Source organism: Neolamprologus multifasciatus, chromosome 2 (assembly GCF_963576455.1).
Source record: "Neolamprologus multifasciatus chromosome 2, fNeoMul1.2, whole genome shotgun sequence".
In the NCBI taxonomy this organism is placed as follows: domain Eukaryota; kingdom Metazoa; phylum Chordata; class Actinopteri; order Cichliformes; family Cichlidae; genus Neolamprologus; species Neolamprologus multifasciatus.
Window position 1 is genome coordinate 5,830,732 of NC_140440.1, and position 249,074 is coordinate 6,079,805.

Here is a 249,074-nt window from a genome sequence, read left to right on the forward strand (position 1 = left end):
CTCTGGAAAGCTGCCAAAATGTTCCTGCAGGAGTTTGAATCAAACTTTATTTTTCTCATTGTCACCACATCTCTTTAAAATGAGCCTGACATATTTCAAACACGCACCACCAAACATGTTTATGACCTCGTTTGAGTCCTGCTGCCACAAAAACTCACAAAATGTAGATTAATCCTGAACAAGTGCTTTGCTTTTCTTCTGCTTTAGGTGGATAACTACTTCCTGCTTTTGTTTTTTAAATAAAACTCATTTCCAAGTTTCATTGCTTTGTTTTTGTTTTTTTGTTGTTGTTGTTTAGTTTTTTTTTTTGGGGGGGGGGGGATTAATAACTTGACTTATAACAGAGAAGACTTTAGATCTTAGTCAACATAATGAAATGGATTAATGCACCGCTGAAAATAGTCCTTTTGATAATTTTACTATTTCTTGTCTTTTTTTTAATTAAAAAAGAAGACAAGAAATAAATATGTCTTCACACAGTTATTATCTTAGATTCTTATATACCTAAAATTTTATGTTTTCAATTGACTTTTCCCAACATGAAGACCTAAAAGTGCAGGAATAAAACCTTGTTTACAGATTTCACACCAGTTAAGTTCATGAATAAATATTTTTTTGTGTAACTAAACACCCAAAAATAAGATTCTGAGTCATTTTTACAAATCTGGATTAATCCACCGCTGAAAATAGTCCCTAAGAATTTACCTTTTCTGCCTGAGGAATTTGCTTTTATAACAATTTTTAGATTTTTTAATCTAAAGATTTAAAAACTACCAAGGAAACAATTTTATTTTAATCTTCAGTTGACGTTTACATTTTTTTCACAACAGAGCAGAAAGAAAAGTTTGTGGAGTAATATCTAAATGTTTGAATTGGTTTGATAAACCCAGTCAAATTCAGACTCATTCAATCAAACAAAGGTTACCCATCAGTGTGCGTGACCTCCAACTCGTTAATGAGTGTTTGTGTCGTGTTGTCAAAGGCTCAGAATAAACTCGGAGCTCAAGCTGATCAGATTTGTTGACAATAAGAAAAATATTTAATATTTGCAAATGTTTAAACTCTGCTCAGGATTTCCTTCAGGGGGTTACTATAAAAACAGGAGACAACGGTTCGTCCAGCAGGACGTTAGCCTCAGTCTGTGATTACACCCCGTCTGCCGATGCTGGGCACGTGTGTTAAACTTCATCTGCAGACACCTGAACGCCTCTCTGCAGACTAAGTTTGTTCCTCAGTCTCGGGTTATCACAAAGATAAAAACCAGGGGTGATGATGAAATGTAAAAATTTTAATGTGTCTTACTTATTTTTATCCCCAGAGTACAAAGAAGCCAAAAACGCCATCTTTTGATGACCCAGATTTACGTCTGAGGGTGTTTCCAGAATCCTCTGAGACTCTCATTTTAAAGGTTTTTTCCATGAGAACATGCGGAATTCGTTTTTGGAAACTGATTTTTAATGACTGACCCGTTTTGGGTGTAAATGTGTGACCTTTTTTGGCTCTCAGCCCCGAGTTAAAGTCTGGAATGTAAAGACTGACACAAACCCCTTTAACATGGTATCCCTGCCCTCGTCATCATAAACCCCCTCCTGTCTGCCTCCTGAACGAACCTCGTCTCTCTGCTTTGCCCTTGTTCAGCTTGGTGGATTTCCTCCACCCGAGCGAGCGGCTGCCTTCTGTCGTAGACATACACTCAGAAGCCTTCATCCCGGCAGCGTCTCCGCTCACGTTAGTCTCTTTTTCTTTTTTTAATTTCAGGACGGCGGCTTCGTTTGGCACCGTCAAGTGTTCAGTCAGCAGCTGAAACCACATTTCTACTTTTTTAGTTTTGCTTCTCAGAAACATCAAAGTTCAACTCCAAAAGGAAAAATGTCTGGGCGCCATCCAGGGAAGTCCGTGAGTCCTTGGAAAGGTAAGCTGTCAGTTTCTGTGTTTGAGTGTGTGTGTGTGTGTGTGTGTGTGTGTGTGTGTGCGCCATAAGTCCAGATAAAAACTGCCCTAATGTTGTGGTAAAAAAAAAAAAGCCTTCACAGCGATTAAATATTATTGGGTCTCTAAAATTTTGAAAAGCGCAGTGATTTACAGGAAGAAGCGGGGCGAGCGAGTTAGCATTTAGTGAACTTCCAAAATGAGATCATGGGGATCGTCCTCAGTCATTCTGTCAGATGAAGAATAATTAACATTGCACCTCAGACACTGAGGGCTGAGGAGGGCTGAGAAGGGCCTCATGGTGCGTTCACTGTCCGGGCTCTCGGACATAAGGATGCACTGTGTTCCACGTGAACTGAAGCTGCTTCAGTTTGGTTTTAACGTCCGACTGAAAGCTTTGGCGCTTCCGCCCGGTTTATTTTACCTGGATGAAAAATCTGGCTCATTTTACTCATGTGACTTCAAATCGCATTAAAAGTGAACTTTTTTACATCCTGGTAAACAATCTGAAAAGCAGATTTGATTGTTCTGATGCTGATATTTCACCTCATGTAAAGAACTGAACTGGAGTGCCTTTCAAAATAAAAGCTGTGTACCTTCTGAGGTGCCTGAACACACCTTAAAGTCCTGCAGGTGTCTTCAAGCTATCCTGACCCTGGGGCAGTTTCTGTGTTTGTGTGTGTATGTGTGTGTTTCTGTGTATCAACAGCTTCATGACGGTGCGATCGCTGCGCTCTAGTCCTCGCTGATGACGTCCACGTCCTCGCCGCTGGCCTGCTGCGTCGCAGCTCTCCAGCGGCTCACGTGCTGGCTGCCCTTCCTCTTCTGCTGAGCTTCAGGAGACTCTTCCTCCAACTTCTGACGCTTGTGCTTCGTCCTGCGGTTCTGAAACCACACCTTCACCTGCACACAGAGACACACGTAGGGCTGAGCACACCTGAATAAAGACATTATTCAAGCTGTGGTGCAGGGAGAAAAGATTTCGACTAAAACTAATTTCCCTCTCTTAGACTCGTTTAAGAGCCTCTTTTATTGTTTTAGATTTTATTAAAATTATTCATATTTTATTTCTTGTCCATAAATGTATGAACAACCAGAACAAACCCCACAGCTGGTGTGAAGAAGATCTTTTAGGTTTCTGAATTTAAAGAGCTCTTCTCTCCATCACATTTAGTTTGAATTAAACTGACTTCAGTTGTCAGTATAAAGTGAAATAAATATGTACCGTTTATTATTCCCTCGAGGCTTATGCAAGAATCAGACTGAACAGTCCAACCATCTTAAACCTTTAGAAACTGTTTGTGAACTGGATTCTTTTCACACAGAAAATCTTCACAAAACTGATTTTCTAGATGTTTTGCAAACACACAAATGTCCATTTTTTAATGGTTTTCTTTTCTCACATCTAGTTTTAGTTTTTAACTTGCACGGTGGAGTTATGATCATGCTGTGGGGTTGCTCGTCACACCCGACAGAGCTGAAATGACGATGGAAGTCCATAAATGGCACAGAGAACAGCAGAGTATTTAAAGATGGAAGATCATATTCCCAAGAAGACTTGAAGACGTTGAGGTACTGCACAGCAAAGTGAAGGTGTGTTTATTCTGCACATGTGACGAGTACACAAGTATTACTTAAATAAATACCCGAGAACTCTTTGGAATCCTGTGCTGCTGTCAGTGCTGATGATACACGTGTGCGAGCCTCGCAGTGATTTAAAACCTCTACGCTGGTAAAACACGGCTGTGACACGCAGAACTGTTAAAACTCGTCGAGCTGGCCGCGAGCTCACGTTGCACAATCTGCCGACTGAATCGACAATAAATCTGGATGGCAGGATCCAGATAGACATGATAGAAACACATCGTTCCCCAAGGCCTTGGGTGACACTTTAATAATATCAGATCTTCGAGCTCTCAATGAGAAGGCAGTTAAAGATAGGAAGAAATGTGAGGCTTGATTTTCCTGCTGGGTTCTTGCACAACAGGTCACACTTGTCACTCTCAAACTAAATGAAGAGTCAGGAGCTCATTAGTCTCCAGATGAAGCAAAGGAAAGTGATTATCAGGCTCCTCTCAGAGCCTCAGGACTGAAAACAACAAATCTGCCTCAGTTAAACATGACTAACCTGTGCGGGAGAGAGTTGTAGCCCCAAAGTGAGGGACTGGACCAAAGCTGTCATTTAACCAGTCACTCGATCTGTCTTCCATTCCTAAGAATGAGGTGTTGGATACTAACTACCCAAATCAGCTTCTCCAGCAGCACGTCAGCTTTTTCCAGCTCTGTCCGATATCACTTCCATGATCGGAACAGCAGGATAACCAAGCTCTTCCTGCTGTTTAGATCATGTTTTTGGAGGTCTTTGGAGGTGCTGGGCTAGATTATATATCCCACCTAGTCCGGGAATATCTCGAGCTTCACCAGCAGGAACTGAAAAATGCCGCTGGAACATCTAGATCCAGAGACAGCACCGTCCAGGTCTGAAAAGTGAAGCCGGTGCAGAGGTGCCTTAACCCTGCTTTCTTTGTGATGGCCACCATGGCCAATTGTTAGATAAATGTTCAGGTTATATAGAAGTCTGCCATGACCTGTGACCTCAGTGAGCACCTTCCTGATGAGTTAATGACCTCAGTCGTTGGTTTGGAGCCTCAGTGAATAAAACATTGTTCATTTTTTAAACTCTAGACGGAGGATGTCCTCACTCTCACATAGATCGACTAATAAACTGCTCCGAGGCTGGATCCTGCAAATGTTAGAGCAGGGCTGTCAAACTCGTTTTACATAGAGGGCAGCATACAGCCCACTTTGATCAGTGGACCAGTGAAACTCCCCTTTATTTAACTGTTTCTACACGATAAAAACAAAGAAAGAAATTTGTCAGCAAAATTACGGAAAAAGTAAGTAGCTCATCGTCCACTGTTCAATTTTTTGTTTTCAGAAATTTCTACCATAGAAAGTGAAAAGCAAACTTCTCTGTAACTTAATTGTTTGTTGCTTAATTACTTTGTGTAGTATGAATGGCCATGAGGGAGGTTTTTATCAGTAGGAAAAGCTGTAAAAATACATGTAAAAGTCCAATGTCTCCTTGTGCTTGTTTGCAATGAGCAGCAGATCAAACAAGACAAGTATTATAAATTATAATAATAAATGGCTTCAGGCGCACATTCAGGCCACATGCACACATTTCTGCATCTCTGCCATTCAAACACACTTTAGTTTATTTTATGTAAATTTAATCTTTTTCAAGGAAGCCATTTTTTATTCAGTGTTTTCATAAAAGCTTATATGGATTCACTACTAGCAGTGAGAACACACATGAGGTTTGAAACCTTTTGTCCTCCATGATGGGAAATAACTGAAACTAAAAACAGGTATGACTTCATCCAGATCCTAATTTTATAAATTCTACACTCAGCTTTCCAAAATCACTGAAATGCAGCCAGATGCTGCTCATTTTACATTTTCATCCATCTCTTCACTTTTTCCTGATTTTTTTTTTTAAATCAGACTCCCCGCCTCTCTGTGTACCTGGCCTGTACCACTATTGTCTGCATGTGATTGGCTGCATGGTTTTCCGTTTTCAAAATAAAGTCCCGCTCCCGCCTGCATGGATTCTCTGCAGGGCTGAAGATTTGGCTCCCGCATACTGACAGGCCGAATATAATTACACCACGGGCCTGATGTAGCCCACGGGCCGGATGTTTGAAACCGCTGTGTTAGACCAACATGCCCTCGAGGTGCTGTCACTGTAAGCGATACTCCTACTGCAGCCCCTCATCGGGCCCCCCCAGTGGCCTTGCAGTGATGGCTGTTTATTGATTGAAGCTGATGTTTTAGGAAAGCCCTGAGACGTCCTGCAGGAGCGACTCGATCGTTACTGCAAAGAGCTGTGATTTATGTGCGATTATTGTGATTTATTGTGCTGGCTGATTCCCAGCTGATTGATGGATCACTCACTGCCTGTCTTCCTGTCCTCTGCTGTGAAATTAGCTCATAAAAAAAGGTGTGTGAATCACTGGCGTCAGGGAGCATATCACCACGCCGACCCGATGACAAACACTGTTGATCAGCCCTGAGAAAAGGCAGCGGGAGCTGACTAACCGTCGACTCACTCCTCCCCCCGCCATTCCTCCGGGCTGGATCCCAGCCAGCAGCCTGACGCCAGACAGAGCATCGTCGCGACGGATGGCGAGGAGCCCGGCGAGCAAGGCACCAACACAGGTAGGGTTACAGGTTCAAATCCCAAGCACACACAGCGAGTGTTTTTGTTTAAGAGATTCACTCATTCACCTCTTCTTATTCTCACGCTGTATTTTGTTTTTTTATTCAGTCTTTGCCTAAAATATTGTTCTTTATGGGCAGTTTATCCTCATCCATCCACCGATCCATCCATTCATCCTTCCACTCATCCATTCATCCTTCAACTCATCCATTCATCCTTCCACTCATCTATTCATCCTTCCACTCATCCATCCATCCATTCATCCATTAATTCACCCACTCATCCATCCACCACTTTTCCATTCATCCTTCCACTCATCCATTCATCCTTCCACTCATCTATTCATCCTTCCACTCATCCATCCATTCACCCACTCATCCATTCATCCATCCACCACTCTTCCATTCATCCATCCATCATTCATCCACTCATCCATCCATTCTGAATGAAACCTTTGTTCTCCATTTAGCTTTCAAAAAAATCTTTTTTTAAGTTTTTCTTCATTCTTTTATTCAAAGAAGATTTTTTTGGTACCATTTGAGTACATTCTTTATTTTTTCCCCATTAAGTAATTCATTCATCCATTCATCCATCCATTCAAAGGACATTAAATAACATATTTGCTAATTAACCTTTATTTTTTTCACTTGTTTACTCACAAAGAAATATGCTTTGTTATCGTTGTTTCCTGGATTTTTTTCATTCATTCATTAAAGGGTATTGGTACAGTTTGGGGTCACACATTCATCAGACAACAATTTATTCATGAATTCACTCATTTGTCCTAAAAGAAATCATTGTGGTTTGTTTACATGGCAAAACATGCCAAAATTTGTGTGATTCATTAAAAAGTTCATTAATTTATTCATCCGTACAAAGGATGGATTCTCGAACTCGTCATTCATTCATTTATATGTGGATTTTCAAAAACAGCAGTAATTACTTTATTTAATTGATGCATTCATGCTTTCATCTAAAAGACATTTCTCTGTTTTAGGTCATCCGTTCATAGACAGAGTAGTAAAAAAAGAAAATTTATTTTATATTCATTCATTCAGTTTTGTTGTGTCTGTAGAGTTTTTGCTTTTTGCCTTTTATTCATTCATTCACTCAATGACCTCCTTTTAAGCACTGATTCTGGATGCTCTGTGGTCCTGGTTTTATTGGACCTTTCCTCTGCTTTTGATATGGTGGACCATAACATTCTTCTACTAAGACTTGAGCATACTGTGGGTATAAGAGGCACTGCCCTTAACTGGTTTAAATCTTGTCTCGCTGACAGGTCATTCTTGGTTAATCTGGGGAACTTCTCATCTTCCTTGGTACCTGTACGCTGTGGTGTGCCTCAAGGATTTGTATTAGGCCCCATTCTCTTCTCACTATATCTGCTCCCTCTTGGAGCAATTTTTGAGAAGTATAATATTGCCTTTCATTGCTATGCTGATGATACACAGATTTATTTTGAGATTACTGACGATCTTGCTATGTCTATTCACTATTTTCGTGAATGCATGCGTGAGGTTAAAGATTGGTTCAAGAGTAATTCTCTTGTCCTGAACGAAAAGAAAACGGAGATCATGTTGTTCGATAGTAAAATCCCCCGTGACCAATTGTGTGCTGCTCTGGTGCCTTTTGCTAGCTCCCCTTCTGATTATGACAGTAATTTGGGCATATTACTGGATAGCTCGTTTAAATTTGACAAGCAAGTGTCTGCCGTAGTGAGGTCTAGTTTTAATCAGCTGCGCCTCATTTCTAAGGCTAAGCGCTATATTCCGCATAATGACCTGAAAAAACGTATTCACGTATTTGTGACTTCCAGGTTGGACTACTGCAACTCTCTTTACATTGGCCTTTCCTCCTCCCTTCTCCTTAGATTGCAGACTGTCCAGAATGCGGCGGCACGCCTTTTGACAGGTAGCAGGAAATTTTCTTCCATTACTCCTGTTCTTGCTGGCTTGCACTGGCTGCCAGTTAAATACCGTATTCAATTTAAAACACTACTTTTCACATACAAAATTATCAATAATTTGGCACCGAGCTACCTCAATGAGCTTCTTAGGTTACACACTCCTGTCAGAGCACTTAGATCTGCTACCCAACTTCTTCTGGAGCAACCTCGTTCTCGGCTGAAGTCTCATGGCGACCGTGCGTTTGCTGTAGCTGCCCCAGTCTTATGGAACAATCTTCCTGTTGGTATCCGGGCGTCTGACTCTATGCCTTTGTTTAAATCACGGTTGAAGACTTATTTATTTAATCTTGCTTTTCCACCAAGTTAATATTTGGTGTGCGTTGATACATTTTTATCCGTTACGCTTTGTTAACTACTTTTATGTATTATGATTGTCAAGGTTTTATAATTGATACGTGCCAGGTCCTTTCTCTTTTCCCTCCCATCTGTTTTTTCCTATTTTATTTTTTTATTTTTTATTTTTTGTCAAGCACCTTGGTATACCCTTGGTTTTTAGTGTGCTTTATAAATAAAGTTTATTATCATTATTATTCATTCATTCATGTGTTTTCAGCATTTTCACTATGTTTTTATTTTATTGAGTTCATTAATTTTTTTATAAATGATGCATTCATTCATTCACTCGGGGGGGGTTCCACTGTAGACTCTATTAATCATCCATTCACTAATATTTCAGGTGGAAGATTTAATCTTAACTTTCATTCATTCATATTTTCCAAAAATGTTTTAATTTTGAAGAAACCTATGTCTCATGTAAGTGTTTCGTTGTTTATTCATCCATTCATTGATCACTTTTCATTAAAATTAGAGTCCAATAGATTCTTTTTTTTTTAATAATTTGCTTTTGATTCATGTATTCATTTGCGTTTTCATGTTTTTACGCTTTTTTACATTTTCATCCATTCATCTCATTTAAATTCACCCTGCGGTTTTCAGAAGTGTTTTTTATTCTCTGCTAAACTGTGAAATCATCATTTTCTCTGCTAAATCCACCTTCTCCTCCCATCATGCCTTGCTCCTCCTGCTCGGTTTCCCATGATGCCTACCTGCGTCTCGGTCAGGCACAGCCCGCTGGCCAGCTGCTTCCTCTCCGCTCCGACCACATAGTGATTTTTCTCAAAGGCTCGCTCAAGGCGGAGCAGCTGCGAGGGCGAGAACGCCGTCCGGATCCGTTTGGGTTTCCTGGAGAATGGACCGTGAAGCAGCAGGTTCTCCGGACTGCTGTCCTCACCTGAACACACACACAGAAATCTGAGTTAGTTTGTAAAAATGAGTTTAGTGTATGTTCAGTGATCCCTGCTGCTCCGACCACTCAGTTTGTCCGTTTTTTCTAATCTTGGATACTTGTGATGTCATTGGGGGGGGGGCATATCCCCCTGAAGGGAGAGCCAATCGGAGGAAAGCTGGTGTAAGGAGGAGGAGCTCATTCCAGGCAGGATGAACGGAGAAGCTTGGTCACGGTTCAGTGTGACATAAAGAAGGATTATTTTGAATCGTGAATCATGCAAAGCTGCTCAGACTGGAAGTCTGAATACACACAAACACTCACAAACTTTTTATTTTCTGATTAAAACACCCCAAGCGGAGCCTGCAGGCTCATAGCTGGACTGTTTGTGGCCTTAAAGGCAAAATCCAGGGCACGGCAGGCTGTGAAATTACTAACTCATCTGGAGAGCAGTGGGAATCATTTCAGGCTACTGAGTGATTCACCAACATTTTTATGTTGACTCTTTTTCACCAAATTCAGCTCTCAGATCTTCATTTTATTTCATGACATGAAAAGTGTAGTGCTGCATTAATAGATGATAACTACATTGGTGACATTTTGGAGTAAGTGGCTTGAATTACTTTTTACAAGTAGTAAGCAGGCAAAGTGATCAATTACTCCTGAAAAAGTAAAGTCTAATGTGGGATTTTTTTTCTGGGTAGCAATCGCACACTGATCCTCACAGAGACAGGAATGTGCAGCAGCACAGCTCATCATTGTTATAGCACGTTGTTTGTGTGTGTGTGTGTGTGTGTGTGTGTGTGTTTTTGCTCTGGCTAATCTGAACAAACACCTCGTCTGTTTGACATTTGCATCTGGATGTGCAGCTTGACCACAGCCTGCACCTTCAAACTTTCCCAGTTGAATCCCGCGAATGACGTTTTGTGTTTCATGTTTTCTGAAATGTTAATTTTAAATATACAAATGAAGCTTTATCTGCTGAAATCGCCACTCATTTGTAGGGCTGGGCGATATATCGAGTTTTTTAAAAATATCGACATATTTTTATACGAGATATAAGATGTGACAATATCTTTTATATCGATATAGTCTATGTTACGTTATAATTATAGTTGTGGAGCCACAAGTTTGCCTCTCTTTTGTCCACTTTTGTCTTTACCCAACGTTACTCGGCCTCGCCTCTCCTTCACTGAACACAACTCCCCCTCCTCCCCCATCACTTCACCTGCAGGAAGCGACAAGATGGACACGGCAAATCTCCGTTAACGAGTTGCTGCGCATCGCCCCGTGCGTGGGGCTGGACGGCGTCAACGTGCTAACGAGCTAACCGCGCTAACGAGCTAACCACGCTAACGAGCTAACCACGCTAACGCCATACACGGCCTGAAATCCTTTCATTTTCTCAAAAACCGACAGCGCGCCTTATGTATGAATTCTGGTTGTGCTTGATGACCGCGAACCGATTTAATGTGGTACACCACGCTCAGCAATCTGTCAAAAATGTTTTAGTATGCGTTTGCTAAGCTACGGAGCTGCACCGCTTGATGGATTGTCGGAGCATTACGGCTACCGAGGAGCCTCGCGGAGTGATACGTACTGTGCTTCAACGTAATATTACCGTATTGTGTGTGTATAAGGACCCAAATGGCACCTGTAAGACACACGGTTATGAAGCGGATTTCAAACTCCAGGCTCTCAGTCACGAACTTGGAAAGAGAGCAGCTGTGAAATCTGTCTTTGTTATTAAGCTCAGCGTCTTTTAGTTTACATTTTGACTGCACAATTGTGAGCTCTTTGTTATGCACAAAAACAACATAGTTTTCTTTTATTTATGGAGCAATATTATTTAATAAATGCTCATAATTTATTTTTGAGTAGTTTTTTTCATGTACATCTGCGCTGTATGTTAATAAAAGTGCCCATGTGACATCTGGGACACAGCTTTAAATAAGAACTCTTTTGTTCTTACCTTATAGCTTTATAAAAAAAATATTGAGATATATATCTTATATCGCCATTCAGCTAAAAAATATCGAGATATGAATTTTGGGTCATATCGCCCAGCCCTACTCATTTGGATGATTTTCCAGAACAGAAATCGGAATATCGCTTCCGTTTTCGCTTTAATTTGTGCCCAGGTAAATGTCAGAGGTCTGGATATTGTTTATAAGTTTATACAGAAGTCTATAAACCAGGAAATGAAAAGTGAACATGTGGTAGGATTTAAACTGGGAAATTATTTCACTGCTTTAGTCGAAAACAGCCGGGAGAAGCAGACAAACGTCACAAAGTGCTTCACGGAAATGCAAAGCAACAAAATCTGGAGCCCAAAAAAAAATGCGAGATTAGATAATGTAAGGCAGGAATTTGAAAACGAGGGGAAACAAACATTAAAACACAGGCGACGGACACGTCTGGGCATCAGCAAGTCACCGCACACCTGCCGTGCTCGTTTAAGGAGGACCTAAAGAAAACTACAGATGTGGGCCACATCTGGGTCAGAACTGCCAACTTTCAGGTTACTTTGGTCCTAAATGACGGTGTTGAGAGAACAAGTAGTCAAGTTTCGTGAACATATGTGATGACTTTTTCTATTAAAGCTTTAAAAATGAAAAAAAATGTTTTGGATGTTGGCCTCTTGGTCAGAGATAAAAAAAATAAATAAAAAAAAAACCCTCAAACATCTTTCACATTTTAGAATTGGATTTTCGAAAAACTCCCAGAGATCGGTCTTCGGGATGTTTGAGGGTAAATGTCTGCTGCCACAGCTGTGAGCCTGGAGCTCAGGGATGCACAGAACGACGGACGCGTCGAGTCCCTGAAATATTTGGAGGTCTGTAGACTTTAATTTCTAGTTTCTCCTAAACAAAGATACAGATATACAGATTCTTCTTTAAAACCAGCTGAAGGCTTTCACACAGATTAAACCCAGGTATGACACCATGCACCAAATCCAGATCAACTGTTTTAGAAACAGCAGGTTTCGGTTCTCCTTCATCTTCCTGATGTGAATTACTTGCATGTTTGACATTCATAGAGCCACAGGATCAGATATTTACTTTACAACACATGAAGGACCGAGGTCAGCACGTTTTCTACATAATGCAATTTAAAAACAGTACCTAAGATTTTTTTTTTTAAAGATGCTGGAAAATCATCTAAAAGTGACAGCAGGGAGCTGAAACTGTCTGCCTTTGTCTTTACGTCAGATCCTTCCAGCTGTCAGGCAAACTCAGTGCAAACTTCCTGTCTTCACTCAACCTGCAAACATCCGTCAGACCACCAGCAGGTCACCAGTGTCAGGGTGGATTTTACCCACGTTCCTAAAAGGCGTTCGTTCCCGTTATCAGATTTCTCCTTAGCAACACCAAACAGGTAAAAAAATCTAAATTTCTGTGTGACTCTAACGTGGGTGTGAAAACGTGCCGCTCGTGTCGGTTCTCAGTCATAGAGGTCATGGCAGACTTGAGAGGCTGAAAAGAAAACGACTGGACTTCTTTAAGTGTCTGAAGACGTTTCCGCTCACATCCAAGAGGCTTCTTCAGGTCTACAAACAAACGCTGGAGAGGTGACGACAGATAACAGTAGGTCAAAGAGGACGACGCCACCTAGAGTTTAAACAAACTCTCCGCCGTCTGTTTTGGACTTTGAGGTGACTGTTGCTGTGATTTGGCGCTGCATAAAGGAAACTGAACTGAATTGCATAGATTTGTGGTGAAACGTTCATATTTCCAATCACCGTCAGGAGACGTTCGCCAGTTCAAACACTGAACAAAGAGACGAATGTGCTGCTGACCAATGAGGAACGTGAGGCGAACGGTTGAGTTCTAGAAAAAGCATCAGTTTAAAGCTTTGAATGAATATTTTTCTTCCTCTGAACAAAACGTCTGCAGACGACGGCCGGGACTCATTTTTGACCGCGTCACATCTTCTTTTGTGCAAATCTGAGAAACTGGCCGAACAGAAACGAGTTCAGTTTCAGACGTCGGCCACAGAAATGTAAATTAGCTACGTGAAACAAAGATGATGAAGTTGATTTTCCTGCTAACACGCGCTTAAATCTGATCTGCGGTCAGATTTTACTGCGGTGAATCATCGTTTTACCGATCACAGGCTGAAAACAAGACGCTCATTTGTTTATGAGACGCGCGCGGTGAAAGAAATCTGAGCGAGAGCGTCGCCGCCGCTTCTCTTTGTGTGACTCGTTTTCTGACCGTTTATTAAAATCGCACGGAAATATCTTTCTTAATATTTTACATAAAAACAAATCCGACTTCTGCCCGCCGACGATGTGCGCTACGCAAAAACGGTGGCGGCTTCGTGGAGGCGAGGAGGACAATTGCCGACACGTTCTCACGCCTTTTATCCCACCTTAGCGTCTCTAAAGCGACATTCATATGCAAACGCGGACTCGGGTGGCGTGACTCATGGCCGCCTCGCCTTGCAAATAGTTCTGTTGAGTATCAAATGATGTTTTAATGTAACAACGGTGAGATTTTCAGACAGGTCAAAGGTCGCGAACCTCCAAGGCGGCAGCTTCATGGTGGGAAAAATCAGTGGCGAGAGCACTGGAAAGGTTGAAACACAAGAAGAAGAACATCAGTTGGCAGGATTTAAATTTTTAAATTTACATTTTTAACAAATAATAAAAGTCAGTTTATGAATTTTACTCAAAAATAAAATAAAATAAAAACGTGACATCGAAATGTCCGAACTTCACGAACATTTCTGAAAACAGAAATGACACAACTTCATCCTCTTCAAAGGTCCAGAGAGAAAAGAGAGAAGTTTAGGCGTCGGCGACATTTCAGTATAAAGATTTGACCAACGCGTTTCAGCGCGCGGTCTTCATCAGGTCAGTTTCACGTCTCTCAGCTGCATCTACGTCACACGAGGGACACGCTGTTCTTCCTTTATGACCATTAAGAGAAAAAAATTAACTGTGAGTCCTTCATTAAACAAACAACCTCCTAATGTACTGCACAAAAAGCTGATAAAAATGGGAAATTCAGGAAAAAGTAGATCATGTTAAGCTTTGAGAATAATTTATAATCTCCAGATCAAAAGTTAAAAGCCCAGCAGAAAAGGCGCCACAAGAAAACATCATTTAGTCCTTTTTTTCACAGTTAAGCTCCATAAACATCTGGAACAGCCAGCAGAGGTAAAGCGTGACCGACTCGAGCTCAAATTTAACGTCCCCGTGTAAAAACACATTGGGTTTGTTTGTTTGTTTTTTTCAGAAAAACGTGGTTTCAGATTCCAGACTAAAAGCTTCTGCTTGTTTCTTTTGTTTCCCGTCTCCACCTGAAGTTTCATACTCTGCAGTGGAATCAGGGCGAACGCCGCCGTCTCCACCACATACACCACACACAATTTACAGTCGGGCTGTCCCCGTCACACGTGAGAGTCCGAGGGAAGGCGAGCGAGTAGAACAAAGACGAGCAGCTGCAGGCTGGAAAACAGTCCAGAAACACCAGCAAAACACAAAAATACGACAAAGTCAGCACCTGCAGACTCACTGCGGTTTGTTTGTTTGTTTTAATTGTTTGTTTGAGTTTTTATCAGTTTCAGTGTTACCTTGATTTGCACAAGCAAAGCCTTGCAAAGCTCTTCACCCGTTTACGCACAAAGACTAAAACTGAACACATTACCCTACATTTTATTATTTATTTATTAGCTTTTTATTTAAGCATAGAATGCAGTTATGTTACTTTTATTTTTTAACCTGTTACCTGAAATATTTTTATCACCTAGTTGTAGCTTTACTTTCATTGCACTAACCCTGACTGGAGAAAGATATGTGCACGCTCCAATAAATGTTCAGATAAATAAACGAGGAAATGTGAAATTATTATATTAAACACGATTATTTCATAGAGAACTAGAGAAGTCCAGGAGTTTATGACGTCAAATAAACTGTAAAATCTTCTAAAAATGTAGAAAACACTGTGCACACATTCATGTTCTGTTTAAAATTTCTGTCAGATGTGAAGAAGAACATTTAATTAGGTCACTTCCGAAAAGAAAAGACACAAAATCAGCCAGAAACCTGAACTCCGACACTGAATCGCACATCTGGAGGAGGCTGAATCGTTAGCTTCACATAAATAAAGAAGCGCGCCCACAGCGAGACTGAAGCTAACGCACCCTCAAAAACACCATCAACATCAGCTTCACGCAGCAGAACCAACGCCTGCAGCCTCGCTGGAGGGTTTTCACCTCCGAGATGGAGAGAAGCAGGTCATGTGACCGGTCCGGTCTGTCTGTTATTCAAACTTTCACTTTCATGATTTCAGTCAAACAGGTTTACATGAAAAGTTTCTCTGGAGCTGAGAGACAGGATGAAACTGGTGAACTGTTGCTCATCAAACTGAAGTAAGAACAACTGAAGACGCCCGTGAGGGTCGTCTTTAATGACACCTGCATGGTTTGTAGAAAAGCTTAAAGAGACTGCAGCTAAACATCCAAACTGGAGCTCAAGACGAAGCCTCGAGCTAAAACTTAGCTTACAGTGACAAAGAAATGTAAAACAACTTCTCTTTAAGGTGCAGAAATCTGAAACTGGATATTTTAATTTATTTTCTCTTTGTTTTTAAGATCAATTTTAATGTTCCTTGGTGAGCTCCATCGATCGTGAATCATTACAATCAATTATCAGCTGAAGTTTCTGAAAAAAATTAATAGACGATTTTCTGGCTGAACTTAAATTACAGTTCATTAAAAATTCAGAGCATCCATCTCCAGTAGTTTCATATTTCAGCTTGAAAGAACAAAGTATTTTTGTGGGCTGATGATTATTTTGTCAGTTAAGTCTTTTTAAGCCTTTAGATGTGTGAATATAAATGTCTGATTAATGATGATTAAAGTGCTTCAGGAAGCAGGAAACATGTCACGGGTACGTCACATCTGCACATCTGCACTCAAACAGATGCTGAACATCACCAGAGTTCAGGTTTTAGTCTGTAATAAACAGGAAGTGGGTCATGGCACGCCGCTATGTTTGAAGGTTAACGGTCTTTTAAACGCAGATTTCACTTTTCTGAGAATAAATAAATAAAAAATGAGCAGTACGGCGATCCATACTGCTCATTTCCATAATCCTCCAGTATCTCAGCCTGGGCCTCTCAGTTCATCCTCAGTCTGACAAAAGCAGTTTTAGCTCCTCCCCCTTTTAATACAACCTTCTTCTGATTGGCTGCCGTTACCAAACAGAAGGCCTGAGCAAAAACAACAAAAGGAATCATAGAAGAACCAAAAACTGATGGTTCACAGGCGCTCACAGACAATCAGCAGAAGTATTAAGAAATGTAAAAAAATAAAAATAACCTGACTCGTTTGATTTTTGGGTTTTTCCAAACACCTCGACTTAGTTTCATCTTATTGTAAAGTTACGTCAAGCAAAGAGTCGAAAACACGATTGCAGAGGGACGCAAAACGAAAAACTCAAAACAACTTAAGATCTGCAACAGAGGAAACAACCACAAAAACTCTAAACTACACAAAAATACAAAAACTGCCACAAGGAGTCACAAAGAACCAGAGCAGAACTCAACAGGACTAAAGATTACAGCAAAAAGATCCAAACTCCCAAAGAGTAGATAAACGGCGGGCTGGAGCGGGAAAACAACGCTTCAAACTACAACCAAAAATAAATTTATGAAAGCGTTTCTGCTCGATTTTGGTGAAATGCAGAAATGTGATGAGCCAGAAATCAAAAATCTGTTTGGACGGAAAAAAAAGGAAGTTTGAGCTGAAGCGCGTGTGTGTGTGTGTGTGTGCCGAGGGGGAGGTTAATCAGTTCACCTGAGGGAAAGGTAACTCTGCAGTTTAACTTTATTTACACTCTCTCTCTCACACACACACACGTGTTGCCACAAATGTTCATTATATCGATCCGCTGCTGAAAAGAATCCCAAAGCTGCGGTCCTTTTGAACTTGAAGTGTTTGGGGTGTTTATTTTTGTTTCAAATCCGAAGATGTACTAAGCTGAAGGACACATCTGGATCAGAAAAAATATTTTCTCTCTTTGGGCAGTGAATTCTGAAAATCCCGAGGAAAAATAGAATTTACATTTTGGTGATTAATTGATTAACTTGGCCAAAAAAAAAGGTTAAACAAATTACCAAAACTTCCTTGGAATGTTTAAAACTCTAAAAATATTCATTCAACTGAAACTAAAAATAACAGTCATAAAAGAAAAGCAGCAGATTATCTTGTTTTAATCACTGAACTCTGAAAAGATTTATTTTTGTTTACCTTTGGTTGAAAATTTACAAAAGGGTTTAAAGCAAATTAATTTTTTCCTTAAGTCCCCACAATTACGTAGATATTTAATTGTATAATTTAAAAAAATATATAGTATGGATAAAATGTTTCCTCTCATAAATCAGCTGTAAACTGAAGCTGAAACAGAGATTTCTGAGTCTCTTCTTTAAAAATGATGACTGAATCCAGTCGTGAATGTAAATAAAGTTGTTGTAATGGGACTGAAAAAACAAAAACAGGCCACAGAAATCTTACAAATATTCCTAACATAGATAACTGCATAAATAAATGTGTAGATATCATAAAGCGGGCTAACACTCAGGTTTTTATTTTATAAGCAGCTGAGTTTACTTTATGGTTTCAATTTTTTCTCATAAATTATATATATATATTTTAACAGCAGTGATTCATAAAAACGTTGAGACGTGATGTCACGGAGAAACTGGATTTAAGAGTTAAACCGAGAGACGAAAACGTTATTGAAACTTCAGTGAAACCTGTGAACCAAACATGAGCTGCAGCTCAGCTCAGGTTCAGCCCGTCAGGTGAATCTCGCCTGTTCAGTGTCAGGATTATTTATTTATTTATTTATTTATTTATTTGAGTTTGTGAGCTCACATGCACGTGTGTTTTTGGTTGTTTTGCACCAAAAAAAACCAAAAAACTATTATTTTAATTTCTTTTATTTAATAAAATTGTTTTGTTTCATATTTGAACTGATTCTCAACAACTGTTTTTCCCCTGTTTGTTTTCACACTTTTATTCCAGGCTTTAAAGTTCTACTTTTTTTGTATGTTTTCTGTTAACTAACATGAAGAAATTTGCTTTTTTGCTTTTAATGAAAAAAATTTAATGTTATAAACATAACAAGATCAAATAAATGTATTTTTTTAAATAGTGACACAAATTCATTTACACAATATTTTGCTTTTTTTAAATGATTAATTTCATTCAACTTTTTATGACTGCCACTAATTGAGTTTATCAATTTGGTATACTTTGTTTAGTGTATGTTACATATGTTTAGCTAATATACAAAATGCTTGTTTTATTTACTATTTTCCTTTTCTTTTTAATTTATTTTATTTATCGAGTAGCATGATTAAATAAGATTTTTTGTTTTGTTTCTTGCTTTATGGTTAACTGAAATAAAAAATAAAGACAAAAATTGAATTAAAAAAATATTATTGTTTTATTTTTGTCCTGTTATTATAGCCATCTTCTTGATATTATTATTATTATTATTATTATTATTATTATTATTATTATTATTATCAGACACCTGACCCATTTATATGGCTTCACTGAATCAATTAGTTAAATAAATGTCCGTGTTTAGGATAGAAAAACATTTTGTTACTTGAGCTGATCAGATTTTTTTTATTGATATTTTAAAATTTTCTGCGGCCTGATTTTAGCTGCTGCGCTTTTTCCGATCACCAATCAAAGAGCAGCTCCCAGTAATCAATTTCTTAAAAAAAAAAAAAAAGTTCTCTGAAAAACGAAATGACTCTTTAAACGAGACTGAATATTTAGTCCACAAAGAAAAATTGTGTGTGGGGGGGGGGGGTTAATCTCTTTTTGTTGTTGTTTTGATTTGTTTTGTTTTTAGAAAAGTTGAAAATTTGGATCCATAATCACCTTCATCAATAACACATAAATCACCTGAGCATAAAACGGTGACATGTTGCCGCTTTAATCGGCGCGCGTCGATCTCACTTTTTGTCTGCGGGAAAAAATGAAAAAAAAAAGAGAAAACTTTGGAGTTTCAGTTTGGAGGAGCAAAAAATTCAACATCGTTAAAAAACAGAAAAACCGACAGAAAGACGAGATTGGCGCAGATTATTATATAATAAGATGGTTTATTAATATTACAGGTGGGAGTTTCATACTTAGACCGGAGCAGATTCTGATTTATAGTGACTGCGCGCGTGTGTGTGTGTGTGTGTGTGTGTGTGTGTGTGAGGGGAAACAGTGAAAGTTCATCGATACTTTTTTGGTTTTTAGAGTCTGGAAAACATCCAAATGACATCAGATTATTGTGTGTGTGATTCTGAACTCTGACAGTGACTCAGTCTGTTACTACAAAATCCTTTTAGCTCTGAATCTGCAGAGTGCAGAGCATTTCTTTCTCAACCCAAACTGAAATTAAACCAATCAAAGCTACCGTTTAATAATAATAATAATAATAATAATAATAATAATAATAATAATAATAATAATACCAGAGAACAATTAAATGTCAAACTAAGAGGAAGACAGAGTTTGGTGCGCTCTCTGCTCACTGAACCCGTTTATTTTAAGACAGCGCACGCGCTCACGTTGGAGAAAAGACCCACGGAGTGTGGAGAGACCGAGTGTGACCCCAAAAAAGAGCGTGGAATTGTTTAAAACGCGACAGAAACCACGGGAGTAAGTGCGAGGGTCCTGCCACCCTTCTTCCTCCCGACTCACCTTGGAAGCGGTGTCCCAGGTACCGGCTCCGCAGCACCCACGGGTAGAAGCTGAGCGCGTCCCGGTGCTGCGGGCTGAAGAAGCTCTGCGGGGGGATCTGCAGCGGGTGCAGCGGCAGCCCGCCGGGGCCCTGTGCGTGTGTGCCGGGCTCCTGCAGCACCATGTCCGGGAACAAAGTCCTGCCGTTGCTCCCCTGGAAGCAGGAGCCGAACACTCCGGCGGCAGCGGCCGGGTGCAGGGAGTCCGGGAAGCGCAGCGCCGTGGGCCGGATGGGCTCCTCCCCGGAGCCGCCGCCGTGGCTGCTTCCGTCCTTCCCGACCAGAGACTCGATGGTGAAGCACTTCTTGTTTCCGCCGTGCTGGAACATCGTGAGCACCGCTGCAGACCGAACGCTCAACTCTTCAATGACCCGCCGTCCAGTCAGTCCAGGTCCGCGGACGCGGGGAGCTCACACTCCCACTCCCCCCATGGTGACTCTCCGCTGTGCGTAAAAGCGCAAATCCGGACACTTCGCACCGGGAAGGGGCCGAAGTTTCCTCTCACCTGTGCCCGGGGTGGGCTCCGCTGTCGGGGTAATAATGCTCAGAGGCTCCGGGTGATCCTCGGCCGCGTGTCCTCCTGCCTCGTGCCGCCGCGCGCTGATGTGTGAGTCGAGCCGGGAGTGTCAGTCAGTCAGGAGCCTCGGCACTGATACCTGCCCTCTCTGCCAGAGGTGTGCGCCGAGCATGCGCACAGGCAGCCGCCCTGACAGCCATTTTGTTGATGGAGAGGATGACGGTGAGGAGGAGGAGGAGGAGGAATGTTAAAGGTGATGATGATAATGACTGACAGTGATGAAGAGGATGATTAAGAGAAGGATGATGATGAGAGTGATGAGGTCATAGCAGAGATGATTAATATGAGCTGTCTAATTAAAAATCATCATCTGGTTATCTTCTAATGTTCGTTTAGTGAGAGGGAAATGTGCTTAAAGAAATTTATTTATCGTGTAAATGTGACAAACAGTTGACCCCGGTATGTGTGGGCGGATTAAGAGACAGTTTGCGCATCTTAGTGATTATTTTTAATTTTTGAAGCAAACAAAAAGAAAAAACAATTAAATAAGACAGAAAATGAGGCTAAAGAGGCCCGTGGAGCCGTTATGTGCATCTTTCTAATTATTTTTGTCTCTTTCTGTTTATATAGTGACATAAACGAGGACACAAAACTAATTAAATGAAGGAATGAGACACTATTTAAACTCTGAAGACTATTTGTGGCTACTTTTAGCTGTTTCGTGCCTCTGTTTTTATTTTTTGATGAGAAGGAAGAGAAAAATTAAAAATGAGTCTAAAACTGTTTCTATTGAGGGGCTTCGGGGTGGCGGCCACCTGCTGATCTACCTGAATGTGTATGATGTGAAGTCACAGTAACAACTGTGAGTTTATTACAACTTCCTGTCAACATGGCGCATCTATATGCTGCTGCATAAACGCTCCTGATTTGTTCTCAGATTGTATAAAAACTAGCTTGTGTGTATTTTTGTGATTTGTTGTCATATGTTTAGGTTTAGTTTCCTGAAATCCATAAAAAGAACTGAAAAATTCCCCCAAAGTTCCTTTTTTTCTGGCGTAAGAACACCTTTGACGCTAATTTCACGGTATTCTGTGTGACCACGAACAAAGAGCTTCAGGTCCAACTGTGAAACGTGACAGTGGACCTCACTGCTTTGTGCGTCACTCACATACTGAAGTGTGTTCGCACATACTCGGGTTCTGAACTTCAGTCATTACATTTTACTGTAAGGTGAGTCTCCAGGAAGTGAATAAAAGCCAGTGTGATGTCCTCTGAAGTGATGAAAACACAGCTCTCCGTGTGTCTCTGAGTGACACTTTAATTGACTCAGAACAAGACAATTGACCCTGGAGGTCAAAGGTCAGAGGAAAACTCCCTCTTTTATGTGTTTTGTCCTGCAGCTGAAGGCAGCGAGACGTCCTCTGCTCTCGTGTTGTGACCGAGGCGATAAACACGTCCATCAAAATCAAACTTCAGTGAAATCGAGGGATCTCTGTGGTATCATTGCCTTAATGCAGTGCATGATGGGAAGTGTATGGTCATCAGCTGATTGGACATTTAGTCAGCTGAAGTTTTATTTTATGTAAATTAAACTATTTAAAAAGAAAAATCACATGAAGTAAAAAATAAAAGAATAAAAATCAGTTAAATGACTACACAGAAATCTGCTTTTAGTGTTTAGTGTTAGTAACACCTGGAGATGCATTTTTATAAAGTAAATAAGTGAAATGTTTGTTTTTCTAATGATTCATAGCAATATAGTGCTCATATAGTGCTGAGATTAATTTTGTAGAGAGCAAAAAAAAAAACCCTGGAAAATCACGTCAAGTGAAGACGACACCTGAGCCATTGACTATATGTGTAATGTAAATTACTCCAACATGAAAATATAAGACAAATAATAAACAGCTTTGGGATAAGTCATATCCCAAAGCTGTTTAATATCAATAAGTCATTGATATACAGGCTAGATCAGTGATTCCCAAAGTGTGGCCCATAGTAATAACAGTTTGAAATTATAAGTATCTCCAGTTATATATTTATATAAATGTATTTATTTATTGTGATATTATTAATGTGATATTATTCTTTGCACTGCCTTAACACTTTGCATGTGACTGGATAGCATTAGCTATTTATTGCTAACAGCCTGTGTTTGTTATTTTAAATAAATATTTCAAGGAAATCCGTCACTTCTGTTGTATTTTCATTCGAATCTTGTATCGTTAGAAAATGTAAGATTCAGAATTTCAGTTTTTTTTAAGTAGGCTGCAACTAGATCACTACAACAACTGATTTGCGTGTTCTGGCTTCTCATGGCGTTACGATTACTGTAGCAGCTACATGCTGACACTAGATTTATACTTTTCTGTATGAATCCCTCGTAGCCACAGAAACGTCTGAATACCCTACATTGTAACCTGACGTGCACCAATACAGGCCACACAAGTATAAGTGCTGCTAATGACATTGGCCTTTTGCATGATTTACATTGTAGATTCAACACAGAAGCATAATTAAGGCTTAGTCAGGCAGGACTGACTAAGTTAACTATTCTGCCAAAGTTGCAGTTAGTTGGCTAATTGCTCCCACTTTGATTGTTACAGTACAAAGTAAATATTATTTATCTTTGTTTCAAACCAGATTCACTGATAGCTAAAATAAGACGGTTATGTATAAGTTGAGTGTCATGGATTACATTCGATTGTAAGGTATTCAGGCAATCTAGCAGACTAGCTTTTCCATTCAGATATTATTTTAATAGTGATGACAGCCAGCTAGCTGCTGTTTATAATGTTAGCTTAGAAAGTAATGTGAAAGTGACGTGCTAGCTTACCAGATTAGCCTTGGGGTTTTAGATAAATTAGCCATCGTCATCAGCTTAAACCTGTATTTTGCTTTGTTTGTAAGTTACAGTTTGTCCATATTAGCAGGCAAGTTAATGTTGATTATAATTGGTTTTGGTTTTTTATTATCTTTTTGAGCTGCATCCGGTTTGACTGAATGTCAGAAAAAATATTGTCAGGTTTCATAAAACGTGCCTTGCTTGCTCATGATATCATAAGTAGAATAAAATATGAAGCCACATCAGGGTTCGTTTCTGTTGTCATGTGTAGTTTGTGTTGTAATCTGTGTCGAGCCAGTCATTTGGGGATGTTAGAGATGAGTGGACTGTATTTCTAAGCTAATAGTAGCTAGCCAGTTAGCGTTAGCTGGTGTTACCTTCTCGCAGAAATCGGTCCATTATTTTGTAATATATTCAGATAATGACAATAATACATTTTTAATACATTAAAATGTATTATAAAACGAGCCTATACTAGGCAGGTGCATATAAACCAACAAATCTCATCAGTGCTGTTACTGGGGACAAAATCCTTTGGTTAACATTCTTGATCCACTTCTGGCAAACATCCTAATACTCTGTATGCTCAGGCCACCTTGGTGAAGTGGTCTCATACAGGCTTTTCTATTTCACATTCAGTTTTATTCCAGAGTTTAACTTTGCCAATATTGAACACCACAGGTTCTCCCTGATCCTGCTCATTACCATCAAAAGCAAATTAAAAGTACAGAAATGTTCACGCTTTGTGAAAACTTGCACTTAAACATGTCGGGGGAGTCCATTACAGTGATGCCTACATGTTACCTTCTGCTACGTCTCTGGGTTAATCAGTTTTAAGGGTAAAGCTTGATTTTTTTAAATTCTGTGAGAACAAATAATTTTTCTGTGGTTAATGGAAATATTCAAATATTCTAAGCTACCGTTAGTATATGAAGTATATCAGTTGTAATGAATCATTAGAGGGTTTCAAAGGTTTTTGATGATCATAATGAAGTTTTAACAGCTGAAAACATGAAATTTATGGCAAACATATTGTTGCAGTTTAAAGGAGGAGGACTGACCTTGCATTTACAAAAAATAGAAGAAGAAAGGGGTACCTCTGTGTGTTTTCGTGCCTCGTGTCCTCAGCCTCGGACACCACTTGCACGCCAGGTTCGACCCATGCGGCCCAGACTCGGCCTTTCCTGTGCAGCTTTGGGACCTGGAGGACAAATGCCAGCCCATTCAGGAGGCTCTAATTGTGGCCCGGGAAGCTCCACAAAGCCCCCCTGCCTCCACCTTCAATGGGCTGCCCTGCAGAGGCCCGTGTGAACCGCAGAGCCCCTTTTTCCTCCCCATCCTGCCTCAGTATGGCAGCCTCCGCCTCCCCGTGCTCCCCCCACCCGCTCCACATGTTAATTAATAGGCCTTACTGGCAGATTTGGATCCCGCTCGGCTTTGATTGAAGGCGGCCATTAGCATCTATTAATTTTGCCTCTGGCGTTTTATCGCCGGCTCTGAAAGAGGGAATTAAGTGGTGTGAGTCATTGTGAGGCTGAGTTAAAGTGTGATTATTGTCCCCGCAGCCTGGAGCCAGCTAACTGCTGCTAAGCCCTCTTGAAAGTGAAGGGGCGACTCCTCTCATTAGACCCCAACAAGGGAAAGATATTAACAGGAAATAACTGCAAATTTCTTTTTCTCCACTTTTAATCGCTCCTGTTCATGACCCGCATGAAAAGGACACTTAAAAAATGTAAAAAAAGGAAAGTGGAGCGCAAGCGACGTGGCCAAACAGCGACAGCGATGATACAGTTGTCCTGCTGATGCCTGTCACTTTCATCAGGTTTAATTGGGCGAGGAGGAGCAGCTGCAGGACGGTCGAACATGGCTGAGGTGGTTCTTAAGAACGCCACAGAGCACGAAGTAGTCTGAAAAAGAAAACTGCAAAAAAAAGTGGCTGACAAACTTCAGATGACATATAATGCGTCTGATGATACATGGAAACAGTGGTGTGCAGCAGCTTTTATAGGACCTGATTAAAACGTACCATTGTATGATTTTGTTCTTCATGCCTTTTGTTACATGCTGACAGGCTCGATGGACTCCTAAAGAACTGTAAAACATCTTTATTTCTATACTTGATGAGTGGTGGACGAATTTTTAAGAACCTTTCCTTTCGCAAAACACTATAAAGACGCTTCACTACACATTAAAATTGATTTATTGGCAGGTTATATATAAAGGATTGGGAACATTTTTCTGCAGAATACTTTTATTTTTCAGTGTTATGTATGGATCAGTATTACTGCTGCAGATGTTCATGGTTTAGCTCAGTAGATGTTTTCGCTGTATTATTGTTCAGTTTTTAACTTGTGATCATCTTGATGCAACTGTTGTTCTATAAAACTGGAAATATTTTATAAAAAAATGTTTGTAGTGACTCCTTTTAATGAACAGGTTTAATGAATGCAGAAACAAACATACAGTTTGATTTAAAAAGTACATTAAAATATATCAATTAAAAAATTACAGCGGAATTGAACGTTTTGAGTGTGTACAGGAAGTTTCAAACCTTAACTAAAAATGGTGTGCCAGCAGAACAGCTGGTTAAACTTTCTGCAGTCATTTGACCAAGAGATTTCTCATAGTTACTAATCTGAAAGTGCTGGGTGAGCCTGCACCTCCTTTCCATTATCAAGACTGTCTTTGCTAACGTGCTAAAGGAGTTCCTGTTAGTCCCATTAGTTTCCCATCAAAAAGGCAAAGAAGCAGAAAAGCTGCTGGTCTCTCACCTTCACAAGCCCCAGCTATTGTTAACGTGGAGAATGAAACTGAGAAGTGCTGTAGGAGCTTGAAGTTAAACAGAGGTAAGCCTGCTTCAACAAACAGCAGTCAACTACGGAGCCCCGCAGGGGACATGGGAGAAAAAAAAATTAAGACGGACTTTTGCGAGATCTCGCAAAACTAACTCTGAGGCTGTATCCCAATTCAGGAAGGCCGCATTTTAAGACCGATTACGTCACCGCGACACGATGAAGGCTGTCCCAATTCGAAGGCTGCTCGAAATGCGGCCCTCAAATGCGTCCTTCATTTCCCTGAATTTTAAGGACGTGGCAGTGTAGACTTCGTGGCCCAACATATCCCAGAATGCATAGCGCAGCGGTGGGTGTGGATAATTTTGCCGGAAAAAAAACAGCGGATGAGGGGCGGCCGAAGAGTAAACTTTAAGTAAGTACTGAATATTATGTCACTTATTTATGTGCAAATGTTTACTAACGAAGAACATTAAAACATTACTGTTGGCCACATGTCGGCAAAGTTATGTGACATTAGTGACGTTTGTACTAACTTGGTTTTAAAGCCTTTACTTTAAAATATACGCCGTTCAATAGCTGACCTTAATCTTACAGAGAATGATCAAAGCTCATGTAGAAACAAACAAACAAATTAACAAAAGATTTTCTCCTTCATTTCTGTCAAACAAAGCTGTATGAAACGTTTCCAGCTGTTAGTATCATGGTTGCTAGGCAACCTGGGCAGCGGAACGGAGGCTAGACCGTCCCATTTCACAAGCCTCGCACTTCCGGCCTTAGCGGTCTTTGAGTACGCGGCCCTTGAGGATCGTTGAGGCTGCGTACTTTAAGGCTGCAGACCCTGAATTGGGATACAGCCGGAGCGAGATCTCGCAAAACTTTTGCGAGATCTCGCAAAACAAACTCGGGATCTAAACCATGTATAAACAGATGGCCGAATGACTTTAAACTCTGGGCTAAATCGCTGAAACTTGTGAATAACAAGAAAGCCCATAAACTTGTTGTTTTATTTAAAGAGTTTAATCTATGTAAACTCCCTATTTTATAATCATGACTGCCCTTTTTTGCTCGTTATTTTTGCCTTTGGTTCAAATCCTTCAATGACTGTTCTTTCTTTTTGTACTAACTCTTTTAGCTTTGTGCTTATTGTTTTTTTGTTTTGTTTTGTTTTTTGGGGGGTTTTCCCTATAATGCTCAACCGAGGATGTAACATAGTCGGATTAATGATGGTGCCTTGTATGTTATACTGTTGTTTGTAAATAAACTTAAAAAAAAAAAAAAAACTCGGGATCTCGCAAAACTTTTGCGAGATCTCGCAAACGTTTTAGCCGCATTCTTCGGACGCTGGCTCGAAGCTGACCAGGAGGTCGAGGCACGATGTGCCGGGAAAGTGGTGTTCCTCCCGGCTGTAGTAGGTCTCGAGCTAACGGGAAGAATGCGGCTAAAACTTTTGCGAGTTCTCGCAAAAGTTTTGCGAGATCCCGAGTTTGTTTTGCGAGATCCCGAGTTTGCTTTGCGAGATCTCGCAAAAGTTTTGCGAGATCCCGAGTTTGTTTTGCAAGATCTCGCAAAAGTTTTGCGAGATCCCGAGTTAGTTTTGCGAGATCTCGCAAAAGTCCGTCTTAATTTTTTTTCTCCCATGTCCCCTGCGGGGCTCCGTAGTCAACTGTAGCCACATGATGGCAGTAATTAAAAGATGCATGCAAACAGGCAAGAAATCTTTAATAAGAGAATGGTGTTAGAGATGGAAAGAGTGAGGCCATTTCACTTTGGTTTTGATTGATAATTATTTTCAGCTTTCACTGGGCAAGCAGTGCTCGACTTGCTTGCCCTGACAGAACACCACTGACACAGTCTGGGGCCAGGACTGATTAAAACTTTAAGGAAGAGATTTTTTAAAACTCTTAGAGGACCAAATATCTCAATTAATGAAACTTATTTGAACATATCATGGGACAGTTTTTAAAATTTCGGAGAACTGACTGGTAAAAAAGTTGGTGGCAGAATTTTTATTTAAAACCTAATTAGTCCTCTAATTAGGTTTTAAATAAAATGAGGACAGATTGACACACTGGTGAATATTTTCTGACCAGATTAATATTATTTACCTGGATTTTGACAAAGGCTTTTCCCACAGGACAGACTGGACATTTAGCTACTATACATATTGATACAATTAAGATTTGTAAGTAATTAAAACTGCCAAAAACAGAGGCGATGGATGAACTGTGGCTTTTGGGGATCTGAGTATAGTCGCTGTGTTCCCATGTGAGAGCTGTTAAAATCTGTCTCTCATAGTCTGATGTAGTTTTTTTCAGCTCTTAAGTCAGATGAAGTTGTTAAATGTGTATTTACGTTGTTATATTTATTATTACAACCTGTGTTTTTACTGTCTGAGCTGACTAACACTTCTTCTTTCTTTTCCCTTTTCTATAAAACTCCTCTTCACACACTTTGCCCTGGACTCCAGATGTTCCCAGGTGGCGGTGAGGTGTCATGGGAAACCTGTGACATGGCAGCAGAGTCTGTGACCCGTAGCTGACACACACACAGGCACAGGTGTGTTTTCATCTTTGCAGAGGATTTTACATGGACTCATTTACTGTAGATGCACCTAAACAACCTTAAACCTTCAGAATCAAATCTATCTCATGGGGACCTGCTGTTGCTCCCCAAAAACAGGGTCCCCATAATGTCAGCAAAAGAAGCGCACACACTCTATGGTTGGAGGGGTGGGGGGGCTTTTGGGTGGTGTCGACCTGCAGGTTTCAGGTTTTGTCTCAGCTCATCAAACAGCCACTGACACGCTGATCCCTTCACATCCGTTCAGCACTTCACGCTCTCTGCAGGTCAAGGGTCTCCATCTTCCTGGGCCTCAACATAGAGAGACAGACAGCAGGCCAGTCCCCAACCAATCACAGCGCATTGTCTTTCATGACCTGCGTGATGTCATCAGGAAGACAAGGACTTTCTAAACAAACAAACATAAATTAGTGTATGAAGCGACGTCTGTGGCTCACCTGACTGCTGCCCCCCAGAGGCAGATTCGAGTATGAGTGGTCAGCTGGAGTTCATTTTTTCCGTCAGCGTTAGCAGTTTTGATGGCTTTTAATTTCTACCTTCATCGAGGGGGGTTTATGGTTTGTTCAGACTGTTTTCTAGTTGTTGCTTTTTTAAATCAGTATTACCAGTTTTGTTATATGGTTCAATAAAAATATTTATATGAGCCATATTCTTGGCCCAACTTACAACTTTTGGAGTTGACCCTGATCTCATATTCTCATAAATATGTGTGAGATGTGTTCTTGATGTTTTCATAAATATATCACAAACTAATCTGGATCCATACCTGTGATCAGTGGATTTTCAGCCACGCAAGTTGCTCTTTTTAAGTTCGTTCGATTTCTGATTGACTCGGCACCGTGTTGTGGATTTCTCACATGTGAGGACGCCTTTTTGTGAGGACTGTTGATCTCTCACCATCCCTCAGGTTGCTGTCCACCAATGCAGGCTCAGGGTTAGGTTGTAACTAAATCATTATTGGCATTTTATGACAGAATGCATGTGAGAGACTTGATTTGAAAGGAGACATCTTCGAGTTTGAGAATCTTTTAGCTTGTGGCTGAAACCAAATGCTAACCCTGGTGGACACTGGCTGAGGTGTGCTGGTTGACTTGTACTGTAGCAGTTTATTGACCTGCTGTCTAAGATGATGCACGGTTCCTGGATTTAGGATTTCTTACAGCCCCGATCACTGAAAGGCTGATCAAAGCCATCCAGAGCTTAGCTAAAAGACTTGAAAACATTTCCTCTCATCTTCTCGTAAAGATGGCAGCTCTTATCTCTGTATTTTCTCAACTTATAAACTAAAACACATCTAAACCTGACTGTGAGAGACAATGACCTGGGTTGGTCCAGAAACACTGGTTAGTGACATCCCCAGTTAATGCTCACAAATGGAAAACCAGGCTAGAGGTAAAAAAAACAAAACAAAACAAAAAAAACCCTTTTAACAATAGTTCCTAACTGAGATGACCCTGAAGTACCTGTAGCCATAATAAGAGCTGGTATAAAAGGAGATAATGCCATTCAACAGTCCATAGTTATGTGCAATCAAACGAAATGATCAACCAACAAGTGAAGCTGATCATCATGTAAATTACTAAAGCTTCAGTAACAGTTTCTTAAACCCAAAACTTTATTCAAATCTGCTTGTTATAAAGTTTTTTTCCTGTATGAAGCACTTTCTGTAATGTGGCTTCACAAATAAAGAGAATGTGTTTCATTAAAATAAACTGAAGGATGTAGAGATTATTTATCAGTTCTCCATGCGTATACCAGCATTTATAAAACATGTTAAGAACACATAGGGTGAAGCCCTTTTGAATTCTCCTTCACATCTTTCCTTAATCTAATTTATCATCAAGGAAGTGATTAGAAAAAGATGTTGGAGGAAGTTTTAGGTTTTTCTTTTAAGCAACAAAGAAAAGGCAAATGAAAACACTGTGAAGAAACAAGATTTATTTGCAAAAAGATATACCCTATATTTGTATATAACATTGCTACAGATGTGATATCCAGAGACCAGTTAATAATTTAAAAAAAAAATTATGCAGGAACTATTTTTTTTTAACCCATAGCCAAGGTGCCTCCAAGTACAACTTTACAGCTAAATACAGCTCCTATTTGTGAACTATATTTCCTGGAATATTATTATGACTTAAATATTTAAACGTCCTGAAAGCAGCCAAGGATTTCTCAGTTCAGAATAAGACTGTTTAGTATATGGTCATCTGCTGGGCTAATCTAATGTTAGCATTAGCTCCCAGTGACATCTGCTAGTGATGTAATGTCTTTGGGAAAGCCTGTGGTGGTGATCACATTCATAGGTTGTATTCCAGTGGCTGGTTTCTGCTGCCCCCGCATGGTCACAGATCAGCATTACACAACTCGTTCTTTATCATTTAGTAACAATTTTCTGCTCGTTCTCCTTGTTCTTAGTGTCTTTTTTGTTATTTTTATTGTGGACTTAAGAATTTTAGTTCAAATTCCTCACTAAATTATATATAATATTCCTGTTACCCAATATTTAAGATTAGGAATTTATACTGTATCTTTAAGTTTATTAGGGAGTTTAACATTACATACAAACTGTTTTTTAAAGTATTTTCGTTCTCTGTACGATATTACATCTTGATCAAATCCAAATGTAAGTGAAATGTAATCTCAGACGAAATTATTAACAGCAGTCAAACTCAGTTACAGATTTTTATTTCAACAAGTCAAAAACAAAACAAAGAAAATATTTGAGTGTATTTACATCACGCTGTGAAAGCAAACTGTTTGACTTCCATTTGACTGCAAAAAGACATACTACTTTTTTTCTTTACATGTAGGAAAGAGAAGAAGAAAAAAATCTAAACTGTACAATATGTAAATCTCTATAAATGCCTGGTAAAAAAATAGCGGTCAAAGTGCTGGTGCAAAATACAGAGCTGTAACAACACTGACATTGTTTTTTGGCAATACAAACTTTTTCAAATCTTCCAAAGAAAAAAAAAATCCATCAACTGACTCAAAGACTGTATACAGTGATTAGATTTCTGTGACTGTTCTTAAGTATTTACTTGTGAAAATTAAACTGTTCAAGCTTTAAATGTGCCTGTTACTGAAATAGACATTTTAAGAATCCTGCAAAATGGCGGATGCCAGCATGTTAGCATTTTGTTGTCTGCTAAATGACTAACAGCTTCACAAAGATGCATGGAAAAGGACACATTTATGTGATTTAGATAACTATTTTAACTGGTCGCAGAATTTAGCTCAATGTTTACATCACATCACTGAATAACTTAAAACAATAAACACCCAAACAGCCAGTCTGCTAATATTTGTGAGCTACTGTGGCTAGCTGGCATATTACCAGTTAGATAACACAGCTAAAAGGATAGATTAACTGACTAACAAAGAGATGTAGAAAGGAAAAGTACTGATGTTCTGTGGTTAAACTGCTTTAACTTCTAGTTAGCAGCTAAGCTAGCTAGCTAACAAATACACACGATAAAATAGTTATATAAAAGCAATAAATATATCAAGAACATGATAAGCATGCTCACTAATATATTATGAACACAACCAGAACAAGCTGGCTAAGCCTACACAGCTAATTACTGGAGCCAGCCAACATGTTAGCAGTTAGCCTACCTGCCACAATAGCTCACGGACTAATAGAGCAGAATCTGGTGCGACCTCGCGCCAGACATTTTCTAACTGTTAGCAAACACTGTTAATTTAGTTTTGAACCAACAGTTGGTTGGAAAAAAAAAACCTCACCCTTCTGGGGATGTTAATATACTAACGGGTAAACATGACTAACATGCTAATAATTTACTGCTAGCACATCATCCCTAACTGACAATAACAACCAGCACTGATACAGAGGTGTTCACTGAAGCTCTGGTGCTAGGTTTTAACATTCAGCTAACATATCTTAATATTATTGCAACACTTTCCAACCAAAAGACAATAGCATGAGATATTATGTTAGCGTGCCATATATAGCGTGTAATTTTTTTTAAACGAATAAAACTATGGCTGAGAAAAACTGTTGATCTGAAAGCCCATTAAATGCTTTAATAACCTTTAATGCAGTTTGTTTTTTGGCTCCTAAATACTCAATTACTGATGCTGTACAATGAAAAGTGTGATCTCAATTGAACATCAAATAGAGAGAACCAAGATCTGAACCTTCAAGCTGAAGTTTGTAATGAGAGAAAAACCTGAAAGACTTCCCTACAAAGCACTAAGCACTGTTCCAACACAGGGTAGGTGTGAACTGGTGTCAGTATTTACCTTTCTATTTCCATTGTGGGTTTGGCTCCACCCTACATCGATAACTGTACTAGTCCTTTCAGGGTTTAAACTTCTGCTCACTTTTATGTTTACTACTGGTGTTGCAAAATACTACCTCGTGAAAAATAACCCACAGCCAAAAGTTACCAGTAGAAACTGGGGTGATTTACGTGAAAAGAAAAAAATAATTCCAGACAGAGCCAGCAGGTCTGTTGTTTCTAGGTATAGCCCTGTTTTTTGTTTTGTTTTTTAAAATTTTGTGGACTATTAGTGAAAGGAGCAAGTTGGAAATAAAAAGGATAAAAGAAGTAGTGGAAAAACAGTCCCTGCAGTTAGAAAAGGCACAAAGGTAAACGCTAAAACACTAATAAACTGGAAAGCCATCAAGTACTAGTCATATTTTTTCTTGAGGATCCTCAGGAAGCTCATCAAATGCCATCCAAGTAAAACAAGCCTTTGTTACAACCCTTGAAACCTCAAAGGTCTCAGACTTTCTGGTACCATCAACAAACCTAGTTCCCAGCAGAGTCCTTGGAGAAAGTTTAATACGTTTGAACCTTCAGCTACTTCACGTGCATCAAATACTGTTCAACTCAGCAAGGCTCCAACTCCAGCAAAGACGCTCATGAGATCTTTGATCAGCACTTCGGAGTCCTGATGGGAGGCACTTTGGTATTGGCATTTGGAATTTCCAGAACCATAATACCTACGGATACAGTGACTGGAGTAACAGTTAGTCAGCAAAAGAAATCAAATTAGTCAAGTTTTATGGCTTTTGTCACACGAAAATTGCCTGTTATTGGATGTGATTTATGAAATAAATTCTAGACTGATGATGGGCTGAAGGTTTAATTCAAAAAGGAAAGTCATTAATAGCTGAAGGCCTAGACCTGAAAAGGCACACCTGACGAAGCATCGCAGCATATGATGCAGGTTTTATGGCGCCATGAGGAGTTCTTGAACTTGAACTCAAGATTGAGTCAAGTAGTGGAGTGAACTGCTAACATGATGTTACGGACAGAACGAGCATTTCTGTGCTGCCACGCTCATCAGTCCGTTTTTGCTCTTCAATAAAATAAAACTCTCTTCCTAGTATCTCAGTTTCATGCTTTCTGTAGCATTTAAACCGCCATCAAACCGATGATCGTCATTAGAAAATGCCAGAAAAACAAAAATAAACATGTCTCTCTGGCTCCAAACAGTTCGTGCATACAGCGGTAAACGCTCAAAGCTTGCTGTGATCTCAGAGGATCCAGAGTTGTTCAGTAAACCTCATCGACTGCAGAAGATCCGTTGGCTGCAGCGAAACCGATGTTCTCGTTGATCAGCATTAATGTAGGCAGAGTCAGAGCTCCAGAGTCTCTAACGTGAACTCGGAGGGTTGGCCGCTTTTGCTGTTTGACTCTTTTGCTCAGTTAATGAAACCAGACGGGCTGCGTGCTAGTCAGAAAAAGATCCAGGGTCAGACTCGCAGTCGGTCATCTTGGCGTGATCTCCGGCATCACGGTGGGCAGGTGGATGGGCGGGCACGAGTCCCTGTGTCTCAGCTTGAACATCAGCTGCTCTTTTTCCTGAGAAAGCTTCTGGTTGGATGCTACCTGCCTCTCCAGCGCCACCTTCAGGTCTTGCTGCTCCTTCGATAGCTGCCTGAGAACAGGAAGAAAGGGAAAATTATTTGAGAAAGGACAAGGCGGTTGGGGACCTCTGCTACGTCTTTATGTTTCCTAGAAAATGGAGCAACAGACTGCACTGATCCAAGGATACTGATTTGTTTCAGCTGCTCTGCCTCACAGATTTTAAACTGGTGCTCAAAGTTGTTTTTAGAACAAATCTTCTTTAGCTTGTGACACTTGGAGTGGGTGTAAACACATTTTGTAGCTCTGAAACCTTAAACCTGCAGTACTTCAGCATAAAATAAAGTTAATGTAAACAGAGATCAGCTGATTCTGAGACGGTCAGGTGGGAACTTTGCTCAGGTTTGTCTGGTTTTATAAGAAATTACTCTTCTATAATCTTAATGAGGTTTTTCTGAGGGTTGAATCTGAAGTTAGATCAGTTACTATCACTAAATCAAAATGTGTTGCTCCTTTAGCTTCAAACATGCACCTCCTTATATTAAACTGTTCTAACACCAGCCCATTTTGACTGAAGCGTTCCTGCAGGAAGATGTTCTGTCCAGCAGGTGGCAGCACACTCATGCCTCTGCTCTGCTTTCTTCACTCTATTAAATATTCAGGCACGTACTGAATGAGAGTCTGGCAGTTGTCTATCCGGACCCTCAGGTCCTCGTTCTGCTGCATGGTGTAGACGATCTGGTCCTCCAAAGCCAAATTCTTCTCCACCTGAAAATCAGGAGACGAGCATGAAGACGAAGAACGTCGCGGAAAGAACGAGCCCCACAAACACAAGGAAACGTAAAGACATTAAATGTAACTGAACAGGAATGAAATAGAGTTTGAGGTCAAAGTTCAGGTTTTCTGCAGTGTTCAGCACATGAAGTCAAACCTTTAAAGTCTTGTAACATCACAGTTACTACAAAGAGATGTCTTTGTACTAAAAGTTTTTTGCATTTTCTCTGCAAACTCTGGACTCAGGATTTTAAAAAGCTCATTTACCGATTATCTTACTGAGGAGGTGCATTAATTAATTATTCAGAGTTGTTTTTAAACAGCATGGGTCAAGAACTCAAAGATTTAATGTAAATGGTTTTCTCTGATATCCACAGGCCTTTCTAAAACCTGCAGCCTGCAGCTGCTATTATATATTTTGTATAAAACCTTCTGAACAGATACAAAAACTATAGCTGACAAAAAGGAGAGCAGCTCCTGCACATCTGAGAAAACACAGCTTGTTCTAACACTCAGCATGTATCTGGTGTCTGTAGCTTCATCACGTCCACATCAGTTTCGGCGTCATCGTACGGACAGGTGACGTAAGAGCTTCACACCTACAGAAACTCTTTAAACATCATCACGTACCAGCGTGTCCATCTGCTGCAGCTTCCTGTTTTGCTCCTGCACGCGCTCACTCTTCATCTCAATCACAAACACCAGGGACTCCTGCTCAGACTCCCAGAATGCACCTGGGCTCCCATGAGCCTAAACAGGATATTAAAGAGTTTTAATATTGTAGTTACAGGTGGTTTAAATTGATTTAACTTCAAACACAAGTTTAACTTTAAAAAACACACACAGACACACCTGTATATTCCTCTGCAGGTCCTTCTTAAACGTCGATTCTTCGACTCGTCTCTTCAGCTCGTTGTAAACCTGCAGCTCTGCCTTCAGCTCCTCCACTTTAGCCTGGAAAAACAAAACAAAAACACTTAATTCAGCTTCTTCCTGGTTACTGAATACATGAAACATCAACACGCTACCATCCAGAACAGCGCCCCCTACTGGAGTTCTCCCAGGGTTTCTGCAGGTATGTTTAACACTTTTCTAACTGCTTACAGAAACGAATTCAATACCTTCAATGCCAGAAGGGGCAAAATGTACTCAAATATGTCCATGCAAAACCTCTGAAGTCTCAAATTCACACAATTTAAAAGGATCACCAGAATTATTAAACAGATTATTACTGTTGTAATTTACTGCTGTTTCTCTTTTTTCCCCCTAGAACAAACTGGATTCAATGTTTTTTTAAAAAAAAAAAAAAAAAAACCTCATTCAGCTCATTGGCATTAGCAGGTGCCTGTGTGGTTATCCCATACAGTTTATGCAGTTTAATAACCAAGCTAACTGACGTTATTTGATGACTTAGCACTAAAAGCTAAGCTCATACCGAGGCTTCCAAACACAGAGTCTAATATATACAGACAAACATGGAATCTTTTATATACAGGCTATGTCTTTAACTTTAAGCTCGAATTAGTGAAACTGAGGTCTGTATCATACAAATGATCTCCGCTCTCACCGTTACTTCACATATTTGTTCTTTTCATCAGCTACAAATACTTGAAATTACAATTACCACTTTTACCAAGTGCATCAACTGTGGGAACCATATCTTTTAAAATGTAGACTGTTATAAGAGCTTCACTAACACTTAATAATTAATGGGTAAAACAAAGCAAAATTACTCACACACAAACAGGAAACGCAGACTTTGTGAGATAAACCAAGAATGAAATTAAATCTAGTTGTTAAATACAGAATTTCATTTACATTCTCGGCTGATTTTCAGACTGTATTAACAGACACAAAAACACTGCTCGTCGTTTCCACGTTTCCACGTATTTACCTTGAGAACGTTTTCAGCTGCCTGAAACTTTTCTGTCAGTTGATTTTTCTCGTGCTCGTTTCTCCTCTGCAGCTCTGCAGGAAACAACACAAACTCGGTTTATAGTCCCAGCATCACATGACCTCAAACAGGTACATGTAGACCATAGCTAAGAAGTTTGGCAAAATGTTTTTAACATCTAACAAGACTCATACAGGATTACTTTTTAAAAGTGGCTTCACTTGTGTTTGTTGGGTTCTTTTATCTATAACAGATATTCTAATTAGACAAGAAAAAAGAGACAAAAACAACCACAAAGACACATAAAATGACCAAAAGGAGACTAAAAATGATTTCAGGGTGACAAAAGAAATGAGAATCCAGTCTGCTTCTTAGTCATTTCCCGCTTCTTTGATCCTGGGGGTCTCTCTGCAGGAGGGGAAGTCTGTGGTCCCATAATCACAACTCGTTAAACAAATACAGCAGATATAAGTGTTGACTCTCCAGCCGTCTGCTGTGCGTTACCTTCCACGTGCCTCTCGTGCTCCTCAGTAGCAGATTTACTCTTCTGTTCATGCAGGATGTTCAAATCGGCCGTCGTCTCTGTTTTCACCTGGAAGTCAGGACAGATTCAGTTTAATAAAGAGGAAAATAATGAGACACAGGGCTCGCAAAATCGCTAGCCCGACGTCCCGGGGCTAGCGAATTTTCCAGTTGGGCTACCTAAATCTATCTCTGCCCGTTGGGCTATCATAGGAAGGAAAAATATATGTCGATGCTTTTGCATTCTTTCGGAAATGTAGCTGGGTAATTATGTCATTGGCATCGGTGAGCCAGAATTTGCGCTTGTTTTTTGCTTTCACTTTGCAATCGCGCGAACTGTGTATAGAGAGCGAAAGTACTGATTGGTGAGTGATGATAATTTGCGCACCAATTCCTCTGACATAGTCTTATCAATCGTTAGCTTACTATGCAAACATGACAAGTGAAATCTCCCGCAGCTTAAACATGTGAGAGGTTGATCGCGCAGAGAATCGCTGCGCGTTATGTGAGTGCGTGTGTAAAAGCAGCAGGATATATATTTTAGTTCTGCTGAGCCAAATAAGACACGTCAGGGTGAAGAAGTGACAGCCAAAGAAAAGCTTACCACAAAATGGAAAAGTTATGACAAATCAGACTATAAGGCAAAAAGAAAGTGCAGCTTTATGGTTTCATGGACAAAAGAATTTCTGTGGCTGCAATATGACGAGCTAAATAACCAGGGCTGCACATAAGTGGTCCGCAGGTGCGCATTCGCTGTCAAAATAAAAAGAGCGCACAAGATAAGAAGTTGCAACGCGTGTTTGCGTACATAAGATTTTCTGGAGGAGGACAGACATTTGTTTAGAACTCTTAAAGATGTCGAAGAAGCTCCTTTAAGCAATTACTTTAGTTTTCCTCCACCTCCAAAGAAATGTCAGAAGGAGTCCGAACCACAAAAGAAGCGCGTATTCTCGGAAAAGTGGTTGCAGGAGGTGAGCTGGCTTCAAACAAATGATGAACGCACGGAGATGTGGTGCGGAATGTGCCGTGAAAATCCCACTCTAGCGGGCAAAAACAGTGGCTTTTATATGGACGCAAACGCGCGTTGCAACTTCTTATCTTTTATTTTGACAGCGAATGCGCACATGCGGACCACTTATGCGCACCCGTGTAAATAACATAATGTTCTGCCGGGTGTGTTGTTGGTTTTCCCTCGATTTCTGAGTCGACAAGCGCCTTTGTTACTGGGACCAGTCATTTTAAGAAAAGGCCCCCATTAGAACCCATGAGAAATGCAAGAAATGCATTATTGCTCAGTCTGCAATATCTTTCCCGGAACAAACACCAATTGCAAATAACATACTAAAAATAAACCTGAAAATCAGTTTAAAACAGCGTACTATGTTGCAAAGAGTGAACTACCACTGGCAAAATTTAGCAGTCTTTGCAAACTTCAAAAAGCAAATGTCCTCGATCTTGGTTCCACTTGCCTCTTACCCATGACTTCAGTGGAAATTTCAGATTCAGGATCTGACACAGACTGATTCATGTTCTACACAGTTCTTACAAGTTCATAGAAATTTCTGTTCAATTAGAACCAAGTATTTGAGTTGATGATTGTAATTTTTATACAATGTTGCAATTTGTGTTTCAACAATTTTTTGATTAATGTTTTGTTTCCGTTACAATATTATACTTTAATGTATAACATTGTAACGGAAAAAATTGCTCTCTTTTTTATTCGGGCAACTTAAATTTATTTTGGGCTACCAAAAACTGAAGAGTCCCTGCCCGAAGGGCTACCAGGGATTTTGAAATTTTGCAAGCCCTGAGACAGTTGGAGGGCAGGCGTCAATAAAACAGGACACATGAAGTCCCAAAAACCTGCTGTGTTTTACAAAGAAACTTGATTGGTTTCTGTGCTCTTTTAATCACTGACATATTTTTAAAAAGTCCATTCACTGGTTTTCTTCTTTTTTTAAATCTTCTTTGGCAGAACACAGAAATGTCTAATATCTTATTAAAGGTGGCATCCCTCAAGGCACTATTTTTGGTCTCATTATTTTCAGCATCACAACACTTCGAGTCTATATTTCATAAGCAACATATTCAATATCACTCTGTATGTAGATGATAGTACATTTTAATCTACCTGCAGTACCTAAGAGCTCCTACTCACTGAAAAACCTCTTCGGCTGTTTAGAATAATTTCTGGATGGCAAAAAAAAAAAAAAAAAGAGAACACTGTTTATTTTCAATCAACAACAAAAATCAGTGATTGCAGATAATCAGGTCAGTAATCAGAAGAACATCTCACCTTATCGAGGATGCTCAGTACGAGGCCACACAGTTCTTCATCACCATGGTCTTTCAGTAACTCCGCCCTCTCTGGGTTCCCATTGGCCTCCTTTAAAATCCTCAGCTGCCACTCAAACCGCTCCAACTGCTTCTCCAGACAGACGTCCGGCTCACCTGACGCACGTTTACCTGCCAACCGACACAAAAACATAACCTTGAGTTACAAACATGCTTTAGAGCAGAGGTTCCCAAAGTGTGGGGCCCGCCCCCTAGGGAAGGGCACAGAGTCATTGCAGGGGGGCGCGGTATGAAAAGGAAAAAAAAAAAAAAAAGAAGAAAAAAGAATGCTTGGACACTGCTAGCATAATGGACAGGGTTTTGACGGGGCTTCGACACAAACACAAAGCAGTAGATGAAGCACACCGCCCTCTTCAGGCAGAGAGTGGAACTACAGGCACACCGCCCTCTTCAGGCAGAGAGTGGAACTACAGACACACCGCCCTCTTCAGGCAGAGAGTGGAACTACAGGCACACCGCCCTCTTCAGGCAGAGAGTGGAACTACAGGCACACCGCCCTCTTCAGGCAGAGAGTGGAACTACAGACACACCGCCCTCTTCAGGCAGAGAGTGGAACTACAGGCACACCGCCCTCTTCAGGCAGAGAGTGGAACTACAGGCACACCGCCCTCTTCAGGCAAAGAGAGGAACTACAGGCATTATAGGTTGACTCTAATGTTTTGGCTGCCGTGACAGCATTTTCCCAGCTTTTATGATAAATTTTATATTAGAAAAATATTTCAATAGAAATCAATAGAAAGACTGAAGAAAATGTTTTGGTTCTACTATTTTTACCTATCAACCTCCTTACGAATAATCAGAATCTGCGTTGGAAAAGCCACACTAAGTTCATAGTTTGTATGTCCTGTTTGTTAATGCGTTACTGAAGCTGTGAAGCACTTTGCAAATTTGTTTTTATGAAAAATATTGTAACGTTTTTCAGGCCTTCTAAACTTCACTTTCCTTGACTTTAATTTCATACTTTTTAATGACCGTGGGAATCATGAAAAAAATGTTCTCTCAAGGTCTAAAGCTGAAGTTCATCCTTGCAAGAACACACGGTCATGAATCACACCTGTATGCAGGAAGTGTTTCTCACTGCAGTTCTTATTTCAACCCGTCGATTACAGCACGGACATGCAGACACACGATCTGTTCATTCAGTTTCAGTGACGTCTTCAGTTTGGATAAACCCGATCACATTTCAGCTGTCACAAACACAACGAAGGTTATCATTAACAAAACGTCTGGAGTCAAAAACAAGCTGCCACATATTTTAAAAACGGGAGCCAACGGGGTTTTCAGGGCTTACTTAATATCTGTATTTTTCTAATAATCCCAGTTCAAATTCAGGTGCAAACGGGTCGGAGCCTGTCTGATGTTTAGACAAAGACCAGCTTTACTTTGATTTGAGTTTATTCACAAAGTCCTGCAGCAGTATGTAAACACAAAAAAATGAGAGTTCAGAGCAATAAAGTCGCATTTTTAAAGCTTTAAAATCCACGTGGAGACAATTTAACATGAGAGGAAGAGATTTAAACTAAAACTCATCAGAGAGCTGAAACAGTGCAATTTTCAACCAAAAAAAATGAATGAATGAATGAATGAAAGAATAAATGTGCAAATATGCTGTTTTTAAGGTGAACTTCCAGCTACTTATTCACAGGATGATGACACGTCTTCCTCCAACGCTGCAGTTTAAACGAGTGGCTCGTAAACAGGAGGAAATGAGGGTGCAGCGAGCGTCAGCGGTGAGTCAAACCTTCAAAGCAGCTGCTTCATTCAGTCACTCTGATAAAATCAGTGAGAGGATGATCGTTCAGAGCTCGTTTGTCACTGCTGGGAAACTGGAGCTCGTAAAAATGAATATTGTCTGTTTTCATAGGACCGTCACATGATTTGGCTGAGTAAAGCCACACACTGGAAAGCTGAACTGAAACATGAGACATATGGCACTACATCATGTTAAACTCTGTAGTTTTATTCCATTTCATAGTTTTAAATCTTTTCATTAATAACATAAAAATATTTAATAAACCTAAAACAAGAATAATGAATAAATCTAGCTTTGTTATTAATTTCATTTTTTTTGTTAAAAATGTCACTTTTTTCCTGTTACTGCATTATTACATCCATTTCTATGGATTTGATTCTATTTAAGATGATTCTGCCTTTTTTGTGACATTTTATCTGGCTGACCGATGCAGGATTTTTAAGGCCAGTACCAATAATATTTAACTCATTCAAAGTCAGATGTATGGGCCAATATTTAGCGTAAAACATATCGCCAACATTTGTTGTGTGTAATCATTTGTAAGCCCTTAATATAAAATGGTAATGCAGTTTAAAGAAATTGTGGATTACTTGTTTACTCCGACCAGCTGGTTGTTGTTTGCTCCAAACAAGAGTTGCCAGCTGGGAAGTTGCACAACGCCCTCTGGTGGGCAAACTATGCAGCATCGCTTGTAACAGGTTTGAAGGGTGTTTCTACAGTCTCTACTTACATTTTTCATTTTCAGTCATCAGCAATTATTAAAACCGATACGGCAAGACTGGCAGTCAGTTAATATTGGCGAATATATTGGTCGAACTGTCATAATTCTATTTATTTGGGTTTTTTTTCTTTACTAGCTGATTGTTTTTAATTTAATTTGATGTACTCTTTTGTCCATTTAAGTATTTTAAATTTGTGAATGACTTTTCTTCTTTTTGATTTACTTTAAATTATTGTTTAGCACTCTGAACTCTGCGTTACAAGTGCTATCAGATAAATTCTCACTGCTGATCTGCAATGTACTCCAGGGTGTACCCAGCTTCTTGCCCTATGACTGCTGAACCCTGAACTGGATAAATGGAAGAAAATAGATGACTGACAATAAGTCCGGGTTTAAAGAGAACTTTTTGAAAACTCTTATATAAAAAAACAACAACCATAAACTTGTTTTATGGATTGTTTTTTCATTGGTGACCAGCATGTTTAGATTCCCTGTTAGTGAAGCGTAAAATAACGCTTACATAAAATAAACGCGAGGCTAAGACTAACAAGTGTCCGGCTACGAGGCAGCGAAAGTAAGAAAAATGGTAATAATCTGCTCCAACTGATGGATGTGTCTGAGGTGGAGACATCTGTCCTGCATAAACAGAACTAGCCTAAACCTTCGACCCAAATAAGGAAAAAGAAACACAGTAGCATAAAATCAATGCTATGCTAAATGCTCCAGCAGCATTCGACCTTTAAACTGTCAGGTAAAAAACCTGAACAGGTAAAACTGTAAGACGTGTTCTGTTAGAGGGAGATAAAGGTGTCCTAACAGGTGTGAACAGACACCTGTAACGTTCTGATGATGATGATGTCACTTCAGTTTCTGTTTATTTAGGAAAGGCCAGGAAGCATGACTTCTTTCGTCTGTCATGCAACAGATTTATCTGCGCACAGGCTCCTTTTCATCTGCAGCGCCTGGCAGCTTGATGGTTCATTAAAAAAAGCCTTAGAATAAACTAAGATGGCAGTTTGTTCTGTATGAAATAGTCAGAGCTCTTTTCCAGCAAGTTCTGAGGTGACTCGAAGGTTTTCCCGTTCCAGGAGTGTCCTGGCTGTGGCCTGGGGACAAGCCCAAAACATCGCTCAGTACAGGTGAGCATGGCATCTACTCTGACCTCCTCCCGAATGACCAAGTTCCTCACCCTCTTTCTAAGCGAACCTTATTTATTTATTTTTTTAGAAAAAAAGAGGATGAAACCAGTCATATATCCGCTGCTTATTTTCACTGGAAGTGTACAGAAACAGAATTACAAAAATCTGTGTCACCATCTAAATACCAGCCCATTTACGGAGAAGAACATGCTGTAATTATCACACATGCATTTATCCCACCACCAAAAACAGAAACGAGAACTTCTATAGAAACAATTCTGTGACATCACTCAGAGAGGAAGAGGTCGGTCCTTTTTCAGAAAAAAAGGAGTCTTTGTACTCCTAAAATATGAAGTATGACTCTACGCATTACAGCAGAGTGAAAGTGAAACCTCTCATCATCAGTCAGACTGATTCTCATGACATTAGGTTCAGAAAAACAAGAGAAGCAAACAGGAAGTGAAAGAAGAGTGAAGAGGAAACCACAGTCTGCAGCACAAAATATACTCACCTTCATCATCCTGGCGGATGTTTGCCTTCTGAGTCTTCTCTCGTTTCTTGCCTTTGCTTTTCTTCTGATAAGACAAAAAGGAGACATTGCAGTAAATAAACAGAGGTTAAAATTCCTCTTAATGAACATGTATTATTAAAAATAATCAGAGAATGGCATCAAACCTCTGGGATACTGACTTAAGCAGCAGTTTCAGCTGCACTAGATGGGCAACAATGGGAACCCCCAAAACAGGAATGATTTCACAGCTGGAGCCCACTCACATTTTCTCCCAGCTAACATTATGTGACTTCTTTTTCACTAGTTTTGCATTTGGGAAGTGTCAGTGTAGCTACTGATAGCATAAGGCGATACCTGGACCCTACAGGGGTTACACAGGTAGTCCATCTCCACATGTCATTAACAGGTGTGCCTCCCAGCACAGTCTCAGGAGCATGGAGGAGACTCCTGGAGATGGGCAGTTACTCTAGGAGAGCTGGACAGGGCGGCAGAAGGTCCTAAACCCATCAGCAGGGCTCATGTCTCCTTTGTGCGAGGAGCAACAGGATGAGCACTGCCAGAGCTGCAAAATGACCTCCAGCAGTCACTGGTGTGAATGACCACAGACTTCCTGAGGGTGACCAGAGGGCCCGACATCCTCCAGTGGGCCTATGCTCACTGCCCGGCACTATGGAGCCTGATTGGCATTTGTCATAATTACAGCCATGTGAGCAGTAGTTTTATGCTGACAGTCAACTTCCTGTTGGCTCTGACCAGGTTCATTAGAGAAAAGCGACTCTCTAATATTAGCTAATGCTGCTAATGCTGACAGACTGCTTGATACCCACTTTACCAGCTAACGTCAGCATGCTGATAGCTGTCGACTGGTTATGTTAGTGACTGGTAGACTTTGTTGCTAAGCTAACATTAGCTTGTGTTGTTTGCTACTGATGGTGAGGATGGAAGACAAACGCTGAGCAACTCACGAGAAAGGAAGATCTGAAACACTTTGAGTTTAAAGAAACCCGAGTCAGGGAAGGTTTGAGCTTTTGATGTACACTACCACCTGTCCAGAGATGAGCTTTAATAACATCCCATAATAATTAGACATGAAGTGAAGTGTTACGACGTGACCGAGTCCTGGTCTGGCTCCAGGTAACAAACTGGAGCAGGGAGTTTGTTGTGAAAGCGTCTCATTAGTGTCCACATGACTGACGCTGAAACGTTCCCTCTTTTCTTTGTGTGTTACATAACTTCAGCTGCTGCAGGACGACTGACGCCTGTTCCTGCTGCTGAAAACCAAACAACCTGCAGCCGCTCGGGGCCTGCACAGAGACGATCCACCACCTGGGGCAGGTCTGAATCCCAAAAGAAAGATTAAAAAGACTTCAGATTGTGACAAGGTGTTGGGTGAGGAGCTACAAAAATATAACAAACGATTCAACATTAACACGAATGAAGTGCTTTTAATGTAAAAACATGCAGCTGCACCTGGAAAAGGTGGAGCAGACAAACAAAAGGATCAAGTGATTTACTGAAAGCCTTCTTAAAAACTTCTTAAAAAGAAACATAATCTAACTTAAACCAGTTTGACTGTTCTACCCTCTGAAGTATGAAACCATGAAAGGACAATAAAGGCTTTTATTACGCACTTAAGATAACTGTAGTAGAGCTTAATCCAACAAGACATAAAAAGCTGATACAAAATAGATAAACACATGTTCTGACTATGGAATAATTACACTGACAAGCTTCTAGCTATTCTTCCTCCCATTATTACTACTAAACTTCAAGTTATTATTCTAATTTCAATGTCTCCCTCCATACTAGAGGAGAGCTTTGAGAGCCAGGCTGGGGTGCAGGAAGGTTGTGGGAGGGGCTTCAGAGGGAGAGTGGCGGTGGGGCCAAGTGAGTCTGGGTTTACAGCGAGAGGAGCATAGATGTAATAAATAAATAAAAAATTAAAAAAAAAACAAAAACAGATGTTGCTTCTAGATGGGGAAAAAGAAGCCAGCGTAGAAGTGACTTAAACATGCTTTTTATCTGAAGGTCACCAGATGGCGACAAAATCTGTAAACACGCCCCTGCTGAGTTTACGGACTCCGTCACTCGTTTCGAGTCATACTGAATTTAAAAAAAAAATTATGTTTTGTAAATCTTGTTTAAACCCGTTTCAAAACACAAGATTATCTGTGGTATGGAAACACCAAGTACTCATCACTAGTCATTAGCTAACAGTCAGAGCCAGCCTTCGCAATCACATTTGGTTTTTGGAGAGACTTGAGAAATTCAAATCACAATAGCTGCCATAGGGCGCTTTATATCGTGAGGTAAAGACTCTACAATAATACAGAGAAACAGAGAAAGCCCCAACAATCAGACGTCCGCCCTGACCAAGCGTTTTGGTGACAGCGGGAAGGAAAAACTCCCTTACAACAGGAAGAATACTCTGGCAGAAGAGGGGGGCGGCCATCTGCCTTCACAATCTGGCTGTAAATCCTTGTTTTTTTTCTTAAGGTCCATTAAAAAGACTTTCCCTGTTTTGAAGCATCTGTGTGCAAATACTGAACCCCTGTTTTCCCGCAGCATCTGTATGACAGTCATCACTGGATCTGTCAACGTAAACCACCGTAAATCTTTCAGCAGCTCACAGGAAGCCAGCATCACTTCAGCGAGAGAAAAAAAGGAACGCCGAAAACTCGTTTATCCCATTAAAGAAAGAAAAATATCGATCAGGATACACGCAACTCATTACTTAACCAGCATTGTTCAATCCCAGCAACACACACACACAAACAAACACTTGCATAAGTTAGGCGTGTATCCAAACACACACTGAAATGCTTACTGTATTGCCTCACACCATCTTATTGCTCAAACACTGAGGCCAAACAATCACGCCCTAAAACACTGCCACACACACACACACACGCTATATAAACACTTCAAACTCTGCTCTGCAAACTGGACACCCTCTTTATTTAAACTCGGAGCAGAAACAATAAATATCTCTGGCTCAAACACGTCGACGTGGACTCAACCTCTGAGGAGGAGGAGGTGGAGGAAGGTGGTAGTGAGGAGAAGCATATGTTCCTGCAGGCGTTGTGGAGGCCCTCACTTTTTAAAATGGCCATAAATCAGAAGCGAGATTCCTCTCCTGTGTTTAAACAACACTTCGCCTCGGAGAAAAACCTGCCTGCAGAGAAACAGACGCCTGGTTTCACGGAGCAGAGACCAGACTCGGCTCCCGAAACCTCCACCACGAGGAAAAAACACTAATTAACAGGTTTGGGTTAAACTGCAGCAACTGAACAGCCGAGCGAGTAAACGATGAAATGGTCTCTGTGCCATGAACAATCCCACCGGACATCCTCAGAATCAGCTATTTTTTTAAAAAGAATTTTAGTTTATTCAGTGAAGCCGAGCAAAACTTTACCTTCTCGCTGTGAAGACTTTCAAAGTTTCACACTTTTTAAAGCTTTTTTGTTTAGCCTCCCTGAGGCTAAAGAAGCCTACATGATATTTATAAGACTAGAACACATTTGAGCTCTGCTAAAACCTGAACCTAATTCAGGTTCACGTCCACTCTAAACACTAAACCAGGTTTCTGTTTTTTGACACCGACTCTGAGCATCAGCACGAAGGATCCATCAGAGCAGGGTGTTTGATCCGATCTCTGATAAATCACTGGAGCAAATTTTTAAAAAGTGCATTCTGGGTAAACTTTCATCACCACGTGGCGGTGTAGCGTGGTGTGTGCTTAGAACAAGTGAGAGCAGATGAAAGGTCTCCATTTAAAAGATAAATCAGCTGGAGGTCAGGATGGAGCTGCTCCTGCTCACACAGCGAGAGGTGGAGCGGCAGGTGGTTGCAGTGTTAGCAGTGATGCAGGTTTGATGTCACTGGTAGTAACCAGGAGAATGAGTTTGTGGATGAAAGCAGATGACATCAACTTCCAATGACGGTTGGCATAGTTTAGAAACAGGGAGAGGAGTTCAGAGGTGCCTCCTAAAACCTGGACCCCACACCTCCTTGAGTAGATTTGGTTTGGGAACACCTCGTGGTCCCTGAGAAAAAAAACTTTGCCAGAAGTAGAACGTCTTGAATAACGACTTCAGAAAAGTGGAACAGAAAAAAAAAAAAACTTGGAGGGGTTTTTTTTATGTGTCAGAATAAACTGTAACCTCTCAGTCAGAGCAATGTGTTCATACATCGCTCACGGAGGTCAACCTTTTAGGAAAGAATGCTTAGAACCCTATTAGAGCACTTCGCTCTCGCTCTGCAGGCCTACTTGTTGTTCCTAGAGTATTTAAAAGTAGAATGGGAGGGAGAGCCTTCAGTTTTCAGGCCCCTCTTCTGTGGAACCAGCTTCCAGTTTGGATTCAGGAGACAGACACTATCTCTACTTTTAAGATTAGGCTTAAAACCTTCCTTTTTGCTAAAGCATATAGTTAGGGCTGGACCAGGTGACCCTGAATCCTCCCTTAGTTATGCTGCAATAGATGTAGGCTGCCGGGGGATTCCCATGATGCATTGAGTTTTTCCTTTCCAGTCACCTTTCTCACTCACTATGTATTAACAGACCTCTCTGTATTGAATCGTATCTGTTATTAATCTTTGTCTCTCTTCCACAGCATGTCTTTATCCTGTCTTCCTTCTCTCACCCCAACCGGTCGCAGCAGATGGCCGCCCCTCCCTGAGCCTGGTTCTGCCGGAGGTTTCTTCCTGTTAAAAGGGAGTTTTTCCTTCCCACTGTCGCCAAAGTGCTTGCTCATAGGGGGTCATATGATTGTTGGGCTTTTCTCTGTATCTATGAAGCGCCTTGAGGCGACATTTGTTGTGATTTGGCGCTATATAAATAAAATTGAATTGAATTGAATTGAATTGAATGCTAAGATTGCTAATGTTAGCACATGCGTTCTTACTGCTAAACTAGCTGTCTAGTATTAATTTAAATTTCAGGTCAATCAAGCAGGTAATCAACTGAATTTCTTTGAAGTGGAGAACTCAATCAGTGAACAGAACTGAGATCATCTTTGAAATAGTTTATTCTTTAGCCACAATTTTCTGCACAGCTTCGTTTATCAGCTGTACTAAACCCAAAGTACTCCTGAACAGTTTACTAGTTATACTTTGTTTACTACTTCCTGTACATACTGCCCTCTATCGGCTTTTTCTTACAGAGCACTGCGATAACACGCTACTAAAGCGCAGCATCTGTTTTGAGAGACAGAAGTGACAACAACTCATCCAATTAAGACCACAGCCACAGTATTTCATAACTTCACAAAATCCTTTTTTAGATCACTTATATCGGTTTATTTTGTGGGGTTTTCTGGGAAAAAAGAGAAGATGTTTAAATTCTGTGTAGATAAAAACAGAATCCAGATATTTGTTATTACTTCTGACATTTTTACCAGTGGTTCAAAGCTGAATTCATCAGTATTCATTAGTTCCTGTTATTTTAGCTCATGTGGTGAACTGATAGTTTTACTGCAGAGGTTATAAAGTTCACACAGAGGGGGAGCAGAAACCGAACAAGCAGAAGTGCGTTCAGGTATTTGAGTTTTAAGCTTTGAGTCCTGCCAACTCTTATTTCCAAAACATCTTCCTCCACCCACATTACTCTTCTCCTGTCATCTTTAAAACAGACCGTCTGCTCTGTCTGGAGTCCAGACGGTGGAAAATTGTAACCGCCACACCATCTGTTGGTAGAAACAACTGGACGGGTGCGAACGAGAAGACCAAAGGTGAGAAACAAACTGCACGCGAGCAGAGCAGCAACACAAGCGGCGTTAATAGTCAGAGGTTTGAATATATTTGAATAGAGCTAAAACAGCTACTGACATGTTTCCAACAATCACAGCTGTGGATTCACCACGAGGCCTTCACGCGGACTGTAAAATGTGTTTAGGATTAAAGATTTTATAAGATTCAGTCTGAGAAGCCTCTCTGACCCACAGCGAGGAGCGGCACTCATTACTGGTATAAAAACCTTTAACGGTCAAAGAAAATAAATAAATAAATAAATAATCAAAATCACCTGATCAACAAGCTCAAAGGTCCAGAAAAATGTCCTTTCAGCTGTTTCCCTCCACCACCCATCACAAACCAATAAACACATTCAACTTTACTGTTGTCAGGCAGAAGCACTCTGGTTTAATCAGCCACCTTTACATCTCTTCTTGATCTCTTCTCTGTGTCCGAGGCTACAACAAGTCGATTAAAAGGCTCAGTGGTTACTTTGTATCCAACGTCTTTTGAATGTTTCCTTTGGCTGCTCCACTCCGTGTGTGAGGAGGTGCATACGCAGCGAGACAGAGCAGAGAAAGGAGCAACTAACTAACTTAACTTATTTTACTTATAAATCTAGTTTACATTCTCAGATGTTTGTCATGTTTTCATTTTAAAAAGAAGAATGACTCCAAATTTGTTAACTTAACACTCGTACCAGACTGATACCAGTCGTGCTAAAGAGGCGTCCAGTGAAGAGCAGTGACGTGGTGACCAAAGACCATAGAGAGTCGCTGACATTCAGCAACATAAAGCAGTTGGGCGGTCCTAAGGTAATTTGCCCACTGTAAGGCACGCAGCTGACACCAATGAGTGAAGAATACTGCTGATTTACACGTGACAGAGCAGTAAATGCACGGTTACCTAGACAACCACACCCTGGAAAGCTCACTGGTTGCTAGCGTAAAATTGTGAGCAACAATGTGATGCTCACTGAGCGAAATGCTTCCTACATGGATGTCCTTAACAGTTTATTCATGGTTATTTCCATAACTTTATCAATACGGCGCTCTCATTTCAATAAGAAAGAAAACAGACGAGGTTAAATAAGGTCCGTACGTACTGTGTTTATGTAAGAGCCTGCAGTCTACATTAATCACATTCTTCAATCACCAAATCATACTTCGAATGTTGGCTTTTTACGCTGTACACATATGGTGTCACATTATTTAATTACTGATACAAATTAAAGGTTAGTTTAATCACATTTCACTTGTTTTAGCCGTGAACTAGCGCGGGACGGCACTGTTGCCAGTCACACAAGTGATTCTGTATACAGCCTTCAGCATAGCGAGCACAGATACCGCAGTGACTCTGCAATGTCACCACCGGCTGTTCCCTTCCAGTCCATTTGAAAAATGGCGGCAGCAGTAAAGAAGGAGGAAACAGGAAGAAACGATGGGACCAAATGGACCAATCACAGTCACTGCACAACATCGTGTTACAGTGTAGGGTTTCAAAGGGGTTTGCAGCTACGATTTTTAGTTTCCATATCGCTGTGTGGACGCACAGCAGGCTTAAAGAGATTTCAATCCCAAACTGTGTTCGCAATTTTAACTGCTGATAGAAAATCCATTTTATTTTTTATTTAAAAAAAACATTAAAATAAGCAGAAATGTTGCAACTGACAACAGTTATAGGAATCATTCATAAATCATTGTGGATGTTAGTGGGGAAGGTGGTATTTGAGCAGCAATCAATCTGACATGCTATTAAAGCCGTCAGTGTGAGTGTGGATTTCCTCCTCAGGCTCTGAGCCTTTCTGACACGCCTCTTTCTATTCTGAGCTAATCAAAGATTTACTCGGCTTTGTGTTATGCAACAGCATCTTCAGCCGCCTCTGCGATGGAGCAATGTGCCCGAGGCAGGTATTTAAACCAGGATCAAAATCAAATTATCCATCAACTTCAGCGTTATCACTCTGAAGCTCCAACCGAAGGCTTCAGCTGCAGCTCGTCGATACCAGGAGCTCCATTAGTCGGATCAATCGGATGGAAAAGTCTAAATGTCTCAGCTGGTCAATCAGTCACACTAAACACAAAATGCAAAGGTAGGTAAAGTCAAAACATCTGTATTGTCCAATAGCAGCTGGGGCGGTCCGGGGGTCCCCACATTAGCAGATACCACATGAAGTTTGGGAAATAAACAGTGTTGGGAAGGTTACTTTTAAAATGTATTCCATTACAGAATACATGTCCCAAAATGTATTCTGTAACGTATTCCGTTACGTTACTCAATGAGAGTAACGTATTCTGAATACTTTGGATTACTTAATATATTATCATGCTGTTTACAACTACGTGAATGTACTATTGCTGTGATTTATTACTGTTACTGAAGGTCCGCGGCTCCGAACCGTAGTAAAGGGACCTCTGGCTAATACGGTGGGTTCTGTGTCGGCTCGTAGCCGAAAACTAGCTTTACTTTGTTGTCTGGGTCAACTTTGCTAGCAGAGACAGAGAGAGGCGTTGAAAGGCTGCTCCAACTGAACTTATTGTTTTTGGAGGAAAACACGAACACGGTGTACAGTCGAGTCTTAATAGCTTACTTACAACTGGGCTCGTCAGGCTCTCTTCTTGGCTGCAGTGGTTATTATTATATTTACATGCTTCCAGCTCCCGTTTTTGCTCGATGACAGCTCGTACTTTTCCTTTTTCTCCCTCCCTCGCTCACAGACACATAACGGGTATGGCAGTCCATTCTCCCTGCAGCACGGACTACACTGCCTATGATGCTACATTCTTTAGAGCTATACCTGTAGCATTCTGCCTATTAGCTTAGCACAACAACGATAAAAAGACCTCTCTCACCCAGGAAACACGCAGAGAGAGCGTCACCCTGTAACCATGGCAACCGTAACGCTGCCGCCTGGAACAACAGAACGTAGCTGTCAAACAAAACCCAAACAGGCCTGACCCGCCACAATATGAAACAGGGAAGTACCGCCGTGTAATCCATTTATTTCAACAAAGTAACTGTATTCTAAATACCACCTTTTTAAACGGTAACTGTAACGGAATACAGTTACTCATATTTTGTATTTTAAATAGGTAACGGCGGTACATGTATTCCGTTACTCCCCAACACTGGAAATAAATGATGTCATCACATTTCCTGTTGATTACTCGATGCTATAAAAAGTGTCGGCGTTTCTACGATTGTAGGTGGACATGAGCACAGACTGTAAATAAAAGACGGACATAGATGTGACAAAAAAATGTGCATGTCCCATCTCAGAATTAGCAGTTAACATCATTGTGCCACATAAATTGAGTCAAGCCTTAAAGGGGAGGAGCTAAAACATCTTGCTTCAGGTAAAATATGCATCAAGGGCCAGCATAGGATAAATAAGGGTAACTTTAAATTGTGCAAAGTTACTCTAACACAGTCCAAAAACAAAAGTACGGAGCTGGAAACCTTTTTCTCTGAATCTCTGCAGGAAGCAAAATGCTGATAAACTTCCTCTCAGTTTCAAAAAAAATGCTGCAACCTGCTCGCTGAAAGTGTGGAAAGAGTGGATTCAGCTTCAGTGATATCAAAGTCCAAGCAGGCGGGACAACATGAGGCCCCGGACCTCCTTTCGGACACTGTGTGAAGTTTTAGTGGCGCTGTCACTTTCTATCAATAACCAGTGGAAGACAACAGCTGGCAAACTTCACTTTTACCCCTGAGTGGGGCAGAATTACAGCCACAAGATGGGCGAACGCCGCAGATTCACACACAGAGACGTATTAAGCACCAACAGCTGAGCCGCACGTGGAGGTGAACGAGTCGACAGCTCAGAAAGTGTAAAAATTGCAGCCGCAAACTCAGAAACACCCGCCCCGAGAGTCCGACACGACCCGAACAAGGGTTCTGCAAAGAAAGCCGGAACAATATTTGGAGTTTTCACTGCCATTTCCTCTAGGAAGTATCATCTTATGCCCAATGTGGTCATCTCAGGCACATTAGTCCAACTCCAACTCTTCAAACTTTTTGCTTGTGAGGGGCAGCCTATCAGAAGAAAGGATGAATTCAGAGGCCCAGGGAGTGATAAATAGGCATTAAATTGAACTGTGAGTGATGCAAAGCACTTCTATCAGAGTGCAGCGATAAAATCATGAGCAGAAAGGTGTTTTTAGCATTTTGTGCTCTGGTTTGTGCTGGTTTGAGCCACCGTTTGTGGCCCGTGAGCACAGCTGGTTTGAACTGATGTAAACTTCTCCTTTTAAATCAAACCTCTCAGCTGAGTGAGGCTCACGGAGGGAAGTCGAGCTCACTGCAGCACGTTTTGGTGCTAAAAGCTTAAAGCTGCTTTAAGCTCGTAAATAAACTCACTTTATCTGCACACTGGAGGATTTCAGAGAAGTTTCTAAATGAATGTGTCTGAGGTCACTGCTTAGAAAGGAGCATCGTGGGAAAACTCAAACTCGAGATTAGAAACAGATGTTCAGGACGAGGAAAACGCTGTTTTTCCCACATTTTAGCGCCAAATCTCCACTTGCCGCCGTGTTTGTGACTCGGTTAAACTTGGGTAAAGACGATGCCTGTGCCGCGGACACACAGTCCGCTCCCCGCCGCTCATTCCCGGCACGTCTCGCCGCCGCCGACCGCCTGTTAATGAACCTCCGGCGGCAGAAAAACAGAAGACAAAGCAGAGCTGTGCCGGCGGGGTCCGCGAGTGTCTCCTGCCCGTGTGCCTCACCTTGCTCTGAGTGCAGCCCATTCCTCCTCCTCCGAGCTCCACAGTCCCGTTAAAGCCGCTGATCTCCTGCTCCTTCCTCTGCTTCTCTGTTGACAACTTTCAAACACTCCGGAAAAAGTCCCATGAACGCACCGCTGCAGCAGCCGGCTAGGAGGGCAGGGCTTACCTTTGCTGCCTTCAGGGACAATTAGGAACTCTTACCACAATCATCTCTTTAAAAAAAGGGAAATGTCCGAACTTTTTTTCCACCTCCACTATTCAAATTAACATTTGACTACACACAAAAAAGAAAAATAATTTTCTCCACTCAGAAGGCAGAAGCCATTCAGACACTACATTGTTGTCAACAATTTATCATTCGGACTTATTTTCTGTTACATCCAAATTTCCGATAAGGTCAAAAATCCCGAAACGTCCCAAAACGAATATATTTATTATCTATATAGAATATAAATAATATATAAATCTAATATATTTTATTATTTATTTTATTCAGTGGATAACATTTTATTTTGTTTTCATATAATATTATCCTTGCAAATAAGTCCAGCTTCACATCTGAACAGTAAGAACATAAATCTTCAGACTGCATTTCCTCCACACTGTACTAAAGTCTGGACAGTAAATTTACACATCACTTTAATACCAGCTTGTAAGACTTCAGAAATCTTTCAATAGTCACACTCCTGTCACGGCTGTAGCATCGCAGTTCTATTTTCCCACAGCGTTTGAAAGTAGCCGCATATCAAAACTGTGACATGCGCAGTGGCGACTCTATTGTCTATGGGAACCGTTATGGTAATGCAGAAAACTCGTGTGTAAGTTACACAACTGGCCTTAACCCCCCCCCCTTCCCCGCCCCCCGCTCAGCGGTTTATTTCATCCTGAGTAAACTCCTACACAACAAAATTAATCTGAGAGCTCCAGATAATCTATGAGTAATCTGAATTTCAACATAAAGTGAGGGTGTAATGGCTCTGAAACGCCGTCTGGACCTAAAATTACTTCACATATTGAAAAAAAAAGTATGTAGAATATGTTACTGTGGATGTCAAAATAATAATAATTTAAACATAATAATAATAATAATTTCCAGGTGGAAAATTCACACAATCGGCTATTTTGGTTCACGAGCTGCAGAGTTTCACGTGGAAAGGTGTCAGATAAAAGTAAATATTTAGTTAGTCACGGTAAATTTTTCATATCTGGTGCAAATTAATGTAGCGCAAATAACTTTTTTATTGTATTTAATCTTTGCAATGGCGTTAAGTTATAAACGTTATCTGCTGCCAGAGAAACCTAGATTAGTTAGAAAGGTTATTTATCAGCAGTCATCCTGATAAGTTAGATAAAGACAATATAATATCAAACATCTTTTTACCATTCATCCACTATTTTGGTATCTATCCAAATACCAAGCAAATACAGGGCCAGTATTTCAGATACCAACAGAATACCAGTAATTTTACTCTACAAAGGCAGGTGTAGGGGAGAGCAGTGTGTCATGATTCATAAATCATCATCAATTTGAAAATTCTGAATACAATCTAAAGACCAGTGTCATTTTTTATTTTATTTCCTTTTAGCTTATCGTGTATATTGAACTTTTTTCTTTCTTTCTTTCTTTTTTTTAGAACGAGATGGAATGTAAATGTGCATTTGTTGAATCACTTTCAGTCAACTTATGATGTTTAAATATGCCACAGGCTATAAAACAGACAGGAAAGAGCAGGAATGATTAGTGGGACTGAATCAGTCTGTGGAGGAGCTCTGCTGCCTCTGTGGAGTGGTGCAGCTGAGACTGGTTCTTCATAATGACCTCCTGAGTCCTGACTTTCACTGACTCCTTCAGATTCTGACCAACCTTGTGCGTTAGCCTGTCCAGCCTTCTGGCATCTGTGTTACACAGAAAATTTGAGATGTACGAAGTGAACGACAAAGGAGATGGGACTAGCTAATGAGGGTGGGGGCGTGGCGTGCTCGGCTTCATCTCAACTGAAGTGGACCTCTGCACTGTGTTTGCACTGATGATGTCACAAAGTCCATCCTTTACCAACAGTCTGTGGTTAAGCTGTGTCCAGATGACTGCAGATACAGCAGTATCTTCTGCAGGCCCTTGTAGTCATTAACAAGGAGACTTTCCCTACTCGTCCATGTCAACTACTGTCATCTTATTGTCAGCTGCAGCAATAGTGTCAATACTGTCACTGTCCTGATCTGCAGCTGAGCTTTCAGGGTGGTGTCTGCTTGAATTACAGCATTTCTATCAGCTCATGTCATGGTCAAGGGTGTGTGTGTGTGTGTGTGTGAGGTATGTAAACACTAAGTCTGACTCTCTTTAGGGTTTAGGAAGATGACGTTATTGGTGTGATCAGGAAAAACATCTCAGATCATTCACAGTAATTCAAAATAAAAATATATAACCAGCATAGTGCATGCTACTTACACATACACAATGCTTTATTGTTCCACACTGACATATGTTTTTACTTATGAGTTTATTACTGAGATATGAGATAAACATAGGAGAAGAAAACAGTGAGCAATGCTAGCTAACTTTAGCTTAGAAATCAAATCAATAACTTCACTAAACAAGCACAACCCAGGTGCGACACGAGGACAAAAACCAACACTGCCATGTCTTCATACAGGGTTTAAACAGAGACAACATTACAGTACAAGCTAAGGTTAGTCAGCTGGTCTAACTCAGCAGTCCCCAACCTTTGCACCACGGGCCGGTTTATGTCCGTCAATATTTTCACAGACAGGCCTTTAAGGTTAGGGTTAACCCCCTAACCCTAACCCTAATACAACAAAATAAAACCAGACACATGGGAAAAGACCCAGGGAAACCAGTTAACAATAAAAACGATTAAGAAAAATAACTATAAAAACTGATTAAAACCCTGAAAACCATTAATTTCACACCCGAGCTCAACTCTTGCAGCCCGGTACCAAACGACTCATGGACTGGTACTGGGGTTGGGGACCGCTGGTCTAACTAGTTCTATATTGGCAAACACTAGCATGCCTGCTAACACAGACAAACGGCAGTCTGTGTCATTTTAAATGGCTGGTTTTAGTCGATACAATCAAATACCAACTTATCCAAACTCGCTGCCCTGATATGAGAACTTATCAATCCTGGAAGCTGATAAATTACATCATCAGTTAATATTATTATAGCCATCATCAGACTAGCATAGCCAAAATACAGCTAGTGGGCTAAGTATAACTTAATTGCAAGCTTTATCACTAGCAAAATCATATCAGAGAGGTAATGCTAGTTGGCTAATTTTCCAAATTACCTCACCCGTTCTCTTGATAATGACACAAATGAGGACTAGTTCTAACTATTTTAAATAGGTAAACACATTTAAAGTAGATAGAGACAGTCATTCACTTAAACTGCTAATAAATATTTTTGAAATTCTTTATCAGCTAGTGGTACAAAATAATTATCAGTATAATTGCGCAGCATAACTAAGTTACAGCTAGCTGCCTGACCATGTCGCTTGCTAACATTATAGCTACAAAAATCACATCTGAATGGGAATGCTAGTTAGCTAGCTTTCCAAATTCCTTTTCCAACTAACACAACACTAAATTGTGTATAATGTGTTTATTTTAGTCATCAAAGCAAAGAAGACCACATATTTGGTGGTAACCTGGTCTACAGGAGTGAATGTATTTCTGTTAGAGATTACAAAAAGCCTAAATTCAGAGAGTCAGTGGCTGTTTGGCTGGATGAGGTTTTTGGGGTTTAACTGCAGCTCGGCAGTGAAACCCTGCTCCTGTTTTATGACCATTATATGAGCAAAACGCAAAGCTTGTAAAGCTCTGAAACTCACGTAGGACATGTGCCAGCTATGTGTTTCTGTTAAAACACGTTTGAGCTTTAAATGTGACCAATGAGAATCCCATTTTAATAATTACAGGTTTCGATATCATACTTTATGGGTCCTTGAACTTGTGGGTCATCTTTTTCTGCAGATATCAGAAAAAGAAAAAGAAAAATTCCTCAGCACCAACTCTAAGAACATATCCTGAATATAATGAAATCAAAAAATAACAGTAAGTTTCCAGTGTTCTCTTATTTCCTCATGTCCTCCTTTATCTCCTGAACTTCCTGAGTCATTCTTGTCCAACTCAAACACGTGAAGTCAGTGATTCAGAACATGGCAGAGAAAAAGACAATAACACAATCAGGTCTGGAAGTGTCTGCAAACCTTCAAAGCTGATGCTGACATAAGCTGTTTCCTCATCATGATGTTTGGTTGAAGCTAATCTCTAGCTGGAATGTTTTTTTAAACTATTAATCATCCATCTTTGGTGGATATGATCAGAGGAGATAGAGAAGCGGGTCGATGCAGCACCTTAAAAGGGCATTTTGAATTCTCTAGAGTGGCTTTATATTAAGTTCATGTGCTCAGCGCCAGTCTGGGATTACTAACTATCAGGTTAACAGCCTTTCTCATCTTAAATGTGCACTATGCTCTCTTTACATTTATTAAACAGTATTAGCAGCCTGTGGACAGATTTCTGTGTGAAGTTTTCTGGATGAATTTGCTGCTAAAACTCAGAGGACATGACATTTGTGCCCTGAGTGTGTCATCAGAGACCAACACGTTAGCTTAGAAATGAAGTCAACTGCTAGCTAATGTCATTAATCAACACACCAGAAATTCCACAAAGACAACAACAAACACTCAGGTGGCTTCACAGATGATTTAGATGGAGACAAGTAGGGCTGTAACTATAGATTATTTCAGTAATCAAGTAATCTATCGATTATTCCATTGATTAATCTAGTAAACAGATAAAAAATACTTTTGTCTTATTAATGAGCAATCATAAACATTCAAAAGACAAAAAACACAGGTCTTTCACAATGAACGACTCATTGGTTTCGGTTTTCTCCGTGGAGCTTTACTGCAGATTCTTCTGCCATGTAAGACAAACGGCGGTGGATGGAGCAGCTACAAATTTCACTTTTCTACTTGTCGGAGTTTGTTGATCAGTTGCTTTGATGAAGGACTCCCGCAGCTTTTTCCCAGTAAAGTGTTTTAATGTTGATCACAGGAACAGAGCTGCTGTTTGTTTTCACTCTGCCTGACCTCACAGTGTTGGCAATGGCTCTGCCTCTTTGCTCTTCACTCCGCCTCTACGTTAAAAGGTGCCAGCATCATCATCACTGCTGCTGTTGTGTTAGGTGTTTTTGTGTCAGTGTTTTTGTTTTAAACTGAGAGCTGTGTGGCCTTATTGTTGTTTGAGTTTTTATTCACACGCTGCTCCTAAATACATTTGTACTGCGGGTCTGTTTTTAGTCATAAACGTGTCTGAAGCACTCCCATTTACATCATTTAACACATCGCCATGCTGCAGAGCTGTGCATTAAACAAATCATCGAAGTCAAGAATTTGTGTCAAATCAAATTATTTGAATTACTCAATGAATAGTTGCAGCTCTAGAAACAACATTAGCGAGCAAGCTAGCTATGATTAGCTCTGTCAGTAAGTAAACTAATGTTAACTAATGCTAGCCAGCAAAATATTTATTTTTATGTAATGAAGCCAACCAGGCTGGGGACCTTAGGTGGTCAACATCAGCAGGACATTCAGGACATGATGGGATCATTTGGTCGTCAACATCCCGTTTGTCCCCGAGGTGTCTTTTTATCTGGCTAACGTTAGCAAACTCTAGCTCCTCCGCTATCTTAGATGTATTACATATATATAAGTTGTCTCAGGTAGCAAAATACTTTCTGGATAAGGTCGGCAAATACATGTAAATTCTGGATCTGGTAACTTAAATTGACATTTTTAAACTTCTCTTCCAGCTAATGTTTTGACTTTCTGAAACAAGATCACTGAATTGATGCAGTGTAGCTGCTTTGTTCCTAAATTGTTGATAGCACAATCATACCTGAGTGTAATCGTAGTCTATCGTGACACCTTTATTTCATTTCAGCCCTCTTTATAGAAAATGTTTACTTTTTTATGGTGAACTGAAGTTTTTCTATGACCTTATTCAAAGTCACTGACAAAATCAGGATTCTCATGGCAGGGCTGTGTTAAATAAAGATACGTTTTTAAAATCATTTTGTTTGCCTACATCTTAAAATGGCAGTAGGTAGACACCTGGACACACGGTTAATCTGATCCGGCTCAGATTAACAGCCTCACTAATTATGATCTCAGCCAATCAGCATTAAGCTCTTAATAGAATCACTAGAAACAGGAAGCTCAGCTGATGCTGCTGAAAACAAATGACAGGACCTGTTTAACAGATCTTTATAATCTCACATCCACAGGAAGCAGGCAAAGTTAACTAACTCACTGATTTACATGACAAGAAGCTGGTTAATGATAGGCTCAGGTCACTCTGGTTGTGTGACGTCTTTACGGTGGCTTTAAATAACAACCTTCTTAAATGAGTCATCACCACATGTCTGAGTAAACTTTAAGATCAAATCGACCACTTTTAGAAGTCGTTTGTTTCTTTTTTTCCCATAACCAGTTTCCCTCTCTTATGTGACCACATACAGATGCACCAGTGTCACATGGCACCACCCATGATGGGTGGTCAAATGTAGTTTAACTCGAGTCCCTCATCTTCTGACACTAGAACCTGATCCTTTAGGCTCTGAGCACGTTCAAGTAAAAAGCAGGTTTTGTGCGTCATGTGATTAAATGATCCCTATGAGTGACTCACAGGGAACACAAAAATATAACAATAAATAACATCAGAGATTAATGCTGCAGAAACTCATTAATATGGTGATTTAGTGCACAGAGCAGTAAAATAAACGTGTTAATTCAAAAAAGTCTGGATCCATTTAAACATTCAAGCCTTCTGTCCGACAACCTGGTAAAGGAGATGTGGAAATCGCTTCAGATTGTCTGCAGATCAAACTGAAATAATGTTATTGACTGATCTGGTTTTCTGTAAGACTCAGAGACAAGTTGAACAGCATTCTGTCCATCACCAGATGAATAGGTGCGCAGAGACACACAGTCTGTGCTGCTGTCTTGGTGATGTTTGTAAGGTGTGGCTTAACAAGCCTCACATTTAAACTGTATTTAAAACATGTTTTATGCTTCAGATATTAAAAAACTGTGATATCTTCCCTAAACGTAACAAAGTCTCCTTAGTTAACATTTGTTGTTTGTTTATGTGGAAGCAGAGCCAAGGTCCATCTTCCTGGAGCTCAGTGGAAGCCAACTCAGGAGTTTAGCAGCTGTGCAACATTTTCCAGCTCCTCCTGAAGCTTTTCCAGACTCAGGAGGGACAAGTCAGGACCTCAGGTATCGTTTACCTGTTGGTAAACTCACAATCAGAGGTGAGAGCTGGACTCTCCTGTCACACGCGTGAAATTATTTTTACGTTGTTAGATGTAATTGTGAGCCTTTCTCAGACACGAGGAGCCGGGTCTTAGAAATGTGATTCACGGGTGTTCAGGTGTTTGATGGCGAGCGATGGAGGTAGTCTGCGGTGCTGTCTCTGATGGGCGGAGCCTGAGAAGACGGCGGAGACTGAAGCAGCTGTTGTTGGATGGAAAGTTATCCTGACGCTGAGAACAACAACTGCTGCTCTGCCGTCTGCCAGAGAGACGACGACACGCTAAAAATACACACAGGGCCGCATTCCACACACGAACCAGCGCACGCGTACTTGTGTGTGTGTGTGTGGTGATAATGTACAGGCTGTACAGACCTGGCTGCACCTCCTAATATAAACTCGAGCAGAGCTGCTCTATAAATAGTCTTCAGTTCTTTGTGGTGCAGATTACAGTTTGGCGTGAGAAAATTCAAACAACCTGAGTGACAACTTACCCACAATCCACCTCTGACCCACAGACATGTGAAAAACAAAGACAAAAGTCATTTAATAACTAGTGACTGATAGTTGCAGCCTATCATCTTACAACTCTATGTAAATCCCTCCTGAAACGAGGGCAGAAATGGCTCCACACGGGTAGAAGAGAGGTAAAAGTCAACACGGTGGGGGCTAAATATAGATCACGGTCATAGACTGCATATAAATGGATTGACGTTGTCACCATTATGCCACCCACTGTTTAGGGGCTGTTCATTTTGAAGACTCGACTTCTCCTCACCTACAGACTGTATGGGAGCATCAAACAGACACACATACCTGATGATTTAACGCTCAGTAAAATCCAAATAAAGTCCCAAAACTGGAGCTCAGACTTCTTTGATGGTCTCTTAGTTTAATTAATCTCACAGCAACCAGATTATTGGTCAGATAATTCCATTAAAAAAGGCTCCAACAGCACAAACACGGTCCAGAGCTCCAGGTCAGGGACCCCAATTAGCTGAGGTGAAGACTAGCAGACAGCTAGCAGCTACAGCTGCCTGTCAGTCAAAGAGGCTGTCAGAAAGAAAACATTCACACCTGTACAGGTGTTATAAAAGTTTACATTATCCATAGAGACCAGAACAGTTGTTCTATCAGGCTGTAAACAGGTGTATGTCTGCTGTGAAGTCAGATATTTTAACATGGGAGTCTGTGGGGACTGACTCACTGCTGGAGCCCCTGCTGGACGTTAGAGGAACTGCATCTGTTGGTGCCTCAGCTTCATTTTCTTTTACTCTGCAGCTTGATGGCAGGTCTGAGTGTTACTGGTCAGGGCTCCTCTCAGCCTCCAGGTTGTAACTTGGTTCTCTCGCTTGGTGGATGTAGACAGCAGATAGAAAATAGTTCCTACATGAAAGTAAGAGATTTCGGTGTATTTTAACCGAGAGATGATTTTTATAGAGAGACATTACTGGTTTGATTAGCGTAACTTTCAGCTGATGGCAGATGCTTATCTAGCAGACACTGAGCAGTTTACACCGACATGGATAAACAGCAGTCTGCTCCAGAGGAAAAATATCTACATCAGACTTCAGGACAAACACAAAACTATGTAACATGTCCTCCTTCTTTTTGTTGTTGGAGGCTTCTGAGAACTTCTTAAAGCTTTAATTAGAGCTGTTTTGTTCCGCTGAAGGCAGCGTTCAGATCACACTGCTCGACGTGACTCGGCTCTCCTCAGGCTGCTGGTCGGATGATTGGATTTTTCCAAATAAACACAAACTGCGTCGACGCACACAAGATCGATTTAATCTCCAACAGCAGGTCACTTCACAGTTTACAGGCTTATATCAGCTTCTGCTGCCTGGGGTTTTTACAAATAGACTACACTTGTGATACAAAGTAGTTTTGATTTTAAATCCTCCACAAACACAGATCTCACTGTTTTACCTTATAAATGTTACCTGAAGATCAAAGGCTGCAGGATTATCTTTGAATTAAAAACATACATTTTTTTTCATAGGACACCAGAGTTTAATGAATGTATCGATCTCAGTGTAAACCTCATGTCACAGATCTAATGCTGTTACACTTCTGGCTTTCATGACAGAGGAGTCAGGCTGAAAACCAGCAGAGGGGTTTTACCCCGGCCTCCATAGCAGTGTTGGGAAGGTTACCCTTAAAATGTATTCCATTACAGAATACATGCCCCAAAATGTATTCTGTAACATATTCCGTTACGTTACTCAATGAGAGTAACGTATTCTGAATACTTTGGATTACTTAATATATTATCATGCTGTTTACAACTACGTGAATGTACTATTGCTGTGATTTATTACTGTTACTGAAGGTTCGGCTCCGAACCGTAGTAAAGGGACCTCTGGCTAATACATCGGTTCCGTGTTGGGCTCGTAGCCGAAAACTAGCTTTACTTTGTTGTCTGGGTCAACTTTGCTAGCGAGAGACAGAGAGAGGCGTTGAAAGGCTGCTCCAACGGAACTTATTGTTTCGGAGGAAAACACGAACACAGCGTACAGTCGAGTCTTAATAGCTTACTTACAACTGGGCTCGTCAGGCACTCTTCTTGGCTGCAGTGGTTATTATTATATTTACATGCTGCCAGCTCCCGTTTTTGCTCGATGAAAACTTGTACTTTTCCTTTTTCTCCCTCCCTCGCTCACAGACACATAACGTGTATGGCAGTCCATTCTCCCTGCAGCACGGACTACACTGCCTATGATGCTACATTCTTTAGAGCTATGCCTGTAGCATTCTGCCTATTAGCTTAGCACAACAACAACAAAAAGGCGCTCTCTCACCCAGGAAACACGCAGAGAGAGAGAGCGTCACCCTGTAACCATGGCAACCTTAACGCTGCCGCCTGGAACAACAGAACATAACTGTCGAACAAAACCCAAACAGTCCTGACCTGCGACAATATGAAACAGGAAAGTACCACAGTGTAATCCATTTATTTCAACAAAGTAACTGTATTCTAAATACCACCTTTTTAAACGGTAACTGTAACGGAATACAGTTACTCATATTTTGTATTTTAAATACGTAACGGCGGTACATGTATTCCATTACTCCCCAACACTGCTCCATAGACACTCATGCTTTAGGAGCCCCCACCCCTCCACACCCGATGGCAGCTGTGTTGGTGCCGTCAGTGTTTTTTTATAGGCAGTAAGTGGAAATATCAGCCTGCGCCTGGATCACATTAACGGTCTGACTCGCTGGTTTAATTAACTGCACATTAACTGTAGAGATCTCAGCAGCAGCAGCAGAGTTATGCTGGTTTTAATGTTTAAAGATGCTGCAGAAGCAAATAAAAGCACAGAAATAATCAAGATGTCACCCGAAGCTTCTTTTTAGCTTCTGATAAACCTGAATGCGTTTTTGTGCAAAAGGACTGTGGGTTTCATGTCCACCACACACTTGTCCCTGAGGAACAATTACAGCAAAGAAAAAAATGTTTCAGTGCTCATACTGAAGACACGCCTCAAATGTGGTAGAAATTTTGAACATTTTTACTTTTTAAGAACTGCTTATTCTGAAATCCTCCATATTGTTTCATTTATGTTTTTTAGAGGTGAGGCTGCGATGGTTTGGACTTGTGCCGAGGAGGCAGCATGGACATGTTGGACAAAGGATGATGAAGATGGAGCTCCCAGGCAGGAGGAAAAGGGGAAGACCTCGGAGAAGATTCATGGATGTAGTGAAGGAGGACCAGCAGAGGGGCTGGTTTCTATTTCAATCATCTCAGGACGCCTCAGCTTTACCTGCTGTTAGGCTCAACAAAAGTCCATCGTATTAATTTAAGGTTAAAAATAAGCACTATAGATTTGAGGTATGAAAAGAGTTTTATAGTGAATTTAGAACTTTTTAAACAAAATTTTATTTAAATTTTAGAAACACAAATATTAAAACAAATTGAAAAAAATTCTTTGTATGTTGATTGACTTAAAATCTGTTTTTCTCAAAATGATCAAGTTATTCTTCATCTTCAGTGTTTATTACCCAGAGCCTCTATAAATGAAATGCTGCCACCTTGTGGACAAAAACAGGAACGTGAGGACTGAAATGTGCTTTATAAAAAGATCCATTCAAAGATTATATTTAATAATAGGAAGTTAAAAAGAGCCAGTATGTGGGGGTGGAGCATTAGAAGAAAAAAAACAAACTTGATGAATATTTATCAAAACAGTTAATTGTTATTTATTGTCAAAAGCATTGTTTCAGTTTGCTCGCTTTTGTTTGCCTTCCACTAAAATTCTGTTGTTAAATCAGTTCAAGCATAAATGGAAATTGTAGGGGAGATAAGAGGTTCCTCTTTCTGTAAACACAGCGTTTCCTCCTTGGTGTGCTGTGTAAATATGACTGAAGATGTCCTGAAAGAACATTTATTAATAATAGATGCAAAACGAAAGAGTTTAAGTTTTAAATATTGACTACCCCCTTATATCCACTATAATAAGAACGAGGCTTTAGCATGCAGCGCTTTAAATTGTAGTTAAGTATTTTTACACCGTGGTATCTGTCGTTTGAAATGAAGAAACTTTGAGGTCAAAGTCGGGGTGTGGTGCCCTCTGCTGGTGATCAACAGAAACTGTCAGATGCAGATACATCATCTCCCTTTATTCCCTACTTTCAGGTTGATAACAGAATATTTAACGAACTGTATGAGAAATACAGAGATGAAGATCAGAGTAGAAGACAACCTCTCCTCCCTTTTGTCACTTCTTATCCTCCTTGGTCAAAACAGCCCGAGGATGAAGCAGAGTTCCTGCAGCAGGTCCACGTTCAGGTAAACTCGGCAGAAGGTGAGGAAAATGCCAACAGCCGAGAACCCGATGAGAATCCAGAGAATCTGAGCGCTGAAGTAAAGAGGAGCCAGACTGAAAGAGACCAGAGGCATGAACAGGTTTGAGTCAGTTTACCTGTTACACACCTGCACAGGCAGAACTACTCACAGTAAGTCATTTACAGGAGGCAGAAAGCTCTGTTCCACCTGGTTGAATGAACATTTTATATTTTAACTACTATTTTCTAAAAGTGTTAGCATTTTGACCACAGCCAAAAGAGGCCACATACAGATACTACAGGAATCAGCCTGTAAACATTTTCATTTCTTGCTGTAAAGTTAGACATTTTTACATGAGTCTATGCGGGAGCCTCTAGTGGACATTAGAGGAAGTGCAGAATTTAGTTTTTAAAAAAATACAAGCTTTGAAAAAACCAACATGACGAGGCATTCAGGGGACAGTCTGGATCTAAACAATCGCAGTCAAAAATAAATAACCTTAGCTTGGTGATTTTGTACTCTTGTCCTCTGTTTGCATAGCTCAAAATTTTAATAGTTGCCGTTTGTCAGACTGATATATAATTTCCCTAGGGATTAATAAAGTATGCTGATTCTGATGATGTCACACAGTTGGACATTTTTAACTCAGCATTTAACTTCACTGTGAACATTTCAAATTCAATAACCCTGAGAGATCCCATCCTTCAGAGGGTATGAGAGGCAGAGCAGGAACTTTCTATAAAGTAAAACTCACATTTCATATGGGAGTTCCTGCAGTGCAAACGTTAGCATCAGTATAAGAATGATTTTAAACAGCGAGTGTATTTTTGTAAATGTAGGGGTTCTCATAGCTCTCACCGTCCCTGTGCAGACTCAGAATATCCTCTAAAGTAATTGAACCGTCCGTATAAATAAAGCAAACCGCAGACTGAAGACAGACCTGAAACACACAGACACACCTTTAAATATTTGCCTTTTCAGGTCGTAAAGTGTATATGTTAATGCTGATGCAGCAGCCTCTGTGGCTTCTGTCGCCTCACCTTGGCTGAAGAATACTCCAGATAGCCACAGCACGGTGATGAAGATGGGGAAGTACTCTGAGCAGTTTGCTCTAAACACAAAGGACAACAAAACTAACCGAAACTAAGTGGTAAAACAATACACACCACAGCCTCCAGGGGGCACCAGAGGCATCAATTTCATTCTCACCAATTTATCAGGTAAAATTTTGTTCTCTGGTGTAAATCTATATAGTTAAGAACTGCCCTTATTGGGGACTTTCGTCCCTCCAAAATTGAAGGGTCCCCACAGGATTTTAGTAATACAAGTACATGCATAGACAAACAGACACAAAGGGGCTCACTGAGCTCTGAAGACCCTCTCAAATTCTGGTGGTCCAGTGGTGGCAGGTGGAGTCACTGAATACTTCCTCCTGGCATAAATTACCTGGAGAGAGAAATAGGCTAAAAACATAAAGAACACATTTTAGTGCACAATACACCTTAATTACGTGAACTTTATTATTTTTTTTCAAATGTTAAATAAAAGATGGCTTCATGAGCTGTCCTTCACACAGCTTCTGCTACACAAACCAAAGTACACACCACGCTGCTCATCTATGCAAATTTTATTTATAAAAGCTAAAGAAAATATAAAGTGGAAGCAAGAATGCAGTGAGGGCTGTGAACGCCAGCTGTCACATGTGCAGATAGTGTTAAAAATACTCTGTTAAAGTACTGACTCAACTCCTTAACTCAAAGTAAAGAGTAGCGACTCTAAAATGTACTCTAGAAAGTAGCTCTTTGGAGGACGTTTCTACCAGCTATGTGTGTGCAGAGCTAACTCAACCTTGTGCTATATTAATGTAATAAGATATTAGATTTTTTTTAAAAAATGGCCTAAATTTTAATTCTCATAAATATTCAACTTGAATCAGATCAGCAGAACATGAGAAGAGAAAGAGGAAAATTTAAAAACAAAAAACTATTTTCCCTTGCCTACATTGTAGAGGGTGACTTTGGCCCTAAACAGAAAGTGTACAGTCAGGGGTTCAAGTGGATTCAGCAGGTTAAGGAACCCTAAAAATTGGACACACCAGTCTGTAATGGCTCAGCGTGGGGGAAATCCTAATTCACAATTTCTATTGAGAGCTGCAGTAGATTTTCTTAATGTACAAGCTGTGATCAGCTGTTTTAAATCCATCACAGTACAGCAAAGTAACCCATTTAACCCCTGCACTAACTTGCAGAGGATTTTCATGCAGCTTTTAAATAACAGTCAGTAAAACATAATGTCACATGTACAGACCCAATATGCGATTTAAAAACACGACAACTATGCATATATGTTTTAAAATGCCAGTGAATCAAATATCACTGAGCAGTCTTTAATTTAAGCCCTCTCCTTCCTCTTCTGTCCTTCTTATCCTTCTCCATCTCTTTTCATGCCACACCCTCAAGTACAGATATCTGGAAATTTTACTTTAGTAAAGTAACAAAGTACAAATACTTCGTTACTTCCCACCTCTGGTGTATGCTGACATGCAAACACAGGAATTCAAACTGCTTTAAATATGACAAACAGATAAAACACGTGTAAACAGAATTCAGGAAATAAAAAGGCCGGTTAAATCACTGTGTTTAACTTTTTTGTGCATTTATAATTTTAAAACGGACGAGGTCTGAAGACGGCCTCGACTATGAAAACAGCACCAGCTGAGCCGTTTCTCGAGTCTGCAGGCTGGAACAATTTAAAACGGTCATAAACATACAAAACGATGTAAAATTAAACAGGAAGGAGAAAACAACGTTTAGAATGATCATTTAATCCCAGTAAGAAGTCGTGTCACAAAAAGCTTACCTTGCTCCAGGATGCCCAGCAGTGTCACGGCGCCGAGCCCGACCAGCTCCTCCATCATTTACAGAGTCACACAGGTGAGGCCGGCACACACCTGGTCTGCGAGGACAGGAGGACAGGTGTAATGCCAAGCAGTTCGTCTCGATAGAATTTATCTGCGTCGGGAGCGCGCACTGGGCAGGGAGAGCGGACCCAGTTGACTCCGCCTCCATTCCAACCACACCAGACCTGGAAGTTTACTTTAGTGAACAGGTGAGTGTCGTTACATTACAGTTCAGTTTGTGGGTTACAAGAGAGGGAGGGATTATTTTGGGCTTGACTCCATGTTTGTGTTTCAGATTTGCATCTTCGAGCATCCACAGCAGATCGCTAGACTCAACATGTTCATGTTCTTATCAGTAAACGGCGTCTGTTATGACATCAGGTTTGTTATTTAATTCCACACTGCCAGAATTAGTGTCCCGCATCTAGTGGTAAATGGTAAATGGACTGATTCTTATATAGCGCTTTTCTACTCTCCCGGAGTACTCAAAGCGCTCTATACAACATGCCACATTCACCCAGTCACACCCATTCTCACAAGCCCTTTATCTATACTTAGTGCTTTTTCTAACTACATTCACACACATTCATACTCCGATGGACGCATCGGAGAGCAACTTGGGGTTAGTATCTTGCCCAAGGATACTTGGCATGCAGACTGGAGGAGCCTGAGATCGAACCACCAACCTTCCAATCAGTAGGTGACCTGCTCTACCTCCTGAGCTACAGCTACAGCCACCCCAGTATTTTATTTACACACCTTTAACATTATGATCAGTTACTGCTCTTGATCTTTGCCTTTTTAAGTCCCCCCACCCCCCCCACCCCACGGTTCTAACAGGCTGACCCTGCCACAGTCGGTTCCCCGTGTCCAAATCATGGAGAAACAGTGTCCACCAGATTTTGTTACAGCCTTAATATTTCCCTTTTAACAGTTTAAATTAACTGTAGTCATTAGCTGCAGTAATAAGTATTTTCACAGGGCATTTGTTTTTTTCTAAAGATGACCTGACCAACCTCTGTCACTAAAAAGAGAAAAAACAAAAAGACAAAAACAAAAAAGAAAACTCATGACACTGATGACAGCGGGTAAACTTAAAACTGTTGTCAGACGGTTACAAGAAATCCCTGGAAATTCGAGGCTGACCCTTTTTAAAAAAAACAAAAAACAAAAACAAAAACCCAAAACAAACAAACAAACAAAAAAACAGATTCAGTGTCACAGGTGTGTCCGCGATGGTTCCACCAGCTCTGCGTGGAAAGCGCAGCTTTCTGCTGTTGGTACATCAAAGAGTAATGCCACAAATTGGCTGGAAGTAGGTGACAAGCAAGGACTTTAAGTAAAAGTTTAATTATTTCATATTTAAGTAAACATAACCTAACCAAGAAAAAGATGATCAAAAGGTTGATGTCAGGTGGAGTGGAAGAGCAGTTTATGTGGGCCAGTTTTTAATAGCCTGCAAGACACAAGTGACCTGTATTAGCTAACAATCGACCCCTCCCCCTTCATAAAAATCAATGTTCCACTTTCACATTTGCAAATTATTCTGAAAACAAAAAAGCAACACAAGGCAGCGTTAAAACTGCTACCATACAACCTGGCCCACAAACAAGCCAACAGCTGCACCCTCACTAAAGCCAGTTTTCCTACCACCACAAATGAAGTGGAATGTAAAAGTGAATGTTGGCAGTTATGGTAATGCATGGCAAACCAGTTTTTAGTACAGGAAGTTGGTCAAGTCATGTCAGCCCCAGGATAGTAAGTCAATCCTTGCAAATGGGTTCAACAGGAAAAAACAAAACAACAACCTAGGAACAGCAAGTAAAAATCTACTGTGCCTAAATGAGCACCAGATCTCATCAAAAGTGCCCAACACCAAATAATGTGCAGCTACACATACACTGCTTTGCTAAAATGCCAGTATGAGCATCAGTAACATACCAAAACAACAATGCCTACATCAACCAAAATTTCCAAGACGCCAAAAAAGAGGGAACGTAGCTCACAGCAAGTCACAGCAGTTAATGGTCTACAGAGCTACCAGACCCGACTACCAAGCTAAATTTTACACTATTTAAGTTAAACTTTGCAACTCCTGCTTTTCATACATTCAACAGTTACACTCTGCCACACCACAAGACTCGCCCAGCCATGTGTCCAGTCAGGCCACAAACCCACAAGACTAATATACCAGTGAAACACCAGCCACAGAGTTTATGCTTCCCAGCCCCAGTTATTTAGTACAAGATGATTTTAACCCTAGTCTTCAGACAGATACCTGTGGTGGGTATGTAACAAGTGTCACCTGGCAGTTTGTTGCTCTCTGCCAGGTGATTGGCTGTTCACCTGTTTGTCCATGATTTGGACAGGGGGAAGAGACTGTGGCAAGGTCAGCCTGATGGAATCTGTTCACCTCCAAATAGGGGAAAGCTGTGAGCTGACCCTGTGCAAGACTGGGGCAGAAAGACTTAAAAAGGTAAAGATCAAGAGCAGTAACTAATCATAATCTTAAAGATGTGTAAATAATTCTGGCAGTGTGGAATGAAATAAGAAACCTGATGTCAGTAAACAGCGTCTGCATTTATAGATGAGAACATGAATATGTTGAGTCTAGTGTGGATGCTTGAAGGTGTGAATGTGAAACACAAACATGGAGTTAAGCCCAAAATGAGTCCTCCTCCTTTCTTGTAAACCACAAACTGAGCAGTAATGTAACAACACTCACCTGTTCACTAAAGTAAAACGTCGCTACTTTCTGTCGAGAACAACTGCCTGAGCACAGGTAACAGGGAGAGGGAGTAAACCTGTGGGGCCGGATGGAAACGCCTGATAGGACTGTAGTTTCCTGACAGTTCCCTCGGGCTCTTTTCTAATAATAACCAGTTTTTGTTTCCTCCAAGAGAATGCTCGCTAGAAGCGATAGAATCAGAAAGGTTCAGGTTTGTTTATACCTGTAAGTCTGCAGTAGATGAATCATCTGTCCTTACAGCACATTTTCAGAGGAGACTGTTACAAGCCCAGGAGTTGATGTACTTTATTAGGTTCCTGTTCTGGTCAAATTGGACTTCATTGTTTATTTAGAGTACAGCAGAGCTGCAGAGAGCAAGTCAGGAGGATGTTACCTGTCAATAACCCAGCAGCAGCCCGTGTTTAGTTTTAATATTGTTACAAAGGAATGTAAATCAGCGATTTATTGGACTGTAAACTCTGTTTTATTGTTAGATTTACCTTTAGGTGAGAGGAAGAAAGTTATAAACTTTTCTAAAGCTTCTAAAGTAGCTTCTGCTTTGCCCAATTAATTGAATCATTAACTGTAATGAAAAGTAACAGGATTAATATCAATGTAAACATGGCTTGAATAAGATGGCTGCCACTACACTGAAGTGACAAATCTGTCCACCAATCTGGGGTTTGTGTACCTGCTGATTGTGTGTCTGTGTGATTGCTTTCTGCCTGTAATACTTAAACAGCTTAAAGTAAATTCCACTGGCTTTATACAGTTAAGAGTCTGAAACACTGTGTGCACGCTGCTCCTCTCTTCTGCCTCAGATTTGATAACTAAAGGGTCCTCCCCAAAACTGGTGTCTTATATTAAAAACTGTGGTTTGACAACAAAGTCATCCAGTTAAATTGCTTCCAACATGCTGCTGCAGGTAACGCTGTAGTGTGAACCCAGCTGAACTGAGGTATGAAAAAGTGAAAATGATTGTGTTTGCAGCAGCATAACCCGTTAGGACTAACTGAACTCAAGACTTTTGCACAGCGATGTATGAGAAGGTGCGAGCATTTGTCACTGCTCATCGCAGTGACTGAGGATGGTGCTGGGTCTGATGAGCAGTGCGACGAGGTGGTGGCCTATGACACCATTATCAACCACCTATAACACAGTCATGAGATCGCACCTCGGAAGAGTCCCCACTCACACCTTGATCCACGTGACCCTGAATAAGAGGTTAAACAGCTTCATGAACTAGAAAGAGCTTGATTTCATTTCCATGATGGAGGACGGGAAACCTCCACAGAAAACTCAGGTCGTCTCATTTAGTGAATGTGTTGAATCAGGTCAAGAGAATTCACACAGACAGAAACACACAGGCAGCAGCTTTCTAAAGAACTATATTTACATAATACTCTTGTTTTACAGAGAACCATATCAAAAGTATAAAATACTTACAAAACATCCGCTGCAATATATAAAAATAACATCTATCTTCTCCAGATCATTAGGAAAGGCATACATACAAAAAATATATTTATAGACATTTACACAGAGCCTGTTTACAACATTTAACCCATTTAACCCGGGAGACCGAGCGAGGCTGGAAGTCGAAGGCGGGCCCAGGGATTGGCAGCGATTTGAATGGAAACACGAAACCATCCCCGAGCGACCGATCGGCGACAAAAACAGGAACAGCGCTGCCGCGAGGACACGCAAGCATGGACAACAGTACAGTAGATAGGACGACTGGGTCACTGCTCCACTTTCAACGTGGCGACCCAGCCGGAGTTCCACCTTGCAGAGAACCGTCAGAACGGTTCATTCTGATTAACGCCGGCGGTGACAACTGTGTGGACACAACGGAAGATTCATCAAATGCAGATGACGCAGCTTGAAGTCTCTGAATGACAGGAACGCCAACGCCGCGTCCCCAGCACGGAGTCTGAGCAACCTGACCGAGCCCAATGACTGCAGGGATGTTTAGTTCACATTAAATTTCTATCTTAAAACAAAGCGTCAAACTATCACATGGAAATGTTTCGATTTTATTTTTATTCACTTTATATTTTTATCTTAAATCACATCCAGGTGAGAACAGTGGGATCTAAATCCCGAGGCCAAATTTTCTTGTACATATGAAGCAGGTGTAAGACGTGGGTGAAAACTATTTTTACTTGAATTCTGCCTTAAATAAAAGGACTGACAGGGCATTTTACTCTGAATTTGGACTCTCAGGCTTTTCTATCAGCCTTCAGACCACTGTCTGTCAGACCACACACAGGGCAAAATGTCCTCATTAAAGGGCACAAGTTTCCTGTGTTTTCCATGTTTTTCCGCTCAAACACAGCTTTAGAGGAGGCGATGGATGATTTCTCTGCAGGTTCTCGTCAGGCTGAATCACAGAATAACATTATGAGTGACTTAAAGGCATTGCGGTTCAGTGCGCCTGTTTGTTTGGACTCTGCGCATTCACCTGGAGGTTCAAGTACTGGACTCCGCGACAGAAACTTTCCGATTCCTGCTGCTCATTTCCCGGCGGCTTGTTACGTTTTTAAAGGACCATTTCTCTGTTTTTTTCCTTGATTTATGAAATCTGCTGGAATATCTGTGAGCCTCCAACAACCAGCTGGCCTCAAATGACATTCCATAGGGGGGAAAAAGGCTCGATATACCAGCAGCTCATTTACCTAAACAAAGAAAGCGCTATTGTTAAGTTATTTAAATGTTTATGAAGAAAATAATTTCCCTACAGTATGAAAATCACCCGGCTCGAGCTGTAAAACCATAAACAAACACATGTTGATTCAGTCCTAAAAATAAAATAAAAAACAAAACAGACATCCAGCTGACACCCCCCCCCCCCCCAAAAAAAAACAAAACAAAACAAAACAAAAAAAAACAGAGGGATGGTCCTTTAATGTGACTTAATGCTAACGTGGCGGTCGAAGGCAAGGACTGCGGGTTCAGTAGTAATCTTACTGCTGTTTTTGTGCGTGCACACAGTTTGTTTGTGTTTACCGTTGACTCGTGTGCAGGTGTTTAGATTTACACTCCTGGTGGAAGAGAACAGAAAGTCTCAGAAACCAGTTTAATCAGTTCAGGCTACTTCACAACAATCAGGAAACCTTCAGGCAAAGGGTAACAAACACTTTCAGTCTTTATATGGGGAAAAATTAAACCAAGCTTCAACACTCTGATTTCATTTCCTTTAAAAACAGCTGATCCAGTATCAGGTGGTGGGTTTTTCAGGCTTTGACCTGAATCTCGTCTGGCTGCTCTCGGAGCGCCAGTTAGTTCTTGTCCCGTTCATTAGCAGATATGCTGTGATGTTTATCACGTAATGTCCTCCAAATGTGCAATAAAAGGTCGAACACCACACAGCAGCCAATGTTTGGCCCACACCTGACTCTGAAAATCAGCATCTGTCCCTGTTGTGCCAAAGTTAGCCCAGATTAGGCCCAAACACGCCTGCTGTGTGCTCATTTCATTCCATAAATTTAGAAAGTTTGAGGACAGAAGCTGATTAGTGCCATCCTGCAGGGACGACAGCAGCTTAAAAGAAGGTGGCGATCGTTTTAGAACCAATTCTTAATATTTAAGAAGTTATTAAGTCCACTTTTTTTACTCCATATACACCCCAATCTGCATTTTAAAACTGGTTTTATTTGTATAGTGCATCCAAGTCCAGAATGGAAGCTGATGTCAGGACTGCAACAGTAATTTTTTTAATGTTTTTGTTGAAGACTTTTCTACCAGGAGTGTTTTTACACACCGAGCGCTTCGTTAATCTGCTTTTCTGAACGGAGCCTTCGAGGACCGCGTGGAGATGTTTAACGACAATTTTCACTCAAAATGACAATACGATCAGTTTCATAGTGGACTATCCCATCACTCTTATTTTGAAAGGTCAGTCACTGCCCCAGCCATTCCTGTCGTGTTTCCCACAGACTCGCTCAGCTGCTTTCCAGAGACTCCATCACCTCATCTCATATGGATGCCTGCGGATCACCGCTGATGTGGGCAGATGTTCTGAAGCTGCGGTGAGCTGGGAGGTCATGCCACCTTGAACCTGAAGCAGGTTTAGCGAGGTCACCGCGGCTCCAGAGCAAGAGGACAGCCAGCTGCAGTCCGAACAGCGGGATGAGGAACTTCCTGGAAAGGCAGCTGGTTTTCTTACTCTATTATTTAAATATTTATTGATCTAATGAAGAAAGTGTGGTGTTCCCACCCGTGAATTCAGTCTGATCTGTGGGAAACCCCGGAGGAGCTCAGCTACACGGATCAGCTGACTCAGCTGAATTGCAGAGCCTCCGAGCAGGAATGTGGCCGCTTACAGGAGTTCTGAACACTTTGTGTTTCTTCATCGTGCCGCAACGATTCAACGGCCAGTCTGTGCGTGTGCGGTGCTGACAGGCTTCTCTCTGACAGCGTGAGAACGTGACGCAGTCGCCAGCCTTCTGCGACTAACGCTAACATGTGGCGGCAGCAGGAAGTGGTCGACAGCTCACTCTGCAGGCTTTGTGTGTGTGCATGCGTGCGTGAGACTAGTGGTGGTTGGCGAGCAGTTCGTCCAGGTCGGCCATCCACTCCTGCGTGTTCTGTCCTTTCAGCAGCGAGTCCACCAGGTCGCTCTCCGCGGGGAAACTCCCCGACGCCACGTTGTATCCGAATGACACCTGATGCTGCTGCTGACTCACTGTTTGGCTCACCTGGTATCCTTGGTTACACTGTAGTCCCTGGCGACCGTTGCCTTGCGGCTGTCCGAACGCTGCCAGGTTGGGGAGTACTGCCTGGTTCTGGGGGCCCTGCTGCTGATTGGTCATTGGCTGGCCCTGTCTTTGGGGGTTGGGCAGTGCCCTCTGCTGGGGTGCTGCCATGTTTGTCTGCATCATTTGTTGTCCGGGATTCAGACCACCCATCGGACGTCCACCTGGGTTGCCGCCAAAGGGGGCGGAGCCGGATGGCATCTTGGGAATGCAAGGCTGCTGCTGCGGCGGCATGTGGAAGGCATTGGGGGGGGCGCTGAAGGACAGGCCTGCATTACTGGAAGGCGGCTGGTTGACGAGCTGCTGCTGCCAGGCGGTGCTCTGACCGCCCGGCATGCCGCCCCCCATGTTGCCCTGCATGGAGGCCGGGAGACGGGCAGCTCCGGCCACATGAGGCTGCTTCAACATAGCTGCATTGGGCGGCGTCTTCAGGTGCTGCTGCTGAGGCAGGAGGTTGTGCCCGTATGGAGCGCTCATGGTGGTGTTCAGAGACGTCTGGCGCTGCAGACTGGGTTGCTGGGCCAGGTGGTTGGGGTGCATGCTCATGGTGTTGTAGAGGACGTCCACGCCGGCTCCACCCCCCTGACTAATGTCAGCTTGACTCACTGACGGGGGAGGGGCTACGCCACCTGCTGGACCACCACCCTGACCCATGTTCATGCTCATCATGCCCTGGTTCTGAGGGAACATACGGGACCCGGGGGCAGGGCCTCCCATGGAGCTGACACTGCCCATTGGCTGAGAGGAAGCTAAACAAAACCAGAAGAACAGGAGAAAACAACAATCAGGAAAACGTGCGTCAAAATCTTTTTTCAGAGTGGGCCACATAAGTGGGTCACTCCAGTGAAGCTCCTTAGTCGCACATTTAATCCCTGAGATCTCGTAATAGAAAACATAAAAGAATTGTGTTTGTCCCCGTAACTCTAACCCTTCTGGAGCTGAACCACTGATCTGTTCAGCTACTTTCATTTCCCATTCAAATGAGCGGCATTTACACAGTCAGGCTGAACCCACAGAAACCAAACTCACTCTGGTTTCACTTGTCCAGATAAAAACTCTGCTGGTTTTACAAGGTCCTGATTCTGGCTTCTCTGTTGGCCCCCTGAATGTTTTAGATGTCATTTTAATTATTTAATCTTTTGTGTGCTACGACTTTCTGCAGTAACAGATCATACCATTTTTAACGGGATTTATCCTAAGGCCGGAAAACACAACAAACCTCTGAGCTGTGCTTCTCCATAAACTCGATCATATTGGAAGCTTCAGCTTCAGCCGCCCGAGCTGCAATCTTACGGTCTTTACCCGGTTAAACGTTATGTTTGATGCCGGATTTGTTTGTTCTGTGTTTTTTTTTTTTAAACTGGAATTTTCCCATTGGTCAATGATCAACTCTGCATTTTGAACCTTGAAATTATTCTTGAAAAAAAAAAGAAGCATGTTTTCAAAACATTTCATGGTCCGATCTTTTGAAGCACACGCACAACTTATACCCAAGTGTCTGCACTTTGATCCTCCTTCCTCCCGTGGATGAGGAAGGATACCAAACCAAAAAGTCCCATACCAATCCCATACCAAAAAGTTGCAGAACACACATTCAAATAACTCCTACTTCCTGTTATGATTACTTAAGTGCCTTTTTTGGTACTTAATAATTGTGTTAAATTCTGCATTGCAAGGTGTCTGCTTCTTCTTATATTTTGTGGCCTTTGATTTTGTGATTCTGAACTGAATCACAAAGCATTCATTATGAAATAAATAAAGAAAAGTAATTAAAAAAAAAGTCCCAGGAAAGGCTGTGATCCTACTCAGGAGCGTTTCATCTTTTTCCACCTTTTTCTTTCAAAAAAATAACCACTTTTTTGTCTTCTGTGTATTCTCCCTGAACAACCACAGGGGGCAGTAATGAGCTAATTCCACATGTGAAGAAGCAGTGGGCAGTTTTTCAGAGTTACAGCTCTGTCACAGAGGTATTCATGCCTGAGAGACCTGAGAAATGCACTGTGTGAACACTTCCTGTAGGCGTACCTGTAAACTGGTTGGCCGGCTGCTGTGGGTAAGGGTTCTGATTAGCCGTTGTTCCCGACTGGTCCTGGTACTGTGGAGGAGGTCGGGTCAGGTGTCGCTGCCGCTGCTTCTCCTGCACAGACACATGGAGAGGGTTACTGTGTGGGCTTCAGATTTAGGACAGACGTGAGGTTGGAAATGTTGGAACCACCTGCAGGTGAGTCGTACCTGTTCGGCTAAAATCTGCTGCTGCCTCTGAATGTACTGCTGCTGTTTCTGCTGCTCCAGGATCTGCTGCTGATGATGTTGTTGCTGTTGTTTCCTCGCTGCTGCCTCTTTACTGGTCATGTATGCGTTACCGTGGTTACCCGGCATGGCATTGTTTCCAGGCTTGGATGTCATGGCGTTTGTGGGCCCCGGGCCGTGTGGAGGAGCGGGGTAGCCATTCTGATCCTGCAGATGAAGTTTTGTGTTTTGTTACTGAAGAAGAAGCGACACTTTTTTTCTCTGCTCTAAAAAAGCTTCATGTGACTTTGGTAACAGCGTCAGGCAGTTCTTCATGACTCCAGCACAGAGCTGCTGTCGAGCAAAAAGTTTAACCAGAACATCTCATAGGTTACCTGCTGCAACATTCTCGTTTAATAACTTCAACCACTTGTTGAGCAATCCTTCCATTCAGAAACTTACCGGTCTTGTCTGTATGAAAACAGACAACTGTTTTTCTTTGTAAAGCTCATGATTTCAGATCTTTAAAGTGGTGAAGTTATACGGATATTTTTGAGTTGATTAATATTGTGTGTTCATTCGTCTGATTCTATGCTGGGATCATTTAGGTGTGTCCTAAAGTCCTCTTGACAACAATCTTTATATCTGAAATTATGGAACTTGTCTTAAAAGCCTCCGAAAACCAGCCACCATTTCTACAGCCTAGTAATGCTGTTCCTTCCTGACCAGCTGTCCTTGAACAGCACATTTTACTTTCAAGAATGAAATAAAAGCAAAATAAATTAAAATAAACTTCATCTTGGTTAAAACAACATTTACAGATTAAGTGGGACAGCCTTCAAATGTGATGATCACAGGGCAGTGGTTCTGAAATCCTTACTAACTATAAATGTAATTTTAGTTTTTGACAACACTACTATAATTGTTCATTTTTCACTGCACAGAATTTACCTGAAGGCCTGCTAGTGCCCCCTTGAGGCTGAGGAGGGAACTACAGGCTTATGATGGCTCTACTGCTGAGAATGCACGGTGCACCCTGAGGGGGGAGCTACAGGAAAGGTTATTCCATTCAGGAAGACGTATCCTTGAAATTAGCTGGGAATGTTCATCTTTGAACAAAATGCAGACAGACAGCAGCGCAGGAACAGTGTGTCCTGTCTGCTGAGAGGAAAAGTACAGGCAGGAGCGGCTAAATTTAAATACACAGACAGGGACAGAGGGGGGAGGGTGGGGGTATAAAGTATGAAAGGCTGCTTTGTCATGGCCTCCCTCCCTCCCTCCGTCCGTCCATCCACCCACCCCCCCCCCCCCTCGAGCAACCAGCTGCTCGACCCAAACAAACACTAACAAGCTGAACAAAAGGCTGCTGCCTGATTTTACCGCCGCCCCCCCTCCGCCCATATTCCAGTGAGGAATATGGGGGGATTTAAGTTTTTCTGTCAGTGTTGGCTCTAAATCAAATTCGGATCACGTGTGATGGCTGTGTCTCGTGGGTGCTTCTCACCTGTGGGTGTGGCATATGAGGCCGGTAGGGCTTCTCTTTGCGGCACTGCTGCTGGATGAGTGAAAGCAGGCCCACCTTCTGGTTCTGGTTAGTGGGTCGCGGTGGTCCGGGCCCCGCCTCATAGTGCGACAGAGGTTTGGTGTTGTTGTAGTTCAGCATGACGGCCGGGGCCTGAGCACCTGCTGCCGGCGCGTGGCTGAGAGGCGGCCCTGAAGTCGGGTGACCCAGCATGTTGGGGTGTCCGGCGGAGCCCGGCATGAAGCTGCTGGCACCCGCCTTTGGAGAGGCCTTGTTGGGCTGACTGGATATCACCAGCTGCTTCTGGGCATTGGGATTGAAATCCTGTGAGTAAAGGGAGTTACTTGTGGATTTGTCCATACCAAATGCACTCGCTTGTGAGCTTTGAGAGGTATTGGGCATCTGGGACCATGGAGAGGGGTGGTTGGGGTGGTTGGTGAACTTGGCTCCTGGCTGCTGCTGCTGCTGCATATGTCTGTGGAGGTGCTGGACTCTCTGCTGCCGGACAGCCAGTTCCTGGAGCTGCTGGGCAGGGGACAAGTCTTTGGGCCCCTGAGGGAGGAGGTGGTTGGGTGGAGGCTGGATTTGCCTGGGAGGAGCAGGCTGGGAGGTGGGAAGAGCTGGGGAAGAGGCAGAGGAGGAGGCTACAGGGGAGCTAGTGGGATGAGGAGGAGCAGTCCCGGAAGGCGTGGATCTGACTTGGGGGGAGCCAGTGCGAGAATCCTGCTCGAAGACGGCAGAGGGTGGGGAAAACTCCGCCTTCACGCTCACCAAATCTGGAGGAAGTAAACCCTGGGAAGACTGTCCCCCCCCTCCTGCCCCTCCCCCGACAGCGCCACCACCAACCTGAGTGGCTGCCAGTTCCAGAGGGTCTTTGCGGTCCTCAAAGCCATCGTTGAGGATCTCCTGGATGTCTTCGTAGTCCACAGGGAAGTTCAGCTCCTCCATCAGCTCTGTCCACTCCTGTTCGTTCAGTTCAGGGAACAGGCTGTTGTTGCCAACCGGGGGTGGCATGATGGGGAGGATGTCGTCTGGCTCCTGTTTCATCTCTTTCGGATGGAAGTCTGGACCCGGCTCTCTGCCACCGTCCGCCGACTCGCACATGGGCCCGTTAGAGTTGCTGATATCTGGCTTGGAGTCGAGCGGGGAACCGGCGGTAGCGCTGTTGTCCTGGCAGCCTTTCTGGCTCGACGGGAAGCTTTCATAACTGTTGACCTGTCCTCGCAGGTCAGGGGGACTGAGGCTCTCCAGCTTCCTCTTTAGAGTCTCCTGCAGGTGGAGCGACAAAAAGAAGCATCAAGAGTTACTCTAAGCAAAACCCCAGACGGTTCAAACCTCAAAGTGAACCTCTGAGTTTAAAAAACAAACAAACAAACACATAATTTACAAAACAAGGACTATTTATATCTGTAAACAATACATTACTACATTTTATCTTACCCAGACCCAGCATGTTACACAGTGTCTGAATTCTGACCGGCTGACAAATAAAGTAAAAAAAAAAAAAAGTGCTACTTTGTTTGGGAAAATAAAACCTAAATCAGCGAAAGGCTTTAAAGAAAATATTCCAACACAATGCTGAAAGAGGAGGGCAGGGGTGATTTGGGAATGACCAAGTTACCAAAACCTTTGTTGCACAAAAACAGGAGATAACATAAATAATTGTCAATTGTCAAATTGATACTTTGTGGTGCATTAGAAACTGATAACCTGTTCAACTGCTTCTGTTTTTTGTGTAATTTGAATTCTTTCTCACTTTGGTATCATCACCATCAGTAGGCATACGCGCAGCTGAGCTGCAGGGGGTGTGCAGCAGAGAGACGGGTGCTGCTAAAATCACCGGCAGGCCGGCTTACATAAGGATATAAAGGGCAGTCGGCAGGTCTAACGGCTGCGTTCTGTCGGCAGCTCGATCGCCCGATTGCAGCACGTCAGCTGATCCTCACACTGTGTGATTGCCAAACGCTCTGAACACCTGCGGTACCCGTGATGACGAGCAGGCAGGTGGACACAAGCTCCAAAGCGCCTCCTGCTCTGGAAAGTCAAACAACAGTAATGTGACACCGCTCCTCAAACCGGCTCTCAGCGTCCCAAACAGCTTGCAGGTTGTGCATGATAACATGAACTTTTCCTTTAAACCTTTTTTGTTGCATATGTGACATTCCAGAACATTAACAAATAAAACTTTTACTACCAAAAGCAGGAAAAAACATCTATTAGCATATTTGGGCCGACTTTGAAAGCAAAAGTGGCCCCTGTGTGTGAGCAGATTTATTAAACCAAAATTACTCTGATAAAAGAAAAAGCACCCTCTGAAGTCTGTCGTCACAGAGCTCGCAAAATCGCTAGCCCGACGTCCCGGGGCTAGCGATTTTTCCAGTCGGGCTACCAAAATCTATCTCTGCCCTGCCCGTCGGGCTATCATAGGAAGGAAAAATATATGTCAATGCTTTTGCATTCTTTCGGAAATGTAGCTGGGTAATTATGTCATTGGCATCGGTGAGCCAGAATTTGCGCTTGTTTTTTGCTTTCACTTTGCAATCGCGCGAACTGTGTATAGAGAGCGACAGTACTGATTGGTGAGTGACGATAATTTGCGCACCAATTCCTCTGACATCGTCTTATCAATCGTTAGCTTACTATGCAAACATGACAAGTGAAATCTCCCGCAGCTTAAACATGTGAGAGGTTGATCGCGCAGAGAATCGCTGAGCGTTATGTGAGTGCGTGTGTAAAAGCAGCAGGATATATATTTTAGTTCTGCTGAGCCAAATAAGACAGGTCAGGGTGAAGAAGTGACAGCCAAAGAAAAGCTTACCACAAAACGGAAAAGTTATGACAAATCAGACTATAAGGCAAAAAGAAAGTGCAGCTTTATGGTTTCATGGACAAAAGAATTTCTGTGGCTGCAATATGACGAGCTAAATAACCAGAGGTGCACATAAGTGGTCCGCAGGTGTGCATTCGCTGTCAAAATAAAAGACGCGCACCAGATAAGAAGTTGCAACGCGTGTTTTTCTGGAGGAGGACAGACATTTGTTTAGAACTCTTAAAAATGTCGAAGAAGCTCCTTTAAGCAATTACTTTGGTGTTCCTCCACCTCCAAAGAAATGTCAGAAGGAGTCCGAACCACAAAAGAAGCGCGTATTCTCGGAAAAGTGGTTGCAGGAGGTGAGCTGGCTTCAAACAAATGATGAACGCACAGAGATGTGGTGCAGAATGCGCTGTGAAAATCCCACTCTAGCGGACAAAAACAGTGCTTTTTATATGGACGCAACCACGCGCTGCAACTTCTTATCTGGTGCGCGTCTTTTATTTTGACAGCGAATGCGCACCTGCGGACCACTTAAATTATGTAAATAACATAATGTTCTGCCGGGTGTGTTGTTGGTTTTCCCTCGATTTCTGAGTCGACAAGCGCCTTTGTTACTGGGACCAGTAATTTTATGAAAGGCCCCCATTAGAACCCATGAGAAATGCAAGAAATGCATTATTGCTCAGTCTGTAATATCTTTCCCAGAACAAACACCAATTGCAAATAACATACTAAAAATAAACCTGAAAAATCTGTTTAGAACAGACTATGTTGCAAAGAGTGAACTACCACTGGCAAAATTTAGCAGTCTTTGCAAACTTTAAAAAGCAAATGTCCTCGATCTTGGTTCCACTTGCCTCTTACCCGTGACTTCAGTGGAAATTTCAAATTCAGGATCTGACACAGACTGATTCATGTTCTACACAGTTCTTACAAGTTCATAGAAATTTCTGTTCAATTAGAACCAAGTATTTGAGTTGATGATTGTAATTTTTATTCAATGTTGAAATTTGTGTTTCAACAATTTTTTGATTAATGTTTTGTTTCCTTTACAATATTATACTTACAATATTATACTGTATAATATTGTAAAGGAAACAAAACGGGAAACAAAACATCAATAAAAAAATTGCTCTTTTTTATTCGGGCTACTTAAATTTATTTTGGGCTACCAAAAACTGAAGAGTCCCTGCCCGAAGGGCTACCAGGGATTTTGAAATTTTGCGAGCCCTGCGTCATTACTGATTTCCGGGTTTAAGCTCTTCTTCAGTTTCCAAAGATCATCCAGAGCATCCATGAAAACGAGGATTTCCAAAGTTTAACCATTTTCAAGTCTGCAGGAAGTTAGCTCACTTGTTTCCATCTAAAGATGAGACATTAACCCTCTCCATGATAAGAAAGAATACTAAACAGCAGCCATGTTTGTAGGGTTACTGAAGGTGGGCTAACGCAAAAGACGCTGAAATCAAACCAAACTTCAGTGAGAAGAATAGCACAGATGATCTATCCACAGCACAAGTTTAGTCATTAATGTGCTGCTGTGTGATTACTAGCAGTGAAAAATACCTGATCCTCAGCTTCATGTCCACATTGAAACCTTAGTTCACCTCAGAGTCACTCTGATGTTTGGCATCAGGGAAACTAGGGGCTGAAGATACATCTCAAGGTTTTAAAAACGGAGCTTAAAGACGCGGTGCACATGAATCGTGCTGATAAAAACCCGAAGAGGTCAATGATGACCGCTGATTATTATTAAGGGCTTATTTATATTAAATAAAATAAGATACAAAACATTACAACACCTTAAAAAAAGAAAACAGCAGTCAAACATCCTACATCATAGGGGTGGGCGATATAAACGATATACGATAGAAGAAACGATATAAATTTGGCCAACGATAGACATTTTGACTATATCGCTCTATCGTGATAGTGCATATTGATGATGTTATCAAGCTGCGCCTGTTTTGGTCGAAATCATCGAGCGGCTAAAACCATTATCATCTGCAAATTATGCCGGGCGACAGTCATACCAAAGAGATGAAGCACTTTTGAAATAAGGGGAAAGCCAAAAACTGCGCTTCCTCCACTTCCGTAACATTGATTCATTAATGTTGAATTCTCTCGCAGCTGCTCTATTCCCATGTTGTTGCAGTATATTAATAACTAACCTCATATTGTGGATCAATAATCTCAGTTGTTCTCCTGACTGAAGTTTGGCCCATGTATAGCATCCTGCTATGCGATTGCATTTGTCCCCGACCACCAGAATCCTTCACGTTAACTTTTAATGAGTGAAAAAAAGTTGGCGTTCATCCCCCAGCTTCACTGTGCTAATGTTATGCTAACATAGCTGTGTCGCTAGCAATCACGTAGCACAACATGTTTAGGTGGAAGCTAGCAAGCTAACTTCCTGTTAACTTCTAACTCCGTTAAATTTAATAAATTCTGTTTTCATGGATGCATGGATGTTAAACTTAATTGTTACAGCTGGTAAAGCAGCAACGCTGATGATTTTATTAAAGATGAAAGAATTTAGACCGTTTTTTAACTCTCAGTATTCGTTTGACTTTGGGACCTGAAGCTGACGGAGTTTTGGACCCAGATTACTCCGCGAAGCTCCTCACTACGGCAGCCGTAATGCTCTAACAATCCATCAAGCAGTGCAGCTTACCAAAGTTGTACTAAAACATTTTTTAACAGATTTCTGCATGCGAAAATCGGTTCGAGGTCAGTAAGCACAACCAGAATTCATACATAAGGCACACTCTCAATTTTTGAGAAAATTAAAGAATTTTAAGTGTGCCTTATAGTGTAGAAAATACGCTATACAGAAGAAAAGAATATATCGTGATATATATTGTTACCGCACATGCTTCAAATTATATCGCGATATGAATTTTAGGCCATATCGCCCAGCCCTACTACATCACCTGTTCTTTACTTAACATGTTCACAAAGTTCAGTGTCCACGCCGTCTGCCCAACGAGGTGACCTCCATCAACTTTCAGCTGTTATCCTGTTTATGGTCGCCTTATGGATATGACACCCAATTTCTCTGGGTTTTTAAATCAGAATGAGTTCCAACTACTTTTGTGTTTTTTGTTACTCAGGTTTTCTCATTTCCTTTCTTACATTCTGTCATCTTGTCCTAAATTTTAAGTAATTTGATTATTTTAGATGTACAGCTACTTTTTTCAAATGCGTTATATAAACAAACTTGACTTCACCTAAGTCAAGTTTGCTTAGGTGCAGAGCTTCACCTAAGCGACGAGAACAAGGTGACAGACGGAGGCTGCGACTCACATCGTAAATCACTTTAAAAGTCAGTAAAGGCTTCTCAGTTTTATACTTGGAGAAAGCAAAGAGTCGCTCAGAGAAAAACATTCATTGTTGTTTTTCAACCGTTTCTTGCCAAATGCTCTGGAAGTCGCTGAGTGTGGGGACTTTCCATCGGTAAATTGACTACATGTCGTCTCAGATGGATGAAAAAAATACACCTGGAGCATACAGTGCACACATTAACCATGTTCATAAACATTAAATACTGGTCATGATTCAGTGATGCGGGTCAGAACAGGAAGTTATGTCTGTGTTTTTGTGCATCTCCGCCTGTGAATATTAGCACTTTGTTCACTGATGCGGGCGCGTGCTTTAAAACATAGATTTATTTAAAAAAAATAAAAGATCACACTGCTTTTAAAGGGGATTTTCTTCCTACAACAAGTCCTGGATCAAAACTTCACAGATGTGGGTCCGCTAGGGGGCGTGTTATGGAGTAGACGCGCAAACCACGAGCTCCCATTTATCTGTTAAATTACTTTATGGTTCACCTATTGTGGCCCAATTCAGAGATTTCTTAAGCTCTATTAAGAAAGTCAGCATTGTTTTAGCTGTTTTTCTTTCCGTCTTTTTGGCTTATCTCGAAGTGAAATGCCTCCCAAGCAGTCTGCTAAAGGAGCGCAGGCTAGCTGCTCAGAGACCGCTAGCAAAACTACCGTTGATCCAGCGACACTGCTAGCTTTCCGCGACACTGTCAAAGAAGTGATTCAAGAGGAAAATGACAACCTACGGGACGAAATTAAACGAGCCATTTCGCCCATCCAAACCGCTCTTGACGAATGTACTGAGAAGTTGGGCGAACACGAAGAAGGCTTGAATAATCTGGACAAGCGGCTGGAAGTTATGGAGACATGTTTCGCAGATCTGAGTAACCAATACAAGAAGTTGCTGCTGAAAACGGACGACTTGGAGAATCGGGGAAGACGATGCAACTTGCGTATATTAGGAGTGCCGGAGGGAGCCGAACAAGGGAATCCCACTAAATTTGTTGCTGATCTGTTGCACGTTGTACTGGGTGGTCCCGGCGGTTTGGAGCAGGCTCCGATCCTAGACAGAGCTCACCGGGCGGCGGTTGCGCTGCCCACGGAGGGAGGGCGACCGCGGCCGTTCATTGTTCGCATTCATTACTACCAGGAGAAGGAGCGGATACAGCGCTTAGCCAGACAGAAAGGCCGGCTGGAGTTTCAAGGGAAGCAGATATTCATCTTTCCTGACTACAGCGCCGACCTGGCCAGACGCCGGGCTGCTTTCAGCGAGGTAAAGGGACTACTATGGAAAAAAGTTCGCTACGGCCTTCTTTATCCTGCCCGGCTTCGGATCTCGTTTAATGGAGAAACACAGGTATTCGACTCTCCTAAAGCAGTGAAAGATTTCATTGACTCCAAGTTTGAGTCCTCTCCCGAATGACATTTCATAAGAACCACCGGGACTTTCATACCATCGTGACTACATTTTTGTCAATCAATAAACGGACGATCTCTGGTTTAGCTTAGTTTCATGTTCGATGTTCATTTAGAAATCTCAGATGTTGGTGAGCTTGCCCTTGTTTCCTGGGAGGTTAACTATATTCCAGTACTTGTCACTTAAAAGGGACTCCGGGGTCAGCTTTGATGAGAAGTGAAACAGGTCCGTTTTTCGGTTACAGGTAAATTTGACGTGGGAGTTTTTCTCTTTCCTTCTCTTAATTATTTTACTCTATTATGTTGGACTTTGTGACTTTCTAATTTGAATATATTTTGGACTACATGTGTGATTCATAGTTCAGATGTTTCTGCTTATGTGGGGCTGTGGTTATGAATAAGGTGAATGGGACTCTTATTAGAAGCAGGGGAGCTTTGGGAAATTGGTGTGTGTCGTTTGGGGACAACACTGAACACGGGGAGGTGGGTAGGAGGGACTTATCTATTCTTTTTTCCTTTTGTTGTTTTTTTCTTTTTTTGTTGTATATTATTTGCTCAGATTATTGTTAACAACAACATTTCAGTGTACACCCATGATAGGATTGGTATTTGCGTTTGGAACCACCTTTTTCATCATGTACTTATATGGTGATGACTTCTGTTGATGACACTTCAACTGCTGTGAGTAATGGCTGCCATGTTAACTTTATTAGTTGGAATGTGAAGGGATTGAACCACCCAGTGAAACGAAATAAGGTACTCTCTCATCTTCTTTATCTTAAGGTACATGTAGCGTTTCTTCAAGAAACACACCTTAAGAATACAGATCATGCCAGATTAAGACGAAATTGGGTTGGACAAATTTTTCATTCCAAATTCAATGGTAAAGCCAGAGGTGCAGCAATTTTGATTAATAAGAATACTCCATTTATAGTCTCTCACACAATAGCTGACCCAAATGGTCGCTATGTAGTGGTGACAGGGTCCCTGTTTAATACTTCGCTTATTTTAGCAAACGTATATGCTCCGAATTGGAATGACTCAACTTTTTTCAATGACTTTCTTAATTCCCTTCCACAGATCAATACACACCAATTGATCCTTGGAGGGGACATGAATACTGTTATGGATCCAGTACTAGATCGCTCCTCAGATAAAAGACTTCCACTCCCTAAATCCTCATTAGTGTTACAGTCATATTTACAAACCTATGGGGCTGTTGATGCGTGGCGATTTCTCTACCCCTCCACTAAACAATATTCCTTTTTTTCTGCAGTGCATCAAACGTATTCTCGTATAGACTACTTTTTTGTTGACAAAAAATTGCTTCCCAATATCAAGACTTGTAAATACAGTAGCATAGTAATATCTGATCACAGTCCACTTGTTTTGGAACTCAGCTTCCCGGATGAACCCTTTGTGTACTCCTGGAGACTCAATCCTCTTTCTTTGTCAGATAAGGAGTTTGTGGAATATCTTTCCAAACAAATTGATGTCTTTATAAGAACAAACATTACGCCTGGCATGGCCTATAGTACGATTTGGGAAAGCTTAAAAGCATTCTTACGGGGCCATATTATATCATACTGTTCATATACTAGGAAACAGAAAAAGAAACGTCTTTCTGAATTGATACACCTTATTTCGCAATTGGATGAGCAACACTCTACAACCCCCTCTCCAGAACTGTATAAACAAAGACTAACGTTGCAAACTGAATTTAATTTAATCTCAACCCGGCAGTCAGAGTCTATAATTCTTAAATCTAGAGGAAGATGGTATGAACACGGAGAAAAAGCATCTAAAATTTTAGAACATCAGCTTCGTAAATCAGAAGCAACTCGTATAATCCCTGAAATTAGGACTAAATCTGGACATGTCACCACTACTCCACAAAAAATAAATGAGAGTTTCAGAATATTCTATTCCAGTCTCTATGATTCTGAATCTGTAAACACGCCTGAGATGTTTGAGGCTTTTTTGATGGAATGACAGTTCCGACTTTGACCTCAGCATTCAGAGACCAATTGGAAGAGCAAATTACAGTGGAAGAAATTAAATTGGCGATTAGCTCAATGCAGAATGGCAAATCCCCAGGTCCGGATGGGTATCCGGTTGAATTTTTCAAGACCTTTAAAGACAGTTTATCACCTTTATTACGGGACATGTTCATTGAGTCATTGGTTTCAAAATGTCTTCCCCTAACGCTTCGACAAGCAACCATCTCACTCCTATTGAAGCCAAATAAGGATCCATTAGAGTGTTCATCATATCGTCCTATATCACTCTTAAATGTAGATTTAAAAATACTGTCAAAAACACTTGCTCTCAGGCTAGAGCAATATCTACCATTGTTAGTTTCTCCAGATCAGACAGGTTTTGTGAAGGGTAGGCATGGTTTTTTCAACCTGCGCAGGTTTTTAAACATATTACACACCAAGTCAACTACGACCCCTGAAATTGCCTTATTACTCGATGCTGAGAAGGCATTTGACCGGGTGGAGTGGGATTATCTGTTTTATACTCTACATAAATTTGGATTTGGCCCTAATTTCATTTCATGGATTCGGTTACTTTGCTCCTCACCTATGGCACGTGTTAGAACAAATTCGTTATTCTCTTCTTATTTCCCACTTCTCCGTGGTACGAGACAAGGTTGTCCCTTATCCCCTCTTCTTTTTGCATTATCAATTGAACCATTGGCGATTAAACTGCGGGCTGACAGTTGCATTAAGGGCATCTTCAGAGGTGACCAGGAGCACAAAATATCCTTATATGCTGACGACCTCCTGCTGTATATGTCAGAGCCTTTATGCTCTCTTCCCCGTGCTCTTGCCATTCTTGAATGTTTTGGTAATATTTCGGGTTACAAGTTGAACCTACATAAAAGTGAACTTCTCTGTGTCAACTCTATAGCCAGGAAGATTTCATTTTCAGATTTTCAATTTAACGTTAAATCAGGGTATGTGACCTATCTGGGGGTTAAGGTTACCCACTCATACAAAGGTCTTTATGAAAGAAACTTTGTCCCGCTGCTTAAGAATACTGAGACAGATCTTCAGAGATGGAACAATTTACCACTGTCATTAATTGGCCGCATCAATTCTATCAAAATGAACATACTACCCAAGTTCCTTTATTTATTTCAATGTATCCCATGCTACTTACCCAATAAGTATTTTATAACACTGAATAAGCATATCTCTGCATTTATTTGGAATGGCAAAAGTCCACGAATTCGCAAAGATTTCATGCAGAGGACTAGACCAATGGGTGGATTAGCCTTGCCAAACTTTCAGTCTTATTATTGGGCAGCAAATATTCGAAATATGCTGTACTGGATGAGTAATTTTACTACAGAGACTCCAGCTTGGCTCCAAATTGAGTCATCCAATTGTGGCAAAATTTGCCTATCAGCGTTGTTGAGTTCAGCTCTCCCATTAGAACTATACACCCATAAACGTAACCCTTTGTTGTATGACTCGCTCAGAATCTGGGTGCAATGTAGGAAAAGGTTGGGGTTACACTTAATGTCAATTAAAGCACCTATCTGCTCAAATCATATGTTCCCACCCTCCATGATGGATTCTGCCTTTAAAATATGGGAAAGTAATGGCCTTAGAAATATCAAAGACCTTTTTGTAGATGGGATTTTTGCCTCATTCACGCAGCTCCTGAAGCAGTTTAATGTTCCTCTGCAACATTTTTTCCGCTATCTACAAATTCGCCACTTTGTAAAGAGTCGATTTCCTTAGTTTCCGGAACTACCTGAGGAAACTTCTTTGGATAAAATTATTAATATAAACGTTCATAAGAGAGGGGCGATTAAAGAAATCTATGCTATATTATTAGATCTTCAATCTCCTTCTCTCTCCATCCTTAAAGCACAGTGGGAGAAAGACCTTGGGATGATTATAACAGATGAGCTCTGGCAATCTTTTCTCCGGAGGGTACACTCTTCTTCGATATGTGCCAGGCATGGGCTCCTTCAATTCAAGGTCCTACACCGATTACATATCTCCAAGGAAAAGTTAGCCAAGTTCTATCCAGGAGCTGACCCTCTGTGTAACAGATGTAAAGCAGAAACAGGTTCGCTCCTTCATACCTTTTGGACATGCCCCAATCTTCATAACTATTGGGTGTCTATATTTAACACTCTGTCAGAGATGTATAACGTTAAATATGATCCCTCTGTTCTAACGGCTATCTTTGGGGTGATACCTCAAGACATCACTTTGCCAAAATACTATTCGAATTCTATTGCCTTTGCTTCACTTATCGCAAGGCGCCTTATACTTTTAAGATGGAAGCAGGAAGCTCCTCCCACACATGAACAGTGGTTCAACCACCAAATTTCTTAAGGCATGGCAGCCATTCCTGATGTACATGGAAACATTTAAAATGACCACCTTATCATGACCAGATACCATATCTCTATATCACTATCATGGTTAACTGTACACTGAATGTCCCTTATACATTTTATTTTTATATTTGTTTGTTGTTGTTTGTTTGTTTTTTGTTGTTTTGTAGGGGTTTCTTTGGTTTGTTTGTTTGTTTTCCTTTTCTATTTCTGTTATCTTTTGGGGTATTGTAAATACTGAACAGCAAACTACTTTATGTTCAATGTTTTGTTATTAACATGCTGCTGTGACTGAAAATAAAATTTATAAAAAAAAAAAACTTCACAGATGTAAAAGAGGCAGGGTTTAGCCTGCTCTGCACCCACTGGTCCAGCCTTTGCTTTCAGTGTTGCAGATGAGCAGCTCTGACCTTCCTTTTCAAACCCCCCCGCTCCCCCCCAAAAAAACAAAAAACAAAAAACAAAAACACGTCCTCGCCAAAAAATGCAGAGAATTTCCTGATTAGCCAGACTGAAGCCAAAGGGGCAGCATCCAAACATTCAGAGCAGCTTATCTCTGACTCCTCAGCTCCTCCCGCGACCCTGACGCTTCTCCCGGAAGCTCTGAAAACAGTCTGAAGGCCTCACGTTCACCTGTGTGGGCATGCCAACACTCTCGGTTGGTCATGGCATTTGAGGTGTGTGGCGGCATGTGTGTGCGCATCAGAATCTGAACACAGATAAGTTTCAGTTTCCTTCAGTCACATTTGCCCACACACTCCCTCTGTTTATAAAACTCATGATGCCTTCACTGGTGTCCGAGTCAGACAGGCTTAACATTTTTTTTTTAAAAGGCAACCATTTTCAGTTAATGGTTTTTATTCTTAGATTCTTCTGAGTAACTCTGCATGACCCTCAGTTCATAATAATCCTTCTTTGTCTAACACGAGCCTCTGTGAAGCTCATTAGTGCGAAATAAGATGCTTTAGCCCCTCCCCCTTCGGGAAAACTTCTTCCGTTTGGCAGGTGGGTGAGAGCGTATCCCCGCTCTGACATCATACCAATCAAAGTGTAAAACAAAACAAAACTGAAATCTACTAAACTGATACCTGAACTTCTGAATGACACATTTTGCCTCATTTACAGTTACTCTGCTCTGATCAGCTGACCAAACAAAGCACCTGTCGTACCGCAGGTGTACAAGTTTTTATGTTTCTGATGCTAATAAGACATTTAACAAAAATGAATATTATCTGCTTGAGTGACTCCCAGAAAACAGAGATAAGGTGACCATGTGAAAGCCTTTAAACCTGAAATACAGGTCCCACTCCACCCATGTTGCTATGGTTACAGACCTGGAGTGAGACTAACGAGAGTCCTTTCACTGAGACAGCCTCAACTGTCAGGTAAAAGAGTGATATAAACACACATGCTGACATTACAAATAACAGCAAGTCATCATTGTGCTCCTGGGCACAGACTCAAACTGCTTCTTTTAAACACATATCTACGTCCCACCCTCTGACCTTCGTAACTAACAGTGACACTGCTGAAACTCCTGGGACAGTAATGGCCATTCTGTGCATTTTTTCTGAGAAAAAAGGATTGTTTCCAAATATTTACAGGGTAATTCATCCTGGAATTTTTGACTCAGCCTTTGCCACAAACTTCCGGACTATGGGCCCCATTTCTGTCGGCCTGCAAGTGTTTTAAGGGGAGAAATCCTGACTTCACAGAGTAACCACTTTAAACAGGTTCACTGGAGTTTGGTTTGTCCACAGTCAGCTGTTCAGGAACCAGCCCAACGTGTCTGATATCAGGCTGGCCAACATACTCTAGGTGAAACCATCCACAGCTTTTAGATCACTGACGGTGTGACAGCCCTACAGCTTCTGCTCCATCATCATCATTATTGTTATTATTTCAGATGAATTGCTTTTTTGGCCAAAAAATGCTTGACAACTTTTTTTTTTTTTTTTTTTTTTTTTAAATCAGGAGTGGTGAAAAATGTACCTTTTTTAAATGGGTGATATCACTGTGTGATAAACACAGCTTTATTGTTTGGTTTAAATATGACAAAGAGCAACATGACGTGCAATTACTGTATGTTCTCTGACACCACATACAGGACACAGGAAGGAAGGAGGGAAGGACAACTAAATGTTTGTGTGACAGCCAATTAGAATACGATGCTCAGAACCCACAGGAAAAGATTCGAGCACAAAACACTTTCAGGTGCTGCTCCTGCTCGTTAACTGACAGACAGAAAAACGCTCCGATTACACTGAAACATCAGTTCCTCTCTGACTCAGACTCTGATCAGCCAATGTGTTGTGAAAACACTCAGTTTCACTCAAAACTTCTACACGTACACTCGGTGACATCAGGGAGAGCCAGTTGTAGCCCCGCCTCCTCCCAGCCTTTGCTGAGCGAGGCATTTCCTAACAGCGGGAGTTTCCTCTGTGATGAGTCAGCAGTAGGGGGGAGGGGGGGGGGGTTCTGCTCACACTGAGTCACCTCTCAGGGCTTTCGTGCCACCTCACATTAATGTATGAGGAAATATGAGAACACACACCCCGAGCCTCTACCGCAGCGTCACACCTTATTGATCCTGCATATAAGCGATCAGCTGCAGGAAACTTCTGAGTGACTAAAACCTCCTCTTCATTTCATCTAACCAGAAAACGGCTGACTGACAGGAAAACAAAAACTACACTGCTGTTTGTTCTCAGGAAGCTCATCTGATCTAAACCCTTCAAAAATCTTTCAGAAGAACAAATTTATTCCATCATCCACAGGCATTTTAATTCAGCTCCAAATTACTGCAGAAAATGCAAATGGTCAAAGGTCAGAGCTGAGAGGTGCCTGGATTTTCAGAGGCGCTGAACAGAGAAGTTTGTCAAAGCGACCACAGGCAAACTTAGGGGAAACACGTCACATGACCACACAGCAACGCCACAACACACACACAAACACACGAGTGCAAGCGGCTTCACTGATCAGCAGCTTTGTCGTGGTCTCATGTTATTGATTTGGAATTTATCAATGGTGGCGATTAGAACAGACTGATTAACTGGGGTATTACACCTAGTGAGTGATTTCAGACTGAGGGGGTGAGGCTTGAAACACTGGCTCATTCTCAGCGCCTTAATCAATAAACTGATCAGCTGGGTATACTGTCTTTCAGCCACACCCGCCCATCATGAAGAAGCAGCTGTTACCCCAAAAGAGTTTGTTTTACACCTATAGGCTTCTTCCAGTTACTTCCTTTCACAATAAAAGTCCTTGTTTTATGTACTACTGATTGGCAGATTTCATGATGTAACAAAAAACAAGGTTTCTTAAAGAAAAAATACAGTGAATCATTCATTCATTAAATGTTGGAAACAAGTTCTTTTAAAGAATCTTACTAAAAAGAGTTGGACTTAACTGCGTTTTTGGTGTTAAACACCAATTAAAATAATGTTTGCAGGGATCTAATGAACATGTCAGGGAGTGATGCAGTCCCTGGCTAACTATGCTTATAAAAACGTGTGGAATGACACTGGTGGATGAATAAAGACTCTTCAGTATCAGTGCTGTTGTCTCTTGTTTGGACCCTCCAGCTGCTTATGTTGATTTTTATTAAACCTGTGGGTGTGCTCACTCACCAGGGTGCTGCTCCTGCTCTGCTCCCCCGTCGTCACCCCGCTCTCCCCGTGCTCCCCGCCGGTTCCTCCTCCGCCTCCCGGCGCTCTCTGCCCGGCCTGGTCGCCGCTGGGCTGGTGCTGCCGGTGCTTGTTGGACCGCTTGGCTTTGGACTGCAGGCAGCGCTGGTGCAGGGCGTAGGTCTGTTGCCGGTCCATCTCCTGCCGCTCCATCATCGCGGCCAAGTAGCGTTCCTCGCAGTTGTTGTGATGCTGCCGGAACTGCTCGATCCTCCGGCGGAGCCGCTCCATCACCTCGCTGCGTCGCGGTGTAACAAAATCCGCCATCATCAATAAAGCCTTGCAGTAAACTCCCGGCTCAGGTTTCGTCCATATATTGCTGAATCTGGCGTCTACACCCCCCCTCACCCTTTACAAAGACTCCGGTGCTGGCTCCATGGAGGCGGCCTTTGTGCTGCTAACGGCCTTCAGTCACACTCACTGCCGGAGAGGAGAGGTCAGGTTTTTGGGGGCAGCACCATCCAGCCTCCTCATCTACCTGGTCTTGTGTACAACAGCTCGTTTAATTAGCTGTGTAAAGCTACCGGAGTCCTGCTAGAGCCTATCTGGTCCTCCCTTTACTCCCCGAGCTGCCCCTGCCCTTTGCTCCTGATCATTTATACCCCAGTCTGAGAGACAGGGTGCTGCCTTCAAACTCACTCCCGCTGGGCTAACTTCGGCTAGCGCATTCCTCCACTCTAAATCAAAGCAGGAGCCTAAAAACCTCCCACCCCCACCCCCAGAAAATGAGTTAAGCGGAACCTGGTCTGGAGCTAGCCTCCGTCTCCTCGTCCACCTGCCCGTTACCGGCGGTGCTCCGCTCCCGACAGCCTCCTAACGGCTCCACAACTCCCCTCAAACTTTATTCTCCTCGGCTGATGGAGGTTAGCTCGGGTAGCATGGGATTAGCTGGCTGGCTAACAACTTGTCAGCTAATGGAAATAAAACTTCACGCGCCTGAAAACAAACTGCCAGACTTTCAGGACATCTGAAGCACAGTTAGAGTTAAAGTCACTTACTGTGAGAGTGCTGCTGTCCGCTCTCCTACAGCATCTGTCCCAGCATCTGTCCTCCGAACAGCTGATCCTCCCGCTAGCCGTTAGCCGCTAGCTACTAACGCTGTTTGGGGTTCGGCTAGCTAGCAAGATAGCTAGCCTGAAACGTTTAAATGAACCATCATACTTTAAAACTATCTCCCCAGAGTTACACCCAAGGATAATCTTTCCCTCGGCTGAGCCCACGTCCGAGATGAACTGTTTGGGAGCGAATTCCTGGGAAACAGTGGGATAAGAGTCCCTCTGCGCCTCTTCTATTGTTTTCCAACGAACAAGTTACACCGCCGCCATCTTGAAAACTTTCTCTTTTCCCCTCCTTCATCTGTGTTACAGGAATGTCCCCGCCTTTTCCGGTGACGGACAGTAGAAACAGCCAATCAGAAGATGAGACCGAGTGTCTCTTGCGTTTAAATCAATGACTGTAGAACAATACATAACAAACACACGCGCACAGAGTGTACGATCGGTAAATCTGTTCAAGGGAGGGTTAGTGGGTTATTGTACCACAAAAAATACAAAAACAAAAAGAAACCCAAAACAAATAAACTCAAATAAATTCACTTTTTAAATATTAATTTAATTTAACATGAATAGAATTTTTTTAATTATGAAAACCACTGTCAGCTAATTTTACTGGCAGCAGGTTAAACACTCATCAGCAGTTTGACCGCCACAATAAAGATTATTTGGGGTCATTAGCGGCCCCTGAAGGACACTAATGGGGCCAGGATTCCTGCCTCGCCCCTCAGAAAAAAATTATTAATTAACTAATAAATCATAGATTAGGAAAAATACAAAAATAAATACATTAATTAATACTATGCAAGAGTTACATAGAAAATAACATAGAAAAAGAAACCAAAAATAGAAAAAAGCAAGGGTGGACATACAAAAATACATTAAACTATAAATTAGAAAGAATAATATAGAAAACAAAAACCTCTACAGAAATTGAATGCTTGTTTGCTTTTATTTTAAGTCAATTTAATAATTAATCTCTGGGCTCACTACTAGCAGGTGGCGACACACGCCATAGGGTTGGAGTGCTATGTGAGTTGGGTAAGGATATGTGCAGTGGCCCTGGTGGTCCAATTCCTGGCTACTGAAACTTGTTCCAGGGACCTAGTTGCCTCTCTGGTGGGGAAGGAGTAGATATACCCCTGGAATCTGTTTCCAGACGAGCAGTTGTGTTCTAGTCTGGAGTTGCCCTCGTGAGAGATGGCACGCAGGGGTAAGTATACTTGTAGAGGGTGTCTGGTTCAGTGGTCATAGGATCTAATCTCTGCTTTTTTGCACATGATGTGATTCTATCAGCTTCATGAAGTGGTGTCCCCCAGCTCGCAGCCGTGGAAATGAGAATTAGCGTTATTCCAGAGTAGCTTTGCATGATTTACGGTTCATAATAATCCTTCACCTCATACCAGGACAACCCTGCAGTTCAGCCTCAGTCTGACACAAACTGTCTTTATGATTGGCTGCTTTAAGAGAAGACAAATGTTAGATTTATAAGAAAAAATGGGGCTATGTTTACATGAAAAAAGTGGGGAAAAAAGTTAATTTGAGGGAAAAAAGTTAATTTCAAATAGGTAAAAATACTGTTAGAGATGGCATGTTTATTTATGAGCTAAAATAAGAAAAGCACAATAGTAAATAACCACGCTGCTGCCTCTGCTTCTGTTTCCATTTGATGTTTTTATTAATCAAATTGAGTGTTGACCACGTGTCTGCACACACATAAACACAGAGCAGGCTCCATCATCACAGTATTTCCATTGAAAGCTGGAGCTTCCTGTCAGCAGGTCCACTCAGCGTGGACATGGGGACGACGGCCGGGCCAACCATTAGTACAAACACAGAACAAAATAAAAAGCAGAGTTACAGAGGCAGAGTCTCCCCCGCAGGTACAGTGTTCAGTCTACAGTCTGTTAGCGAGGCAGCTTCAACAGTGCCATGAACAACGCCATCGTGCCTAAACAACAGCATCTTCACGGCCACTACAAGCAGCAGAGCCAGCAAAATCATCCTACGAGGAAGAGGAGATGGTCACCTGACACAAACTTTCAACACTTGCCATAAACCACCAGGCAATCACAAGCAGCCTGTCCTGACTGAAAAAAGGATCTGGCTCAGGATTCACACTGGAATCATTTTCCACCTGCTGATCGCTTCAGTTTCACCTCAGACGGGGAAAAAAAAACAAAAGAAAAAAAAAGGTCCTGCAGGAAGATTAGCACATAAACCGGTGATCAAGGGTTTGAGAGCATCAATAAGTTTCACAGATATTTGAAATCATTGTTACCTGCCAGGCACTTTTATTTTGGCAGTGGAAAAGAAAATATCAGAAGAGTGAAGGTTAAAGTCTGTAAAATTCAGATTTGACTGAATGAACAATAACGATTTATAATCAGAATAGTCAAAAATTACAGCAAATGATTTGATTTGAAGCATTATTAGTGAGAAAATAAATACGGCTCGTTCTGTGATTCCCATTGATCCACCCAAACTCTGATAATCACACAAACCAAAGATGAAGTTTCTCCTTCTTTATTAAGTTTGATTCTCCACCGACAGCATTACCTCTGACACCTGCTTCATATAAGATGACTTCAGGCTCAAAAGAGAATCAAGGTAGAAAATGAAAGACAACTTTTAAACTTATTGATTTTGTGGCCCACCAGAGGGCTGCAGACGGGACACTGTAACAGCACGTTACATGACCAGTCAGAGTTTATATGCTGATCTCTGGTTTTACCAGTTTAAGAACGATGGTTGTTTTTTGGTAAGTTATCACAGACAGATGAAAAATAAGTCTCACTCTATGAATAAATAACTTTTTTGCGCTACATGGAAGGACTTAAAACTGTTGGTTGGACGGACACCAGGCATTTTCCCAGCCTGATGCTGAGGTCACGTGATTATCTTCCAGGGGTATTGGTTCTGAATTTGGCCCCACCTGTGGTCACACATGGCAACTGCTTCAACTCACAGGTCCACTTACTCACACCACCTGAGCTTTGAGCCACGCCTATGCTCCACACCCTGAAAACGACCACCAGGCGGGTTGACTCTACAGATGGACAGCTGAGATGTTAAGCACCTCATTGTGGTAGTGTTTTTGTGTTGTTCAAATGTTCAGAGAGCGCCGCTGTTATAACAAAAAACAACAACAAACAAAACAACTTAATTTTAAAGATTTTTTGTGTGTGTATGAGCTGAACCTTCATTCACACAACTATCATACCCGAGATCAGCAGACTGTTGCACGTACGTGACCTTTGACCTTTTTTTTTTAAAATTAGACGACCTAACATATGCTAACATTTACATAAGAAAAACAAAGACGAAAAATGGAAGAAAAGGTGTTACCAGTTTATTATTTCAGACGTTAGCATGACTGATAGCTAATCAACGAACTCCACAAGCTGTTAGCAGCTAGCTGCTGTAAGCATTGGTGGGCTGACTGTTATAGCGCCACACAGCTCACTAGCTTTACTAGCACCTAGCTAACACCAGGTTTAAGGAGGGTGAAGAAACAGCCTAGTGGTTTCTGGATAACATCCCCAGCTCGACCGATTAGCCAGCAGGAAACTGTGGTTGTTAGTAGGATAACCACCAACAGGCTGATTTACTGTAATAAACAAGCTGTTAGCTTATAGGTTTGCTAACACAGGTACGGTTGCTAAGTTTGTTGTAGCATTCATTAGCAGCCTGGTGGATCAAATTTAAAAACAAAACAAAACCCGAGCAATGATGGCAAGCTGATCCCAAAGCTAATTAGCAGCATGTTGGTAAGCTAATTGGGCTTTTTCGATGCTTACTCACTGACTGTTGGTAACGGTTAGTCTAGCTAGCAAGTTACATTGTGTTAGCTAGATGACGACATATTGGATTAGCCAACTGTTTATAAGCTCTTTAAGGAATGAGGAAGACTTCCGGTTGGTCAAAAGATTTTAAAGTCATCCTGACTGTTGGTGTCGGGTCAGTAGGTGTTTTCACCCAGACTGCGACGACACAAGGCAGCAGGATCACGGCGGCTCAAGCAGGATGATGCTGGGCTAAGCCCCTCCAGGGACCGATTTAGAGTGTTCTCATTGGCTGTTTAACACCCTGGTTACCTGGAGACTGTTTGACCTGACTTATGTTTTGGCTGCTGGAAGGCTAGAGACTGCTGGAAGCTCAACAAAAACAGCCTCAAGCGGGCTCTCTGAGGGTGGCAATGGCGGTGGACAGGATGTTGGTCCTGCAGGTTCGAGTGTTCAGGTGTTGTGAAGGAATGACGCAGCAAGTTTTAGTAAATCTCTTTGAAAAACAAAAATCCTTTGAATCTAACTCGGTGCTGTTCATACACATAATCATTATTATCATCATTATCATCAGGTGTCCATGTTGGAGGTCTTGATTAGTTTCCCGTTGCTGCTTCCACTGGTTCCATTCAGGCCTCATCGCCTCAGAGTGGACGGGAAGAAGAATGAGGAGGAGGAAGGGGAGAGGGAGGAAGGATGAAGGGGGTGAGCTGTTGAGGTCAGGGCTGCAGTCAGATTTCACTCCTTCCTGGGCTTCCTGCTCCTCGGGGATCTCCGCAGAACATCGTCCTCGAGCTTCTGCAGAGGAAACGAAGGCGAGATGACGAGTCAGTTTAAGTCAGAGGAAGCTCGATGTTACTTGCTCAAATCAAATCATGTGAAACAGACTGCACAGCCTCAGACGGAAAATTCAATTCAGTTTTATTCATACAGCGCCAAATCACAACAACTGTCACTTCAAGGCGTTTTATACTGTAAAAACCCTACAACAAGGGTGTCAAACATACGGCCTGTGGGCCACAGTCAGCCCAGGAAAGACTCCAGTCCTACACAATGCGCAGCTTTGGAAAAATGAGGAGAGTTTTAAATGTTTTGCAGCTTCACCTACTGATAAAGACCTCTCTCTACCCCCCATGACCATTCATACTACAGCAAAGTAATTACGTAATAGATGATCAATGACATGACAGAAAAGCTGTGTTTACAATCTACTGTAGAAAATTCAGGGTTTTTTTTTTCAAAATCTACAGGTTAAAAAAGAAAGTCTATTTTCTGTTAACAAGAACCCCTTTTCTTTAATTTGACACACTATTTAAAATGTAAATAATTTATTTACTACAGCAGCACCTGTTAATCATGTAGAAAAACAGAAAAATACTCATCAAATTGCTCCTCTTTTTCTAATATTCTGATATCTGACGGATTAAATGTGTAGTTAAACTTCTTTATAATAACACAAAGGGAGGTTTCACCCATTTGTCCCGACAACAATATATATCACAAAATTTTTACATTTTCTGTAAATATCGGGCAAATCAACTTGTGCGTAAAATGTTTTCAGCTGGGCGTCGTGTACCTGGAGTCGAGTGTTTTGACCAATGCATGAAGCTATAAATTCTTTTGGACAGAAGTTGTAACGGCCGCCATTTTCTTTGTTTTTATTTGACGGCGTGCTGCGGGTAAAGCCTGTTCTAACGTTTGAGTCTAAGGTTTATTTTGTGCACCTGACGGCTCTTTTTTGCTTCTCACCCGTAAACTCTCTCCACACTCTGTCACATGATTCTTGTGTAGGTAGTAGAAGAGGTTTGTTGTGTTTGAGTCTGTGGTGGGGACTGGTTTGCAGCATAATTTGCATTATACGGTTTTCTGGTCTGTGTCAGACTTTTCATAACCAAACCATGTCCATGCTACAGATGTAGCCCCTCTTTTAGGAATAAGCTCCTGGATTTGCTTTGACTAGTCTTTCTCTTTGTCATCATTTAGGTTTATTTGGAAAAATCTCAACAGGATATTGAGCTTTATTGTGAAAAGTTTGTGGAAAATAAACAAGCGAACAGTGGAGCCACACGCTGGGTTTATCGTCGTTGTTGCTAACGACATCATGTAAAAACAGTTGCTTGTCCGTCCGTAGTGTGGTTATTTTAAATATAAGAGAACTTTATGAAATTAATATAGCCAATACAGTGACCCTCAAAACCATGAAACAAATATTGCAGTAAACAGTTTATTTTGCCACACCATGAAACAAACGATAGTGTAATATGAAATGAGACATTTTCATATCGTCATCCGATATATATCATTATATCAGACAGCCCTACGTCAAAGTGGGTTGTATGGAGTCCACAATGTAAAACGCGTCTGACATCCTTGCCCTATGACTATGCAGAGCAAAGCCAAAAATCAGAGGACCCCATCTGAGCAAGCACTTGGTGGCAGTAGGAAGGAAAAACTCCCTTTTAATAGGAAGACACGTCAGGCAGAACCAGACTCTGTGAGGGGTAGCCATCTGCTGAGACTGGTCGGGGGTTTGAACTCTCCTGGAAAGCAGCAGATGTTACACCTGCAGCACATTTACAGCACGCTGCAGACTGAGCTCATCCCACATTTTTACTGAATTGAGGCTTTTTCAAGTTTTCTACATTTTATGTCTCAGACTCCTTCAAAACAAATCTGAGAAAATAAAATGAAATTAAAGTTTATCTTTGCAACAAGCTTTAACGACCGGTGCGAAGACATTTAGAAAAAAAAAAAAAAATTATTTTCTTTGTAAAATATAAATGACTAAAAATACAAAATGAACTTTCATTTATTAATTTTTACATCTTTTCAAAAGTTAAAGGAGCTGAAAAGTCACAATTGAATCTGCTGTGATAAAACTTTGCCTCACCTCATCAGCTGTGTTCTCTTTTTCTTCATCCTCCTCTTCCTCTGCAGGTTCTTCATCTTCACTCTTTTCTGTGTCTGAAAAGCAAAGATGAATCAGATTAAGAAACAGCTGCAAACTCAAAAGAAACAAACAGATTCAATTTGAAGATCTCAGTAACCTAGGCTGCTCTTCTCAGCCTTCGGAGCCTCCTCGGCTTCCTCCTCCTCTTCCTCCTCCTCCTTCACATCAGGCTGAGGTTCGTCGGTCTTCTTGTACTCTGCCGGCGACACCGAACTCTTCTTCTGCAGAAGGAAACAAGTCAGTTCAAAGCGCTCCTGTGGTGGATGCTCATACTAAACAAAGTTTGTAATAATGAATTCACTGTATTTAAAATAATCCCCTGAGCTCAGTTTATCAGTTTTTCCTACTCTTGGATCTTTATGATGTCATACAGACAGGATATCCCAGATATGGTCACCTGAGAGGTTTGTGAGGGGCAGCCAATTAGAAGAAAGAGTGAGGTTTGCCAAATTTACATTACTTGTGGTGGTTTGCTAGTGATAGTTTTAAAATAGCATTATCTAAACTCTTGGGTAACATGCTGATCCTGGACCAGCGCTACAATGACGCAGGAACAGCAACACGATGATTTCAGGTTCCCTCAGCTGAGGATCTAAGACTGATACAAATACATAAAGGCACCGTCACATTTATGAATGGACTGTTTTACTTTTGCAGTCAAGTCACACTGCAGTTCACACCCGCAACAGTAATTTACTGTTATTACCAAACTGCCTTCTCCATGAACAAGCCACCATGCCACAGTGGAAACAGCTGAGACGGCCAGATATGTGACATGTTCATAGGAAACAGTATTTATAGGCCAAAGTACTGGGCCACATCTCTTAACCTTTGAACTCAAGCGTTCTCAGTCCTAGTCCTGCAGCACCTAGCCAGGCAGTCCAAACCTCCTCTGGCATTAACATCAGCACAGACAGTGTGTTGCCGGGAGCTTCGGTTTCCACGGCTGAGCAGCTGCTGCAGGTGTGACGTGAAGGTGGCCCGGGACTTTGGTCCATGTAGAGCGAGTTAAACAGCAGCACCGCCTTCTCAGATCCATCATTCACAAACGCATCACTGCCTTTCACTCACGGTTTTTGCCTACGTTTGATAAAGAGCGCCCTTTCAGACGAGCATTTTCAGAATGTGTTGGCCAATAGGAGAACAGAGTTGTGCCACCAGCAGGTCTGCTGCAAAGGGTTTCACCTGATTTTCCAATATTCAGAACACCAACAAACCAGTCATGAATTCTCAGTTATAATCAGTGTCACAATTACAACCAATGAGTGACAAGGTTTAATGAAACATACAAAGACTGCACTGCAGCACCACAGATGCACACAAGCAGCACAAACACAACAACATGACGTGAAGCTATGCTAGCAGCAGTATCAGTCACCGGGCCAGAGGAGGTGGTGGCCGCGCAGTTAGGGCGTCCAGCATCATTAAACTCTTTCTGCAAGCTGGTGAGACTCAAGTGACCCTGAGCTGATCCTGACGACCTCTGTGGACATTAATCAGTGCGATACAACTTAAACCATTAAATGAAACCTCTGGAATAACAATGTGTGGTTTTGACAGCAGGCATGACAGGATGCCCTGAGGATCAGACTGCAGGATGGACAGGTTTGATTTTCTCATGTCCAATTAAAACCTTAAAACAATTATCAATAACAGTTAAAAATGCAGCTTGAATTATAACAACAGTTTATATTGATTCATTTCCACCAATCACAGGAGTCCACCTGTGAGCAAATCCTCCACGACAGCATTACACCGAGCTGCTCTCTTATTCCTGACAGGGTCACCACAGCAGATGGATCTGTGTGGTTGATTTGGCACAGACTTCCATTGATCCGGGCCTGAGAACGGCACCAGGAGTATGCACGCTTGTGCCCCACAAGGCTGGGTTTGCAGCATCGAACTGTGGCTCTTTGAACTGCTGAATTTTAACTTGTAAATATTAAGTTTCATATTTTCACTACAGAAAGTTTGACAGTTAATAGGAGCTTCTCAGCTGACTGGGGCATAAACATAAAGTCATGCATTGTTACTACCAGCAGAATGTAAATGAATGAGTAACACAGGAACACTCAGTGGGGGAAAATGTCAAACTCTCCGTGCTCTGAAGAGGCAACAGCTTCACTTTTACTTCAAACTTCAATCAAGACAGAAACTCGACTTTCAAATGAGGAAACTTCAGTTTGATGCTGCAGAGGCGCAGACCCTGTGTGTGTGTGTGTTTTACCTTTCCAGTGCAGCAGAAGACAAAGATAAGTATGAGCGGCAGAGCTACGGTGAGCACGTAGACGACCCAGAGCCACGGACGCTCCTCTGCAGCGCTTAGCATCTGAGCTGCCAGCCCAGGCTGCACGACCACAAGGGGGGGGGGGGGGGGGGGGGGGGGGAAGATAAACAAAACAAAAACCACACATGAGGAAACATCACGGGGCTCTCGTTAACCCAGACTTCAATAAATCCACTTCACAGATTTTTTTCAATGATCAGTAACGATATCAGAGTTGAACACCAAATCTCTCCCAGTCATGCTAATAAGTATGAAACGCATGTCTATTAAAGGATATCCACTAGCTCGGAGACATTTAGAGGGATCCTTTTATTTTTGATGATTTTGGCTAAGAGCTCATGAAACTCAGTAATCCGGTTTCTCAAATGATCAGAATATTTCCTAAAATGAATCAAATCTCTTCATGAGCCATAATCATCTAATTAACACAAAAACAAACTTGATACATTTCACTTCATACTGAAGAATATATTCAAGTTAACCTTTCAGAATAAAATTATGGGAAAAGGATTTTGTCCTTAATATTCAATTGTTTTGTGAAACATTATTAAGGAAACGTAATTTTCTTTCATTTCTGTTGCGCAAAAATAAAATTTTAACGTGTTTGATGCTCCACCGTGAAGCTGCGCTGAGGTGTGTGAGGTCACCCTGAGCATTTGAAACATGAGGCGGTGACTGTGTCACTTCACTTTTTAAACTTTAATCATGGCACACACTTGATTAAAAAAAAAAGGAAAAAACAAAACAAAAACAACAACTCCCAAAACAAATACAGGTCCGATTTATCCCAGAAGACTGAATTTAATCTGATCTAATAACATGGACCCACCTCAGCGGCGCCCTCTGCTGCCTTCTTCAGCCCCCAGCTATCAGAGGCCCAGCGTTCTGCAGCGTTGCGATCATTGGTGATGAAGAAGTTGTCAAAGAAGATGTCAGGGGTCATGGACCAGAGTTCAAGCCCCAGGGCGCTGAACGGTGACATCTTGTAGGGGTGAAGGTCCTCAAAGTACGCCGGGTTGGGGATCTTCCTCGGCTTCCAGACGCCCTGAAAACACAAAGGGTCGGAGGTGAGGAGAGCCTCCAAAAGACTCCACCCCCTCCATCTAATGATCACCTCACACTGAAGTCAGACTCACCTGATAGTTGGGGTTATCAATCATGGGGGGCTTCCATTTGCCCTTGTAGTTGGGGTTGTCGATCATTGGCCGTTTCCAGGTGCCGCAGCCGGGGGCGGTCTCACAGGCGGGGTTAGGGATCTGAGGGGCCTCCCACTCTCCGTCCATGTCCTCATCCCTGACAGGCACGAAGAGTACTCTGTTATCTTCTTTATACTGGAATACAGGTTTTACTGGGACTATTTTCAGCAGTGGATTAATCCACGGGCTTTGTCAGGAAAGCGGTTCACAGTGAAAAGAAAATCTGTACTCTGTTTGCTTTAGACATTTCTTTCCTTCCACCTGCTCCGGGCCGACAGGCAGGTGTAACTCACCAGTCTTCAGGTTTGATGGCGTCAGGGTCTCCGATATACTCGGGCTCATCGTCCAGCCAGCCATCGGGTTTCACTGCAGATTCATCTGGAATCTGAGCCGGAGCGTCTTCATCCCTGCAAACACACAACAACCCAAGTCTGCTGTCACAGAGTGGCAAACATGGAAGCACCAAACCTGCAGTTCCTCTAACATCCAGCAGAGGCTCCAGCAGTGAGTCAGTCCCAATGACAGGTGGATTGTGACACAGGAGGTCGTAGCTGCTAGCTGTCTCCTAGGGTTCCCCTCAGCTAATTGGAGTCTCTGAACTGGACCTCTGCACAGTTTTTGTGCCTTTGGAGCATTTTTAATGACATCATCTGACCAATAATATAGCTGCTGTGAGGTCACTGTACTTAAAGGGAAACATGAAGTAAGCCTTTGATTTCTAAATAGACATGGATTGTGTTTTTAATACATTCTGAATCTGTTACTGAAGTGTACAGTAAGAAGCAGCACAATCTCCAGATTTTAATTTATTTATTTTTTTACACTTACGGAGGGTTTACTTTATTTTCCCCCTTTTAAATAAATTGTAAAATAATTATTTTTTCCCTTTTTAAAACTTACTTAAATGTTAAGATCTTCAATTCAGGAAAAGTAAACGATCTCAGAAATAACTGAGCAACATAATCAGCTGTGTCTCTCTGCCATCTTCAGCCGGTACTCCTCGTTCTGAACCAGATCGGACTGTCCACTTATAAATCGAGACTGACCCCGTGACGCTTTTACTGCAAACATGTTTACTTCAGTTCCAGTCGTGCAGCCGTGGCTCAGTTTGTTTTCTTTAGGTCAAACGCTTGGATGAAAGTTCGAGCAAACTAAAAATGAAACCCTTGTACTGACCAGTCCTCGGGTTTGACGGAGTCCGGGTCCTGGATCTTGGGCCTCTCATCCCAGTCCTCAGGTTTGTGGTCATCAGGGTCCTCGATCTCAGCGGGGGGGTTCACAGCGGGGGTCATGTCCGTCAGCAGGTTGCCGCTGTTCACGACCGTCTGATCCACCAACACCTCAAAGCTGTTGTCAGAGTTCACCACTGTTGGGGGCAACAGAGACGAGTTAGGCACTCAAAGAAAAAAATAATAATCAAAGTCTGCAGTTCCTCTAACGTCCAGCAGAGGCCAGGGTCCACAGACTCCCTTGTTAACATAGAAACAGCAGAAATAAACACGTTTGCAGCCTGTGCGTCTCACCCAGTGTGTACAGGTGAGTCTTCTTGTCGGTAAAGTATGTCCTCAGGTCGGCGTCGGGTTTCTTAGCGTGTTTCTCTTCGTACTCTCCGGTTTTGTGGTTTTTGTGCCTGAAGATGAAGTGCAGCTTGTAGTCTTCTCCACATTTGTCGGGTCCAAACATGATGGTGTACGGAGTTTTATCCACAAACTGGTCCTGCAGACACACACGGACATGTTACAGCGCTTACCTGCCTTGTAGCCTGCAGATGTTTTTATCAGTCACTTATTTGAGTGATCAATAACAACATTTCATAGATATATCATAGATTTGCCTCATGACAGGAAGATGAGTTAGTGAGTTAGATCACGAGTCGAACAACATTTAAAACCTTTTTAAGTCACTGTCCTGCTTTTCTTTTTGAAGCGGCATCATTAATAAACTGAATTAACGTGTGTGGGAATCGCACTGACCAGGTCGAGGTCGGGCGTCTCAGTCAGCAGCTTTACGTAGGCGCCACCGCAGTCGATACCCGACTGGAAGTTCACCTCATACCTGAACACAGACATATCACACTGCTGATCAGTACCTTTCAGACTGAGAACACCTGGGTGTGAACACCCATCTACCAATCAGAGTTTCAAATGTGAATCAGACATCAAAGCTGTCCTTACTGGATGACAAGGGGCATGCTTTCAAAGGTGAAAGGTCGCAGCAGGTGGGCTGAGATGGCATGATGTTTGGCTCGAGACTTCAGGACCAGACCTTTGTCGCCAGGCAGCTTACTGTCTTTCATCTCCTCCACAGCCCATTTACCTGTTAACATCGTCATCATCATCATCATCATCACAGACAAACACTAAAACAAGGCGGTAATCTTTGGTACAGTGGCCTTTTTAGGACATCCCAGGCTCAGCTGATGTAAAAAACTGCTCATGCACGTCATCATGTACACAATGAGGTTACAGATCTGCACTCACCGTCGTACTTCGCGATCTCTTCGTCTGCGTCATCCTTCTTGGCGTTGGATAGAATCCACCTGAAACAGCACACAGAGGGTTACGACTCGCCGCAGCTCTGAGGTTTTTGTTTTTTTGTTTTTTTTTCCCCGCCTGTCCCATTTGGTTCTTTAGCCGTCAGAATTGTTGTCTGAAGACCAACAAGGATACCCAATGGATTTATTTTGCCAAATGGATCATCATGGCATTGCCGTATTGGTCCATTTGATCGACCTTTGTTTTTATTATTTATTTTATTTTCAGTTGTTACAGACGGGACAGACATGAGTGAGGGATAGGAAAGGGAGAAAGAAAGAGGAAGGAAAAGAAAAACAGAAGGGGAGAGGGACAGTGAGAAAGGGGGGAAAAAAATATCTCCGGGATCACCTGTTGAGAGAAAAAGAATAGAAAACAAGCAAAAAAACCAAAACAGAGCAACATACTAAACACAACACCATCGCATTAATCTAGCTAAGTGTAAACAGCAGTAAATACTAAATATTGAATGTTGTTGTGCAGCACGCAGGACAGACAGCGCACAATGTGCTTTGAAGTAGCAGCCAAGAAAGGTGTGATTTAAGTCTACGAACAGTGAACACCCGTGTGCACACCTGTGTGGATCGGCGCGCTTGTATTCAAATGGTTTCCCCGTGTAATGGTCTGCTAGAGGATGTAGAGAGCCATAGCCCCGTCCCCCAGGGCATGAAGCAGGCATGGAGGAGATCCAGGCCCCAGACATCCAGAGGCCCCAGAGTGCAAGAGCCCAAGGAGGACCACCGGAGGGGCATCCGTGCCACCTTCATGGGAAGGGCTGAGGATCCCCAGACGAGGGGTCACCCAGTAGCCACCGGGCAGAAGCTAGAGGGGGCTGCACCGGCGTGCCCGCCGGCAGCCAGCTGTGCCCGAGTGAACCGAGCCGCAGGCACAGAGGCCGGAGGCCCGAGGGCCCCCCGCGCCCCGGAAGAGGCCTGACCGAGCAGCAGGCGCCAGGCCCCGCCAAGTAGCCACCGGGAGTGAGCTGGCACATGACCTGAGCGCAGCTCTGAGGTTTACAGGTAGATGTACACGTGTGCACCGACTCCTCGGCAGCATTTTTCACAAATCAAACACCAAGGCTTTTCTTTGATGAAACTGATGATCAAATTAAACCATATGACTGTTTCACTAATCGATTGTCTTGATAACTGCTGGGAGAATAACTTCAGCTAATTGTTCCAAACTCTGGGCTGATCTGATAGGTTTAAATCAGCTAATGTTACAAACAAACCATCACTAGGTTACAGCAAGCTGGCTCTGGGCCAGTGAGGGGGTGTCCTTAAATCCTTAACTGACCAGTTGGCGTGCATTAGTGCGATGCTAGCACGTGTAATAAGCTTTAAAGTAAGAAAAATAAAACATGTAAGTGAAGGTTATGATTCATGCGTGTGTGGTGCTCACCCATCCAGTGTCCCCTTATCAAAAGACTCTGCAATGAAGTGTTCCCCCTTCGGCTCAGGAGCTTTGTAGGTCACCTGAGTGAAGAAATTAAAGTAAGTTATAACATCCTCATGTGCAGGTTAACCAACACATTTGTTTGGTTCGTCCTCCTCTTCCTATCTCAGATTGAGCTCAAAGCCTTTCAGGTGTGTTCTCTTTACCTCAGCTCCACTCTGAATAACCAGTCAGACTGGAAGTGAAGCAAACATGATCAAAACTGTGGAAATAATTCACGAGCAGGTTTCTGTCTAAAACCTGCCGACTCCAGGAAAATTCACCCGTTAAATCATTAGACTGAATTATTCTGAGGTCCGACTCTTAGTCCAGTCTGTGTCTGTAGAGAGAATGCAGGTCAGTAGATCAGCAGGGCAGATCACTACTCTCTCATCAGACCCACTTCCTGACCTGATTGGTTAATGGGTAACAGACACTTCTGGGTTAAACATTCAAAACCTCAGAATGAGCCAAAACAAACGCTGAGAGCAGAGCAGTTATAATCCTCACAGGTAAAAACTTCAATAGAGTTAACTTTATTCATGCAACCAAAAACTTAGACAAACAATTTTAACAGCTTTCAGAAAAACAAGAAACAAGTAACTTTTAAAAAAACCTTTTTAACACGTCAGTAAATAAAAATGAGGACGTCACTGATGCATCATATGCAGCCTTTTATAAACCAGTCATCAGTGATGGTCAGGTTTACATCCAGGAGCTCAGTCTTGGTGTGCTGCTCTCTCATGTGCCATTTTTATTTTTGTTAATGACCTTGTCTCAGATGTTCTCTTGGCTGAAGTTTGATCCCTTTTCATCTGCCCATCAGGTATTCTCAACATTAACTTTTACTGAGAACAGTTTAACCTTCTTCCTCCATCCTCCCTGTGCGGTTTAGTTTTCTGCATTTGTTTACTTCCAAAGTTATAGAACATTTGTACGTTTTAGTTTATTCCTTCAGTCAGCATGTGGGATATCACCTGTAAATGGAGAGCAGCTGATAACAAGCTGCCAACTCAGTTAAATCTTGTAATTCGTGTTTTTCATGGATGCTGGAAGTTAAACTTGATTGTAACAGCTGGGAGAACAGCCATGTTGATCATTTCACTGAGACTGAAAGAATCTGGACCATTTTGAAGGCTCAGTGGAGCCTCAGAATTTGACTTTAGGAACTGATGGAAAATCTGGACCTGGAGATGGTTTCTGGCTGATTTAGTTTGGTGGCCCCTAGTGTGCAGACCCATGTAACTACAGCTTCTATTGAAAATAAACTTTAACGACTTTATATGAAACTAAAAAAAACAAAAAACAAAAAAAGATTTTCTACCATCTGCAAATTTATCATTAACAAGAATTCATGAAAAACACATTTTTAATTAATAATAAAATAAAAAATAAATAAAGCTGTCTTACCTGTGGACTGGGAGGGGTTTTAGGAGCAGGTGGAGCATCATCTTGCACGTCGTCCTCCAGATCCTCGTCCTCAGCCAAGCTCAGGTCCATTTCGTCCTCCACGTCGGCATCGTCGCCATCCAGACCGTCTTCGACCAGATCGTCAGCCCGAGAGACGGGGGCCAAACTGAGGCAGAGGAGGCCCGCCGCCAGGAGAACAAACAAACCGACCCGCTGATTCATAGTCTGCACTGAGAGGAGCAGAAAACCCGTCACACCCAGATAGCAAGCAGGGCCGGGCCAAAAACCTTAGTTATACAGTATAATCTTAGTTATACAGAGATTTCTCTCATTTTATTGTTTTTATTTTAAATTTTATAAACAACAACAAAAATCCACACAGTCGCCCCATCATTAACAGACTGCCAACCTGTGTTTCATCCATCACCATGGTGACCAACCACGGAGCGCCCACAGGACGTGCTCCTCGGCTCCTTTTAACCCTAATGAGATTACACCCCAAGGGATTACAGCAGCACCCCGGTACAAGCAGAAATGCACACACACACTACCTTAGTTGTTTTACGGGTTATTTAACATGAGATGCTGTGTCAGTCATGACTGATGACTGACTTCCTGTCGTCTTTCAGTGCAGCAATGCCATGATTACACAACTAACGTTAAGCTGCTGCGTTCAGTGACCATCAGAATAATCAGGCCCAAAAAGGTTTTGTGTTCCTGAACCACATCAAACAACAAAAAATAAGACTTTACAACATCAGCAGGTAAAAATCTGGCAAAAAGATTCGTCACATCAGGGCTCAGCAACCCCAACTGCTACTTGGGTTTACAGTTGTTCTTACATTGATGCTTGCCACTAATGACAGTAAAAGAATTTTAGTCTGACAAGAAAGTGATAAAGATGATCAGGGACATCGCCACGTACACTGGAAAAAAGTAAAACCAATACTCGGAACGTCTGCTAAAATCACTGACGGCCGAGCTTGGTCTCCTAAAAGGAAAACTAAACAAGCTCACTGAAATCAGTCAGCAGAAGCTGTAGCCTGCCTTCTTAAAGCTACAAATATAATCATACTACATATACACTCTGTGTATACATACATACATACTCTGTAATTCAAATATTTGCAGAAGAAGAATAATGTGTGTGGACGCCCAAACAGAGAACCTAAATCTGGAGGAAACCAGGGAATGACGGATCTGGAGTTGATTTTGCATCTGATAGATATTAATGGAAGTGGTGCGGTGCAGTGCAGGTGCAGCCGCAGGCGGAGCAGTCTCAGGTAGTGATAAGACTGCTGATGTATTTAAATGAGAAAAAAAATTTAGACTGGCTGACTAATCTAAAGACAAAGTTCTCCATCATTCATCATCCTCCATTAAATCTGAGGAGGATAAGATTCATGATCCAGATCACCACATGACAGGAAGTGCAAAACCTTCTGACCTCAAGTGTCTCTATTAATATTTATTCCAGCAGATTTGTCTCATCTGAGCTGGTTTTCCAACCATCATCCATCTATGCTGAGACATGAGCTGCTCTAAAAGGTAATCAAATTACCAATCAGTCCGATTGGTGCCAAGTAAAAACAAAACAATCTGGTCACATGACAGGAAGTGTATTAAGATTAAGAAAGGCAAGAAAAGTGGATCCTGAAGTTAAGTACATCTCACTCAGCAGACTGCCAGCTAATCAGATTAGCCTTTCAGCCAGATTAGCATACCTGCCAGCACTAGTCATTAACTTAGCATCAAAGGCGTTTTGAGGGGTCTGAAGGAGCCCGAATTTTAAAACATTTCTGTCCTTAATTCTAGTCAGGTTAGTTTTGTTTCTGTGCACGGGAGGGTCATCTGCCAGGCTGTCGCTTAAATGTGTAAAATGGATATGCATACACCTTACTTTCCAAAATAAAAGGACAAAAATTTTACTTTAAGCCTTTCTTTCGGTTCCCTGCTGCAGACACAATGCTGAACTTCACTGATGAGCTCACAAACTCACACTGCAGTTTTCCAGCTGCCTGTGGGCAGTAATAAACTCTTAGGTGGCCTCTGATTGGCTGATAAAACTGCAGCTTACAATCCTAATCAGCTGAGTGAAACCAGCTGAAGTGGCTGTTATCCACCCAGACTGAAGGCTCCAGTTGCCGTTAGTAACTTAATCTGATCTCAGAGCTGAAGGACATCTGCTGCTCCTCACACCAACCAATTTCTAATAATTCATTCAAACTGTGAAAACCTGGCCAGAAGGTGCATCACATCAGCTGCAGGACTGTTTTGAAAACACGGACTGGAGCGTGTTCGAACATCAGGACCTTGAAGCTGGAGCTGAACCACTTCTTCGCACGCTTTGAGGTGAAGGGACCAGAGGCAGCAGCAGCAGCAAAAACATCAGACAGCAGCAGCAGCCCAAGCCTCATAGTGCAGGAATATGAGGTGAGGCGCACACTGAGGGCAGTGAACCCCAGGAAGGCCGCCGGACCAGATGGGGTAACAGCAAAGGTCCTAAAAGAGTGTGCAGACCAGCTGGCTGGGGTCTTCACTAAGATCTTCAACACTTCACTGTCCCAGTCCTGCATCCCGCCGTGCCTAAAGTCAGCCACAATTGTCCCACTGCCAAAGCGTACTAACATTAGCAGCCTCAACGACTACCGACCAGTTGCTCTAACACCTGTTATAATGAAGTGCTTTGAGAAACTGGTCCGACGTCACATCATGTCCTGGCTGCCACCCACACTCGACCCGCTCCAGTTTGCATACAGAGCTAACAGATCAACTGAAGATGCCATTGCTACAATGCTCCACACCACCATCTCTCACCTGGAAGTGCAGGGCCGTTACGCCAGGCTGCTCTTTGTTGACTTTAGCTCTGCTTTCAACACGATACTCCCGGACAGACTAATAGTTAAACTGCTGGAAATCGGACTTCCTTCTACCACCTGCCGCTGGATCAGAGACTTCCTCTCAGATTGTGTACAGAGAGTTAGAGTGGGGCCTCATCTTTCCTCAGCCTCAACACCGGCTCTCCACAAGGCTGTGTACTGAGTCCCCTACTGTACACTCTGTACACACATGACTGTGTTAGCTCCCACCCAGACAACTCAGTCATCAAGTTTGCAGATGATACCACCGTGGTGGGGCTCATCTCTGGGGGAGATGAGACGGCGTACAGAGCTGAAGTTCAGAGGCTGTCAGATTGGTGTGTAGATAACAACCTGGACCTTAATACCACCAAGACAAAAGAACTGGTAGTTGACTTCAGAAGGAGGAAGTCCGAGCTGCAGCCTGTCAGCATCAACGGGGAGTGCGTGGAAAGGGTCTCCAGTTTCAAGTTTCTGGGAGTGCACATAGAGCTCCATTGGAGGTCTGTGTCTAACACCTCTTCAGTCTTAAAGAAGGCCCAACAGCGTCTCCACTTTCTGAGAATCCTCAGAAAAATGGACCTGAAGAAGGAGCTGCTGACCGTCTTCTACCGCTGCTCCATTGAAAGTGTGCTGACATATTGCATCGGTGTGTGGTTCTCCAGCTGCACCACAGCACACAGAAAGGCACTCCAGAGGGTCATCAATATGGCCCAACAAATCATTGGACATCCTCTTCCCTCCCTGAAGGACCTGTACAGCACTCGCTGTCTCAAGAGGGCACGCAGCATCCTACAGGACGGTACACACCCAGGACACCGGGTGTTTAAGCTGCTGCCGTCTGGCAGGAGGTTCAGGCTGCTGAGGTCCTGGACAAACAGACTCAAGGACAGCTTTTACAACAGGGCAATAGCCCTGATCAATGCAAATAGCTGACCTGATTGGCTACCTCCCTGGACTTTTTTAGGGGGGAGGTAACAATGTTTAAAACAACAATAACAATATTTATATTTATAACAAAGTGCAATAATAATTAATGTGCAATAATAACAGTGTGCAATAAAAATACACTTATTCTTCTTTTTTTATTACTAAGTTATTATACTGTGTTGTGTTGTTTGTGTTGCGTTGTGATGTGTCATATCGTGTCGTGTTGTGTTATATGTAGTGCCGACGTAGGACAGTTTTCCAATTTCATTGTACTATTGTACAATCTATGTATGACTGTGCAATGACAATAAAGAGTTATCTTATCTTATTAATAATGCCACGAATTACAGAAATGTGTCAGCTTTTTCTCCTCTTGGGTTTTTGTGATGTCATTAGATGGCAACATCTGCATTCAGTCATCTCAGTTGCACTGAGGCCCAGTGTCACATAAATAAGGAACTGTGAATCATGCAAAGCTGCTCTAACAGAACAAACGGTGGAGCTCAAGACTGCTGCACGTGTTCAGGTTGTGTACAGTTAAACAGCATGTGTCAGTTAAACTGTAACCAAACTGGATGGACTGGTTAGCATTTAGGCTGAACAATCAACCCAAAAAACTGAATAAATCAAGAACAAGCCCAACTCACTCAGTCTGTGGTCGTGACTTCAAAAAACAGTTTGAATTAACGTTATGATGCGTTTCAAAAACCAGAGAGCAGAAATAAGATTAAAATCCCAAATCCTGTTACTGCCGTGTCTGAATTTAAACGTGGTCAGGTTGTTTTGGCTCAATTTTTTTCTAATTTATGATTTTTCCCCCCCCTGTGACACACTGTGCAGGGTGTAAACCACTGGGATAGGCAGAAGCCCCACTACGAAGTGGATATGCAGAAGAGAATGGAATTATTTATGTTCTGTTAAGGATCAATGATACGGTTTTTATTTGTCAGGTAATTTTATCAATTAAAGAGTCACTGTGTGTAAGCCCTCATATTCCCACCAAAGATTGCCCCTGTAATCTAAGCGAGATGATCATATATTCCTTCAGTAAACAAGCAAACATATGCTACTTTTAAATGTGGGAACAGAAACCATCTCAACTTGTGCGCCTAACAGATCTCGGACCAGTTCGCTCTGTTCTTGCTAACTTAAGACAGACCAACTACTCAGACACTTCTTGTACCCTTTCATTTTTTCACAGTCTTGTTTAAAGAAAAAAAATCTACAGAGGGCATCCAGCTGTGATGTCTTTGCAGCTGTCCTTACAGTGATGTTGATCTACAGGAAGTAAAAGTCAAAGATTTCTGCAGATTAACATGCCTATATCGCCACCTGCAGACATCCTGGAGTAAACGCTACGAGCGGCGGCCCTTTGAGCCAGACTTTACAATGAAAAACAGCTGCTAACTTATACCAGACAGCCCAGTGTTTCCCTTTTTAATATTAACATTCTGATCTTACTTTACATATACACCTGAAAAAAGCAGAGAAAAAAATTATAGCTCGATAAGCATCAACTGTTTAGTTAATGAAGAAATGTCTTAAAACAATCCAGATGTTAATCCTGATCAATGTGATGGTGATCATTTCACGATCATGGAGCAATTCAACTTTAACATAAGACTTTGAGCTTTTCAGCATCACCGTTTTGGTGTTTTGAACCCAGGTGTGATCTGAGAGAGGTGGATATGACAGAGTCATCTGTCAATGATGAAGGAGCACCGCCCATAGCGCCCCCAACTTCCTAGGGTTCTTTCTGACCATAAAAAATATACTTTTGGCTACTCAGTTACCCCACAGGTAACGGGAAAGGAACCAGCAACCTTTCGTTTGCAAACGTGTAAATGACACCAAACATCATGCTTAACTCAGTATCGTGTTAAACCAGCCTAAGAGCATTCACTCTGAGCTCTGGTTTTACTTTAAAATCAGAGGAGTCGCCCCCTACTGGTAATTCTAAGTCATACTGGTAAAAACCTGTGCTTACATACAGCCTAGGATCAGCTCATTTCCATCCACTTTTTCACCGTGATAGTGAAAGTCGTGAAAATTCGACCACAGTGGTCACTGAATCTGCAGTGTCTACCTGTAATGATGCTAACACACCTGTGACAGCGGACAGGTGAATGGAGGTCAGTCAGGAAAGCGCGTAGCTTATGATTAACTTTTTTTTTGTTTTGTTTTCATACACCCATTTTTTTCTGCCAGCCTCCTGCAGGCTTTGCTACCCGGATCCTAAAGCGCGGTCTTCTCTGGACAGTTTAATAGCTGATCCTAAACCCTTCAAAGAGCCTAAAAAACACCGCCCACCTCCTCCAGATCCCTGCTTAGCCCAATATTAGCATAGCACCTTACGGAACACCCGACTTCGAATAAAGCAGTCGGACCAATTTTAGTTTCGCTGTGAGAAAAACCCCGACTGTAATGCATGTTAATCAAATCAGATCACCGGGACAAGACTCGGGTTTAAGGTGCGTTTATTAACCGCTAACGGAGGCCACGGCAGCGGGCTGACGGCTAGCTGGGTTCACCTGCGGTTAATTAGCCATCAGCCCGGTGCTAACTGCCCGCAGGAGCCACGGAGAGGAGATTTAACGGATAGAAATCGACAGCATGTAAATAACTACAGCCCGGGCGACGTGAACGGAACACCACCTGTCAGAAAACAGTTGTATTCGGCTGAGCTACCCTTTAAAAATTCTCATTTATTGGCGTTTTCACTCACCTCAAGCTCACCCGTGCGCCGCCTGGGAACTACTGAGGAGGATCACGTGGTGTCCTGGAGGGCAGTAACCGCCTTCCCCCGTCGCCGATTGGTTATCCAGCACGTAACTTTGACGTTTTCTGTCAACTGTCAGGAGCTGATTGGTCAACAGAAACTCTCGCTCGACCCGCCCATATGGAGCTGCACCTCGTGGACAGCGATGATTGGCTGAGCTGCCAGGGGAAGTGTGCCCTCATTGGCTGTAGACATGCTTATGAAAAGCTTAAGAATTCGGGATGAGATTGAAACTGATTTTTGCAGATTTTGATTCATAAACTGATTTAATCCAGTTCTAACCTATTAAAGACATGAAAACGGTTTTTATTTCGCACATTTTCTTTATTGGATAAAACATTCTGAATTTCCAAAGCTATTTATTTAATAAATCAGTTTAATTATGACTTTTTTTTTTTTTAATTTATGCTAACTGTAACCTATTCATACAGTCTCTGGGGAACAGTTTTATTCGGAGCAGAAACAAAGGTCAAATTTATTGTAAAAAGTATTTATTACATGTATTTCTAATCTGACAGCACCTGAAATACACATTTGGTACACAAATATGAGATAAAAAAAACAAACAAAAAAGTTACCTTTACTTTAATGAGAAACAAAAATGAATTTTCAACTGTTTTTGTGCACACAGTAAACATGCACACCGGTCTGCACTAAAAGACTGTTTGATAAAGTCTAGGGGGGGAAAAAGCATGTGTGTGTTGTTTACCTGGGAAATCACAATTTAAATGTGTGTGTGGTTTCTGTGTTTGAGGGTCCCTTGACCTGTGAAGTGGTGTTCTTGTTAGTGTGATCATCACTGAAACAACAGCCAATCAAGGCATGCTGACATAGCTTTGATTAACAGTTGACAACTGAGCGGGCTCAGCTTCTTCTATGATGCTAAAGCGAGACCTCCAGGCCTGAAAAATTAGTCCAGCTCTGAAGATCCTCTAACATCTACCTAAGGCTCCAGTAGTGAGTCAGCTAATTGGAGTGTCTGAACTGGACCCGTGGACTGTGTTTGTATTGTTTGAGCCTTTTAGAACATTTTTAATGCAATTATCTAATATGGCTGCTTTGTGGTAAATTGAATAAACAGAACATCCAACAGGTCTGAGCTCCAATATTGCTGAGTGAAACTCTAGGATTTTAACTGGATGTTATTGTGCCCTAATTAGCAGCGACTGAATAAACATAAATCACATAAGACTGATTCTTTATGAAGCTTCTTTGGGCTGTTCCCTTATTCACCAGGGGTCGCCACAGCAAATAGATCGGCATGCTTGATTTTGTCAGGTTTTCAGATCAGATGACCTTCCAGCTGTCCCCAGAGATTTGGGTGACCTCCTGGACTTGAAAAGGGATCTTCTGTGTATTAGCTGAAGGTGTTAATCCCTACACTATGGAGCCACAGATAGTGATGCTTTATCATCGAAGAAAATGTTCTGATGCTTGACTCTGTGTCAGAGCAGAACTCTAAGAATCATGTGATCTTCCTGCATGTGACCGCCACACCACATGCTGCCATTACCCTTCTAAACCAAAACTCAGTTCTCTTCCAGAGCTGGTTGTTAAAGGTACCCATCCACCTGCTGAATTATTTGTGACTTTTAAAGTGATCGTAATTAAAAGAGTTAATTTTTTTCAGTCTTCAGCACTTCTTGTCACCTGACTTTTTTCAGATTGAGTTGGACATAAACACACTTTTAAATTCAAATCAATTCAGTTTGATTTAGATTAGGCTCATCAAAAATTCAAAGCACATCATATTGTAAGGTAAAGACCTTACCTACAAGACTATAGACAAACATTCAGTTCTCCACCTGAAATGAAGATCACAGAGTCTGTGTGATGAAGCAGCTTCTGCAAAAACCAATGAGTGATGCTGCCATTTCATCATTTTTGTGATGAAACAGTTTCCAGAAAACTACTCACCTCCTCCACATCATCCACCTGACAACTCTGCAGCCAAATATGCGCATACCTCAAGTCCTTACTGACATTTGGAACAACCAGTGCAATTCATTAATTTCATTCATATAATCATTTATAATTTACTGCAGTATTAAAATGTTCAAAAGTGATGAAAAACTCTATTTTCACTCTATTTTATGACAGAAGTGTAAAAGTAAATAAAGTAAGTAGAAAAAGATGCTTTTTAACACTTAACCTCATAACAGCACTCCTGTGTCATATGTATGTATGTGTGTTTTTTTGTCCTGTTGTAGTACAAATACAACGGTGCAGAGCAGAAATTTTCTGTTGTTGGATAGTTTTGATGGAAACAGCTCTGCTGACGAAGTTACTCTTAATCCCATTTATCGATCAGTTCATTTAAGAGCAGAAGCACAGCATGATGATCCAGTTATCACCCTGACAGAAATTCACATTGATGATGATGACGAGGAGTTTGTGCTTCACATTCTGGTCTGTGAATCTGTGTTTCTTAACCTTTACAGTAAATACTGGTGTACCACAAGGCTCAGTATAAGGACCTGTGTTTTTTACTGAATCTGCTCAGAATGCTGAGTTCCTTGGAAAATGTCAGTTTACATGCAGATGATGCACTGATTTATTTTTCTAATTAATCCTACAGTTTCCTTATTTGACTCACACTTGAACGTATAAACATACAATGAATTTTCCATCATGAGTAGCCAGATGATGTCAGATACACCCCTGGAAAATGTCAGCTTTCATCTGAAAAGAGTAGCCAAGACCTTTTTAATATATTCTGTTAACATTTTCACAGACAGTGTGAAGTTAATTTTTTGAATGTGAATTCCTCCCCATTCATAAAGCCTGTCAATTCACCTCATTACAGAAACGTCAGTATGAATGCACCATTAATCTGATCAGAAAATGACAAAAACGAGCAAACATTAATTATTTAGGAAGCTTTTTGCTCAGTTTTAACAAACCTCACAGGGGGTGGAATCTGGAGAAACAATGACTTTCCTGCATTAGAAGAAATGCTGAAATTAAAAGACACGAGGAAACCACTTAAATTTCTGTCTTTATTACAATTCACAGATTGGATAGAAGTTTAAGCTCATTTAAATAGAGTTTATCTAAAGGATACAAAAGACACATACAAGATGATAGCAATGCATTCCAGTGCATCTTTCAAAGAAAATAATAAAAAAAAAATCCTGGGATGTTTCCTGAAGCTAGAGTTAATTTAGCCTAATATCACTGATCAGCTGACTTCACATCTGAAAATCTGAACTAGTGACAGTTTGTACGGGAAAGAGAGCCACATCTTAATGGAGGAGAGTCTCGATAAACTGTTCCCGTGGTTCATTTACCTCCTTTACTTCACTTAGCCTGTTCCTGTGGATTTCTGTGAGCAGATTATAGACGTCAAAGTTACATCCTGTGGTGTTTCTGCATATTAGCAAGCCAATTTGTACTGTGTGAGCAGCTAGAATCCTTTATCAGACGGGAATGGGATGCTATTCCTCTTGAAAAATTCCAGCAGCCGCTCTCCTCAGTGCCCAGATGTTTACGGACTGTTGTTCAAAGAAGAGGGGATGCTGCACAGAGGGAAATGTGGCCCTTTTTAGAGATGTGTTACCGCCATCAAATTCAAAATGAGCTCATATTTTCTTAAAATTGTCCATTTCTCAGTTTAAACCTTTAATACGTTTTCAGTGTTTTACTGTGAATAAAATACGGTTTCATGTTTCAGCTTCACTTCACTTTGCTGTGTGTATTTGAAGACATATTTTGTACAATAATAATGGAAACAAATTAGAATTACTGGGTATGTTTTGTTGTTTCTTATGAGCGACTGCACTGAGTGCAAAGGCAGTGCACTTCAACACATCCACTGGAAGCTGCCCAGTATAACTGCAGCGTGACAGGCATCAAAGCAATAACCTTCCAGCCACACTCGCACTTCATAACATGGTTTAAAGCTCCCAGAAGTGCAGAAATAACGGGTGAAATTAAGTTAAAACAGCATTAAATGTTACAGAAGGAACAACACACTAAAACACTCTTTTGTCCTACATTTGTGTTTTAAAGGCAGATGATAGCACTTAGAACACCACATATTTACTCATTGTTAAACCACAGAACCACTAGAGAAGGAGAGAGCCTCCGGACGGCCCCTCGCTCTTCACTTTAGTCCAGTTCAAGACCTCAAAATGTCCAGAACCCAGGAGATTAATCAGAGCCCTGGCAATTATCCACCTCGAAAACCCAAGAACATAAATCCTTAAAAGTGATTCTGGAGTTTTAATAAACTCTGACAGGATGTTCATTTCGCTCTCGGTCTTTCAGAGATGTAATGTGGCCCCTAAATCTGACAAATGTCCTCATAAATCAGTCGATCCAACATGAAGTCAATTAAATTCAGTCGGTCCAAAGTTAGACGCACAAAAGAAACAATGATAATGTCATGAATTCCGTCACTTTAAGGCAGCTGTTTGGGGAACAGATTAAAATCTGCAAACGAGGGAACAATTTATCACAAACTTCTCTCCTGTAAGACGACACTGACACCGTCGCTCAGCGTGAGACAAAGAGCCGAAGGACGACGGCGTCTGCTCAGAAAAACTAAAAATCGACCTGTGGAGAAGACACAAGAAGGAAAAGTACCCAAGTGGTACAACGGAGTACATCAGAGTACTACAAAATACATCAGAGTACTGCAAAGTATCTCAGATTAGTCCATAATATCTCAGAGTCCCTCTGAGGGACGGTTCTCTGATTATTTTTCAATACTCTCTGCAGTACCCTGATTACCCCAGTGTTCTGAGGCACACTGTAGGAGTACTGCATAGTCCTGTGGAATACCTCACAGTACTGCGAAGTATTTAACAGTACTTCAGAATAAGACCAATGCAGAGTAATCAGGGGACTGTTGAGTACTTCAAAGTACTGTGGAGTGTACCTCAAAGTATTAAAAAAAAACCCTCAAAGTACTCCAAGGTACCTCAGGAGACTGGAATACCTCAAAGCATTTTACAGTCTTTTACAGGAATTCAGAGTACTGTGGAATATTTTTGAGTACTCTAGACTATTTTAATGTAATTAGAGTACTGAATAACAGTCAGAGTGATGTGGAATATCTCAGGATACAGTGGCGTATTTCAGAGTACTAATGAGGAACCACAGAGTACCAAAGACTCTCAGAATACAATGGAGTATTGCAGAGTAATCAGAGTACTGCAAAACACAGAGGAATACCTCAGAGTACACTGGAGTATGTCAGAGTAATCAGAGTATTACACAGTAATCAGAGTACTGCATGGTACTGAGGAATACCTCAGAGCACAGTGGAGTACAGCAGAGTAATCAGAGTACTACATGGTACTGAGGAATGCCTCAGGGTACAGTGGTGTACTGCAGAGTAATCAGGACACAGAGCAGTCAGTGTGAAGGCCTCGGTAACTTAAAGATGTGGTCGTGAACAGAAACTTGTCAGCGTCTTTGTCAGTAGTTTGAAACCACGATAGCGGGAAGAAGGTCCGAGGCTGCAGCAGAGGATTCTGGGTATTTTTGGACGCTACATGTCGGGAGGCGGGGCCTGTTTGAAGTGACTCTGCTCTTTGTTAAGGCAAATTGAAGGAGGGGAAATGCCTGCAGCACACACATCACCACACGCAGAGAGTGGACGCACATACACGGGTACTGTGGGCGGGGCAGGAAGGTCCCGTCTGCAGACAGGAAGTCCCAAAGCAGCAGATTGATCATCAGAGGTGGCTCGCCGCTCTTGCCACAGCCTCCGTGATTACCAGTGTTTCAACATTGAGCTTACTGTATGTACACATAAATACAGGATAAGGAGTAATGACATCACTCCTCTGGGTGGAGACAGGTGAGCCCACCTGTCGCAGTGTCTCAGTCTCTGATCTGTTCAGTCCTGCAGCGCTGAGGTCCTGCCAGGTGGCGGCGCTGTGGCACCGCGGTGGGGATCTGGTGAGCGGGACGAGGCAGGACAGGAGCCGAGGAGCTTCCGGTCAGCTCGTCTGAACGCCGCTGAGGTAACTTTGAGGGGGCGGAGCTTTACTCGGCTTTCTTTATGAAGATCTGAGAGGAGAGACGGCGAAGGCGTGAGTCACAAAGAATCACTAAAATAATAACGAGACAAACCCGCCTGATCTGCTCAGCATCAGCTGCTTTGCACGATCACACAGGAAGTATGGTGGGGGTCCAAACCTGTCGCTTTTCACTTATATAGCCTACCTGACCCCTCATAACTCCAAATTCAGGGGATATTCAGAGGATATGATAGATTTATTAAAGTTTGAATAAACTTTAATGAGAGGAGCAGAAACAAGCGCGGTAACCTGGATGTTTGATCAGTTTCTGAAAAAGCAGGTGGCTGGTCAGAAAAGGTGAGAGCATTCATCACAAGCTGTGCCCAGTTTCACGTGTGGCCCTGTATCTATAAATCCAATCATTATCGAGACTGATGCGTCTGCAGCTTTGCTTCACAGCTGATGGGCGAGCTGCAGCACGGATTCAAGCTGTTTTTATTTTCAGCCACGCTCTAATTATCGTTCCATCTGGAGACTCATGGGTTGCTTTCCCGGTGTGTTGGCCGCATTACTACAGGAGAGCTTTCAGTTAATATTCACTGTGCTGTCATCGTTTGTGCGTGGATCTTATCTAAGCTCTGATAAGACATGACAACTGTCGGCCTAATAGTCAACTTTACTACAGTCTGTCACTAACTGGAGCTACTGTAGCTGATTCAGGGCACAGCTCTGCTTCCTGAACTATCACTCCAATGAAATAAAATACAATAAATTAATTTTTTTTTTTTAAAGAAATCTTTCAGAAAACCTGCTGGACACTGACATCAGTGGTACCAACTTTGTCTTTTTCTGGTGAATATACCTGAAATTAGTTCTTAGATTGGGCACTGGGACCACATTCACTAAAAAGGACTTAATATACTGGACCAGTATTGTATAGTCCAGTTTGTACAGACAGAGTAAAGAAAGGATTACAGAATACCCCGGAGACTTCAGAATCCTCTCCAAGGACTTCTTCTGTCAATACTCAGCAGTAAGTGTGGATAAATGTCTCAACAGAACACTGTCTTTTGGTTAGTTTTAGTTTGATTTAACTCTGAGGCGATCTCACCTCGCTGAGGATCACCCAGACTGGTGAGTCCGTGATCACTGAGAGACGCATGGCCTCCAGGGGCCCGAAGCTGGGGTCCACCTCCCCCTCTGCGATGCCATTATGGAACGTTCCTGGAAAAGATGAAGATCAACAGGCTCAACAACCTGACAGGAGAAGTGAGGATGGTTTCAAACAGAAGTGCACTGTGACAGCTTTTTAATTTACAGAGATTTCTACTGTCATTTTATTTCATCTGCCAGCGACCAAAGTAAACACAAGGCAGTTAATGGTGCAGCATCCTCTTTGTGATCTATTTCATCCATTTAAATACAGCAGCCAGCAACCACATGCCAACTGCTCAAGGGATACACATTTTTCCCCGGTGACCTCCCTGCCTAGGTTTTCTAAAGTCTTGTTCTTTGCCGTTTCCCGTTATTTTGGACATGTCGCTTTGGTGATTTTACTTCCTGTGTTGTCCCTCTGTTATGACTGTCTGCTCTGCCCTCATTGGCTTCACCTTATTATCCTGGACCCTGCACTATGAAATGAGATCCACATATCCACAGTATTTTTCTTTTATCCGGATTTATTTACTCTAACATCAGTAATCAGGATAAATGGTCACATGAACATGGCAAGTTAACCCACGGTTTCACTCATCGTTATAGATAAATGTACTGACAGCAGACAACTAAGTATTTCCAAACAATAACAATAATAGTAAATAAAAACATAATAAATGGTTTAGTCCATGTGTAAATTTTATATAAGTTCAAATAGCTGCTCTGTTTTAAGATGAGACATTAAATCTTATACAACAATAAAATGACTGTACAGTTGTTTGGAGGGAATAAAGTTGCTGATCATCAGGGAAATGCAAATACAACAGAGCTGTACTCATTTTACATTTAAAGCCCACTTTGATCTTAAAACCCAGACCTAACCCAAAGGTTACCCGGGTCAGAAGAACAAATGCTTCTGTTCTTCATTATGTACTTTCAGTCTTTGTCAGGCTTCTTCTTCACTTGATTTGAGTGTGCTTTATTCTGTTTTGTCTTTCTGTACCCTTGAATAGAATAAAACTCACTTTTTGTTTTGGTCACTAATTTTGTGCCTGTGTTTGGCTCCTGCATGACAAAGAACATGCTTCACAAAAATACTGGCGGTGGGCAATGCTCACCTCCAGCCTCATAGTACATGCACCTGTGGTATAAATGTGGTAGAACTCCTTTTTGAGATATTGTGCCTGAAAGATTTTCAGAAAACTTCACCTCTGACCTTGATGTCACTGAGATTTTACTAGAAGCACCTATAGTATAGACTTGAAAATCCTACATTGCCTCGCTCTGAAGTTATTGTGTTCACAAAATTGCACCACCCCGCCCAGCCGCCCAGGTGGGACAACAACCCCAAGGTTTTCAGATTGAGGGGTAAAAACTGACCCCTTGATATACCTACTTTTGGCTCAAATAAAACATTTTGAAGTAATTAAGGGATTGTTATGCTTTCTGTGCAGATTTACAGGGTTATTAATGGTTATAAAGACCCATTACGTGTTCCCAACATCCATTTATTGACCCCTGTGGTTGCAGCTTTCTCTGAGCCTGACTACCAGAAAAAAAGCCTCAGTCTCCATCAGACCCTCTCTGGCGTCCTGCCGGTATCGGGTCTTCTAGCAGAGGTTGGTTTCAGGGCAACTGAACCTCAACAGAGCAATAATCCCTCAGAGGATTTATTTACTAGGATTATCATGCTGGCAGTGATGCTTCCAGGTAGCGACTGTAATCCTGACAGAGAACAGCATCTGGGGAGCGTGTTATTGTTTCTCACAGGGTATTATCTGATATTATTGTGGGTATTATGGTTTTCACTCAGTATCTAGACTCGTGTCTACGGCTGTCTGAGAGCTGTCCCCAGAAACACAGATCACACAAAGGCTCAAAACATAGACAATAAAAAATAATCAGACGGCAGTTCTTGGGCTGACATGGGAGCTTTCTTTTTGTTTCTCCTACAATAAACGCTGACAGAGGCGGGAAACAAATCTTTTAAGAGGATGACATTTTACACTTTCAGGCAACAAACAGCAGACTTCAGGTCCACTTCAAGTCTAGATTAAAGCACAGGAAGCAGAAAGGAGGACGAATGGAAATACTCGGGTATGAATTCTCCAGAATTCTTGAGCTTGATTAAATGAACTGAACCAAAGTCCATCCCAATCATCTGATGGGTGATTACATTTTTAACTGAAACAATGCGAGCCTCATGATGGTGCTAGAGGAAAAGTGAAAACATCAAAGTTCCCATGCTTCCCCCTCAGGACTGATCTCTTTGTGAAGGAATTTTCCACAAAAATTCAAAGCTTAAGATGTTTAAGATGCCGAGCTTCTCAAAAAAGAATTTATATAAAACAAAGTTTGAACCGCCTAAAAGTTTCTGTAAACTTTTGATTTCTGTGGAAGTGACGGGAACATTGACCTTTCCAGGACAGAACCACGTGTTTGGGCTCTTTCAGGCTCGATGCTGGGACATGACAGACTGGAGGAGGAACCTGAACTTCACTGAAATGAAGTTCCCTCTTCCCTTTCTGTAGCCCACCCTCCTTCAAACATGCTGTTTAGTCCTGACTTTCTCAGACGGTTAATTCTCACACAGAAGATCTCACACACTGAAATTGGATGCAGGTCTCCTGAAGGCAGCACGATGAAATGAATAGAGTGAAGGAGCGCGGCTGGATCGATCCGCCGACTCATCTGAAAAATTGATGAAGGGGATAAAGAGCTGCTGGTAATTTATGATGTCAGCCCACACTGGCGCTCCTTCCACCTGCTGTAGGCCAGTATCTTCTTTCCCTCTGAAGTCCTGATTCCTTCAGGTGGATTCAAACATGCACAAAACAACGTCTTTTGTGCAAATAATGAGAAAGACAAAACAACGACTGTGGTCCAGAATAATCTAAAAGGGTAGATGAACTAAATAGGCCAGAAGCTTCAATGTTTGCATTCATATAATAGAAACTGACCAAGGATGCTCGGTGCTGCCGATGCAAAGAACAAATGAGCAGATTTATTTTGTTCTGTTGGTTTTATTTCAGTTTTTATTTATTTTAAGTCAAATAACTTCACACAGCAGTCAGGACACCTTAATTTATTTACTGAAGGTTCCAGTTAATCCTGCTGAAATCAGCCCAGCTGGAGGAAAAACAAATTCCAGTAATGAAAAGATAAATCTGACAGTCTGCCAATGTGTGTGAAACCCCGAGGCCACACTGAAAATCCAACCTGTGACATGAAATCTATTCCCGGCGAGTTTATTGATCGATTGACTGAACGCACCCATGCACAGTCTCTAACTTTTTGTGATATTCTTTCATATGCTAATTTTTCCTTATAAATAAAGTTTAAATTTTTACGAGCATCATCCTGCAAGGCCGGATTTCTATCAGATGGAAAGCGGACTGATGTAAGATCTCAGCACAATACCTGACTCTTTACCTTCTCACATCCACAGTGAAGCCACGTTTTGGCCTTCAGCCTGTCAGTTTTTACAATCTAATGCAAAGTTTTCATAACAAAAGTTGTTGTTCAGCTCTTAAAGTTTGGAAAACACCAAACCTGTCAGGCTGCGTGCTGGTTAAAGATGTGCAGAACATCACTGTTAAATTATTCAATATATAAAAATAAAGGAGGAGAGGTTTGTGGGTTTTCGCCTTGTGAATCACGAAACCTCCACGAGCTGAAAAAATACACCAAATAAAAGCGCAGTGCCAAAGCCTGCAGTTCCTCTACTGTCCACCAGAGGCTCCAGCAGTCAGCCAATCCCCATAGACCACCGTGTTAAAACTTTACAGCAGAAATAAACATGTTTAGAGCCTCATACAAAAATGGTTTTGGTCTCTGTAGATAATTTAATCATTCAAAGCAACGGTACAGTTATAAGTCACCTGTTAAAATATTATATAGGCTTAAATTATTATGCTTTGTTAGGGGTGTGGCTTCTTTGACTGAAAGGTGGATGGAGACACAGGTGACTGTAGCTGCTAGCTGTCACCTCAGATCACTGGAGTCCCTGAAGTGGACCTCTGGATCGTGTTTGTGCTGTTGGAGCATCTTTAATAACATCATCTGACCAATAATATGGCTGCTGTGAGATTACTGTACTGACTGTCTTGAGATCCAGTTTTTTTTAAAATTTGTTTTATTTGGATGTGACTGAGTGCTAATTATCAGATGTGTCCGTGTGTGTGATATGCCCACAGGATTTAAAATGGAAAGACTACAAAGCAGCGAGTGAACAGTCTATGGTCACAAACACAGATCATTCCTGAGAAAACAACTCAAAATATAATCTAAAATCAAATTAATGCGACTTTTTCGCACACAGGGCTCAGATATTTGAAAGATCAGCTGTTCCAAGGTGCTTTCTTTACAATAATCCTTGCTGGGAGGTGAAATATTCAGCACTGAGCTCTGCTGATTGGCAGTTTTGTGGAGCTGCTTACAAGTACAGGTTCTTAAAATGGTCCTGCAGTGGAGAACAGCCGAACTCGATCAGCTGTAAAGACTGCGTGTCGAAGTTCACTCCACAGTTCAGGAAGATAAAAGAGTAAAAGGAGCGTTTTCCCTCCTTGCAGATGTAAACTGTGACAGCTCATGTGCAGGGAAAGAGCTCATTACAGCTCCTCAAATGCAGCAGTCAGTCACACGTCCTCAGCTGCTGCTACACCCATCACTTTATGATGATCAGGGAAACTCAGTGAAGCTGCACACAGCTGGCTGCTGTCTGTGTGCCATCACTCACCGATTCTGATGAAGCCGTCCTCGGTCCGATGGTACTTTGGTGTTTTCTCCTTCCCTTCTATCAAGGCCTCTTTCTCTGCCTGGATATTCTGGAAGCAAACGAAACACCATCCGATCAGTTAATCAATTAATTTGACTCTGTGTTTGTATCGTTAGTGTGTCAGAAAGAAAACGCCTCATCATTCAATTACAAATCTAATCTAAGGCCATTCATTGAAAGCTGGAGAGTCTCAATTATAGTTAAAATATGGAGAAAACTCATTTTTATCATGGATCAGTAAAATCAGCTCCTCTCCTCCAGCTATGTTTAACTTTTCTATTTAGATTCAGAACTTATGTTTTCTGCAGCTTTGGGCTCATTTTACACACTAAATGTTTAATAACTTCTCATATAATGGGGAAGGGATAGCTCAGTAGGTAGAGTGGTGGCCCCGTGACCGGAAGGTCGGGGGTTGAATCCACTGAACGGCTAACCTGAGGTACCCCTGAACAAGGTACCGTCCCTACAAACTGCTCCCCAGGCGCCCAATGGCTGCCCACTGCTTCACTGAGTGAATGGGTTAAATGCAGAGAGGAATTTCCCCAGAGGGATCAATAGAGTATACATTATTAATATTATTATTATGAATACAACAGCCCCACGGTTAAAGGATCACATTAAACTTGTAACATTAAATCAGGTTTTTACTTGAAATAATGCAACACTGAGTACCTTTTTCTGAAAAACTGAAACCTTTTCACTTTTTTCAGAACCTCATTTACCTCCTTAAACAATCAAAGCACTGCGGGGTGCATGTGACACACCTCAGGTCAACTGGATTTGTTTAACTTTAAAATACTACCAAAACTCCTGACAGGAATAACAAAGCAAGGGTGTCACACATCCCGAGGATAGCTCGTTTCCTCGTTCCTGGTAAAAAGCACAGTTCAATTCTAAGGTTTTATGCGGAAGGGTTTCCAGGAGAAAGTCTTTTCTCTGTAAAAAGAAATTGCAGCATGGTTTAGATTTGCAAAGCTGCTTCTGAATAAACAACAAGACTTCTGGAAATCTGTCCCACAGCTAAAGCTCAGACCAAACTGGGTCATTAACAGGACAATGATCCAGAGCAGCGCAGCAAACCTGCAACGGTCCAGTCAGAGTCCAGACCTCAACCGGACTGAGATGTTGTGATGGGACCTTCAGAGAGCTGTGCATGAATGAATACTGCAAACCTCAATGAACTGAAGTAACGCAGTATAGTGAGAAACTTATAGAGTCACACAGAGAATGATTGTTTCAGGTTACGCTGAATCACAGGATCTGTCTGAAGAAGCAACAAGAACAGAAACACAAACACGAGTTGTTGACGAGACACAGGCGGAAACACTCAGAGAAGACAGACAGGAAAGTTAATGTATAGGCGACACAAGAAAGAGCAACATTAGGAATTAAAGAGGATATTTTTTTAAAAACTGCGCAGCTAAACTGAGACTGCAGTGCTGTTTGTGTCGCTGTTAGTGAAATACGACTGTGTATCTGATCAGCACTGCCACCAAAAGCCCGAACGCATCACCCGCTCTGCACTTTATATATGTGTGTCACACCTGTTACCATGGTGATCTAGCCAGGTAAAAGAAGCTAAAAGGAGATCCACCAGTGAAAACTCTGACTTTAAGCTGCTCACTCATTAATCTTGCTGCTGTTTCTCGTGCTTCCTGTGCCGGAGTAACAGTACTCATAAAGGCTCTGGAGCTTTCCCATGTGCGCACACACCTGCACTGTTTCCTGTCCTCGCACAGACTGAGACGCTGTCCCGGCTGCTGATCAACTTCTGAATGGAGACGCTGCCTCAAGACGCACTCTGACATTTAAACCAACATCAGTTTATCTGCTCTCAGCTGTCACAGCGATTATTCACACCTACAGCCTCAAAAAATCCAAACAATACCGCCGGTTCGACATAACGGTTTAAATTATCACATTACATATATATTAATATGATAATTCAATGACCTTTTCACCTAAAATTAATTCTTTTCAGCTCACCTCCATCATCCTTTTATCAGAACAGCTCAATTACTGACGACTCCACTGACACATTCACATCATGTTTGAATCACAAATGAAAAAAAGAGATAAGTGTGAATGAGAGGGGGACAGGTGAATGTAAATACGTGCGGTCAACCATCCAAACCACGAGAGATGAAGAAAAGAAGGGGGTGGAACGGGTGGAGATGAGCATATACGGATATACTGATGGAGCTGCCAGGTAGGAGCACAAGAGGAGGACCTCAGAAAGGATGCTGTGAAGGAGGTCATGCAGAGGGTTGGTGTGACAGAGGGGGATGCTGGGATAGGAGGAGATGGAGGCAGAAGACGACTGATCATTTTTGGACTCTTCTCAGGCGATGATCTGATGATAAAACTCGACTGCAGGTTTTCTGTGCGTTACTAACTTGATACACAGAAAAGCCGAAGCCCTTTGATGCCTTTACAACAACAGACAGATGAGATTCATATGAACTAAACCGATTCAGCTCCACAAACCACACTTTGACACGTTTCAGCCCCGAGAGCAGCCGCAGCATGGACGATGAAATTTCTAACAAAATTTAGCAGTAATCGTGTTTTGTGCAGCCACGTTTTCTGGCGTGTACCTGCAGTTTTTAGGGCCATCATCCAGTCCCACCCCCTCCTTCTCCTCCTCCCTTCCTGCTCTTGGTCAGCATTACTGCAGCAACCGCCTCCCTCCTCCAGCTCTGGTCTGCACGTGTCTGTGTGCTCAGCTTCCTGTAAGCGTGTACCGATTCTTCTCCTCGTTTTATCTCTCCTGTTGATCTTGGTAGGAGCTCCTCTTCCTCTCAGCGCACCTCTCTCCGCCCCGCTGAGGCTCTCGGCTTCATTCAGCCTTTGTTTTACAATCGACCACAGACATAAAGTGGCAGTGATCCATCACTCTGCCTCCTTTTCCACACACCACAAACTGAATCTGTTTTCACTTATAGCAGGCACTCATGGCAGAGTCAGATATGGTCTCCTGCTATAGATAGAAATTAATCTCTCGGTTAGGGGCTTCCTGGATTACTCCGGTTTGTTTCAGCCTGCCTGCCTCGTCCTTGATGTTTCTAAAGGCTATGTTAACTTTGCACTCTCATCCTTTGCTGTCATTGTGATGGATACTGGGTCAAAAAGCAGAAATTTCACCCATCTATCCATTAACTGAAAACCTCATCCAATTCAGTGCTGCAGGAGCCTATCCCGGCCGTCACAGGCTAACAGAGACAAAGACCAAATTAAACTGAACCTCACGCATGTCTTTGAACTGTGCTAGAGGAAGCACAACCTCCTCACAGAAAGGCCTTAGCCTGGATTCAAACCCTGGACCTTCTCGAGGAGAGGTGATGCTGCTAGCCACCACACGAGTGGGCGAAGATTGTTCTCAGTTGACCCTCTGCTGGACTGCACCGAAATTATCTTTTAAGAAAGTAAGCACATCTAAAAGATTTTAAACTTCTATACTTTTACCCAAAACAGCTAGCAAAGAAGCATATGGACACTTTAAGGCTTCCCAGGATGCCCCACCCATTAAAACTGTATCTGAACACTCACATCGAACGGCAGAACCTCCACCGACGTGTTGAAGAGTTTGTCTCCTGGATGTTCGATGTTTCCGCTCCGGAAGAAAAACCTGAGAGAAAGAGAGAGAGGTGATATTTCAGTAAGAGCAGCAGGGTCGGAGGGAAGACTCTAACCTGTGGTACTCCCCCTATCCCGTCCTTCGTTACTGACCTTTCGATGCGAACAGGTGTGAAGAATCGTATCCGTATGAAATCCCCCGCCACCGGGGTGAAGGCCCAGAAGAAGTCCTCACCCAAGTAGGCCTTCTCCAGGGTGAAGTGCTGGTAGGTCTTCAGACTGGTCGTCACCTCCGCCAGCGGGTTGGCGTGACCCTTATGGAGAGTCTGTTTCCCAAAGTCCTTATCCTAAAAAATCCCCCAAACAAACAGACATCACATGACTAAATCATTTCTTCAGTATGAAGTCACGCCTTGCTGGATGCTTCTGCAGCTGCACGTCTGAATCACTGCACAGCTGACGCCGCTGTGCAGTGACCAGAAGATAATTCGAACCGCTGGTATCATCGCCAGACGCGCTCGCTGTCCTTGATGACTAATCCACTTTCGCTTCAGTGCAGAAACCCTTCCGAAGAGCAACAGAAGCATGATGTCATGCTATTCTGGTGCACTTACAGAGACTTTTCGTATTCTGGATGTCATTCAACAGCAGCACTGAGTGACCACGCACCGACCTCTGAACCTAAACTCATAACGCAAGACTGCCGCCAACAAAACGAGAATGTGATAGGATTTTAACTGCACAGACACAAACAGCAAGAAAACAGACTCAGTCCATCAGGATCTAATTCAATCCGAAGCCTTTATTAGATCACAATATGCTGTAAAAATTCAGCCATGCCACTCTGCTACCATGCCACCTCATCGTGGATGAAACATGAAATATTCACAAAACCTTTTCCACCTTTAGGTTATTAATGAGAGCGTTTCCCTAGTAGAAATAATAAGATTCATCTAATGAAGAAGAATAAACACCTCTGCTAGTTTTGGAGTTTAAAGAATGAAGGCGACGAAGCAGTTAAACCTGCATTCTCATCAAATGATGTGGCATCCTTTCACTAACACCTTACCCAGCCCATATCAGTACAGATATGATATTCTTCCTCATAGTTTTACAAAGGCATCACGTCAGTGTGGATACAGCGTCTATGTCGTTGATGCAGTTTGTTAACAGAATAAGTTCAGTGTGAGCAGGCTCCGTGTCTGTTATGCTTCTACACTCCAATTAGGGGTGGGTTTTTATAATCGATTTATCGATTAAAATCGATTCTGGCTTGGATTACGTAAAATCGATTCATTAAAATCCTGAATCGATTTTTTTAATATAAATTTATTTTGCCCAAAATGCCAGAATCTCTGGTGAAATCTCAACAACCACCAAACAGCTAAGACAGTAAATGAGAGCAGGAACACGGATTCTGCACAAAGACTTAAACACACAGCGCAGCCCGCGGATCAGAATCAGTTAGATGTCGCCTTTCTCACGGTCGGGGCTGAAAGCAGACAGCTCGCTGATTCTGATCTGTCGGCGGGTCCGCGCTTTGTGTTCACGCCCTTTATGCGCTGATTCTAAAGCTGTTAGTTTGATGTCTCTCCAAACAATATTGACCGAACCAGCAGCAAAAGAAGATCCAAACTACGCTTCACATAAACATCGTCATGTATTCACTCTGACTTTTACTGTTTTGCTTCGACCACGATGCACAGCTCTCTCTCTCCCTCTGTACTGTTTTCTTCATTATTTGCTTGCTTGTTACGCACAAGTCTACCGTTGTTTACAGCGCTGTCGGCCAACGTTTTTTTCCCCGTTTTATATACTTCTGAAAAGAAAACCTAATTTCTGCCGTTCAATACTGAACAAATTTAAACTTTTTAAAATTATGCAAAATGCAAAACGCTTAACCGTGTCTCTAATAAAACCGCTGTAACTTCAGAGGTAATGTTCATGTGTTGATTAATGGTTTTCTTTAGTTTTTGATTTACTGCAGAATATTTTTATAAAATCCCAGGCCAGGAAAATTGCCTTCATGTTTTTCTGTGTTTTATCCTCAGCTACTTTGACACAAAGGCATCTGCTGTGATGCTTACACCTTTGATAAAGTCTTGCGTGTGTCAGCTTCCTTTTTATAGATACAAAAATATGTAAATGTAGTGATCTGAATTATAATATTTCTGACTGTCAAAATTTCCCAGATTCAAATCGAAGTGAATCGAATCGAATTGAATTAAATCGAATCGTGGATCGAATCGATTCGGGACCTTGTGAATCGGAATTGAATCAATTCTAGAAATCAGTGACGATACCCAGCCCTAACTCCAATAACATTACTCTCTGTGATAAACATGCACTGGGAGGCACAGCGCCCTTGGTGGTCAACATTACATTACCAAATAATTGTGTTACAGGTGAAATGACAGCAGCAGCTGCAGGTCTGACTCCTGTCAGCAGTGGCGGTCCTAGCCCGTTTGGCGCCCTGGGCGAACACTCCCTCTAATTGTTATTAATCCCTTTACCCCTGGTCCTAAAGAGTATATATATATATTTTTTACTCTTCTTATATTTATTGTTTGTTTACTTGCACTGCTGTAACTGGAGCCTCGTTGTCTCGTCTCTCTCTATATATAGCAGAGATGACAATAAAGTTTACTTTGAATTCAGCAGCGAGGGCTCTCGTGCTCACTTTTCCCGTATAGAATTTTGAAAAAACATCGGTTCAAATTATAAGTCTGTATCATAATGTCTGGCGTTTTCGTGTTTGTTGGTTTGTTTTTATTTTGTTTTATTTTGCGAGTTGGTTATTAGATGCTGCTCCAGCCAGCCAGAGAACCTGGCTGCCCCGCCCTCTCCTCCCTGTGCGCAAGCACAGTGTTGGGAAGGTTACTTTTAAAATGCATTCCACTACAGATTACAGGATACATGCCCCAAAATGTATTTTGTAACGTATTCCGTTTCGTTACTCAATGAGACGCATTCTGAACATTTTGGATTACTTAATATACTGTATTATCATGCTTTTTACAACTACATGAATGTACTATTGCTGTGTGATTTATTACATTACTGAAGGTCCGCGGCTCCAAACCCTAGTAAAGGGACCTCTGGCTAATAGTCGGTTCCATGTCTGCTCGTAGCCAAAAACTAGCTTTACTTTGTTGTCTGGGTCAAGTTTTCTTGCAAGAGACAGAGAGAGGCGTTGAAAGGCTGCTCCAACAGAACTTATTGTTTCGGAGGAAAACACAAACACACACAGCGTATAGTCGAGTCTTAATAGCTTACTTACAACTGGGCTCGTCAGGCACTCTTCTTGGCTGCAGTGGTTATTATTATATTTACATGCTTCCAGCTCCCGTTTCTGCTCGATGACAACTCTTACTTTTCCACTCTCCTTTTTCTCCCTCCTCACGCTCACAGACACATAACGGGTATGGCAGTCCATTCTCCCTGCAGCACGGACTACACTGCCCATGAGGCTACATTCTTTAGGGCTATGCCTGTAGCATTCCGCCTATTAGCTATTAGTGCTATTAGCTTAGCACAACAACAACAACAAAAGGGCACTCTCTCACCCAGGAAACACAGAGAGAGAGTGTCACACTGTAACCATGGCAACCATAACGCTGCCGCCTGGAACAACAGAACAAGCAAAACCCAAACAGTCCTGACCTGCGACAATATGAAACAGAAAAATACCGCTGTGTAATCCATTTATTTCAACAAAGTAACTGTATTCTAAATGCTTTTTAAACGGTAACTGTAACGGAATACGGTTACTCATATTTTGTATTTTAAATACGTAACGGTGGTACGTGTATTCCGTACACGTACCACCGTTCGCCCTACCGCCCGGTTCGCCCGTGTCAAAAACCGCTACTGCCTGTCGGGATCAGTAATGAGGAACAGGCAGGCAGAGCAACTGCTGCTCAGGTTTGCACAACTTTGTAAATCCTTCTGGTCACCTTCAAAAAGCTGGAACAGGTGTGATCTGCTTTTTTAGTGTTACCTGCAGGGGAGCATTGGCGTTGTCCAGGTCCTTCATCCCTAGCTGCCACAGTAACCACTGTAATGTCACTCAGTACTTTGTCGATCATACCTCAATGTCAGCGTTTTTACCACCACCATGTTGAGTTTGTAGAACCAGAAGTGGTGCTAAGCTATCAGCTAATCCAGCTAACCTGGTTAGGAAGCTCTCCACATCCACAGTCACAGATTTCTAATTAGCTAATTAGCAGTCAGTAGCATCCAAATAAAATCCTAAAACTGGAGGTAGACTTCTCGGACGTTCTGTTAGTACAGTAACCTCACAGCAGCCATATTACTGGTCAGATAATGTTTTTTAAAAGGCTCCAACAGCACAAACAGACGCCAAGTTCAGGGGCTACGATTAGCTGAGGCGTAAACTAGCAGACAGCTAGCAGCTACAGCCGCCAACAGAGGCCACGCCCCTAACAAAATAAGGCTTAATACAATTTCAAGTTGTGAGTTATAATTAAACCCACACCTGTGGTGTGTGGAAGAGTTAAATTATCACAGACCCCAAACCAGTTTGTGTTTTAGGGCGTTAACATGTTTAATTCTGCTATAAAGTTTTAACTTGGGAGTCTATGGGGGACTGACTCGCTGCTGGAATCTCTGTTGGACGTTAGAGGAACTGCAGCTTTTGGTGCTTCATCACTGGTTTCACCTCCAGAGGCTGATGCATTTGTGTAACAGTTGTGTGACTTTGTCTTGTTGTGGTCCTGTTTATGAAACTTGGTTCTCTCAGACATTGTAGAGTACAGATGTTAAAACACATCCCATTCACAGTTTGCTGTTTGTGATGTGTGAAATGTTTTGGCTTTGTTCATCCGCTGAATGTTCTGTCAGAATATTTTTTATCGTTTATTCTGCTTGATTTGAGGTTTTCTGTCTGAGCTCTGCCTTTTTGACCCAACCTGTCACATTTTATAACGTTTCTGTTGTTTGTGAACAAATAATAAAAGAGAAGCTCAAATCTGAAGCTTTTCCCTTTTATAAACTTTTACAGCTCAGCATCATATCAGGTTTTAAAAGAGCAAGTGATTGGTGATGTCTGAGACTCTCTTATAAGAAGCTCTTATTTTCAGATCTTAAAGTGGACCCGCTCTGCTTCTCAGTACTTCCTGTCATAGATCTGCTGTTCTAGCAGAAGATGTTCACATTAAACACGGACAAAGTTTATAATAATGAGATCAGAGGTCAGGCTTTACTGTGCTTTAAATGCTCAGCTTCAGCAATTTTTTTCTGGCTGTGTGTGAGGGTAACCAATCAGACGAAGATCTTCTTAAAGGGGGTGGAGCTAAACCAGTTTGTTTCAGACTGTGGATGACCTGAGGAGCTGCAGCAAGTCTGGTGTGAGATACAGAAGGATGATTCTGAACTGTGAATCATGCAAAGCTGCTCGGGTGGAGCTCCAGACTAAAAGAAGTGTCTGAAGATAAAACTGAGGGGATGAGAAGAGGATGATTATGAGTTTAAACTCCGGTTAAAGGAACGGTTTGGCCTTAGAAATAATTCAGTCGTTCTCGCTGACAGTCAGTGAACAGATATTTGTTCAGTGATGAGTCCTTATACAGCAAACCAGCAAACTCAAACACCGTTACAGCTGAGTGTTAAAGTCTCTGCAAGCAGAGGTCAGAGGTTAACTCAAGACATTTAATGACTTTGGAGAAATAAAACTCTGAATCAGTTTTGTTATTTTCACTCCTTCGTCCATGAACAAGTCTCCAGACTTAATTTTCCCTCTTAATTACACGACTCCACAGTCGAATAAATCCGACGTCCACTTCAATTCCTCCCATTATGACTTTAATTTTAAAACTCTGGGTTGATGTTCTCTCTGAAGCGGTGAACAGTTCAGGCTGGAGGGTAATTTCGGAGTTAGCCTCCATAGTTACACAGCCCCATGCAGTCGGCCTCTGCGCTTCAATCCCCACAGCGAGGAGGCTCTGGGACGGGCGGCCGGATCGATATCCAATTGATTAGAGCAGATTGCAGCACCAGTCAGCGGGCTAATATCCACCGCGCTTAACACAGTAATCAGAGGCATTAAACGGAGGTGCTCGGGCCGAGCTGCTGGCAGGAAGCGAAGCTGCGAATGACTGCAGAGGCTTTCAATCTTCATCTCTCCAGAGACGCTGGACTGAACTCGGACTGAACCTCACCCCGCTCCAAGCTCAGGAAACTCACACTGAGGCCGTCCGGGTCAGAGCTGAGCTTTAGAACAGAAGAATAATCTCTAAGATAATCTGAAATGACACCACGGGTGGCCACACTGCCTCATTACAGCTTAAATTATAAATAATCTTTAACTAAAACACGACTGAAAGATGTCGCCTGCCCCTTGGAAACAGATGAAATAAGAACCATTTGTTCACCAGCTCCACAGCGTGGCTGTGAGTCTACCTGAGATTCACCAAAACAGACGTGACAACAAATCAAAGATCAACATTCACAGGACGTTTGTGCCAAACTCTTCTTAAAGGGTCAGCCGGTGCACTGCAGCAGACTGCAGGCACAACGGGATTCGATTGTTTTGTTTTGATTTATTGACTTATTTCTGTCCTTTTTGAGACTAATCCTTTATTCGAAAATAAATATTTTAAGAAATTTGGATGGGGATAGAAATTAGGTTGTAGCTCAATTCCAGTAAAGTTGTGAGTTGATTCAGGAATAAGAGCAAAAACAGGATGTTAACCATGCTGCAAAAAGGACAAAAATTAATCATTGGGACGCTTGACTGGTTGCCAGCTGGTTGTTTTCTGGTTATGTTCCTGTATTAAAGTGAGGCTGCTGAACGACTGCAGTAACTACGTCACGATTCATGGAGGAATTTCTGAATTTATGCTTCACATCTGTGAGGTTCTGGTTTTATTTTGAAGGTAAGCAGTTAATATGGATTTGTGTTTATGCAGATAACAGCAGTTTTGTGACATTTGTCAGTTTATTAAAGGTGGGAATCATCAGACACAACACAAAATACTATCACAGTACTTCACTGACAACACGATGTTATTACAATTTCCTAACAGTTCTTCTGATTACTGTAGTGACATATATTGTAAATTATCACCTTTTTAAAGTGTAAATTATGTCCTCAATGTTAAACTGTCCGTTTAATCCAATAAGATAAAGTTATTTCACTTCACTTATTTTTCACACTTCACAAAATGCCTAAACTGTCACTAAAACCTGTAATAATATGGAGTCCAGTTGGCAATTACATGTCATCTGTTTCTAATAATACAGCAACTAGCTGCCATAAATAGGTGAAAGTCACATGCCTGCTGTGTATATAGACAGACATTCACATTTAACTGTTACATTTGAGCTCAGTAACCTTCCCAGTAGTATAACCAGAATACAACCAGCTGGAAACCAGAAGACTTGAGTCCCCTCATTGACAACGACTCATTCAGACTGATGTGATCTGCAGCCGGTCCAAGCCAGACTGCAACTGTTTGCAGAATGTTTGCCTCCTATTAGGCGAGATGAACCCTCGGCAACTGACTGCAAATGATTGCAGACCTGGTCTCTGTCTTTGAAGCAGCCATTTCAAAGGCAGCAAGGTTGCACGTGGCTCGTGGGCGTCCAGGTGTCAGGATCAAACTGTATGTAGCGTGTGGATTGTGTTGAGCTACACAGTATGTCATGTCTGGCAACTATCCAGGGTCACACCAAGAGAAACAGGAACACAGGAGAGAGACAGCCTTATAAGACGGGAGGAACAGGAAAACAAGCTGGAAAAACATTCCTGATAAGTTTTTATATTCATGGATGTTTCCGTATGTCTGCTGCTAATAGGTGTTTGTGGTCGTCTTCGGGAACACGAGGCTCACAGAGCGGCACATTTCCCGCCGTGATATAAATACAGCTGCGCTCAGAGAGATGCTCAGTCATTACCTTGAGTTTCTGAATCTTTCCAGCCAGGGACGAGTGGGTGCCGACATGCTGGAAGAGCGACGGCTTAAACCGAATCCTCAGGTTGGCTTTCTGCCTGTCACAGTGTTTCTGAAAGACAGAGAGGGGGGAGATGCAAACAGGTACATTTACAAACACACAATCCTCCCAAATCTTCAACTACAAAGCGTCAGTGCAGCAGCCCTGCAGTACGAACGCTGTCACGTTAAACCGCTTACTCTCAGATTGGAAGCACGATTCAACCTGCTGTTAGTAAGGAACGAGGGGATAGGTATGCTCCAGTATTCACTGAGGAGACGTTAACCACTTTTAGTTTGAACTTTGCCCTTAGTACATTACAACTAAAAGTTAACTGAACTGTAATAAAACAAAACAAACCATAAAGAAAGAAATCTAAAATACAAAGCGTCATTAACTGTTGTGAAGGAGTATTTATTTTTAACCCAGATAATGTTTAACCTGTTAGTAAAAAGTAATCAGCCAATGAAAACAAAGTAAAACTAAGCCTTCTGACTAATCCCACTGACACCCCTCCTCCTCCTCCTCCTCACCAGGATATATTCATTTATTTCCAAAAATCCATGTGACCACAGTTTGAATTTCACACTTTAACTGTGTTATTAATTACCACTGGAAAGGTTTCGGTTTAGAAAACCAGCTTTGATTTCAAATAAACTGTTGCTACTTTGTTCAAAGCTCTGTTTCTCAGTCAGGAATTTGTGTCCATCGACAGAAGCAAATCAAACTGTGACTTTTTCACTTTTTTCCAGGAGACTGAGCTGAAACACTGCACACACTCACACACACTTGTAACGCCAAAGCTGATTTTACATTCTGACTGAAAATCACACAAAGGCAGCAAAAACACGTCAGTCACTTGTTTGCCACCAATATGCCCCACTACCAGATCGCTAACACACGATGTGCTTAACAGTGTGACACAGGTGCCACTCAGAAACAAAACAGCCTCATTTGAAGCTCCGGAAAGTTGGAAAATTGTCAGGGCCAATAACAATCTGTAGCCTTCATCGATGAAAAGTGTTGCTGTTTACATACTGATGCACATGTGAGAGGTTTGGCAGCTGACAGAATGGTTAAAAGTATTTTTTAATAAAATACTTTTTATTTTTAAAAGAGTTTTTTTTTGTTTTTCTGGCTGATATTGTTTTATATACAGTAGATATCATGGTAAACCCTTCATTCAGTATTGATCTCCTCTGTTTTTGATGGTTTCTGTTGGATCCACTCACCGCATCCTTCTCAGGGTTGCACACTTTGACCCACATGATGTGGTCCAGCAGCCAGTCGATGGGTTTGTCTTTGTAGAACATCAGCATGAACTCCACGATGAGCGACAGGTCCAAAGACTTAAACATCTTACCTGCACAGAGAGAAGCACAGCTCAGTGCAAGCCCTTCATGCATTATAGTTCATCGAACTATCCTGTTCTGGGACAGTATAAAAGCTCTGATTCCCGTCATCCAGCAGCAAGAAAGTCAGAAGTGAGAGGTCACAACAGCAGCGACACATCAAGATGGAGCAGTGACCTTTATTGTCATTCATCAGTGCCATACTTAAATTTGATCCTCATATTTCATACTGCTGCTCTGTTTTCCTATGCCCAGAGGAAGTATTCAGATTCTTTATTTTTAGCACAAGAATCAAAACTACAAACTAAAAATATTCCTTTACGAATTAAAAAAGTATGAAAACAAGAAAAAAGAAATACACACAGAAGTAGAAGTACTCCCATTGCAGATAATGATCTACCTTAGCTGAGGCAGCTAAAACAGGACATTTGTCATATTTGTTTTAAGAATTTCAGCGGATCCTCCCAGTTATTCGGTCTGTTTTGTTTTTCACTCATTTTGCTAATAGTGTGGGGAGTCATGCCGGAAAACTTAATACCAACAAATTCAATTTGCTCTGTTAGTTGGTTTACTAATAAACAGATTTCACAGGGTTTCAAGTAACAGACATTTTGAATCTATGAAAACATTCTATGCTCTTTCCTAAATCTATGAGAACATTCTAAGTATTTTTGTTACTCTATGAGAACATTCTAGCTGTTTCTTGAATCTATGAGAACATTCTAGGCTCTTTCTTAAACAGAACAAGCTAGCTCTTTTTGTTACTATGACAGTGTTACAAGGTTCTTCTTTGAGAACATTCTAGGCCCTTTTTTAAATCTTTGAGAACATTCCAGAGTGTCTTTTCAAATCTATAAAAACATTCTAGGCTCTTTCTTAAATATAACAATCTAGCTCTTTTTGTTACTCTGAGAATGTTACAAGGTTCTTTTTTGAGAACATTCTAGGCTGTTTTAAAAAAAAAAAAATCTGTGGGAACATTCTAGGTCTTTTTTGATATATGAAAACATTCTACTCTCTTTCTTGAATCTATCAGAACATTCTAGAATCTTATCTATGAGAACATTCTAGGGTGTCTTTTCAAATCTATGAAAACATTCTAGGCTTTTTCTTAAACAGAACAAGCTAGTTCTTTTTGTTACTATGACAATGTTACAAGGTTCTTTTTTGAGAACATTCTAGGCCCTTTTTTAAATCTTTGAGAACATTCCAGGGTGTCTTTTCAAATCTATAAAAACATTCTAGGCTCTTTCTTAAATATAACAATCTAGCGCTTTTTGTTACTCTGAGAATGTTACAAGGTTCTTTTTTGAGAACATTCTAGGCTGTTTTTATTTTAAATCTATGGGAACATTCTAGGTCTTTTTTGATATATGAAAACATTCTACTCTCTTTCTTGAATCTATCAGAACATTCTAGACTCTTATCTATGAGAACATTCTAGGCTCTTTTTTAAAATCTATGAGAACATTCTAGCTCTTTCTTGAATCTATAATAACAGTCTTGGCTATTTTCTTGATCTATAAGAATATTCTAGACTATTTTTTTGTAGCTGTGGGAACCTTCCAAACTGTCACCTGTGACAATATTTTACAATTTTGCATTTGATCTAAAGGGCTGCATAATGAAATCAAAATATAATTGAAATGACCTGAATGTGAACACTCTTCCAGTGGTCTTCAGAAATGCAAGTCACCAAGTGCTTTACAAAGGCAAAAAACAGGCAGACATACAGAGACTCCTTCATTTATTTGAGAGATGCATTGGGTTGTGTATTGCTGTAGGTAGTATTTTGTGTGTTAAAGTTGGAGCGGTCATAACAAAGACGTATTTACACAACTACGAAATGAAACTTTTGAAAGCAACTTATGTAAAAAGTGCAACTCCTCCTTTCCCCGAATTCTTTATGACTTGGGTCAACGCAAAGCTAGAACGAACCACAGAGACACCGTAAACACATTAAACACATGAGAAACATGGAAATTATTTGGGGTTTTTAATGTTTGAATGGTTCTTTTTCCAGGGTGGAGTGATTGCACAGCATCCATCATCAATGACTTAAAAAAAAGAAAAGAATTTATTTTGTATTTTCTCAAATCATTAAACATGCTGCTGTATAATCCTTCCACCCTGGAAAAAGAGCCATTCCAAGAGCTCACTAAAAGCCCAAATTACAACGATATTCATGCTGTTCATGAGTGGATGCAAAATGCTGACCACAACTCTAAATGTGAAATACCAGTTAAAATAAAAACTGGAATCATTGCTTATTTGCTGTTCCTTTTGGTTACTTTTTGGTAGGGATGCAATGATACCAATTTTTTCAAACCGATACGATACCGATACTTGGATCTGAGTACTTGCCGATACCGAGTACAAAAACCGATACTTCTACCACACACACATACACACAAATGCAATGAATTGGAAGACAGGTTTTATTTTATTCTCTGCCGATAATAAATAATATCTTAATAAAAATGACCACAAAAAAATTTCAAGTGAAAAATAAGCACTTCTCTTAAATTATTGCAGAGTCTCCACATTGTAATTTAACAAAATATCACTGAACTATTGGCACTGTCTCGAGCTTTCAGAATAATAAATAAACACTTCTGTTTGGAATAAAATAAATACAAATTAGGTTTGAGAATAAAATAAACTTTTAAATTATTGCAGAGTGTCCATATTATAAACAAACAAACAAAATAACGAAAGTATTTGGCATTGACGAACAAACTCCCCATCTGCCCGTGGATCATCAGTCCACTGTGCCGTTAAACCAAGGACTGACATCGCACACACTGCTTGTCTTTACCTCTTTAGAAAGTTTTGGCACCATTATCTCCCTGATGTATGGGCTGGGAATTTCATATCGCAGCTCGAGTATGCTGAGAAGACGGTGCAATCCTATGTTTTCCACGGCCGGCATTGGCTGGTCATCCAGAGCAATAAAATGAGTCAGAGCCTCTGTTATTTTAACTGCCCGTGGATTTTCTCTTGACATTTTTCATCGCTTTTCCAAAACCTGAGTTAAAGTTGGCTGTTCCGGTCCACACTGCTGACATTTTGTTTAGCCTAGCTACAGCAGCCTCCAGTTTCTCTTTTTTTATCTGGAGCCGCCAGTCTCACTCGCCTAACCCTGTGCCTGTTTAGCAGAGGATGTCCCCCTAGTAGCCAATCTAAAAAACTACAACAAAAATGACAATCCACCCTCTGATTAATGAAATAAGTTCGTGGTTCGTGGTATCGGTTAACTTTTACGAGTTAACCGATACCACATTTTTACAGTATCGGTCCCGATACCCGATACCAGTATCGGTATCGGTGCATCCCTACTTTTTGGTATCTGGTGGACTAGTTGCTGCCTACAGACGAATAGCTGTGCTATTCAAAATTAAAGCAGCCTCGCTTTCTCTGCCTGATGATTGCTGATTGGTTTATTTTCAATAATTATCTTGTTAGTTTCTGTTCAGCTGCTCCTGAAATCTGAAGGCATGTTAGAATAGTGCAGCAGGGGTCGCTTATCCTTCAGATTTATCACATTTTTACTTCACCTCGCTGCATGAGGGGAGCTGGAGCTTTATGCCACTGCCACTGTCCAGTTCATCCAGCTGCCTGAAATAACTTCTCGTCACTCAGCTCTTCAGTCTGCTTGTTTCTGTTGTTTTCTCTGCAGAGTCAGGCCGAGCTGAAGGAAACCTTCTCCACAAACGAAAGGTCAGAAAGTGAGCCGCACAGTCTCCACAGACTGAAACAATGACGAGGGCGAATTAAAAGGCCAGCAGAGAGCTCTGCCATGCTCCTGCCCCTTCTACTCCGCCCTGATACATTTGGACAGTTGAGCCTCTGGAGGGTCGGATGTTCGACGAGGCATCGGAAAAAAAACTACCCCCTGCAGATGTGAACGAGGCTGAAGAGGGGCTAAACTTAGCAAATGCAAAACCCAAATTCAAACAGTTGAATTAGAGAGCAGCCCCGCAGCGCCACAGCTCTCCCTCAGTCTGATTTAATTCAGTGAGTCAGCTTCACCCTGATGAATTTATTAAAGCAGCCACTGCTCGCAGGCGACTCAGGGTCAGGGAAGATTCGTAAGGTCACAGCCGAGGACCAGAGGGAGGCCCGGAGGTACGAAGAGGAGCAGGAGGAGGAGGTCTGTGATGCTCAGACAGTCAGAGATGAGCACAAACATCCAGGTGTGAAATCAACATCATCCACCTCAGAGATGAGACTCATGCTGTTCTCCATCTCACACGCCTCCCTCTGCATTCACCTCCATCCCTCTTTCTATTTCTGTAGCCCTCGCTATCATTTTTCCATCAAATCAAATTTGAACGAGCCAGCAGAAGCAGGCAGGCGAAACGCTGCCAAAATCCGTTAAAGACAGGTGAACCCTGTAACCGATTCATTCAGAAAACAAACAGACTGCTGAAGGAAATGTTAGACACACCAGCTCCAAATCCTCCCTCCTCCCATCACCGCTGACTGCTTCTGCCTCTCATTCTGCTTCATTTCTTCTTCTGCTTTGATTTATTCTGGAGCAGCTCAACACACAGCAGCATGCTGTTAAAACACCGACATCAATCTCAAGATTTCCAAACAAATCTAACACCAAACTATTTCTTGTTTTGTTTTTTCTAAACACTGGCAGATAGTAGCCTCAGTTCTCAGTGCTGGATGCTGCTGGTTAGTGACTGCAGTACCTCTAATGTCCACTAGAGGAAGCAGCAGCATGAGCAAGTCCCCATAGAAATAAACAGGCTAATTTCATGTGAAGTTTACAGTAATGATAGCTTGGTTTGGTGTAATGGTTACTGGCATTTATTCAGATTTGTGACAGAATTTAAGTCGTCCTGAAGCGGCAGAGCAGCCCAGACCATCACACTACACACCATGTCTGACTGTCGCCGTCATCTTTCTATGAAATGCTGTTAGTTTGATGCAGATGTAACGGGACTCAAACCTTCCAGGTCTCATCAGTCTCGTCAGTCCACAGAATATCTTCCCAGAAGTCTCGGCGATCATCCAGATGTTTTTGGCAGATGTGAAACGAGCCTTCGTGATCTTCTTGCTCAGCAGTGATTTTTTTCCTTGGACTCTCCCATGGAGGCCATTTTCGTCTCTTTCTTATGGTGGAGTCATGACCTCTGACCTTATCTGAGCCGAGTGAGGCCTGCAGTGCTTCAGTGTTGTTCTGGGTTCTTCTCTGACCTCCTGGATGAGTCGAGCGCTCTTGGAATAGTTGGAATAAGACCGGCTGCTCCTGGGAAGCTTCATTGCGTTCCAGGTTTTCTCCATGTGTGGATAATGTCTCTCACTGTAGATCACTGGAACCCCAAAGCATTAGAAATGGCTCTGTAACCCTTTCCAGGCTGATAGATGTCAGAGACTTTGTTTCTCAGCTGTTTCTTTAGATTGTGGCATGATGTGCTGCTTTTTGAGATCTCTTAGTCTGCTTTACTTTGTCACACAGTTTCTACTTAAGCGATTTTGTGATGCAGCAGTGATCTGGCCTGGGTACGACAGTGAAACTGTGTTTAATCACAGTTAATTCATACTTTAGCAAGGTGTTACTTTTTCACACAGGTTTGGATATTCTTTTTTTACCTTTATAGAAGAAATAATCATTTAATTTTTTTAAATTTATTTTACCTTTGAACCCTAAAAGAGCTCATCACATCGGCCGTAACTAATCAGACGATAATTGTTTTTGCGGATATGAGGAAAGAATTTAAGCAAAGCAAATGTGACAAAAACTGTAAAATCTGTCCGGAGATCCAATTGTTGAGCACATGATTAAAATCCGTTATGACGTGAGAAAATATTTCAAAGAAACAGTCCGTCTTGGTGTTTCTGTGGCAGATGCTACATGAAAAGTTTGGGCTTCTAACAGCTTTAAAATATTCAAAATCCTCCAAACTCTTATGATGTCATTTTAAGACCTGAGGCATAAATTAAATTTGAATAGAAACTTTTTTTACTTTCACAGCCAAGAAGTTTATTGAGCGTATTGTGTTGATGTGCTTTTACCGAACGCCCACAGACACCTGCCGAAATAATGAAAGCACATCATATCAGCTTATTCTCTGTTATTCATACATTATAAATAAATACATAAATAAATAACAATTTCAAACTAAATGTAGTGGCACACGGTGCCAAGAATCATGCAAACACTTCTGAACCGCATCGTGTTTTAATTTTAAATAATTATTGCACTTGTTTGGTTTAATGTGTTAATCACCCTCATTATTTCCATTATTATCAGAGGCTGATGCGAGCGTGACCCTGAGCTGGATGCTCTTCATCACCTTCTGTTGCCCAACACAGTTTTTCCTCTTTAAGGAGAACAAAGGCCGTGTGATGAAGGCACAGAGCGACTCTCACCCCTTCATTAACTTCACTGTCACACGACCCACAAAGCAACAGTTTCATCAGCCTCCCGCAGCAGCAGGATTACATCTGAGGATTTCGCTTAATGATGTCCCCGTGCAGCGCAGACACACAGCGACATGAGTGTACCCTCACCTACAGCACGCTCCACTCTTAAATAACAGCGTTAAAGAGATTTTCATCAGAAAACTTTGACGCTCCTGTTGAGCCAAGAACATAAATCCGTTTGGATTGTTTTCTGCGTCCCTCTGGGTTTCATAACACACATAATGATAATTGATTGTTTTCTGCTCTGCAGTTAGCACGATCAATAATTCACAAGTAAAAATGTTTAATTTCTTTTGATGGAGAAGCTGCGCCTGAAGCGGAGACGAGGCGGCGAGGGAGACGGAGTTCCGATGACTGCAGAGCATCTCCGTGGAGACGGATCTGTCTGGATAAATACTGACGTTCCTCCAGAGATCCCGCGAAGCAATTTAGTCCCGAGGCTTTGTATTAAAATGGGGGACAGTAAGAGCGAGAGGATTTAACACATCAAAACAATACGGCTCACTTTGAAGGCTTCAGCAAAGCCTGGTAGCTTTTTGTACCGAGCTGTATCGCGCTTCCTGAGAAACGTTCAGACTCGCCGACACGTGTACAAATCCACTTTCACTGCGCATCAGCATTTCTTAACCGGACTCATGAAGGAATATGTCAATGTTTCAAGCTTAATGTGGAGAGGACCCAAAAGCAGAACACTTCCTCTTCTTCTTCTTTCAGCTGCTCCTTTCAGGTTTCACCACAGTGGATGATCTGCCTCCATCTCCTCCTATCCCAGCATCCTCCTCTTTCACACATCCTCCTCCATTGCATCCATGAATCTTCTCTGAGGTCTTCCTCTTTTCTTCCTGCCAGGCAGCTCCAGTATATCCACTCTTCCGGAGCTGTCCCTCTTATGGACTCATTTCTAATCCTGTCCATCCTGCTCACTCCCAATGAGCATGTTAACATCTCCAGCCCAGCCTCCATCATCTCCAAAACATCCCTCAGAGCAGGTCTCATTACCATCTTGTAAACCTGCCCTTTCACTCTTGCTGATAACCTTCTGTCACATGTCAAAACAGAACCAAACGCTGCACAACATCATAAATACTCGGGGTCAATAGAAGAGCAATGATTCAGCAATGAGGATGCAGCTGCAAAAATGCGAGATGGGAATAAAAGTTTTGTGCAGCTGTGTGATGTTGCTGATATTTTTTATCAGATACCTACATCAAAAGAAAGAATCTGACATAGAGCCAGCTGTGGTCAACAAGCAGTTTCTGTAAAGTCACATTCAGCAATACCCAAACACTTCACGTGGAGCTGTTCATGAACATAATGTCTTCCTCTCCACTGAGAATGAAGACGTCTGCATCCGAACCAGAAAAAAAGGACTGCAGCAGAAACAGTCAAAGCATCAGAACATCAGGAGAAATTTTTTATGCTGGTCCCTGTACATAGACGTAATGTAGGAAACATTTACCCACAGTGTCTGTAATTAAGTCCTCAGTCACACAGTCCTCAGAGACCATGTGGTAACTGCCTGACAACCATCAGTCATTAAGGAAAAAATTGTCTTCCCTGAACTGTTGTGAGTGTTTGCTGGGAGCTGCTACGAAATTAGTCACGCAGGCCTGAAGATGGGCCCGTGACCCCGTGGTAACCTGTGGTTGCTGGGGAAAAATGAGCATTCTCCAACTAGTTGATGAGTGGCTGCTACAGGTTGTTGTCTTGGACTCTGAGAAACTGGTTGCAAAGTGGTATGGAGTGTGTTTGTATGGAAGACACTGACCAGATCAATTCAGTTTAGTTCAATTTCATTTATAAAGCGCCAAACGACACGTAAAAACAGGCACTTGTCCGCCCATAGTGTGGTTATATTAAATATAAGAGAACTTCAAGAAATTAATATAGCCACTACAGTGACCGTCAAAACGATGAAAAATATTGCTGTAAACAGTTTATTTTATGACACCACGAAACAAACAATAGCATAATAGGAAACAGTAGACGTTTTTATATCGTCATCCAATATATATCGTTATATCAAACAGCCCTACCTCAAGGTGCTTTATACTGTAAGATAAAGCCCATATAATAATACAGAGAAGACCCCAACAATGACATAAACCCCTATGAGCAAGCACTTGGTGACAGTGATAAGGAAAACTCCCTTTTCAGTGAGTCAGGAAATTGGCCATCTGCAAACATTCACCAGATACTCGCTGGGCTTCGGTGAACCATGTGATGCCTGAAATGGCAACCCTTTGTCTTCAATGTAAAAATTATGCTTTTACTTTGAAGGTTTCACTACCGCTCAGCGTGTTTTCAGACAAGCTGGTCTTCCCTGTGGGAATCTGCTAATGACCAAAGTAATCAAAAGGATGTTTTCAGTGTAGCACACTCTGTGCAACCAGTTTCACCCGGCAACCACTTGCCAACCAGTTGAGGACTGGTTTCATTTTTCTGGGTCACTGTCCGCAGCATCTGCCTGACACTGGCATCTTTATGACGCTTTGCTTTGTAATGTTTTTGACTTTTACTCACCGTTTAGTTTTCATTAATTGGCTGGTCAAACGTGCGTTTGTCACCATCTTGCTCAGGATTTAGAACTGTAATATTGAATTTAACATTATAAATGTCAAAATACTGTCCACATGGGGTGAGCATGTTGTTTATTCCTATTTTAATGTGCAGCATTTGAAAACACCCGACTCAGAAAACCTGGTAAAAATTCAGTGAGTTTTGATGATTTTGGATCTGGATAAAGATAATTATGGATCGACCTTCTACCTCAGTCCACCTCTGTTGTATTTTTATGTATTTATGTTGGTTTGGAAAGACTGAGCTTGGGTTTGATTTTCTTGAAATTAATTTATGTGTCAGGTCTTTTGATATAAATCTCCAAGGAAGTCCTTATTTCTAGGTGTTTTTTCTTTGTTTTTGTTTTTAATAATATAAATTTACTTTCAGGTTTTCCGTGCTCTTTGAGCTGCGAGGGCCGTGGGAATTTATCACATTAAATCACACATGGATTATTCTCAGCAGCTGTTTCAGTCCTGATCAACCATCAGTCGAAGCAAATTAACGGCGGCTCTGGTTAGGAAGAAGAGTTTACTTTTTGGGCACTGAAGGTCTGAGCTTTCAGCACAAATACATGATTAGTAGGTAGCAGCTTCAGGATTTAATTACCGAGCGTGTTAACGTGACGAAACCTCTGATCTCGCGATTTCAGGTTCTGTTACATCGGCTTATCTGTCAGCGCTGGAAACAGTTCTGAGGATAAATCCTGACTCTGATTCCAGGCGAATAACGCCGGTGTTCCACGTGCTGCCGACAGCTGATTGGATCCAGGAAGAATTCATTGATTAGACCTGACAGAATAATTAGAAGGCAGATCAGATGCAGGCTGATGCCTCAATTAATCTGCTGGATTTAATTCATGAGTCAGATGGAAACTTCACATCCTGTCAGAGGCAGCGAACCTCACTGCTTCCATCGTCGCCTCAATCGTGAAGCTTGGAAGGTGTGGAAACGTCCGGCCTCCATTGTCTGGCCACTCAATCCCTGAAATGTGCTCTCTGGTAACTTTTGTTTTTATATATGTGTGAATATGTATGAATCAGTATTAATTACACTGGTCTGCAAAAACCAAAGTTAAATATTTATTGTTTATTGCTGGAAACTTCAGACTGGCTCTTTATCGGTTTACACAGATATGACTTAAGCTTCCACGTCATGTTTTTGAGCTACAGATCACTCATGTTTACACTGACTGGAATTTTAACTTTTCCCGCCAAAATAATTTAAAATGTTTGTTCTGAAAAGAAATCAGGAGAGATGTGTTAAAGCAAATCTCTAAATTCAGACCAAAATAAAACGAGGTCAGCGTGGCCGAAAGCGTTGCTCACATCCCTGTCTCTTTTCAAAACCCAACAGTAGCTCAGATTCAATTTTCCCTGATGTCAGTTTTCCATCACTTTTATATCTTGATAAAATCTTTCTCCACGATGTCACAGCACGATGTCACAGCATGATGTCACAGCACGATGTCATCGCTCTTCGCTGACATCATCCCGATCTGGTGGGAAAAAGTTGAGATGATCTGCAGTGATATTCTGGCATTCATGTTCTCAGCAAGCTCAGCAGGACAACCGGCACGAGTGTTTCCCGTTACCGCGGACTCAGCTGGATTCAGCTGTCGTGTCCTGGGTCGTATTTGTGAGCTTTGCATCTTTCTGGCCTGTTCTTTAGTGTATTTAGTCTGTTCCTAGTTCCTGGTTGCTTTAGAGCAGGGGTCCCCAATCCCAGTCCACGAGGGCTGGTGTCCCTGCAGGTTTTAGATGTGTCCTTGATCCATCACAGCTGATTTAAATGGATAAATTACCTTCTCAACATGTCTTGAAGTTCTCCAGAGGCCTGGTAATGACTAATCATGTGATTCAGGTGTGTTGACCCAGGCGATGGAAATGCCAGTATAGTATGAGACGCTGTAAAAATGTAATCCCTCCTTCACTTTTTCCACAGCTGTCCAGTCGGCCGAATTAAGACTCTTTGATGGGCTGATTCTGGCCACCGAGCCGTCTGTTTGACACTCAGTGCTTCATCCTACTGTGTCATTCCTCCAGTATTAAGTCCATTCATGTGTTTTCCCCATTTGGTTATCATTCTTCCTGCTTTATTTTGAAAGTCAGTTGTTCCCCTGTGTCTTTTTCTTTGATTTAGTTCAGCTGAGTTTCGTTCTCTCAGCTGTTTCCACTTCCTCTTGCTTATTAGTCGCCGTCTCCTCTTGTCCTTCATCAGAGCGTCTGTTCTTCATGCCCCAGAGTTTTTCAGCCAGCTGTTTTGATCATGGTGATGTCACACGCAGCTGTGCTGAACTGCAGAACTGTCGCTGTGCTTTCCTCCATTTAAAAAGTTGAGAAAAGTTTAACTTTTAAAATGCAAGCGCTGTTCAAATCAAACTCAAATCACGATATTCTCATCCTCTCAGGGGTGGATGTCCTGAGAGAATGAGCTAGTTCTTGTTCTTGGGTACAGGAATAAAGTTTAACAGTCAGCTAGTCTGGATCACGCTAATGGCTAATTAAACCTAAATATGATGATCGTGTAAGCAAAGACACCCCCGCAACATCAGGCCTGCAACACCTACGTGTGAATCTGGCTTGAGAGAGAAGCGAAAGAAGATTTTGCAGCTGAAGCAAACCTGGCTGATGACAGAGAAACAGAAGGCACGGCTTTTTATTTAGAGTGACACGGCTTATGGAAAAAAACGGAGGTTTGGGCAGCGAGGTGGTGAATGCATTTCCCTCGAGACTATGACTCAAAACAAAGAAAAGGACTGGCATCAGAGCTGAAACAGAAAAATGGCAAAAGAAAAAGAAGGACGAAGGCGGAGGACGAGGAGAGCCCGGCATGTCAGCCCAGGATGAGAAACTACGATTATTGAAAATAAAAAGCATCCATCAGTGCTAATTACAACTTATAAGTTTAAAATATTAAAGAAACGAGAGTAAGTGGAAGGCTGAGAGCCTTTCTAAAGATGTAATGCATTTGCATTTATGGTGTTTTTCTAATCTTACTGACCACTCAAAGCACTTTAGCCTACAATCACATTTTAACCATAGACTCATGCAGCACTTTGTTCTACATCACTGATTAACGCAGCACTCATGTCTGTGGACTGTTTATGGCAGCGGTCCCCAACCCCCGGGTCTCGGACTGGTACTGGCCCGTGAGTCGTTTGGTACCGGGCCGCGAGAGTTGAGGCTCAGGTGTGAAATGTATGGTTTTCAGGGGTTTTATCGGTTTTCAGCATTATTTTGTTATCGTTTTTATCGTTAACTCGGTTTTCCTGGTCTTTTCACGTGTGTTATGAATAAATCTTCTTTTTTCGGTACCGGTACTAGTTTTATTTTGTTGTATTTATCCGCAACACGTTAAAGGCCGGTTACAAACCTTTAACGCATCACGTTAAAGGTTTGTAACATGATGTAAACAGACATCATGTTACAAACGGCAAACTGACTAAAACAAGAAGCGTATTAACCAGAGAAAGCAGAGGATTAGACACTACTTCATCAGTGCTCTATTGCTGATTTTTATGCTACTTATAAATCTTTATGAACAGTTCCTTCGATAATGTCTCTGACTGGAGTAGGCGGCACAGAGGAAGAGTGAAAGGACATGTGAAACACATCGCTTTGCTTTAAAAGGCGTGGACTGGAGATTTTGACCCCTGGGAAATTTCTGGTCTCTGGCTAAAAACTCTGATTGCTTTGGTTGCTAACATGCATATTCAGTTTGTGTCACACTTTTCACACCTCGCTTAGCAGGTAGTTAATGATGACAAACCTGTCTTCTTTTCAAACCAGAGGTGTTTCACTGCATACTTCCTGGTGATCACTTTCACTCACTGATAGGCGGCAACCTCCACCAACCACTCTCCAACCGGTTGGAGAACAGACCTTTTTCCCTAGTAGGTGAGTATCATTTATTTATACAGCACATGTAAAAGTCAAAGTGCTTTGCGATAAAAATAAAAACCTTGGGGGTCATGAAAAATTTATGTAATTACATAAAGTAACACAACGATAACCTGATAACAGCCAGGGTACATCGCTCTAGTGGTTCCCCTGTGTCTGCCAACCAGTCGCTGAGCCTGTGTGACTGAAGCCTGGCAGAGCGAGAGGATCACCACCCATCAGCTCTGACTGAGGTCTTACATTTTATCAAGCCAGCCAACTCACAGAAAGCTTGGCTGTCGAAGACGTTTGGCAGCGACACACTTTGTGCGCTGTGCTGACCGTGTGTTTGTAACTGCAGGCTGTGTTTCAGGTGTTTGTTCCCTTCAGAAGCTAAAAGAAGACAACTCCGGGAAGTTCTCAGAGATGACCATCGAATGAACAACAGACCCTCCTCTCTGCTCCTCTGCCGTCTGAGGAGGGGGGGTCTCCTCCACCCTTGGTGGAGCCGAGCGCTGCGACTCACCGATGAAGCCGAGCTGAGAGAACTCCAGGATCATCCAGTCCTCCGACGGCTGCTGCAGCGCAAAGTTCTTCATGGTGGTGAAGAAGTTTGGGCGAGCGACTATATCGTCCTCTAACTGCAACAGAGAGAGAGAGAGAGAAAGACACAGTTTAGTTTCCTCCTTTAACTCTGTGTGTGTGTGTGTGTGTGTGTGTGTGTGTGTGCCCTCCAAAACAAAAAACAAAAGCCTGCTTAACGTTAACACGCACGAAATGTCAAAATTACCACGGCCGCCTCGATGAACTCCTCAGATGAAGATCATAATAAATGTGATGAATGTGAAGAAGCAAGAGGGGAACAGAGGGAGAGGTGAGGTGGAAGCAAGAGGCAGATCATTTAAAACCCTCCAATCAGACATTTTCACAAGAAGTCTGGATCTTGCTTTTTTATTACTTATAACACAGATAAACATCCATAAACCTGTTCAGGACATCACGGAGCACAGAGCCAGAGGAACTCTCTGGAGGCTCATCAGCTGTCTGAGTTTGTAGCATTAAAAGTCAGTCACAGTTCAAAGATGCAAACATAAATCGGTAAAAGACAAACGGTGGCTCCAAAAACCATCAGACTGTGAGAAAAATGTCAATAAAAACTCAGAGTTTTTATTGTTATTAAGAAAGCGATGCACATGCAAACTTTAACAGGGTTTCCGCCTCTCGCCTCGTCTCAGCGAGGGAATCAGTAAGACTTCAGCAGAGAAGCCAGACTCAACATTCCTGCTCCTGATCTCAAACCAGCAGAAGACGCTCCATAAACGCCAGCCTCCTGACACACGTCTTCCTGTTTCGTCCCCGGGGGAGTCGACAGAGTAATTACCTCCTCCACCTCCTCGCCTCACCGCTGCTCCGTGCAGACAGCAAAAACTCTGCAAAGTTCAGAGAGAATTTAGGTGTCAAAACAGCGTGTCGGGTCCGTGTTCCTGTCAGAAAGCTTCGTGTGGGAGCAGCCAAAGCTCCGCCGCCGCCGGCTGAGATGATGTCGGCGAGACTGCTCCATCACAGGAAAGTAGCCAGAAAAATAACCGGGCTCAGCTCCGGCAGGCAGACCAGCGTTCAAGTCTGCGGCTCGCGACAGCCCAGCGCACAGAGCGGCACATCCATCTGTAGAGCTTCCTGCTCGCCATTCTGTCCAAAAACGCTGGAAAATGCAGGTTTTATTTGTTTGTCACAAACACCTCCCGCCGGCCTCGACCTCTGACATCACCTGTCTTCAGGTATTCTGCTGTGTCTTTGAGGAAAATGTCATCTTTCATCATTTCAGTAGAATTTATTCGTCTTTGTGACGGTTTCACATCTATTGGTCGTCACTTTCTGTATTTTCGTTCAGTTGTTCTTTGGTTGACCTTCGAACGCCGAAATAGGCTGGTTTTAAAATTCAGCCACATCCAGGAACATTCAGGCTTTGAATAAACAACATTTCAACAGTATTTCACAGACGTCACCTTTAAGCAGTAAAAAGTGTGCATTTTTCTTTAGTTTTTACGCTGATTATTTTAAACGAACACTCAAAACACTCTATAAATGCACCACGATCACAAGCAAGCCTTGTCAGGTGAGGATGAGGAGGGCAGGAAGTGAGAAATGACCGAGAGAATAGGATCTATATTCAAAATAAAAGCCCTGAGAGCCGAAAAGTCAAACAGAGCTTCTGAAAGTGTGATCTGATGCTCTGAACAGAAAAAAGATAAAAACAGAAGAAGCTGTGAAGAAGAAGAAGAACAGAAGCCAGGAAGAGGAAAAAGAAGTAAAGAGGAGAAGGAAGAAGAATCCAGGGAGGAACCATTATGAATAAGAAATGAAAGAGAAGAACAAAAAGAAGGAAGAAGAAGAAGGAAAAGGAGATTAAAGGGCTGGGAAGATGTAGGATAGTTTGGTGTGCTTTTAAACGCTGCACTTCTCCTCTGCTGCTCCGCATCAGCAGCTTTATCATCACCGAGCTCAGATAATTAAAGGTTAGCGAGCGTAACGAAGCGGACGGCAGAGCCAAAGACATGAAGCCTGCGCTTTTAGGTTTCATTTAATTTTTATTAGCATGAGAGAAAATATCAGAAGCAGGACGTGACACGGGACGCTTTTAATTCATGAGCTGGTGAGACGCACCTGAATGCAACACCGGCTTCAGTGTGAAGGCTTTCTGTCTCCTTCAGAAAGCCTGAGAGCCTCATATATGTTTATGAGGTGTTTTTAAGACCTCTGGAGGACGCCGGGGTGTCTGCAGGTCGCGAGGAAGCAGGTGAGCTAAAGATCACTTCCTCTCATTTCCTGTTTATTCAGATAGACGCCTTTCTGTCCCACATGTCGACGAGGAGGATGAGGGACGAGTCCTTCTTCTTTTCATCTTTAAAGGGAACAAAGGCTCTGTGACAGCGCCACAGTGACGCGTCCATTAGTCTACCCACAATGCAACAGTTTCATCATCAGCTTCAGACACCAGCGGGATTACATCACAGAGACCTTTTATCTTAAAACGTTATCGCATTCAGAGCGCAACTCGTTTTGTTTCTGTGGAGAGACGACTGCTTGCTGACAGCTCAGAGGTCACGTGAGGTCACGTTAACGCTCCCGAGGGGCCGCACGAGGAGCTGAGACTGATGTGAAGGGCCCCACCAAGAACCTTAACTCAGTTCTGCTCAGTATTAATTTTATCTTCTTACAGGCTTATTGCCGTGACCCTCTATAACAGTCCCATCTCCTCATGTGACCCCTCGGGAAATTAACCGTCCACACCCGATTTACTCCGAGACTCAAAAAACAACCAAAACGTGACGTCCGTCAAACGCCTACAAAGAGACACAGCCTGACCAAAATCTGACCTGAATCAGAAACATCAAACAGAAAATAACCACAATGTGTTTCAAAAGGGTACAAAAGAACACAAATGACCAAGATGAGGCACAAAACAATCCCACAGCGATACAACTGGACTAAAAATGAGACCTGAAATGACCCAAATACACAAAAACAAACAAAATGTGAAAAAAAAGGACAAAGACGATAAACCTGAGGAACACGTGTCCAAAAATCACCACCAAGTAAAACGACAGCCTGACCCAAATGTGACCAGACGACGAAAAACGAACTAAAACAGACAAAAAGATGCAACCTGAAATGACCACAGACTCTTCTTCCTGCTCTTCTTTCAGCTGCTCCCTTTAGGGGGCGCCATAGCGGGTCATCTGCATGTCCTCCCATCCCAGCATCCCCCTCTGCATGTCCTCGTTCACTGCATCCATGAATCTTCTCTGAGCTTTTCCTCTTTTTCTCCTTCCTCCAGTAGACCCACCCTCCCTCCTCTGCACATGTGCAAACAATCTCGACCTCTCTGACTCTGAGCTGTCCCTGTGATGGACACGTTTCTGTTCCCCTCCACGATGCTCACTCCCTGTGAAAATGTGACATTGGCCTCCGTCTCCAAACCAGACATCACAGCCACAAACGCCAAATCAACCAAAATCTAACGAAAAATTCAACCTAAAGACCAAAATACGGAGTAAAGAGTGAAAACATGCAAAATGATTAGAGATGTGAAAAAGCAAAGAGGAGATCAAAGTCCTCCCAGGAGCTCTGCAAACATACGAGGACGTGTCATCTGAATTTACACTTACATGATCCTGATCATTTCTGAGCACGCCCCCTTCTCCTTAATCCTGCTTTTGGAAAAGCAGACTAGTTTTAAAGGAAAGATGCAGCAGTGAGCATAATTTTTATTCACCACACGGCAACGAATCATTTACCAGAAAATACACCGATAAACACGCAGCGTTCACTCTGACGTGAAGCGGAATGAACAATTTATCTCAACTGTCAGATTCATTCATTTATTTTTGGCCCCACCCCCAGGATTTTGGCACAAACACATGAAACGACCGAAATGCTTAAAAATAACCACAGACAGAGAGAAAGACCAGCAGCTGCTCGCCGAGCTTCTTCTTCTTCTGTTTCTCTTTACCTGGACGTAGTAGGTTCCTTTAGACTGAGCGTACATCATCAAGAAGCAGTAGTCCAGGTTCTGCTTCGTCCTCCACCTGAAGAAGAGGGGGAGGAGTTAATGTGTTAATGCAAGTATACCTGCACCTCTTCTTCTGAGACACACACACACAGTTACTGCACATGCACACACGCCATTGTGACATCATCCATTGGTTAATGGGTCGCTATGGAGCTGTTGCTATGCTGGTGTTTTAAAGTTGGATGTTACGGTCGGAACGAGTGTAAGCGACTTGTAGCTCCGCCCTAAATCACACTCTGCTGTTTCATCCTTTCTCCCCTAAAATCAGCGGCTGAGACCAAAAGGAAGACTGACCAGAGGAGTCGCCCCCTGCTGGACATTAGAAAGACTGCACATCACCTGTCCACATGTACCATGCCTCCCCTCAGAGAGTAAAGGAGGACATCTCCATCGCTGAGCAGAGGTGGAGGGTTACACACACAGATCAGTTCATCTGAAAATATCCAGGACGGCAATGTAAGTAAATGTAATGCTGCATGGGTGTGGCTCCTCCCAGTGAAACCAGTAAGAGCATCGAGAACCAGCTTTAAAAGACATTTACTCTTCAGTGGAGAGAAGTGCACAGCGCTGTAAAGCTGCAAACAGCTGTCTTTTCTTATTCTCATCACTTTATTTCACTAATTTAGTTTCTGTTTCTGTCAGAGACTGCTCACAGCCTTGTGGATGTTCTCGAGTAACCACATGTTTTTCAAGTGTATTCTTTGGGCTCTTCTACAGATACAAGCGCCATTTACTTTCACTGTAGTTAAGGAAAGTCAGTTTGGCAAAGCTAAGCAAGTCAAACACGACTGTGTTGGATAAACAACGCTGCAGCCCAGAGGCAAAATATGTAGATGTGATTTTGGAGTGAACCTCTCCTTCTTAAGTACGTGTGTGTTATAAGTGGCAAAGACAAGGCAGCGTGTATTTGTTTCTTCATGAAAGTCAATTATCCAACGAGAACCACAAAGGTCCACAAAACAACCACAAATACACAAAAAAGCTACAAAATAGAGAAAAATAAGACAAAGAGGCAAAAACAATGAAAGAATGAAAATAAATGAATGAATGACCAGAGGGGGGGGAACTGTTCCCTTAATCGTGGAGCTGATCTCATCGTCTGTTCACCTGTAAAATGCCTGTTTGTGGAATAAAAAACACTGAATGTTTGTGTGTTTACGCTGCACACACACACTAAACAGGTAACAACTGTCTCTGACACACACAGAGGAAGCACATCCAGCAGGATCAAGGTTGTAGCTCTGCAGGTTTCCATCGACGCCTTCGGCCCGCGAGGTGGGAAAGAGAGCGCGCCGCGAGTTTCAGGCGCTCGCAGAAACAGAACAAAGCAATCAGCGGTGAACTGAATCGGTGTGTTTACAGACGAGGTTTGCTAAACACACAGCTCGATATTTACAGAGCGAGCGCTCAGCTGTTTGAGGTGTCAGAGCTCAGAGGGTTCCTGCTGCTGCATGCGAGTTTACGGCCGTCTGTTTAATGCTCGATAAGTTGTCAGGAAAAAAGAGAAATCGATAATGAATTCTTTATTTTAACAGGGAAGTCACTAAAATCTGATTCATAACTTATACACTGGTAACGGTTTATATGTTGACACTTCATCAGAACAGGGCGGAGTGATCAGTCTGCATCCACAGACCGTGTGACCATCACACAGATACAGACACCTGCTAATCAGAGCTCAGTGATGATGTCATTAAAAATGCTCCAACAGTAACAACTTACTAGATACTGTTACGTCTCTCTAATCACCTTTTTCTGAGCCTCAGAGGCAGCGGTTAGAAATCAAACCAAAGGACTCGTTTTCTTCTTCTTCTTCTTCTAACTTCTCCTTTTAGGGGTCGCCACAGTAGATCATCCCAGCATGCTCCTCTGTCACGCCAACCCTTTGCATGTCCTGTTTCACCACATCCACAAATCTTCTCTGAGCTCTTCCTTCTGCCTCGCAGCTCCATCTTTAACACCATCCCTCCTCTGCACGCGTGCAAACTTCCATCCTGAGCTGTCCCTCCCAACAAAACTCTCCAGCTCGGCCTTCTGTCCTTTTGGCAGTATCGCCGTCTCCAAACATACATTACAGCAAGTCTCTATTCAGATTTGGACATTTTAACATGTTGTTTTCGTTCTTTCAGTGATATAGTTTGATGCTTGAGGGCAAAACAGAAGTGAGGTTTTATGTTAGTGCGTTTAACTTTTTTGTGTCATTGAACATATAAAAGCAGAAGGATGGTGCAAACAAACGAGGACAGATTTGTCCAGAAGCATAAAAGCTCCTCATGTGTCCATCCACACTGACCAGTGGAGGTCTGCAGCTTTGTGCAGTGAGCAGGAGCACATGATCATAGTGCCAGAAAAACATCCCACACATCTCAGGGTCAAAATAAAAAAAAAAGCATTAAAAGATGCACTTTGTTGAAGGGGTTTGTGCAGCATGTGATAAACACATGAGGTCCCACTCCTTCAGTTAAGAAAACCCATCCACGCCTCCATTGTCTCTTTATTGTGCCATAAAAAAACGATCCACGCTCATCTCCTCACACGGCACTTTAAAGGCTTATTTTTACTGTTGGGAGTCAATAGACTTTTTATAATCCCACCGAGGTCTAAGAAACAATCCCGGGAAAAAGAGGCTTTTATAGCAAAACAGTAAAGTTAACACAGAGGCTTTCTTGTCTCACACTCCCTCGCGGCGATCGGCGAGGCGATTTAAGGCGACAGGGAGAGTCAGCTGGTTCTAAACGCAAAGACTCGAGTGTTTCCAGATAAAACAGAAACGATTCTCTGGCAGCTTCTTTCACAAAAACAGCAGCAGCGTGACCAAAGAGGCATCACTGCACTTTCACAGTGCTTCCACACTGCGTTCAGTCAAAAAGGCAATAAGGCAAAAAAGCCAAACACACAGCTTCTGAGCAGAGACGTCATTCATGCTTAACATCCTTTAAAGGTCAAACCGTAGAAGTTCACGTCACTGAGATTATTCTAAAACAAACACGACAGACAAATTAAAAACGAAAAAAACAAACTTAATGACGCCTTATTGCAGCTGTAATCCCTTATGATCACATATTTACAGCTAAGCGGTAATCATGTTTACTCTTTACTATAAATTCTCCTGTGAGAATGTAACAATATTACAGCTCAGGTGTTATTATATCATTATTGTTATCAGTTTACACACTAGAGGCCAGCAGTCTCAGAGCTCCAACAAGCTTCAACAAGTTCTTATATGAGTAAGAAAAACTGAAGTTTGTGCTGTGTTCTTGAATCAGCATCATGACCATGTCAACTCCTCTAAAGGAGGGATGGAGAACTCCAGGCCTCGAGGGCCGGAGTCCTGCAGGTTTTACATGTGTCCTTGATCCAACACAGCTGATTTAAATGGCTAAATTACCTCAACATGTCCTCAAGTTCTCCAGCGGCCTGGAAATTGACTACTCATTTGATTCAGGTGTGTTGACCCAGGGTGAGATCTAAAACCTGCAGGACACCGGCCCTTGAGGCCTGGAGTTCCCCACTGCTGCTCTAAAGGATTTCCTTAAACCTGACCTGTGGTCATGTTTATTTATGTATTTGAACTTTATTGGTAACTGCTGCATTTTAACACAAAGATCTGGACTTTCTCTTCCTTACACTTTCCTTTTTTTTTTTTTTTTTTTTTTTTTTTTTTTTTTTTTTTTGCCTGTCCCGTTTGGTTCTTTTGCCATCAGAATTATTGTCTAAAGGCGAAGAAAGATGCCCAACGGATTTTCTTTACCAAATTGACCATCCCAGCTTTGCCGTAATGGTCCATTTGATTCACCTTTTATTCTTTATTTTATTTTCACTTGCTGAATACGGGACAGACTTGACTGGGGGAAAGAAAAGGGAGAAAGAAAGAGGGGAAGAAAAACAGTTGAGAAGAGGGACGGGGGAGAAGGGCAAAAAACAAAAACCAACAGAATAAGCAGAAGAAAAAAAAAATAAAAAAAATACATATATCGATCACCTGGATCACCTGTTGAGAAAGAAAAAAGAAAACAAGCAGAAGAAAACGAGAGTAATACAATAAACCACATCACAATGATATATGGGAATATGACAGTAAATACTAAATATTAAACATTATTGTGCAGCACGTAAGATCGACAGCACAGTGTGCATTGAGGTAGGAGCCAAAAAGGGTGTAGTTTGTGTGTGTGATCACCCGTGTGTACACCTGTGAGCATGGACGCGCTTGTTTTCTTAAAAGGTTCCCTCATGTAATGATCTGCTAGAGGGTGTGGGGGGCCACTGCCCCGTCCTCCAGGGCATGAAGCAGGTATGGAGGAGATCAAAACCCCAGACATCCAGAGGCCCCCAGAACACAAGAGACCAAGGAAGACCAACAGAGGGGCAGCCGCGCCACTGTCCCAGAAAGAGCTGAGGAGAGTCCCAGATGAGGGGTCACCCAGCAGCCACGGAGCAGAAGCCAGGGGGGGCTGCAGTGACGTGCCCGTGAGCTCCGCCGGCAGCCAGCTGTGCCTGAGTGACCGAGCCCCAGGCCGAGAGGCCGGGGGCACCCCACCTCCGAAGTGGCCCAAGCGAGCCCCAGGCTCCAGGCCCCGATAAGCAGCCGCCAAGGAGTGAGCCGGTGTGTACCCGGACGCCCACCCCCGGACACAAAGAACCACCAACGCACCGACGTCTGAGGGAGTCCGCCCCCGGCAGGGGAAGTGGTGGGGGGAGATAGGCCTCCAAACCTTGGAGGGCCTGAGCTGTCCTCAGAGAGGTGGCATCTGATACCCAACCTGACATACAGACACAGACATACAGGCACACACAGATACAAACATCCATTCCCACCCTCATGCTCTCATATGCACTTACTCCACACTCAACCAACGTGGAGACAGATATAAAGAGACGCTGTACACACAATCACACTCCCCAAGCGTACTCTACGAACCGGGTCTAGGTACCCTTGCCCCTGGAGGGGGGAACTGCACCCAGACCCAGGTTGTGTTACCCTTTTTCCTGCAGTGGGGAGAAGCAGACCGCCCCGACTCCGCAGCAGCAGGGAGGCCCCACACTCCGGACCCCAGTCGGACGGCCAACTCCTCCTCCTAGCCCCCCTGCTCCAGCAGAAAGCAGAGAACGAGGGTGAGAGAAGACTCCTAACCTCCCTCCACCCGCTCATTGTAGTGTTGATGTATGTGTGTTCTAAGGTGCGTTTAAAACCCAGGAGGGCATGGAGCTACCTGCCAGAGAGCAGCAGGTAAGCGCATAGTCCCTCCTGCTAGCCCTCAATGTCTACGTGTATTTAAAATTGAGAGGTGGGCAACGACGCCGGGGGTGAGGTGTACACCCTGATGGTAATTGGGATTCCGTGTAGCGTGCCCACCCCCAAGATCCTATATTTATGTGTAATGAGAATGTGAGTAATGTGAATGTCTAAGTTGCGGGATAAAATTGAGGCAGAGGCAGCCAGAAGGGGACAGAGGGGGGGGGGGTTACCTCCTCTGCACCCTGGTGACACACCCCTACTCCAAGGCCCTGCATGTGTGGGTGGTTGTGGTGGAGCGGGAAGAGGGAGGCAGCTGGAGATGGGGAGGGAAGGAAGGGAGGAGCAAGTGACCCCTCCCTGGGGCCAGCTCCCCCGCTGACCCCAGTAGGCACCCCCATACTCCGCGACCCACCAGGGAAGGGGGGCCCAGGCCCATCCGAACCGGGGCCCAGCGCAGCGGCGCCGCCCGGCCCCACAGAGCCCGGGGCAGTCCACTCAACCCCACAACAGAGAAAACTGCACCCACCCCATCATCCACTCATCTTCCAGACTACATAAGACAATAGACGCCCAGGCTGAGATCTTCCTCCACCTCTCCTGTATCTCCCCCTCTTGCAGAGAGAGTTCCTGAGAGAGGAAAGCCCCTGCAAGATGTGACAACCCCCCCCCCACCAGTTGAAGAGCCCCCCAGCTGGCTCGGCGCACCGGCGGCACCCTGCGCCAGTGGCGGGCCCCCATATACCCACCGGCCCACAACCCCGGCAACACACCAACCAGGACCCAGGCCCCCGAGGCCCGGCCAGGGCCCCAGGCCAGAGCCGGAGCGCCCCCAGAACCTCACGCCCGTCCCGGACCCACCCAGGGGCAGCCAGGCTACCAGGTCAGTAACCCCCGTCCGTCAGCACAGACCCTCCCCTAGACCCGCTGCACGTAGCCACGAGGAAGCCGTCACCTAAGAGCCAACAGAGCCCCTAATTGGCCATGACCGCTACCCCGGGTTGAGCCCCCCAAGGAAGATGCTCCCGGGGAACCCCCCGACGCCCCAAGCCTGACCCTACCCCCACACCAATCACAACAGTGAAGGCGAGACCAAAATATGACCCCCCACCCCCACTAGGTGATGGAGCTGATCAGAGGAGCCCAGAGCGATTGATCTGATGTGGTGGCAGAGGCTGTATCAAGACTAATGTAATCTAATAGATAATTTCTATATTGGTTAGAATTAAGATTGTTTTTATTTTTCCAGTTCATGAGGACTGTTTTCTTGGCTATGCATAGAGCAGTGAAAACCATATGGGCTATATTCTTTTCTGAAGTGACATTATCTAAGCTGCCCAACAAACACACTAAGGGGGAAGTTGGAATGTTACATTTCAGACACTTTGATAAGTCTTCACATATCTCGCGCCAAAACTTCTGAACTGGTGGACAGAACCAAAGAGCGTGGATATAATTGTCCGGTGAATTGGTTTGGCAGTGTGAGCAGTTGTTGGTAGATGCAAAGCCCATCTTGAACATCCGATGACCTGTATAGTGCACTCTATGTAGTATTTTGTATTGAATTAATTGAAGACTGGGATTTCTGATTAGATGAAAGGTTTTTAAGCAAATCTGAGACCAGAAGTTTTGGTCTAAGTTAACTGATAAATCCGCTTCCCATTTTGCAATAGGAAGTGATATTGATTCATCTGTTTTAGAAAGCATTCTGTATATTTTGGATAGTAATTTGGGGGTTTTAAGAGTAAAAAATTGAACCACACTTGGTGGTGTTTGTAGTTCAACTTGACCCAGTTTAAATTTCTTTTTTATTATGGATTTAATTTGTTGATATTCTAAAAATCTTTTCTTGTTGATCCCATATTGTGTAACTAGTCTGTCAAATGAAATAAATTCTGTTCCTTCTAGTATATGTTCTACATATTTGATTCCTTTACCATTCCAATCTGAAAAGTTTATCATATTATTGTTTTGTAATATGTCAGGGTTGTTCCAGATAGGTGTACGTTTGCATGGGATTAATGAAGACTCTGTCAACTTCAGAAACTCCCACCATGCTGTCAAAGAAGAGCTGATGTTGATGCTTTTGAAGCATTCATGTCGTTGGATGTTTGAGCTGATAAATGGTAGATCTGAAATCTCTAGATTATTGCAAAGTGCTTGTTCTACATCTAGCCAAGGTTCATCTAAGAGGGTATGTTTTAGCCATCCTGAGATAAACTGAAGCCTGTTGGCTAAGAAGTAGTGCTGAAAGTTAGGTAGTTCTAATCCTCCTTTATCCTTGGTCTTTTGTAGTGTTTTTAAGCTTATACGTGGGGGCTTATTTTTCCAAAGGAATTTGGACATATATGAATCTAGAGATCTGAACCAATCTTGCGGCGGTTTAGTTGGGATCATTGAGAATAAATAATTTATTTTTGGTAATACCATCATTTTTATAGCAGCAACCCTTCCCATGAGTGATATGGGTAGACATTTCCATCTAGCCAGATCACCTTCTACTTTCTTTAAAAGTGGGGTATGGTTTAATTTAGTTAGATCTGCAAGCTTGGGAGAAATATTAATACCTAAATATTTTATATTTCCCGATTGCAGTGGAGTAGAAGAGGAATTATGGAAGCAGCAATTAATAGGAAGGACTGTAGATTTTGACCAGTTAATTGAGTAATCTGATATTCTTGCAAAAGAGTTTATCAATTCAATCACCACAGTGATATTGGTTTGTGAATTTTGGAGAAAGAGTAACACATCATCAGCATAAAGGCTGATTTTATGTTCTACGTTCTTGCATTTTATGCCCTTAATTGCTGAATTCTGTCTAATTGCTGCTGCTAGTGGTTCGATAAAAATTGCAAACAGTGAAGGGGAGAGTGGGCATCCCTGCCTGGTGCCCCTCAGGAGACATAAGCTGGAGGATGTCTGGTCATTTGTTCTGACACAAGCTGTTGGGGAATTATATAATATTTTTAACCAGTTGATGAAAGAAGATCCAAAACCAAATTTGTGTAAAGTTGCAAATAGAAATTTCCAGTTAACTCTGTCAAACGCTTTTTCTGCATCTAAGGAAAATATTGTAGTTTCAAGGTTTTTACTGTATGAGTAGTCTATCAAATTAAGTAATCTACGTGTATTTGTTGATGAGTGCCTACCTTTTATGAAACCAGTTTGGTCAGGATGAATTAAGAGGGGGGTTATTTTCTCTAGTCTCTTCGAGAGAGCTTTGCAGATTATTTTGAGGTCTACATTAATAAGGGATATTGGACGATAGCTTGAGGGATATACAGGGTCTTTGCCTGGTTTTAGCAGGAGATTAATGTTTGCAGAATTCATATTTGATGGAAGTCTGCCCTTTTCTTTGATTTCTAACAACGTTCTGTAAAAAACTGGTGCTAGAATCGTCCAGAATTCTTTGTAGAATTCTGCAGGAAAGCCGTCTGGACCTGGAGCCTTATTATTGGACATATTTATCAGGGCTTCCTGGAGTTCACCTGATGTCAGTGGCGAATCCAGTGCCATTGCTTGAGATTCTAATAATTTTGGGAGAGTTATGTTGTCTAAAAATTGATCAATTTCCTTTTTAGATGGGTTTATTTGTGGTGAATACAACGTTTTATAGAAATCCCTGAAAATGTTGTTTATTTGTTTCGGTTCATATATTGTGTTCCCAGATGAATCTTGAACAGCACATATAGTTGTTTTTTCTTTATTTATTTTTAACTGGTTTGCTAGAAATTTACCGGATTTATTACTATGTTCATAATTTTGTAAGCGTAGTCTTTGTACTAAGAATTTTGTTTTTCTATCAATTATCTCATTTAATTCTAGTTTTGTTTTGCGTATTTTGTTCAATGTTTCCTGATCTTGGTGGGACGCGTAGGCTTCTTCTAGTGATTTGATGTTTTTTTCTAATTCCTGAATATTTTTGTTTTCTTTTTTCTTTTTATGTGATGAGAAAGAAATTATTTTACCTCTCATCACAGCTTTCCCTGCTTCCCATAAAACAGAAGCTGATGTTCCGGGAGTGTCATTAAAGTCTAAATATGAAGTCCACTCTTTTTTAAAATATTTAATAAAGTCTTCATCATTAAGCAGTGATGTATTAAATCTCCAGTTTTTACTTGGCATAGTATTATTCTTGTGCATTAGTGTTAGAGATACAGGAGCATGATCGCTGACAGCTATAGGATGAATCTCAATGTCTGAAATGTCGCTCAGCAGTGAGCTGCTGACCAAAAAATAATCCAGACGAGAGTAGGAGTGATAAACATGTGAGAAAAAAGTATATTCCTTACTGGTGGGGTGAAGGGAGCGCCATGCATCGCAAAGACCAAAGTCGCTCATATACTGTTTGATTATATTTGTGGACTGCCAATTACGCTGAGTTCCTGCTGTATTGAGCCTATCCATTTCTTCATTCAGTCCAAGGTTGAGGTCGCCTCCAAGCACAAGTGTGCCATCTAAGTGTTCAGAGAGTGCACTGAAAAAACCGTGAAAGAATGAGGGATCATCAACATTTGGACCATATACACTTACAATACATAGATTTTTATCAAGTATAGATAGTTTAATGATTAAGAATCTGCCCTCTGGATCTATAACTGGATCCTTACACTTTCCAAACAGAAGTGTGTAGTCATGCACGATGCCGGACTCGTGCTGAGCAGCTGTGGTGTTCATGGTCAGAGTGATGTCACAACATCAGCTTGAATTGAAGGAGACGATACAGATACTCTGCCAGTCAGCCACGATAACTCGTGTAACATCGTCTCATATCTTGTTGAATTCAGTTGTTTAAATCCACAAACACGAGCAGCACAGCTCAGCTGGTCAAAGCCCGATCACAAAGAAACTGGAGCTCATAGTTGAAACGATTGTCACTGATTTATAAGCGATTCCTTTTCCCACGCTGCACAGCTAAAACCGACCTTAAGGTTCCCACACCTGCTGAATCCCTGTTAACTCTTCTTCACTTTTACTTGAGTAAAGAAGTTAAATCAGTGCTTTAACTTTAACTGAAGCATTTTTAACACATTTATCGCTGCTTTGACTTAAGTGATCATCGTGAGTGTTTTTGCCACCTCTGCTGTGATTTTTGTTCTTCTCGTTCTGCATCCTCGTTTAGAATCGTGGATGTTTGAGAAGTTCAGAAGTAAAAACAAAACTTCCAGGTGTTCTTTTTTTCACGAAGCAAGAGAAAAAGCAGCATTTATCCGCTGCTTTCTATAAATAAAGAGTTTCTTATCGAATGCATGCATGATTGTCCTTTATTTGAAGAACATAAGTGGACAAGACAATGCAGCTTTTGTTTCCTCCTTCATGAAAGTCAATCATCCCATGACAAGCACAAAGTGTCAGGAGTGGTGACGTGAAGAAGACCCGAATGCAGGACAATGAGGCAGCTGACATGAAGATAAACACATTTTTATGACCAAAGAAAAACACCAAGCAACCAGGATACTGAAGGAATACAAGTCCACAAATACACACAAGGAGCTAAACTGGGGAACGAAACAAAGATGGACAAAACAGAAGGGAAGGAAAACTGAGAAAGACTGTGGAGACTAATGACAGTAAAATTAAAGAAAATTATATCATAGACTAGAAGTCTTTATAAGAACAACAATAAAGTTACCAGAGTCACAACTTCAACTATTAAAACAGCAGAAAAATCCAAAAAGAAACTAAACGCCAACATTATAAACCCACAGTCCAAAACTCAAAAGATATACAAAGGGCAAGAAACAAGTTTTAATAGCATCAAAAGCCCACAAAAAACTAAAGCAGTGATAAAGAGAAACAAAATCACCACAAAGACGCACAGAAAGACCAAAAAATACACAAAATATCCACAAAAACAAACAACAACAAAGAACCATGAAAGAAGCACAGAAGACATGGAAACAACATAAAACAACCATGAAAGCACCACAAAAACAGACCCATCAGCTTCATACTGTACAAAGTATTTTCACTGTTGCATTGATTGGATGTAATCAGAGTTTTTCTGAATTAAAGCAGGCCTCTTAACCTTAAAAGCTCCTGCGTGCGTCTAAATGGACCCATAAATATGATCAAATAAAGGTGCCTTTGTTGTGAGCGCACAGGTGGAGTGTCCTGGGAGATTAACTGAATGAACAGCGGTTAGCTCGCGAGGGTGGCCGCCTGACTCGCGTCACCATCTTCATCTCACACCGAGAGCATCGGGCCTTCGGCGGGAACCAAATTGCGGCGGCAATATGCTCGCATGCAAACTGCGTTAAAAAAGAAGAGTCAGCGCAGACGTGTTCGTCTTTTGCTCGCTCAGACTCTGAAGTGTTTAAGGAGCAGACAAGTTCTGCATATTAAAGTCCATTTTCTCCAAATCAAGTTTTCAGACTGATGTAGTCCCTTCCTGACAGCCGTTCGTCTCACTTAAACTCTGAAGAGCGTGGACACAAATCCATCACAGCTGTTGTATTATCTTCTGTTTGGAACATTTCACTTTGCAAACTAACTGCTCCCATGATGCTTTAGGGTAGAGGCTGGGCTGATGTGGTAAATCTGTACACTTCTCTAGTGGTGCACAGGTGAACAAACTGTAATTTCAAACACCTGAAACCAAGAACGCAAACCACACAAAACAGGTTTTCGTCAATAAAGCTAACAAAATGTAAACTTATCCTTGTGATTTGTAGTATGTTAACTAAGATTTTGGTACCTAAACTTAACCAGTGACTTAAAAAAAACAAATAACTTTGCAAAAAACAAAACTAAATGCAAAACATGAAGGCCCAAATCTGGATGGTAGCCATGCAAGAGGATGCCCAGAAAGGAAACAACAGGTGGCATGAAGATGACCAGTGGTGTAATATAACATAGTCTAACTTTACTAAAGCACAGTTTAAATGTACTTGTGGTATTTATTACTTTTCAATCTGCTAGTATAAGTCGCTGTCCTAATATAGATAAACCTTCCCAGCGGACGTTTAGTACCTAAAATCATCACCAGCTGACATATACATTACTGAAGCTGTAGTTCTGATTATAGATTATATGAATATGAATTTAACTTAAGAGTTTTGTAATATTTGTTTCACATATTTGGTCTTTAACTCGCGCCACCACTACAGAACTCTTATTTCATCTCATCGTTACTGAATCTAAAAACCTGTTTTTGTGTTTGTGTGTTTGCATTTCAGGTGTTGTGACTCCATGTTTGATGAAAATGACAGCAGTCTATCTCTCTGAGCTCCAACAGCTGGCAAACTAAATCAACTCACTTCCTGTTGTTTGAAGAACAAGTGCATCACTCAGCCCAGGTCTCAGCTCTTCTCATCACTTAAGACTTGCAGCCAAGGTTCTGTCTGACAGATTTTTTCCTTCTGCATCGCGTCTCTGAAAGCGAATATTTTCTAGGAAAGAACTGAAGATGATGTCTGCAGACAGAATGAAATCACAAAATCAGAAGATCTCCTGGTCTCTCTCTGAGATGAGTCCCAAAAGGGAAGAAGAACGCTGTTTCTTCGTCTTCCTCTGCAGAAATGTTACAGTCAACTACCCGTCGCTGCCGTTTTCACACCAACTCCCTCCAGAGCGTGTGTCACAGAGAAAATGACTCCACAAGCTTCAGATTTCAGTTTCTTCAGAGGCGGTGAATGAAAATAGCTCATCAGCACACAGACAGTGAAGAAGAGGATGAGGTGTTTCTTTTTTTCCCTTCTCCCTTCCGAACTCATCCTTTCTACCTCCCTTCCTGTCGGAACGGGGCCAAGGGGCGGAGCAGCAGTTCATTAAATAAAATGATGTCACTTCGAGCTGTGTGTGCGTTTCCTTTTAAGATGGCTCTCTCAAGGAGACAGGAAGGCGAGAGGACCAACTTGTGTGTGTGTGTGTGTGTGTGTGTGTGTGTGTGTGTGTGTGTGTGTGTGTGTGTGTGTGTGTGTGTCTGGTTAGGTTGCTCAGAGACTCATGAATTAGCCACGACAGGCTGACAGATGCCTGGGGAGATGGGGAGATGTTAAACACATGCACACACACACACACACACACACACACACACTGACTGACATGCATGCATAAATACAAATGATTAGAGACACCCACCAGCACCAGCTTCCTCTCATTGCTGGAGCTCATAAATCACATACAAACGCACACCTGATTGGACTGTAAAGTTGAGTGTGGACTTGCACACCTATCTTTGTGGGGACCCTTGTGTGAGGACATTGCTGAGACCCGAGGACAGATTTTTTTAGAAGCAGGATCTCTACAGTCTTTGGTAGGTGAGAATTCTCCAAACTGATTTCTATTCAGGATTTACTGAGTGTCGTATCTATTTATATAACATGCCTCTATTAATGAAATCCAGAAACAGCGTTATTTATATGACCTGATCCAGATGCTCTAAGTATGTCTGGTTTTGAAGAGTCCACATCTACTACGAAAGTTGTGGAACACATGCACACACACACACTTGTTTTCATATCTTAGTGAGGACATCTATTTGAAACAATGCTTTCCCTAGTCGCTTACCCTAAACCTAAACCTAACTTAATTGAAACCCTGACACTGAAACCACATTCTGAGCCTCAAAAATGCCTTCAAACTCGTGTGGATGGGCATTTTGTTCCCAAAAGGGCTGTTGGTCCCCACAAGTATTGTAGCATGCCAATTTTCTGTCCTCACAAAGATGTCTAAACATGTACAAGGATACACACACGTTTGCTGACCTGACTCTCTCCTTTGGGTCTCCGAAGGACTCTCGGAGTCGGGAGAAGTCGGGGTAGAAGTGGACCGACGGAGAGATGACCTCCAACAGGCCCGACTGAATCTCTGCTGGAAAACTGAGATTCAGACAGACAGAGTGAAACAAACGATCAATGTTCACACCAAACCATGAGATCCCTCTATGACAGGAGTAGGCAACTCCAGGCCTCAAGAGTCGGTGTCCTGCAAGTTTTACATGTGCCCTTGATCCAACACGGCTGATTCAAATTGCTAAACTACCTCCTCAGCATGTCTTGGAGTTCTCCAGAGTCCTGGTAATGAACTAATCATTTGACCCAGGGTGATATCTAAAACTTGCAGGACACCAGCACTTGAGGCCTGGAGTTGCCCGCCTCTGCTCACGAGCTAAGGACAGAAGAATAAAACAAACATGCACATACACAAAACTGTTCGGTGTTCACATTCACAACTCTACACAGAAACCAAGATTCCCTGAAGTCAGCTATGGGGCCAAGCCTGACACAAATAGGTTAGTATGGGATATAAAAACATGTTGCTCTGTGTTCACTAGGCCAAGCTAACATGACATGGTCAGCAGCTTGGAGGTGCTCCACAAATACAAAGTCAACACATTCCAATATGTTTGTTTGTTTGTTTGTTTGCAGTTTTTGACTTAATAATGCGGTCAAGCTTGCTGACACGACTGATTGTGGGCTGTGTGCGCTATAATTTACTGTCATGAGGCAACAACTCATTCACACACGACAAAGATTTATTTATACAAACTGTAACTTGTCCACTGTGAACAGTGACTTGATCCCACAATACAATAAGTTCACATATTTGAATTTCAATATATAAATATTCATTATGATATGTAGTGTTTCATTAATAAACACTAATCCAGAAGATTAATATTAATCAGCATATCAATCTGTTATATTTTATTTTCAGAAAATTAGGAAAGTGGCGTTTAAATCCAGCCTGATGTCATCTTATACATGCAGGAATAGTTCCAGTCCCAGTCTACTTAACAGTGGTATTGTTATCTGAGCTGAAAATGTCCATAAAAGGGACGACACACACACACACACACACACACACACACACACACACACACACAATAGTATGGCTGCAATAGTAACAACATCCTGTCATGCAGGTTGACTTACAGGCGCTTCAGGTTGTCTGCTACACTGCTGGCGTACTGTTGGTCAGCCTGAAAACACAGAAAAGCAGTCTCGATGTGAAACTCACAGCTTCGAAGCATCAGATGAGTAAAAGTGATGAAGTCAAGAATTCATCCATATAAGCTGCACTACACGCTCAAGTTACTTTAAGGTAAAGACTTTATAAATTTAGAGAGAAACCCAAACAGAGAAGCACTTCTGGGGTAAGAAGGATCTGAGAGGAGCAGCCATCTGCCAGGACCAATTTGGGGTGAAGAGAAAAAGAAGAGAGAAAGGAACAAAATACACACTATTTATTGATGTGCATCAGTGGCATATAAACACTTGGATGGTGGAAGGAGGTGGTTGAAAGTGCTCATACATCATAGGCAGGCTCCAACAGCCTGAGCTTATAGCAATGTAAATAAGAGCCAGTCCTAACTGTAAACTGTTGTAAAAATCAAGGTTTGAGCCCTTCGGTCCCAACTGGGAGGTGTGATAGCTGAAGGCTCTGCCTCCCATTCTACCTTCACAAACTCTAGAAACCACAAGTGAGCCTGCAACTTGAGAGGGAAGTGCTCTTTCAAGACAATAAGAGAAACAGTGGGGCATGATTATTCAGGTTTTTGTACATGAAAAGAAATATTTTTCTTTAAGAAAGATTTCATATCCAAGTGCTGTTCATTCTCTTCACTGCCCTATAATAAGGGCATAAAAGCTCAGTTCATGCACTGCTGCAAGTCTCTCTCTCTCTCTCTCCCAGTCATTAATGCAGAATGGGTCCAAACAGTAAAGGTTACCATTTAATGAAACCATGGAGAGTAAAAACACAGCATCACTTCGAAATAGTTAGTCAGTTATTTCATAATGAGGCGCACCATGAAATTAATTTAATAGTTTAATTGTTGATGTATTTGCATGTTTAAAGTGAGGTAATTTACACTAAAAGAGCTCAATTTAAAGAAGTAGAGACAGCAAACTGAGAAAACTATAAACAGCAGGAGTCATAATAAGTCTAGTGTTTGGTGTCTCTGCAGTTTCGTGCGATTTTGTAGTTTAGTTATCGCTCTGTGGTCTTCAGGCCTGTCTCTTCGTGGTTGTTTAACATCTGTTTACAGCAACTGCTCACATGTGTGAAGTAACTGTGCATCACTGTGCAGCTGTTTTATGTTGTTTAGCATTTCTCTGTAGCCACTGTGTTAACAGGCGGCACCGAAACACTTTTCCTATCTTGCAGAATCATGCTCATGCCCAAGTATCTACGACATGCACAGTGTTTAAGTTCTCCTCACTTTTTCTTGTTATGCACAATAACACACAAACGCACACACACTGAATTAATGAATGTTCACAAATACACACGGGAGGCTGAGGTCATCTCAATATTTTAGTTTTTTCCTAAAAAACACACACACACACACACACACACACACACACACACACACACACACACACACACACACACACACACTCTTGTTCAAGCTCAAACATCAACAACTTAAGAAATCGGTAACATCAGAGCTCGGCCCAATCAGGGCACAGATGGACTCCCTGTGGGACCCAATCATCTGGCTCTGAAGGTCACAGCACGGTCACATGTATTTCCAGCACGCTTTTCCGAGAGTTTGTGGTTTGTTTTGGCATCCTGGAGGTGCCAGCTGGGTGGAGCTTACCGCAGAGCTCAGTGTTAACGAGAAGCAGACGCCATTAGAGCCTCTCGCTGATGAAACAAACACTAAAAGTATGACACATATTTTTAAAGGACCATATTTTATTAGAAAATGAAAGGGAAAACTTCTCCACTATAAGAGAGGCAGGAAGGGCTTGTTAAATCTATGTCACTGACATGGAGCCCACAAAGTCTGAAATAAAAACTGGGCTGATTAGAGAACGAGACTCAGGTGGACAGTCACAGGAAACCACGACAGAGAGCTGATCTTTAAAGATGAACAGAAAACAACCACAGCATAGTAATACTACAGGAATCTGAACACTTAGCAAGAAGTACGACACAAGGAAACTGTACTTATCACAAGAAACCCTAACCAAAGGAACCATAACTCATAAGAAAAGATTAATAATAAAGAAATCAAAACAGGAAATCCAAACTCAGCCTAACAATAATCCAAAAAAGAGGAGTAGAATGGCCAAACAGAAACCAGGAATCCAAAAGTGACTCAAAACCCTGGGACCACAATCAAGAGACCATTACATAATTATGCAATTTTCCAAATTTTGTTGGTATAAATGTTCTGGTTTACAGCCGACTGCTGTGTCTTTTCCATGTTTATTGTAGTGGACTAAGAGCCTGGTCATGACACCATTAACTGTTATCGTACATTAAATTGTAGTCACTTTAAATGGTAAAGAAAACACCACAGACTCTGATCTCTGACTCTGAAGCTAGAGGATCTTTTCATCTTTTCTCAGCCGTCTTTCTTGTATTACCTTTCAGCCCTATTCTGAGTCAGGTGACAGAGGAGATGATTGCAGACCTGTTCGTGTGAAATAAAGGATGTGTGGTGGATCAGTCGGGGGCCGGGACACCAGGTTGGGCTGTGTCACATGCTCCTCTGCATTTTGAATGGAACATGCTTTGGTCATGCAATATTCATGTTACACTTCTTTAAAAGCTTTAAGTACTTTCGTTCCTTGTTCGTCTGCATAAACAAACCCTACTGAGACGCCACATGAGGAGTTTATCCGAAACCCCGAACTTGAACAAAAGTTAAATTAAAGCCAAGTTTTTAATTTTAATTTCAGCCTAAATCCAGCAAGTAAAGCTGAAATCTGTGACTATGAGATAAAAACAAAAACCTTGAGAGCATTTTAAATATTATATCAGCCTGGAGGAAAAACAAACACAAGCAATCCAACTGAAAAACAGAGATAGAAATTAAATTGCAGAACAGAAAGTAAAGGAAAAATAGCAAGATGGAAACAGCAGAGCAGAGAAATGTAGCTGGCTCTGAAACTGATCTGAGTTTATAAACCAGGGAGTCTTCAGCGGCAGCTTATAAACTCTCCAGTCAGTCAGTAGATGCTTGCACAACTTTGAGCTTTAGTCTCGGTACAGTGTCCTCTACCAACTCAAAGCTAGAGGTGTTTTTGTCCCAAAGAAATTTACATCCCAAACACTTTGCCTCTGGGGCTCTATTCTGCTTTCAGTATTAACTATTGTTAACTTAAAAGGAGACTCCACGGCAGCTGTATGCAAAAATGATAAAATATATTTTTCCCAGTTGTAGGTACAAGGCAGGGATAACTCTTCTTTTGTTGTGCCACTGGCTCCATCTATAAACCACTGCCTTTATACAACTGAAAGTCTTCTTGCAACCACAGGTGTCACCCCCTGTTGGCCAGTAAAATGAATAAAGATTTAGGACACTTCCTAGTTGGTTTCATGTTTTAACGTCTGTAATCTACTCAGTCTCTGGCTGATATGCATGAACTGAAAGCTATCTCATGGAACTAAAAGTGCCAATTCCTCCAACCCCCCCTGGCCATTTATAAATTAGTTTAGCAAACATGCAAGATAGCTAAGTTATAAAGCTAGCCCTAACTTGATGTCCATGTGACCTTTGCAGGGCTCGCAAAATCACTAGCTCCGGGACATCGGGCTAGCCTGTCGGGCTATATGATAACCCAACAGATAACCCAATAGATTTTGGTCGCCCGACCGGAGATATCGCTAGCTCCGGGACGTCGGGCTAGCGATTTTGCGAGCCCTTCTTTGTATAGTATATACACTACTCTCTAAGTTGTTGTACAACTTACACGATAGACAGCACATTCAGACCAACATAGCATTAATCTGACTCTTGCTCATGCAAACAACAGATTGATGGCTGGAAGTCGCATAATGGGTGCAGTTAATAATGATGGTTTTCTAGAAGTTACAGTGAGCTCCTTTAAAGAGATTATCACTATTAATGGGCTTTCAGGTGAATTTGAAGAGATGCCATAAAGTACTGTGAGATTGACCGACACAGTATTGGATTTGCATAAATGAGATTTGACAAAACAGTAAGAAGAGATATGAACTGAACTAACATGAGAGTAGAAGCTGTAGCTCTAGAGTGAGAACAAACAAAGACAGTATCAACTGTGACCTTCATCACTTTAAAGACACAAACACACTGACTTTATTTATTAAAAGAGCATACAGCATACATATTTCGCAGATTGACTTTAATGATCTAATGTGTGAGCGCGCGCACACACACAACATCAATGCTTTACCTCCCTTGGGCAATTAGAGGTTACCATTAGCATGGAAGCTAAACACGGAGAATCACTGACATTATCGGTGTGTGTGTGTGTGTGTGTGTGTCTGTGAGGTTCATTAGCTAAACCACTGGCCTTTAGAAAGCATGCAAGGAAGCTCACGCATCAACACACACTCACTCTTATGGCCAATTATCCACACACGTGTTTCCATCACTTCAGAGGACATCACTTGGACTTAGATTCTTTCTCAGAGAATGAACTGAACATAATCAAATCAATTCTTTATTTGATTTCCTTTTAATATCATCGCTGTAATTGAGGTTGGGAGGTAGTGCAGTAAAGTAATGGGTGTGGCAACACAGTTTTTGATGCGCAACAAAGGTACAACCAGCCAGCGGATAATCCAAACATACTGCAGTTATAGCACGCAACCAAATCTAGCCTTTAGGTTTAATTTATCCCGAAGATCATTTCATGTTTTTAACAAAAAACACACAGCACAACAGGACAGAGGTTTTAGTGCCAAGGCAGGAAGTCAACATATGCTTAGACATACATATTAACATTTGTAGCACCTCAAGTGGCCACTACGGGAACTGCAGTTCTTGATGTTGTGTTGAATCAGTTCTTCAGTCCTTGGAGGTTGCTGCTTGGGTCTATAATAGTACCTATTTCACATAAACCTTTAAAGGATAAAGATTTAACTTATGGAGACTTTCTGTCACATTAAGGAAGACAAGTCCCTAAAGTGTGATTGTGATTAGGATGCAGGTCCCCACAATGTTAGTTATACAAGTTCACACACACTGACCTCGGCAATGAGGACCACGATGACGCAGTCGTCTTTCTCGGCGGCGCTGAGCTCTGACATCAGAGAGGTGAGCGTGTCGGTCAGATAGGAGTGGACCTCCCTCTTCACACTAGGAACCCCCATCACTATGGAGACTGCACACACACACAAGATTTGAAATGTTTGGTGAAGATTGCCTCTAATGTCCCACAATATGAAAGGTCCAGATGGAGAAGCACTCACTGGTAATACCAAGCAAATAGACACTACCAAGGATTTAGGAGATCCATTTATTTTGCAGGAAATAAACAGAGCCTAAAGCAGCCAAGGAGACCTAACATTTTCCCAAAACATACACAGAGTCAGAAGCATTGATGCTGTAAATATTTCCAGCAAATACACAGAGCCAGTGGTTTAATTAAGGGAGCACTCAGTATTTCCAGTATGTACACAGAGCCTGGATGTGAAAGAGTCTTAGGAAGAGAGACTGGTTAAACATAAATATTCACAGGAAATAGTGAGTAGACTGACATTTCAAAATGAAAAACATTTCTAGGAAACACATAGGTAGTTCAAGGACTGTAGGAGAGGAGAATATTTCCATTCCAAGAGCCTGGGAAATTTTGAGTGTTACCAACAAATACACAGAGCCAGGCCAAATATATTGGATAGGGCTATATATACTTCCTGTTAAGCCATTTCAAATTAAAAGATGTTTCTTATGTTCATTACATTTGTGTTGAACATAAGAAAGAAAGAAGAAAGAAACTTCATCAAAAAAGACTGGACAAGGACACACACACGCAGGCACACACACGCACGCACACACACACACACACACACACACACACACACACACAGGCCATATTTCTGTACATTTAAGTCTTTCAGTTTTAGTTTAATATGTTTTCCTCCCCTTGATGCTTCAGAAAAAGAAAACACTTCGTGCTGATCCTGTTTTGTTTCAAAGCTTTAACATATAAATCAGATTTGTGTCTCTCTCTCACACACACACACACACACACACACAAATAAATATATATAATTTCCTTGCTGTGTTTCTTTTCTTGGTGGTTATCTCTGTCCTCTGCTGCACCATAAAGCACTTTCCACACGACTAACCCGTTTTAGTCAGGGCATCATAAATTTATCTGACTGCTTGTGCGTGCACGCACGCACACACGCACGCACACACACACAAATATCTTCCATTTTCTGATGTGTTTGTTCTCTGTGGTTTTATCTGTATTTATGTCGTCTGTGTAAAGCAGAGTTGTCAGAAAATGGTTTACTAAGCAGAAAAAAAGCTTTAAAAATAAATTAGGCTTGACACACACACACAAACACGCACACAGGCAACACACACACATACATCAGGAGTGACCTTGGTCAGCCTGTTTGATCACAGCTCCGTATTTATTCGCCAGAGGATGTTGGGTTTATGAGGGGGCCTCGGTGAGCTGCTACCCCAGGAGAGGAGCACAGTGCCTGCGCTGTTGGTTCAGCCAGGACCCCTTGGCCATAAGAAGGCTGAGACAATTTTACCAAACAGACTGAGATCCATTAGACTTATGCCTATGTGCCTTTATATCAGGCTTAATTTTAGGCTCTGTAATATTATATATATAGATATAAAACAAGATCTTGCCTTTATTTAACCTCAAAGTTTCTAAAGATTTAAAATCTTTTTTCAACAAAATTAAAATCTTCTTCCAAGAAAGCAGGCTATTTGCAGGCTGTGAAGATTATTAAATCAAACTCCATGCAGGTGTGCTTAGAAAAAGGTGTGATGGATTTTACCTCCAGTGCGTCCCTGTCCCAGGTGCACGGCGGGCTGTAGGCTGTCCTCTCTGTTCAGCAGGTGAGGAAGATGATGGAAGATGGAGGGAAGCTGCAGCACGTTTTTACTGCTGCTCACGTTCCACAGCTTCAGCCTCGTCTCCTCTGCAGACACACAGAGGCCAAACCAGGAGAGATCAGGTCACGTTTATTCAGGTCTCCCCGCCACCAGCTTAAACCGGCTGAATCACACTTTCATATAAAGTACTTAGAAACACGCTCGCAGTCGGACGAGTGAAGTCGGAGTAAACTGAGCACGCTAACAGATCAGATTGAGCTTTATCTCCTCTGAACACACACAGAGTAAATTACAGCAGATAAAACAGATCAGTTTAAATGGATTACAGATGATTCTTCACATCTTCTGACTGAGCACATTATTCAGTTTTTGCTTCGTGGCAGCAAGACGAGGACAGAAACGCTGCACGCTGAGTGACCGCATGACTTCAGGCCTCAAGGGCATCTGATTTATTTTAAATGTAGGGTCGAACAAAAATCGCTTTTCACTTAACCCTCACCATCAATGGCAGACCTCAGACAGTGTATGACTGCAGTGTTTCTTTGTAAGGAAAGCAAACTGGTAATGCAATATTGTTAAAACGTTATATTTTCCTTGAGACATCTCAGCATATTTTTAAAATAAATAATTAAGATATTTTAAAAATGTACTGAAACTTCTTTATACCAAGAAAAGGGAACATTTGTAAGGTGTTTTCTTAAAAGGTGCAGTAGGTTTAATGGTTCAGTTGTGAAGTAGAATGAGTTTGACACCCCAGAAGGTCGAGACTGTTTAAAAGAGAAGTCAGTATCACAAATTTAATCAGGTCAGCTTTTGATTTTTATTGGTCGATTGAAGGAACAACACTTTAATCAGAACTCGTGTGAAACGACCTTCAAAATCAAATAAAGTGTAAAGATAAAGGAAAAAATGACAGCACTAAAATAGCTGTAGATGTGAGCACGATGATGGGAAAAGGCAAATTGAAGATATAAAACACAGTCCCGATCAAAAGTTTAAGACCACTTGAAAAATGGCAAAAAAAAATATCATATTTTGCGTGGTTGGAACTTAACAAGGTTCCAAGTAGATCTTCAACATGCAACAAGAAGAAATGGGAGTTGTTGGAGCTGTTCTGGGGGCCTCTGGATGTCTGGGGTTTTGATCTCCTCCATACCTGCTTCATGCCCTGGAGGACGGGGCAGTGGCCCCCCACACCCTCTAGCAGATCATTACATGAGGGAACCTTTTAAGAAAACAAGCGCGTCCATGCTCACAGGTGTACACACGGGTGATCACACACACAAACTACACCCTTTTTGGCTCCTACCTCAATGCACACTGTGCTGTCGATCTTACGTGCTGCACAATAATGTTTAATATTTAGTATTTACTGTCATATTCCCATATATCATTGTGATGTGGTTTATTGTATTACTCTCGTTTTCTTCTGCTTGTTTTCTTTTTTCTTTCTCAACAGGTGATCCAGGTGATCGATATATGTATTTTTTTTTTTTTTTTCTTCTGCTTATTCTGTTGGTTTTTGTTTTTTGCCCTTCTCCCCCGTCCCTCTTCTCAACTGTTTTTCTTCCCCTCTTTCTTTCTCCCTTTTCTTTCCCCCAGTCAAGTCTGTCCCGTATTCAGCAAGTGAAAATAAAATAAAGAATAAAAGGTGAATCAAATGGACCATTACGGCAAAGCTGGGATGGTCAATTTGGTAAAGAAAATCCGTTGGGCATCTTTCTTCGCCTTTAGACAATAATTCTGATGGCAAAAGAACCAAACGGGACAGGCAAAAAAAAAAAAAAAAAAAAAGAAAAAAAAAAAAAAAAAAAGAAGAAGAAATGGGAGTGAGACAAAAGTCATGCAATTTATTGATAACAACGCTTAAAATGAAACAGGCTGTTTTACAGCTGATCAAAACTGACCCGAGAGGCTGCTCCAGGTGCGGTTGATGTCTCTGAGCGCCTGCTTCTCGGCGATTGCCCTCTTGATCTCCTCCAGGACCAGGTTCAGCTCTTTGGAGCGCCGCAGGTTCTCCTGCTCGGCCGAGTGGAGGCGCTCCCTCAGCGCCAAGAACTCCCTCTGGTAGATATCAACCACATCTCCTGCAGACGAAGAGGAGAGGAGGGGACGAGGTTATTACATGTGTTCAGGTGAACTCATGTAATAAAAAAGAAAAAAAATCCCACAAACAGCAAAAGCAAGAATCCACTTGATGCCTTTCTTTGAAAAAACAATAAATTGCAGTAAAAGCAGTTTAAGTCTGTCCAAACTCGCACCATTGATGTAGTGAAACGTTGACATGTGGGCATCAGAGATCAACATCTCAAACCCAACATCTGACCAAACACGGTCACAAACAACCATCAACATCCAGGACCAAAAAAATGAAGCTAACAACGAAGCAAATAATGATATCTCACTTGCACGGTATGTAAGACTTACAATCAGCTTTTTAAATGTTTATATTGCACACTGTGGGTCCGGTGGAAGCATGATGTCCTGCAGGACTGACCATGAAGTTGACTGAAAGGTGCCAAAACCTGCAGTTTCTCAAACGTCTACTTCAACCTCCAAACGGAGTCGGCCCTCATTTTGCTTTTACAGTAAAGCTGACCAAGTGTTCATAATTTTATCCTACTGGATATTTTGATGGAAGAATTCTTGCGTTATACAAAATCATCTATTCCAAATTTAAAGAAAGTTCAGGGTCTGCAGGGCTAACAATGGAATGATGCTTTTTTCTGCCACATTTGACAAACATCAGGTAAACTTGTACTTGCTGTGGAGTATTTTTCTGCATTGTTCTTTTACAGGATATATTTCAATTTTAGTCCTGTGTCTATAATGAAGCTGTAATCTGACTCAAGCCGTGTGCAAACACAAGAAGTAAAATCAATACAGGTTTATTAATGGGCGCATGTCGCTGTTTTATTACACTTGTGCATATTCTCTGTCAGCGCTGAGTGGCAGACAGGGAAACAGAGACAGACTGAGGCTTTACGGGATTACTCTGAAGGCAGACAGAGCGTATAGGACTGTGCCAGATCGTCATCATCAACAGGTAGGAGGGAAAAAAGGACATAATCTGGGTAAAAACATGGAAATAAAAAGCTAAATCCTTCATCTGCCGCAGCAAATAGCATCCGGCCGTCCATCATCCTGCCATCATCCCTCGCTGAGTTAATGCTATGTGGAGGTAAATCTGCACTAATCCCCTTTGGGCTCACACGCAGACGTCCCCGTTCACTTTGTTCAGCCCTCCAGCTGTAATACATCCGACTGAGACTCCAAAAATAAGAAGTGTCAACATGAACAGCTTGGCCTCAACTTTTCTCAGCCTGAGCCTGTAGATAATGAGCTTTACTCATTTTAATTTAACAGTTTTACTGAATTCGATATACAGAAGACGGAGGGTGGTCGGTGCGCTTACCTCGTCTACAGAGAGAGACACGCTGTTATTTTGAAAAAGCTTCACACAAAGTGTCACCTGTTCCTATTTTTGTTTTGTTTTACAGGAGACACTTTTCTATGTTAATCTTATCAGTTTTTTATTCATCATTTTCAGTGTTGGGACTAACGCGTTATTAAGTAACGCGTTACAGTAACTACGTTATTATTGTGGTAACGAGCACGGTAACTAGTTATTATGCCAAAATCAGGAACGCGTTAGTCGTTACTGGGATTTAGATAGGGTCGTTACTCGTTACTTCGTGTGGCGGCTATCGCGGAGCTTCCACAGATTCTGTAACATTGGCAAGTGGTGGAGGCAGCAGGTGGATGAGGGAAAGGGGACGCAGAAGGAAAAGAGACCCGAGGCGGCCGCTGGTCCAAGTGTGAACTGAACTTCAGGTAAGAAGTTATGACCTGCAGGCTATCCGAGTCAGATATAAACCAAGTTTAGGTGGAGTTTATTTTCGTTATTCTGACTTTTTCCGTACTGCGTACTAGCTAGCATGACGGAGTTTCTATACAGCTGGGTGGGTGCTATGAAGTTAATGATGTTGAACTTTATTTTGTTCATAAGTTATTAGAGTTGCCAACCGTCCCGTCTGGTATTCAGATAAAATATTACGCATTTCTTATTGAGGTGAAAAGGAACAGTTTGTCCCGTAATTCAGCTACAATGAAAAAGACACAAAGCTGGAGTTATTCTGTGTCTTTGCTGCACAGCTGCCTCTTCTTCTTTCATTCTCCCCCCTCCCTCTCCCGTTTCTACTTCAATCATGAAAACTGATCAATGATCAGCTGATCGGCTCTCTTGTTTGTTTATCGCCCACTTTGCACCAGAAAGAGGAAACCAGCCAATGTCACGTTAAACAACAGCAGCACGTTTAAGCTTGATCAGCTGTTGTTAGAACTTATTTAATATTAATTTCTAGTATCAGCTGATGTTTGCTGGAGCCACAGCTGCAAAAAAGCTGCTGGTCATGATGTCGGTTTGGTTATCTGGTGAGAGGGAAACATGAAACCAGGAGATGTCCTTACTGAATCATCAGAGCTGAACAGGTGATGGAGAAACAGGTTTTCCTTTTAGGTGACATGAATGAGTTGAAGGGAAGTTATGAACTGTTTCTGGGAGACAGATAACCCCAGGATCCTTTTTAGGTAGCTGACAGCTGGTAACTGTGCAGGTGCGGATCTAGCAAAGTTTTGCCAGGGGGGCCAGGTAGGGCATTAACAGGGAGAGGGGGGCACAAAGAAATACTTTTCTTTCTTATTCTCATTTAAAATGTCTCGCTTTTAAAAAATAATTATCTGAATCTTACAACAAACGATTGATAGATTGATGCATATATACTATCAAAACAGTGAACATCACTGTCACAACAGTGTTTGTTTTCATTCAAAGGCTTTATGATTTTTCCTATAATGGTGGCCGGTCTCTAGTCAAAATGCCCGGGCCGATTTTTTGTCCCAGTCCAGCCCTGTATGCAGCTCATCTGCAGTCTGGTGTTACCTACATCTTCCTATTCAGAAGGCAGAATTTCCGAGTTCTGAGTACAATCAAAGCACCACGACTGCAGTTTTTGTGTTGGATGTAAAAGGCGCACATGACGCTGTGACGTAGGCTAGAATCATGGCAGCGGTCAATGATGGTCCAGGCGTGGGATTTCTCTCGTGGAAATATGCACATTATCTTTTCCTTTCTATTGGTAGGTGGCACAGTGCACTTGTAGCAAGTAAGCAAGCTAGAAGACTGGCAAAGTTATGGAAGCAACACATTAATAAGAGAATTCTGAGTAAAACCAAAGTTACTTTCCCTAGTAACTAGTTACTTTGAAAGTAACGAGTAACTTGAAGTAACTGAGTTACTTTTGATAGAAGTAACTAGTAATGTAACTAAGTTACTATTTTAAAGTAACTTACCCAACACTGATCATTTTATCGCCAAAGAATCAACAAAAAGGAAAACTGCATGAACAGAAAGAGCTCACGTACTTCCTGACACGCCCACAGGGTTCACGTGACTAATTATTCTGGAGGAAGAGGCGCTCGCTCTTCACAAAAAGCTTCATTTTATTCTGTTTTTATTATTTTAAATCTAGAAACACAAATATAGAAACAGAAAAAACCTCCACCTCAAACGTCAAACACGAGATAACTTCGACAAACTCAGCCGTACTTCCTCTCTTTAACATTTTCAGTTCATGAATGTTCCAAACCATCAGTCGCAGCAGTTAGGACTAGTTTATGAATAGGTGTGGTTTTACTCAGGTGTTGCTCGTCTCCTCCATTGACCTGAATATCACTTTTATTGTTCTAATGGGTTTTTTTTATTTTTTTTTATTCCTTGGCTTATGACACAGTTTGACACTGCTTTTACTGCTTTAATTTAATCTAATGTGCCGATTTTATTGTTTTAATTTAAGTTTTTTGTCATGTCAAGTGTACAGCACTTTGCTTTCAGCTGGGAGTTGACTGAAAGTGCTATATAAATAAATTGCTTGCTTGCTAATATGAACCTGAGCATTTGCTTCAGTTTAAAACACACTAAATTATTTTCCCTTTTTTCTATTCTTTCAGTTTTGTCTCCTGATTCTGTCTTAGTCTATTTTTTACCTTGTTTAGCTTTTATACTTTCATGCTTGTTTTTTTTCCATTTACCTTATGTTTTTATTCATTTATTCTTCTTTGTGTACTATTATAAGGTGACCTTGAGGGTCTTTAAAGGCGCCTATAAATAAAATGTATTATTTTATTATATTTTTTTTTCTGTTTTGGTAAAAAAAAAAACTATTTATTTAAAATTGAAATCTTTGCTGATGTTGGTATTATTGGATATTCTAGTAAGAGAAAGTTTGTGTTCAATCATTTTAAATTGTTTAATTATTATTCAATTACAATGACAGAATTGTTTTTTTGATTTAGAGAGAAGAAGATCAAAGAAAAACAAAATCAGCAGGAAACTCAAAATCCCAATCTCTCGCTCCAAACGTCTTGACTTACTCAGATAAATGTAAGTGGCTTATAAATGTTTATATTTAATAAACAGGATCCACTAATACATCTGTCTTCATGAGCATCTGTTCACAAACATTTAGGCATCAAATTAGTGTCCAAATTGTTGAATTAAAAACCAAAGTCTGTCCGACTGACCCTCTTCTCTCCATGGAAACAAGGTCCACATCTGTCCACAACCCCGACCAGCTTAGAGGAGCTAACGCTGTCATGAGTAGACCATGTGGATACTACTGTGGAAACCACGCTTCATAGGATAAACAGACTCATGCACAGAAAGCTCTGAGTGTCCTCTGAGTGTCAGCCTTCGTTCGGCCTCAGATGAGCTTGATCCGAGGGATTCAGCAACACCTGATTTTTAATGGTTCAAATTTCCTGACCACAAAGCTCAACCCGCCCAAGTTTAACAAGCCCCGAGCACTTCAAGCTCCCTGTAGAGTAACGAAGAAATGAAACTTGGTGATACGCGTCAGGAAGTGTTTACAGCCGACACTTCAGACCTCACAACTTTTTACCAGACGGGTCTGGACGAACGCTAACCGGAGCTGTGCTGCAGTTTGTCTGTCAGCTGAACTTTAATAGCCGGAGAGTAAAATCACTCAGAAAGCGCCTCATTTTGCTGTAATTATTCCTGTAAACCCTCATTAATGAGAACAATGGTCACATCTGTTTGGCTGATAACTGCAGTGAATTTATGAGCGCGCACACACACTCCTCGCTGATGAGTTTTTAATGATGCTGCTGCCCAGTTATTTATCTGCGCTGATGAAATAATCTTCTTCCTGCAGCAGTTGGTCTGTTAAACACTGAAACTGTGTTTCTGCGAAGGCTTTTGTTCCAGCAGTGGTTTCACATCCTTCGTAATATTTAATAACTGTAGCAATTTTGAGAAATATTTTCCGGGCGCTATTAGCATAGACCGGGAGTTTGTTAGAGCCGACAGTAAAATACACCAAAAAAAGCTCAGTTATTAAAAGAGTTTATATTTTTGTGTAAATGGTTAAATTAAGCAACACAGTAAACTCTATCGCCGTCTTACTATCAGAAGAGACATTTTAAACCCAAACAATCTGTATGGATACAGATCGCACAATGCAGGTGACACAGACTAGAAGTATAAACCTCAACACTACAAACAGCTGTAAATAAAATCTTTCACCACATGTCAGGACAATGCGGTGGTCTAGCTGGATGTTGTCACTGTGTTTATTAAACCTACAGTAATTCATCACTTATTAATTTATTTATTTATTCTTTGTTTACTTTTATTGCCATGAAAACAACAAGTGTAAAGTGAGGGGAAATAATCTGTTAGCCTTTTTAGCCTGACTTTAAGCTACACGGGCAACTCTGAGTCCTACCAACGATAGTAAAAATATAATAGAAAGCAGCTTAATGGCTTTAAAAATGGCAAACGTGAAAAATAAATGAAAGTAGGTGAGCTTCAATTCAGTTTTTTAGGAAAGTCCAGGTGCAGATCAAGCATACCAGTGATGCCTCAGTCACACGGGCCTAGATACTGGCTGGCAGCTACTGGAAACAGAGACTGCACTCATGCAATCTTGTGTTTTAAAACTACCTCTTCCCATGTATGTATATTACAACATGGTACAAAACCCAAAAAAGTAGACTGCTAATCCAACTGTAAAGCACATGAATACATTGTATTATGATGTGCCATATATAAAGCCATTCTTTGCTGGATAAATGTGAAACATATAAAAGCAGCCAGACTCTCCGTCTCAGTTTTGTCTAATATGGGGGAACCAGTGGAAGAGCAGGTGCTCCATCCAAAGGTTGAAGCATACAGATGTTGTCCTTTAGACATCTGTATAGTCAAAATTCTTCAAAATTATGATGACGTTTGGTCTGTTGAAGAACTGAGGCGTACAGCATACATGGATATCAGAGGTTCATCATCTGTTTACATCCAGCAAACAAAGTTGAATTAACGAGGCACAAAACTCGGACATGGGACGTTCACGTCTCACCTTAGACCCCCTCCTCCTCTCCAGTGACTGATGTCATTTGTGTGCCTGCTTTCTTTCAGTAATTAATCAATGCAAAAAGATCAATAACAGGAAACAACACGGAGGCACTAGTCTGAACACTGCAACAGCCTGAAAATGTCCCCACTTTGCACACGTCCTCATGCAAAAGGTCCCAAAACTCCCACGTGTCCTCACAAACATATATGTACAAGTAGATGTTCACACTTTTTCCCTCTATTTAATTTTTAAAACCGATTCCCCACAATGTGATTTCTGTACCCACAACTTTAGTAACACAAGAACATGCACAGAGAGATGGATAAACATCAAACATCACTAATACACAGTAATCCTGCACACTGTAATACCACAACACACACAATTCTGACACAGAGGAGAGTGTGGAGGGCAGACAGGTTGAGTCATACTGTAGTAATATGTGTGTGTGTGTGTGTGTGTGTGTGTGTGTGTGTGTGTGTGTGTGTGTGTGTGTGTGTAATAGTATAAAAGCCACCGATCACAGGTAATGAGATTACCCTATACACACACACACACACACACACACACACACGCACACACACACACTCAGGATGACTCACAGTTAATGGCCTTGTGGTTCTTTTAGCGAACAGGAAGAAGGACGAGGACTAAAAATCAGTTCAGCTGTTCCTCACTGATCAATCAATACATTAAATGCCAATCATCAGTCTGACATTGATCAGACCTGGATCTATACAGACCTGTATGTGTTTAAACATGTGTTCTTAGGTTCTGAGGTTTAAACACTCCTATAAATATAAGTAGGTTCCATCATCAAAGAAACAAGTATTATTTTATTGGTTTTTTACACGTTTAAGAGAAGATAACAGCTGACAAAATGTCAAAAAATGTGACACTAACACGGTGCCCTGCGGTAAACGTGTGTTCGTGTAGTTAAAATATGTGCTTCAGCCCCGTAATCCCCAATCCAGCAACGACCTGAGGCTGAAAAACGAAGCCAACATTTAGGTTGCAAAACCTGCAGCTCCTCTAACGTCCAAGTCCAGGATTCAGTAATTCAATCATTCTGAGCAAAATGCAACTGAAATGTATAAAAACAAAGGTTTATTTATTGAGATAATTAATCATTAAAGACAATTTGCTTGGTGTAAACTAAATTTATACCAATCAAATAATTTCAGTTGACCAGATTCCTTTAAAATTTCACTCTTATATTTACATGTAATTAAATGAGTTAAAGTCAGCTTTATGAGTCTGAAGAAGAAGCTGGATTTCTTCTCCTTGAGTGTAACCAGCGTTTGCACCTTGCTGTGAGCGCTCTGGATTTACGGTTATGATTGCAGATTTTGATGACGACTCGCCTCCCTCCTCGAGTGCTGTCAACTTGGTTAGATGTTGTAAAGTTGTGGAAATAATTCTGTCATCATGCACTTCGGTTGTCGTCTGTGGACCTTCAGGTCTTTTGGTGTTGTAGTGAATTTGTTCCTATCAATAAAAGAACCAGATTGCTCTCAGTCTCTAATGGGTTTATTTTGTTTGGTTTGCCACAAAATAATGAGGGAACAGGCCTCGCTTGGCCATGAAACTGCCAGTCAGTCAATCATCCAATTGCTGTATATAAAACTATAACAATGGCTGAAATTCATTTCTGTTGAACCCGTTGAATTAAAGTTGAATGTCTGCACTTCGGGCACATCTCGACCGTCTGATTTAAAATGATGTGCAGAACAACAAAACCTATCGACTCTGTTCAGGTCCTGAAGAAAAGCCCATTTTTTTTGCACTTAGCTTTTTTTTTCTTCGCTTTCTCTTCTTCTATTCTGTGCTGTAAAGCTTGACCCACTCAGAAGTCACCCTGACAGACGTCCACTTCCAAACCTCAAAATCAAATTAACTTTTAACAGTTCATGCACTAACTCGTGCTCCTTTCCCCTTTTAAATGCCAGACTGTGCAGGACCTTCTTGGAAATTTCTTGTCATTTGAAACTTAATAGTGGCAGTTTGTTTTTTTAGGACATTTCTGATGCGGGCATCCAAGAAATGGGGAAAAACAGAACCTGTGTGATGGAGTGTTACAGAAACAGAAAGCCTCAGACGCAGGATTAAGCATTAAAAGTTGTTTTTACTGATAAATGTATTTCAGCTGAGCTTTTACGGTCACTCCTGCTGCTTTCATGTTATGAAGTGGAGATGGCTGAGGACTGCTAATAAAGTTTTTATTTATCAGTGAGTGTTCGGTCTCGTGTCGTGCTCACAGAGAAAAACTGGCGATGCATTCACATGGCTGAGCATCACGGACAGATTGGTCTGGCACTTTTTAACGAGGTCCCTAATGAAGGGTCTTCCGGCCCGCTGGCCCCTCGTCTTCCTCTCTCCATCCTCACCCCCCAGCAGATGGTGTTTAATCAGCGAGTGATAAATGAGGGAATACAACAGTCAGCTGTCTCTGCAGTTCCCATCATTTGAACCAAATTAACAGTTATTAGCCCTTCATACACGATGAACACATTATTATTATTCCAACAGGAAGAAAGTCAGGTGGAAGAGATGAAACAGGAAGAGCACTTCTCCAAATAACACTCTGTCACACAGAATGGACGCGTGGGACCCCCAAAATGTCAAACGGGACGTCAACAGGACACGAAGGACGGCTGACGGGAAAGTGGCGCTCGGTGATTTGCCTTCTGAGTCAGACTGATGTGTTTATTAGAATAAGAAGAGGAGGGAAGGAAATAAAGCTGCTGAGTCAGCCTGATGTGATGGCAGGGTCGTGGTCCCAGAGCGGCGTGATGGCAGTTCATTATCGACAAAACCACTGAGCAGCTCGGAGAGCAAAAGAAATCACGCACAGGACAAATAACCCCGAATGCAGGAGAAAAACAAAGTCCTTTACATTCATCTGAACATAGCTGTCCAACCGGAGCGGCCATCATCGGGAGCTCCGAGGTCATTCCCACAGAGCCACCCAGCCGTGGGGCCACAAATACCACGCTCGCAATATAAACCGCCTTATTGCAGCTTTAGCGTTACAGCGGCACTGCAACAGTGACCGTGTTTGTTGATAAATGACGAGTTGGGAGTGACTGTGCCATGAGGTTCGTCACCATTAGGACAAGATGGTGCCAAGTGACACTCTGGAGACGAAAACAGGCTGAAGCAAACAGCCGAGAACGGCCCGACCGTGGGGAATAAACCTAAATATGTGAGTTTATGAGAGATGCTACAAACTGAGAGCAGATCAGTGTCACGCTGTTTGACTTTTAATAACAGCTCCATCACGTCAGACTTCACTGGAAGATCCAAGCTAACCTCCCCGTCCTCAGTGGAGTCCTGTTTGTCGGACAAAAATAACGCACAGACTTAATAATCCATCAGCGGCACTTACACTCAAACTGAGCTTTAATTCCAAATCGAGCTGAATGCACCGAAGCCCCGGCTCACTCTCTGGACCTCTGCCATTCGTGCCTCGTCACTGTGTTTGTGTTTGGAGTAAACTGCAGTAATCCATGTGTTCTTACAGGGGAAGACATGTGTTTGTGTTGACTGCCTAGTCTCTACTGCTTTGGTTACAAATATGCAAGTGAAGAGTGAGACCACACCAAAGGACACTTTGATTTCATCTGGATCCAGGGTAAGTTCCTGGACCTTGTTGGGGAAGCCAGTGGAGTTTTGTGATGGGGTGTGTTCCCCACGAGGGGAGCTAGGACGTTGGTGAGGTGGATGGAAATGCTGTTGTAGGATGAGTTTAAATGCTAACAGTAGGTCTGAGTGGGTCTTTGTGGATCTTTGGAAGTCCATATATACATGTGTTTGTGTTGTTGTGTGTATCTGTGTTTGTGTTGTTGTGTAAAGGCCCTCCACCTCCTTTTCCGAGTGAACAGAAGAAGAAACAGCTGGAATGCGTCAGCGAGAATAAACAGGTGTCAACCTGTGATTTTCAGTCAGGCAGTGTCACAGGAAGTCAATTATCCCCCTCCACACTCTCTCTCACACGCAAACACACATACACACAAGCAGGAAAGTATGTGAGGAATGTTAACACACTTGGCAAGTCAAGGCTGGAGCATCAAAATAATGACATCATCCAACCGCCAGCTTTAGAGTGAATGTGTGTGTGTGTGTGTGGGGTCGCAGGGGAGAATGAGTGATTCATTTTACACAAGCAACATAGAAACTACTCACATTTCATCTCATCAGCTTGAAGCTTTGCTCAAACATTAACCACTAAGGCCCCAAAATGCAGTTATCAGCTAACGCTAGCTAGCTTGGTTATCAACCTGCATCCACAGACTGTAGCACTGCAGCAGTGAGTCGGTCCCCATAGAAGAAATTTTACAGTAGAAATAAACATGTTTGCAGCCTGATACAAAAACTGTTTCGTTGCTATAAATAGTTTCCCCCTTCATAGCAGCTGTATAGGTGGTGAATTTATTTTGCAGCTCGCCTTTTTAAATTGTATTAACACTTAAAGTTTGCATTATTAGGGGCGTGGCCTCTTGACTGACAGCCACTGCATTAGCATTAGCTGATAACTTAGCATACAGAGCATTCAAATACGGTCCGAATACGGTTACTCGTGCCTCCAACAAATCCAAGTTCCATGTTGCAAAACTATGACATCACAACAATTTGATTGGCCACTTGCAGTGTTCACGTTAACATACCTTAGTGTGTGAGACAGCCCCCTACGTTTGTGTGACGCCCACAAGTGTATGGTCACAATTGTAATATCTTTGTAAATTGTTTTTTGATGTAAAGGCCTTATTTTATGGTGGTATTACACTTTCATTTAAAGTTAGGGAGAATGTAATTGCGTGGCATTGCTACAAGGGGGAGATAGTGGTGTGTGCGATAGACCGTTGTAACGCTTTTCTGCCTCAGACGAGGAAGAGCCTGCAGACAAACGCAACTGATGTCTCCTGTCTCTGCTTTTCTGTTAAAAAAAACAGGTTAGTAGTTCAAGTTTGCTCACTGCAATGCACATACAAAGGCAATAAACCTTTTTCTGTCTTGGTTTAAAGACCACAAATGCTGTGAGAGAATGTGTTTTTTACAGATTGAGAAAAAGCTAACCTTACTGCCATTTGTAATGGAAGCTGCGATTCCACTGTTAGCTTAAATAGGTAACTGGTCTTATTACCTGTTTTATTTTGTGACAAATGCAGCTCTTAGACAATTCTTTTATCCTGACATTATTGGAAGTTACAGTTGGACCTACCCAGTTCTTATGTGTCAAGTGTAAATAGTCTGATGTATACTGTTTGTGGACGATTGTAAACTGTTTGTGAGCAATGGTAGAATATTTTTGTTTATTGTTTACAAATGTAATATATGGTTTGAATCTGTTAGAATATAAAGAAAGTATAATGGAGACATAAGCAGGTTAATTGCAGTGTTAATGGTGCTGCACAGAAATGTTTTTGATGCTGAACAGCAGTAGAATTTGGTTACAGATTTATTGAAAATAAGGATACTGAAATACAATGATTATTTTGTAAGTTTATTCTTGCGAGAAAGCAAGGTAACCAAAACGGTTTGACCTATGGACCTGATTGAATGTGTTTTTGTTGTTAAAAGAGAAATGTGTGTGTCTGAATGAAAAGAAAAGTAACTGTTTAATTCTGTTAGACAGACTGCAACTGATGTCTCCTGTCTCTGCTTTTCTGTTAAAAAAAACTGTTTAAAAACAGACCCCATCGAAGGCCTGTAACATTTGCAGTGGCAATACATCAGTCAACTGAAGTTAAACCTGAAATCGTGCCACGTCGTGACCTTCTGCATGAAAATAAATCCACATTTCAGATGTTACAGTGACTCCAGACAAGCTGTTTGGTCAACATGCTCTGTTGTATATTTGAACACAGCCGAATAAACATTTTGAGTAAAGTTTGAGTAAAGTGAGGCAAAGTCTAAAAGTTCACACCTCGCCTGTGATTTTTCACACAACTCCCACAATCCACCTCTGCTGTTCACACAGATTTATAAAGTGAGAAGTCTCCCTCTCTCTGTCCTTGGTTCACCTTCTGTAAAGTCAACCTGATGCCAAGATCCCGCACCTTATCTTTAGTTATGAACAACAGCAAATATCTGCCAGGATCGTGGCTGTAGCAGCGGTGATGGAAAACAGAAGGAGGTGAACAGAAACTACAGTCAGCTTCGAACAGCAGAACGAACCAAAACAAAGCGCTTTTCTTCCTTTCTTCCATTAATTCACACAGATCAGAGCAGCGGACCGGTAGGAACATTAGCACTCGAGCCAGACGGACTGAAACTCTGAGAGCTCGATGCCAAGGGGAAAAAAAGACGGTGGAGCAACTGAAAAAGCAAAAAAACCATCAGAAACTAAGAGCAGGCAGACACAAAGAGCAGAAAGCTGTTAGGAGCATTAGCACACTAGCCAAAAACGCTGAAATGATGACAAAAGCAAGGCGGCGTCTGTTTTCTTTCTCCAATTCTAAAGACAGACCGACGGAGTTTCTGTCAGGATGACTTTAAAGAGCTCTTTCAGATTTTACACCAACAAGAAGAAAAATTCATGCTTCTCATCAGGTGTCCATTTAAGTCTCCAATGAGCACACCTTGCACAGATGCTGCCGTCTATGGAAAATGTGATTTTAGCGTGAGATTATGGAGATGCCATATGGTTTGACGTTTGTGAAATTTTTTTTATTATGGGCCCTCACCACAGTAGCTTAGCATGATTCATAGGTCAAAAGTTATGCCAAGTTGTTTTAGCGCCAATCTCTTCACTAGCGAGTTCTGGTTCTCCCTCGGGGGTTTATTCTAGCCTGCAAAACCTAAAGAGGGAGGTGCCATGGAAGCATGCAAAGAAGCAACAACTTCACCCAGTGGAGAAGCCCGAGCTCCTCGCCACATCTCTGATGGTGCATTAACCCAAAGTGAAGGTTTTGCACGGTGCAGTTGCAACGTCTGTACATTAAGACGAACTAACACAAATCTGCACTAGGAGACACAAAAGGAGGTGAATCTGGGATTTGTACAACTAAAAATATTTTAGCTTCAGCTAAATATTCGTTTCACGCTCACCACAAATGCACAACAGCTGAGACTGTCGCCACCGGCAATAAGAAATGGAGGAGGTGGTCACTGAGGCAGCGCGAGGGAAGCTGTTTAGTGTATCAGCAGTGTTGCGGAGTACATGTACCGCCGTTACGTATTTAAAATACAAAATATGAGTAACTTTATTCTGTTACAGTTAGCGTTTAAAAAGGTGGTATTTAGAATACAGTTACTTTGTTGAAATAAATGGATTACACTGTGGTCTTTTCCTGTTTCATATGTTAGGCTATGGTCTCTCCATTTTTGGTAATTCCCAAACAAAACACGCATTAAGAGGCTCAAATGCCCGTGTCTTAATCTTGCGTCTCATAATGACGTGAAGAAATATTTTTAAAAATTACTGTTCAAAAAATGATCTAATATGAAGGCAATAGCAGAGTGTTACAGGCATAGCCCTAAAGAATGTAGCCTCATGGGCAGTGTAGTCCGTGCTGCAGGGAGAATGGACCGCCATACCCGTTATGTGTCTGTGAGCGAGGAGGGAGAAAAAGGAGAGTGGAAAAGTACGAGCTGTCACGGAGCAGAAACGGGAGCTGGAAGCATGTAAATATAATAATAACCACTGCAGCCAAGAAGAGTGCCTGACGAGCCCAGCTGTAAGTAAGCTATTAAGACTCGACTGTACACTGTGTTCGTGTTTTCCTCCGAAACAATAAGTTCAGTTGGAGCAGCCTTTCAACGCCTCTCTCTGTCTCTCGCTAGCAAAGTTGACCCAGACAACAGAATAAAGCTAGTTTTCGGCTACGAGCCCGACACGGAACCTGACGTGTTAGCCAGAGGTCCCTTCACCACGGCTCGGAGCCGCGGACCTGTTTTATATACGCGCGGAATAGTTTTCTGTACGAGATCTCTGCAAAAAAGTGTAGCCTGTTACGAAACCAGTTTCACCCCGGTTCTTTTTTATTCCTCGAGGCATCCAGAGACGGCACCGGACTCAGTAGTCATTTCACAAAACTTTTATTCATCTTCATTCATCTTCATTTAAGCATGCATCTTCTAGAAGGGAAGACGTGCAAGTCCCTCTGCACTCCTTTGTCTGTGAAACACAGTTTTGTATAAGCGACCCTACCATAAAACCCCCACGGTGTCCTGCAAACTCTGTGTCTGTGTGTGTGCGTACCCGTGTGTCTATGTGAGTGCACGTGAGTGACTGTATGCACGTACCTGTGTGTATGTGTGAGTGTACGTGAGTGAGTGTGCATGTGGGTGTGTGAGTGTAACAGTCAAAGCACTGTGTGTGTGTCTCTGTGTAGGTGACTTCCTGCCGGTCATGAAAGTAATCTCCTCACCCAAGCTACACCAAATTCCTCTACACAACATAGAAAACAGAGTTAACATATTACAAAAACTGAGACCCCCACTCTGCATCCACTGGGCCAGTGGCCTCTTGTTGTCTTACATTTACATTTAAGGTGGAGAGTCTCCTGCAAATCTACTTCTAAGTTTATAACAATTATGAGTTTTTATTAAAGGTACAAGCATCAGTAATCCCCAACTGTAGCTTCCTGTCTCCTTTTATGACAGGCAGACCCCGAGTGTCCATAAATTCCTTTCCCTCTAAACAATTACACACACTCTCAGGCCACAGCTAAGCCCAAAATATAACACACAGACAAATCATTTCCTATTCCTCTCATCTACTGCTGGACCGTCTTATCTAAGCCAATTTAACACATTGTATTCTAATAATTGTTTTCTTGTACTCACAAGCCTTACCTAACGCCAAACTGCTGTTACTCATTTTATATTAATATTTAAACATCTAGATGCTATTGGTATGGTGAGTAGCCTTCAGTAATAGTAATAAATCACACAGCAATAGTACATTCATGTAGTTGTAAAAAAGCATGATAATATATCAAGTAATCCAAAGTATTCAGAATACGTTACTCTCATTGAGTAACGTAACGGAATACGTTACAGAATACATTTTGGGGCATGTATTCTGTAATCTGTAGTGGAATACATTTTAAAAGTAACCTTCCCAACACTGTGTATCAGATATGAAAAAAAGGAGAAGGTTTGGAGAAGAGTGATGAAAAACTTCATAGAGAGTACTGAAAACGTTTTGCTATGAAGGTCGGGTGGATTGCTCTTCGTCTCATTGGCTGTTAGAGGCAACTGTTTGTGATACACTTCACATGTGGTGTGTGCACCATGAGGATGAGCCCAGGCATCCCCAGAGTTCATGGCCACACTTTGATTGGTGAATGGAAAGCTTAGAGATACACTCAAGGAACAATTTTAAAACAATCATGCTGGATATCTATACTGATATGGACTGACTAATGTGTGGAGCAGTGTTGGGAAGGTTACTTTTAAAATGTATTCCACTACAGATTACAGATTACATGCCCCAAAATGTATTTTGTAACGTATTCCGTTACAGAATACGTTACAGTAACGTATTCTGAATACTTTGGATTACTTAATATATTATCATGCTTTTTACAATTACGTGAATGTACTATTGCTGTGATTTATTACTGTTACTGAAGGTCTGCGGCTCTGAACCGTAGTAAAGGGACCTCTGACTAATACAGGTTCCATGTCGGGCTCGTAGCCGAAAACTAGCTTTACTTTGTTGTCTGGGTCAACTTTGCTTGCGAGAGACAAAGAGAGGCGTTGAAAGGCTGCTCCAACTGAACTTATTGTTTCGGAGGAAAACACGAACACGGTGTACAGTCGAGTCTTAATAGCTTACTTACAACTGGGCTCGTCAGGCTCTCTTCTTGGCTGCAGTGGTTATTATTATATTTACATGCTTCCAGCTCCCGTTTTTGCTCGATGACAACTCATACTTTTCCACTCTCCTTTTTCTCCCTCCTCGCGCTCAGAGACACATAACGGGTATGGCAGTCCATTCTCCCTGCAGCACGGACTACACTGCCCATGAGGCTACATTCTTTAGAGCTATACCTGTAGCATTCTGCCTATTAGCTTAGCACAACAACAACAAAAAGGCCTCTCTCACCCAGGAAACACGCAGAGAGAGAGCGTCACCCTGTAACCATGGCAACCGTAACGCTGCCGCCTGGAACAACAGAACGTAGCTGTCAAACAAAACCCAAACAGTCCTGACCCGCGACAATATGAAACAGGGAAGTACCGCCGTGTAATCCATTTATTTCAACAAAGTAACTGTATTCTAAATACCACCTTTTTAAACGGTAACTGTAACGGAATACAGTTACGTATTTAAAATACAAAATATGAGTAACGGCGGTACATGTATTCCGTTACTCCCCAACACTGGTTAGGAGTGAAAATTATCAACCAGCATGCTGCTAATGAGACGACAGATGGTGTCCTGGGGGGGTCCCACCAGCGGCCTGCTGGAGGTAATTTTGTAGCTCTCACACCGCTCATCCTCTCCTCCTTGCAGAAAGAAGCAGATACCAGTCCCAGTAATGAGTCAAGGACCTTCTACAGCCCTGTCCAGCTCTCCTACAGTAACCATCCATCTCCATCCGTCTCCTCCATCCCCTTGAGACTCTGCTGAGAGACAGCAAATCTTCTGCCAGCAAGGAGCCATCTTGGAGGAGTTGGTCTACCTGTCCAATCTCTGACCCTAGCCAAATGCAAATTAGTGGAAAAAATAGCCAGAAATATGAGAAGGGAAAATATCCACCTGTGAGACCATTCCTGTTTTGGGGGTGGTCTCATTGTTACCCCTCTAGCACAGCTGAAACTGATTAACACCCTCCTGCTACTGAACTGACCCGATCAATATCCCGGAAGTTTAAAAGACCTGATGTTATACTCTGATTACAAAGTGTTGCTTTTATTTTTTTGAGCAGTGTGCTTAGTGTACATCGGCTGGGGCAAAATCCCACCTCCCCACCCCAGAGGAAACTGTGGCCTTGTAAGCACTAATTCTCCTGCCAGCTGCTTCCCACTCGTCTGAAAACCACGATGGGGTTGACATGTTGACATGAAGGACTAACCTACTGACGAGAAGCAGGGTTATAACTCTAAAATCACCAACACGGATACCCTCCTCATGCAGGCTGCTTCTCAAACTCCATTAACATCATAAATGCTGATGCAAAAATTTAAATGAACAATGTTAATTGTGTTTATTTTGAACGCCTGACCATAACTGCTTAGCAGAGCACAATTACGCATCTTAAGCTTATTTTATTTTCCAGCAACCTTCTGCAATTATCATGTTTCAAGATCCCAACAATGGCTCTGGATGCATGTTAATGAGCAGTGGTCCTCACGGGGTTTCACTCCAGGATGGGAAGGATTCATCCCATGGAAAACTCGACTACAGCTCCGAAATCAGGCCGGCTGCTCTGCACGGAGAAGTCTGCAGATCAATTTTGCACAGGCCTGGATCATCTCCGTGGAGCAGAGTATCATCTAATACCATGACTTCATCATATGAAGAGAGTGTGTGTGTGTGTGTGTGTGTGTGTGTGTGTGTGTGTGTGTGTGTGTGTGTGTGTGTGTGTGTGTGTGTGTGTGGATACCACACCGTCTGAGCTCTTGTTTCAGTCGATGTGTCGAGTGGATTTGTGTTTATTTGAGCCTTTAGTCAATACTGCTGTTTGTATGAGTGTGCTTGAGAGATAGTGTGTGTGTGTGTGCGTGTGTGTGCGTGCTGAGATGAATGAAACCCGGAGACGGTAAGCTCACAGAGTCATTACCATCATCAGACACGCTCGCTCTCTGTGTGTGAGCTGGTCAGCCTGGCAGCGCTCACATATTTTCACATGCCGCTTCCTCTCAATATCAGCTGTCACATCCAATCGGAACAGAGACAAAGAGACGAGAGGAGCAAAGATCTGGCGTCTGTGAGATCACACCAACTCAGTTTGAGCCTCACATTCTGTTTTCTGGTCCGTTAACGGTTTCTGACAATAAACGTGCATGCTTTTATCTAACATATATGTTTGAGATGACACAAAAATCTGAAATTTTCTCCTGTCGTCATTAAACTTTCAGTGGCACCCTATCCGCCGAATTATGAACTCTTAGATCTGTTTCTCTTTTGGCTCCTGAACAGTTTACAGAGATTAAAAACATAATTTCTCTGTAGCTGAAATCAAAGGTCGAGACTGCTCCAGTCTTCATCTTCTCCTGACTTTAAACTCAGTGTCAGATCATCTGCATCTTAAAATGAAACCTTTTTCTTAAATGCTAACAACTTGAAACCTGTAATCCAGGTTTATATAAGTCCTGTTTAAATAACAGTCCAAAACTAGTCGTCAGCATTCTTCCACTTGTTTCCTGTGTGTAAAAAACACTGATGCTAGTATGTTTCGTTTTGCCACAAGTGAAAACCACAACAGCCTCGGCATGAATACACAAATCTCTTAAAGTCCGCTACATGACTGCTCCATTCGGCTTCAATTTAAAACACAACAAAAGGCAAAATCGGTCCTGTTAGTGTCCATAGAGGAGCTCCGATTCATGATCACATCCACGAGGCTTGACCATAAAGTTCACAGCAAAAAGCTTTATATCCGTTTTCCGTTTGGCTGATCTGCACCTGAAAGTTCGTCTCTCTTCGCATGTGGTTGCTGTTTTTAATGGCTGCCTAGAAGTCTAATTTTGACCACTTGCACATGCCTTTCTGCAATTTCAGAGTAAATAGCTTCATTTTTCAGCATGGCAATGATCCCAAACACGCTGCCAGTGCAGTAAAGCACAGCTGGATAAAAACATTTTTCAGCCTCCCCAGAGGCCAAACTTCAACGTCATTTAAGCAGTGTGGGATCATCCTGACAGAAACCAGGACAAAAAGAAGCTTGGAAAACGATTCCTAATGAAAGGAAAGCTGCCTCACACCAAATATTAACGTCCAAGCTTGTGAGAACTGTACAAACTCTTGTTTTTGCCTTTTATACTTTATTGCCATGTTTGTTTTTCCATCTATACAAATAGTGCTGTACCACCAGGCTGTATGAAGACTTCTACTTGTGGTTTAACTGACCATCAGAGTCAACTGTATTAACATCAATCCTCCTGTTTTGTGACTTCCAAACTAAATGTCAGCTGATATGCAGATGATGCTCAGATGTATGTTCCTATCCTACCAGCAGAGCCTGATCATTAAGGGCAGGGGTCATCAGAGGGGCAGGGATAGCTCAGTAGATAGTGTGTTCACCCCATGATCAGAAGGTTCGAATTCACTGAACGGCTACCCTGAGGTCCCCCTGAGCAAGGTACCATCCCTACACACTGCTCCCCTGGCGCCCAATGACCGCCCACTGCTTCACTGTGTGAATTGGTTAAATGCAGAGAGGAATTTCCCCATGCGGATCAATAAAGTATACATACATACATTAACTCAAACTTTATTGATAATGAAACCTACAGTTTCCCTCAGCTGCATCAAACCTGCTCTTTAAAAATACAATTAATTTTCCAGGAAAAGTTTCCAGGTTGTGAAGCCAGAGGATCTCCAGGAAAACATCAGCCTTCAGCTGCCGAAAAGGAAAGCGGAGCCATGACTTCCATAAGCTGATGGAGGCTTTAGAAGTCTTTATTAGTCCAGAATCAGAGCTACTTAACTTAAAAAAAAAATCCCCCTCAGCTGTCCATCCACACTCGACAGATCACAGAGCAGAGTGCATTTGTGCAATAACGAGGCTGCAGTAAGTACGAGCACGATTGCTGATTACGGTTACAGCAGCGTCCTTGTGTTTCAGAGCTGCTTAGTTTGAACAGCATTTCTTATTTCTGCACTGTATTTCACATATGTGGTAATTTGTAATTTTCTAAACTACTCTGCAGCTCGCATGTACAAACAGAGCTGTTAACATTCTCTGAATGATTAGGATCAGCCTTGTGAGTGCAGGGCACCTCTAAGAACCTGTGTTTTCTACCAGCGCTGTGTGTGTTGGTATTCTGAGGACATTACATGGACCACGAGCACACACATACCGAATACGTCTAAAGTGTGAGGTTATAAATTACCTGTACAGAGTGTGTGTGTGCGTGTGTGTGCGTGTGTGTCATCACAGGCTGCAGCAGGCTGAGGGGGATAAAGACACGCTTCACAGTCTAGAGGACATCTCACCTCTTGTGAGTGTGTGTGATTGTTGAGTGATTGGTGTCAGGTCAGTTCCTTCAGTCTCACACACAAACACACACACAGTTGTCATGGTAACACAGTTTGCAGCAGCAGGCTGACAGACAGACAGACAGCATGCTAACAGGCGGTCATCCTGTCTGACTGTCGCTCTGATGAACACCGAGTCTGTTTTCCACCAGCTGTCTGACTCTCAACGCCTCCACCGCCTCGCTGCTCCTCTGCCTGCTGCTTTGTTTTTAGCTTACATGCTAATGCAGTTGCTTTGATGGTAATCTCTAAGAAGCCAATGAAAGTAGACACGTGTAAACACTCTGGTGTAAACCTCTTTACAAACATTTTCTCCAGCCTCTGAGATATCTTTCCAGATTCTACATTTAGAATTTTCATTCAGAAATATTAAGCTCTGTCGCCCCACAGCATGAAGCTTCTGGGTTCAGATCCAGCCTACAGCCTTTGGAGTATGCATGTTATTCCCACAAAGGGTTTCCTCCCACAGTCCAAAGATACGCATGGGGTTAGGCTGACTGCCATGGGAGTGAATGTGAGCACAAACGGTCGCCCTACAATAGACTGACAGTCTGACACAGGTGCTCCTTACCCCTCACCCTATGACAGCTGGGTAGGCTCTAGCCACCCCACAACTCTGAATCGCATGAGTGAAAGAAAATGGATAGATGGATGAATGCTTTCAAGAAACACAGGCATAATAATTAGCTGGACCAGTACAGTACAGTTACTACACAATGCAGTGGTCATATATTTAACTTTGCTGTTGCTGGAAATATAAAAGCTAAACCTGATTTATCTTACCTCTGACCTCGAGCTTTGAACATTTCCCCGGTATTACTATAAATATCGTAGCCTCTGAAATGAGGCTGCACCTGAATAACTGGCAGCATCATTCCGAAACAATGGGATGATCTGATTGTCAAATAGACAAGGTCTGCAGCTGACAAAACGGGATTGGAAACAAACTTCAAAATATGCACAGATGCAAAGCAGCTACAAAAACATAAAAAGAAATGAAAATGACCACAAAAAGAAAACCGGTGATTTCTAAAAGAAGGAAGTAACTTCCCTCTCCACCTCTGAAGGAGTGCAGGGCCATTTTCTTATGTTTACACCTGCTCCCAGGGGCCATTAGTTTCATAACCCATCCACTCTCCACGATAAGTTTCCTGTCTATACGTTAGGGTGAGTGGCTTCCTGTCTGTATGATAATAGTTTCCTGTCTATGAGAGCTCTGATGTTGATCAGTTGTCTCATCCAGAGGTCATACAGTAACATTTCCTCCTCAACTGTTCCCACCCTGGTCTGCATCCACTCCTGGCCTTCTGGAAGGAGAAAATAAAAAACCTTCCCCATGTTTATGCATTCCTCCCTGTCATTATATGACATGTGACTTCATAGCGCCTCATTAGCCTGCAGTCACTGCATTAGAAACACCTGCTGTCATGGGGCAGGCCTGCAGGCCCCAGCATCCACCTCTTAAGCTCACAGCAGGGAGATCGGCCACATAAATCTGGGAAGTCATCATGGATGGGAGACTTCACCGTCAGTGGCGGTGATCAATCTGAACCAAGATGCAAAGCGAAGCCACTCACATGATCACTACACCTGATGTTTTCACAGTTTAACTTTCTGTTCTCGCTAATCTACAGCTTGACTAGTAAATTAAATCACATGTATATAATGGTTCGTTACCTTCTGCTTTGGTGCACTTGTTTGGTTTTTGTTGTAGCAAAGTTGTCAACTCCCGGTTTTTTGATCATGAGCCTAATTAGCTCAACAGCTCATTTTATGCTCAGAATGAGAAGATTCCTGTGGAGCAGTTGCCTCGAAACCTGCAATCTTCTTTCAATTTTCATCCCGTTTTCAAGAGGAGAAGGAGCCCAGACAACAGATGCAGTATAATTTATATGTTTTTTCACTGCAGCAAACATTATCGTAAGTATTTTCGAGTAAGTATTATCGATGCTAGAAACAGAAGCGGGTGTATGCCATGCAGCATTCTGCACATGAAAGCCGCACAGCTTGCACTTAACCCAAATATAACTTCTAAAGTGGTTGAATTTATCTTCTAAACAGAGGACATAACGCTCTCTTAACTACTAAAATCCTCAATCTGGGGGATTTAACCCTTTAAGACCTACCATAGAACCAAGTCTGCCAGAGATTACTTTATATTTTTACATGCTGTAGTGTCATTTTTGGAAGGATTTCAAGTTGCTATACATCAATACAACTGTTATAGCCCATATTTTAATAATATGTATGCATTAAGTCCATAGTAACTACATTAATTGCAAAAAGGTACAACAAAGTACAAAAAAATTGAAAATCGTTTTTGTTTTTTTTTACATATATTTCTACTTGGAGAAATTTAAGAGGCTTATCCCTCAAAACTGTAAATACAAAAAAGTTGCAAAAAATAGTTTACAACAACAGGAAATTTATTTTGAGTGTCTTCATAGTTTTATTTTTGAGATACACCAATTTTTTATATACTGCAGGAAAAACGAAAAACAATCCTATGATGCAAATTTGCAAAGAAAACAGCATGTGCATCAAAATAAACTATTTCCAGCAGTGCAATTCGAGTTCTAAGCATCCCAGCAACTATTCAGAAAAGCATAAAGTCAAACATGACTTATAAAAACACCAGCATAGGCTTTTAAGTCCTACAAGTAAAAAACTTTCCACGAAAATTAAGTCACTTTCGGTTTCGGACAGGTAATGGTGAACATGCGATCGTTTGCGCTGACATCTGTTTCAATGCGGGAAGTGTTACGAACAGCTGATAGGATCAGCAAAGCGTGTTTCTGGAATATTATGTTTTTGTTCCTGCAAGCGCTTTTTATGCAATTTTTGCAAAGCTATATGTGGAAGGAAACCGTGACCTAGGACAAGCTGATGGCATAAGATGTAAGTACAACTCCTCCGGTTTCATATGCAGAAAAAATTATTGCGCTAGCTTACGTGGTTCCGGTTCTACAGGGATTTAAAAATAGTTACGCAAAACGGAGCGGGCACCGGCTTTAAAGGGTTAAAGCTGTGATTGCAGCATGTGGCCACAGAGGCCGCTGTTGACACTGCTTTGCAAAAGTTGCACGATGTGACCTTAAGCAAGTTCAGTGAAACAGAAAGAGGAGGTTCAATAAATCTAAGAAATGAAAAACACGTGCCACTGTGTAACTGGAAGTACTTATTGTTTATGACTTGCAGGAAGGACGATTCCGATTCTGATAAATTAAAAAAAAAAAAAAAAATCCTGAGAAAACTTGTGTCCTTGTTTAAACAATCCGTACTTCAAACAGCACAGCAGTAATACTCCATTAGTACTGCATCCGCCTGATGGATTTACTCTGCAGCCAAGCAAATGCCATTAAGACTCTTAGCCGAGCTCATAAACATGGTCCTCTAAGCTTTAATGTTAGACTGTTAAATCAACAGCAGACAGAGGCAGCGTGCAGCAGGGACAAAGGTTCACTTCTGCCCGAGTTCCCCCGGATACAAAAAAAGTTCATATCTTACATGAAATTACAGAGCAGCTAAAAGAAGCCCTGAGGTGACCAATAAGAGCCAATTAAAGATTACACGGACCAATCAGAGAGAGAGAGTTAAACCCTCGTTAAACAGTCATACTTTTATGATAAAAAACAGATTATAATACACTATTACACTCATAATGTTCCACCAGCCACCCAATCAAAGCTTGAAGCAGGTTAATTACTCTGCCAGGACAGTTTGATATCACACTGTTACATTTTCTTTATTTCACTCTGTCAGTTCATGTCAGCTCATTTTTATTTCTACAGCACCGATTTACAGTCACAGTAATAAACATTTATAAACAAAGTACAAAGTAAAGTGATGATACTACAACACGACATGGCAACACGGTCCCCAGTGAACAAACACTTGGCAACGGTAGGAAGGAAGAACTCCCTTTTAACAGGAAGAAACCTTCAGCAGAGCCAGGTTCAGGGAGGGGTGGCCATCTGCAGCATCCGGTTTGGGTGTGACGGGAAAGAGAGGGCAGAAAAACAGAACAAAGTTAAGGACATGCAGCACAAACACAGGATGCTTGGTGCATCATGGGAAATCCCCGCAGCTAAACCTAAAGCTTTATCCACCTGGTCCAGCTCTAACTATAATGTTACGAGACGGGAAATTTTGAAGCCTGAAGAGTGTGCGTCTCCTGAACCCGAGCTGGGAGCTGGCTTCGCTGCTGCACGCTCTGTGCTCTGAATATTTGCACATGCATGAGTATACAACATGTTCAGACAAAGTCAAATGAAGCTCTTTTATTTTCTAAAGTGCAGACGCTGCAAAGAGCGCCGCGGTGAACTCTGAAGTTAATACAGTCAGTAAATAATTCATGTCAGCAGATGCACTCGGCGGCGGTTTGAAAGATGCCTTTAAAATATCAGAAAGTCAGCACTTAGTATGCTAATGTTTCTTTTAATTGATGTTAACATACGATGAATGTAATGCACAGAGTGACATGTATTCTTAAAGCCACATTATTCCAGGCTAAAACGTAAATTACTTTACTGTAAACCTTCATAAGTTGTGTTTATGAAATGAAAAATGCATCAAATAAACTAACTGCTCTCATCTTATAAGAGGAGGGTTATACCAGCTAGTTTTTTTTAGTATCTCGATATAATCGCATTAACTTTACGGTACAACAAAGTAAAAGAATTTTACTAGAGTTTGATGGTAAATAAGCTGAGATAGAAGTCTAAGAGTTTGTTGTTTCTGTGCCTCGTACAGCGCACAGGAACACTGGGCAGGAGTCATTAATCGCCGCAGGAGTCTCAGTCACGGCGCCTTGTTAACAACTTAACCTTTAAACAGTCCTTTGGCCACAAACGCTGAGATGAAACAATTATGAGAACACACTAAGTTCAGGATTTCAAGGTAAACATTAATGGTCCTGTTAGTCTTTGCAACTTGCATAGCAAAGGCTCTTAGAAAAATAAAGTATTAATTATTCAGCGAAATGAGTGTGCACAGCTTTACTTGTCAGCGTGCAGGTACAAAGTACAGCCAACTCAAACATCGCCACACCAAAAAAAGAAAGAGTTAAAGTGCAGAATTTTGATGAAGCAAGGATGTTGTCTGCATTTACAGAGAGAGGTTATTCCATGAAAAACCAGTGAGCGCCTGACGAATGTTAACGTCTGAGGTCTAAGTCGTGACCAGTGACGACCTCAACCCCAACTTTAACTCTAGGCCAGGGGTAGGCAACTCCAGGCCTCGAGTGCCGGTGTCCTCCAGGTTTTAGATCCCACCCTGGGTTAACACACCTGAATCAAATGAGTAGTTCATTACCAGACCTCTGGAGAACTTCAAGAAATGCTGAGGAGTCATTTAGCCCTTCAAATCAGCTGTGATGGATCATGGACACATCTAAAACCTCCAGGACACCGGCACTCGAGGCCTGGAGTTGCCTATTTCTGCTCTAGGCATTCAAAATATGGAATTTTTGGTATTATGAAACTATTTTCTCGGGTTTTAGGAATCAGGGAACAAGAAAAAATCAAACACCAAAAACTAAAAAGTGTGGCCTTGCAAGCCTAGAGTCTGGTCGGCGACCGCATGCGGGAGTGAAACTGTGAAACATTCAACAGTTGCCTTCAAAGTAAAAGTTGTGCCTTTTTGTAATGTCTTGGTTTCAGCAGTGATGCAGAACTTTGGAAATGAATGTTTTCCAAACATTTTCCATGCAAAGCACCGGAGATTGCTGCAACCTGCTGGTGACCAACGCACTCACCGGGAGGTTTTTTTAATGCTTCACTGTAATCAGTTTCACACTGACTGGCAACAACCTCCCCCAACTGTGCAACTGGTTGTGGAGTATGCACTTTGACCCAGTGACCGGAGGTTACCAGGGGGTCAACAGCCGGTCTCTCAGCCTGAATGACAAAGGTTATCATCTATGATGAAAACATTTTTGACCCACAAGGAATCTCGACTGTAGGATGATCCTGTAGGATCAATGTAGGAAAAAATAAGTTCTTTCATATTTTCTAACGTTTTTTTGAGGAGCTCCCGATCTCATGTCACGATATTAGCAATAAAAGATCACACACACAACTTTCCAATACTCATGCTCACAGCCGGCTTTATGCAAAAATCACACAAAACAAAAACCAGATTTAGTCTTGAGATTGTAAATCTTTGAGTGGGAATAAAAATTCTCAGTTTTTCCTTTTTAAATAAAGTTTAAATGTATTCTCCAGCTGTGGCGGTTTCATATGAACATGAAGTCAAGAGGACTCAAATGTGTACGTGAGGGGGCATTTAGGGGGCCGGTGCCAAAGTTCTGTGAGCTCGTCCTGATCTACATTTTATATGTCCTTCATTTATTGTGTAGCTTCCTCTGTTGTCTTAAATGTGGAAAGAGAGAGATGGAGGGAGGCAAGCTGCCAGCGCAAAGAGAGATAAGCTGTCAGCAGAGAGCCAGTTAGGGTCAAAGGCCACAGATTGTGGTTTGTTGACACTCTAAAGCACTTGACCTGACCTAGTAGTCAGGTGGTCGATGTGCTGCGGTTCCCGCTGTGATGCTTTCAGACCGTCCTCGTCCCATCAGCAGACCTTTAGTTCACAAATTATTCATCACATTCTAATTAGTATCAAATACAGAAACTCTAATTAAACACCTTCCCAGTAAGAGCGCAGACGCTATGCTTCCTAGATGAGTTATTAACACTGGGCCCAGCATAACCTCTGGAGCAGTTATAATGTAACCAGGCCTGGATCAACTGGAGGATTTTAAACTGTTAACACATCAGTGAGTAAAATCATTTGCAGCATGAGCAGCCTCTGCACTGCAGATCACTTCACAAAATATCATTTTTTTAATGTTAATATTGTGATTTTAAAATGTTAATGTTATCTAATTGAGTCAAAATTAAACTAGGTTTAAATATGAAAATGAATTAGTGCATTTTAGCACTGCTGCCCCAACAAGTAGGACCCTAGTTTGAATCCAGAGTTTGCATGTTGTCCCCGTGTCTGTGTGGGTTCTCTCCGGGTACTCCGGCTTCCTCCCACAGTCCAAACACATGCAGTCAGTGGACAGGGGTGGGGAACTCCAGGCCTCAAGGGCCGGTGTCCTGCATGTTTTAGATCTCACCCTGGGCCAACACACCTGAATCAAATGATTAGTTCATTAGGCCTCTGGAGAACTTCAAGACATGCTGAGGAGGTAATTTAGCCATTTAAATCAGCTGTGTTGGCTCAAGGACGCATCTAAACCCTGCAGGACACCGGCCCTCGAGGTCTGGAGTTCCCCAACCCTGGGTTGCCCTAACTGGTGATTGAATTGTCTATAGGTTTAAACGGTTGTCTGTCTCTCCGTGACAGACTGGGTGTATCATCATCTGCCAACGAGTCCGACGGCACCGCCCCTCCAAACATCGCTGCCTTTTTATGTACAAAGTTAAAGCGCAGCAGTAAGTGTTGGTTTCTCACTCAGCTAAACCTCGTGAATCCTCTTCTTCACATTTGGATGTTAAACAGCTGAGAGGACAGCCACTCTGATCATCTTATGGGAACTCAAAGAGTTCCCATCAGTTTGTTTGATTTTGGAAACTGAAGGAGCGTTTGGACCTGGAAACTCGCAGAGATCTCAGACTTGACATGCCAGTTGTCCTCATTAAACAAATGACGACTGACTCTAAAACGTTCCTCTTAACAGGGGGAGGATTGAGTTACACTCAATGTTTTATTCAGTGTTTTTTCCAGTGGTGGATGTGTGCAGACATCACTTCATCGCTGAGGCTGTGATAAGGGTGAGAGGACTGTCACAATATTAGAGCCAATCAAAGCAGCAGCATTTACAAAGGACCCGTCATTGTAAACATGAACTGTTTCAGGTAACGCGGGTAATGAGTCTACCTGACGGTTCTCACAGACAGTTCAGTAACAAACTCATATCCCTGCTGCAGCAGTGAAAGGGACAAAAGACACAAATCCTTTGGTCATTTACGGTCCAATCATTAAATATTTGACATTTTTACAATTAAAACTAACTGCTTTAAACATCGAGGCATCGCGAGCGTGCTTTAAATTCACTCAGCAGGCTATTGAATTTCAAGTGGACACCGACTTTGGTTGAATAAAGCGTGCAAGGGGAAATTAATGCGTCACAAATGTATTGGTCATACATGTCCAATAAAGAAACCTGGAGTTATCAAATAAAACAGCTCTGACCTTCAGAGCTTCAGCGTAAGTCTCATGTTGAGTAATACTCATTAGTTTGCAGCCTTTGACTGAAAAAGCTGCTTTGTTTGTATCTGAAAAGCTCCGCTCAAAGACACATTTGTCCAGTTTTTCCCCGTTTTTAGGGATTTTTCCTCGTCTGAATGGAAGCACAGAAGATGTTTTATATAACCAAAAGTACACTGACTTGATTTGATGGGCATTTAATGGGTCTTTTACTTTAACAAGCGTTTTCTGTTTACTGGAGCCGAACAGGCCAGAAATTTTCCACCTTGAATTTCTGCCTGTGGATTTTTCCAGAAAAGGTAAACAGACCTTACCCTCTATGTGTTTGCCTGTCTTTGTGAGAACCAGTTTGGGGTCAGCTCTCCTATCTGGAGTCACTGAACTGGACCGTGTTTGTGCTGTGGGACCGTTTTTGTGCAGCGGCCCCCGACCTTTTTTGCGGCACGGACCGGTTTAATATCAGACAATATTTTCACGGCCATTAAGGTGTTGTGGATAAATAAAACAAAATAAAATGATTCGACCAAGACAAAAAAACTGTGGTATTTTGTAAATATAATAATAAACGCAAATTCACTGCTTAACTGTGTAACTTTATTAACACTGAGAGTAACGTCCTCCTCTCTGCCGCTTAATGCTGTCTGGTTGCTATGGTAACACGTAAATATTTATTTCAAAATAAGACACACAACTACAACACGGGAAACGACCCAGGGAAACCCAGTTAATGATAACAACCCTGAAAACCATCAATTTCACACCCGAGCCTCAACTCTCACGGCCCGGTACCAAACGACTCACGGACCGGCCTGGAGGTTGGGGACCGATGTTTTAAAGCATTTTTAATAATCTGACCAATAACACAGCTGCTGTGACATCAATTATAGTTACAGAGGAAGTCCTCAGCTTAAGCAAGTGAAATACTAGGATGTTACTCATTAGCAGATATCTGTATCTGTGTGATGCTCCCACACAGGCCGTGGATGCAAACTGATAATTAAGCTAGCTGATAACTTAGCGCTCCACCTTCAGGTGCAAATAAATGCAATCCCTGAATAAATGTGGAGACTTCAAAACGCAAAGCTCAAATCTAAAGTTGGTGGCTACGTCCATCTTTTATATACAGTCTATGTATGCAAAGGTCAACCTGTATTTGGTTCAGGAAAAACTGGCCGCAGAGATCAAACTAAAGTTGGGTTTTTTCTAGAAGTTACTCGACAGAGCAGCTCGGGATATATCTCACACACAAAGGTCTTTAACCCGCTAGCTCCTGACTACAAAGTCTGTGTTCAACAATGTCCAGCTGCACCAGCGTGAGAATAGCACAACAATTATCTGGTGAGTAGGTGTCCTGTGTCCTGCCTCCTGCACGCTCTGTTTAGAGTACTTCCATCAGTTAAATTCAGCCAGCGTTACAGAAGAGAGTTTCCACGTGACTATAACAACAAGTGCTATAATGATGTAAAATGAGCACAAAGAGACAGAAAATCCTAAAAAGTCATTAAATAAAAACGGTCGAGGTAAGAGGATGTCAGCGACGGCCCTCTGTGTGTGTGTGTGTGTGTGTGTGTGTGTGTGTTTGCCTGATGGCCTTCAGGGTCAGCGAGTGGACTTTACACTGAGCGATCTGTTCTCACACACAAACTCATTCAGCTCAAGTATCACTTCTCCTTAAACAAGGCAGCAGTGTCTCTTCTGGCAGTGTGTGTGTGTTCGTGCATGTGTGTGCGCGTACGTGCGTGCATGTGTGCGCACGCTCTGTAACATCTCACTTCGTTCTAGCGCTCTCACACGTTACAAACAAACATGTGCGAGAGCAGCAGCAGCAGTCGTGAGTATCTGAGCTGATGTTTTACATCTGCAAACACGGCTCCGGTCTGCTGTCAAGGATCAGAGAGGTGGCACTCAAATAAAAACGCGGTTTCCTCGGTTTCCCTTTGTGCAGTTTTAAGAGTCAAGTATCGCATTCATGAATCTGAGAGTATCTACGACCTCGTTTCCTCTGACACATCAAGGGCTGAAAGGTAAGCACTACAAGCATCTGACTGAGAACAAGAGGTCGTTGGAGCTGATGGAGGGCATAAAAAGCACTTGAACCTCTAAGCAGAGACCTCACATACATGTATATATGTATTTTTATTTTACATTTATATATTAAAGACCATATTAAAGTGTCTGTTTTCCAAGCCCTACACTTTGCTGCCTGAAGTCTGGTTAAGGAGTTAAAGCATCCCTTTGGTAAACACCGAACCAGCTCATCGAGATCTTCTTGGGGACTGGAAGGCATTCCCAACAACATCCTACAGACCCATGTCTAAATTACCATTTCTTGTACAAATATTTTCAAGCAATTTCAGTCATTTTTAAGTTCAATCAACTCAGAGTCATTGCCAAGGTAAAGCCTTAGCTCTTGCAGAAGGACCTGGAAAAAGTTCTTCATGCTTTTATCTGGACCACTCTAACTCCCTAAACTTTGGTATTGAATAATCATCTTGACAACGCTTACAGTTAGTCCACAATGTGGTAGCTGTGCTATATAAAAAAAACTTTGCTGACCTTTGCAGAGTGAGAAAATCCTTCAACTTAGTGGCATTAACTTCCATTACTTTGCATCTGCATGCAAACTACCCCAAGACAAATGACAGTATCATCTGCAAAGTAAACAAAGATCACCATCACTTTCACTGCACATTACATAAGAGTTCAAAATGGAAGGACACAAAGTGACTCTGCCTAAGTCCAACAACTGCAGGAAAATAAAACTGACTTATTTGCTTGTAATGCAAACTAAGTTCTTCCTTTGCACGGAACAACTCCAGGTCCACAAATTAACGTAACCCTCGAGTACACTGGGAACAAGAACAGGAAGACTTCCACCAACATTATTGAGACATCACACAAAATAAAAACATGACAGCCAGGACATCCATGCACTCATTATTCGACTGTTACCAAGGTTAGCCTTCTGGTCAGATAGAGAGCCAAAGACCAAAAATGGTGCTCACAAACATTTCAGCTAAAGTTGATGTTTATTTCTCAGAAAGTTCACCTTTAATCCAAGTGAAGACTAAAGTGTTGCAGGTGTAATCTATGTTCAAAGCAGAAGCTTCAATTTAGTGTATAACTGTGCAGTGTACTGTAAAGCTTTACTCACTAATTCAGCTTAGTTCAATTCAGTTTTATTTATAGTGCACCAAATCTCAAGGTGCTTTACATTGTAAGGTAGACGCTACAATGATACAGAGAAATCCCAACAACCAGACAACTCCCAGTGAGCAAGCACTTGGCAACAGTGGAAGGAAAAACTTCCTTTTAACAGGAAGAAACCAGTGAAAAAGTGAGTGAAGAAGAAACACAGTGCATTGTGGGAAGCCCCCAGAAGCCTAGGCCAAATGCAGCGTAACTAAGGGCGGGTTCAGGGTCAACTGGTCCAGCTTTAACTATATGCTTTAACAAAAACTGCTTTTTATTTGTAACTGCTGTTTATGTCAGAGCAGTTTACTTCACAACCACGCCTACATTTGGCTCCCCCCTCAGTGTTTATTCAGGAGCTACTGCCTCTTGAGACTTGACCTGTTCCCAAAGACTTCTGTAACAGTTACACTTGGACTTTACTTGGAAACCCTGTGCAGATCCAAAAATTCAATACAGCCCCTAAACTCTAACACTAGCTGATGCTAACAACATTTCCTGTAAAGCTTTCACTGTGTGTCTGTTTTCACCCTAATAGGATCAGCCCGGCCTGAGAATAAAAACACTGACCGCAGAATCCAACGCGGACATCTTAGTATCCCAGTGAGGGCTCCCACTGGCAAAACACAGCACATTCTCTGACTCTGACTTTATCCGAGTTGGAATGTGAACATTAAAAACAAAAGCGAGGCCAAACTCTGAAACACGCTATTAGAGAGCCGAGGACTGAGCGGAAACATCCTCCGGCTCAACATGCTACCCTCAGAAAGTCCTCACAGAGGCAGGACTCCCCGGCTCACACACACTCTGTTCCCATCCCCACTTTGGGCACGCTGACTGGAAACTTTCCCATCTCTTTGAAATGTGTGTGGAGGGGTTGAAGTCCAACAGGGGGAAACGAGAGCTTTTGTTACCGTGGGAACAGACGCTTGACAGACAGGGTGCTCAACTGTTGACGTGGTAACGAGATTCTTATCTCTGTGAACCAATCAGCTTCTTCCCAGGGGAGCCTGCATGTCCTAGGACATTATATATAGGTCACAGGTTCGATCCCTGCACAGTACTTAAGGTTTTTCTGAATAAGACGCTCAGGAGTTAATTTATGTGGTTTTCTGCTTCAAATAAATACATTTTTCACCAGCTCTGATGGGTCTCAGGGTGCTAGCGGTGAATCCAGGTGTCCTATAAAAGGTTCTAAACAGGTAAAAGGTTTTCTTTAAGTTTTAGGAAGGACCTTTAAGGTGTGGAAATTGTTTGGTACTTCCTTCAGAAGTCTCAGACAGTTTTAAAAAAAAGTCTTAGTAAGGGTCGATTCTTGAGTCCTGGAATTTTAAAAGATATAAAAGATGTTGTCTGGGGGGATCCAGGTATCCTATAAAAGGCTGTATGAAGGTTTGTGGTGGTGGTCATGGTGTGTGTGGGGGGTGGAGGGGGTGTTCCCTCAGGAGTCTTTTCAAACAGTTCAATCAAACAAGTCCTAGTAACCTTTAAGAAGATTACAGAACTCTTAAAGTAAAAACCAGAGCTCCCTTTTCTTAAATAGTATTGTAGCTTTCCTCTTCTTTTTTGTTCAGTTTTGGGGGGTGTTTTTAATGCTTCAGTGGTTTCAGTGGGTCGATCCCTGGGGTAGTCCTTTAAGGAGCCTCAGAGGCTATGATCAGTCCCAGTCTCACCAGTGATATTTAAAAAGGTTACAACACTCTCTCTAGGGAGGTAAAAGGCTATTTCAATATCTGATAAAGGCTTCTGGTGATGTTTATTTAAAGATATAATTCAGGAGGGGCATTCTTGTAGGTTTGATTAGTCCTTGCTTTGATTTTGGATTTTTAGGGCAGCATTCCCTTTGAGCGTCTCAGAGATACAGAAAAATGTCCTAATGAGGGACAATTCTTGTCCGTGAATTAGTAAAGATGCTTTTTAGGAGAGTCTAGGTGTCCAAGAAATCTTCTGGTTGACTTTCAAAGTTTCGTTTTGGGGTTTTTTTTGTAGCCCTTTGATGGATTGTTTTTTTTTTATTATTCTTGAGGAGTCTTAAAGAAATAAACAATTCAAAGAGGTTCCATCATTATCAGGAAGGTTTGAGGCCTATTACAGGAAGTAGAAGATGGTGTTTATGTCTCAGAAGACATAAACACACATAAGAGGTTTTCAGAAGGATCAAAAGTTCCCATGAATGACTAACGGTCCTTAAATACTTAAATACTTTCCTCAGCTTTCCAATGGGACAATTCTTAAAGGGAGTGTCAACAATCCTTTAAAAGGGACTATCCTTTTAAAAATGGTTTCTAAATAGTTTATGAAGCCCTTACCTGCAGATATGTGACTAAACTAAAGCACCAAATCTAGAAAAGGTGAACTGGCAGACTCAGACTGGGCAACGTGAGCAAGAAGGATAAATAATGGTCCCCTGATGTAACCTCTTCGGTCTTTGACAACACTGACTGGTTATCAGTGACCGTGTTTGGTCTGTCAGAGTGAATCATCCGATCAAACAGCAGCTCACTGCCAGCAGGGTAATTCTGATTAATATACAGCAGCCATGTTGGCTCACATCCCCACCCCTGGATCTAATCTGATTTAACTGAACTTAATTTGAGTGTAATAAGGGAATTATGTTATGATTAGGGGCTTTCTTTCCCAAATCAGTGTACCAGAGAAACACACTGTGGGAACAGCACCTTCATTTGACATACTGTGTAAAATTACAGTAATTTATGAATAAATTCTAACGGTGTAAACCTGCATCAGTACTTTGCTGACAATGATCCAACCCTAAAAGTAGAGTGATGTTTTTTTTTAAAACAGAATCTCATGTGATGGACACAGGATGGAGGTGTTTTTTTTCAGAATTGGTTTGTAAAAATGGTTCACTTCAGTGATGTGGAACTGGTTTGGCTTTCATCCGTCAGAAACACACCAAAGCACAATCTTTGGTAGAGCATGCAAGCGGGCCGTTGATATTACCGTGTTTTTCGGGAGATAAGTCAGTTTTAAAATCCTTTGATTTTCTGAAAAGTTGACAGTGCCCCTTATAATCCGGTGTGCCTTATGTATGAATTCTGGTTGTGCTTACTGATCTCAAACTGATTTTATGTAATACACGGCGCTCAAAAATCTGTCAAAAAATGTTTTAGTACGACTTTGCTAAGCTACGAACCCGCACCGCTTGATGGATTGTCTGAGCATTACGGCTACCGTAGTCAGGAGCTTCGCGGAGTAATATGCACTGTGCTTCAATATAATATTACTGTATTGTGTGTTTAGAACCTCTTGTTGTGTGGATATTATACATGGTTATGCTCAGGATATGTCAGCCCATTTCCACTGGAAATGCCTCTTGGTTAAACTGTCAGCAAGGAATTTGCATAAAAAAAAACAGCTGCTTGTTTAAGTGAAAATACATTGATGGGTTTTGGGTTGGGTTTTTTTTGCACTAATAAAGTTGTGGAGTTGTAAATTTATATTGTCTCGCGCCAATTATACCGTGAGTTATATCGTTATCGCAAATTTCCAAATATATATCGTGATAAATATTTTTGGCCATATTGCCCTGCCCTACTCTGGCAACAAATTTCAATCATAAAGTCGCAATAATTTTGGTCATTTTTCTATTTGAGACTGTAGTTCACGGATATTAGCCTAAAAAGTCCTCTAAATACAAATACCAATAAATTACCAGCTCACAGCACACAACAGATTCTACACAAGAATTGAAGTCTCTCTGTATTTTGCTGCCAGCACTGTTAGCAAGTTAGCAAGCTAAAACCAGCTTCTGCATTTGGTATCTAGAAAAAATTGAAATTAGCTAATTTTAGCCAACACTAGCTAAACCTTTTCTCTATTGTTTCTGGCTAAACATAATAAAACTGAGGTCCACATCAGTGGGGCAATGCCTTCATGGAGGGACAGTGTGGCTTTGGGGATCAAATCCAAATCAGAGTTCTTTTCACTAACGTTAGCTTGCCTGCTAGCCCGGAGGCTATCCTACAAGTTATCCGTACAATAACACCTACAGCCAATTCAGAATTAGTTAACCAGTTAACCTAACACATCAGTCATTGGACCAACTAGAAGCTGTGTAACTTTGAGCAAAACACTGTTTCGACTGTTAAAGGTCAGCCAGTTCTTATAAGCTTTCTTTGCTAGCTAACATTATTTTAACTGAGTTAAAATGCTAGTTGGCTTTAGCTTTCCAAATTACCAAATGGCAGCTGAGGTGATTCTAAATGATATGTTATGCTAAAATGATATTGATGACAATACAGAACAATAACTAACAACTTGTTTTTTTTTTACAATAACAGCCAACAGTAATGCAGGACAAAGGCAGTTAATTTCAGATGTTTTGTGTTTCGATTTACAGACATAAAATAGACATAATCAAGTGTTTGTTTCCATGAAAGCAAAAACAGGATTTGTAAAAATGTTAATTATTAAACCTAACACTAAACCCAAGCCTTACAGGCAGCTGGGTGCTCTTTGTGTAGCTGCCCAAGTGGAAAAGTGAAATCTTAAGAGCCAGTTTGGGTCTATGTGGAGCCATAAATGTTATAAATATTGCTCAGAATATGCGGAAACAGGAAGAGCAGACAGGGCAAAGGGAAGGACAGTGAATACAACCATTTGAGAGGTTTTCTTATGGCAGGTGAGATTTTTAATCTCACAGAGTCCGGACCTGGTCTGAATCAGCCTGGATACGGGATACTAAGGCCCAGACGGCATCACCCCGCCCTCTTCCTCCTGTCTGGGAGCCGGAGGTGAGCAGAGTCAGGTAGCAGCTGAATGAGGGCATTTGTGGAAAAAGACTCGAGCGGTCTCCGACACAAAGGCAGCATTTAGAGAGCGAGGGGCCACATCTGGAGGGAAACTCAAATACCAACCAATTAACGACAACACCTCATCCTCGCTGTGGACGAAGGTGTCATCAGGTTTCAGTGCTCCACTTCACCGTTATTCTATTTGTGCTCTACCCGTTTCATTTTCACAAGCAGAATTTCCTCACCTGATATCAGCTGTGTTCACACACTTAATGTCTTACATGATTTTATATAAATAACTTCTCGTTTTTTCCACAACAGTCAAAAACCTCATATATATTCAGTTTGCTGGATATCTTAGCAGAGGAACTAGACTCAGTGAGTTTATAAACATTAATAAATTTAAAAAGCTGAAAACATTCTCACATTAAAGATTTTTTTGACTTGATTCTTGAAAATAGAGTAAATTATTTGCTGATTAAAGCAGACTAATCGTACCTCCCGACTGCATGGAGCAGGTGCTCATTTCACCTGTTAATTTACATTTTTTACAAGACCTTTTTCACTTTCACTAAAATATATATATATACATATATGTGTGTGTGTGTGTATATTTTTATATATATATATATATATATATATATATATATATATATTTCTGTCTTTCAAAGAAATTTTTATATATTCAGGTCAAGTTTTTAGTCCTTTAGCCAGTGAATGATGCATCTCTCGCAGAGTCACAACATCATACACAAATCCTGTACACGGCATTATGCACAAACAGATTTCTTTCTGTCCCCTGATATCCCCAGAGCAGCCTGCTAACCAGGATACTCGTGCCCTCTGAAGCATAGTGTGATGTTTGTTGGGCTCTGAGCGCCGCAGCTGAATGGATGCAGTGTGACTCGGACAGGAACCAAAGTGCTGACGAGCCGCTTTCACCACACAGTCGGCGTGTGGATGCCGTGTTAAGAGCTGAACTCTCTCAGGCACCGTGCATGTGACCACCATTTAGAAAATCATCAGCTATGTGGGCTATACAAAAAATGTATTCCTTAGTTTCTTTGCATATTTGAAAATCACATTTACATCTTTCCGATCATCAAACATATTTTAATATTACACAAAGTTAACCAGGGTAAATACAAAATGTAGTTTTTAAATCATTATTTCATTTATCAAAGAGAAAAAGGCCTCCACACCTGGCCCTCTCTAACAAAGCAATTGCACCCTGTTAAATCATGAGTTAACTGTGAATAACCACATTTAGTTCAATTTCACTGGTCACACCCAAGCCTGATTATTCCCAAACCTGTTTAAGCAGTAAATCACTGACACAAGCTAAAAGACCTCAAAAAAACAACACAACATGCCACGGTCCAAAGAAACAGCCATTATCCACACAAGGACTAAATCTGGAACGGTGCTGAACCTTCCCAGGAGCAACTGGCTTAACAAAATTACTCCAAGAGTGAATCGATGACTCATCCAGGACAGCCAGAAACTGCTGCTGAGAAAAAAAACCCCACAAAGGCTCGCCTCACATCTGCCAACAAACATCTGGATGATCCCTGAGACTTCTGGGAAAATCTTCTGTGGACTGACAAGATAAAAGCAGAACTTTCTGGGAGGTTTGATTCCCGTTAACACAGCATTTCATAAAGAGAACATCACAACAACAGTCAGACATGGTGGTGGTAGTGTGATGGTCTGGACTGCACTGCTGTGGAGTGCTCAGGACAACTCGCTGTAACTGATGGAAAAATGCATTCTGTCTATCAGTCCATGAAGCTTAAGTTCACCTTGGTTCTGCAGCAGGACAACGATCTGAAACACGGCAGCACGTCCACCTCTGAATGGCCTTAAAACCAAAATGAAGGTTTAGAAGTGGCCGAGTTTAAGTCTGGATGTAAGTCAGACGGAGATGCTTTGACCTTAAACAGGTCGTTAATGCTGGAAAACCCTCCAACGTGACTGAAGCGTGGAAGAAAATTCCTCCACAGCGATGTGAAAAACTCACTGAAGTTATCACAAATGCTCGACAGACTTCTTGCTGCCGAGGTTGGCACAACCAGTTATTAGGTTTAGGGGGCAGTTACTTCTTCAGACAGGACATTTTTTGATGATCTGAAACGTGTGTCAAAAAAATATAAATCAGGGAGGAAACAAATTTCACAGCACTGTAAATCAAGGCCACGGTAACAGAGGACAGTCACAGCTGAGGCCAACAGCGACGGCTGGATAGTTTTTGGGAGTTCGTCTCTGTTAGAGTCAAAGAACTGCAGGACGTTAAAAGGTCGAGAGACTCGACCGAGGAGACGCTCGAATCGGAAACACGGTCGATACGTCAGAACTTAACAAGCCGAATGATTAACGGCTCTGGGTTTGTTTCCCCTCTGCGACTCTGCTGAGTTAATTTATAGCTTTTCCAAGAACATCCAGCTTTGGCATCTAGTTATTTTTTACCAGGTTTTGAGACGCATCTTCCAAAGCTGGTTCAGGGATGCGCCTGTATTAAATGCAGGAGTCTGGTGCCTCTTTCGGACATTATAATCCCCCAAAGAACTTCCGCGTTGACATCTTTTACTTATTTTGACCTGTAATGTGTATCACTTGCTGTCGGTATCCAGGCAGAGCTGCCTGAACTTGATCTGAATGTGTGTGTCAATGAAGCCGGAGATTTAAACACCTAATCTAATGAAGCGCACTCCCGTACAGTACACACTCCCTGCTGCCCGGACGCTCACATTACTCATTTACAGTAAATGAGTGGCAGAGCTGACACACACACAGTTTCTGGTTGACAGATGGTTCGCTCTGTGTGAGGAAGCCGATCTGATTCAGTACAGAGACCCCCCATCACCTCCTCCCTCCTCCTCTTCGTCCTCCTCTTCACTTTGTACCTTCTGCTCTCATCTCGTTTCGGTTTCCTCTTCTCGTGTTTAAATATTCTCCTCGTCTGTCTTTAGTTACCTTCCAGATTTCTCTTCTCTCCGTGGACATGTTTAATGGGACTCCAGGATCCTGTTTACTGTTCTGTGGAAATTACACTTCCCTGAAGATATTACGCATCTTTAATACATTACACATATTTTAGTTGTAGTTGTTGGGGGTTTTTTAAACAGCAGAGATCTACTTTTAACCTTTAAATGCATGTAGACGGGAATAATTTATGACTGCATTACAGTGTCAAACTCAAAATCCGAAAATGGTTTTAAATCTGTACACATTGGAAATTCCTAAATCCAAACACAGTGACAGCAGTTTGTCTGACTAATGGTCTAACTGTCTGCCTAAACTAACCAAGTAATCATTGTGATGTACCCTGACCCGTCAAACTGAGGGTTACACCTGAAGTTCCCTCCCAAAGCTTCTGATTCTGCTTTGAATGAAACTGATTCTTATAGAGCGTACGTCTCATTCACACAAGCACTTTTTTTCTGCTTCTAAGTGCTTTTTACCTGACATTCACACTCCGAGGAGCACATCGGGAGCGACAGAGTGTTCAGGATCTTGCCCAAGGGTTCTTTGGCGCGCAGGCTGGAGCAGCCTGGGATCGAACCACCAACCTTCAGATTAGTGGATGCCCTCCTGAGCTACAGCCAACCATATCACACGTCTTTAAAAGTTACACATCTGTTTCGCTGGGTTTTTTTTCAATGACACCGTGTGTGAAACAGCAACATGTACTTTCACAGGACACTTTATTACGTACACCGTGCTAGTACTGTGTTGGACCCTTTTTGCCTTCAGAGCTGCTTAAACAAGATGACAGAAATATTCGTGTTCACATCTCAAAGGTGCCTGTTGGATCTGGACCTGCTGACTCCGGAGGCTGTTCGAGTACAGTGAACTCATCGTCATGTTCAGGAGTCATAAAGGAATGGACGCAGTCAGAGAGAAAGCCTAGGTGCACTGCGGTGTTTAAACAATGACCACAAGAGTGGCACTACCGTCGGCTAAGAACAGGGAGGAAAAAACAATGCCTGGTCTGTCTCGAGTCTCGATTTTTGCTGCAACATTCGTAGAGTCAGAATTTTACCATTTTAACATCCTGAAAACATAGATTGATCCTGCTTTGCATCTGAAATGTTTGTTGTTTTTCTTATTTGGTGACTTCCTGTTATACGTAGATGATGCACTGAGTTACATTCCCATCCCGCCAGCAAAAACAGATCATTAACTCAAACGGACTGCAACTTAAGAAAACAGAAAACGCTCCAAAAGCACACAAAACACAACAGAAATAGGAAAAACGGAAATAGGAAAAAACAGATTTCCAAAAGCAGAGGGAAGTGTTTCTGGGGAGACAATAACCCGACGGACCAGTTGCAGGAACCAAAATATGCTAAGGATTGCGCTGGGAGACACTTAAAGGAAGTGGAGGATCTATCAGTTTTGTGAGGAAAGAAAAGATGAGAGGTAAGTGTTTTAGCCTAACTATTAGCCTAAAAGTCTGTCGTCAGTATTATATAAATCCTGAGATTAAAACACACTTACCTAGCATGTTATGGTTCCTGCAACTGGTCCGTCGGGCTAAAAAAAAAAGTCAAGTGAGGAGTTTCTGTGTACATCTCACCCACCGACACAGCATCATATAAAAGCGGTAAGATAACACGGCCTCGTGCGTGTGTTTGATCTGTATTTGTGTGGAACTTTTCAGTTAGTTCAGTTTAGGGCCTAAGATGTGTAGGAAGATCCTGCTAAGCAGTTTTTTGTCCATCAGACTCAGAGATAAGCAGCCAAAATGATTTTTTGTTGCATTGATGGAGAGTTTCCTGAATCTGCTGAGAGCAAAGTTAGCACAGCACACAGAAAAAAAAAATCAGCACATTTCTGATAATAAAACTCTGCTGATGCAACGCTGAGCTCTGCAGCCAGAAAAACTGAAAACAATTCACAGTCATGTTCCAAAAATCATCTCTGTCTGTGAGGGAGATTCATTTCATTCATTCCACAATTTCATTGTACGTGTACAATGACAGCAAAGGGCTGTTCTTCCTCATCATCTGCACGACGCTGGGTTCTCAAGCAGCTGATTGAACACCTCAAACTAAATTTCTGAAGAAGGCAGAGCTCTCAGGACAACTTGCAGCTTTGTTTTCCTCCAGCTGAGCCGAGCTCTTGGAGTTTGGCGCTCCTCCACGGTCCTGTTTGCTCACCAGAAATTGATTTGAACCCAGCAGGTAGGCTGACTTCAAAGACGCTCTATTCTGGACACTTTCTGTGTTCTGACACTTTTTTTAGGCTCCCAGAAGATCAATAAAGCTACTTCGCTTCCTTCAAACGTCCACAGAATCACATCCAAGAGAATACGCAGACAGGCAGCAGTAGGGCTGTTTGATATAACGATATATATCGGAAGATGATATAAAAACATCTATCGTTTCATTTTACGCTATCGTTTGTTTCGTGGTGTCGTAAAATAAACTGTTTACGGCAATATTTTTTCATCGTTTTGATGGTCACTGTAGTGGCTATATTAATTTTTTAAAGTTCTCTTTCTCTTATATTGTCGTTAGCAACAACGACGGTAACACTATCGTGTGTCCGCTTGTTTATGTTCCACATAAACCTTTCACAATAAAGCTCAAGATCCTGTTGAGACTTTTCAAAATAAATATAATCACGTGAAAGAGCAGATTATTTACGGATGAGAATTTAAAAAAAGAGTCGCCAGGTGCAAAAAATAAACCTTAGACTCAAACGTTAGAACAGGCTTTCCCCGCAGCACGCCGTGTAATAAATACAAAGAAAACGGCGGCCGTTACAACTTATGTCTAAAAATGTATCGTTTCATGCATCAGTTAAAACACTCGACTCCAGCTACATGACGTGCAGCTGGAAACACTTCCCGCAAGTCGAGATTCACAGAATTTACAGAAAATGTTACATTTTTGTGATTTATATCGTTATCGGGACGATAGAATTCTTATATCGGGATATGAGATTTTGTTCATATCGCACAGCCCTAGGCAGCAGTGGTCGGGCTGTTGATTTAGTCGGACCCAGAACATGCATAAAGTTTGAACAGAGGTAAAAGTCATTCTATATGTTAAACTCTGTTGGGGTTTTTGTTTTGTTGGTGGGGGGGGGGGGTGATAAGGTATCATCGACCGTTGTTTGACTCGCTGCATAGAAACCACCCAGGATATCATCGCATGTGCGGAGCTGCAGTCAGCGAATGTTTCATTTTTTATGGTGACAGACGACAGAAAGGTGAACGATGTGGGCGTTTGAGCTCCGACTGGCTAAACCACAGAGAAAAAACTGGAACAAAAGGTCAAAGGTCACACACACAGCCCATCACATGCTGAAGGCAGTGGGTCACATGCTGTCCTCCTCATACCTCTGACACACACACGATGTCAAGTCTGTGCCTCCGAGCAAACACTTGTCAGCGCCGTTACTTCAAACAGACAAAATGTGTTTCAGCAGCACTACTCTTACTTTAGTTAAAGTTATAGAAAAGTAAAAGTACAAAAGGGCAAAGAACTGAGAAGTGAAAATACTCCTCATGAAAAACAGTCCAATTTAGAGTCGTCTTGGATTAGTTACCTTTAACAGTATAAATATATTTAAAGGATTAAACAGTCAATTAATCCAGTTACATGTGTCACAGCTATACTGACAGCACGTTTGAGCCTAGTCTGGCTCACAAATGGCACAGCTGGCTCAGGTTTGGTACTGAAAAATGAGGCGGGGGGCGGATGTGCTCCAGAAGTCACGAGCTTTAGCAACAGAAAATCTATCTTTGTATTATTTAACTGATTACAATCTCTGAGATGCATGTTTAGTGCTTTCTCCTGTTACTGATGTTTGGATATAATGATTGTTGGATGTAAGGGAAGCTTCAGAAAGAACAAATGGAAACAAGTTTTTGTTTTGAAGCCTTTTAAAACAGAAAGTGCGTAAAAGTGACTCTGACAGCTGGGTTTAAACCTTTCATGATGATCGTTATAACTGTAACATGCGTGCCGTGGCCCGCGGTCCTGCAGCCGCACCGATATATGCGTGACGTTTTTTCTTCCAATCTGAAATCTGATTAAAATTTCTAAAAAAATGTGATAAAATCTGAACTGAAGACTTGACGTGTGAGGGAGGTAATCTGCGGTTCAGGGTCTCTTACACACAGAGCAGAGGTTGTCAGGCGAGCCGAGTAGCTGGAGATAAACGATTGCAGCCGTCAGTCTGCTGACACGCTGCAGACAGTTCAGCGCACACATCAGTGAAACATCAGACACCTGCAGTGATGTTGTGTTTCCACTTCCTTCAACTCAACTTTATCTACACGCCGCTGCAAACTGATCCGGAGCGGCAGTGGAAGGAGCGCTTGGGCCTTTCCATCAGCTCATCACAAATTTCAAAGATAAACGAGTGCGCATGTCTCCAGTAATCAGTTTGGTTCCTGCTCATGGAAACTTCAGCAGAGATATCTGATAACATCACAGCAATGAATAACTGTCAGCTGATGAGGGACCAGTTTATAAAACAAATGTGTCTCAGTCTGTGAACCGTTACGAGGGTTGCTGTGAGGATCAGCTGAACCAGTTTTATGGGAGCTGGAATAAAAACTCTAATATGACAGAAATGGAGATCACAGCTGCGTTGAACTTGGCTTCATCACAATAATCCAGCTATGCTCAGCTTCTTCAAAGTGTGGCGTGGAGTTCAGTAGCACTTATACACACCTCCGACTTTGACCCAATGGTGGCGGTAGAGTGCTTGAGGAAAAACATGTAGAGGCTACCTGAGACTCCACTGGCAGAAGAAGAAAGGGTAAAAAGTGTGTGGGAACGAGCATCAACCTCTGGGGCTTAAAAGCACCAAAGGTGCAGTTCCTCCAACACCCACTAGAGGCTCTAGCAGTGTGTCAGTCCCCATAGACACATATTAAAATATCCAACTTCAAAGCAGAAATAAACACGTTTACATCCTGATATAAAAACTCTCTGAGGCGCTACAGATAATTCCTACCTTCATAACAACTTTACAGGTGTCATTGTTTTTATAACTCACCTGTTTAAATGGTATTAAAGCTTAAGAGTTTGCATTTTTAGGGGAGTGGCCTCTTTGACTGACAGGTGCATGGTGACACAGGCGACTTTAGCTGTTAGCTATCTGCTAGCCCTCACCTCAGCTAATCAGAGCCACTGAACTGGATATCTGGACCGTGTTTATGCTGTTGGAGCATTTTTAATGACATTACATGACCAATAATATGGCTGCTGTGAGGTTACTATACTAACAGACTGTCCAGGAAGAGATCCAGTGTTGGTGAGTAAAATTCTAGGATTTGATTTCTTAGCATTAATTAGCTCCTCTCTGTGCCAGTGGGAGCTCCTATACATTTTACAGATGCAATTTGCTAACCAAGCTAGCTAGCATTAGCTGATAATTTGACACTTCACCCTGGTGTCCTGATAAGGTCCCCTCTGGCCGCAAAACCCAACATGGTGGCCATAAAGCGTAGAAGCTTCAAAATGAGCCCAGAAACCACTGGCTGCATCCGTCTTTTACATACAGTCTATGAAAAATGCTGCTACATCTGTGAGATCTTTGACAGAAAAACTCAGATTTCAGGATGATTTTAAATCTTCTCTCCACACATGAATGAGGTGAGCTTTGTTCCCTGTGCAGCATGAAGGCAAGGACGGTTTCTCTCAGAGTGCAACCTGACCTGCTGGAGCTCGCATCAAATATTCATCAGCTCCTTTCACAGCGTCTTGGACCCTCCAGGAAACACACAAACACGAGACGGTGCGTGCGGCTGCATGATCTCATCGCATCAGTGTTCATCTCTGTTTAATACATTATCATCCCATTATGCTTCCATAACTAACGATGAAACAATAAGGCTCCATTGATGGTGGGTAATAAACTTTATTGCTCACAGTAACACGACTAACACATCAGGAACAGGAACATCTGCAGGACATCTTTGCAAAAGTGCACATTAAACCCGAGCTTGGTTTCTCTCATCGAGGTCCGATGGATTTAGTACTTTCTGCCCTGGTCAGTGATCTGAATCCAGTCCAGTATGAGAGTAATTTCACCTCATTACTGATAACAATGTCAGCTCAAACCGCCTCCAGGATTTCATGAATGTGGATTCTGTAGGGAAATCACTAGATTATGACTTTTTCTTTTACTTTAAAAACTCACGAATTTTATTAACTCAGAAGAGTTTCAGCCAGATTTCACTCAGGCTCAAACCTGTTCTCCTCAGTGTGTGAGTGTGTGTGTGTGTTTGTATTTTATTAGTTTATCTTGAAAAGGATATTTTTATCTCAAGAGTCTTATTTTCTTGGTCAAATAAAAATAATGTAAGAATGAAGGATACGCCGCCTCACTGAAGCACACGATTCAGTAACACTTCATAACATAGCCGTTTAATTCCTCTGTAATTAAACAGAGTTTAACTGTATTATATTTTAAGTTACAGCGTAATTAGATTTACCTACAAATCATTAAAGGTAGGCAACAGTAACAAGTCGGGTTAATACAGGATACAAATACATTTCCATACTGTCAGTACATTTAAGTACTGCGTGACTAGTTTTAGGTAGTGTATGAGTAATTTTACGTATTCTGTAACTTTAAATAGAGCTATGTGAGCCATGTCTGTCAAAAAATTCTGACGTCTTGATTTGTTTGATAGATCTTCAAAAGGGCCTGTGTCTACAGTAAAAGTCCATGACATGTGCACCATGTGACAGCTGTAGTGGAGGAAACTGTTGCTGAAGGACATCAAAGCATTTTAGAACAGATACCAGATTGTATAACAGAAGGACTGAATCAAATCTTATCTTTGACTTTACAACTGAACTCCTGCTGCCAAAGAAACTCAAAGCTTCACAGCAGGTCAGACAGAAAAAGCAGTAAAAACGAAATTTTACTGTCCACATTTATTCCAAATGTCCCTCTTACGCACACACACAGAGTTGGCTTGCAGCCGAAACCACCCAGCAGTGACAGATCATACCATGACAACGGTCGGCAGGGGTGTGTGTGTGCCTTTTTTAAAATCGGGTGGTGTTTGTTTGGGGGGGGGGTTGAGGCTATGTGCCCCCTGGGGCGAGGGCAGCAGTCAAGGTTGCAGGCTGAACAAACACGCAGGATCAGAGCGTTCCCGGATTGAATGTTTCAGCCTCGAGCTGTCAGGTGGACGTCAAGAGGAAAGTTTTTATTTCTCAACACTTCAAACCTCAAACTTCAGTTGTGCCTATATTCACCCAGAGAACACATGAAGACTTAAATCTGATATTTGTAATAATCGTATGTGTTTGTAGACATCAATCCTTTAACATGTTTCCTCCTTCACTTCCTTCAAAATAAAAGACCCCATTGGAGTATATAGAGCATCATTATGCAACATGGTGCCTATAGAGGACTGAGGGTTTCCATGGAGACGATAGCGGCTCCACTTCGATTCCTCAATTATAGGTGTGAAATCTTTATTAGTGAGAAACACAAACACACACACACACACAGCCGCCTTTCTTTTACCGCCTCAGAGGGTGTAACCCGATTTTCCAATAGGAACATCCATCACAACATTCCTGCTCCGCTTTTAACACGACGTGATTAAAAACCTCCGTTAACCTCTAATTGTTAATCAAAGTGGAAACGAGTGGCTGTTTCCTGCGCGGCCACGGATGTGGGAACGATGAGAGACACGATCACAATTAATCAGCATTTCTTTGATCTTTTATAAAACAATTTTAAAAAAGATGTCACCGCAGATGGCGGGAAACTTTAGCGCACTTTTTTTTTTTAAAAACCTATGTTACAGTTTTCCGGTTCAGTGATGAAGAAATGTGTTACATCATTGCCAGAGGATAGACTCAAGACTTATTTTGGCTAAATAATCCACACCTTCAGCAGGTACCTGAGCGTGTCTCTGGTCTGCACAGGAAGGACCGAGCCAACCGCCGCACCACTCATTCCAAAAAGAAAAATGTGACACGTGGGGATAAATGACCCCCCAATTAACAAAACCATTTAAGAAGTAATCTCATTGCCACGCTGTCCAGCTTACTTCAGCCTAAACCTGCTTGGAGAAACTCGAAAACCTGCACATTTAAAATGGGCCGAGGCTGAGCGCAACTTAGGGAGTGATCCTGCTAACAAAGCAAACTGCACCCAGAAGGTCGTCGACTGAGGTCACACAGACAGTAGAAAACCTGAAACCATCAGTGACCCTGACAGGACGACCCCAAATCAGAACAAAGTTTCCGCAGGAGCACGATTCAGTTCCACACGGCGTGCTGACCAAAGCACGTCAACACTGCCGGGGACCGATTCACAGAGAACAATTCGTGCTAAACTTCGGTACCAGAGCACATCTGGGCTAGAGGAAGAGGCTGAGCGAGATCATGTGACGTCACTCCAACGACACGTTGAAGAACAACATTCGCACAAAAAAACATTCGGCAAAGACGGTGGTGGCGGCAGGCTAAAAGCGGTCACCAGTGGGGTCATACTTTCCAAAACTTACAATGGCAGCACATCTGATCTGAGAAAACATCTGCTTAAACACTAAAGCTGCAGACTGCACCATGTTTGACGGCCTGAAAGCCAAATTTGCAAACAGTAGGCTAAATAATTACTGAGTTGTCATAGAAACGTGTTTTTCTTTACCGTTTGTTCACATTTTAAGTGAGCATTTCTACACCGGCTGCACTGAAATGTCAGAATGCTATTTATGCTCGAGACGTGTAAGACGTCTGAAACCTCAGAATGAACAGGAACCAAAAACAGTAGAGCATCAGCGGTGTGAACGCTGCCAGACCGAGGCGGCGCCAAACGTTTCAGCCAAGAAACATTTTCAATCCATAATCTCAAAACGAGTTGAGTACCAAACACAGATACCGCTGGCTGCGATACCAAATTCCAGGTACTGGTATTGGCTCAAACGGTAAACGGGAAAAAGCTTCAAATGTTTGCTGTCGATCAGCATCAGGCATCCTGCTGAGCTCTTCAGGAAACAGAGCTTCGGTCAGGGACTACTTTCTTCGGCGTATTCTTACACGTGTGATCTCTGATTATTATCAGCATTTAAATTTTAAACAGTGACACCGTGTGAGTGAGATCGAGTTTACCTACAGATTATAAACAGATAAAGTTTGTCACACACACACACACACAGCTACAGCCGTTAACAGTGTGACTGACACCTCAAACTGCAGCTTGTGTAACAGATCACACAGTTAATCTGGAGCTCACATTACACACACACACACACAAACTTAGACTCTCAGTACTCATATTGATCACACTGTCAAACATCCTCTCTCTCGTTACTACACTAAAGCCAGAGAAGAGGAGGAAGAGCGAGGAAATAAGGAAAGGAAACACAGACATAGGAAGCAATAAATGATGGAAGGAAGCAGAAGGAGAGGAAGCTGAAAGACAGGAAGTCAGAATAGGAAGATAAACACCAACGAGGAAAAAGAGAGGAGTCTCCTCTTCTTCTCTGGTTTCCTGACTGACAACAGCAGCTCCATCAAACCACGGAAACTACATTTTCCTTTAATCTGTCACCAGACTTCACATCTTTAAAAGCTGGAACCACCCCGTGAACAGAACCAGAACCATCACCTGAAGATAGGACACGTCATTACATTTAAAGCTGTTCTGCTTTCACACTGTGAGCTCAGAGCTCAGGCTGCAGATGCTCCAAACTCTCAGTGTAGCACAGTTTTTTCTACTCTTGGATCTGCATGATGTCATAAGGAGGGATATTCCTAATATAGTCACATCAAGCACAGAAGCCCCACTGTTATGCGTTTGCAAGGGGTGGCCAATCAGAAGAGAGAGTACTTAAAGGAGGAGGAGCTAAAATGTTTCTAGCTGAACTTGGAGGCTGATGCAGACAGACAAAGACAAGAAGGATTATTCTGAACTGTGAATCATGCAAAGCTGAACAGAGTCTGAACAAATGACGCTCAGTCATCTGTTATTGATCTCACACACACACACACACACACACACACACACACACGAGAAACACACACACCTTTTAATTGACTTTCTCCTTCAAACTGCATCAGAAAAACGTGATTTCTGATGCCATTAATGGTTCACTTTCAGGCTGTATTTTATATGGAACACACACACACACACACACACACACACACACACACACACACACACAGAACGATTAACCAGAATAACTGAACAGACGTTTGGATCAGTTCTTGAAACAGAAACAAACTGAACAGAGGAAAGTAAAAGCCAAGGTTATCACTGCTGAACAATGCCAGGCAGGATGTGTGTGTGTGTGTGTGTCCGTGTGTGTGTGTCCTGAGGACAAGACAAAACATGTTCACTTCGAATCTGATGCGTCATCTAATCACTATGAGTCGTCTGCTACGCTGTAAACCAATCTGTGCGGGTTTGTTTGTGTGTGTCTGTCTGTCTGTGCGTGTGCATGTGAGAGAGAGAGAGAGGCAATCATACACATTCAGCTGCAGCAGCCCGAAAATAAAACCAAAGTTTCAGAAAGAAAACTAAAAAAAAGTTAAATGTGAGACATTAAAGTAAAAACAGTAAAATGGTTCTTTAATCTAACGTGAACGTCACCGAGGTAACAAACAGAGTTAAGTTCAGCCAATCACAGGGCTGGTTTAAAAAAGGTGCTGCTGACCTTTGACCTCATGGCTGCAAATGTGACATCACTGCTGCAGTCTCAGAGGAATGAATAAATCAAATGTACCCTCTTTCTGCAGCTCCACTGACTGGACTAATTTACCCTGAGTGCTACAACACACACACACACACACAATGGTTAACTGCCATCAGCGTGTGAATCAATCTCCACTCTGCAGCAGAAAGATGCCTTCATTTGGAAAGGATGGAGAGGACTCTGTGTGTGTGTGTGTGTGTGTGTGTGTGTGTGTGTGTGTGTGTGTGTGTGTGTGTGTGTGTGTGGAGGTGTCACATCAGGAGGATGGATGAGTCACAGCAATGTCTGATTCATCTGAAGTTCAGGTCTAATCGAGGTTTTGGCATCAAAACAGTAAAACATATATATATATTAGGGGTGCCACGATACACAAAATTCACGGTTCGGTTTGGTTCGATTCTTTGGTGTCACGGTTCGATTTTTTTTTGATACAAAAAAATTGTTCATGCTTTTTTAATTTGTCATTTATTAAAATTATAAATATATATTTTAACTCAAAAGTACAGGTTTTAAATTTAATGTTGCTGAAACAACAAAGTAATAAAAAATAAATCTATCTGATCGAGAAATCAATCATCTTTGGAAAAGAGAGTTTATTACAGAGAAATGGCTCTTTCCAAAATAAAAGCTATACTATACGCTTCTTCTGGGCTATATTCTCAGCAGCATATTAAACATATCAGGTCCCCATCAGGAGAATCATGTGCTAACGGCTGTCTAAATGACTCGGGTAAAGTTTGTAGCATGCGTGCTTGTTGTTTTTGTCTGCTTCCACTTGTCTTTGCACTAGGATGATGTCGGTGTAAATGTGCAGTCATATTCATTTTGTTCCCACTAGTGCTGTCAGCGTTAATCTGAAATGACGTTAACGCCACAACACGGCAAATCTCCGTTAACGAGCTACTGCGGATCGCCCCGTGCGTGGGGCTGGACGGCGTCAACACCTTAACGAGCAAACTGCGCTAACGCACTAGTTCCCACCCATGTAATTGAGCATTGCTGGCACATCCAACATACTGTTTTACTTTTGTCCATGACGCGCTTACCTTCAGGGTCATACGTCACATGAAGACCAAAATAGTTCCAAAGGCCAGATCTGAATGAGGGTGGGGGAGGTTCAATTTGCCATGTTGCAACGAGCTTAGCTTCTGTCTTGCTAGCTTGCGCTGCGCTTGGTGGATCTGCGCTCGGTGGATCTGCGCTCGACAGTGCAGCCTAGGCGGAGTAGTCAAACGCAGATCCACTGAGCTCTCAACACAGACATCATCGTCAGAAGAAAAGTTGATAAAATAAATTTTAAAATTTGTATTTTTCGATACATATGCATACCGAACCGAAAGCACTGTATCGAACGGTTCAATATCGATACGAGTATCGTTACACCCCTAATATATATATATATATATATATATATATATATATATATATATATATATATATATATATATATATATATAGTAAAATGTTTGTAAGATTTTCCCAAAGTGTTGTAAATAACATATGAAATAATGTAATATGACAAAAGGTTTATAAAAAAATATAAAATTTATGAAACATATCAGTAAAATTTTCCCCAATGACAGAAAATTACACTTTAAAAAGTAAAAAAAAAGGAAAGGAAAGGAAAGGAAAGAAAAGAAAAGTAAAGAAAAGAGAAGAGAAGAAAAGAAAAGGAAAAAAATGCCTAAAATTTGTTCATTATTTATCAAAATAAATAAATAAATAACTCATCTGAAAAATCTGTGAAATTTCCCCAAAATATCTAAATCTAAAAATGTAGGTCAAAAACATTCACAGCATGAAAAAAATATATAAAATGAACCAAATCTAATAAAAAAAATCACATATTTTCTTAATCGAAATTTAAATATATTACTAAAATCTGAAAAATATGGAAAATATGGAAAATATGGAAAATGTGCGACAACAGAACATCACTGAAGAGAGTGTGATGAATTTTATGTTTGAGATGATTTTGTTTGGAGAGCTAAAGCTCCCGAAGGTCCATAAATCACATCAATTTGCTTCAACGATGACACAGTTGTGACATTCAAACCTGATCACTCAGTTATTAACAGCAAGGCAAGAATGTGAAACTATACGCACATTTAATTCATGCCAAACGCGTCAACGTTTAAAAATATTACTAAAGATAAAAAAGAAAATAAACAAATCGAAAATATTTTTTAGTGCAACTAAAATAAGACCAGAAGAAGAAGAAGATGTGTGTTGTGTGTCAGAGTGAAGAGTGTCAGTGGTTCAAACCATGTGTGTGTGTGTTTGTGTGAGTGTGTATTGATATCTTTGTGGGGACCAAAAATTGGAAGGATTTTGGTCCCTACAAGTTTTAAGGCATTTCTGAGACTCAAAATGTGGTTTTAGTGACAGGGTGACATTTGGTTATGGTTAGGTTTAGGGTAAGGGGTTAGGGAAAGCATCATGTCAGTTAAATGTTCCCACAGGATATGAATACCCAGCGTGTGTGTGTGTGTGTTTGTTCAGATTCAGGGAAAAAAACTGAAACAGATCAGAGACGTTAAAGCCGAACGGACGGATCTGAACATGTCTGACTCTCTGATACTATGAGTGTCACATACACGCACACACACTCTTCTCCTTAATTCAAATCAAAGTGAAAGTACATGAAAGCGCAGCTGCACACATTTAAAGGATCGCTCCGTGTTTTCTCAGCCGGCCTGAGGCGTCAGCGGCTGTCGGAGCCGAGGTCACGCTCACTGTCAGTGCTTGTGAGCTGACTGCAAACACTTAGAGAAGAATTTAAAATCCCTCTGAGGCTGAAAGGAAACAGGAACGAAAGGCGGGATAAAGGTGGTGGGTTTAGCTGGGGGTGGAGGCACCGCATCAAATTCTGCTTAAGGCCCCACTAACTGCAAACTGTCCATGTCAGACACAGAAACACCAAAAACTGATGTTTACACGAAAACTGAGTGCAAAGTGAAGGAACCGAAAGCTGCAGTTCCCCTACTGTCCACCGGAGGCTCCAGCAGTGAGTCAGTCCCCATGGTTAGGATTGAAAATGTTTGATTTATTTTACTAAAATAAGTGGTTATAATCCTTTTCATACATTTACTGCAAATGTGCTCATAATGAGTTGGCACTCAGTCTTCTGAAGGTCATAAGCTTCGTTCAGCGTGACTGGCCGGACTGATATATTCAGGGGTGCACATAAATGGTCCGCAAGTGCGCATTCGCTGTCAAAATAAAAGACGCGCACCAGATAAGAAGTTGCAACGCGTGTTTGCATACATAAGATTTTCTGGAGGAGGACAGACATTTGTTTAGAACTCTTAAAGATGTCGAAGAAGCTCCTTTAAGCAATTACTTTGGTGTTCCTCCACCTCCAAAGAAATGTCAGAAGGAGTCCGAACTGCAAAAGAAGCGCGTATTCTCGGAAAAGTGGTTGCAGGAGGTGAGCTGGCTTCAAACAAATGATGAACGCACAGAGAGATGTGGTGCAGAATGTGCAAAAATAAACATGTTTACAGCCTGACACACAAACTGGTTGGTCTCTGTAGATAATTGAATCCTTCATAACACCTGCACAGGTGAGAATCTATTTTATAACTCACGTTTTTCATTTGTAGTAAGTTTGCGGTATTAGGGCCGTGGCCTCTTTGACTGACTATCAGCTGTTTAAATCACCAGATATGTCTGCTGATTGTTCATTTTGAGATTAAAGTTGTTGTTTCCTCCAAAAGTCCTGATGTAGACGAGTTTGTAGACGACTTTATGTCTTGTGATACGACAAACATCGTCTATACTGCACGAGGGTGTAACCATCACTATCCTTGCATCAATCCAGTGTGAGCTCTTTCATTTTGCTCGAATCCGTCCAGCTGTGGTTCTTCCTTCTGACCAGATGCCAAGTTCTGCACCAGCGTCCTATCACCACACCGTGCTTATGAGCTAAAACAGAAATAACAACGAGAACACCCGTGGTGTTCACGAAAGCAGACGATCCATGACGAGCAAAACTACAACTGCTTCCCTTAGTCTCACGCCCACCCACCGATGTGCGCCGTGATAAAAAGCAAGCGTACAGATGCTGAGCTTCCAGCTGTTTGGAAAACTGCTGCACTGTATCACAAACCAAGCGCCCCCTTTTACCAAAGAGGGTTTCACGCCAGAGAAAAGATCATGTGAGACCAATCGCAAACTGACTACTCCTTTCACAGCAGATACTGATCTCAAACTCCACCCCTCTTGCAGGCTGGAGGGAGTTTCGATCCAAGCGCTCTCGTGGACCCACAGCTGCAGCTGACAGCTGAGCCTGCAGAGCTCCTGGGAGCAAACACCCACAGGTTAACAACTACGTGCACACACACACACACACACACACACACCAGGCCTGCGTGTGTGTGTTAATCTCTGCTTTCCCCCTAGATCAGTCTGCTCACCCCCAGTACAAACCAAACGCACTTCCTCACAAACATGCCATCACCTCCCTTCAGCTCACAGCGCAAAACAAGCGCTCCTTCCTCTGACCTCTGAACCAGCTGTACTTCCACTTCACCTACCACCACCCACCTTTCACTCTCTCTTTCTCTCTTCTAGCACATGATGGACAACAAACCAAGCGCTCTTTTAACTTGAGGCTCGATTCTGGCAGACTTTCAGTCCAAACTTTGATCATCATTCTCACATTTTTCTGCTCCTGCACAAATAAACACAGCACCAGTGTAACCAACCCCACCTCTCATTTCCACATCAGATGGAAAACAAGCGCTCCTTTCCAGCATCCAAAGCTCTGTTCTTCCTCATTCTGAAGCTGTCAGATGGCAGGTGTGAGTAGTTGCTCTCCACAAAGTGCAAGGCGGGGCTGAAACAAAATCAAACCAAGCCCACTGTCCTCCATCTGGAACCCCACCCATCCATCCAACCATCCATTTTCTTCCACTTATCCAGTTCAGGGGTTCCAGGAGCCTAAAAAAAGAATCAAGTGCTCCCTTCTTTACCCGTTCCTCTTGCATGCACAAGCTTTAAGGTTTACTCGAACTGGAGACAGACCTGTAAATAAATCAAACCAACTCCTCCTCTCAATGAGATAAACCCCTTTTTTCCTCCACCTCCAACCTGAGCTGGTACATGGTGCAAGTGCTCCTTTCCAGCATCCAGCACGCTCTTCCTCCTCAGTCTGAAGCTCTGAGATGGCAGTGTGACCTCACAAATCAAGCGCTCTCCTATATACCACGGAAGCAGGAGCTTCAACTGTTGTTCTTCTGATCCCAACTGTACTTAATCTGGTGTGTCATGTGTCTGAAATCAAACACTTCCCTTATCTAAAAGCACAAAGTGAAGCTGCAACCAACTCAAACCAACCGTCCACTGTCCTCTACCTGGAAGCTCATCTCTCAGCTGAGGGATAAATCAATCAATCAAGCGCTCCCTTCATTATCTCTTCCTTTAACCTCGACGTTCAGGAAAGATAAAGCTGAAATTAAATCAAACCAACCTCTCCCGCAGTGCCCTAGTACACCTGTATGTGGTGTATGCATGCACCCCGTGTAACCTGAATGAAACAAACCCCCTCCTTTCCTCCATCTCCAACCTGAGCTGGCATGTGGTGCATAGGAAACCAAGCGCTCTTTTCCTTATGACCTGGAGTTTCCTTCACCTGCAAAGCATCCTCTCTGAAACACAGAGAGGGGTTGCAACAAAAATCAAACCTACCCCTTCTACTCTCCCCTCTTTTTCTACCTCTGGCACGTGGCACATCACAAACCAAGCGCCCCCTTAGATCCTAAAGGTCGCCTTCACATTTTTCAAAATTGAAAGTACAACAAAATCAAACTGTTTCTGAAACATTATTCACGCCCCGCCCCCTGCCCGCCCCCGTCTTCTTCTAGCAAACCGAGCGTCCCCTTCTGCCTCTCCTAATAAAAAAGCCCCCCCCACACACACACACACACCCACCCACCATCATTTCATCCTGCTTTCACGGGGAGGCATCACAAATCAAGCGCTCCCCTCATTGCCCTCACGCTTTCTGCAACAAAATCGCACCCCCCCCTCCCCACCCACCCGGCTCTCCCCTCTCGTGGACCCTCTCCTCTTGCAGCTGGCACGTGATGCGTCTCAAACCGAGCGCTCCCTGCACCTCCAGCCTCGCATCAGCACACCATCATGCGTTTTTTCCTGCAACATCCAAAACCAAACGACCCCCTGCCTCCCCTCCACTCTCTCTCCCCCTAAACAAACCGAGCACGTCATCAAAACACACGTGCACGCGCGCACACACGCAGATGCGCACACCGGGACACACCGGCTCTTACCTCTGGAGCTGCTGAAGGCGGTGTACCAGGACAGGGAGACCAGCCCGCACAGCCCGAACAACAAGACCGTCAGGAAGGAGACATTTCGGAGCCTCATCTCCGGAGCCCCGGGAGCATGTCCGCACCGAGAGGGGGGAGCAGGGCAGTGCGTGGATGGAGGGAAAGGGGGAGGCAGGCGGAGACAGGTAGACGGAGAGAGCCACAGAGACGGAGGGAGACGGAGAGGCGGGTGGAGCTGTTGCTGTTTGAGCAGCAGCGGAGAGACTGAGGAGAGGGAGAGAGCGAGAGAGAGGGAGGGAGAGAGGGGGAGGAGACAACCAGGTAGAGAGACGTGAGGAGAGAGAGGGAGTCAGAGGTCTGAATTTCTCCGGAGCTCGGAGTTATTCCGGTGGTTTCCTCACAGGCAGAATCATCGTAAACACGTCGGGTTGCTTCATCGTGTCTTACGTAATGACTCATGTAACGGATTGAAAGGGAGTTTCCACCCATCGTTACTCCAAAGCGCCGGCGTCCCGGGGGAGAGGCTCAGAGTTCAGCTTTATTCACTAAAACACGACCACAGGCCCCTGAAAATGACTCCGGCAGTGACCTGTGAGCAAGGGCAACGGCGGGGAGGAAGAACTCTCCGTTAACAGGAATCAGCCCAAGACGAAACAAATGATCTTCAATTGAGTTAAAAAAAAACAAACAACAAAAAAAACCCAAAAACAAATCCTCATGCATCACGAAGCCGTTAGCAGCTTTACTGAAGAGCGTTAGAGAGTTAATGTACATTTTATTTTATTTCATTTGGACTTTTTGTCTTTTATTCAGTTTCATTGAGTTTCCAGAATGGATTTTTTTTGTCTCAGTTTAGTTTTGATCATTTGAAAATGTTTATTTTCATTTTATTTATTACTTATTACTTATTATGATTGTGTTTTGTTTTGTTATTTTCATTAGCTACGTCCATGGAAGCAAGCTGAAATAACATTATTACTCAGGATGTTTCCTCCGTTATTTATTTTAGTTTTGTTTTCAAAGTTCACAAAATCATTTCATTTAGTGTGAATTAACAGAAACTTTCTGTGTTATAATTAGAGGACAGTCTGGGCAATGAGCTGCTAGAATTTTTTCTTTTTTATAAAATTAAAGGGAAACAGTCGTGCTGGAAAAACTGAGACATGCTGTTGAAATTGGCTTCTTTTTAAGATGTGGATCTTGTGGATTAAATTAAATTAAGTAGTTAAACTTCTTCACAGTGACAGAAAGTGAGGTTTTATTTAGTGGCCCATGTATGGTCAAAGGGTTTGACGTCCCTGTTTTAGGTAACTAAAATGTTTTTTCACATTTAGTTTTAGCCAACAGTCATAACTTTGGTTCAGGGTCACCTGATCCAGCCCTAACTATATGCTATAGCAAAAAGGAAAGTTTGAAACCTAATCTTAAAATTAGAGATAGTGTCTGTCTCCTGCATCCAAACTGGGAGCTGGTTCTATAGAAGACGGGCCTGAAAACTGAAGGCTCTGCCTCCCATTCTACTTTGAAATACTCTAGGAACAACAAGCAAGCCTGCAGCAACCATCAGCTGATGGTATTTTTCATTTCCAGCCAACATATTTCTGAAGTTAAAGTTCCCAGCAAACATGGCTGAAACATTACCCTTCTCTCTTGGGTCAAAGCTCACCGCAGTGCGACGGTAGAAACCTCAGTATAAACAGATGAAGCCCGGCAGCCCGGTCACACAGCTCCTCACAAAACAATCATCTCCCCATTAAAGCTTTAAGGTCTCTGTTTCAAGACAGACCTGGCAGAGAGGGCAGCAGAGGTTACAACAAACACAACAGAACAAGTAAAGCTAGAATTAAACTGATGCTCAGCGCAGAGTATGGTCAGAGCATCCTTCTGGATGAAATTTTATCGATTAAAACAAAATGAAATCCAGAAAAGATTTTCACCTGACAGAAAAGACAAAAGTACTCCCCACAAGGACATCTCAGAGCCCCGACCTCTCTCTCTGAGTTCACTTATTATCTCACTGAGCACGCTGCCCTGCGTATTGATTCAGCTGCACCGGGGCTTCATAACGCTGAGCTGGGGGCAGAGAGGAAACTCAGCATGCAGCAGAATTTATACGCAAAAAAACACAAGCAGATTCAAGGTGTTTATAACAGTGCATCCTAACGCTCCCACAGCCACAGCCATTACTCAGACACACACTGAAACTCCATCCAAGCCCACTTTCTTCTGATTGGTCGGCTTCAGGAAGCCTGCTGAAGGGTGTGTCTATACTTTTTGTGCTGCATGCATTTATCAGACGTCCATTCAGCTTATTATGGGAAAGACAGACGCAAGCCTCGTCAATCACCGAGGTGTTACAGGTGGATTGTTTGGTCACAGGTGCAGATTACTTCACAATAAAAGCATTATTTAGTGAGGAAATTTGTGAGGGCTAGGCCTGTTTTTCCTTATTAATGGCTCATATTTGAACCACAAAAGCATGGGTTTTGACCAAAACAAGGCACAGGAGGCACACAAGGAAGAGGAAAGAAGGGAGACAAAGGCAGCAGGAGGATGAGAACGTAGAAATACAACAAAGAACACAAGTTTATTCAGAACTTGAACCAAATGTCCAATAAAACAACTTGATAGTCTGAGACCAGAGTTGATATCAGGTTGATTATTTTCTCTGTGAAGCAGAAATGTTTCATTTGCTGTTTTGGGGGGGGGGGGGGGGGGTTTAGTATGCAAAAAGGTTTAATCTGGAGCTGAAGGTGTGCTAAAAGACAACTGAGCTGCTACGACCAGGAACAGGTGAAAGCAGGTTCGATACCCAGCCACAGAGATGTAAACACATCCCGATATCACGGAGAACTGTAAACCTTTTATACTCATTCATGTCTGGAAAACAGACATGAAACAGAACGAACCACATCTCTGTGTGAGGGCAGACTCAGTTGGGAAAATGGTAAATGAGAAGAATTGTGAATAACTGATGAAAAACCATGAGAGTTATCCTTTCAAAGTAAAACTGTGAGCTTCAGTGCAGGTGAAGCACCATCCTGGTTCAATCCTGGTTTAATCTCAGTTTAATGTCATCTTAATCCTGGTTTTCAGGGTTTCAAAGGTGGTACTTCGCCATAGTAACTAATGCTGCAGACCTAACCTGCTCTGGAACAGGTTATGTTCACAACTCACCAGCTACAGAAGCTGTTTCCTGGAAAATAAGCAGGAAGGCACCGACTGGTTCTCTGATGGGTTTTTTCATATATATATATATTTTCTGTCCATGATGAGCAAATAGTGAGAGATTCTTAGATCATTTATTCTTTGTCCTTTCCTTTTGGCTGGCTCCGAACAAATTTAAAGTCAGTGAACTGCTCTCTAAGCCTGTACACAGAGATCTGAGGCTAACATAGAGCATCTACTGTAAGCCTTGCAGCTGAGCCTGGTGTGAATTCAGTGTTTTAAATACCATCAGGCTGTTGGAATAAGGCTGACACTGTCTTACAGAAACACATCGCGTCTGACTTCAAACCTCAGTCACACTGCTTGTATTTGTCAGACTCTGATAAGAACTTCAGCAATCATCGTGTAACGTTGTTCTGTGTAAAGACAAAGATCCTTGGTTATTCTTTGCAGTTAGGCTTGAACCCCATGATATCGAGTGACATTTGCTGGGTTTCGCTTTTTTTTTTTTTTTTTTTTAAAGTTTCTACCTGCCCCATTGCAGAGCACCTGTCATCCATCAGAGCCACACAGAGCTTTCCTCGTCCTCCTTCCTTTTTCTGTGTCTGCTCACCTATAAAGTCAGCACTTTCATGGCTATGTGGAAAAGAGTCTCCATCGGATGGCGTACAGGTGCTGTACGGGAGGATGTGTGAGCAGGAAAGAGATGATTAGAGAGATGTTAGAGTGAGCTATGGATGCAGTCAGAGCATGCTCACTGTACAGAAAAGGACCCCTGGTTTGGGTTCGGATTTGTTAATCTGCAGCTCCCCCTGGTGGTCAGGGGTGTTACCCATGAAGGATTTTATTTTACTCATATTTTTTATTTAATCATTCAAACATATAAAGCACGCTCCAACAAAGCAAACTACACATTAACTTACAGGCTGTAATTTAATGTGTAGTTTGCAGTTTTTAGCATCTACTATGCTAAAAACTGCATCTGAGGCCTGCAGATGGTTATATGCAGACAGATGTGTTGAGTGTCATCGAGTTTTTTTGCTGAGGTTTCCCACGATCGCAGTGCTGCTCAGTCAGAAACGCTGGTCTGACACCTCGACGCACAGCAACATGATATAACCAAACACGCCTCCAGTTAGTTTATGAAATCCATCTAAGCGAAGAAGTGGGATGAAAGAACTTTTCATAGGTAACACAACTGACACAGGAAACGTCTGAAACATTTGTTCTTCCTTTAACATCTCAGGACTTTTTTCTAACCTCTTTAGGGCCATCAGATCACCGGTGAGCCCCTCAGAGGTCAGGGAGGGGTTTGATTATTGTGTCACACTGACATCTAGCGGTCAAAGATAGCAAGTATATTTCAGAGCGTTTATTTTACTTTGGTTCAACCTTCATCTGACTCACTCACTCCATCCATTCTCCTCTGCTTATGCAGTTCACTGGCACACTTGGGTGATAGGTACAGGTGTCCCATATGCTTGATTTCTGGTTCATGGTGAAAGCTCAGAGGCTGACCATGAATTCTGGAGCCAGGATCATGTAATGTCATTTAGAGTGAACACCTTGAATGAAAAGTGCTCCAGAGTGAGGTTTAAAACTCACTTTTACTTCAGGTGTGCAGTAAATGACAGTGAATAACAGCCTCACAGTCCCTGGGTCTGATGTTAATGAACTTGTATAAATGTTATGCAACAGTAAAAACACTGCCTCCATGTTTAGTCACTTGTCATGCACAGACAACCTTTTCTTATAAATGTGTATAGGTGGAAAGAGCTGATAGGGGAAAATGTCTGGTTGAACAAATTTACAATAATAAGATTAAATGTTGTCCTCGTGTCTTTTTAAAGCAGTGCCTTGCCTGCTGTCATTTGGAATCTTGCATTTGTTCCACAAAACATGAGAATTTGCTGAGAGCAAAGAGAGGACAGATGAACACAGACAGAGATTCTCAGATGTATTTGTGAGATTACTAAGATGTTGGCTTCTTTTACAAATTAACTGAATTTAATTAAATCACCTTAAGCTTAAAGAGAGCATCTCTCACCAACTGAGTCTTTTAAATGTGAAAATGGTCTACAACCAGCTCAGAATATTTAACTATACGTTTCATTTGATTTGGTGTAAAAAAAAAAAAAAAAAACTCTTATTTTGGTAAGTAACCAGATGTAATTGCTGAAAATTACAAATAGTTACTTTTTGCCACTTTATGAAGCAGTGCAGTACACTGCAGCCTTTATTATTTTGTTCTTTAATATTTTCCGTGGTTCTCTAAATCTTGATTTTTTTGTTCACCTGCAGCTTCTTTACTTTAACTTTAAAACTTTTGCACCACATTAAATCGGATGTTTCAGAATCAAGCCTTCAGTGAGGAGACACTGAAGCCGAAATTTGATCACAGACTTTCACTTTGCATGTTTCGTTCTCATAAACTACTCAACGTGAACGACTGAGGAAGAGAGTAAAGAAAAAGAGGAAGGAAAAAAGCATCAGGAGGAAGGAAATGAGATAAGAAATAAATGCTTTTAGGAAACCCTCATTCAGTGAGACAGGGAAGAGCCTCTGTGATGAGGAGGTAGGGAGGAAGCGAAGGAGACTAGCCCTTGTATTATGTTGAAAAAAAAAATTACATTGATTATGTCATTTTGACCCATACTGTGTACACTGCAATAAAACAATAGCAACTTTATTTTCCATTCGATAAACATTTAGAACACAGACATACAACAGTTTGAATTTCCGGAACTATTTGTAAGAACAATTTAGTAAAAGTTTTTCCTTCTTTACAAACACATTTCTTTCGAACTTGCCCGATTTTCTCAATTTTTCAATGCTCAACATTTTCAGTGTTGTCCACATGATGGACAGAATGTAACTGTGTTCTTTCTGCAGATGCAGTTCTTGCATTTCTCACAAAAAGTGCTTGTTTTAATGTCCATTTCTTCCATTTCTTTACACCTGTATCCACTGCAGATTGGTTGGATGGTGCACACTTGACCTTTTCAATGACAGCTGCTGCTGCTGGGGGTCGAGCTGGTCTGACTCG

The 249,074-nt window shown here is 42.1% G+C and overlaps 6 protein-coding genes, 2 long non-coding RNA genes and 1 other non-coding gene across 16 annotated transcripts in view; 1 reads left to right on the forward strand and 8 right to left on the reverse strand.

Annotated features, from left to right (window-relative positions):
* The window catches only part of emx3 (empty spiracles homeobox 3), a 23,142-nt gene extending 918 nt beyond the window's left edge, over positions 1-22,224 (reverse strand). Inside the window, exons 1-3 of the mRNA XM_085133729.1 lie at positions 20,068-22,224; positions 9,167-9,351; positions 1-2,832 (exon numbers count right to left, since the gene is read on the reverse strand). The exon at positions 1-2,832 is cut by the window's left edge and continues 918 nt beyond it. Of these exons, the coding sequence (XP_084989855.1) occupies positions 2,665-2,832; positions 9,167-9,351; positions 20,068-20,434 (720 nt within the window). The 5' untranslated portion in view covers positions 20,435-22,224 and the 3' untranslated portion in view covers positions 1-2,664. The remainder of the gene's footprint in view (positions 2,833-9,166; positions 9,352-20,067) is intronic.
* Positions 22,225-32,594: 10,370 nt separating this feature from the next.
* On the reverse strand, positions 32,595-54,988 carry ccdc69 (coiled-coil domain containing 69). 2 transcript variants are annotated; one of them, XM_085133704.1, is made up of 9 exons: positions 54,811-54,988; positions 44,355-44,418; positions 40,172-40,341; positions 37,858-37,945; positions 37,354-37,427; positions 36,312-36,413; positions 36,090-36,209; positions 35,356-35,453; positions 32,595-34,758 (listed from the first exon to the last, which is right to left on the reverse strand). In XM_085133704.1, exons 1-9 carry the CDS (start codon positions 54,829-54,831, stop codon positions 34,590-34,592), a joined length of 906 nt encoding a protein of 301 aa, XP_084989830.1. In that variant the 5' UTR covers positions 54,832-54,988; the 3' UTR covers positions 32,595-34,589. The 2 variants fall into 2 exon arrangements, with proteins under 2 accessions (XP_084989830.1, XP_084989822.1); XM_085133696.1 differs by lacking the exon at positions 54,811-54,988 and adding an exon at positions 50,785-50,953.
* LOC146523875 (uncharacterized) lies at positions 52,089-65,839 on the forward strand. Its single transcript, XR_014869554.1, has 3 exons — positions 52,089-52,176; positions 61,997-62,152; positions 65,727-65,839. It is a non-coding gene; the product is annotated as an uncharacterized LOC146523875 (long non-coding RNA).
* A 917-nt stretch (positions 65,840-66,756) lies between these two features.
* ltc4s (leukotriene C4 synthase) lies at positions 66,757-69,952 on the reverse strand. The gene is made up of 5 exons (XM_085133752.1): positions 69,800-69,952; positions 68,304-68,403; positions 67,981-68,051; positions 67,799-67,880; positions 66,757-67,034 (listed from the first exon to the last, which is right to left on the reverse strand). The coding sequence occupies exons 1-5, from the start codon at positions 69,855-69,857 to the stop codon at positions 66,893-66,895; spliced, it is 453 nt and encodes a 150-aa protein (XP_084989878.1). The 5' UTR covers positions 69,858-69,952; the 3' UTR covers positions 66,757-66,892.
* A 3,986-nt stretch (positions 69,953-73,938) lies between these two features.
* maml1 (mastermind-like transcriptional coactivator 1) lies at positions 73,939-98,077 on the reverse strand. Of its 2 annotated transcripts, none has more exons than XM_085133607.1 (6): positions 97,680-98,077; positions 96,625-97,101; positions 81,058-82,344; positions 79,557-79,781; positions 79,350-79,461; positions 73,939-78,073 (listed from the first exon to the last, which is right to left on the reverse strand). In XM_085133607.1, exons 2-6 carry the CDS (start codon positions 96,949-96,951, stop codon positions 77,103-77,105), a joined length of 2,922 nt encoding a protein of 973 aa, XP_084989733.1. In that variant the 5' UTR covers positions 96,952-97,101; positions 97,680-98,077; the 3' UTR covers positions 73,939-77,102. The 2 variants fall into 2 exon arrangements, with proteins under 2 accessions (XP_084989733.1, XP_084989743.1); XM_085133617.1 differs by having other exon boundaries at positions 96,625-96,919; positions 97,680-98,071.
* LOC146523878 (small nucleolar RNA SNORD36) lies at positions 95,696-95,772 on the reverse strand. Its single transcript, XR_014869951.1, has one exon. It is a non-coding gene; the product is annotated as a small nucleolar RNA SNORD36 (small nucleolar RNA).
* Positions 98,078-101,063: 2,986 nt separating the features above from the next.
* Positions 101,064-119,970, reverse strand: canx (calnexin). 5 transcript variants are annotated; one of them, XM_085133658.1, is made up of 16 exons: positions 119,843-119,970; positions 113,330-113,559; positions 111,887-111,960; positions 110,432-110,490; positions 110,126-110,267; positions 109,925-110,006; positions 109,475-109,667; positions 109,128-109,317; positions 108,245-108,358; positions 107,892-108,048; positions 107,585-107,800; positions 106,696-106,815; positions 105,847-105,951; positions 104,566-104,689; positions 104,409-104,482; positions 101,064-102,316 (listed from the first exon to the last, which is right to left on the reverse strand). In XM_085133658.1, the coding sequence occupies exons 2-16, from the start codon at positions 113,549-113,551 to the stop codon at positions 102,257-102,259; spliced, it is 1,932 nt and encodes a 643-aa protein (XP_084989784.1). In that variant the 5' UTR covers positions 113,552-113,559; positions 119,843-119,970; the 3' UTR covers positions 101,064-102,256. The 5 variants fall into 5 exon arrangements, with proteins under 5 accessions (XP_084989784.1, XP_084989797.1, XP_084989766.1 ...); XM_085133640.1 differs by lacking the exon at positions 101,064-102,316 and adding an exon at positions 102,820-104,058; XM_085133648.1 differs by lacking the exon at positions 101,064-102,316 and adding an exon at positions 102,820-104,058 and having other exon boundaries at positions 113,330-113,554; positions 119,843-119,959.
* A 559-nt stretch (positions 119,971-120,529) lies between these two features.
* On the reverse strand, positions 120,530-243,355 carry mgat4b (alpha-1,3-mannosyl-glycoprotein 4-beta-N-acetylglucosaminyltransferase B). 2 transcript variants are annotated; one of them, XR_014869525.1, is made up of 15 exons: positions 242,861-243,355; positions 186,032-186,211; positions 184,067-184,210; positions 182,288-182,421; positions 177,250-177,296; positions 176,080-176,193; positions 162,076-162,151; positions 158,089-158,203; positions 144,562-144,692; positions 143,294-143,401; positions 135,530-135,723; positions 135,350-135,428; positions 127,778-131,849; positions 126,980-127,746; positions 120,530-125,917 (listed from the first exon to the last, which is right to left on the reverse strand). XR_014869525.1 is itself a non-coding variant. In XM_085133685.1 (15 exons), exons 1-15 carry the CDS (start codon positions 242,955-242,957, stop codon positions 125,894-125,896), a joined length of 1,644 nt encoding a protein of 547 aa, XP_084989811.1. In that variant the 5' UTR covers positions 242,958-243,352; the 3' UTR covers positions 120,857-125,893. The 2 variants fall into 2 exon arrangements, 1 of the variants encoding a protein (XP_084989811.1); XM_085133685.1 differs by having other exon boundaries at positions 120,857-125,917; positions 126,980-127,092; positions 131,762-131,849; positions 242,861-243,352.
* Positions 239,749-242,854, reverse strand: LOC146523881 (uncharacterized). The gene is made up of 2 exons (XR_014869553.1): positions 241,596-242,854; positions 239,749-241,407 (listed from the first exon to the last, which is right to left on the reverse strand). It is a non-coding gene; the product is annotated as an uncharacterized LOC146523881 (long non-coding RNA).
* Positions 243,356-249,074: the final 5,719 nt, after the last annotated feature.

Excerpts from the sequence above, each read along its gene's own strand:
- ccdc69 (XM_085133696.1), bottom strand. The coding sequence starts at position 50,877 with ATGTTGCTGAATGTCAGCGACTCTCTATGGTCTTTGGTCACCACGTCA. Across the intron at positions 40,342-44,354 it reads CATCCGCCAGGATGATGAAG|GTAAACGTGCGTCAGGTGAG; the intron begins GTGAGTATATTT and ends GTCGGTTGGCAG. Across the intron at positions 36,210-36,311 it reads ACCTGCAGAGGAATATACAG|GCTCATGGGAGCCCAGGTGC; the intron begins GTGTGTCTGTGT and ends TATCCTGTTTAG.
- ltc4s (XM_085133752.1), bottom strand. The coding sequence starts at position 69,857 with ATGATGGAGGAGCTGGTCGGGCTCGGCGCCGTGACACTGCTGGGCATC. Across the intron at positions 68,404-69,799 it reads GCTGGGCATCCTGGAGCAAG|CCTATTTCTCTCTCCAGGTA; the intron begins GTAAGCTTTTTG and ends TTATGTTTTTAG. Across the intron at positions 67,881-67,980 it reads TGGAGTATTCTTCAGCCAAG|GTCTGTCTTCAGTCTGCGGT; the intron begins GTGAGGCGACAG and ends TGTGTGTTTCAG.
- maml1 (XM_085133607.1), bottom strand. The coding sequence starts at position 96,951 with ATGATGGCGGATTTTGTTACACCGCGACGCAGCGAGGTGATGGAGCGG. Across the intron at positions 82,345-96,624 it reads AGAGCAGGAGCAGCACCCTG|GAGACTCTAAAGAGGAAGCT; the intron begins GTGAGTGAGCAC and ends CTCCACCTGCAG. Across the intron at positions 78,074-79,349 it reads GCCGGCCAACCAGTTTACAG|CTTCCTCTCAGCCAATGGGC; the intron begins GTACGCCTACAG and ends GGTTTTGTTTAG.
- canx (XM_085133640.1), bottom strand. The coding sequence starts at position 113,551 with ATGAATCAGCGGGTCGGTTTGTTTGTTCTCCTGGCGGCGGGCCTCCTC. Across the intron at positions 109,668-109,924 it reads AGACGCCCGACCTCGACCTG|GACCAGTTTGTGGATAAAAC; the intron begins GTCAGTGCGATT and ends GTGTGTCTGCAG. Across the intron at positions 106,816-107,584 it reads CAGCAGAGGGCGCCGCTGAG|CCTGGGCTGGCAGCTCAGAT; the intron begins GTGGGTCCATGT and ends GTGGTCGTGCAG.
- mgat4b (XM_085133685.1), bottom strand. The coding sequence starts at position 242,957 with ATGAGGCTCCGAAATGTCTCCTTCCTGACGGTCTTGTTGTTCGGGCTG. Across the intron at positions 143,402-144,561 it reads GCAACCCTGAGAAGGATGCG|AAACACTGTGACAGGCAGAA; the intron begins GTGAGTGGATCC and ends TCTGTCTTTCAG. Across the intron at positions 131,850-135,349 it reads TGGAGGTTCTGCCGTTCGAT|AATATCCAGGCAGAGAAAGA; the intron begins GTGAGTGTTCAG and ends GTTTGCTTCCAG.